This window comes from Neoarius graeffei, chromosome 7, assembly GCF_027579695.1.
Source record: "Neoarius graeffei isolate fNeoGra1 chromosome 7, fNeoGra1.pri, whole genome shotgun sequence".
Lineage (NCBI taxonomy): Eukaryota > Metazoa > Chordata > Actinopteri > Siluriformes > Ariidae > Neoarius > Neoarius graeffei.
The window spans coordinates 69,703,863-69,992,220 of NC_083575.1; the positions used below are offsets into that span (position 1 = coordinate 69,703,863).

The 288,358-nt window shown below is 41.4% G+C and overlaps 1 protein-coding gene across 1 annotated transcript; it reads left to right on the forward strand.

Moving 5' to 3' along the window:
- The first annotated feature begins 5,343 nt into the window (after positions 1–5,343).
- Positions 5,344–243,070, forward strand: khdrbs2 (KH domain containing, RNA binding, signal transduction associated 2). The gene is made up of 9 exons (XM_060926333.1): positions 5,344–5,560; positions 67,257–67,384; positions 119,624–119,740; positions 129,912–130,058; positions 156,000–156,127; positions 165,401–165,599; positions 235,659–235,741; positions 240,760–240,818; positions 242,745–243,070. The coding sequence occupies exons 1-9, from the start codon at positions 5,470–5,472 to the stop codon at positions 242,840–242,842; spliced, it is 1,050 nt and encodes a 349-aa protein (XP_060782316.1). The 5' UTR covers positions 5,344–5,469; the 3' UTR covers positions 242,843–243,070.
- The last annotated feature ends 45,288 nt before the right edge of the window (positions 243,071–288,358 follow it).

Below are 288,358 nucleotides of genomic sequence, written 5' to 3' on the forward strand. Positions count from 1 at the left end.
CATCACAGATGGACTTCATAAACATTGTTCATCATGCAGAATTACAGGCTTGTGTTCACGTTTGCTCACTTGGGATGTCTATTTTATACTTTTTAATATGTAACAAAAGAAAAAAAAATGAAAGGACGCAACCAGGAAATCCCAAAGGGCACCACTGCTCAAATAAAGCAAAAAAGTAGCCTACCATATCATCATATATTTTGCAGTGGTGTTGAGTTACAGCTGGGTTTTAGTGGGACGGGACATTATAAAATGTGACACTGGGTATACAGATGTTTTCCCACAACATCATAATCAATTCAGTCATTAATTAGGCAAGCTCATCTTTTCCATCTTCCTTGTATCTCTCTCCATCCCCTCCTCATATTTGTGTGTATGTGTGTTCGTGCATGTTTTCCTTGTATAGACTGACTGTCACACATGCCTAATCAATCTTGGCAAACTGAGACACCCCAACAAAGCAACTGATTAGTATTCATGGAGGCAACAAATCGAGCTGACCTTGTACCCTGCTATGAATATGGAACACGTGTCTTCCTTAAGACAGATCACTTGTTCAATTGCTTACCTTTGTTTCTTTCTTTCCACACAACTGCACTGCTTTCACTGTTAAATCATTATAAAACTCATTTAGCGATTATTTTAAACATACTGTTTTATGGACAGTGTGCTTTCCTCAGTTAAGCACTAAAACCATAATCAGGGGCACCAGTAGTAACTTTTGGCCCATTATGGGTAATTTTCATTCTTTACATTCATTCATCTTCATCGACCACTTCATTCAAACATAGTGAATGGTTCTGAGCTTATCCTGGGAACACTGGGTTCAAGGCAGCTGGGACACCCTGGATGGGACCACATATATCCACCTTCACATAATCATTCACAGCTATGGGCAATGTGGCATGTTTTTTGGGAGATGAGAATAAACCAGAGACCCTGGATGAAAGCCATGTGGACACAGAGAGAACGTATGAAACAACACAAAGACAGTATCTTGAGCACAGGATCAAACTGAGCGAAGGACCCTGGAGTGAACATGATATACTACACCACTGTGCACTCCTGAAATCATATACAGTAACCTACAGTACACTCTTAGAAAAAAGGGATATTAACCTAAACTTTTCCTTCTAAAGGTGGTACGCTTGTGTTTCACCTTCAAGTGTGGATATAGTGTACCCTGTAAAGAAGCTACAACCTAATCTTCAGCACAATACATGAATGAAGCCAACTAATTGAAGTAAAAGCTTGGCCTCAAAGAGGACTGGATGGTTTTCAGTCTTGATCTTGGCCCTGTCTCACTTTCATTTGGATTTGATCTTGTGTTGACTTCAACCTCATTAAGACTCACCTTGGCTAGTCCTGGTCTTGGACTTGACAATAGCAGTCATGACCACAGTCCTACTTTTATAGGGTAAATCTTTAGAGGTACACACATTAGATACGCACTAAGGATTACAGGCACATAAGGTGTTCACCAACCCGGAGAAAAGGAGAGGTACAATTTATTACCTTTTTTCTGAGTGTAGCTACTGACTACATGAATACAATGTAAGTGTAGGTTATAAGCATATTAATCATTTAAACATTCTTAGAGGAGAGCAGCGAGATTTGGGATGGGGGGAGACGTGGGACAGTTTGTATTCCCATAAATTAATTTCAACCAATCAGGTTTTAGATGGGGCGGCACGGTGGTGTAGTGGTTAGCGCTGTCGCCTCACAGCAAGAAGGTCCGGGTTCGAGACCCGTGGCCGGCGAGGGCCTTTCTGTGTGGAGTTTGCATGTTCTCCACGTGTCCGCGTGGGTTTTCTCCAGGTGCTCCGGTTTCCCCCACAGTCCAAAGACATGCAGGTTAGGTTAACTGGTGACTCTAAATTGACCGTAGGTGTGAATGTGAGTGTGAATGGTTGTCTGTGTCTATGTGTCAGCCCTGTGATGACCTGGCGACTTGTCCAGGGTGTACCCTGCCTTTCACCCGTAGTCAGCTGGGATAGGCTCCAGCTTGCCTGCGACCCTGTAGAACAGGATAAAGCGGCTACAGATAATGAGATGAGATGAAATGAGGTTTTAGATGACATCAGAAGTTAAATGTTGCCACTTAGAGTAACCTACTTCCTTTGGAGCCATGAAGCTGAACACTGCAGTAAGGTCTGTGCAGTTCAATATTTTTGTCAACCAAAACTTGCATTTTCTACTTCGCAGTCCATTTCCATTCTATGGTGTAATGTCTGCTGGTGAATTCGGGATTCGTTAGGAATTAAAGTATGTAGCCTAGAGTTACCCTATATAGTATTATTTATTAAACTTCAATTCTGGGGAAAAAAACATTTAAGGATTTTTTTTTTCAAAATGGCCAGATGGGGAGAGTTGGGACAGTTCATGTTACAGGTTTATACAAATATAAAATTGTTTAATTTTTTTTTGTTAAAAATATGGGAGTGTATCTGCATGAGGGTTAAATTTATTTCATTCCTTCTTGAGAATGGAACTGTTTTGTCTCATCAGGTTTTGGGTAAACTGATATTTTTCTATCGCTGTACCAGCATTGTGTGTTCATGCAGTTCATATGTTACAGGTTTTGATAATAAATAAAAATTAAACATGTAGGCCTAGGTATTTTATTTTTGTTTCATGTCTCCCCACTATGTCCCAAGTCTCCCAACATAATGTCCCATGTCTCCCCTCAAGGTCTCATATCTTCTTCTTCTTTCGGCTACTCCCGTTAGGGGTCACCACAGTGGCTCTGTTTCACATATTTGATTTGGCATAGGTTTTACACCGGATGCCTTTCCTGATGCAACCCTCCCCAGTCTGTCCGAGTTTGGGATTGGCACTAAGTATGCACAGGCTTGTACAACCCCAGTGGCTGGGTATTTTACCTAATCAGCATGTCTTTGGACTGTGCAGGAAACTGGAGCACCTGGAGGAAACCCATGCAGATACAGGGAGAATATGCAAACTTCACACAGAAAGGCCCCCATCAGCCATGAAGTTTGAACCCGGAACCTTCTTGCTTACCACTGTACCACTGTGCTGCCCACAATGTCTCATATCTCACTGCCAAAGATAATGACAGAAAAAGTAAAGCCTGAAGGCCAGTATATGTGACAAGTGGAAAAACTAATGTCGTGCTAAGAAGGTACAATAAATACTCTTGTATACTCTTGTACAATATGAATGTGATGCTCCCTGTAAAGAATTTCAAGTCAAGTTTATTTGTATCTCACTTTAAAGAATAGACATTGTCGCAAAGCAGCTTTACAGAATTTTAATGACTTTAATCATGAGCTAATTTTATCCTGAATAAGCAAGCCTGTGGCGACAGTGGCAAGGAAAAACTCCCTCAGACGACATGAGGAAGAAACTTAGAGAGGAACTAGACTCAAAAGGGAGCCCATCCTCATTTGGGTGAATGAGGATAGATTGGTGAGGGTTGTGTCAGGAAAAGTATCCAGTGTAAAACCTCTGCCAAATCAAATATGCGGAACAGAACCGCTGTGGTGACCCTTAATAGGAGCAGCCAAAAGAAGAATTTCACACAGTTGGCAAAAGACAGAAACTTGTCCCAAGTCTCCCTGCTCTCGCCTATATGTGTACGCAGTTACAAATGTTGGGTTAGCCTCTCTAACTCTCATTCCCCAGACAAATTTCAGGACCGTTTTTGTTTCCTAAGATCCTTTTAGGGCCCCGGTTGTCTACAAAAGAACCCATCCATTATCTGTAGCCACTTATCCTGTTCTACAGGGTCGCAGGCAAGCTGGAGCCTATCCCAGCTGACTATGGGTGAGAGGCGGGGTACACCCTGGACAAGTCGCCAGGTTATCGCAGGGCTGACATAGAGACAAACAACCATTCACACCTACGGTCAATTTAGAGCCACCAATTAACCTAACCTGCATGTCTTTGGACTGTCGGAGAAACCGGAGCACCCAGAGGAAACCCATGCAGACACGGGGGGAACATGCAAACTCTACACAGAAAGGCCCTCACTGGCCGCTGGGCTCGAACCCGGACCTTCTTGCTGTGAGGCAACAGTGCTAACCACTACACAAGAATGAAGAAGGTTATTGAAATCTTGGCTCATGTAGAGAAGATGAGACAGCCCAATCCCAAATAGCTCCCTAAGAGATAGTGAGTGCACTATGTAGGGTATGGAGGCGTTATTTCGGACCATGTACGTCTCATCTCATCTCATCATCTCTAGCCGCTTTATCCTGTTCTACAGGGTCGCAGGCAAGCTGGAGCCTATCCCAGCTGACTACGGGCGAAAAGCGGGGTACACCCTGGACAAGTCGCCAGGTCATCACAGGGCTGACACATAGACACAGACAACCATTCACATCTACGTTCAATTTAGAGTCACCAGTTAACCTAACTGCATGTCTTTGGCCTGTCGGGGAAACCGGAGCACCCGGAGGAAACCCACGTGGACACGTGGAGAACATGCAAACTCCACACAGAAAGGCCTTCACCGACCACTGGGCTCGAACCCGGACCTTCTTGCTGTGAGGCGACAGTGCTCACCACTACACAAGAATGAAGAAGGTTATTGAAATCTTGGCTCATGTAGAGAAGATGAGACAGCCCAATCCCAAATAGCTCCCTAAGAAATAGTGAGTGCACTATGTAGGGTATTTCGGACCATATGTACGTCTCATCTCATCTCATCTCATCATCTCTAGCCGCTTTATCCTGTTCTACAGGGTCGCAGGCAAGCTGGAGCCTATCCCAGCTGACTACGGGCGAAAGGCGGGGTACACCCTGGACAAGTCGCCAGGTCATCACAGGGCTGACACATAGACACAGACAACCATTCACACCTACGTTCAATTTAGAGTCACCAGTTAACCTAACCTGCATGTCTTTGGACTGTCGGGGAAACCGGAGCACCCGGAGGAAACCCACGCGGACACGTGGAGAACATGCAAACTCTACACAGAAAGGCCTTCACCGACCACTGGGCTCGAACCCGGACCTTCTTGCTGTGAGGCGACAGTGCTAACCACTACACAAGAATGAAGAAGGTTATTGAAATCTTGGCTCATGTAGAGAAGATGAGACAGCCCAATCCCAAATAGCTCCCTAGAGATAGTGAGTGCACTATGTAGGGTATTTCGGACCATATGTACGTAGTGCACTCATATAGAGGACGTAAGATCGTTTCGTCAGCGCCGGAGACTGTTGCCAGGAGTCACTTGTGTCCTCTGAAGCAGCCAATCAGGCGCGGAAGGGGGCGTGGTTAGAGCGCAGATTCTCCGTCGGAGGAGGGAGGATCATCCGCGGCGTCTCGGGTTTAAACCGAGCGCGAGGACATGGGTGCGCAGCTGTGAATTGTTCCACATCGCGCGCGCATATCGTCTGCCAGCTGTTGTCACTTTTTCTAAGCAACCTTAAAAACACTATCATTCCTCAGCACTTGTGTGTCGTCTTACCTGCACTTTGCAGTGTCCGGGACTGAGGTGAATAATGGACCAGGACAAGTACCTGCCCGAGCTGCTGGCCGAGAAAGAAAGCTTGGATCCGTCGTTCGTGCACGCGATGCGCCTTCTGGCCGAAGGTAACGGAATTTCCTCATCCTCATCCTCATCCTCCTGTGCTCACTGTGTGTTCCATGATCAGTCATGCACCACTTGCAACTGATGATGCGTTTTATCACTAAATTGTTATTGATCATATATCATCATCATCATCATCATCATCTCCTAAGCCGTGTTCATGATGCGTTTTGAGCCCCAGCTGAGTGAGTCGTGCCCGAGTGCAGGTGCCTTCCCCGCCATTAGAAGTCAGGCAGCTGGTCCTCAGGTGTGTAAGCACTGAATCTCTCAAGTAGATGCAAATGATTTCTAGATTGGTCTACATGTTGTGTCCCTGCTTGACCTTTCGGGTATGATTGTTAGCTAAATAGTTCAGCCTGTCATTATAGAAGGCCAGTAAGTGTCACCCTGACTGACCCAGAGACCCATCTGATGCCTTTCAGATCCAATTCACGTGCTCATCAGATGCTCATTTCATCCCTCAGCAGATAAGGCGAGATCACAGCGTAAACAGATTTGAGAGGAAATTGAATTTTTCACATTTTCCTTTTCACAGCTCAGCTGATGCCTTTATTTATCGTACACACCTGACATCCTCAGGTAGCATGGTGTTAACTCTTATAGGCTCCTCTTTTATAAAGAGGAGCCTATAAGACTATGTAGACTTGTATAAAGGTGTCTTCTGGGAATTTCTTTTGAAGAAAGAAGTATTATATCTGTATTTTAATTGGGTAAGAGGAAGGGGAAAAAAAAAGATTTGATACATTTCTCTGTTTTGTATTCTGTATATGTATTCATTTACCGTAGACTGAATCATATCTAACTCGGACGCAGCCGGGAAAACATGCACATTGTATTGCTTGCTTGTTATTTGTACAAGAAACACTGATAAAAGAAAAAAATACTGCTTTGTTCAAATGCTTCTCTCACATTATTGATATCTTCCTCGAACTCTCAATTAAGCAAGGTTATTCAATGAACATGAGATCTCTGGCTTTGGTAATTAGTGATGATAAATGATATTTTTGCATCCCATTAACACACAGATTCATTCCTATTGCAGATGACTACTGGCCCTGAAAGGCTTCTAATGCAGGAGAATGACAGCAAGTTTATTTCCCAAGAAAATAAAGCCAACTCCTTGAAACAGATAATAAGATCACTGTGTACTTACAGGGTAGTGAAGTTAATTCATTATTATGTTAGTTTAAATGAGATTATTATAGGATTTAAACCATACAACCTAATTAGAGCAATTAAAAATAATTCCAAACAATATAGTGTGTTTTATATATACAATGAGAACACACTGTTTCACAAAATTAATACCATAATTTCTTAAATTGCACATACGTAACATAACTAAAGTGTTTGTGCGTCGGTTTTATATAGGCTCAGGAAATGGTGTTTAATGCCGTGCTGTATTTCAGTAATATATTCTATTGGTCAGATAATAAATAAATATACCATCCTACATTACTGTTACAGCCATGAAGTTGATTGTTTTCCAGTAAAAGCACACTTCTGAGTGTTTTATTCCGCTTATTATTCCTGAGCAATTTGCCAATTATTTATTGATTAAACACCTCATAAGTTTTATCTGTTTCTAGTTACGATGACTGCTATGGAACAACCGTAAAACAAGTTAGTACCTGTTATCACTTACATTACAGCAGCTATAAACAGTTGGTCCCAAAACAGCCTCATTTTCCTGTTCCATCTTGAAGTTAATAACAAAAATATGTAGCTTATCATGTTATTGAGAAACCACAGTGAAGACTCCATCCTTAAAAATGGTAAAGAAACAGCAGTAACTCTGACTATTACAAAGTGAGTCCATTCAAAAATGCTGTCATGATATGGTGAAGCTCCTCACAAAAAAAAAAGAGACATAATTTTAAAAATCTGTTTATGTGGCGTGTCCACCGGTCAAATCCCATAACATATTCAGATAAGTGCATTAATACAATATAAACCTATTGTCGGGGCGGCTGTTATACACAATTTACCAACACCTTCTGACTGATCAGAATGGAGCATTCAACAAAGCTGTGGTATAAATTGCATTATCACATGCAGTAAGAATATTGTTTTTTTTAAGCAAAAAAAAGTATTTATTTATTTTTAGATATTTAGAGATTTATTGATAGTGCTGCTATTCTGATCTTTGATAAGGTAATGGTAGAAAATTCCTTCACATGTGATTTGATTTATCCTGCTTTATAACCTGTTCTATATGAATAGTGTTGGTCTCGGGGTTTGGGATGTGTGTGTTAGGGAGCACTTCATTCGCTCCACGAGGCTAAAAGGGGAATCTCAGAAAGCCTGTCTCACCCCGAGGGAAGTACAGCCTCTGTGTCAAGACACACATGACAGCTGGGGATTTTTCCTTTTCTCTGGCAGACAGGGATGATAAATGTGTTTGCTAGTGTGATGCAGCTGAAGTTAAGAGATGTTAATGTGCTGAAAGACACGCAGCATTGGCCTTGTTTCACACAGTCACTTGATCTCTATGACTCTGAATATGGAAGATGCTTGAATCTTTTTTTTTTTATTCTCAGTGTTTTTTAATCAATGATGAAATTAGATGCCCTAATTAGTATGCTATAGGCAAGTGCAGGATAACTGAGAGATGATTTATGAAACAATGATTTATATCTCCTTGTTCAAACTCCTTTATACCACAGGGCTGTTGAATCCATGGATTTTATTGTTTGGAAGGTGTTGCTTAATTTTTTATAACTGTAGCTCCAACAGTATTTCTGGCTGCAAGGCAAATCACAGGCTTATATTAATGCACTCATTCTGTGTTATCTTTTCTAGAGTAACATCTAAATCACAGGGATGTGTATGAATAATAATAATAATAATAATAATAATAATAATAATAAATTAAGATAATAAATGAATTAAGAATAATTAGTACATGAATAGAACATGTTTTTTAATGAATAAAGATGAATAATTTTTGATATGGTGACATTTTCTGGAAAGAGATGTTTATTTAACATTTTTGGAAGGATTCTTGGGTATCAATGCATTACAGTGGCCAGTATATCTGCCATGTGAAAGATTTCAGGATTTTAAATTTGCACTTTCCAGTAGGGCTGGGCGATATTGTTAAAAAAAGAAAATGTTTGCAAATTTATGAACAATTCTCAATTACAATTTGAATTATTTTAAAATTTTTTTAGTTCTTACAAAATGCAATTGGACAAAAAGGCAATTTATTTCAAACAAAGTTGTTTTTTCTCTTAATTAGAATGGATGTTGGAAAATCTAGACGTGCAAAAATATTAACAGCATTTATAAATGTATTTTAAATTAAAACGATTAACGTATTAATATAACTATTATATATTGACTCACATTTTAATAAGTATTAATACATATGCTATAATAATACATACTAAAATTATGTAATCATGTACAATCTCGATTATGACATTTTAAAAATCAGTCGTGAAAATTAGCATGGACATTCCTCAACGTTAACTATAACTGTAATTATAAATGTATAGAATTATGACTTGTACAAAAATTGTTGGAAGTGTGTTGTGGTTTAAGAGGTATAAAACACTAAAGGACATGCTGTTATCCAACACAGCACCCTCGCACCAAATTGTTTTATTCCATACTTAATTTGCAAGTCATTATATTTAAGGATTAAAACGTCTTTCTCAGTAAAGAGCGAGTAATTAATTTACATGCTGGTAACTGTAATTGGTGGCAAATATGGTAATCAGTGTCTTTCAACACATACTATATGCATATTACTATTGCATAATTTCAATCAGTGTGACCTATAACAAACAACAACTATATACTATCATTATCCATCCATTATCTGTAGCCGCTTATCCTGTTCTACAGGGTCGCAGGCAAGCTGGAGCCTATCCCAGCTGACTATGGGTGAGAGGCGGGGTACACCCTGGATAAGTCGCGAGGTTACCACAGGGCTGACACATAGACACAGACAACCATTCACACTCACATTCACACCTACGGTCAATTTAGAGTCACCAGTTAACCTAACCTGCATGTCTTTGGACTGTGGGGGAAACCGGAGCACCCGGAGGAAACCCACGCGGACACGGGGAGAACATGCAAACTCCACACAGAAAGGCCCTCGCCGGCCGCTGGGCTCAAACCCAGGACCTTCTTGCTGTGAGGCGACAGTGCTAACCACTACACCACCGTGCTGCCCTTATTATTATTATTATTATTATTATTATTATACATTTATCTAACACCTTTCACAATCCCAAGGTCACTTTACATGGGGTGGAGGTCTTGGGGGGGTTGAAGCAGACTAAGCAGCAAAGAAGGAAGAGAAGTTTTTAATTCAGATTTGAAAGTAGAGAAAAAAGAGCAGCCATGAAGAACATTAATGTATTAGTGTATAAAAGCCAGCCAAGGATGGATTCTCTGTGTGTTGTTTATTAAGGTGCTAAAATGGACAGCTCAGCTGTGTGTATTCAGGGTGCTGGGGATTAATCCTTGTTTGAAATCCGGAATAAAAAAAAAGCAGTGCAATGCACTTCTTTCTCAAAAGTAGAATATTTTTCAACCAAATATTTGAACAGTCATAGATATATATGGCCCATGCAAGACATCCAAGTCTGTTTCATTTTACCTGCACAGTGGAACTGAAACATAGGCAAGACTTCGCATGCTGCTTGCATACACATCAGATTAGATTCTCTAAGGTACATTTGTGTGAGAAAAATCCATCAGCTATGTTGTTCCCCCAGAAAAGCAGCTTGTCTATAAACTACTGCATTAAGAGTGAGTTTCCATCTGTAGAAGAGTCTGAAGATGGATCTCCACAACTGTTCATTTTCAGCACAGAGATGAAAGGAAACGCACAGGAAGATGAGGTGTCACCTCGAGGAGGAGCCTGGACTAGTATTCATGCACAATATTATGATTGTGAACACATCAGCACTAGAGGGGCTGCGGTATTGTATATTTAAACTGGTTATTTGTTTCTTGCATTTACAGATAAGTGGAAATGTTTATACCATAATGGCAAAATGAATAAGAAATGTAAATTGTTAATTATCACTGGCCCAAGTCACTGTCAAAACATTGTTTTCTGTGTTTTTAAGCACTTATCCAATCAGTCAATCATGTAGCAGCAGCACAATGCAGAAAATCATGCAGATACAGGTCAAGAGCTTCAGTTAATTTTCACATCAACCATCAGAATGGGGGAAAAAAAAGTGTGATCTCTGTAACGTTATCCATGGCATGTTTGCTGGTGCCAGGTGAACTGGTTTGAGAATTTCAGAAATTGCTGATCTCCTGGGATTTTCATACAAGACAGGCTCTAGGGTTTACACAGAATGGTGCAAAAATAAAAATAAAAAATCCTGTGTACAGAGGCTGAAACACCTTGTTGATGTTAGAGGTCAAAGGAGGATGAAACGACTGGCCTAAGCTGACAGAAAGTCTACGGTAACTCAAATAATCACTCTTTACAGTCACGGTGAGCAGAAAGGCATCTCAAAGTACAACACATCAAACCTTGAGCTGGATGGGCTACAACAGCAGAAGACCACATCAGGTTCCAGTCCTGTAAGACTCACTGAAACCTGATGTGTTCTTCTGCAATTGTAGCCCATCCACCTCAATGCTCAATGTTTTGTGCATGCAGAGATGCTTTTCTGCATCACCAAAAGTATATCCTTTCTGGCAACTCAAACCAATCTGGCTATTTTTCTTTTTGTTATGAGTTGGGATCATTTTTTGGCCTCTAGAGGCCGCCAGGGACTCTTTTGGCTTTTAGTTTGCTTTACGGTACCATGTATCTTGTATTTGTTTTGTTATCCATGTGCTCCTGACCCCCATTCTGCCTGCTTTCCCACCATTTTTCTACACATACCTATTACTCATTATCAGTGTATCATGTGATTTAATTATCCTGCGTATTTATTATTATTTGTGCCTGATCCTCTGTAGTTGTCTTCACAGAATCTTTGTGTTTACTGGTGAGAATCTCAATTTCTTTAACTCTCAGTAATGGTTTTATGCCTATCTGATTTTCTGGCTTTTTTTTAAATGGATTACACTTCTTGGATTTGTCCCTTTGAATTGTTCCTCCCTTTGCCTGAACATTGTTACTGACTTTGGACTGTTTTTTGTTTTTGACTGATCTTTTGGATTTTGCCCTGGATTTGTCTGCCATGTTCAAGGATTTTTGTGTTAGTGGCTTTTTGGAGTTTTGTATTTGTAGCTCAGTGTTCCAGTCCTGTAAGCCAAACTGACTCTCTGGATTTGTAATCCAGCAGCTTGGGTTCAATCTCTGGCCTGACCGAAAGACTCAGTCATGACAGACCCAGCAGAGGCATCCTGCAATGTGAAAATTTCTGTGACAGAATTTGAAAAGATTATGGCCGCTCTGAGTAGCTTTGGAGCCACCATGGACACTCATGGACAGGCCCTAACTAGCCACTTGGAGACAAAGGCTTGTCATGATTGAATTCTGCAGCAGTTTGCTCAGTCAGTTCAGAACTTGACCACTCCAGCTCCCTCTGTTCCACTAGCTCCTCCAGACCCATCACTTCCGCAACCTCCCAGTGTTGAACCTTGCCTTCCATCACCACAGAGATATCATAGGAATCTAGGTGGGTGGCATGGTTTCCTTACCCAGTGCCAACTCACTTTTGAACTTCAGCCCACCAATTATCCCAGTGACCGATCCAAGATTGCTTACTTCATTACTCTGCAAACAGACAAGGTCTTGGCATGGACCACTGCCATGTGGCAGAGACAGAGGTTGGAATGCTCAAACTTTAAGACTACAGAAGACATGCTGCAAATATTTGATTAGTCTGTCACTGGTCGTGATGCACCTAAGCAACTCGTGTCCATCCACCAAGGCAAGAGCAGTGTAGCAGGTTATGCTATAAATTTCCAAACACTCGCTGCTGTGAGTGGATGGAACAAGAGTGCTCTTGTCTCTGCTTTCCACCATGGCCTGTTGGACATATTGAAAGACGGGTTGGCTTCTTCGGTTGCCCCAATGATCTGGAGTCTTTGATTGGCCACACCATATGTCTTGATGACTGTCTTAGGGAGTGCCATAGAAACCAGGTCTACTCCCAGAGATCTCTTGATACTCCAAGCCCTTCTTGGAGTCCCTTGTCATTGAGATTAGTCACTCTTGCCAGGCCTTGGTAGACTCTGGGGTTGCTGGGAACTTCATGGATATTAATCTAGCCCATAGACTTCAGGTTCCCCAAGTAGTTCTTAGTACCCTGCTTTCAGTGACTGCTCTTGATGGTCGCTCACAGGGTGATGGCAAGGTAACCCTGGCAACTTCCCCTCTATATCTTCAGTCCAAAGTCCACCGAGAAGCAATCTCCCTGCACCTTATCCACTCACTGGAGTTGCCTGTGGTTCTGTTTTTTTTTTTTTCTGGCTTAATCACCATAATGCTCATATTGATTGGATAACTAGCCGTATACTAGAGTGGGGCCCTACCTGTCATGCCACTTGCCTCTTTTCCAGTCCTACCTCTTTGTCTCCTGAGTTTCTTGACCCTGCCAGGTTGTCCCAAGTCTCCACCGAGTATCTGGACCAAAAAGAGGTATTCAGTAAGCGTCGAGCTGCTACACTCCCACCTCAAAGATCTTATGATTGTTCAATTAACCTCCTCCCTGGTACTAGCCCTCCACAGGGGAGAATCTTCTCATTCTCCTGACCTGAATGCTAACCCATGGATGCCTACATTAAGGATGCTCTTGGTTCTGATTTCTTCTGCCCATTTACAGCTCCTGCTGGTGCTGGATTTTTTTTTTTTGCAAGAAAGACAGTGGTTTGCAACCTTGTATTTACTATCAAGACATTGATAAGATTGCTACTTATAATCACTACCTCTGTCCTTAATGTCCTCTGCATTTGACCTGCTTCAGGAAGCCACAATTTTCACTCACCTGGACTTTCATAACACTCACCATCTGATTTGGATATGGAAGAGTGACGAATGGAAGACTGCCTTCAATACTCCCTTGGTCATTATGAGTACCAGGTAATGCCGTTTGGCCTTACTAATGCCCCAGTGGTTTTTCAGGCCCGCATCAATGATGTTCTCAAAGACATGATCGATATTTTTGTCTTTGTATATCTAGACAATATACTCATCTTTTCTAAGTCTCTGCAGGAACATCACCACTATGTGTGGCAGGTCCTCCAGAGCCTGTTAAAGAATCATCTTTGTCAGACCACAAAAATGTGAGTTTCATTTTCCAGAGGTGTCATTTCTTGGATTTATCCTGAGGGAGGGTCAAATCCAGATGGATCCTAAGAAGACCCAGTCAGTGCAAGACTGGCCCATTCCCAAGTCAATCAAAGAGGTCCAGTGGTTCTTAGGATTCACTATCTTTTACTACAGGTTCATCAGGGGAATCAGTTCTGTGGCAGCACCCATCTCCACCCTTACCAAGATTGGATGTCTTGTTGTTTGGAGTCCTAAGGCAGAAGTTGCTTTTCAGGATCTCAAACTATGTTTCTCTTATGCACCCATCCTAGTTTTGCTTGACCCATCACAGCTCTTTATTGTCGAGGTTGATGCTTTGGATGTTGGCATAGGGGCTATCCTCTCTCAGCATTCCTCTGATGGCAGATTGCACCTGTGTACCTCTCATCGTCTGAACTCCACGCTGAATCCAAGTATGATGTTGGAGATCGTGAGCTGCTGGCAGTTTAGATGCCTCTTAAGGAATGGAGACACTGGCTGGAGGGGGCCCAACATCTATGTGGTTTGGACCGACCACAGAAACTTGGAGTACCTCCAGCAAGCTGAGCATCTGAACCCTGATCAGGCTTAGTAGGGCATGTTTTTCAGCTGTTTTGATTTCATTGGGGAATTGAGACAGTGGTCAGACAGGTTCAGCAAGCAGAACCAGACCCTGGAACAGGTCCAGCCAGACTCCTGTACATCCCTCAAGCAGTGTGATCCCAAGTCCTTCAGTGGGGGCACGCTTCCCACTTTACTGCTGACCCTGGGTCTCAAAGAACCTTAGAGATTCTGGAGAGACAGTTTTGGTGGCCAGGCATGGAAAAGGATGTTAAGACTTTTGTGGTGGCCTGCTCAGTGTGCATCCAGAGCAAGAATCCCTGCCAACATCCCCAAGGGCTGCTGCACCCTATTCCAAGTAATCTCTGGTCTCATCTGTCTGTTGACTTTATCATTAACCTGCCTGAATCAAAAGGTAATACAGTTATTCTGGTTGTGATTGACAGGTTTTCCAAGGCCTGTCAATTTATTCCTTTCCATAAGCTACCTTCTGCCCTTGAGACTGCCAAACTAATGTTCATGTGTTCTGAGCGTTTAGTCTGCCTCAGGATATTGTGTCTGACTGAGGCCTCCAGTTTTCCTCTTGGGTATGGTGGACATTCTGCAAACTTATCAGGGTCCCTGCCAGTCTCTCCGCTGGTTTCCACCTTCAATCAACTAGGCAAACGGGGAGGGTCAATCAAGAAATTGAGGCCACTCTGGGAAGTCTGGCATTGGACAATCCTTCATCATGGAGCTCTTGGCTGCTGCGGGCAGAGTATGTCCATATCATCCTCCAGTCTTCTGCTACCAAGATGCCTCCATTCCAGTGTCAGTTTGGATTCACTGAACATGAGGAAGACATTGGAGTCATGTCTGTGAAGATTCTCAATCATCCAGGTCATAGTAAACTGTGGGTGGTAGAAAAGGGCAACTGGACTTGCTTGAAGATTCTTGAAAACGTTTCACCTCTCGTCCAAAAGGCTTCCTCAGTTCTGTCTGACTAATAGGGAGTATCAGATATTTATCCTCTCCTGGCTCAGAATCAGAATCAGAATTCTGATGACCAGCTCATCTAAGGTGTCACTGAGGCATCATGTTGGTGTGGGTCGCTGGAGGCTGGGTGTGAATGGCGAGTCATTAGGGTGATCAAAGGATTGCCCGTTAGGGTGATCAATGGCAATCTGACTCTCTCTGTCCTCCTGTGAGTCCCCGAAAACAGCTGGGTCCTGGCGTACACCCAGCCGTCTGGGAAGAGTGTCCAAGACCACCTTGTAGATGGTTGACAAATGATGTCTTAGACCCCCACCTCTGTTCAGTGATGGCCGTTCCAGGTTTACAAAAATGGCTTCTTTGACTCCTCGCTCATACCAACGATCCTCTCTGGCTAAAATGCGTACGTCACAATCCCGAAATGAGTGTCCTTCATTGTTAAGATGAATGTAGACAGCCGAGTCCTGGCCTGAGGAGCTGGCTCTCCTGTGTTGGGCCAAGCGCCTGTATAGCGGTTGCTTCGTCTCCCCAATATACGAATTTGTGCAATTCTCACTGCACTGAATTGCATACACTACGTTGTCCTGTTTGTGTCTGGGTATTCTGTCCTTAGGGTGGACCAGTTTCTGCTTCAGGGTGTTATTGGGTCTGAAATGTACTGGAATGTTGTGTTTGTAGAAGATCCTCCTGAGTTTCTCAGATAGACCAGAAATGTAGGGAATGACAATGTTCTTGCGTTTGTTCCTGTTATCATCCTTGTCAGTTATGTTCCTTTTTATGCTCTTTAGGAAAGCCCAGTTGGGATAACCGCAATTCTGAAGTGCTTTCTTGATATGGTTCTGCTCCTTCTCTTTTCCCTCTAATGTTGTAGGAATGTTCTGAGCCCTGTGTTGCAAGGTCCTAATGACCCCCAATTTATGTTCCAGTGGGTGGTGAGAGTCGAAAAGTAGGTACTGGTCTGTGTGTGTGGGTTTCCGGTAGACCTCGATACTAAGGCTTCTGTCTTGTCTAATGTGTACATCACAATCCAAGAAGGCTAGATAAACTCAGTCACATATAACATTGCTAAACACCTAGCCACAATCTTGGCTCCTCTGGTTGGGAATACACCATATCATGTCAAAAATTCCCAAGATTTTGCTTCTAAAGTTGCAGACCTCAAACTAGATTCAGATGAAACCATGGTTTCCTACGATGTCACTTCTCTGTTCACCTGCATTCCCACCACAGAAGCAGTCGAATCTGTAAGAAAACGACTCCTTCAGGATAGCTCCTTACTGGATAGAACGAAACTCACCACGGATCAGATTTGCACCCTGCTTGACCTCTGCCTGACTACCACTTATTTCCAGTTTAATGAAAGTTTCTACAGACAGAAGCATGGATGCGCCATGGGATCACCAGTGTCCCCTATTGTGGCTAATTTATACATGGAGGAAGTGGAACATATAGCTTTGACCACTTTTGCAGGAGTTGCTCCCAGCCATTGGTTTAGATACGTGGATGATACTTGGGTTAAAATCAAAATCCAGGAGGTGGAAGCTTTCTCGAAACACATCAATGCAGTGGATAGCAACATCAACTTCACTCGGGAGGATGTCAGTGGGAATAATCTAGCCTTCTTGGATTGTGATGTACACATTAGACAAGACAGAAGCCTTAGTATCGAGGTCTACCGGAAACCCACACACACAGACCAGTACCTACTTTTCGACTCTCACCACCCACTGGAACATAAATTGGGGGTCATTAGGACCTTGCAACACAGGGCTCAGAACATTCCTACAACATTAGAGGGAAAAGAGAAGGAGCAGAACCATATCAAGAAAGCACTTCAGAATTGCGGTTATCCCAACTGGGCTTTCCTAAAGAGCATAAAAAGGAACATAACTGACAAGGATGATAACAGGAACAAACGCAAGAACATTGTCATTCCCTACATTTCTGGTCTATCTGAGAAACTCAGGAGGATCTTCTACAAACACAACATTCCAGTACATTTCAGACCCAATAACACCCTGAAGCAGAAACTGGTCCACCCTAAGGACAGAATACCCAGACACAAACAGGACAACGTAGTGTATGCAATTCAGTGCAGTGAGAATTGCACAAATTCGTATATTGGGGAGACGAAGCAACCGCTATACAGGCGCTTGGCCCAACACAGGAGAGCCAGCTCCTCAGGCCAGGACTCGGCTGTCTACATTCATCTTAACAATGAAGGACACTCATTTCGGGATTGTGACGTACGCATTTTAGCCAGAGAGGATCGTTGGTATGAGCGAGGAGTCAAAGAAGCCATTTTTGTAAACCTGGAACGGCCATCACTGAACAGAGGTGGGGGTCTAAGACATCATTTGTCAACCATCTACAAGGTGGTCTTGGACACTCTTCCCAGACGGCTGGGTGTACGCCAGGACCTAGCTGTTTTCGGGGACTCACAGGAGGACAGAGAGAGTCAGATTGCCATTGATCACCCTAACGGGCAATCCTTTGATCACCCTAATGACTCGCCATTCACACCCAGCCTCCAGCGACCCACACCAACATGATGCCTCAGTGACACCTTAGATGAGCTGGTCATCAGAATTCTGATTCTGAGCCAGGAGAGGATAAATATCTGATACTCCCTATTAGTCAGACAGAACTGAGGAAGCCTTTTGGACGAGAGGTGAAACGTTTTCAAGAATCTTCAAGCAAGTCCAGTTGCCCTTTTCTACCACCCACAAGACATTGGAGTGCACTTAGTTCTTCACTTCATGAGATTTTCCAGGTCCTCCTGCATCAAGTCTCTCCAAGCACTGCTGTGAACTTCCAAGGCAACCCAGTCTCAGGCCAACTGACATCAGAGGCCAGCCCTGCATTTTTGCCCTGGTCAGAGGGTTCGGTTGTCCTCAAGGGATCTCCCATTGCAGGTGGAGTCTCACAAGCTTGCCCCTTGATATATTGGTCCCTTTAAGATGGTCCGTAAGATCAATCCAGTTGCCCCATTCACTAAGAAGCAACCCCACCTTTCATGTCTCCCTGCTGTGGCCTCTGATCTCCTCGCTCTTTGCCCCCCATCAACAGCCAGCCAGTCTTCACAGTTCGCCGGTTGCTGGACTCCTACCAGGTGGGATTCAGTATTTGGTGGACTGGGAGGTCTATGGCCCTGAGGAGCATTTGTGGGCCCCAGCCTGGGACATTCTGGACAAAAATATCCTCAGAGACTACCATAGTCAACATCCTGACCACCCAAGGAATGTCAGGAGATGTTCCTAGAGGGGGGAGTCCTGTTATGAGTTGGGACATTTTTTTTAGCTTCTACAGTAGAGGCTGCCAGGGACTCTTTTGGCTTTTAACTTGCTTTACCATGTATCTTTTATTCATTTTTTTGTCTGTGTTCGTGACCACACCTCTCATTCTGCCTGCTTTTCCGACATTTTTTTTTTTTACACACACCTGTAACTCAGTGTATCATGTGATGAATTATCCTGTGTATTTATACCTGGTCCTCTGTAGTTGTCTTCAGAGTTTTTGTGTTTACTCAAGTAAAGTTGGTAAACTTAAAAAATAAACTTACAAAGTCAAGTAAACTTGAGAATCTCAAGTTCTTTAACTCTCTGTAAATATTTTATGCCTATCTGATTTTCTGCCTGGGTTGTTTTTTTTTTAAGTATTTTATTTTTTTTTAAATGGATTATGCTTTTTGGAGTTGTCCCTGCGGATTGTTCCTCTCATTGCCTGAACTTTGCTACTGACTTTGGACTGTTTTGTTTTCGACTGCTTTTTTGGATTTTCCCCTGGATTTGTCTGCCCTGTTCAAGGATTTCTATGTTAGTGGATTTTTGGGGTTTTGTTTGTGTTGGGATCTTCTGAGCCTTTTGACATGTTTAGTACTGTAAGCCTAACTTTGGAACTTTACATCTGCATTTGGGTCCACTTCGATAGCTCAGTATTTAAGTCACTGGGTTTGTAATCCAGCAGCCTGTGTTCAAGCAGCCAGCAGTCTGTGTTCCTTGACATGACTCTCTGACATCAACGAGGAGTTGGCTCCATCAATGAGGAGCTTCCACCTACAGAACATGTGTGCAGATGTTCCTAATAAAATGGTTGGTGATTGTGTGTGAGAGAGAGAGAGAGAGAGAGATGGTTAAAGTTCCGTATAATGCATAAAAGATAAAAATGACAAAATACCTTAATCACCTGTATAAGCAGGGTATTTCTGAGGCTGTAGTAAAACCAGTGGATACTGGAAACATTTGATGTGACATCTGTAGTCAAAACTTTACATTTGTTCTTTTGGGTTCAAAATTTCCAAGAGTGTAGATGAGCTCCTTCTCTTTATCCTTCCTCACGTCATTGTTCCTGTAACATCAATTGGCAATGCACACAGAGATGTCATTAATGTTATGTCTATCACTGATGAAATGTCTTGCCACTGAAAGGGATAATTCCTTCATTGTGATGATATGAAGTTGCTTGACCAACAGTGGCGGCTCCAGAGATTTTTCCTTAGGGTGGCAAAGGAGGGGCATAGGTTCCAGGAGAGGGGCATACGTAGGTTGTCGATGCAGCAGTTTATGCAAATCGTAGAAATCATTTTTACTTACGCTCAAAAAAGACTCACAATCACGTCATCTTGTCAAATATGTATTGAGCTATCAAGGAAAACGGATTCAACCATCTAAACCATCTTTTCTGAAAGTATATTCCCAAGCAATGAATGGAACTATTCTGCCCTAGCGATGTATCAAAAAATAGACAGATAGCGAACGGTTTAGATTGTGGATTTTTACTGAAGACTTCAAACTTATACAGATGTGTTCATCCTCGATTTCCGTAAAACTAAAAGAAACAAATTAAGTATACCGTGTCACTAAACTGAATAGCACACAGGCGAAAACGCGAGCTAGGCTGACCTGCTAGTAATGCTAACACACAACACACAAGTTGTTTACTTTCTAAAACCTATCACTTTACAAAACTATTAGCTTTCATTTCGTTGCCTAGCATACACAGAAAGTAAAACATAACTTACAGGTATAACTACTACCGGAACCTAGCGAGACAGCACTCCATCCATCCATCCATCCATCCAATGACTGTATAGCCTACTGCATCCAACAAAAAACTAATGTTTTAGAAAAACTAACGTCTCTGATTGTAATAAAAATATTGATAATAAAGATAGCTGGGCTAAAAGAATAATTGAGTACCAAAATGCATTTAACATAGAAAGGACAAGACTGTGTTCTATCAGGTGAAAACAATTTGACCAACCTCTTTGCTCCAGCACGTTGCTTCATCAGAAGTTGAGCATTGAGAAGAATCATAACAGAAGAACGTCTCTCTCTGGGTGAAACCATTTCAAAATTCCTGGGGTGGGGTGTGACATAACGTAAATAACGGTAGGTAGAGATGAGATGAGGGCTTAGTATCTCTGTAGATAGATAATTCATCTCATCTCATTATCTCTAGCCGCTTTATCCTTCTACAGGGTCGCAGGCAAGCTGGAGCCTATCCCAGCTGACTACGGGCGAAAGGCGGGGTACACCCTGGACAAGTCGCCAGGTCATCACAGGGCTGACACATAGACACAGACAACCATTCACACTCACATTCACACCTACGGTCAATTTAGAGTCACCAGTTAACCTAACCTGCATGTCTTTGGACTGTGGGGGAAACCGGAGCACCCGGAGGAAACCCACGCGGACACGGGGAGAACATGCAAACTCCACACAGAAAGGCCCTCGCCGGGCCCGGGGCTCGAACCCAGGACCTTCTTGCTGTGAGGCGACAGCGCTAACCACTACACCACCATGCCGCCCTAGATAGATAATTGAATTTCAAAAATGTGTTTTAATAAATAATTATTTTTAAAATAGGGGGGCAACTGTGGTGGCAAGACATATTTTTACAGTGGCAACTGCCACCTTTTGCCACCCCTTAAAACCGCGCCTGTTGACCAAATGGATGGCCAGTCTCCTCTTGGTTTCTCTGGTGTACAGCCGATTAGGTCTCTTACTGGAAAGACAATAAATCACTCCTGTGATGATGGACAAGGAATGATGGGTAATAAAAAATTATCCTTTAGGGTCTGTGATTTTAGTGGTTGTGTTAAAGAATTTGCATGTAGAACAACTTGAACGGTTACAAATATGTCATAGATTCTCTTGGTCTGATCTTTCAATTCACTCCTGACAAGCAGGTCTTTGATGCTTTTGTCACATCTGTTGGAAATGACTGGCAGTTCCTTAAAAAGGGGACGCTGTCTTAGGGTAGTCCTGGAGGATTGTGGAGTTTTTAAGTATAATATTCATTACAGTTTTATTAATGGGATGCTAAGTGAGCACACAGTACACATGGGCACACGTACATTTAATTTCACTTTGTACTTCCTGCATTTGTATTGTTTTGTCAAGTAGAGATGCTTTTTTCATTCAGAAACCATGGGGTTCAAACTTTTTGCAGTCAACTGTATAATTGTGTGCTTTGCACTGATATTAAAACTTGTAAATCATTGTGATTAGTTTTTGTACTATAAACAGCATTTTGGTCATGAAAGTCATAATTGAGTTCTTACATTTTATTTCTTCATTTACTTCATGTACACACTTTAGAACATTTAGATTTTTTTTTTGTTTAAATACAATGTTATCTTAATATCTATAGTAAAAAGCAGCATACACTCACCAGCCACTTTATTAGGTACATCCATCCACCTGCTGTTTTATGCAGTTATCGAATCAGCCAATCCCTTGACAGCAGCACGATGCATAAAATCATGCAGATACAAATCAAGAGCTTCAGTTAATGTTCACTTCAAATGTCAGAATGGGAAAAATTGTGATCTCTGTGACTTTCACTGTGGCATGGGTGTTGGTGCTAGATGGACTGGTTTGAGTATTTCAGAAACGGCTGATCTCATGGGGTTTTCACACAGAAGAGTCTCTAGAGTTCACACAGAGTGGCGCAAAAAAAAATTGAGTGAGTGACAGTTCTGTGGGTGGAAACATCTTGTTGATAAGCACAGTCAGACAAAAATGACCAGACTGGTTCAAGCTGCCAGGAAGGATATAGCAACTCATATAATCACTCTTTACAACCGTGGTGAGCAGAAAAGCATCTCAGCATGCAACAGAACAAGACCACATTGGGTTCAACTCCTGCCAGCCAAGAACAGGACTCTTAGAATCAACAAGAAGTTCCTATTAAAGTGGCTTGTGAGTGTCTCATCTCATCTCATCTCATCTCATCTCATCTCATTATCTGTAGCCGCTTTATCCTGTTCTACAGGGTCGCAGGCAAACTGGAGCCTATCCCAGCTGACTACGGGCGAAAGGCGGGGTACACCCTGGACAAGTCGCCAGGTCATCACAGGGCTGACACATAGACACAGACAACCATTCACATTCACACCTATGGTCAATTTAGGGTCACCAGTTAACCTAACCTGCATGTCTTTGGACTGTGGGGGAAACCGGAGCACCCGGAGGAAACCCACGCGGACACGGGGAGAACATGCAAACTCCACACAGAAAGGCCTTCGTCGGCCACGGGGCTCGAACCCAGACCTTCTTGCTGTGAGGCAACAGCGCTAACCACTACACCACCGTGCCGCCGAGTGTATAATCGTTATATAAAAATATTTACGAATGGCAGATTGCTTTCTTACCCATCCCTTCATCAAACAAGACACCGTATTCATTAAATGCGCCAGTTTATGTATAAAATCATGTCAAGTGAAGCTGCTAGAATAAGTCTGAAACCTCCAAAGTGACAATCTGAACAAATACATATTAATTAATACAGACACCATTTGCACATTGTTGAAAGTCATGCTGAAATGGAGCATTCTTTACTTGTGTTATTGAAATAGGGCCCTAGAGTAAACAGCTGTTCAGCTGGAGCTAAGTTTAAGGGCAGCACATTATTGTTTGAATGTCATCTTGAGACACTGGCTCTTGGCCAGCCAACTTTTATTTATCCAGCCATATTACTCGGCCATGTTGTATTTAATACCTCAGAAATTCCCCTCTGTGATTGGCAGCTCTGTTAGCAGGGCATGTACCATGACCAGCACCTCTACCCACAGTGAAGTGACTCCAACTCATTCTCACAGCACTTTGGCTCACCTAAATCTGTCTTTTCATTTTAGTATCAGGAGCTGAATGCTTTTGTTCCTGATTCAGCTGTGTTCTGTGAGTCAGCACTGGATTTCCATAGAAATCCCGAGAAAGTGATGAGAAAGGTTTCTACCTGACAGTTAGAAAGTCTGAACAGGACAAAGCAATAGATAATGACCCAGTGAACATCAGTAATAACTTATAACCCCGCCCTTGTTCTTACAGTGTTGTAAATTAAATAACTAGCAGATAAGCAGCTTCACACGTCCCATGATTGATTTTCTATGTAAAGCAGGTAAATGATTAAGACTAAGGTTCAATTTATCAGTAGCTAATTATATCTGTATAAAGCCACAGGCTTTGCTCATTCAAAACATTTCTAATTTCTTAATGGATTGAGTTATATATCCAGTTATTTGGGCAAAATATATACAATGTATGTTTTCATTCATTCATTCATTCCTTGATCTTCATAATGAAATTAATTCTTGTTAGTCTCATATTCATTCACCTTATTTGTGCTTGCGGCTTAATTCTGTGATACTTGACTATGTGATGCCCTGCGATGGACTGACAGGCCATCCAGGATATATACCCCTGTCTCCAGATCCACCATGAGCTTGACCATGATAAAGGGGTTACTGATGCAAAAGTGGCAACACTGCTAACAAGAAAATCCTAGTAGGCAGAAAGGAAAAAGAAAAAGTAGAAGTTTACCACAAACACCCTAGTGTATGTTGGTGGACTGGATGGCTTCATAGATGAAACATAGTAAGTTCTCCCCGTGCACTTTTACCAATCAGTGCCCACAGCCTCAACCTTGTTTTATATTTTGGCTTGGTTTGTGAATTCACAGGTTAAAACAAGAACAAGCACAGGATCTGTTCTCTCAATGTGGACAACTGATCTTTGTGTGATCAAGATGCTGCTAGTTAATCCTTAATTTTCATTAAATCCACAAGAAGCAGAGCAATACAATGCACTGCTTTTGTCATTTACTGTATAAAATATTGCAATATATTATATGGACATGAGTGTTTTACTGGGAAATACACCACTCGTATTTTACATACAAGCTACATCCAGGACATGGAGACCCAAAACCATGACGTAAATCTCTATATGTCATGCATGTGGAAATTGATGAATTGTTTTGATAAATTTGGGTACTTTTTGTTTGTGAATGTGTCTATATAATAGAACATCATATGTTGGCTTGAAGATATGAAGTTTATCTTTTCATGTTGAAAAACTTGCATTTTTCATATGAAATACATCGTGGTTCTGAGTGACATATTTAAATAATATTGGCTGGCGTTGAGTGGTATATCAGGTATACTCCATTCAACTAGCATGATATTGAATGAGTCGAAGACGAGTTCAATATCATGCTAGCTGAATGGAATATATCTGATATACCATGAAAAAAGCCAGCCAATATTATTATTACAACATATACACACTCTCTTCATATCAGCATTCTTGAAGGCCAATGCTAGCTTACCCAAGAGTTGGTGCTGTTAGTGCGGCAGTGCAGTTGCCTTTCAGCCGGTGTAGTGTTTATCAGTAGTGTTAGCAAAGGCCAACTCTAGCTTACCTGCGACTCAGTGCTGTTAGCACAGCAGTGCAGTTGCCTGCCAGCCAGTGTAGTGTTCATCAGTTATGTTAGCGAATGCAAATAAAATGGTCAAGCCAGTGCTATTGAAAGCAAGTAGCACAGGCTAACAACCGAGAAACTAAGATTTCTGTCTCCAGACTCTTCTTCCATGCACACTTGCCACAGTATTTTTCACTCAGACTTAAGTATTCATTTCCCTATGCAATTTTTCTTTGTTTCTTTTAAAATCAACATCAACAACTACCCACAACAGAGTGACCTGGCAGCCAAAGTTCTCTCAAAATCTTCCATATTTAACAAAGCAAACCTGGCGGCCATGTTTGTTTACAAATTGTCACAGTCACTCATTAGAGCGGAAGTTTTACATCTCTGACGTGTCTCTTTTCCAGTTTTTTAATGTCTGTTGGTATGTTTTTCTCTTGTAAATATGCGTGAAGAATATCTAATGAAGTTCTGGTAGCCTTTCGGGTGTTCAGCGTGTCTTCCTCTTTCCTGGCAAACAAAGAAATGGTTCTGCGCATGCGCAGCAGAAAACTTTCTCGTTGGATATTTGTATCAGCTCCAGCATGTGTTGTCATGTTGTTTTGACAACATGCAATATCGTAAACCATATTCAATGCTCATTCTCCACTGGGTAAAGTGACGTAATACACATAGGATAAGCGATATGCTCACAATATTGCATGCTATCGAACCAAATGAATGAAACCTGCTAGAAGGGAATAGAATACATGTTTTTATTCCATCAAAAAAGTGTTCTGTTTGTATAATAATTCCTGGTATTTCACTCTGATGACATCACAGTCCCAGTATTTTCCCACTGACTAGACGTGCGTTGTCAAAATGGCGAACCGGTTCAAAATTAAAATTCTTTTGATAACCTTTTTTTTTTGTGGATTTGTCCATATAATATAAAGAACATGATACGATTGTGCAAAGAGATGAAGTTTATCTTCTCATGTTGAAAATATTTTCACTCGTTCACTTCGCTCATTTATGAACATATTCACCACTCGAAGATAAACTTCATAACTTCGCGCAACTGTGTAATATCCTCTATATATTTCACCCACATATATGCATTGGGTCAAAAACTGAAAAGTAAAATGAATATATTGTCCATACTAGACAACCTAGTCTGTTTCATTTTACCTGCATAATGGAACTGAAATAGAGGCAAGGTATTACATGCTGCTTGCATCCACATCAGATTTGATTCTCTAAGGTACATTTAGTTTGGAGAAAAATTGTGCAGCTTTGTTGTTTCATTGAAAAGCAGCTCATCCGTAGCCAGAAGATACTCCAAGACATCATTATGAGATCAGGTTGTCTGTCCAATAATGTGAGGATACACAAGATCATTGATCTGTTATTGACTGATACACTGTAATAACAGTGGACAATAATTACCATCATTCAGCCATCATTCACTAGATGTGACTTTATTCACCCTGTTTTGCTTGTAGTCTCATAATGTTTTACATTTACAAGATTCATGTAGATGATTTGATGCATCATCACACATTAAGACACATTAATGGTGCTGGTATGCAAAAGTGTAACGTCAGATCTACATTAAGTTCATCTTTCAAATAGCTGAAGTTGGTGTCACTGTGATGTACAGTGGATATAAAAAGTCTACATAAGTCTCCTGTTAATATTGCAGGTTTTCATGATTTAAAAAAAAAACAAAACCAAGGTAACCACATATATGATTTTATTATTTGACACTACTGTCTATTTCTAAGAATTCCTGGCCCACACTTGTCATATGAATTTCTGCAGGTTTTGTAAGTGTTTTAAGGTATGATCTATGTATTTGTGTTGTACTGATGTTGACAAATGTGCTGTGTGATGTTGTGGTTTGGGACCCAAGACAAGTTTTCCTTTGTGATAATACTTGTCACCTATAACACCTTACCTTACTTTACCTCATGTGATATAGCAGCCCACCAGGCTTGTCGTACTCGAGTCCGACTTGTGCCCTAATTTTAAGGACTTGTGACCTGACTTGGACTTGAGCACTGATGACTCGGACTTAGACTTGGACTTGTGCATTAGCTACATTTGGACTTGTAAATTGGAGACAAGGACTCAGATTTTTTCTTTATTTTTTGTAACACACCATAATAATTTGGCATAAGATTTATATTTACAGAAATTTTTGTACTAATTTCGTGCAAGAGTGTCACACCTGTGTGCCTTGGCATGTGCATCAGATGGACTCTCGGGCGCAGTCCGGACAGCGCACACGCCAAGCGGACTCTCACGCATGCCGTAAATGACTCGCACCTGTACAGGATTAAGGCGCAATCAGCGCGCCTATATAAAAACTGTGAAAACGCACTTACTTTGCGAAGTACTGAGTCGCGTTGCTGACACATTACTGAGCCTTATTTTCTTGTTTGGTTTCCTGATCCCTGATTTCTTGTTTCTCATCTTTGATTCTGCCGAGTCTACAATAGCCTGTTTGTGCCTGTTTCACTGTTTTATGATTTTGCCTGCCATTCTGGATTGTTTATCTGTCTTCACTTGTATTAATAAACACACCTTCTGCACTTACATCCGTCTCCCAATCATCTCTGACAGAATACTTCACACTCCCTGATAAAGAGAATGCACATTCATTTGTTCATACATCATGTTCAGGAACAAACTAATGTTAATGGCGCTAAAACAGCCACTGTCAAACGGTGCGGCTGGAGTATTTGTTCTCAGACTCGACTCGGATTAGTAGTGGACTCGACTCAAATATTTTTTAATGACTTGGACTTGAACACTGGGGAGTCAAGACTGGACTCAGACTCAAGGTTTAGTGACTTGACTGCAACACTGCAGCCCACAAAATTCAAGTGTAAAACAAGTAGAAATGGTGGGGGAAAAGTACAATAATTTGGTTGCATAAGTGTGCATACCCCTTAACAACTACTTTGTTAAAACACCTTTTGCTTATAAGAATGATGTTCCATGGTACATCTGTCCATCCAGTCAGGGTCATGGGGAAAGCTTAAGCCAATCCCAGCTGGCTTTGGGTGAGAAGCATGGTACACCCTGGGCGGGCTGTCATTCTATCACAGGGATAGTCATTCACACCTCTGGGCAATTGAGGCCCTGTCCACATGGCAACGGATTCAGGTGAATCTGATAAAATTGTTTATCGTTTCGGCCTGGCGTCCACACGGCAACGGCGTTTTGGGTGCCCCAAAATGAAATCTTTTGAGAACAGGTTCCAGAGTGAAAAAATCTGGCAACGGCGCCGTTGCGAAGTCGTCTGGATGAGTAGAACGGATTTGTTTACAATGACGTCACAACCACATGACTAGAACAAGCAGCACTCTCGCGCGCATCATTCATAACAACAGAAATTGAAATTGTTTACACATTAACCTGACTGACCTGCCAGACAGACAATTTACACCTGCTTTGATGAACAGAAAGTACAGCCTTCCACACAAAGCAACAGTTACCTGACTATAATGGAGGCAGAGGGGAAAAGGGTCAGAAGACCCTTCAACAGACTGTTTTGTATGAACCACTGCATTGCATTCACTTTTGTATACAGCTTTTCTTTTAAATAAACAAGTAACTGAACCATTTCTTGAATTTCTTTTTTTTTTTATTGGATAAGACTGCTTTTCAAAATGTTCACACACAATATAAAAAGTTATATAAATTATATTAAAATGCTTTTCAAAATGTTCACACACAATAAGAAAATTATGTTATATAAAACTATGCACACTAATAAAACTAATTTGTACACACAGAAGGCACGATTTCCTCGCGTAGTCACAGCCATCTTCTTCTTGTTGTGTGTTTGTTCCTGTGAGTGCTTCACGCCGGGTAGAAGAAGGGGTTTATGCGTGTAACAGACGTTGCGTTGTGTTGTTCACCAGTCTTCTTATTCTGAAGAAATGAGACACAAATACACTGCTGAGGACGGGCTGCAAATGTCCAGTGGCATTGGTGCTTACATTTCCAAAACGAACTGAAAGAGGCCAGCGCCTCGTTCCCATAACTACCTGCGTTCTTAAAGGGCCAGCGCAGAATTTCCCCACCACTACACACAATGGCAAGTGGAAAAAAATAAACCCGTTACATGCGCATGCGTCATACTTCTTCTTCTATTGTTCTGGTGTCTCCAATGGGACCGTCTTACAGCGCACGTAGAGGTGTGGCATGTGTATTGCATCGTTTTCAGCAAACGTTGCATTGCCATATGAACCTGATATTTTACTGATCTGTTGCCCATGTGGACGCAATATTTAAAAAAAAAACTCGTTGTCGTGTGGATGTAGCCTGAGAGTAGTTGACCTAATCTGCATGTCTTTGGGGGGGAAACCAGAGCGCCCAGAGGAAATCCACACAGATGTAAAGAGAAGATGCAAACTCCACACAGAAGGGCCCCAGTCATGAGGTCTGAACCCAGAATATTCTTGCTGTGAGATGACAGCATTAACCATTGCACCACCATGCTGCACATGCTACATTTAATGTTTTGGAAATTTTGTACCACTCTCAATACAATTTGGCAATGAAATCCTGTACATGCTTGGTAAAGTCTCTGTAGAACATGGCTTCAGAAGCTGGATAAAACCAAAATGTCAAGAAAATCTTACAGAAACAGCTGATCTTTATTCGGGGTTAATCAAAATCACTTTATTGGTGACAGTTGTATGATTTGAACAAGAGTTTGAATGTGATTCGTTTCATTCTGAGCACAGTCACATGTGCCATTATAAAAGAACGTGCACACTTAAGCAGCCAGGTCGCTGTTTTTCTTTTTTCTTTTTTTCCCCCGTTTGTTTTTAATTTGAATTTTGTTGGTTGCTATATCAAATGAAAGCTGGAAAATGATCTGACATCTTGGTTTCAATTATTTTTAAGATTACAAAAAAACTTCAATATTATAACAGAGGTCTATCTATCTATCTATCTATCTATCTATCTATCTATCTATCTATCTATCTATCTATCTATCTATCTATCTATCTATCTATCTATCTATCAGTCAGACTCTTCCTGCTTGAGACCAGGTGTTTTTTTTTTATTATTTCCATCCTAACACTGGCTGCAAAATCATTTTTGTTTTTAAATCACTTCAAGTAGGTTACCATATATGTTGCTGCATTCGTCCCACGAGCAATTACCTCTGGTTTGTGTTTGCATTCCTGCTACCCAATTCTACAAGCAACTCTTATTTTAATTAAGCATTATCTTGCAGGGTTTACAAATCCAACTCTCAAGTACAATACATCTGGGTTTTGTTGTAAATCCCACCTCACCTGCACTACGTAATCATTTCTTGATTATGCGACTCAGGACTGATGGAAGTTGGAGCAGTTTTATTCTGGCTAGATTAGCTGAGGACTCGAGGGCTTGCATAAAGTGCTCACCCCTATTTGTTAGCTAGCTGTCACATTATAAAGGCACTGTTATGGTACAGTAATATGCTTGGGGGTATAAAATGACTGACGGAGAGCTGTGTGATTGAAATAGCACACATTTACCATGAGGGAGAAGCCTTTCTGTATTAACTGGGAGAGAAAAGCTGATTGCCATCACTGGCGTTTTTATCACCACAGCCACGGTGCTGTATTCACACTGATGAATACAAACTCTGAATCTAAACTAACTTCATCATTGTTTACTCTGTAAAGCACACAACTGGCTAGTGTTGCTGTGATAAGAGAGACAAAGATTTCTCCATCCCTCCCACCCAGAGAGCACAGGAAATTTTGCTTCTTTAACTCTCCTCCAAAGATGGCTGGAGCATCCCTGGCATTCAGACTTGTGATCTCCCCAACAGTAAGTCAAGTGATTTTCTGTTGCACCATTTTGGAGCCCATTAGTTGTGTTTTTGAATTATAAACAAGTATAGCTCTTGTAAAACATAATGAACAAAATGTTTTGGGTTTTTTTTCTGATTCAGTGGCTAAAACCATAAAAAGTTTCCCATTTTAGACTATCCGCCCATCCTCTGTAACTGCTTATCCTGTGCAGGGTCATAGGTAAGTGGGAGCCTATCCCAGCTGACTATGGGCAAGAGGTGGGGTACACCCTGCATAAGTTCCCAGGTCATCACAGGGCTGACACATAGGCTACATCCACACAACAACGGCAACGAGATTTTATTAAAAAAAATATCGCGTCCACATGGGCAACGGATCAGTAAAATATCAGGTTCATATGGCAACGCAACGCTTGCTGAAAACGATGCAATACACATGCCACAGCTCTACGTGCACTGTAAGACGGTCCCATCAGAGACACCAGAACAATAGAAGAAGTAGGATGCATGCGCATAAACCCCTTCTACCCGGCGTGAAGTACTCACAGGAACAAACACACAACAACAAGAAGATGGCTGTGACTACGCGAGGAAATCGTGCCTTCTGTGTGTACAAATTAGTTTTATTAGTGTGCATAGTTTTATATAACTTAATTTTCTTATTGTGTGTGAACATTTTGAAAAGCATTTTACTATAATTTATATAACTTTTTATATTGTGTGTGAACATTTTGAAAAGCAGTCTTATTCAATAAAAAAAAGAAATTCAAGAAATGGTTCAGTTACTTGTTTATTTAAAAGAAAAGCTGTATACAAAAGTGAATGCAATGCAGTGGTTCATACAAAACAGCGAGAGTGCTGCTTGTTCTAGTCATGTGGTTGTGATGTCATCGTAAACAAATCCGTTATACTCATCTAGATGACTTCGCAAAGGTGCTGTTGCCAGATTTTTCCACTCTGGAACCCGTTCTCAAATATCGTTTTGGGGCACCCAAAACGCCGGTGCCGTGTGGACGCCAGGCCGAAACGATAAACAATTTTATCAGATTCACCTGAATCCGTTGCCGTGTGGACAGGGCCATAGAGACAAACAACCATTCACACTCACATTCACACCTACGGTCAATTTAGAGCCACCAATTAGCCTAACCTGCATGTCTTTGGACTGTGGGGGAAACTGGAGCACCCAGAGGAAACCCACACAGACATGGGGAGAACATGCAAACTCCACACAGAAAGGCCCCCATTGGCTACTGGGCTCGAACCCAGAACCTTCTTGCTGTGAGGCAACAGTGCTAACCACTGCATCACCATGCCGTCCCATTTTAAATTATTTCAATCAAATCATCTCATCTCATCTCATTATCTCTAGCCGCTTTATCCTGTTCTACAGGGTCGCAGGCAAGCTGGAGCCTATCCCAGCTGACTACGGGCGAAAGGCGGGGTACTGTACACCCTGGACAAGTCGCCAGGTCATCACAGGGCTGACGCATAGACACAGACAACCATTCACACTCACATTCACACCTACGGTCAATTTAGAGTCACCAGTTAACCTAACCTGCATGTCTTTGGACTGTGGGGGAAACCGGAGCACCCGGAGGAAACCCACGCGGACACGGGGAGAACATGCAAACTACACACAGAAAGGCCCTCGCCAGCCACGGGGCTCGAACCCAGACCTTCTTGCTGTGAGGCGACAGCGCTAACCACTACACCACCGTGCCGCCCTCAATCATTTAATCAATCAATCAATCAAAGTGCAGACTCGCCATGCAGCATGATCCCAATTAGGGCTGGGTTGATCTATTAATAAATTATTGTTAGTGTGATATGACCATTCATATTATCAGCCAACTGAATAGTATGAGTATCGGGATTTAGCAGAAATATGAACTTTCCCCATAAAAACATAAATGAAGAGTTTATTTTACAATGTGGCATGACACATAGAACTAACTTAATTAATAGTACGCCTGTTATATTATACTTTTACTGTCGGCAGTAGCGGGAGATGGAGGAGCAGACAGCAGGTCATGGGTGGAAAAAACAAGGCTTTATTAAGTAAGTAGCAGAAAATACCATATGGAAAATGAGACCAAATTACTAGGAAAGAAAGCAGAGCAAATGAGTGTTTCTGTGAATACTGAGAAATTTGGGGTGGGCAATTTGGCAACAATGAAGTATGTTGGGTTTTGGTATAAATACTGCCAAATGATAGTACCACGTCCTAAGTGGAAGGTACACAGCAGAGCCATGCTCAAATACTTTTATATTTTTCAGTATACAACACTAATCACATACATCATTTTGTGAGACGTCAACTATGTGACAGATGGACCAGCTACTATCTGTTCTCATAATACAATCCTGGTGGCTGTATTCCTTAAGTGTTTTGTATAAATGACAGAAAATACTAACTTGTAACTTTTTATCTTAATTTGGGACTAAATGTAGTCAAAATATTTAAGCTAATACTAACTTAGCTAGGGTGGCACGGTGGTGTAGTGGTTAGCACTGTCACCTCACAGCAAGAAGGTTCTGGGTTCGAGCCCAGTGGCCAACGGGGGCCTTTCTGTGTGGAGTTTGCATGCTCTCCCTGTGTCTGTGTGGGTTTCCTCTGGGTGCTCCAGTTTCCCCCACAGTCCAAAGACATGCAGGTTCATTAACTGGTGGCTCTAAATTGACCGTAGGTGTGAATGGTTGTTTGTCTCTATGTGTCCAGCCCTGCGATGACCTGGTGACTTGTCCAGGGTGTACCCCGCCTCTCGCCCATAGTTAGCTGGGATAGTGTACTAATCCCCAATGTGGGTGGAGCACAGAAGCACAGCAGGCGAGAGTTTGTGTTCACACACACGCACTTTATTGAGCTTTTCAGCTTTCTTTCTTTCACTCATTCATTCACTCACTCACGCATGCACACGTGTTGTGGTCGGGGAGCAAAATCCTCTTCTCTCCTCTCCCCCTCCCTTTATACTCCATCCCTGCAACAAACACACACACACACACACACACACACACACACACACACACAAATTGACATCAGGTGTAATGACCTAGCCACTTACCTTTCCTGACCCCGCCCTCCATTCACAGACTGCTGCTTGGCCACGCCCCCGCTGCCACATAACCCCACCGCCTGACTCAGACCGGGGAGCCGTCCGGCCTGAAGCTGACTCCCCCCCCGACGGGACAGGAAGTCCGCCACCACCATCTGTGCCCCCGGCCTGTGGATCACCTCGAACTTAAATGGCTGGAGAGCGAGATACCAATGGGTGATCCGCTCATTGGCATCCTTCATGCGGTGGAGCCACTGGAGGGGCGCGTGATCCGAACAGAGAGTGAAAGGGCGTCCCAGCAGGTAGTATCGGAGGGCGAAGACCGCCCACTTGATGGTGAGACACTCCTTTTCAATTGTGCTGTACTTGCTTTTGTGCACTGACAGCTTTCGGCTGATGTACAGCACCGGGCGCTCTTCACCCTCCACCTCCTGGGACAGAACGGCCCCCAGCCCCCTGTCCGATGCATCAGTCTGCAAAATAAAGGGGAGAGAGAAGTCAGGGGAGTGTAAAAGTGGCCCCACACACAGTGCAGCTTTTACCTCAGAGAAGGCCTGTTGGCATTGCTCCGTCCACTGGACCGGCTCTGGAGCCCCCTTTTTAGTGAGGTCGGTTAGCGGGCTGGTGACGTCCGAATAGTTAGGTATAAACCTACAATAATAGCCAGCCAGCCCCAAGAACCGCCTCACCTCCTTTTTGGTCTTGAGCCTCAGGCAGGCCGCAATCACTGCAGTCTTGTTAATTTGGGGACGCACCTGCCCATGACCCAAGTGGAACCCCAGATACCGTACTTCCACCCGCCCAATTGCACACTTTTTCGGGTTAGCTGTGAGGCCCGCTCGCCTCAGCGACTTTAGAACAGCCCTCAGGTGTTCCAAGTGCCGCGGCCAATCATGACTGTAGATTATTATGTCATCTAGATAGGCAGCCGCGTAGGCAGCATGAGGGCGGAGGACCCTGTCCATAAGCCGCTGGAATGTAGCGGGCGCCCCAAATAACCCAAAGGGGAGCGTGACAAATTGGTCTAAACCAAATGGTGTGGAAAAGGCCGTTTTCTCTCAGGATAGAGGAGTCAAGGGTATCTGCCAATATCCCTTGGTTAGATCCAGTGTCGAATAAAAGCGAGCAGCACCTAACCGATCAAGCAACTCATCAATGCAAGGCATTGGGTACGCGTCAAATTTAGACACTGCGTTGACCTTTCTATAGTCCACACAGAACCGGACCGACCCATCAGTCTTGGGAACCCAGACCACTGGGCTGCTCCAGTCACTGTGGGACTCCTCGATTATGCCCATTCCGAGCATGGCCTTGAGTTCATCCCGAACCACCTTTTTCTTGTGTTCGGGCAAGCGGTAAGGGCGGCTACGCACTACCACCCCCGGGGGCGTTTCGATGTGGTGTTCTATGAGGTGGGTACGACCCGGAAGGGGCGAGAACACGTCGGAAAATTCCTTCTGCAACTTGGCTACCTCCGTGAGTTGGGTCGGCGAGAGGTGGTCTCCACAAGGGACCGGAGTGGCCTGAGATGTTATCTTTTTTACCTCCGGCCCCAGCTCCCCCTTCTCTGGGACTACCGACGCCAACGCCACGGGGACCCCCTCATTACAGTGTTTTAAAAGGTTGAGGTGGTAGACTTGCAGTGCCCCGCCCCTATCCGTTGGCTTTACCTCATAGTCGACACCCCCGACTCTCCGTGTGACCTCAAAGAGCCCTTGCCACTTGGCGACTAATTTAGAACTCGACGTGGGCAATAATACGAGTACTTTTTCTCCCGGCGTGAATTCTCTAAGGCGCGTGCCCCTGTCATACAGCCGGCTTTGACGTTCTTGTGCCTGCTGTAAATTCTCCTGGGTTAATTGCGTGAGGGTGTGGAGTTTTGCGCGCAGGTCAAGAACGTACTGGATTTCATTTTTACTCGGTGAAGGTCCCTCCTCCCAATTTTCCCGCAGCACATCCAGAATGCCATGCGGCTTACGCCCATATAATAATTCAAAGTGAGAAAACCCTGTGGAGGCTTGCGGGACCTCTCGTACTGCGAACAACAGGGGTTTGAGCCACTTATTCCAATTATGCGCATCTTCACTAACGAATTACCGGATTATGTTTTTGAGTGTCTGGTTGAATCGCTCTACTAATCCATCCGTTTGTGGGTGATAGACACTGGTGCGGATAGACTTAATCCCCAGTAACCCATACAGCTCGCGCAGTGTGCGTGACATAAACGAGGTGCCTTGGTCTGTCAGGATTTCTTTCGGAATCCCGACCCAGGAGATAATGCGGAAGAGTGCTTCTGCAATACTGCATGCTGAGATATTGCGGAGAGGCACTGCCTCCGGATATCGCATTGCATAGTCCACTAGAACTAAAATAAAGCAATATCCTCGTGCTGACCAATCTAATGGCCCGACGAGATCCATCCCAATTCGCTCAAACGGGGTCTCGATTAGAGGAAGAGGGCACAATGGTGCTTTTGGAGTGGCCGCGGGATTTACTAATTGGCATTCACGGCATGCCGCACACCACCGACGGACATCCCCGCGAATCCCTGGCCAATAGAACCGGGCCATTATTCGGGCTAGTGTTTTGTCTTGCCCCAAGTGTCCGGCCATGGGATTAAAGTGAGCTGCATGGAACACGAGTTCCCTACGGCTCTTTGGGATTAACAACTGGGTTACTCGTTCCTTAGTTTGAGTGTCCTGCGTCACTCGGTACAATCTATCTTTAATAATGGCAAAATAGGGGAAGGTTGCTTGGCTGAAGAGTTTGACCATCGATTACTCTCACTTGGTCAAACGCATGCCGCAGAGTCTTGTCTCGTGACTGCTCTAACGGGAAATCCCCAAGGGACTCCCCGAGAGAGGGAGGAGGAGCGGGGTGCTCCTCACTCTGACGTGGTGTTGACGCAGACGGCTCTGTGACAGCTTCTCCAGCCAATGCCACACCAGGATCTTCCCGTGACCTACCTGTACTAGGGCAGGACCCACTACGTGTTAAATACTCCATTAATTCTTTAAATCCCAGCCAATCAGTACCCAAGATCAACGAGTGGGTAAGGCGAGGATTAACCGCCGCCTTCATTTTATGCGTTTGGCCCCGGAATAGAATCTGGACTGACACTAGAGGGTAATGGTGAACATCCCTGTGCACACACAACACCTTCACCGCTTGTGCTCCCCCCAATGCCTCACCTTGCACCAGGCATTGGTGAATTGAGGTCTGATTGAAACTGGAATCCACCAAAGCATGATATGTATCCCCTTGAATACTCACCAGTACACGATACGTTCTGGCCCAATCGGGGGCGGTTTCTGGCGTGTTGGGGATCCGGATGACAGCCCCCACCTCCCTTGCGGGGCTCTGACTTGGGAGATGCTCCGATTCCCCGCCGCGCCAGCACACCGGCCCAGGCTTTCCCTCTGCACTGGTGTTATGGGTGTCACTCACCTGAGGGGGAGACAACACAGACACAGAAGAGGGAGATGGGAGGACACCACGGGTGCGACGGGCCGGCTGGGGAGGAGCCAGCTGCTGCCTCCGTGGCAGGGGAACAGGGTGGGGAGGGGGACAAGAGACAGGGGGGAAGAGAGAGAAGAGAATCAAGGGGAGACGCCTCGTCTGCCTGCCGTCGGAGCCGCCTCCAGATGGTCCTCCGCCAGCTTGATGGCTCGTTCCAGCGACGCCGGGCGGTGACACTGGACCCATTCCGCTGTTCCTTCCGGAAGTTGAGAGATGAACTGCTCCAGTGCCACCAGATCGATGATCTCCTCGGCGTCGCGGTCTTCCGCCCTCAGCCACCGCCGGCAGGCGTCCCGGAGTTGCTGGCCGAATGCAAACAGCCGGCCAACCTCCTCCAGCGTCAGCGTCCGGAAGCGCTGACGGTGTTGCTCCGGGGAGCGGCCGAGCCGCTGCAGGATGGCTTTCCTCAGGTCCGCATAGACCAGCCGGCTGTCAGCAGGGAGCTGCTGTGCTGTGAGCTGCGCCTCGCCAGTCAGGAGTGGGAGGAGGTGCGCCGCGCGCTGCTCCAGCGGCCACCCCCACACCTTGGCTGCTTGCTCAAAGAGAGCGAGGAATGCTTCCAGATCGTCCTGCGGTCCCATCTTCGTGAGGGTGGCGGCAGCGGTGGCCGGCGGCCCTGCTGACGTGAGCCGGTGCCGGAACGCCTGGCGATCTTCCTGCTGGGCCAGCATCAAGGCTTCGAAGCGCTGCTGCTGCTCCTTCCGGAGGGTGATCAGCTCTTGATGCTGGTTCTGCTGGGCGGTAGCGAGGGCAAGGATGAGCTCTTTGAACGGGGAGGACTCCATGGGGTGGTTCCCTTCTGTGTGTCCCGGTTTCGGCACCACTGTAGTAATCCCCGATGTGGGTGGAGCACAGAAACATGGCAGGCGAGAGTTCGTGTTGACACACACGCACTTTATTGAGCTTTTCAGCTTTCTTTCTTTCTTTCTTTCTTTCTTTCTTTCTTTCTTTCTTTCTTTCTTTCTTTCTTTCTTTCACTCATTCATTCACTCACTCACGCACACACACGTGTTGTGGTTGGGGAGCGAAATCCTCTTCTCTCCTCTCCCCCTCCCTTTATACTCCATCCCTGCAACAAACACACACACACACCCACCCACACACAAATTGACATCAGGTGTAATGACCTAGCCACTTACCTTCCCTGACCCCGCCCTCCATTCACAGACTGCTGCTTGGCCACGCCCCCGCTGCCACAGATAGGCTCTAGCTTGCCCTGCACAGGATAAGCGGTTACGGATAATGGATGGTTGGATAACTAAGCTAGGCCTGTTACTTTTTGTGCACCCCCTCCTTTAAAGTCAAAATCTTGACTCTAGGCTTGTTGTCTAGAATTTGGCTTCATCAGTAGACGTTGTTGGTGGAACTGTAGCCTGCACTGCAGTATCCAGCAGCATTGGGAATGCTAAATCTACCTTAAATTTGATGTCACATACAGTAGTTGACAAATTTTGGGCTTTTTGGCTTGCCACGCCCATTGGTATCAACCTATTTTCACCCAGGGTCATGTGCGTGAAGGGAGTGGGCTGCCATTTTGTTTCATCATATTGACTACTACCATCGTTAATTATGCAGATGTAATCACAGTCACATCTTTGACACGTAAAAAAGGTATGCTTCAATTTTTACACACTCAACCCCACGCAAAAACAGTACACACAACCATGTGTACGAGATGCTGTTCTGTTGCCCTCCCTGCCAGATAGCATGAGGCAGGCAAACCTTGTATCTGAGTAACCATTGCAATGATGGGGCTGAATTCAGCGCTGTCACATTGTTGACCACAAGTTCATGGGACACCTACTTTGGCTGAGCTGCAGTCGAAATGATTAAAAGCTGCATCAAGTTTAGTTGTATTTTCTTTAAACACACTCATATCCATGACATGCACAGAGGGTAATCTTGTCTGCTGGCTTTCAGTGGAGAAATAACACTTAGTTCAAACCAAGGTTGCAGGTGGGACAAGCCAAGTTAGCCATTTTCACACTTACTTCAGTTTTTTCCAACAAGTAAGAAATGTCAGAGAGGTCTGCTGAATTTTTTTTTTCACAGTTGTCCCCAGGGAGTTCTTGCTGTATGTACAGGTTTTAGATCTCTCCACATTACACAGGCTTAGAGATGACTCTGGGACACAAATTTCTCAGTATTCACAAACACTCAAATATGGGTAGAGTTCTGGAGTAAAGTGCAAAAACACGACAAGCAAGCACAGAACTGGAGCTCATGAGCAAGTGCCCTGTCTTGGTCATGTCATGCATTTATGGCAGGTGACCAACGAGCATGAACTGGCTGCAGGTGTGCACAAGAGCGTGTGAGTGCCCCCTGGTTTCCTGGCATCTGCATACTTACTTAAAGTCCGCATGTGCTGTGATGACCTTTTTTCTCCGAACATTATTTTCATAGTATAATATATAACTGTGATAAATATTGTTACTGGGAGGCACGGTGGTGTATTGGTTAGCACTGTCGCCTCACAGCAAGAAGGTCTTGGGTTCGAGCACAACGGCCAGCGAGGGCCTTTTTGTGGAGTTTGCATGTTTTCCCCGTGTCTGCGTGGGTTTCCTCCGGGTGCTCCGGTTTCTCCCACAGTCCAAAGACATGCAGGTTAGGGTAATTGGCGGCTCTAAATTGACCGTAGGTGTGAATGTGAGTGTGAATGGTTGTTTGTCTCTGTGTCAGCCCTGTGATAACCTGGCGACTTGTCCAGGGTGTACCCCGCCTCTTGCCCATAGTCAGCTGGGATAGGCTCCAGCTTGCCTGCGACCCTGTAGAACAGGATAAGCGGCTACAGATAATGGATGAATGGATGGAAATATTGTTATCGTGAAAATGTCAGAAGATATCGTGATATAATTTTTAGGCCATATTGCCCAGCCTATTCCCATTATACTTTACAGATAAAAAGAATAGATGGGACAAAATATACAACAAGCAAGGAAAAAAGACTTCAAAAATCAACATTGAAGTAATAATAAAAATTAAAGAAAACAACATCAGAAACACCATGTTAAGGGATGTTTGAATGTCAGAAAAATAAAACAGTCACATTAAGAGCATTTAAGGGAATGTTTAGCCGCTTTTAGCCCCACCCACTCAAGTTTGTATAATATGTGATCCATCCAACCATCCATTTTCCATATTGTGTACCCATTGCAGGTTGCAGGTGAGCTAGAGCTGATCCCAGCTGCCTTTGGGTGAGAGGCGGGGTACACTTTGGACAGGTCACCAGTCTATGGCCAAGTTTACATTAGACCGTATCTGTCTCGTTTTCTTCGCGGATGCACTGTCCGTTTACATTAAAACGCCTGGAAACGCCGGGAAACGGGAATCCGCCAGGGTCCACGTATTCAATCCAGATTGTGTCTGGTCCGGTGCTGTGTAAACATTGAGAATACACGGATACGCTGTGCTGAGCTCTAGCTGGCATCGTCATTGGACAACGTCACTGTGACATCCACCTTCCTGATTCGCTGGTGTTGGTCATGTGACGCGACTGCTGAAAAACGGCGTGGACTTCCGCCTTGTATCACCTTTCATTAAAGAGTATAAAAGTATGAAAATACTGCAAATACTGATGCAAATACTGCCCATTGTGTAGTTATGATTGTCTTTAGGCTTGCCATCCTTCCACTTGCAAGTGGTAAGTGATATGCACTGGGATCACACACACAGCGGCTCAGTCCCGAATCACTGCTCGTGCGCTATACTCGCGCGCTCTGTGAGCTGTGCAGGGCCGGAGTGCGCACCCTCCAGAGGGCACTCGCTGTTCAGGGCAGAGTGATTTGGAGCGCAGGATGCCTGCGGAGCCGAGCGTATCCGTGTATTGGTGTTGCTGTGTGCACGCGAATCGTGTATTGATGTTGCTGTGTGCACGCTAATCGTTTTAAAAACGTTAATCTGATGATCCGCTGATACGGTCTAATGTAAACCCCACCTATGGCAGAGCTAGCACAGAGAGAAAGTCAACCATTTACACTCACATTCACACCTACGGGCAATTTAGAGTAAACAGTTGACCTAATCCACATGTCTTTGGACTGTTGGAGGAAACCAGAGCACCCTGAACATGCAAACTTCAGACAGAAAGGCCTCAGTCAACTTGCAGGTTTGAACTCAGAAGGCGCTTGCTGTGAGGCGTCTGTGCTAACCACTGCACCACGATGCTGCCCATAATATATGTTGTAATTTGTATAATATGTGAAACCTGTTTTTGCAAACTACTTTTATGATTGTTGGCATATCTTCTCAAAATACTAAATGAAAAATATAAAAAATATTAAAATAGCTTCAATAGTTATCAAAACACAGTCCAATCATTTCTTGTGGTGTGGCTTTTAAAGTGAGACGGCCTTTCGATTTTCTAAAATCGGTGAACTTTAGTTCCCTCTGAAATTTGGTCATTGTGATATATGTTTATTTCTGTAGTATCTAAAAAAATAAAAATAAAAACAGGCCATTATGTGGCTGAGAAGTTATTTAATTTGAGGGGATTCCTTAGCAAATAATGTGAATAAAAATGGTCAGGTTTACCTTGACCGTGCACTGACAGTTACATCATTCTGTTGCTACACGAACAGCTGATCACACCGAGGTGCTCGCTGACTGCTGATATTTATTAGTTTGGTCCTGCGTTTCCTTTCCTTCGCAACATAACGTCTTTTCTTCTCACTTTCCGTTACTGTAGTTGGTCTTTCACATTTCATTCGCACACTCACGTCCTCCATTTTTCTCTCCTGTTTCAAATTTGTATCCCACAATGCCTTGCGCGAACGGGGAAACCCCACTGCATGATGCATGACGTAGTCTCTTGTACTGCGTCATGGTGAAGCAAGAAAAAATAGTGGAGAATTTAGGGCTACATGGCCCTAAATTTATTAATCGTTCTATTTAAAAAAAAAAAAAACTAATAAAATTGGAAGTCGGTGATTCGAAATCAGTAGCTTTTAGCCCACTAAACAAAAATAATTGGGTGTCGGGGTAAATTCTTTTTATGACCTACACTTGAAAAATCTGAAAGGCAGTCTACCTTTAATTGAAGGCTGTTACTTAATTACATGGATTCACAGGACACTTAAAAGACTTATTCAAAACAAGACTATTACCCCATACCCACTCACAGTGAAAACTATAAATGTTCTGTTATTATGCAGTAATGGTGTCCTGTGGGAATAGGAGCAAACCGGCAAAGTCAAAACGTTAATCTGTCCCTTGGCGACCTAGTCACATTTACAGAAATGTTTTGTCACGGCTCCAGTGAGAATCAGAATCATCAGATTTATGTGTTGTGACGGATCATGATGTTGCTGGTGGTGATGTAAATTATGTCATGATATTGCGATGACATTACTCATACTGCCTCAATGTAAAGCAAGCAGCGGTAAACTCAAACCAACAAGCAAAGAAACCATCAGCAGATACAGTGGGACCATTATATCCATGGGGAATATGCTCCAAGATCAAACACTGATGGCTGAATAGGAGCAATAGGAGTGAAGCATATATAAAGCTTGTTTTTTTGTCTACGTACAAAGCTATGATAAAGTTTCATTTATAAACTACACACAATATGACATCACCAACAGTAACGAATAATAAAATTAAACCATTATATCAATGTAATCTAATAAAAGTTATGTGAATATTATGTGAACACTTTCTCTCTCTCGCTCCCTCTCTCTCTGTCATGAATGGGATTCTGATATTTCCACTTGATATTTTTATCATGGGTGTTGGCGTGGAGACAGATGCAAGTGCATCTTTTATTTACACCAGGCATGAAAACAAGAGTAGAACTAAGGAACACTTCTGGAGAATAAAGGCAAACACAAGACGAACTAACAGAAACCGGGGTTCAAATAAGGCAAGTAATAAGTGAAAAACGTGAAAGCAGGTGTGTATGATTAATGCTGTCTATAAGTAGGGTGTGTGGGTAGTTTGAGGGGATATGCTTATATGCTTGAGTGAGTCAGCAGATACAGCAGTTCAACTGTATAAGCAAAAATTGTTATAAATAGCCTTTGCTTGAACAAAACAAATGTTCAGAAACAGGAAGAGAACTCTCTCAACAGAGACATTATACAGCTTGACTTGTGCCATGTTGCTTACTAGCTAATAATTCGCCTTGGTTTTTTAACAACAATAGACTTGCCACCACTTGAATTATACATCATATCCAGTCTCGTATGGTTCACGCCCCATAGCATTCCGTTAAATACAGTCAGGTGGGAATACACAATATCTGTCACTTTTCCGTTATGGAAGACTGAGTGAGAATGAAAATTTTCGTTTTGTTTTTAGCTTATACAGTAATGGATTTCATATGGGAAAGTGGCTTATGAGGCTGTGTGCTTCATTTATGGGGCGGGTTGATGACTGTTAAAGGTTGGTTTACTTAAATACATGGCTATCGTCAGCCAGTCCTGTTTCAGCAGGTATTTTACAGGGTTTGGATTAAGCTACTGTCACAAAACTTGGACAGTATGTTTTATCTGTTGTCTCTTTAGTGTTCTATGTAACGTGGCAATGACTGACCACTGGGGGGTGCTACTTGTGAAGCAGTAGTACCCCCTTGGACCCCTCAGATCGCTACTCATGGTTATGTTTGTGTGTGATCCATGTCTCTGCTGTCTGTGTTGAGATTTTGAAATACTTACAATTCAGGACAAATCCACATCTAGCGTAAGAACATGTCATAAACTAATTGTAATGGGATGGTTTTGTCTGACATGATTTTGACATCTGACAGGGCTGAGATGCTTTCAAGTAAATGTTCTGATAATTCTGTGCTGTTTTAAGTTTGCATTGTTTGGCAGAAGGTCAGTGCTAGCAGGAGACTTTGAAATGAACATTTGCATTCCTGGGCGGCATGACGGTGTAGTGGTTAGCACTGTCGCCTCACAGCAAGAAGGTCCTGGGTTCGAGCCCAGCGGCCAGCGAGGGCCTTTCTGTGTGGAGTTTGTATGTTCTCCCCGTGTCTGTGTGGGTTTCCTCCGGGTGCTCTGGTTTCCCCCACAGTCCAAAGACATGCAGGTTAGGTTAACTGGTGACTCTAAATTGACCATAGGTGCGAATGTGAGTGTGAATGGTTGTTTGTCTCTATGTGTCAGCCCTGTGATAACCTAGCCTAGCGACTTGTCCAGGGTGTACCCCGCCACTCGCCCATAGTCAGCTGGGATAGGCTCCAGCTTGCCTGTGACCCTGTAGAACAGGATAAGCAGCTACAGATAATGGATGGATGTATTTGCATTACTGTTACAAGAAAATCCTATACTTTCAGTAGATATTTCAGAGAATATTAAAAAAAAACCCTGCATATCTGCCTAATTATCAAAGAACATCATAATAGGTTTCTAGCTGACTGTGAAGCATAAAGGGTCAAGTCAATAATAAAAAAAATAATAATGGACAAATAATAAATGGAAATTAGGCATGAGAATATACACTAAAGCCACCATACGAGACATATCCTGATACCAGACAATGTTGCCATGATGATACTCACAAAATATATTCCATTGTAATCCATTTATTTTGTCATGACGACAAATCAAACAACTGCAATATCTCCACTACAACAGGGGTCAACTCAAATTCCACCTGGGCCACATTAGTATTTTTGTGAGATCTTGAAGGGCCATAATCAAAAGCCCTATTTACACAGATATCGGTGTAAAGAAGGCACCCTGATATTCCAGCTTTAGCGATTTACAGCGAACTAAATAAAGCCAGCATGAAGCTGCACCAGTGTGTGTTTTTACATTGTGAGACAGTGTTCTGCAACCAGAGGCGTGATGTGTCACAACGGAACATTGGCATCTAGGCTGACATATCTCTGTGTAGGAAATATGAATACCTCAAGCATACTGGTGCTGCTTTAAAAAACAACGGCCGGTGAACTGAGTGTTGAAGTGCTTTTGTTAGCCGTGCACATTTATACCACTCTTCAAACACAAGTAAAGTTGTTGAGCATCATATGCAACATGAAATCGCTTCCATTAAATAATTCACATTTAAAATGAGACCACCTTTCGATTTCATAAAATCGGTGAAATTTAGTTCCCTCTGAAATTTGGTCATTGTGATATACAGTGGGGCAAGAAAGTATTTAGTCAGCCACCAATTGTGCAAGTTCTCCCACTTAAAAAGATGAGAGAGGCCTGTAATTTTCATCATAGGTACACTTCAACTATGAGAGAGAGAATGGGGGGAAAGAATCCAGGAAATCACACTGTAGGATTTTTAATGAATTAATTGGTAAATCCCTCGGTAAAATAAGTATTTGGTCACCTACAAACAAGCAAGATTTCTGGCTCTCACAGACCTGTAACAACTTCTTTAAGAGGCTCCTCTGTCCTCCACTCGTTACCTGTATTAATGGCACCTGTTTGAACTCGTTATCAGTATAAAAGTCACCTGTCCACAACCTCAAACAGTCACACTCCAAACTCCACTATGGCCAAAACCAAAGAGCTGTCAAAGGACACCAGAAACTAAATTGTAGACCTGCACCAGGCTGGGAAGACTGAATCTGCAATAGGTAAGCAGCTTGGTGTGAAGAAATCAACTGTGGGAGCAATTATTAGAAAATGGAAGACACACTGATGATCTCCCTCGATCTGGGGCTCCATGCAAGATCTCACCCCGTGGGGTCAAAATGATCACAAGAACGGTGAGCAAAAATCTCAGAACCACACGAGGGGACCTAGTGAATGACCTGCAGAGAGCTGGGACCAAAGTAACAAAGGCTACCATCAGTAACGCACTACGCCGCCAGGGACTCAAATCCTGCAGTGCCAGACGTGTCCCCCCGCTTAAGCCAGTACATGTCCAGGCCCGTCTGAAGTTTGCTAGAGAGCATTTGGATGATCCAGAAGAGGATTGGGAGAATGTCATATGGTCAGATGAAACCAAAATAGAACTTTTTGGTAAAAACTCAACTTGTCGTGTTTGGAGGAGAAAGAATGCTGAGTTGCATCCAAAGAACACCATACTTACTGTGAAGCATGGGGGTGGAAACATCATGCTTTGGGGCTGTTTTTCTGCAAAGGGACCAGGACGACTGATCCGTGTAAAGGAAAGAATGAATGGGGCCATGTATCGTGAGATTTTGAGTGAAAACCTCCTTCCATCAGCAAGGGCATTGAAGATGAAACGTGGCTGGGTCTTTCAGCATGACAGTGATCCCAAACACACCGCCCGGGCAATGAAGGAGTGGCTTCGTAAGAAGCATTTCAAGGTCCTGGAGTGGCCTAGCCAGTCTCCAGATCTCAACCCCATAGAAAATCTTTGGAGGGAGTTGAAAGTCCGTGTTGCCCAGCAACAGCCCCAAAACATCACTGCTCTAGAGGAGATCTGCATGGAGGAATGGGCCAAAATACCAGCAACAGTGTGTGAAAACCTTGTGAAGACTTACAGAAAATGTTTGACCTCTGTCATTGCCAATAAAGGGTATATAACAAAGTATTGAGATGAACTTTTGTTATTGACCAAATACTTATTTTCCACCATAATTTGCAAATAAATTCTTTAAAAATCAGACTGTGATTTTCTGGATTTTTTTTTCTCATTTTGTCTCTCATAGTTGAGGTATACCTATGATGAAAATTACAGGCCTCTCTCATCTTTTTAAGTGGGAGAACTTGCACAGTTGGTGACTGACTAAATACTTTTTTGCCCCACTGTATGCTTATTTCTGTAATATCTATTTAAAAAAAAAAACAGGCCATTCTGTGGCTGGGAAGTTATTTAATTTGAGGGGATTCCCAAGCAAATAATGTACATGAAATCGCTCGCTTTGCGCAGTCAAGCAGACAGAGGAAGTCTGTGTGCACATGCGCAGGTTTACCTTCTTCTTTTGGGTTTTATAGCAGCTGGCATCCACAATGTTGCATTACTGCCATCTACAGGTTTACCTTTGACCGTGCACTGATAGTTGCATCATTCTGTCACTAAACAAACAGCTGCTCACACCGAGGTGCTCGCTGACCACCAATATTTATTAGTTTGGTCCTGCTTTTCCTTTCCTTCGCAACATAACGTCTTTTCTTCTCGCTTTCCGTTACTGTAGTCGGTCTTTCACGTTTCATTCGCATACTCATGCCCTCCATTTTTCTCTCCTGTTTCAAATTTGTATCCCACAATGCCTTGCACGAATGTGGAAAGCCCACCACGTGATGCATGATGTAGTATGTTGAATTGGGTCATGGTGAAGCAGGAAAAAATAGCAGAGAATTTAGGGCCACATGGCCCTAAATTCATTAATTGTTCTATTAAAAAAAACTAATAAAATTGGAAGTCTGTGATTGAATTCAGTAGCTTTCGGTCCACTAAACAAAAATAATTGGGTGTCAGGGAAATTCTTTTTATGACCTACACTTAAATTTGATAGGCAGTCTACCTTTAATGGAAGTGTGATGGCCACAGCCACACAGGGAAACATATCACCCCATATTCTACCTTTGCACCTTATTAGTTTGCTGTACAGTCTGTAATTTACAGTCATCTATACAATCATACTCAAATAACTGACACACAGTTTGTTTGATTTACAGTTTATTTGTTTTAACTTTACATTGTTTTATATGGAGTGCACACATTTTAACACTGTAGGTTTGTGAAAAAAGAAGAGGCCTTTATTTGTCACATGCACACTCAAGCACAGTGAAATCAGTCCTCTGCATTTAACCCATCTGAAGCAGTGAACACACAAGTGAGCAAATGAGCACACACACACACACACATATCCAGAGCAGTGCGCAGCTATGCTACAGCACCTGGGGAGCAGTTGGGAGTTCACTTCAGTCCAAGGCCACCCCATGTTAACCTAACTGCATGTCTTTGGACTGTTGGGGAAACTGGAGCACCCGGAGGAAACCCACACAGACACGAGGAGAACATGCAAACTCCACACAGAAAGGCCCCCGTCGGCCACTGAGCTCAAATCCAGAACCTTCTTGCTGTGAGGCGACAGTGCTAACCACTACACCACCGTGCCACCTAGCTATGTTTGTTTGTCACCAATTGTGTTTCTTTATTTGAGCTTTCTTTGAGTTACCTTGAGTGTTGGGGGTGGTCCGTTCCTGGTTGGGAAAAAGGCATGGCTGAGGAGACCTAAATCTTGGAGCATGCTCGTTAGGCCATACCACATCTCATCATGTGCCTGAGGGGGATTTTGGCTTTATCTAGTTTTGCTTTGTATCTATTTGTAGTCAGTGTTTATTTTTGTTTACCCCTTTTGTGTTATTTGGTTTGGCCAAGCCATTGTATTTGTTCCTTTTTGTCTCATTGTGTCAAAGTCAGTTTTGTTCAATTAGTGTCATGTTGAGGTCAGGTTTCTTTAGTTAATGTCATGGCTGTGACTCAAGTTCTCATCTCATCTCATTATCTCTAGCCGCTTTATCCTTCTACAGGGTCGCAGGCAAGCTGGAGCCTATCCCAGCTGTCTACGGGCGAAAGGCGGGGGACAAGTCGCCAGGTCATCACAGGGCTGACACATAGACACAGACAACCATTCACACTCACATTCACACCTACGGTCAATTTAGAGTCACCAGTTAACCTAACCTGCATGTCTTTGGACTGTGAGGGAAACCGGAGCACCCGGAGGAAACCCACGCGGACACGGGGAGAACATGCAAACTCCACACAGAAAGGCCCTCGCCGGCCACGGGGCTCGAACCCAGGACCTTCTTGCTGTGAGGCGACAGTGCTAACCACTACACCACCGTGCCGCCCGTGACTCAAGTTAAATCATATTTTGTTGACCTCTTTTATAGGCCTAGTTATTATTAATTTTGGTCTTTGCAAACTTTTTTTTTTAACCTTTTTGGGTAAATAAAACCCTGTCTTTTGAACCAAAAACTCCTGTGTCCTCTTGCCTTGCTGTTTGGTTCCTGACAGGAAGTAACAGCCTCAATATATAAAACATGTTTGTGTCCTTTAGCAGAGCCAGCTTTTCGGGGGGTAAAAAAAAAAAAAAAGTCTGTTACAGAAAATTGTGCTTGCAAACAGTGAGGGGAGAGAGAGAGGAGTAGAGAAGCTCATGCAAGCAACACATTTGTGGATCAGAAATATGTCGAGGTGAAAAGAAGTAGTAAGGGATTTAATACAGAAAGGCACATGGACCATAAATGCCATAGACAGGGACGTTTGAATTTACGCTGGTCTCGGAAAGTAGAATGTCAAAAGAATGTCAAGGTCAAAAACGTCACACCCCAGTCCCGCTGTACCGGCTGTCCCTTTTACACAGACATTGATTCCAGCTCTGTTATTAACAATCATTCTGGCTCAGAGAAAGAACAATACAGACTCCCCTTCCATATTTGGACATTTTATCCAGAACACAAGGTGGAATAAAGGTGTATGAATTATGCCTTGAACAGGCTGTGTAATAGGGGCCAAATTTTGTAATCTAATTTTTTAATGTATTTTTTAAATTAGGGTCTGAAATTATAATAGGATGTTTCTGATATTTTCTCTAATGCCTAAAGGAAATGGTTGAACGATGAGTTAAAAAAAAAAAAAAACTACAGATTTGGATTAGCTGTTTAGCTCCTGTGCCAGGATCATATTTAGTTGGCCTCTGGAAATCAATCATAAGATGTTTTACTTACAATTTTTCATACTAACGGAGTTCACTTATGTTCATCGCTGAGGAGACATGAATCTAAACCGAGCTTGTCCCAAAGTTTCCTGCTATTAGTGGATTACAGTGTCTCTTAGTATAGTCTCACCGTCGAGTTAAAGTACTGGCACAGATATCAATATGTTCAGTTAAACTAATCAGTTCCACAAGAACACATTACAATGAGGTGAGCAGGAGCTCAAGTGGCATCTTCCAGTTTGTTTAAATCACTAAAGTAATTCCTCTGTATCACTGAACCCTAAAAAGACTTGATGCATGGCCAAAGAAATGATGTTAGTTAAAGAAAATGTCGATGTTCTCCAGGTTTAAATGAGTGAATTTAACCCCAAATTAATTGTGAATGCATTTCAGGATGGAAATGTGGCTTTTAGCACTGCTATACTATCCCCTTGTGGTTTAAAAAAAAAAAAAAGATTAAATCTCAGGTTCAATCCCTGGCCTTCTGATTCTATTTAATGAAAAAAGCCTCTGATACAGAGACAAGCATCACATATTGATTTTTATGTATTATGAAAGCAAAGCATGTTCTGTGGCATTCTTTCAGTTACTTTCTGGAGCTGGGCCAGATTACCTGATTTCATTTGTGAGTACACTCGGAGTCATACCATATGGCAGGGTATGCCACGTCTCAAATGAGAGCTAATAAATGATTGGGAGAAAATGTGCCATCAGATGCTCTGAGTCCTACTGCACTCAACAAGAAAGCTGATTTTATTTCAAGGAATAACACAATGGATGAGCTGTAATAGGAATTAATCAATAACTGGGTAGTGTGGCCCCCAAAGAATTAATTAAGTTGTTTATAGCAGAATGCCCCATAGTGTTTATACTACTGCAATTTGAAAATGATGATTCTTCTTCTTCACCCATCCAGTGTGTTCTGGGTTGGGTCCCTTTCCAAGGGTTTCTTGGCTAAGTAAGTACAACCGGCTAGCCACTCCTCTGCTGCACTGCTTTTGGTCATGGACAATTTAGAGTAGCCAATTAGCCTAACTGCAGAGGGGAACCGTCAGGGCCTTCTAGTCCTTTAGAGAAGGCACAAACCACAAACTTATCAGCATTTCAAATGTTATATTTAATTGCTTTCATTCTTTCATAATTTCATTATAATTATTCTCTTCTAATTCTAACTTGGCCTCATTTTCCATCAAATTTGCTTCAGAAATGAAAGGGTTACTGTCCTGAAAACATTAAAATTGAGTTATCCAATGAGATTGTCAGAGGCTCCAACTTGGGAAATTGCAAAGAGGGAGATTCTCCCTCTCTGCGAGTAGCTCGGAGGGAGACAAGTTTGAGTGCTGTAGGCGCGAAGGCGAGTTTTTATTTATATATATATATATATATATATATATATATATATATATATATATATATATATATATATATGTATGTGTGTGTGTGTGTATATATATATATATATATATATATATATATATATATATATATATGAATGATTCACCACATTTCGTGTCAATTAAATCTTATTAATAGTAACAGATCTAGATAAATCCAGTGACTATAGACCAAACGTTAATATGCCTAAAGTCAATGTTAATGTCAATAATGACTATTATAAATTGCCAATGGTAGACCCTCTGATGATAATGTTCTTCTAATAATATTCTATTTCTAAGTCTAAGTTAGTAAAAGTCAGACAAGTTCGTTAGAATCTAATGATCTAACCTTGTCAGATATAGGGTCGTCTTGCTGCCATCCAAAATAGTCCGCCATATGTCACTGGCGACCATCGCGACAGGCGATCCGAACTTTATCTTGGTTATATTTTTTCTTTGTAGTTTGGCTTTCGCCATTTCCACCAATGGAACTTTGTTTCATCATCTCATTCAAGAGAACATAAAGTTAAAGACGAGCAGGTGAGAAATGCAGACGAAAGGCAGACGCAAAAAAACAAACAAAATGGTTGAGTGTCGCGGGTTTTCTCGTCCTCTCGTGCATATCATTAATAGCGCCATCTGTATGCTTTCTCGGTAACTGCTAAGACATTGGGTGGGCTCAAGTGTGTACCCCGCGGCGTACCGAATTCTGCTTGATTCATATGCATGCTTGATCTGCGCGTGCATGCCTCCAGCATTCACTCCAATCCCCCCGTTACGCCGATCGGTGTACCGACCGGGGAATCGGCATATACTGCGGGGTACACACTTGAGTTCACCCATACAATGTCAGACACACGAAAAGCGGAAAGTCTCATCTCATCTCATTATCTGTAGCCGCTTTATCCTGTTCTACAGGGTCGCAGGCAAGCTGGAGCCTATCCCAGCTGACTACGGGTGAAAGGCGGGGTACACCCTGGACAAGTTGCCAGGTCATCACAGGGCTGACACATAGACACAGACAACCATTCACACTCACACCTACGGTCAATTTAGAGTCACCAGTTAACCTAACCTGCATGTCTTTGGACTGTGGGGGAAACCGGAGCACCCGGAGGAAACCCACGCGGACACGGGGAGAACATGCAAACTCCACACAGAAAGGCCCTCGCCGGCCACGGGGCTCGAACCTGGACCTTCTTGCTGTGAGGCGACAGCGCTAACAAGCGGAAAGTCAACTATTAATTTTCGTCAACATAAACGCATCAAGTTATATATTTTTTTAACTAATCATGTGTAGTAAGGGCGGGCGGGAAATTTTTATGTTGTCAGCGGGAGGTCAGGAGGATTTTCTAAATGCTCCCTAAAGCGGGAGATCTCCCGCCCACGGTGGAAGAGTTGGAGCCTCTGGATTGTTTTGTTTGTTTGTTGTCTCTAGGCTGAGACGAGTTTAGAGCTGGTTCATTCATTGGTTAGGACTTCATTGCCGGGACAGAAGGCCATGGGAGTGTATGTTTATGTAGGAAGTGACAGATGAATTAACCAATCAGATTTTGATTTATAGTGGGAGGGACCAAAAATTTATCGCCCTCGGTCTTCTTGAAGGCCAACGTGAGCTTAACCATGAGTCGGCGCCGTCAGCGCAGCAGTGAAGTCACCTTCTACTTGGTGTAGCATTCATCAGTAGTGTTTGCGAATGCTAATAAAACGCTCAAGCCAGTGCTATCAAGAGCAAGTAGCACAGGCTAACGACCAAGAAACTAAGATATCTGTCTCCAGACCATTCTTCCACGCAAGCTCACCACAGCATTTTTCACTCAGACTTGAGTATTAATTTACCTATGTAATTTACTTAGGTAGTCTTAAAATCAACATCGACAACTACACACAATGGAGTGACCTGGCAGCCTAGTGCTAATCCCTTGCCAACTCCTTTGCCCTGTTGCTTTTTTGGTGTGTCTGAAGTCCCAGCTCTCATAGTAATGGTTCACCACTGCCTAACTGCATGCCTTTGGACTGTGGGGGAAACCGGAACACCCAGAGGAAACCTACGCAGATACAGGGAGAACATGCAAATTCCACACAGAAAGGACCCCACTGGCCACTCAGCTTGAACCCAGAACCTTCTTGCTGTGAGGCAATAGTGCTAACCACTACACCACCATGCCACCTGAAAATGATTATACATTTATGTTTATTAAAGAATCATGTGTTCTTTTTATCTGTTCATCTATCCATCCATTATCTATATCGCTTATCCGTCAGGGATACGGAGGAAGCTAGAGCCAATCCCAGCTGACTTCAGGCAAGAGGAGGGGTACAACCTGTGTCAGCAGGGCTAACACAGAGAGACACTCAACCATTCATACTCACATTCACACCTATGGGCAATTTAGAGTAGCCAGTTGACCTCATCACCACGAGGGAACCCACAAAGGTCTGAGGAGAACATGCAAACTCCACGCAGAAAGGCCCCAGTCAGCTGCGAGGTTCAAATCCAGAACTTTCTTGCTGTGAGGTGACAGTGCTAACCACTACACCACTATGCCATGCATGCTGCTCCTAGTTACAGTACATTAAATGTTGTGGAAGATCCATGAAATTAGTTTGTGATCACAGACATTATAACAACTCAAAACAGTGGTTTCCTCACCAGCCCCCCCCCCCCCCCCCCAAAAAAAAATCTCAAAACCCAAAAGCCTCTGTCCTGAAGAAAAAATTTTTTAACTCTGAATGTTACAAAGACTCCTTCCAAAAACACTAAATAAACCATTCACACTCACACCTACGGTCAATTTAGAGTCACCAGTTAACCTAACCTGCATGTCTTTGGACTGTGGGGGAAACCGGAGTACCCGGAGGAAACCCACGGGGAGAACATGCAAACTCCGCACAGAAAGGCCCTCACCGGCCCCGGGGCTCAAACCTGGACCTTCTTGCTGTGAGGCGACAGCGCTAACCACTGCACCACCGTGCCGCCCCCTCCTGTGCTGCTATGTAAAATTAATCAATATATTCTGAGTAATCCAAATGGAGAATTTGACAGCACTGTGGTATAATGTGCTTTATTGTTGTTGTAATTTATTGTCCAGTATGCATTCTGATACTTTAATTTGCATCTTTGGCTACACAAACCTGATTTTTATTCGTTGTATAATGAAAACAGAAATTATACCACTTTCATCTCTATCTCTCCAACAAGTGACAAAACACTTATGGAAGGAGAGCTGAAATTTAGTGTGATTATAGGATCGACTCTTGCTGAAAGCGTTCTATTGCAAAACTCATCAAGCATTTTTTTCCCCACTTGAAAACAATCATGCACAGGTTGATAGGTTAATGACAGTTATCGTGACACTTTTAGGATTGTTGTGCTGCTGAACAAATTGATAGTTTCTCTGACGCTCGCCTCACTCAACCACAAGGGAACTTCCCTCTCTTGTTCCCTCGGTTGTTTTCTGAATCCCGTCTTTTTGACGACATTAACCGTGAACCAGAAATGTTGGTATTCTTGAATCATGTTTTTGAAGAAATCAGAAATATACGATTGAATTAGCTAATTCTTTATTTATAGATTTTTTTTGAGTAAATATGTACAGGTTTAATTTTTATTATGGATTTCTAGTCAACTTTAAAATTATTGGCACCCTTCATGAAAAGGACCAAGCCAAAAAAAACCCTCCGTGCACAGTGCATTTCCCAGTGCAGCGAGAGCCGCATGTGCATTTATGTTTGACATGTTTTGGTTTGTCAATTCACATTTTACCAGTAGAGAAGTGTAAAATTAGAGATGACCATATTTATTTATTTATTTTAAATAGTCCATCGTAGTTATTTAGTCCTTTATCCCACAGTCCCTTACTCTTCATGTCTTCATCAAGACAGATGTGGGTTCAGAGGCGAGACAAGACACAAGGAGGCTCACTTTAATGCAACACACACACACACGTACTTCTATTATTGTAGGGACCCTCATTGACATACGGTAATACATTCCCTAGCCCCTTACGCTAACCTTAACCATCACAACTAAATGCCTAACCATAACCACCCTAATCCTGACTCTAACCTGAACCCTAAGTCTTAACCCTTAAACAGTCCTTTGAAGAAGTGAGGACCAGCCAAAATGTCCTCACTTCCTCAAAGTGTCCTAACTCTGTTGATTAAAAAAAAAATTCTGGTCCTCAGTATGTAGCAAGCAAAAGTATACACACACACGCAATTATATTTTTGTAAATCTACGGTCACATTACAGCTCGTGATGCTTTGTGATGGGTTATCGATGAAAATGATGTGTTTTGGTGACAATGCATGGCGATATACAGGTGAGCTAGAATCTGTGGTCACACAGCAGGTGAACACTTGATGGACATGCCTTCACGCGCTCGATTGGCCACGCTCGCTCACAGGACCCAGTCATTATAGGAAACACCTGATGCTGATTTGAGCGCAATCAGGACACGCATATAAGGACACTGTTTTCACAGAGGCTTTGCGAAGTATCATCATTATCACGGTCACATTTGTTTCTAGCTATTTTTATGACTCTGCTCTATGACACTGTTTTGGTTTCATTTGTGTTTTTTTTTAACTCTGGCTTTGCCTCACGTTTTGTTTCTGTAAATCTCATGCTTGCTAATAAACACTCTTCCTGCACTTAGATCTGTCCACTGCTGCATACCTGACAGAATACTTCACAAAGTCCCTGTGAAAACAGTGTCTTTATATGCGTGTGCTGATTGTGCTCAAATCAGCGTCAGGTGTTTCCCATAATGACTGGGTCCCAAGACCGTGCACAATGCGCTACGAAGGATCCCTGAATGTAAATGCACTTTTTAAGTCTCGGGGAAGGCTAGGTTATGCCAGGCTGCTGTGTTATTGAGGCTCTTGCAAGCATCCGGGACATGGATTTGAGACAAAGACATCTCAAGAGGCTTTATGAAGGTTCCTTAAGCATTGGGAAGTATTCCCAAACTCACCGAGTATTTGCCACATAGTTTGCCTACAAAAACATCTCATCTCATCTCATTATCTGTAGCTGCTTTATCCTGTTCTACAGGGTCGCAGGCAAGCTGGAGCCTATCCCAGCTGACTACGGGCGAAAGGCGGGGTTCACCCTGGACAAGTCGCCAGGTCATCACAGGGCTGACACATAGACACAGACAACCATTCACACTCACATTCACACCTATGGTCAATTTAGAGTCAACAGTTAACCTAACCTGCATGTCTTTGGACTGTGGGGGAAACTGAAGCACCCGGAGGAAACCCATGCGAACACGGGGAGAACATGCAAACTCCGCACAGAAAGGCCCTTGCCGGCCACGGGGCTCAAACCCGGACCTTCTTGCTGTGAGGTGACAGCACTAACCACTACACCACCGTGCCGCCCGCTACAAAAACATCGCCAACAAATTTCAGTGCATGCACTGAAATATTTCGCAACGTTTTTGGCCACTCACTAGGAGGAGACACACCAAAAAACAACTCGTGCAGCTCGGAGAACGTTCACTGTGCGCATTCGCAAACTCATCGCGAGCTGTAGTGCTGAAGGCATTTTAATTGACTTGTATATTAAATTTCTAAATAATTCTTTGCCTACACCATAACTTTAACCTTTTCTTTTTCAGAAAAAGGTTCATAGAAAAGTTTTCAGAAGATCCTTCAATACGACCAGCCCCACTAAATCACTGCTCTTTCTTTTATAGTTGTAATTAGCGCTCTTTCTGACTCCTTCTGAACACTATCATAATAGGGTTCCTTAAATAAATTGATGATAAAATGTGTGTGTGTGTGTATATATATATATACAAGACAGAAATTTGAATGCATGCACACACAAACACACAGAGAGAGCCTGGCAATAAAATGCCCCAGGCAAAGGTTCAATTAAGGAACCTTATAACCTTATTATGATAGTGAGAACTGTTATGCTTTAGAAGAAGAAAGAGCTCTAATGAAAAGTGAGAGAATAATGACAAGTGAGTCAATTCAATTCCCGTCCAGTTTTGATTTACATGGAAAAATCCACACATTATCAGTAGCTTTTAAATTCTAGTTACATGTGAGCACGAGAATAGTTTCCTCACCACAAGCAGAAATTCAGATCTCTTGAGTTAATTAGCATCACTCTGTGCTGTAACTCTGTTATGGCTCGCCGAAAACTGCAGTAACCCACTGAGCTGACATCTGTCCACCAACAGCCTGAAAGCTCCACTGCTTTTCTTCGATATCTCCACAGCAGACTGGAGGATTTATACTGGCTGTGATGGCACAGATTTATTCTAATTGCAGCGAGAACGATGAGATGTCGTCCTTTCCTTATTTAGAGGTCAAACTGCAACGTTCAGCGAGTTTTGTTTCTCCTAGGAATAATCAGTTCTGTGCAGCCAGGACTCATTAGTGTCTACGAAAATCTAGCACCAGAGCATGAATATGAATGCTTGAACACTGAAAACTAACTTGTCCTTCAGAAAGCATGTTGTAAAGGTGCTAGTCTGTGTAGGGAGAAAGCAGGTAATCAGCTCACATTCAGGAAAACATCAGAAGTGGAGTTTTTGTCCTGTGTGCGATTTTGTAAAGTACAAAACTATATTAATCCCTTGGGGTCCAGTTAGGTTGATTTAGGAATGTGCATCAAGCAGATGCGCAGTGAGAAAAAAAGAAATAAAATGAAAAAAAAAAAACCCTGGTGAAATGAGGACACTTAATTGGCAAAACACAGCTTGCGAAGATGGAGCACCTTTAATATGCTGTAAATGAGTTTATCTCATTCTCTATCAGTTACCTAAAACTAATATTAGTTCCTCAATGCATGTTCATGGTCTTTAAAAATAAAATGACTCATGGACATCTTGGAGAGTAAGCATTCCTGCGGAGTTTAGTCGTTTGCTTCATTTGTATTCTGTGCCCATAACCTGGAAAATGCTATTAAGGTACTGCTGATATGGCCGTTTGATCTAAATTTACATGATTACTAAAAATGGCAGCTTATGCCATTAAGTATCAAAATACTTGCCATTAGGTAGTGCTTGTATGGCTTCCAAAACAGCTTTAGAAAACACTCAAGATAATTTTTTTTTTTTTTTGTTTGGTGGATGCAGGTTATGTTAATTCAGCACTAATATTGCTGAAAAAACAAACAAACATAAATGCATGCAATTTGATTCAAATTTTTTGCATAAGCCAAATTAACCTTTCAATTAACCATCTATCCTTATGTTTTTAGCAATTTTAAAGCACATCACATGCAAATATAAACCTAAAAGTCTATTCAAAGTTTCAAAACACACAACTATTTCTTGCTTTTTCTTTGCACTTTGGTCAGATTGAAGAAGAACAAGAAGACAGAGTCATCTATATCCCCTGCCCTATATACCAACTATATACCAAGTTTCAAGATATTATTTGTCACGTTTTTCAAGCTCTGCTGCAGAAAAACCAACCCTACCTCTTTACACTGACCTTAGCAGCCCATGGCATAAACCCACCGGACCTTTGGTCCAGGTGAGCTAAAAATTAAAATTTCTCACATTTCTTAGTATTAAAAGGCACATATACATTACTTAATCAACACACACACCAACTTTCAAGACCATACTGTACCACTCATAGTTTTCAAGTTCTGCTCTGGAAACAAAACCTACCCCTAAGACTAACCTGAGAGACTAAGTCTGAAATTGTTTCCATGGAAACATGAAAAATTTAAATTTCTCAAATTTCTTAGTATCAAAAGGCACATTTATATCACCTTGTTAACATGTATACCAAGTTTCAAATCCTTATCATGAATAGTTTTGGATACGTATGCTCCGGAAACGAACCATTGCCCTTAGAAACTAAGTCAAAATCTATTTTTATGTAAATGTTTGAAAAATACTTTTTTTCCAAAATAGCAAAAGGTGCCAGTTAACATGTTGCTTGATATGTATACAAAGTTTCATGAAGATATCTTCAGTAGTTTTAATGATATGGCCTGGAAATGAAAATGTGACTGGCCGGCCGGCCAGCGGACAGAACCCATTTGTATATCCCCCACCAAACTTCGGTTGGGCAGGGGATAAAAAGAAGAAGCCTTTATTTGTCACATGTACACTCGAGCACAGTGAAATTCATCCTCTGCATTTAACCCATCTGAAGCAGTGAGCACACACACACACACACACACACACACACACACACACACACACACACACACACACACACACACACACACAGAGCAGTAGTCAGCTATACTACAGTGCCTGGGGAGCAGTTGGTGGTTAGGTGCCTTGCTCAAGGGCACTTCAGCCCAACCTTCAGCCCAAGGCACATGGGGCAGCATGTCTTTAAACTGTGGGGGAAACCGGAGCACCTGGGGGAAACCGGAGCACCTGGAGGAAATCCACGCAGACACAGGAAGAACATGCAAACTCCACATAAAAAGACCCCCGCTGGCTGCTGGGCTCAAGCCCAGAGCTTTCTTGCTGTGAGGTGGCAGTGCTAGCCACCGCACCACCGTGCCGCCCTGAAATCAGGTTCTTTCATCAGGGAGGAATATTGTTTCACTGGCGGCTACTGAGAGACTCTAGTGACTTTTCGAGTGGGACTTACAAGCTGGAGAGCTGTTCAAACAGATTTTTTTTCTTGTGAGATCCTTCCAGGTTCTAATGTGATCATGACTGCAGAATCATCCCCTTTTTAAAGAGCTGCAATCGGGGAAAAGTGATGGTTGAACATAATAGATAAGTACATTGTAATACTGTGAATGTCTGTAGACGTTTTGGTTGTATTCAGAAGGTTGAAGTTTTCGTTTCCATTGTAGCAACATTCAATTACATTTACTAGTTGTAATAAATTAGAAATTGCCTCTGGGAGATAAGGGCAGTGTCGCTTTGTTGGCCAACTATTCGACCGGGATAATATTCTTTACTGCCCTTGACAACATACTTTATGACCTGCCTAAGTCCTTGAACTGAGAGTAGATAATGGAATTGTGTTTAGAGTATCTCAATTTCTCTCCTGTTTAACCCAAGAGAAATGTCCCAAAGCCTGTCCATGTAATGAGAGAAGAACACACCTGGCAGGTCTGAGTCGGCAAAGACCTCTTGGTAATTATAGCATGAAAGTAGTAGGTGGGAAGACATGAATTTGTTAGTGCCGGCTACTTTTGCTGTAGCCAGCACTAACTTTTGATGATTATAGCCATTTTCATTCATTAGCAGCTTAGAACAAGTTGGAACGCATATTTGTACATTTACCAACTCGAATCCTTTTACTTCCATTCAAAAAGAATGAAATTAATTCATTCTAGTGCTGTGTTTCTGTTGATTTTGCACCATAAAAATATTGTCTGTCGTTTTCTTTTTAAAATATTACAGCATAATATAATCAGTGTTAAGTCAGTGACTGAAAGGGACCTCACAGTGAATTGAAATCAAACTATTTCGAACATTTTATCTGTTATAACTATTTGTAACATAAATGCTATGCATTGTTATTAGTTTTTTTTTCATTGCATTGTGTAAAATGTTGTAAAACACCCGTTAAACAATTTAGTCCTGGTTAAGTTATAACAGCTTGAAGCACTTGAAGGAAGGAGAAACTCCTCTGTCCTGAAGTCTTTCCCATTACAAGGTGCTATCCAGGCTTGTAGTACTCGGGTCCAGGACTCGGACTCGAATCCGACTCATGCTCTAATTTTAAGGACTCGTGACTTGACTTGGACTTGAGCACTGATGACTTGGACTCAGACTCATGCATTAGCTGCATTCAGACTTGTAAACTGGAGACGAGGACTCAGATTTTTTCTTTATTTTTGCAACATGTCATAATAATTTGGCATAAGATATTTATATCTACATTAATTTTTATACTAATTTTGTGCAAGAGAATGCACATTCACCTGTTCATACGTCATGTTCAGGAACAAACTAACATTAAAGGTCCTAAAATGCCTGGAGAGAAGCCCCTAGGATTGTCCGTTTTGCTTATACAGACTTCTCGTGCAGTGGGAAAAAATGCACTGCTCTGTGTTCCATTTGTAGAAGAACTATCGAGGAGACGATGGGGACAACCTCGAACTTCAATCGTCATTTGGCGAGACTCCACCCAGAGAAGTAAGTGACACGCTATGTTCATTGCTCTGTTGATAGCGGGGCTTGCTTGCTGACCGATGAACTAGCTAGTGTTAACCCTCTCTCATGTTATTTGCCCTGTTGATAGTGGGCGGGGCTTGCTAAGTGATGAACAAGCTTTTTATCTGTAGCCTATTAACTAAAATGGGTTAGTCAAGCAGTAACGTTAGTCCAACACAGTAGCAGAGACGCTTTCACATAAAGGCAGCAACAGCCACCGTCAAATGGTGCAGTTGGAGTCTTGTTCTCGGACTTGACTCGGATCAGTACTGAACTCAACTTGGACTCTACTCGAAATTTTCTTTAATGACTCAGACTTGAACACTGGGGAGTCAAGACTGGACTCGAGGTTTAGTGACTTGACTACAACACTGGTGCTAACACTGGAGACTTCTTCCAAAACTGCATCATAAACACTTGTGTAAGTGGTTTAAAAGCATGTTCGAAACGATAATGTAATAGAATGAGCGTATTAATATAAACCTTATGGGTGACACTATTGTCAGAGCTGCTGTTATATACAGTTAACCAATAATGTCTGATTAGCAGTGTGGTGGTATAACAGGTATGTTTTGTTGTGGTCCGGAGCGCCGAGTATTTTCAGACATTCGTAAATCAAACGCTCACCTTGCTGCATTGTCAGCTCACAAGTCACCAAGTGTCTCTCATTTTCAGCTCAGTTTAATGTCTTTTGTGCCTTTCATAGCAGGAGAATGAAAGGAGGAGTGAGTGGAGTGGGTTCTAATCCGGACTACCTCTTCATGGCGCGTGACAGAATAAAAGAGCCCTGTCACATCTGGAAGAGCCATCCAGTCAACCTGAACATAACTTGTCACCATGTGTACGAACGAAGCATGTCAATGAGTCTGCTGTGATTTCACACTGTTGTTGGGATATAGTGGTGTTGGAAAGACTCATAATTAAAGCTTTGTGATTCTGTATATAGCATCAGAGAAGCAATACAGGGACACGTGATGTGTATTAATCTAACATAATGATATAATATGAAATGCAATAATATTTTGTATTACACTATTTTATTGTCAGGGCTAAAAGCTGTTAATAACTTCACATTGAAACTATTAGAACTGAACAGTGCATCATAGAATATAGCATAATAAATATGATAAGGGGCAATCTATTACACACACACACTTGAATACAGATAGGCTATTCACTGTATTTCATATATTTATTTTATTGTTTCATGTCCATAATGCACTGCTGGCTTCATCTCAAGCCATGACCTAATGGTTAGAGAAGCAGCTTTGGGACCAAAAGGTCACTGGTTTGATTCCCTAGACTAGCAGGAATGGCTGAAGTGTCCTTGAGCAAGGCACTTAACTGCTCCCCAGGCTGTTCTGGGTATGTTGTATGTTGCTCTGGATAAGAGCGTCTATTAAATGCCATTAATGTCATGCTTTTTTCTGAATATCAGGCATGTTAAACAGAAAAGCTGCGACCCTTCCTTTCAAATGAGACGTCACTAAACTTATGGTTTTATAGCCTGTCCTTTTGTGTTCTGCTTTGACTGGACAACATATGCTTAGTCTGTCTATTTCTAGTGTCTCCTCCAAAGACATTTCGGGGGAAAAAAGGATGATAAATTAAGAAATGAATTTTGTTAGCAGTTATTACATCTGCGACTGTATTGGCTTAAATAGATTAGCTCCAGGGTGGCACGGTGGTGTAGTGGTTAGCACTGTCGCCTCACAGCAAGAAGGTTCTGGGTTCGAGCCCAGCGGCCAGCGAGGGCCTTTCTGTGTGGAGTTTGCATGTTCTCCCCGTGTCTGCTTGGGTTTCCTCCGGGTGCTCCGGTTTCCCCCCACAGTCCAAAGGTTAGGCTAATTGGTGGCTCTAAATTGACCGTAGGTGTGAATGTGAGTGTGAATAGTTGTTTGTCTCTGTGTCAGCCCTGTGATAACCTGGCGACTTGTCCAGGGTGTACCCTGCCATAGTCAGCTGGGATAGGCTCTAGCTTGCCTGCAATCCTGTAGAACAGGATGAGTGGCTACAGATAATGAATGGATGGATGGGTTTGCATTACTGTTGCAAGAAAATCCTATACTTTCAGTAGATGTTTCAGAGAATATAAAAAAAACCTGCAGATAATTATCAAAGAACACCATAACCCTGTAGAACAGGATGAGTGGCTACAGATAATGGATGGATGGATTAGCTCCAAAATCTAGCAGGTGTCTCACTTGGTGTACTCATCTGACATGACTGGCTCTGATATGCTGCTTGAATCTACAGCCTGAGTTAGAAAGAAATAAGCCCCAGCCTTGTGTCTTCATACCATACTGTGTAATTTTCTTCTGAGAATTGTTGGTGCTGTTGCATTTAGTTCCACAAAAATCCACAACAAATAATCTGATGTGGAGGACAAAAATAAAATTGTGTATATATATATATATATATATATATATATATATATTTATTTATTTATTTATCTTTGAAAGACAGGAGGGCTAGATGATTTATACCAGTTGCCCTGGTACTATTTGACTCTCTAAAGCTCTTTTTGATTATAATCTCATTATCTGTAGCCGCTTTATCCTGTTCTACAGGGTCGCAGGCAAGCTGGAGCCTATCCCAGCTGACTACAGGCGAAAGGCGGGGTACACCCTGGACAAGTCGCCAGGTCATCACAGGGCTGACACATAGACACAGACAACCATTCACACTCACATTCACACCTACGGTCAATTTAGAGTCACCAGTTAACCTAACCTGCATGTCTTTGGACTGTGGGGGAAACCGGAGCACCCGGAGGAAACCCACGCGGACACGGGGAGAACATGCAAACTCCGCACAGAAAGGCCCTCGCCGGCCACGGGGCTCGAACCCGGACCTTCTTGCTGTGAGGCGACAGCGCTAACCACTACACCACCGTGCCGCCCTCTTTTTGATTATATTTAAGTTATTCCACGAGTCATACATGAGCTGATGGCTGATGAGGCGTGTAGCGCCGAGTTGGCTATAAGCCATGTACGACGAGATTGAGTGGAATAACTGTTTTATTCTATCCATATTCACTGGATTTTGAGAAACAGAGCATTTTTATTTTTTGCAAATTTGATAAACAAACTGATAACTTCGTACAAAACGTCCGACAAAATCATTTCTGCTTAGAATGTAAACAAACCAGCAAAATGACAGTAGCAATTTGTGAAAAATGCTATAATAATAATAATAATAATAATAATAATAATAATAATAATAATTCTTGAAAAATTAAAAAAAGATACTTTCATTCCATAATTTGTTGCTTTTTTGTATTTTTTTAATAGCTAATGCATACTCAGAAAAAGTCGTGAGAAGTCACCAAATGATGTCACAGACTAATTTGCATATTTCTTGACTCATCGGCATATCAAAATGCTTACACTGGAGACAAAAGATTTTCTGAAGACACTTAGAATTTTATCACAGGTTTAGCAGAATGGAAAATAAAATATTTAACAGTTATTCCATGAAATCGAGTCGTACATGAGCTGATCGCCAATGAGGCGCATAGCACCGAGTTGGCTATAAGTCACGTACGACGAGATTGAGTGGAATAGCTGTTTTATTCTATCCACATTCACTAGATTTTGAGAAACAGAGCATTTTTATTTTTTGCAAATTCGATAAATAAAAACTTTATACAAAATATCCAACAAAATAATTTCCGCTTAGAATGTAAACACACCAGCAAAATGACAGTAGCAATTTGTGAGAAATGCTCTAATAATAATTGTTGAAAAATGTAAAAAAGATGTGTTCATACCATCAAATACTTTCATTCAATATTTTGTTGCTTTTTTTGTATTTTTGGGGTTTTTGTTTTCAAGTAGGGTTTTTATTTCGTCCTTGGTTGAATCAGCAACACACGCTGCCATTTTGTTTTTCTCTACTCACGTTATATGAGCTGATATCCTAGTAGTAGAGTCAGAGTGCGCGATTGCTCATATCCAGTGAATGTTGATAGAAAAATAAATGATACAGCATGATGCTATTTGAGTTTCTATACTTATACCTGTATGATAAGATCTGCAATAAATGCAACGTGCAAAGCGCTATAAACATATAAATAGTTGAGCTTCTTTTCTTTCTTTCATTCTTTGCGTTAGTTTGGTTAAGGTCATTCCCTGAATAACGCACCACTAATAAATGTGCTCTGCCTATAGAAACAGACCCAGTACTGTGCAATAAAGAACCCCATAGAGACTGTGGTTTATAGAAATTACACATGTGAATAAAAACCTGCCTGAGAGCTGCAGGCTGCATGGATATTGTTCCGATAATGCGTCACAGAGGTGAGCGCATCTTGTCTGAAGGCTGGAAAAAAGGCAACTAGGTGGAGTTGAATAACACACCACTAATAAATGTGCTCTGCCTATAGAAACAGACCCAGTACTGTGCAATAAAGAACCCCATAGAGACTGTGGTTTATAGAAACTACACATGTGAACAAAAACCTGCCTGAGAGCTGCAGGTTGCATGGATATTGTTCCGATAATGCCTCACAGAGGTGAGCGCATCTTGTCTGAAGGCTGGAAAAAAGGCAACTAGGTGGAGTTGACACCAGCAGGAGGCTCTTTCTGCATACACCCCCACTGTATGCACAAGTGAGAATGGTTGAATGTGATTTGGTGCAGGTATAAGAAGCTGAGAGTATTGCTGCAGAGGTGAGAAATAATGAGCTCCTCCTGCTGAGCATCTCTCTCTCTCTCTCTCTCTCTCTCTCTCATGCTTCTTCTTCCCAGACTGAAGTCTCTGCTGTATTGTTCTACAAGAGTGGCGCAGGTTCATAATTCTTAATTCTGTCGAGCATTAATTTACCTGTGATGGCTGAGGGAATCCCTCGAGGAAGCCTTGTGACAGCTTCATTCGTGGCCTCCTTAATGCTGCGCGTCTGCTCTATCTCTGGCTCAATCCTCAAAAGCACCATAAAATTCCTCAACCAAGGCGTATTACAGTGTTGTGCGGCGCGTTTTTTCAAATCGGGCCCCTCTTGCTAACAAGTGTTTAGTGGACCTAATGAGCCGAGTGACACGTAGCACACAGTGTTAACATTCGGACACTGTTAACATTGGGTGATCCACACGCTTAATAAAGCACACTGTGTCTCACTGTGTCCGATTTAGTTTTCTGCTTAACAAATGTACATTGCAGGGAAAATAAATAAATAAATGAATGAATGAATGAATGAATGAATGAGGGCGGCACGGTGGTGTAGTGGTTAGCGCTGTCGCCTCACAGCAAGAAGGTCCTGGGTTCGAGCCCCGGGGCCGGCGAGGGCCTTTCTGTGTGGAGTTTGCATGTTCTCCCCGTGTCTGCGTGGGTTTCCTCCGGGTGCTCCGGTTTCCCCCACAGTCCAAAGACATGCAGGTTAGGTTAACTGGTGACTCTAAATTGACCGTAGGTGTGAGTGTGAATGGTTGTCTGTGTCTATGTGTCAGCCCTGTGATGACCTGGCGACTTGTCCAGGGTGTACCCCGCCTTTCGCCCGTAGTCAGCTGGGATAGGCTCCAGCTTGCCTGCGACCCTGTAGAAGGATAAAGCGGCTAGAGATAATGAGATGAGATGAGATGAGATGAATGAATGAATGAATGAAAATGAGGGATAGAGAGAGAGCGATCCCTGAAAAAGTCTCAGCTACATTGTTTTGTTGTGCACGTCTCACCGTGCTAGGAGGCAAGTAACAAGAAATGCTCTTTGACCCATACTCTGAACACATCTCAAGGCTCCTTGTTTATTCTGTTGCAGAAATCGAAAAGTACGAAGGAGACGAGCTTAGGAAAGACGGCGAGGTGAAGAAATACCTGGATGTCATCAGTAACAAAAACATCAAGCTGTCAGAGAGAGTGCTTATTCCTGTGCAGCAGTATCCAAAGGTAACTATCACGTCCCACAGTGCTCTGTTTTGGGGATAATTACATGAATAAATCAACGGTATGCTCATAACGATGCTACCACTTTGGAAGTAGAATTTCTTTCCTAATTGCAGGTTCTTAATTGCTATATAATCTCTATATCATACCTGCTGTCATTGTAACCACGACATATTTCAAGAAACGCACCTTAAAAGATGCTTCATCTCAGTACTCTGATGAAACACAGCTCTGTTCCTGTTTCCCCCATGTGCATCCTGTTATTGCTAGAAAATTATGTTTTTCATTAAGCACTTTTTGCCAGCTAGCTCCCTTTACACTTGCTCAGATATGGCAGCTTTTCTGCACCCTTGCGGCTGTACATTAAATTATTTGTGCCGGGAGCTAAAGAGGCAAGAAATCATTTTATCTACAAACGCTATCAATTTTGTGTCCTGTTACTGTTTGTGCGTGAACAGAGAAACTGGCAGAACCCTTTCCCCCACCCCCCATGAGGCTCGGTGTCTCTCTCTATAACATCTTGAGCTCTTTTATACACATACAGCAGCTGAGCTCTTGAAATCCATTATCAAACATAGCAGTTTGGGTGCTGGAGGGATTCTGTTTTATAAACTCGTCAATGGTTGGAATATTAGAGGGAGATGTATGAAATAAATTCCGCCTTATTTGAATCATCTGCAATTGTATTACGGTATTAAGTATGACATGACTGACACTCAAAGGAAAATAAAGCTTTGTGTAAATATGTTCTTTGCCAGTATTCCGGTCTACGCTCTAGCTGAGCCGTTAAAGTCTTTGAGAAGGCAATAATCTGTGTTTTTATGCTCTGAGAAGGCAACAAGCCAGGTTTTATGTACAGTGTGTAAAGCAAAGATATGGCATGCTTTAAAATTGCTGTAATGACTGGTGGTAGTGTACACCACATGGATGGCAAAGTGGAACAGATAACTATGCTAACAGATAACCTGAGACGTCACAAAGGTGAGATTTATAGCTATTAATATTTATACATGAACAGAAATGCAGTGTTAGGATCTATATCAGCATTTGTGTTTTAGAAATAAGCTATTATATGAGAAAGAAGTAGAAAAAAGTAAGTAAAGAATGTTACAGTCTGAAAAAAAGAATTGCATATTTAAGTTATTCCATGAAATCAAGTTGTATAAGAGCTGATAGCCGATGACGTGCATAGCACCGAGTTGGCTATAAGCCATGTATGATGAGATTGAGCGGAATAACTGTTTTATTCTATCCACATTCACTGGATTTTGAGAAACAGAGCATTTTTATTTTTTGCAAATTCGATAAATAAAAACTTTATACAAAACTTCTGACAAAAACATTTCTACTTAGAATGTAAACAAACCGGCGAAATGACAGTAGCAATTTGTGAAAAATGCAATAATAATAATTCTTGAAAAATAAAAAAAGATATGTTCTTACCATCAAATACTTTTATTCCATATTTTGTTGCTTTTTTGTATTTTTGGTTTTTTCTTCTTCTTCTTCTTTAGGGTTTTATTGGCGGTTGGCCAACCAAATTAAAAACCCACTGACAGTCATTTCGTATTAATTTTTAAACAAACAATATATGACTCCAAAGATAAATTCTGGTTTTAATTCTTGGTTTAACTGTCCGTTTTAAACATCAGAAGTAATTTTAAATTTCGCGCAGGGAGATTGACCTGGATATGAACTGGGCTCATTCAGAGATGCCGGAAGTGACGTCACATCAGTGTGTCGTTTTTGTTTACAAGTCACTATGTTGGTTCAGTTCTCACAAGTCTTGTGATATTGAGCTGTGGTTTTGTTGTGATTTCCTTGCGTGAAAAAGTTAAATGGCGTCTAACCGAAAAGGGATTATATGTGTGGCTTACCGGCCTCTGCATGCTCTTGCGACAAGGCTTTCGCAGATAGCTTTTCGCAGACAGTTGTAATTTATTGTTGAGCGGGGAGTAATAGGCGTGCGCGATGTTATTCACCGGCACAACGCAAGGGGGGGCGAAGTCGCTAGGAGTAGTTGGTGGGTGTGGTTAGTGGAGTGTTTATCCTCCGGTTACTTATAATGACTAGAACTTTTTTTTTTTATAATGACTAGAACTGGAGTCGTATAGATGTACGTACTTCCTCACTTCCTCAATCAACCACTCTTCATGCTGCTCCATCTTCGCTCGTGTTTTTAAAAATGCCGGTCGTGAAAACAAAACAAACCGGGAAAGTAGGGAAGCGGAAGTGCGTGTACAGCGGGTAGAGTGGACCAATCAGAGCCCTCTTGTCTGCGGCGCTGTCTGCGAGGCTTCTGCGGTGGTCACAATTTTTGGGAGGTGCGCGCAGAGCATCTGCGAAGGTGGGGGGGCTACGCAGACACTGTCTGCGACACCGTCTGCGAGGACTGGGTTGTCAGCATAAATTGGCCTTACGGGTGTTCTAACACCACGTCGGAAGGAGTGAAACTCCATTCCTTTCCTTGGAAAAAACACCCTGAAATAGCAAAAGAGTGGGAAAGAAACGTTTCCAAAACACGTGCGAACTGGAAGTCAACAAAATGGTCATGTCTCTGTTCAGCACATTTCAAGGAGCACTGTTTCACTTTGTCGTCCAGAACTCGAAGAACGTTTGATCCAACTTATCCACTGGTGTTGGAGGAGTCAGCTGTGCCGATGTTGTTTGACAGGCCCGGGCCGAATCAATCTGTCAAAAGAGAAACAGATGACAGCAGACCCCCCGAAGGGGCGGTCAAAAAGCGAAAGTCCGGTGGTGCCTTTGCCAAAAGAGAACGAGCCAGGGTACGTGGCTATGTGTTGTTATTCAATACATGTATGTTATTTAAAATTTGTTGTAACGTCACAAATGCGTCTTATACCATTGCATATTACTTATCAATAGGCCAAAGCAGCTAATACCAGTAATGTACAACAACTGAAAGGCCAATACCTTGTTTCATATATTTAGTTAGGATAATATACATGATATATGTGTGGAGTGATAGATATAAGATGTCATCCGGCATGCTTTGAAAGTTTGTGAACCCTTTAGAGTTTTTGATATTTCTGCATAAATATGACCTAAACTTCTGGTAGCTACTGTATCTAACATGATCTAACAGGAGCTTAGACATGATGCTTTTTGGAGTGGGACCAATAGTGTGACGTGACCAGGACCATATGTTTAAGACATTATGCTGTTTAAACAGAATCTTTAATAGACGTGAGGGCAGACAATCTCGATAGCTTCCCTGCTTCATGTTTTGTTTTCATGCAATCCAGAACGACATACACTGATGTGACGTCACTCGCCCTAGCGGCAAAAACGGGCAAATGGCTCATGGCGCTTGTAGAAGCCGGGGCAAAAAACACAAAATCGGCTCTGAAATTCTTGATTTTCTACAAAGACGACCCTTTATTCAAGTTGAGTTTTGGTTATTTTATTTCACAATACAGCAATAAAACAATAAATACACATATTACGTGGTGTAAAAAGTTGTGTCAGTGGGTCTTTAAACATACATTACCACCACCAACTGGGCAGGAGTGTGGAACAGGAGATATTGGGGGGGGCAAACAAACAAAAAACTATATTCTATTTCTGTTTCTTTTAAATACTTGATAATTTTCCTCGCCCGTGACAAAGTAAGCAGGGCGAGGTATTATAATCAGTGCGGTTTGTTTGTTTGTGTGTCTGTCTGTTAACAATCTAGCGTCTAGATGGTTGCACCAATTGACTTCAATTTTTCAGGGTACGTGAGCAATGGGCCGTAGATTACCTGATTAAATTTTGGGAGTAATCGGGTCAAGGTGAAGGTCAAAGTCACTGGATAGATCAACCTTTCGGTCAAAATAACATGTTTTCCATTATAACTCAAAAATGGTTGCTGAGAGACAAATGTTTACTATTATGAACATACAGGAACTCCCATATGGCCTTTCATTTGGCACCATGATCTTTGACCTTGAATGACTTTGAAATGTCAAACTCAAGGTCATGGATTTTCATAGGACTATAACCTGACAGCTGATGATTGAGAAATATTACCAACATATCAACATATCAACATATCAGGTATAAAATAAGTGCTGCCAGGTGAGGTTTGTTTTGCCTGGCAGCACTTGCTGGGTCATGTAGTAGCCAATAAGAGCACGCGATTGCTCATATACAGTGAATGTGAATAGAATAAAAATAGATATCTAGTGTCCTCTATAAAATCAAGTCATCACATCCTGACACTAAATAAACTAAAGAGGTTATTCAACTAAAACTTTTTATATTTACATCAAGTCTGAATAATCAGCTAATGTGACTGAACGGTGACTAGATGACTTTTAATGCTTAACCATTAATTATTAACTCATCCGGCCAATAGGTGGTGAGCTTATGCCATTACGGGTTGTTATTGTGGAAACTCTCAAAACTTAAACTCTCTAAGCAAAAATGATTCAAAGTCCAAGAGGTTGCAGAAAAGTTTAGACTTTTACTAAATCAATTAATAAAAGCTGAGTTCGGTCTGGCGGCACGGTGGTGTAGTGGTTAGCGCTGTCGCCTCACAGCAAGAAGGTCCTGGGTTCGAGCCCCGTGGCCGGCGAGGGCCTTTCTGTGCGGAGTTTGCATGTTCTCCCCGTGTCCACGTGGGTTTCCTCCGGGTGCTCCGGTTTCCCCCACAGTCCAAAGACATGCAGGTTAGGTTAACTGGTGACTCTAAATTGACCGTAGGTGTGAATGTGAGTGTGACTGGTTGTCTGTGTCTATGTGTCAGCCCTGTGATGACCTGGCGACTTGTCCAGGGTGTACCCCTCCTTTTGCTCGTAGTCAGCTGGGATAGGCTTCAGCTTGCCTGCGACCCTGTAGAACAGGATAAAGCAGCTAGAGAGACAATGAGATAATGAGTTCGGTCTCAAAATCACAAAGTTCTAATTTTATACAGCTTCAAAAAAACAAAACAAAAAAAAAGCAGTGTATACAAATAATCTCATTGGTTAACATGTCATGTCATACTACTTCAACATTTTCTATTGGGCAGTACATCTCGCGTTTCTCATATTTTTTTTAACAACCGAGCCAAATTTTCCAGTATGAATGATCAATTCAGGAAGAATCAAAACATATGATAAGAAATGATATATCATGAACAACACAGTATTCAGAGCATACAATACATGATTCAAAATGAATGAAGTCAAATCAGGTTAAAGATTGATATAGGCTGCAGGTGCAAACAAACAAAACACTCGAGAGGGTACAGGTATTTTAATAGAATTAACTTCATTTATTCTTTGCTGAAAATCAACATATTTGACTTTGAATTAATATATAATCAGCATAAAATGAGTGTATGTGTGAGTTCATAGATAGATAGATAGATAGATAGATAGATAGATAGATAGATAGATAGATAGATAGATAGATAGATAGATAGATAGATAGATAAGGTGTGTGTGTGTGTGTGTGTGTGTGTGTGTGTGTGTGTGGTTATATGAATCAAAATAGATTTGTGATTACATTAAGGTGTGTGTGGTTACATATGAATCAAAATACAATCATCATAAACCAAATTATTGTTTATATGATGACATCAAGGCATGTGTGCATGGTTATATATGTGTGTGGTTACATTAAGGGTATAAAATCAGCACATCATCTGTTGTCCGGCATCCGTCCGGCGTTGTCCACATTTCACGAAAGTCGCTTATTCTCTCTCAATTCTTCACGGATTTTTATTCTTTTTGGCAGGAAGGTAGGTCTGCCTGGGGTGCATATAGCTTTGACCCAAATTTACATAATTGCAATTAATAATGAAGATATGGAGTGATTAAGCCCTAACGAGCAGTTTCCACACAAATCACTTCTTCTCCCTCAATTCTTCACCAATTTTTATTCTTTCTGGCATGAAGGTAAGGGTACCTAGGGTGTGTATAACTCCTACCCAGATTTGCTTAATTACAATTATTAATGAAGTTATGGACTAATTAAGACTTAATGAGCAGTTCAACAAAAATTGCTTCTTCTCTGTCAATTCCTCACTGTTTTGGATTCTTTCTGGCAAAAAGGTAGGTATTCCTAGGGTGTATATAGCATCTATATATAGCGTATATAGCTTGCAACATTTATTGCACAAGGTGGCCCACTTTAGTCCTTCTGGACTAGACGGGCCTGGAGTGAGCTATGCCGTAAATGATGGTCTCGTTATAAACTAGAAGGGCACTCGGTATAGAGTGCATACCTCTGCCAAGCCACATATTATCAACATCAAAATCAAATCAGGGGCGGCACGGTGGTGTAGTGGTTAGCGCTGTCGCCTCACAGCAAGAAGGTCCTGGGTTCGAACCCCGGGTCCGGCGAGGGCCTTTCTGTGTGGAGTTTGCATGTTCTCCCCGTGTCCGCGTGGGTTTCCTCCGGGTGCTCCGGTTTCCCCCACAGTCCAAAGACATGCAGGTTAGGTTAACTGGTGACTCTAAATTGACCGTAGGTGTGAGTGTGAATGGTTGTCTGTGTCTATGTGTCGGCCCTGTGATGACCTGGCGACTTGTCCAGGGTGTACCCCGCCTTTCGCCCGTAGTCAGCTGGGATAGGCTCCAGCTTGCCTGCGACCCTGTAGAAGGATAAAGCGGCTAGAGATAATGAGAAAATCAAATCAGTTAAACTTAATACAATAATAATAAAGCTGTCCACCAAATTTCATCAAATTCTGTTTACTACTTTTTGAGTTACTTTGGGAACAGACAAAAGATTCCAGGCTCCACATACATATCTGGATTTGCAACAAAATCTAACCAATTGTTCTTTTGCTCATGGCTCACCTTTCCTCAAAATTTCATCAAAATCCATTGACTGTTTTTAGAGTTACATTGGGAAAAGACAAACAAATAAAAAAACCGAGGCAAAAACAGAACCTCTTTCAACAAAGTTGGTGGAGGTAACAAGACAATTTGGAATAGTTATTTTTTGTTTAGTAGTTAGGCTTCATGTTAGCACTTTTGATTTGCACCATATGTAGATTCTGAACAAATGAGAATTTGATGCAGGGAGAATAATTCTTGTCCATGTTTTCAAACTATGCAGAGTCTGATGCTGATGTTTCTGGCCCTGTAGCTAGTCTCATAAGCTGCCTTCAAGTGATCTGGTCTGATGAGTTGCCTTCAGCTAAACAATTTACATAACTCATGTGATTGATAAGCCAGAAGATCTGCTACAAGAACTGGGATGGGTGATGTAGAAAACTGGAATAGCTTATTAATCATTTCATATGTTTATCAACTCTGCTCAGGCTTTTTTTTTTTTACTATTTATTTTCTTCAATCCACTGAAATACTTTCCAGGAACTGTGATCCTCCAGTTTACACCCCTACTATGGAGAGTGATATAGGAAAAGAAAAATACATGCCCAGACAGATTTTTTAAAATATCAAAATTCAATAATCTAACACTTTCAGGCTAAAGTTTCTTCTGGCTATTCTCTAAAGATCTGTCTGATATTACTTTCCCTATAGTGAAGGAATACATACAGTACATTATTAGGATCTGTCCTAAATGCAGAGCTAGCCCTGACCAAAATTTTAGCTGGTGCCCCTTGCATTGCAGCCAGTTCCATCATCAAGAAGAAGAAGAAACCTTTATTTGTCACATGCACACTCAAGCACAGTGAAATTTGTCTTCTGCATTTAACCCATCTGAAGCAGTGAACACACGCATGCACACACACAAGTAAGCAATGAGCACACACACATATCCAGAGCAGTGGGCAGCTATGCTACAGCACCCGTGGAGCAGTTGGGTGTTCGGTGCCTTGCTCAAGGGCACTTCAGCCCAAAGCTGCCCCATGTTAACCTAACTGCATGTCTTTGGACTGTGGGGGAAACCGGAGCACCCGACGGAAACCCATGCAGACATGGGGAGAACATGCAAACTCCACACAGAAAGGTCCCCATCGGCTGCTGGGCTGAAACCCAGAACCTTCTTGCTGTGAGGTGACAGTGCTATCAATCATTGCGTTTATAAACTTGCACAGAAACTGCATGGCTTTATGTCTTTACGTCTTTGAGATTTTCTTCATTTTAGAAACAAAAACCCACAAAATAAAACCTCAGGATTTGCAAGGGTGCGATTAATATATTTCAAAAGTGCCTCTGAAGAGGGAAGAGGAGTATATGTGAATATTGCACATTACATTATATTAATACAAAAGCTGTTGATGGTGAAACTCAGCCAATAATATCACCTAAGCCACATTATAACCTATAACATTCTAAATACAAACAGAAAGAGTAACACCACCTAGTATGCACAAAACATGTATTCAGTGAGCACTTCTTTCACATGATGCATGCGGTTTTGTGTCCATATAAGCCCAATCAAGAATGAAAATGCAAAGGCTTAAAACTATTAATTACTCTACAAAAGGTGTGGAAAAGGAAAAACACTTTAATTGACTGTTACAAGCAGGGCTAAAGTTGGCTAACTATACTAAGATGTCAATAAAAAGGTATGCCTGGTTTCTTGAGACAGATAGTGGATGGTTTGTACAGCAAACTTAAAAGAAAATATGTATTTCTCAAAATTATGTTGAAGGATATTCCCCAAACATCTGAGTAGTCTTTCCAACTTTCCCTAATGAATTTAAGGTGGGAGTAACTGATGTGAACTCTCGCTATTTACAACCCCAAATCGGAAAAAGTTGGGATGGTATGTTGAAATTAAAACTGAAAACAATGATTTTTAAATAATCTTTTAGCTGTATTGTACTCAAAACCATACAACAGCACATTATTTGATGCTTTAGTTCATGAATTTCATTGTGTTTTCAAAATTAATAATTATTTCAGCTTTGATTCTTGTAACACATTTCAAAAAAGTTAGGACAGTAAAGCACTTTATTAGGACACTGTCATGTTTCCATTTCTTTTCACAACACTTCAAAGATGTTTAGGGACTGAAGACACCAAGTGATGAAACGTTTCAGGTGTTATTTTGTCCCTTTATTTCTTCAAACAGGTCTTAAGGTGGGCGGCACAGTGGTGTAGTGGTTAGCGCTGTTGCCTCACAGCAAGAAGGTCCGGGTTCGAGCCCCGTGGCCGGCGAGGGCCTTTCTGTGCGGAGTTTGCATGTTCTCCCCGTGTCCGCGTGGGTTTCCTCCGGGTGCTCTGGTTTCCCCCACAGTCCAAAGACATGCAGGTTAGGTTAACTGGTGACTCTAAATTGACTGTAGGTGTGAATGTGAGTGTCTGTCTCTATGTGTCAGCCCTGTGATGACCTGGCGACTTGTCCAGGGTGTACCCCGCCTTTCGCCCATAGTCAGCTGGGATAGGCTCCAGCTTGCCTGCGACCCTGTAGAACAGGATAAAGCGGCTAGAGATAATGAGATGAGATGAGAGGTCTTAAGTTGTGCAACGGTACAGGGTTGCCGTTGCCGTTTTATTTTCATTTCAAAATTTGCCACATATTTGCCAGAGGCTCTATTGGGGACAGAGGGGACGGACACCCTCTTTTTCCACAGCCATGCCTTTGTAATGTGTGCAGAATGTGGTTTTGCATTGTCTTGTTGAAATATCCCGAGACAAGATGTCATCTTTAATCTCAATGTGATTTCTGCGTTAATGCAGCCATCACAGAAGTGTAAGGGTGCTGACACAACCTCATACCATGACAGACCCTGGCTTTTGGACTTATTGCTGGTTACAGTCTGGATGGTCCTTTTTGTCTTTGGTCCAGAGCACACAGTGCCCATTTCTTCCAAAAAAAGACCTGGAACACTGATTCGTGTGACCACAATACACATTTCCACTGTGTGATAATCCATCCCAGATGCTTCCGAGCCCTGAGTGAGAAGTCAACAGCACTCCTGGACACAGTTAACATCAGACTTCTTTTTTGTACAATAAAGTTTTAACTGGCATTTGTGGATATAACTCTGTATTGTAGTGCTTAACAAAGGTTTTCCAAAATAATCCTGAGCCCATGTGGTTATATCAGCTATAGATGAATGACAGTTTTTGATGCAGTGCCCTCTGAGGGATCGGAGATCAGGGGTGTTCAGCTTAGGCTTGTGCCCTTGCCCTTTACACACCAAAATTCCTCCAGATTCCTTGAATCATTTAATAATATTTCACCGTAGGGGGTGAAATATCCAAATCCCTTCCTATCTTTCTTTGAGGAACATTGCTTTTAAACATTTCAATAATTTTCTCATGCATTTGTTGACAAACTGGGGATCCTTTGCCCATCTTTGGTCCTTAAAGACTCAACTTTTCTGCTTTTGTATCAAATCAGGATCACCTGTTTCAAATCACATCATTATTTAATTGTTTTACCTCATTACTAGCCCTAAATTATTCCTGTCCCAACTTTTTTTGGAATGTGTTGCAGCCCTGAAACATAGGAATGGATGTATATGAACAAATGAAATGAAGTTGACCATACAAAACATGAAATATCTTGGGTTCATACTGTCTGAAATGAAACACAAGTCAAAGTAAATTTACAAATCACTGCTTTCTTTTTTATTTGCATTTTCCATAGTGTTCCAAAATTTTCTGCTTTGGGGTTGTATTAAATCAGTGAAGGTTACTATCATATTAATTAAGCTAACACTCTGCTCCAGTGGTGCAACAGATAAACTATTAATTTATCACACTACTGCTTTTTTCCTCCTATTCTTCTTTCCTTTCTCTTCCCTGGGCACCATATATATTATTTATTTATTTATTTATTTAACAGCGTCTCTAGCATTCACCTATACCAGGGATATGCCCACTCTGATAGGAAATGCAAATGGATAAATAAATAGTTATTAAATCACATTTGTCTCCACCTGCTTTCCATCTTTTCAAGTAACGACATTCATCGTTAGCTCTCTGCCTAGGTCTGTTCAGACTCCTAATATTTATAGTGCACTTCCAGATAAGAAGCCCTGAACACATTACATAAAGGGATCCGTGAAAATCCTTCACTTGTTGAACATATTCTCACGTTCTGGCCTACTTGTTGTAAACTAAAATAAAGCAGTTCCAATCAGCCATGCTCTGGCTCTTTGGTCTGATTTGTAGATTGTCTCTCTCTCTCTCTCTCTCTCTCTCTCTCTCTCTCTCACACACACACACACACACACACACACACACACACATGTATAAACACACACCTATGAAAGTTTGAAATCGTAACTATAGCTGCAGAGAAATAAGGAATATTCCCAAAACTTATTTTGGAAATGCATGTATGTCTTCCAGATATGATAGTTAAAGAACCAGTGGTACTGAGCATGCATTAATGGTGCCAGTGGGGCTTCTCCCAGCCTTAGTTACTGGGTTGATCTGTATAGCTCTGGAAACACTTCTGTTGATGTGTCCCAGCGCATCTTTAGTCAGTATCTTCGATATTAAATCATCCTGCTTCTGGCTCTAGCTCTGAAGAAAGGACAAGGTGTGAGGAAAGCAAGGATCCTAGGGCTGGCAACAGGGGGCAGTAGGGAGAAATCCCTACCACAGCTCCACCACCTAAAGATGTTTGATTTTGAAAGACCCAAAACACCCGATGATCTCAGGAAACATTGCCGATGGTGTGTCCTAGCACTTCCTAGAATGCACATTCGGATCGAATCACCCTGCTTCTAGCTTGGCTTGATTTGAGGAAAGCAACGATCTTAAGGCTGGCTTCAGGGAACAGTAGGGAGACGTCCCCACCACTGTGCCACCACCTCAAGATGTTCTAGGATTAAAGGAGCGAAACATCAGTGAAGGGTGGCTCTCAGCTGATGACCCGGCAGCTGGCATAAGGGTATTTTCAGAGGTGCATTAGCCAGAAATGCCCAGCAGGTGGACCCATCTGTGATCACGCCTGTATATATGAATTGTACTCTAGCAGATCTATAGATGCAAGACATGGCCTATCTACAACAATAAAATTAATGTTGCTCATTTCAGCAGGTCCATGTCAATAACAGTAAGAATAATCATTTTTATTCTATCCACATTCACTGGATATGAGCATTTGTGTGCTCTGATTGGCTACTCTACTACTAGCCTATCAGCTCATATACCATGAGTAGAGAAAAACAAAATGGCGGAGCATGTTGGTGAACCAACCGAGGACGAAATAAAAACTCTACTCGAAAACAAACCCCCCCCAAAATTATCAAGTATTTAAAAGAAACAGAAATAGCTAAAGGAATATAGATTTTTGTTTGTCTCCCACCCCCCTATATCGCCTGTTCCATACTCCAGCCCAGTCAATGGCGGTAATGCATCTTTAATTTGGTTTGACAACCTCCAAAAAACCCTAAAGAAGAAGAAGACCCCAAAAAATACAAAAAAGCAACAAAATGTGGAATAAAAGTATTTGATGGTAAGAATATATCTTTTTTATTTTTCAAGACTTATTATTATAGCATTTTTCACAAATTGCTACTGTCATTTTGCCGGTTTGTTTACATTCTAAGTGGAAATTATTTTGTTGGACGTTTTCTATAAAGTTTTTTTTTTTATCGAATTTGCAAAAAATAAAAATGCTCTGTTTCTCAAAATCCAGTGAATGTGGATAGACTAAAACGATGGTTACGTATGTAACTGCGGTTCTATGAATTTCGGATGACTGCCAGAGGCGGTGCTTTAAGCACCCGGATGTCCGTCACATGCGCATGCAGTTCGAGTGTGTATACCAACAAAGTCGCTTGCGACAGGGGTGACGTATGTCACTGCACCGGTACTTAAGGTGCGTTTACCCCGGAAGCGTTCTCTTGGCAGTCTTCTCGTCAGCCTTCCGAGTGACGGCCAAGCTCTGGCGGTCATCCGAAATTCATAGAACCGCGGTTACATACATAACCATCGTTCTATTTCATTTCCCCTGACCGCCAGAGGTGGTGCTTTAAGCACCCGGATGACTAATACCAACAGGGTCACGAGGAAGACCTATTTACCCTACGAATGGCTGAAAAGGGTGGCTGTGGCCAGTGGATTGTGCATGGCCACATTAACCCTATAAAACCTTGCAAACATACAAGTTGAGACCCATGAGGCAGCGGCGCAGATATCAGAGAGTGGAACTCCACGTAGAGCCGCCCATGATGCAGCCACATTCCGAATGAAGTGGCCTCGGATGTGGGGAGGGACCGGGAGGCTGCTGCTAATGGCCTCCACGGTCCAGTTCGACAGTCTGTTTGGACAACGTGTGGCCGCGCCTATGTCCAGTGTGACCCACAAACAGTGCATCCGACTGCCGAAATGCAGCAGTCGCTTCAATGTATGCCCTCAGTGCTCGAACTGGGCAAAGAAGGACGTGACCTTGGCCCTGCTCATTCTCCTCAGGCGGTGGTCTGAAGGCTTCCAGGCTGAGGGGCTGATTGGTGTACGAAGAGGAGAAGTTCTTGGGCATAAACGAAGGATTAGGCCACAATGTTACACCCGTGCCATCGGGGCTCCATTGTAAGCACTCCCGGCCGATAGACAGGGCGTGTAGTTCACCCGCTCTCTTAGCCAACGTCATAGCTAAAAGGAATGCTGTCTTTAAAGATAGCCACTTGAGCTCCGTCCCCTGTAGGGGCTCAAATGGAGGTTTACACAGTGCTCTTAAAACCAGAGGCAAGTCCCAAGCTGGTCTTGGACTGTGTTGAGGGGGTCTTATGCACTGAGCACCTTTAAGAAAGTGGCTCACCCGTGTGTGGGATCCCACAGTCAGCCCGTCTACCCTGTTGTGCATTGCAGATATAGCCGCTACATACACCTTAATGGTGGAGGGTGCAAGGCTCTCGTCCAGACGAGACTGTAAAAAGCTGAGAATCACCAGTATCGGGCAACATGCCGGTTCCTGATGGCATGCTTGGCACCAACTCACAAAGAGCTTCCACCTATTGGCATAGAGTGCATTGGTGGAAGGTGCGCGGGAACACTGGATGGTCCGCACAACGGTCGACTCACATTCTGCTAGCAGTGGGTTGGGCCCTTCAGAGGCCACACCCACAGCTGCAACCGTGCTGGGTTCGGATGCCAAATTTGACCTCCCATCTGTGAGAGGAGGTTCATCCGTGCAGGGAGACACCAAGGCTCCTTGCAGCAACCCGTACAGGGTAGGGAACCAGACTCTCCCCGCCAATAGGGGGCTATCAACAGCACCCTGTGACCCTCCTTGAGGATCCTCTCGAGAGTGGGCAGAATTAGCAGGAGTGGTGGGAAAGCATACAGGAGCTGCTGTGGCCACTCGTGTGCCAGTGCGTCTTGGCCCGAGGGGCTTGACGTTTCTTTCAGTGTAAACTACAGGGGGCAATGTGTCGTGGCCTGGGAGGTGAAAAGGTCCACCTCTGCCCTGCCGTATCGCAGCCAAATACTCTGCACCACTTCCGGGTGCAGCTTCCACTCCCCCGGATCGGGGTTCTGTCGTGACAGAAGATCCGCAGCAGTGTTCCTCACTCCTGGTGAATGCATTGCCCTCAGGCTCACCAGACGAGGGTAAGCCCATGTCAGTAGGTGCCGAGTGAGCTTTCAGGGGAAGTAGTGACCTGGTGCCGCCCTGGTGGTTTATATGATAGACCACAGATGTATTGTCGGTCTTTATAAGGACATGCCGACCCGCTAAAACCGGACGGAAATGTTTCAGGGCGAGGAAAACGGCCCGCAGCTCTAACACATTGATGTGTTATCCCCGCGCCCCGGGCAGTCCTGCACTGCCGCACTGTGCCCCAGCCGATCAGTGATGCATCGGTGGCGACTACTTCTCTGCGAGAGGGTATGGACCCCATGGGGACCCCCCGCGTTAGAAAAGAGCGCTCTCTCCATGGGGGTAGACATGAGGAGCAACTGGCCGTGATTCTGACTGGCCTGTGCCTGTGATGTTGTGGATGTAACCCAAAGCTGTTCATCCAGATTTGTAGAGGCCTGAGTGTGAGGAGGCCCAACGGAACTACCGACGAGGCCGCGGTGAGTATACCTAGTAGTGTCTAGAAAGACCTGAAGGTCAGGGTTCGTCCCTTCCTGAAGCGATGTAACCATCGGACAATATCGCTCACCCGTCGCTAAGACAAGGTTGCCTTCAACAGCTGAGAATCCAGCTGAAGGCCAAGAAAAACAGTCTTCTGGCTGGGTGTGAGGGAGCTCTTGGCGTGGTTCACCCTGAGCCCAAGTTTGGTGATGTGAGAAACCAGCACAGCTGGGTCGTTGAGCGCGTCTACCCTTGACTGAGAAGAAATCAACCAGTCGTCCAGGTAGGCGGAGGATACACATTCCCCTGCTCTGAAGTAGGGACAGTGCTGCCGCGACGAATCTCATAAAGATTCTGGGAAGTATGCATCCTTCAGATCGATGGTTGTGAACCAATCGATGCTGTTTAAGACGTCGGATGTGCGCAGCATGCGGAATTTGAAGACCTTGAGGTGGTCGTTCAAATGTCTCAGATCCAGTATGGGGCGAAGCCCGCCCCCTTTTTTTTGGGGGGGGGGGGGGGGGGGATGATGAAATAGATGGAATAAAAACCACTGTTTTGTGAAGGTGGATCTAATGGCTCGATGGCACCCTTTTCCAGGAGGGTCAAGACCTCCTGGTGTACTGCCAGAGCTTTCATTTTGACCCCTTGAACTCTCGGCGGTCGGCATCTGAATTGTATGCTGTAACCCTGAGAGAGGGTGGATATAACCCAGGGGTCCGATGTTACGTGTCCGACCGCCGGAGTGGAGTAGTCAACGTCTGCCTCCACGCCCCCTACGGGGGGGGTGGGGGGGTGGGAATTGTACCCCGACGTGCCTGTGCGGTGGCACCAAAGAGCTGTCCCAGAATCACTGGGAGAGTGCGGAGGGCCCTCCTGCAGGGATCTGAGAGTGGTGACTGAGCCAACCACACCTGACGCCTGGCGAGAGTTAAAGATGACATTAGTCCGCCCAGCTCCCTGGACATGAAAGCAAATTCCTGCAGCGAGGCCTCGCTTAGGCTTTGCAGTGATGGGTCTGCTCCAGAAGACTGAAGAGCCTGAGACTGGGCCAGATTCAGGTGAGATAACGAATTGCCTATGCGTGCAGCCCGTGCTGCAGCGTCATAGCTCTTCCCGATGAAGTCATCGGTCAAATGACACTGTGGCCGTGGACAGCGAGCGTCGGGTCTCAACGCCTCCATGCTGACCAGACCCTGACTGGACGCATCCTGTATCTCTACAGCTCCTCAATAAAGGGGGCTGAAGGTGGAACAGTGAAAACAGCAGAGGGGGAGTCTAAAAAAGGCACTCTGCATCCGTACTTCAGATGGTGCCATGTCCAACCCCAGGCGCCATTTTTATTGCGGGCTTGACCATAGTGGAAAGCACGTCCTCCTCTTGAAGCTCTGTGGCCGGGGACAGCACCGGAGGCTGTGGCTCAGGAGGAGTAAATGAAGCAGCAGAGGCGAGAGCATCAGCAGGCTGTGCTTCAGGCGGTTGTAGGTTATAGAGCAAAGCCTTAATCTCAGCAAGCTCTGAAGGACCACAATGGAAATAAGTATTTTTACTTTTGTGTTATCCTCCGTAATATTTATATTTATATTATGTTTACATGTTATGTATGTTTTTATTGCGAAATAAATCAATACAATACAAAAAGAGCCAAGGTGCTCACTTGTTGCGCCAAGGGGTCCACCTTCTGGTACTTGAGCCTACAGGGAGTCTCCCGTGACGGCTGCTTAGGGCGCTTCCTAGACTTAGGAGGCAGAGCGTAGTTGCTCAGTGCTGGGGGCAGTCGAGAGCCCAAACTGCTTTCCAGCTGAGCAAGCCTAGCAGTGCATCAAGCAAACAAAACGAAATATCCGCGGCGGAGTCAGGCGAACATACTCACCCAACCGCGTTCAGGTAATCAGCAATCAAAGCTGAAATAAACAAGCTACAAGGCGAGAAAATACCCATATGCTCGCGGTGAAACTGAAACTTATAATTAGAGGTTGCTGGCTGCCGAAGTCCGAGTGGACTCACTCATAACCGGTTTAGTTGAAAATACTTTACTTACCTTAAAGCTTTGAGACAATCAGCACATAAACATGACCGCTGTTTATTCTACTTACCTAAATATGGATTAGGTGACGGTAAACAAGCAGTGTCGAAGTACCAATACAGAGCCAAGCAACCAAAATGAAATATCCGCGGCGGAGTCGGGAGCGAACACGCTCACCCAGCCGCGTTTAGGTAATTAGCAATCAGCTGAAGTAAACACGCTACAGTGCGAATCAGAAGCACACACAAGCACCAATTAAGTATCATACTTGCAACAAAACGATACTTATTAGATCGCTACAAGGTGAGAGAACACCCCTATGATTGCGGTGAAACTGAAACTTATAGTTAGAAGTTGCTATCTGCCGAAGTCAGAGCGAACTTCACTCAGCAATCAGCTGAAGTAAACAAGCTGCAGTGCGAATCAGGAGCGCACACAAGCACCAAATAAGTGTCATACTTGCAACAAAACGATACTTATTAGATCGCTACAAGGCGAGAAAACACCCCTATGATTGCAGTGAAACTGAAATTTATAATTAGAAGTTGCTAGTTGCCGAAGTCAGAGCGAACTTCACTCAGCAATCAGCTGAAGTAAACAAGCTACAGTGCGAATCAGAAGTGCACACAAGCACCAAATAAGTGTCATACTTGCAACGAAACGATACTTATTAGATCGCTACAAGGCGAGAAAACACCCCTATGATCGCGGTAAAACTGAAATTTATAATTAGAAGTTGCTAGCTGCCAAAGTCAGCGAACTTACTCATAAACGGTTTCTTACCTTAAGCAAATGGCAAATCGCAGTCTTAAGAGGGCGAAAAAAAAGCAGCTCCAACCCGTTAAGGGTTTGCAAGACTCCAGCGATTGCTCTTAGAAAATAGTACTACTCGAATAATCTGCTCTGCACGAGAAGATGCAAGAGAACGCTTCCGGGGTAAATGCACCTTAAGTACCGGTGCAGTGACATACGTCACCCCTGTCGCAAGCGACTTTGTTGGTATACACACTCGAACTGCATGCGCATGTGATGGACATCCGGGTGCTTAAAGCACCGCTTCTGGCGGTCAGGAGAAATGGAATAGAACGGTTATTCCACTCAAATCTCGTCATACATGGTTTATAGCTAACTCAGTGCTACGCGCCTCATCGGCTATCAGCTCATGTATGACTCGATTTCATGAAATAACTGTTAAATGTAAATAGTGGCAATTTGCCATTTCCTCCCCACCTTCATAGGTATTGAACCTGTATGTTTTCCATTAAAAGTAAAGAGAAACTGATGTTCTTCCCATGAGCTTCAGGGAATTTGTATGACACAACTTCCTGTTGAACATGTGACTTGTTGAATAGAGCTGACTTGTTCAGATAGAGGTGAATGGACGTAGAAAGAATAAGATTTTTTCGGTCTGAATTTGAGCATTTGCAGGAGGTTGAGAGTTTTATTTTAGTGGATGGCTCCAGTACACGAAGTGTGAGGGAGGGACCATTGAAGGATCAGACAGGACACACAACAGTGACAATCAAATGCCTGTCACTGCACTGAAAAATGGGCCATGTCTGGCTTTTTTTTTTTTAAACGTGCCCTCCGTGAGTGTCAGCCACCTTCACCACCAGTGACGCTCTGGGCACTGTAGTGATTATTGTCAGCACTGGATGATAGAGTCAGTATGTGATGGCCTAATTAGCCTGATGCAACAGTCAGGTGGTTAGCTACCGTAGATGTCGAAATTAGGTGATTTTGTTGATGGATAAAAAGTCAGTTTCAGGGTTGTGAACTCATCAGATTAGTTGGTAGATTTGTCAACTTTTTAGACCTGTTTAACAAGTTTATTTCAACAAAGAGCCTCATGAAAAATCTAGCAACTTTTTTTTGAGCAGAACTACCCAACTGTCCTGCACTCCAAGCATGACCAATTACTGCTCACTGTTGTTGCTTGGTTTTGAACTCTCTTCTTGGCAATATTTTGTTTGTAATAAAATCTGTGGCCATTTCCTGTCTACTCACTACCATGGTTTCAATTTGTATGCATTTGTGATAGAAATAATTGTATTTAGTAAACATGTAAATAGTTAGTTTGTGGTAATGTGGCCAAAGACATCTCCTTTCTATCATAAATATAAATAAATACACTACTGTTCAAAAGTTTGGGGTCACTTTGAAATTTCCTTATTTTTGAAAGAAAAGCACTGTTCTTTTCAATGAAGATCACTTTAAACTAATCAGAAATCCACTCTATACATTGCTAATGTGGTAAATGACTATTCTAGCTGCAAATGTCTGGTTTTTGGTGCAATATCTCCATAGGTGTATAGAGGCCCATTTCCAGCAACTCTCACTCCAGTGTTCTAATGGTACAATGTGTTTGCTCATTGCCTCAGAAGGCTAATGGATGATTAGAAAACCCTTGTACAATAATGTTAGCACAGCTGAAAACAGTTTAGCTCTTTAGAGAAGCTATAAAACTGACCTTCCTTTGTGCAGATTGAGTTTCTGGAGCATCACATTTGTGGGGTCGATTAAATGCTCAAAATGGCCAGAAAAAATGTCTTGACTATATTTTCTATTCATTTTACAACTTATGGTGGTAAATAAAAGTGTGACTTTTCATGGAAAACACAAAATTGTCTGGGTGACCCCAAACTTTTGAACGGTAGTGTATATTTCTATTTATGATAGAAATAAATATATTTCTATATATATAAATAAATATATTATTCTATCCACGTTCACTGGATATGAGCAATTGCATGCTCTGATTGGCTACTCTACTACTAGGCTATCAGTTCCTATACCATGAGTAGAGAAAAACAAAATGGCGGAACGTGTTGCTGAACCAACTGAGGATGAAATAAAAACGGCACTCTAAAACAAAACCCCCCAAAATACAAAAAAAGCAAGAAAGTATGGAATAAAAGTATTTGACAGTAAGAACATATCTTTTTTTATTTTTCAACAATTATTATTATAGCATTTTTCACAAACTGCTACTGTCATTTCACTGGTGTGCTTACATTCTAAGCAGAAATTATTTTGTTGGACGTTTTGTATAAAGTTTTTTTATTTATCGAATTTGCAAAAAATAAAAATTAAAATGCTCTGTTTCTCAAAATCCAGTGAATGTGGATAGAATAAAACAGCTATTCCACTCAATCTCGTCATACATGCCTCATCGGCACTACATGCCTCATTGGAGATCAGCTCATGTACGACTCGATTTTGTGGAATAACTGTTAAATATTTTATTCTCCATTCTGCTAAACCTGTGATAAAATTCTAAGTGTCTTCAGAAAATCTTTCTTCTCCAGTGTAAGCATTTTGATACGTTGATGATTCAAGAAATATGCAGATTAGTCTGTGACATCATTTGGTGATTTCTCGCAACTTTTTTGAGCATGCATTCGCTACTTTCTCCTGAAAAGGGTTGCAACACTGGTCAGATTGTGGCCAGGTGCAGAAGAGAACAACACTGACAGTGTAGCAGTAAGAATGCTCAGTTGCAGCAGCCAATTATCATACAGGGTTTTGTCTGCGAGAATGTAATTAATCCTTTTTCAGAGGCTTGTTTCCTGTTTGTCTGTGTTGGTGCTAAATGAGACGGTCTCTCAGGAAGACCATGTATACTGTGTCTGGGCTGCAGTTGAGCTGAATTTCTTTACTGTTTTTATTAAAACAGGTTGACTTAAATTCTCACTTTTGCCTGAAAAAGTTGAGCGTGTTACATCCTTCCTGACATTCTTCATGTTCAGTTCTCCAGTTTACTGTGTCGAGGTCCTCTTTGTGATCATAGTTGAATAGGCTGGAAAATTAATTCACTGTTAAATATCTGTGAAAAAGTAATCAATATTTGCCAAGAATAGTTTCATTAGCTTCATGACAACATGACACATGAGGGAATGTAATTACAGTGGCTGTGGCATCAGGTTTTGTGCTAATGAACATGAGCCATGGCAGTCAAACCCTCAGGCTTCTGGATGGGGGCGTTGAAAATCGCTCTCTTTGTGCAGACATGTTTAGCATGCTTTTCCTGAATTGATATCAGCATGTTCTCTGCCTCTTTAGTTTTCCTGACTGTATTATCCAGCATCATTTTTTCAAATGACAAGTAATTTGTTGTTTAGCAAAAATGGTATAAGGCTTCAGCTTGTTCAGCAGAAATACGGATAAACAAATCTAGTATTATTTGTAACTGCTTATCTATAAAGCGTTATTCTGCCGATGCATTATTTCACATAGAACGTAAACATCTAGTGTGTCCAACAAAACAGTAATAGCATGTTATTGTAAAAGCGCATCACTGTTCCTGCGTTATCTGCATGCTAATGAATAGTTCAGTGTATGAGTTTATGATATGCTATAACTGGGCTGGTGAGTCACAGCCAGTGCTCCAGGAGAAATATCGTCCCTGCTGATACAATGGGAGGAAGGATATTTGAGGGGAAAGTGTGTGTGTGTGTGTGTGTGTGTGTGTGTGTGTGTGTGTGTGTGTGTGTGTGTGTGTGTGTTACCTGCAAGCACAGATCCAAGCCATGAGTGTTTCACACAACGAAAGAAAGCAGGGTGATGGGGTGCCTGCTTTGCTATATAGTAATATGAAGATACAGTCGCCATGGCAACGACTGTATTAAGATTTAGACAAGGGATTTGGGTAATCCATCAAAGCACTGTTTTTTTGCACATCTGAGCATTTCTGCAATATTGTTTTATGACCCACCCATGGTCTTTCCCGAAATAGACAATGGATGATGTGCTGTTCACAGATTTAGGAAAGAGGATACTTGGGGTGTGAGGCGAAGAAGCAGCATCTACTAACTCATCTGGGGATTTGAAGTCGATTGACTAGCTGGTTTGAATGTGACAAAAAAAAAAAAATTTGAATTGGAAATGAGCTCATTTCAGGTGTTCATCTAACTCTGGAATACAGTCTTCACAGAGTGCCAATGTACAGCACACGGCACATTGATGATCCAGAGCAGTGCAGGGGTTGGGCAAGGAGAGGAGAAAAAGCATGCAATCACTCATATTGGCCCGCAGGGATGGAGTGTAAAACTGACAACAGGCGTCCAGAGGAGAGAGAAAGATGCATCATCAGCACCTGGATCAAGGCGCTTGCTGCACTGCAGAAATTTAAAGGTTCTTTCTTGCTTGTCAGAGGCTGCTAGCTCGACACGCATCAAATCTCTATTCACAGAGATCCTCCTCCTTATGAAGGGATCTAGAACCTCGAGGGAGAGATTTAGAGCCTCAAGGGGGGATTTAAGTTTGAACAAAACGCACAAGTCCACATGAATCTCAATCATAATATGGATCTGAACATGACTCATAGCTTAGGAGAAGACACAAGTGGGAGGTATTCATTATAAGAGATAATAGAAAGTCAGATCCTCAGCTATAACACACTTTGACATACTGTATATGATGACAGGTCTGTCATGCCACTGTTTTTCTTCCTGTGTAAGGGATTATGGTTATTAAATAGTTTCACATGCAGTGTATTCTGAAACAATGTAATGCTCATAGGATCTATCTATCTATCTATCTATCTATCTATCTATCTATCTATCTGTCTGTCTGTCTGTCTGTCTGTCTGTCTGTCTGTCTGTCTGTCTGTCTGTGTGCCTTTCCATCTGTCTGCCTACCTGTGTGTTTGTCTGCATGTCTTTTTTAATCTATCTATCCACCATCCGTCCATCCACCTGTCTGTCTGTCTGTCTGTCTGTCTGTCTGTCTCTCCATCTGTCCATCAACCTGTCTGTCTGTCTATCTGTCTGTCTCTCCATCTTTCCATCAACCTGTCTGTCTGTCTGTCTGTCTCTCCATCTGTCCATCAACCTGTCTGTCTGTCTGTCTGTCTGTCTGTCTGTCTGTCTCTCCATCTGTCCATCAACCTGTCTGTCTGTCTATCTGTCTGTCTCTCCATCTGTCCATCAACCTGTCTGTCTGTCTCTCCATCTGTCCATCAACCTGTCTGTCTATCTGTCTGTCTCTCCATCTGTCCATCAACCTGTCTGTCTATCTGCCTCTCCATCTGTCTGTCTGTCTCTCCATCTGTCCATCAACCTGTCTGTCTGTCTGTCTGTCTGTCTGTCTGTCTGTCTCTCCATCTGTCCATCAACCTGTCTGTCTATCTGTCTGTCTCTCCATCTGTCCATCAACCTGTCTGTCTGTCTGTCTGTCTGTCTATCTGTCTCTCTCCATCTGTCCATCAACCTGTCTCTATGTCTGTCTGTCTATCTGTCTGTCTCTCCATCTGTCCATCAACCTGTCTCTATGTCTGTCTGCCTATCTGTCTGTCTCTCCATCTGTCCATCAACCTGTCTCTATGTCTGTCTGCCTATCTGTCTGTCTCTCCATCTGTCCATCAACCTGTCTCTATGTCTGTCTGCCTATCTGTCTGTCTCTCCATCTGTCCATCAACCTGTCTCTATGTCTGTCTGCCTATCTGTCTACACCATCTTAGGGTAAACCACACTCTTTCTGTAACTGAATAATGTGGTTTTGTTTACATGTTTAGAGAAGAATGAAAACCTGGGTCGTGTCCATTTTAATCATTTCCCCACAGATGATGAGTTGAATTTCACAGATTACCCAAAACCATCACAATAACTCTTTCTGTGTGAACTAAGCCTCCTCTAACCTTTTAAACATGTTTCAGTGATTTCAACACAAATGCATTTTTAGCTACAGTTTCATGGGACTGTTCTTCTGTCGCACTTTATTTTTTTCCTGCGGAAACACAATTAATCAAAAACACAATAGTGTCGGTGCTTGTTGTCTCTACAGAGCCCGGTCTTATCAGTTTTCTGTTGTGGTGACCTTAACGCAGAGATTTTGGTAAGCCCTCTGTACCAGAATAATCCTCTTGTGACCTCTCTGTAGAAATCCCAGCATCCCAACAGAGGGCCAAGCTGGCAAAGGTGTTTAACATAGATAAGGCTGCGAGCGGAGCCCAGTAACACACGCCAAAAACAAGATGCAGCATTTAAGCAGTTGTAACCCCTTTATGAATTAGAGTGCAGCTGAGGGAAGAGGCTCAGATAATTTCTACTAGTAACAAATACACATGTGCCTATTATATACTGTTGTAATATATAACATTACTATCAGTTGTGTTTTATTAGTCAGGCAGTATGAGTCCAGCTATCTTTTATACTTCATCACTGTGGTAAAATTGTAATTTAGCATTGCACTCATAAGTCAGTTTTCTGTATGAGATTGAATTTCTGGAAGACAAGGTCAAAATAGGACCATCACTTGGACTAATTGGAGCACAGAATAATTTTAATAATATTTGTATTAAAGGCCTACATACTTTGGCTAGGTCTGTAGTAAATGTGGTGAACCAGGTAATTTAGATATAGGCCTTTAGGCCAGTAGATGCATAGGTGTGTATATATTTAACAGTTACTCCACAAAATTGAGTGGTACATGAGCTGATAGCCAATGAGGTGCATAGCACCAAGCTGGCTATAAGCCATGTACAACGAGATTGAATGGAATAACTGTTTCATTCTATCCATATTAACTGGATTTTGGGAAACAGAACATTTTTACTTTTTGCAAATTTGATAAATAATAACTTTACAATAAATGTCCAACAAAATCATTTCCGCTTAGAATGTAAACAAACCGGCGAAATGACAGTAGCAATTTGTGAAAAATGCTATAATAATTATTGAAAATTAAAAAAAAAGTTCTTACCATCAAATACTTTTATTCCATATTTTGTTGCTTTTTTTATATATATATATTTTTGGGGGGTTTTCTTCTTCTTCAGGGTTTTTTGACATTTGCAAACCAACTTAAAGGTGCATTACTGCCACCAACTGGGCTGAAGTGTGGAACAGGCGATATTGGGGGGGAACAAACAAACAAAAAACTATGTTCTTTTAGCTATTTCTATTTCTTTTAAATACTTTGATAACGATTTTTGGGGTTTTGTTTTCGAGTAGAGTTTTTATTTCGTCCTCGGTTGGTTCAGCAACATGCTCCGACATTTTGTTTTTCTTTACTCACAGTACATGAGCTGATATCCTATTAGTAGAGTAGCCAATCAGAGTGCGTGATTGCTCATATCCAGTGACTATGGATAGGATAAAATAAAATATTCAGTCATTCATCTTCAGCAAATGGTTTATCTGGATGGTGGTGGATCCAGAGCCTATCCCAGGAGGAACACATTCACATTCACATCTAGAGATAATACACAGAAGCTAGTACACCAAGTGGCATTTTTGGGAGATTGGAGAAAACTGGATAACCATGCTGGGTGTCCATGTGGGCACGGGGAGCAACGTGCACATAAATTCCACACAGACATAACTGTGCTCTGAGCTCAGGATTGAAGCTTTAAAATGCCAATTCCACCTGCTATGCTACCATGTTACCTACTACCAATACATCAAATATATCACAGCATGAGCATTATAAATTACATGGCTTTCACACACAACTGCCTTAAAATCAAAAGAGGACTTTGAATTTCAACCACTATTCATCAGCACGGGCGCAGATAGAGGGGGGGACGGGGGGGGATTCGTCCCACCCAGATTTAAATTCACCTCGTTCGGTCCCCCCCACTTATAGGGAGGAAAAAATGTCTATGCTGTCTTTCTTTGCATAAGGCAAACCTCACGGAAAAATCAAAAGACTAATTACCATTCGGTTTATTGAGGTGCACAGCAGTATATACATAGTTGCAACTGCGCAGACTGCACAGGTTGTGAGCTCGAGCTTGGTTGCTATGGTTACCCACAACAAGTTTGACAGGCATATCGGGGACAGCGCCTCCTAGTTCAGGACCCCAACACGGCATGATGAAGGGTGCCAAAAGGCAGAAAACGATTGCATCATTTTTAAAAAAAAAAAATATGACTGTAAGTAAACTGTGCCTTACTTTATCATATCACCTTGCAATTTTTTGATAGTCTGTTCAAAGTAATGTCGTAGTGAAAGTAAAATCGTACGGAATAGAGAAGCCTTTCTGGTAGCCTCCTTCTTTCGGTGGTAGCCTGTAGATACAGTGCTCAGAAGGCAGTTTTAATGTTTAATCTGGCGTTCCCTGCCATAATTTAAGCGAGCATATTGTTTCATAAGGAAACTTTGCGAAGAGTTGTTGACTGACTGCCGCTGACGCAACACACAGGCATAGTTAGAAAGTCAGGATGCACTGGTTTACACCTTACACACACACGTAGCCCAGCCTCTCACTATGTTTAACAGTTGGAACTTAGTGGTTTTAAAACTAGTTTTGCAGTTTTGCAATTTCTGTGCGTGATGATAATGTGTAAACTTTGGATTTCCATAGGCTATGTTAAAATGTTATCATTGTCCTGGCCTGCAGGTAGTTCCTGGTGATGGCAGTGAGGGAGGTGAAATAACATGTATACACACTACCGTTCAAAAGTTTGGGGTCACCCAGACAATTTTGTGTTTTCCATGAAAAGTCACACTTTTATTTACCACCATAAGTTGTAAAATGAATAGAAAATATAGTCAAGACATTTTTCTGGCCATTTTGAGCATTTAATCGACCCCACAAATGTGATGCTCCAGAAACTCAATCTGCTCAAAGGAAGGTCAGTTTTATAGCTTCTCTAAAGAGCTCAACTGTTTTCAGCTGTGCTAACATGATTGTACAAGGGTTTTCTAATCATCCATTAGCCTTCTGAGGCAATGAGCAAACACATTGTACCATTAGAACACTGGAGTGAGAGTTGCTGGAAATGGGCCTCTATACACCTATGGAGATATTGCACCAAAAACCACACATTTGCAGCTAGAATAGTCATTTACCACATTAGCAATGTATAGAGTGGATTTCTGATTAGTTTAAAGTGATCTTCATTGAAAAGAACAGTGCTTTTCTTTCAAAAATAAGGACATTTCAAAGTGACCCCAAACTTTTGAATGGTAGTGTGTGTGTGTGTATATATATATATATATATATATATATATATATATATATATATATATATATATATGTATGTGTGTGTGTGTGTATATATATATATATATATATATATATATATATATATATATATATATATATATATATATACACACACACACACACAAAATGGAATCATTTGCTGACAGCTCAGTCCCCCCCAGTTCAAAAATCCTATCTGCGCCCCTGTTCATCAGTAATCACTATTGTAAATTATTCAAGATAACCATTAGGAAATCCCTTCTCACTGCTGGACTACAGGCAGCCAGACATTCTAAAATCTGTAATTAGTAACTATCGACTAATAAAACCTACAACACTGGTTAACAGTGCAATGCTGCAGTGGGGCTGACCATCCCTTCCTAATTAGCTCCAATTACCTCCAAGCCTAAGTACATGCATCTCCAATTTTTCCCTATTGACGGAAAAAATCATGACCTAATCCAGCTCCTCCTACTGCCTCTGTAGCTAACAGATTAGGAACTATTTTTTAAAGTTCATGGCTCACACAACTAACACAAATGTTGTGACAGGTTGTACATAGAATATGATTCATAAGGCTACACAGTCGGTAATAAAAACCTGGACTGATGTTTTCCGCCAAAATGTTCCCACTTATGGGGAATCAAAACATGCTTGGCTGATTTAACTGTCACTTCCTGATTATGTTGGGAGACATAATCGGAGATATAAAGCCTTCTTTTGAGTCCTAACTCATGGGTTGGCTAGCTTGGCTGTATCTGTATAGATTTTACAGTTTCAAAATTTAAAATATTTCATTTTCAGGTGTTGCAGATATTAAATCCAAGAAGCGTGCTGACTCTGTGAAAATAAACATGAGCTATGTAATCCTTAAAGGTAGACTGCCTTTCAGATTTTTCAAGTGTAGGTCATTAAAAAAAAAAAATCCCTGACACCCAATTATTTTTGTTCAGTGGACTGAAATCTACTGAATTCGAATCACAGACTTCCAACTGTATTAATTTTTTTTAAATAGAACAATTAATGAATTTAGGGCCACGTGGCCCTAAATTCTCTGCTATTTTTCCTGCCTCACCATGACCCAATTCAAGATACTACGTCATGCATCACGTGGTGGGCTTTCCCCGTTCACCCAAGGCATTGTGGGATACAAATTTGAAATGGGAGAGAAAAATGGACGACGCGAGTGTGCGAATGAAACGTGAAAGACCGACAGTAACAGAAAGCGAGAAGAAAAGACATTATGTTGCGAAGGAAAGGAAACGCAGGCCCAAACTAATAAATATCGCCGGTCAGCGAGCGCCTCGGTGTGATCAGCTGTTCGTTTAGCGACAGAATGATGTCACTGTCAGTGCACGGTCAAAGGTAAACCTGTAGATGGCAGTAATGCAACACTGTGGATGCAGCTGACATAAAACCTAAAAGGCGAAGAAGAAGAAGGTAAACATGTGCATGCACACACGGACTTCCTCTGTCTGCTTGACTGCGTGAAGCTAGCGATTTCATGCACATTATTTGCTCGGGAATCCCCTCAAATTAAATAACTTCCCAGCCACAGAATGGCCTGGTTTTGTTTTGTTTTTGAGCTATTACAGAAATAAACATGTATCACAATGACCAAATTTCAGAGGGAACTAAATTTCACAGATTGTATGAAATCGAAAGGCCGTCTCACTTTAAGAGTTTTAATTTCTGGAAATTTCTGGTCTTCTCTGAATACCCTAGGACAGGAGCATGGCTTATGACTAAGCATTCAAAATTATTGGGATGACAAAATAACTTGCACATGCAAGATCCGTTAATATACCTCTCATGGTGCAGCAAGTTTAGGAGAGCTAAATAGCGTTTCAGCTGAACAGACTGCAGTGGCTATAATGCACCCAGGATGGTGATATTAGTTGTGGATGGTATTGTGTACTGGAAAAAAAAATCATGTGAAAAATACAGGCATTTTGGGATGTCTTTTCTGCCCTGTGTGAATAAGGGTCTTTTTAAGGTGGCGGCCTCCTGATGGGGAGATGGTCTTTAATGTGCTGTTTGTTTACCCAACATCTGTGCTACCGACCTCAGCGTTCCAGAGCTCAGTGTGGGTCATGAAATGCGGAGGATTTTTCAACACAAAGCTACATCTCCTTAAAACCTTATGTAATTCTCTAATGTCACTGTTATTATCCAGTAGCTTTTTGAAACTAAAATATTTTCCATTTGCTTTACTGACTTGGTTCTGGCCTTGAGAAAACTAAAGGTAGTTACCATAATGAACGAATGCGTCCGTGTATATATTTATTCTTTATAGTAAATGCTAAAGAATGAATAATATTCTCAAGAAAAAAAAGCAGCCCTGCTTTCATTTCATTTTCTTTAACTTGAGAGTCATATTGTCTGGCCAAGCTACAGTGATTTTGAAACATTTCAGTTTATTCATAATGCATGAGGGCATTTTCAACAGAGCTGCACTAATGAGATGAATTTGTCATCGGTGTTCAATTTTGACCGTAATTCAGGCGCATAGAAAACAGCAATTTATAATCCAGTTTCGCAAGTAATCATCTTCCTCAAAGCTCTTAAGGTCCCTTTGAAGTTCACTCTGAAATATGGAGAGTGTTGCTGGAGTACTCCATCTTTTTTTCCCCTCCTTCACACTAACTCCATCCTTGGTTTCTTTTTATTCCTCTCTCTCTCTCTTTCTGCTTTGTTGCCCCTCACTTTATTCTCTGTCCTTTTTTATTTTTCCACTTCCAACACTTTATTTGGATAGTCTATATTAGACAGTACTAGCAATCCACAAAGCCTCTGTCATGAACCAGTCAATCAGCTGATTTTCAATGTCATTTACTGAATGTTGCAGTTTTCTATTAGTTAAGTAAGAAAGAGTTTATATGACCTTCAACTAAGTGTCTGTAGAATCTGTATATGTATCAGCTGTATGCCTGTAAGTGCAGGAAGGCACTCCAGTGTGTAGAGACGCCACCTCACAGCTCCAGAGTCCACAGTCTGGGGTACTGTCTGGTTCTCTGGGTTTCTCCCACATCGCTATAACATGCCAGTGGGTCGATTGGTTACTTTAAATCAGGGGTATGTATAGGTAGATGAGGGTCTGGAATGGGATTTACAAAAAAGATGTAAATTCTCAGTTCATGGCTAGCCTTCATGCCTCATTCTGTGCCACTCGTGTGCTTCTGAAATTGGTCTGAACATGCCACTGCTCTAAATTACTCCTAGGTGTGAATGAGTGTGAATGTGTGTGCACAGTGCCATGTGATGAACTGGCATTCCATTCCGGGATGTGCTGTATTCCTGCTTCATGCTTGGGATAGGTTCTGGATCCACCATGATCCTGACCAAGATAAAGTAGCTACTGAAAAATGAAGAGTGGATGTTTGAGTATGCACTTTATATTCCCATTTAACTTTTACGAGACATTAAACAAACTAACAATTTTGTAGTATATAAATTAAACACTCTTAAGTGAAGTCCTCAAATAAAGCAAAATTTACATGTTAACTACAAACTATCAGCCACTGTAAAGTGTTGCTACAATGTTAAGGAGTCAGTTGAGAGGGTTATACCAGTCAATAGAGGAATTTCACTGACGTCACAGATTTTTGTTTTTCACGCAGCGTCTGCCATATTGCCGGGCAAACAAAGAAACAGCCACGACAATTAATAATGAAAATCGAAATGACTGCAGACAGTACAATCTCTCTGAAACGATTAAAAGTTTAGATTATACCAGCAGATCACATTACATCCAAAAGCTGAAACATGCAGGCATCACAGAGCCATATAATTTACCCACAAATGTCTCATCTCATCTCATTATCTGTAGCCGCTTTATCCTTCTACAGGGTCGCAGGCAAGCTGGAGCCTATCCCAGCTGACTACGGGCGAAAGGCGGGGTACACCCTGGACAAGTCGCCAGGTCATCACAGGGCTGACACATAGACACAGACAACCATTCACACTCACATTCACACCTACGGTCAATTTAGAGTCACCAGTTAACCTAACCTGCATGTCTTTGGACTGTGGGGGAAACCGGAGCACCCGGAGGAAACCCACGCGGACACGGGGAGAACATGCAAACTCCGCACAGAAAGGCCCTCGCCGGCCCCGGGGCTCGAACCCAGGACCTTCTTGCTGTGAGGTGACAGCGCTAACCACTACACCACCGTGCCGCCCACCCACAAATGTATTTAATTATTATTTATTCTGCACACTCTCTCTCTCTCTCTCTCTTTCTCTCTCTGTATGCGCACGCATGTTCACTGCTTCAGATGGGTTAAACGCAGGGTAGGAATTTCATTGCGTTTGAGTAAAGTGTACATGTGACAAAAATAAAGGCTGCTTCTTCTTAATTTACCCACAAATGTATTTATTCCACTTGAAAAGTGTTCAGCAAACTAGCTACCGGATTTGGGACACTACGACATCCTGAACTTTTAGTATTTGGGACTTCTAAGTACACCGGAGATGCTAAAGGGTTACAAAAGTACAGATGCCTACTGATATCTTGAGGCAGGTTTCGTGCCAGAATGTTATGGGAAATTTCTGATAAAGAAAAATAGCTTATCATAAAGGTAAGCTCAAACATGGACTTCTAATAGTAATAAACAAGCCAGAGCCTTGATGTAGTATATTTTATGGTCTTTAACCAAATCTACATTATCAGTACATAACAAACATGCTGCTAGTCGAGCCAAGCGTTAGGTCTAATAAAATATATCGCATCCAAAGCCCACATCTAGAGCTACAGTTTAACATTGCACAGAGCTTTCACAGTCACCTGATATAAAATGTTCTCCACACACACGAGAATGTTTTGTTGGCATCCAGTCTTCCTTTTTAACTGCAACTTGCCATTTTTCTCGTCTTTCTGGGTTGCCGGGAAGCGGTGAAAAGTTAAATCAGGCTTATCTCCATGTCTGTTATTACATCCAAAAGCATTACAGGTCTCTGGCATTGTTCTTTTAGATGTAACTTCTACAAGTTTATCTGTAGATGCACTGAATTGGGCTTACAATCACTCGCGGACACTTGTGCTGGTTGCTGGCAAACACAGAGCTCGCCAGGCAACATGGCCGCGTAAACATATCCGCAGTTGTGATGAGGTCACCTGAAAGTCCTCTATAGATGGCTTGTTGATTGTTTTCAAAGCAGACTAAGTAAATCCTTATCTAATATTTACTATCTCCCACCTTTTCTTCTTTTTCCTCAATCTTATTTTTCCACAGCATGATATCAACGCTTTAAGTACTGGATCCGACACATATTTAATACTAACTTCCTCTTAGTAACTGTGCTGATTCTGAATGTTTTAGGTACCACGTCTGTGTATTTCTGCCTGCTGTCTCTTTCTGGTCCATATATGCATCTTTCTCTCTTTATTCTTTCTGAATTTTTCTATTTCTTTCCTTTTCCATGTTGCTCTTTTTCTCTGTCTCTTTCTCCCCATTAAAAGAAAAAACTCTCTCTCTGTATTTCTCACACTGACTGTTTATCCCACTTCAACTGTGTCCATAGGGCTCTCTTTTTTCTCATTCTCTTGCTTGTTCCCTTTTTTCCTTACCTCTCTCTAAGTTGTTCTCTCTGAGATTCTTTCTCTTCTCTCTGTCTGTGTCTATCTCTTTGAGGTTGTTAGCCTTTGCACAGTTTCAAAAGGACTACCTTCTGTGCTGTATCACTGTCTACCCTCCTCAGTGCTAATACTTGTGTCCATACACTCACTCCAGCTGAGTTGTGTCTCCTCTCAGTGCTGTAACAGTCTCAGTCCTAGACTAAAGTCCTGCTATGAGGAGTCCATTCCGGCAGTACAGCTGCTTCATTTGGCTCTGTTTGCCTCAGTCTGGCTGGGGAACTTATCTGGAGTCATATACGGTATCATGGCATTAGGGTTTGCCCTCCAGCTCAAACAAAGGCAAAATGCCTAGTCACGGTTTTGGATAATACGCCACTATATTTTATGCCAAGTGTTATTGGCAAGTAGGTACTGAGCTCGAAATGGACTTGTTTTGATGGACTTTGGATTTTCTTCTTCTTCATACCAGGCAAAAAAAACATCCTAGTTTTATTTCAGTCTTTCCTCAGTAAACAGTCAGTAATACAAACTGCTATCTTTTGACAGAAAATCTGCATGTAATGGTCTTTTGGTATTTCACTTCCCACAACTGTACGCATTCATAGCTGTGCATGCAGCACTATGAGTTATGGCTGTTAAAAGACAGTCAGAGAAAATGTGAATTCTTTCCATCAACTCCAAAATCACTGGTGTGGCAGCACTTTTTCCCACCCTGTCATTTCATCAGATAGAAACAGAATGAAAGGAAATTTGGCATGATAGGAGAATAATGATAGGAAATTTGATGACCCTGCTAGCTTCTATTATATGTGATTATTTTTGTAAGCTAGGCTAGAATATACACACAAAGAAGACAGGCAATTTTGGTGGTCCATGTAGAAAAGTCACAACTTCTGTCATTTCTGCCCTTTACAAGATTCTTTTATTGTCACTGCTTCGTACAGTACAGTGAAAAATTTGAAGCAAGCAATCCAGTTGGTGTATTCATACAAACAGTATTAAGGGGAAAAAAAAGATAAACATTCAAGCAAAAAGATAGATACAGTTAGGTCCATATATATTTGGACACTGACACAAATTTTGTTTTTTTATCTGTTTACTGAAACATATTCAAGTTATAGTTATATAATGGACATGGGCATAAAGTCCAGACTTTCAGCTTTCATTTGAGGGTATCCACATTAAAATTGGATGAAGGGTTTAGGAGTTTCATCTCCTTAACATGTGCCACCCTGTTTTTAAAGGGACCAAAAGTAATTGGACAATTGACTCAAAGGCTATTTCATGGGCAGGTGTGGGCAATTCCTTCGTTATGTCATTCTCAATTAAGCAGATAAAAGGCCTGGAGTTGATTTGAGGTGTGGTGCTGGCATTTGGAAGATTTTGCTGTGAAGAAAACATGCGGTCAAAAGAGCTCTCCATGCAGGTGAAACAAGCCATCCTTAAGCTGCGAAAACAGAAAAAACCCATCCGAGAAATTGCTACAATATTAGGAGTGGCAAAATCTACAGTTTGGTACATCCTGAGAAAGAAAGAAAGAAAGAAAGAAAGAAAGAAAGAAAGAAAGAACTGGTGAACTCATCAATGCAAAAAGACCTGGACACTCACAGAAGACAACAGTAGTGGATGATCGCAGAATAATTTCCATAGTGAAGAGAAACCCCTTCACAACAGCCAACCAAGTGAACAACACTCTCCAGGAGGTAGGCGTATCAATATCCAAATCTACCATAAAGAGAAGACTGCATGAAAGTAAATACAGAGGGTTCACTGCACGGTGCAAGCCACTCATAAGCCTCAAGAATAAAAAGGCTAGATTGGACTTTGCTAAAAAAAAAACATCTAAAAAAGCCAGCACAGTTCTGGAAGAACATTCTTTGGACAGATGAAACCAAGATCAACCTCTACCAGAATGATGGAAAGAAAAAAGTATGGTGAAGGTGTGGTACAGCTAATGATCCAAAGCATACCACATCATCTGTAAAACACGGCAGAGGCAGTGTGATGGCTTGGGCATGCATGGCTGCCAGTGGCACTGGGTCACTAGTGTTTATTGATGATGTGACACAGGACAGAAGCAGCCGGATGAATTCTGAGGTATTCAGAGACATACTGTGTGCTCAAATCCAGCCAAATGCAGCCAAACTGATTGGTCGGCATTTCATAATACAGATGGACAATGACCCAAAACATAAAGCCAAAGCAACCCAGGAATTTATAAAAGCAAAGAAGTGGAATATTCTTGAATGGCCAAGTCAGTCACCTGATCCCAACCCAATTGAGCATGCATTTCATTTGTTAAAGACTAAACTTCAGACAGAAAGGCCCACAAACAAACAGCAACTGAAAACCGCTGCAGTAAAGGCCTGGCAGGGCATTAAAAAGGAGGAAACACAGCGTCTGGTGATGTCCATGAGTTCAAGACTTCAGGCAGTCATTGCCAACAAAGGGTTTTCAACCAAGTATTAGAAATTAACATTTTATTTACAATTATTTAATTTGTCCAATTACTTTTGAGCCCCTGAAATGAAGGGATTGTGTTTAAAAAATACTTTAGTTCCTCACATTTTTATGCAATCATTTTGTTCAACCCACTGAATTAAAGCTGAAAGTCTGAACTTCAACTGCATCTGAATTGTTTTATTCAAAATTCATTGTGGTTATGTACAGAACCAAAATTAGAAAAATGTTGTCTCTGTCCAAATATGTATGGACCTAACTGTAGATAGATAGATAGATAGATAGATAGATAGATAGATAGATAGATAGATAGATAGATAGATAGATAGATAGATAGATAGATAGATTTACATACTTACTTATGGTCCCGTCATCTCTGATTAAGGGTGGCTGTTCTGTGGCGTCGTTCTCTTCGCTCATCAGCACGCCGTTTTAGTCTTGTCTCACACAAGGACTTTCCATTGTGGATCTGTTGTCCCCATGCAGACCGATCGGCTGTGATGGTGTACGAGTTGTCTTGGAGACCGAATATGGTGAAGCCCTCTTTGACGCAATCCTTCCACCTCTTTTTTGGTTACCCACGAGATCTTTTGCCTTTGGCAAGCTCTCTGAAAAGAAGCTGCTTGGGGATCCTATGTTCTGGCATTCTACAGACATGGCCTAGCCAGCGAAGGCGGTTGGTACGAACCATGGTCTCAATTGTTGATGTGCCAGCTCTTCGTAACACCTCTGTGTTTGTTATGTGATGCCACCATTGGATCCTCATGACTTGCCTGCGCGATCTTTGATGAAATATTTCCAGCTTGTGGATGTGGGCTGCTAGTATTGTCCAAGTCTCACTCCCATATAGCAGGCAAGGCAGTACTACGGCTTTGTAGACAGTGACTTTGGTCTTGAGATAAATAGATAAGTCAATAAAATGGATAAATAGATAAATCAGTAAAAAGATAAACATATCTGTACAAGAAATGCTTAAAAAATAAATGCAATACTGTGTATCTAGGGTATGACCTATGATATAGCATGACTCTTTACAATTTTAAAGGGTGGGTTTTTTTAACAGCCCATATCTGGCAACATTCTTTTAGTGTTTTTTGTTTTTTTTTTTTAATTAAAAACTAACATTCCTTTGCTGACAATGGCTGCAATTGCAATAAAGAAATATGTGTGACTGCTTAACAAAAAAATAAAAATAAAAAATAAATAAATAAAATTCAGTAGCTATCCATATTTTATCCACTTAAATTAGTAACGTGGATAATAGTAACAGGGTTGAGGGTTTTTTGCATGAATTTTTTTTTTTTAGTATACACAAAATGTAGTTAACTCACATCCACACACATTTTTCCTGACCTGTAATTCATGGCGAATGGAAAAGAATGTTTCAAGCATACGATGTTATATTAAACCAGAGATTAATGCACAAAAGCTGAAATATTTTAATGTTAAATTTTGGAGTAAAGCGTCGTTATGCTGGGCTGCAATGAAGGTAAATATTCTTGGGGGGGGGGGGCAATAATATACAATGAATAATACAACCCCGATTCCAAAAAAGTTGGGACAAAGTACAAATTGTAAATACAAACGGAATACAATAATTTACAAATCTCAAAAACTGATATTGTATTCACAATAGAACATAGACAACATATCAAATGTCGAAAGTGAGACATTTTGAAATTTCATGCCAAATATTGGCTCATTTGAAATTTCATGACAGCAACACATCTCAAAAAAGTTGGGACAGGGGCAAAAAGAGGCTGGAAAAGTTAAAGGTACAAAAAAGGAACAGCTGGAGAACCAAATTGCAACTCATTAGGTCAATTGGCGATAGGTCATTAACATGACTGTGTATAAAAAGAGCATCTTGGAGTGGCAGCGGCTCTCAGAAGTAAAGATGGGAAGAGGATCACCAATCCCCCTAATTCTGTGCCGACAAATAGTGGAGCAATATCAGAAAGGAGTTCGACAGTGTAAAATTGCAAAGAGTTTGAACATATTATCATCTACAGTGCATAATATCATCAAAAGATTCAGAGAATCTGGAAGAATCTCTGTGCGTAAGGGTCAAGGCCAGAAAACCATACTGGGTGCCTGTGATCTTTGGGCCCTTAGACGGCACTGCATCACATACAGGCATGCTTCTGTATTGGAAATCACAAAATGGGCTCAGGAGTATTTCCAGAGAACATTATCTGTGAACACAATTCACCGTGCCAGCCGCCGTTGCCAGCTAAAACTCTATAGTTCAAAGAAGAAGCCGTATCTAAACATGATCCAGAAGCGCAGACGTCTTCTCTGGGCCAAGGCTCATTTAAAATGGACTGTGGCAAAGTGGAAAACTGTTCTGTGGTCAGACGAATCAAAATTTGAAGTTCTTTATGGAAATCAGGGACACCGTGTCATTCGGACTAAAGAGGAGAAGGACGACCCGAGTTGTTATCAGCACTCAGTTCAGAAGCCTGCATCTCTGATGGTATGGGGTTGCATTAGTGCATGTGGCATGGGCAGCTTATACATCTGGAAAGACACCATCAATGCTGAAAGGTATATCCAGGTTCTAGAGCAACATATGCTCCCATCCAGACGACGTCTCTTTCAGGGAAGACCTTGCATTTTCCAACATGACAATGCCAAACCACATACTGCATCAATTACAGCATCATGGCTGCGTAGAAGAAGGGTCCGGGTACTGAACTGGCCAGCCTGCAGTCCAGATCTTTCACCCATAGAAAACATTTGGCGCATCATAAAACGGAAGATACGACAAAAAAAGACCTAAGACAGTTGAGCAACTAGAATCCTACATTAGACAAGAATGGGTTAACATTCCTATCCCTAAACTTGAGCAACTTGTCTCCTCAGTCCCCAGACGTTTACAGACTGTTGTAAAGAGAAAAGGGGATGTCTCACAGTGGTAAACATGGCCTTGTCCCAACTTTTTTGAGATGTGTTGTTGTCATGAAATTTAAAATCACCTAATTTTTCTCTTTAAATGATACATTTTCTCAGTTTAAACATTTGATATGTCATATATGTTCTATTCTGAATAAAATATGGAATTTTGAAACTTCCACATCATTGCATTCCATTTTTATTTACAATTTGTACTTTGTCCCAACTTTTTGGAATCGGGGTTGTATATAGTACTAGTCAAAAGTTTGGACACCCCTATTCATCCATAGGTTTTTCTGTATTTTGACTATTTTCTACATTGTAGAACAATACTGAAGACATCAAAACTATGAAATAACATCTGGAACATATATGGAATTATGTGGTAAACAAAAAAGTGTTTAAAAAATAAATGTTTCATATTTTAGATTCTTCAAAGTAGCCAGTGTTTACCTTGACGCTTTGTACACTACTGGCATTATCTTAACCGGCTTCATGAGGTGGTCACCTGGAATGCTTTTCAATTAACAGATGTGCCTCGTCAAAAATTAATTAGTGCAGTTTCTTGCCTTCTTAATGTGTTTGAGAGCAAACAGTAAATAGTAAACAATAAAAATATAGTAAACAGCCCTATTCAACAACTGAAGTTAGACATATTTGAGTGGTTCTTGGCATAATCAGTAAAGAGAAATGACATCCATCATTACTTTAAGATATGAAGTGTCTTTTAATTCATAAAAATAAAGAAAAAACATTGAATTAGAAGGTGTGTCCAAACTTTTGACTGGTAATATATATCACTAATATATAATTTAAAAGTTTATATATTGTATAACTTTTGGTATTTGAATCTGAACTGCATTTTGTCTGTACACAGAAAAGTTGTATCACTTTTGTTTAAACCAAAAAAACCCCCACAAACTCAGTTTTGTCATCTGTCCTTTTCTGTAATTTGTACTTTGTTTAGACAACGCGTGCTCAGTGTATCAACTTTCAGTTTCTCCTCCAAACATATTAATTTAATTAATTTATTTTTTAATTTATTAGCTTTTTGCCATAGCAAGATCTATGTATGTACATACATTATGGCTTGGAAACCACTACAGCTTGCGCCAATTACAGTGGCCCCATTGTACAATCTGCATGTCTTTGAACTGTGGGGGAAACCAGGCACCCGGAGGAAACCCATGCTGACACGGGGAGAACATGCAAACTCCACACAGAAAGGCCCCTGTTGGCCGCAAGGTTCGAACCTGGAACCTTCTTGCTGTGAGGCGACAGTGCTAACCACTACACCACCGTGCTGCACCGTACATATTTTAAAGGAAAAATAACTCCATAGAGCCTGTGACTAAAGTCACAGTAATTTGCAGTAGCTGTTACATACCGGGACGTCTGGTCACCATATCCTATGGATCCGGAACGGTAAGAGAGAGAGAATGGCACTTAGTGAGGTATTCTTCATGTGAAATTTGGTGATGATTGGTTCAAAACTGAGGGAGAAATAGCATCCTAAAAACATTAGGATCCATCCATCCATTATCTGTAGCTGCTTATCCTGTTCTACAGGGTTGCAGGCAAGCTAGAGCCTATCCCAGCTGACTATTGGTGAGAGGCGGGGTACACCCTGGACAAGTCGCCAAGTCGTCACAGGGCTGATACATAGAGACAAACAACCATTCACATTCACACCTACGGTCAATTTAGTCACCAGTTAACCTAACCTGCATGTCTTTGGACTGTGGGGGGAAACCAGAGCACCCGGAGGAAACCCATGCAGACACAGGGAGAACATGCAAATTCTACACAGAAAGGCCCTCGCCGGCCACGGGGCTCAAACCCAGGACCTTCTTGCCGTGAGGCGACAGTGCTAACCACTACACCACTGTGCCACCCACATAATAATAATAATAATAATAATAATAATAATAATAATAATAATGTCACCATAAAAAAAAAATAATAATAATAATAATAATGAGAAGAAGAAGAAAGTAGAAAGATCCTGAGTGAGAGTAACAATTTGCGCTAGCACAAATTAATGATAGAATAAATAATCTACTTCATTCATGTTTGTTACACCTGTGACTGAGTCTGTAATACTCCATTGGGGCTGAAAACTAGGGTGGCATGTCACACTGTGTAATCATGTGACATGACTGTGACTGATAGGCTGCATGAACCTACAGCACTGGGCTCATTACAGTTAGCCCGCAGCCTCACTTCATATCATTCTGTGTGTCTGTGTGCATCCTGCAAGCCCATTGATACGAGCTGCCCCTGGTGGTATGTGAAAGGAAAAATGCTGTCCAAAGCACACAAGTTGCTGTAACATATTGGATAATGCCAAATACTGACTTGTATAAATGTCTGTCACCAGGTTACTGGAAAAGTCACAGGTGTAATGGTGACACGTGTTCATATGCACTTGTTATGTCAGGCAACATCACACCAGTTCAGGCATTACAGCTGTATTTGATCAGACTGGAAAATATATCAAATCTAAATCTAATCCAGCATTTTGGGGCAATATCAGTTCAACATACAAATACTGAGTGTCACTGTATTGCAATTCAATCCAGTATTCAAAACCAGAAAGTTCAAATGAGTTTATTGATATTTAAAACTCTGCCAATATGCAAGTACAGTGGTGCTTGAAAGTTTGTGAACCCTTTAGAATTTTCTATATTTCTACATAAATATGACCTAAAACATCATGAGATTTTCACACAAGTCCTAAAAGTAGATAAAGAGAACCCAGTTAAACAAATGAGACAAAAATATTATACTTGGTCATTTATTTACTGAGGGAAATGATCCAATATTACATATCTGTGAGTGGCAAAAGTATGTGAACCTCTAGGATTAGCAGTTAATTTGAAGGTGAAATTAGAGTCAGGTGTTTTTAATCAATGGGATGACAATCAGGTGTGAGTGGGCAGCCTGTTTTATTTAAAGAACAGGGATCTATCAAAGTCTGATCTTCACAACACATGTTTGTGGAAGTGTATCATGGCACGAACAAAGGAGATTTCTGAGGACCTCAGAAAAAGCGTTGTTGATGCTCATCAGGCTGGAAAAGGTTACAAAAGCATCTCTAAAGAGTTTGGACTCCACCAATCCACAGTCAGACAGATTGTGTACAAATGGAGGAAATTCAAGACCATTGTTACCCTCCCCAGGAGTGGTCAACCAACAAAGATCACTCCAAAAGCAAGGTGTGTAATAGTCGGCGAGGTCACAAAGGACCCCAGGGTAACTTCTAAGCAACTGAAGGCCTCTCTCACATTGGCTAATGCTAATGTTCATGAGTCTACCATCAGGAGAACACTGAACAACAATGGTGTGCATGGCAGGGTTGCAAGGAGAAAGCCACTGCTCTCCAAAAAGAACATTGCTGCTCATCTGCAGTTTGCTAAGATCACGTGGACAAGCCAGAAGGCTATTGGAAAAATGTTTTGTGGATGGATGAGACCAAAATAGAACTTTTTGGTTTAAATGAGAAGTGTTATGTTTGGAGAAAGGAAAACACTGCATTCCAGCATAAGAAACTTATACCATCTGTGAAACATGGTGGTAGTAGTATCATGGTTTGGGCCTGTTTTGCTGCATCTGGGTCAGGATGGCTTGCCATCATTGATGGAACAATGGATTCTGAATTATACCAGCGAATTCTAAAGGGAAATGTCAGGACATCTGTCCATGAACTGAATCTCAAGAGAAGGTGGGTCATGCAGCAAGACAACGACCCTAAGCACACAAGTCGTTCTACCAAAAAATGGTTAAAGAAGAATAAAGTTAATGTTTTGGAATGGCCAAGTCAAAGTCCTGACCTTAATCCAATGGAAATGTTGTGGAAGGACCTGAAGTGAGCAGTTCATGTGAGGAAACCCACCAACATCCCAGAGTTGAAGCTGTTCTGTACGGAGGAATGGGCTAAAATTCCTCCAAGCCGGTGTGCAGGACTGATCAACAGTTACCGCAAACGTTTAGTTGCAGTTATTGCTGCACAAGGGGGTCACACCAGATACTGAAAGCAAAGGTTCACATACTTTTGCCACTCACAGATATGTAATATTGGATCATTTTCCTCAGTAAACAAATGACCAAGTATAATGTTTTTGTCTCATTTGTTTAACTGGGTTCTCTTTATCTACTTTTAGGACTTGTGTGAAAATCTGATGATGTTTTAGGTTATATTTATGCAAAAATATAGAAAATTCTAAAGGGTTCACAAACTTTCAAGCACCACTGTATATCTCTTCTGAGGGCCTTTAATTTGCTTTCATTTCTAAAGACTATAATCTCAATGTCCAGTCCAATAGGAACATCTGTACACTGGAAAATGATTTTTCTATCTTCATCTATCCAGTTTCAGTGAGTCTGTGCCTGTTGTAGCCTCAGAGGGCTGTTCTTGGATAACTCGATTGGTAGAGAGTGTGGTCTTGTGCTGTTGTAAAGGGTGATTATTTGAATTACCATAGCCTTTCTGTCAGCTCGAACCTGTCTCTGACTTCTCATCAACAAGATGGTTCCATCCACAGAACTGCTGCTCACTGGATGTTTTTTATTTTTCGCACCATTCTGTGGAAACTTGGTTATGCATGAAAATCCTCGAAGATCAGCGGTTTCTGAAATACTCAAACCAACCCTACTGGCACCAGCATCCATGCCACGGTCCAAGTCACAGTGATCACATTTTTCCTCATAATAATGTTTGATGTGAACATTAACTGAATCTCTTTTAGCTTTATCTGCATTATCCTATGCATTGTGCTGCTGCACACATGGCTGATTGGATAACTGCATGAATGAGCAGGGGTATAGGTATTCCTAGTGCAGTGAGTGTATATTTCCCTCCACCCTATCCGAACAGAGCAGGGGGAAGAGGATGAAGGAGTTTGCTATGCTATTTGCTCATGTTTAAATGACTTTCAGATTTTAGAGTGAACATATCAACCCAAAACAGGGGTCACTTACTGAGCTATTTTGGCTGCCAAGACTGCTAATATAGTTCACAATATATGTGACAGTCAGAGTAAGCTGAGGGTAATGAACTATACGTTTCCTATTTAAGTCTCATCGTTGATACTAATCCAGCCCGGTCTCTGTGTAGGCTTGAGTGTCATACTTAATTAACCACAAGGAAATAACCCTATTAGACAAACCACCATCTTGTTCTGGTGGCTGAAACTTGGTTGAACAAGAATCTAATCTGATATAAATAAAGGCTTTTTTTTGTTCTTTTTTTTGTAGTGAAAAGGTTCAGAGAACTGTTTAACCAAAAAATATACTACTACTACTACTACTAATAATAATAATAATAATAATAATAATAATAACAATGGGGCAGGCAGCATGGTGATGTAGTGGTTAGCACTGTCATCTCACAGCAAGAAGGTTCTGGGTTCAAGCCCAGCAGCCGATGGGGGCCTTTCTGTGTAGAGTTTGCATGTTCTCCCCGTGTCTGCGTGCGTGCTCCGGTTTCCCCCACAGTCCAAAGACATGCAGGTTAGGCTAATTGGTGGCTCTAAATTGACCGTAGGTGTGAATGTGAGTGTGAATGGTTGTTTGTCTCTATGTGTCAGCCTTGTGATGACTTGGTGACTTGTCCAGGGTGTACCCCGCCTCTCGCCCATAGTTAGCTGGGATAGGCTCCAGCTTGCTCATGACCCTGCACAGTATAAGCAGTTATGGATAATGGATGGATGGATGGATCCAGCCAAGTCCAGTCCAGATGAAGGTCTGGGGTGAAGTGAAGGAAAACTCATTTGTTCAGAGCTGAGTCAAGTACTGAATAATAAGTTCTCTTTGCTTAACAATAACAATAAATCAACACTGTTGGCTTTATTCTTCCTTAATTGTGCTCTGATATCATCAGCACACACTGATGCTTGATGGGTTCATAGTAATCATCCTCACACTGGAGATATCAGGTTCATCATTTCATTTGTGCCACTCTTTTGTCAGTCTGGCCTTGCACATCATTCATCGTCCTGCCAGGATACCGCCACTGGGGTGGCTTGCGTCTTTTCAAACCTCATTTAACACTGAACCATGGTCCCTAATAAAGCCCAAATTGCTCATTGCAGAGCGAGAGAGGGGCTCCAGACATTCATTAGCTTAATGAAAACAGGCCACTCGGCTGCCACCGCCCAGTGAGCATCTTTGGCCATCTGCTTGAGAGCTTCCTGCCAGCTGTGGAGTATTTCTGTCACATCCATCTCACAGGAGGAGATGCAGGCGTTTCTAACATTGAGAAAAAAATGAGCTTGTTGATGCTGTATGATAGGTTGCAGGAGACAAAAAATCTTCCTGCTTATATTTAATCTGCATACTGCATGTATACTCATAGAAGAGTAAATGCCACAAACATATCACCTACAGTATACCATTATTTGCTTGTTAAATATTCTTTCAGTAAAGGTCGCCTAAAATCTGTTTCATCTTCAGCTTGAATGTCATATTGTCTGGCCAAGCTACAGTGATTTTGAAGCATTTCAGCTTATTTATAAGGCATGAAGGCATTTCCAACTGAGCTGCACTAATGAGACGAATCTGTCTTCAACGTTCATTTTTTTTTGCTATAAATCAGGCATGTAGAAATTCATAATCCAGTTTATGTACGAATCAGCTTTTCAGGTTTATTCTAAATATAACAAGTGCTGTCAGTGGGCTTTGTCTTTATATCCCTCCCTATGTGACATGGATCTCCTAAATAATGCTGCACTGATTTCAGCTGGAACTGGTTTTGGGAGTCTCCAGGCAGATGTGTTGAGAGCTTGTCCACTTGATGCAGGTGATTTCCAGACACATGCTGAGCAGATGATGCCTACATGCATAAGGGCTGACTATTTTACTCTGACCACTGTGTGCCAGCTGACCTTTGAACATGTTTGAAGGTGAAGCTCCCTTCCCTTAAAATCTCCAATCAGCAGAGCAGAGACTGAGTAAATAAACGCAGACTGTATCCTGGAGTAACAGAAGAATAAGATGTAACCAAAAATATGCTGGTGAAGAAACTAAAAATACTCCCATGAGCTTCTGGAATGATTCATTATGCGTTACATATCTAATGTGAATGTTGACCATGGTTGGCACAATGGTGTAGTGGTTAGCACTGTTGTCTCACAGCAAGAAGGTCCTGGGTTCAAGCCCAGCCGCTGGCAGGGGCGGACCTGGCGCCGTGGGGGGGGGGCGAAAGGGGGCGTTGCCCCCTTGTGGCTACAGCCCCGCCCCCTCAACGGAGACTCAGATCAGTTAATTGTTTTCTTATGAAAATATAATGTATTATAGACATATTAATAATTTGCATTTTCAAATATGAAATATTAAGTGGTTGCGCATTGCACAAAAATACAGTTCACATAAATCACTATTCAAACTGGCACGGTAGAACAAATCTGATTGGTTGTTATGACACAAGTGCACTGTCTCTGCAATATCCTGTAATATGCAGTCAAGTTTACAGGAGTAGTCTTTCCCCCACCGAATTAAACGAATTCAATCACAATATTGTGAATCCATTTTCTTTCTTTGTAGGCTAAGTTTATCTCCGTTTATGTTGGTGCATGTGTTCATATGGTCCACTTTGTGTGCAAATAACGTAAGAATATGTGTCGTTGACATCACCCCCCATGCAGCAGGGGTGAAAATTCATCACTTCAGAGTGTTTTGTCCCCTACACGCCTAAACTGGGATCGCGGATTAAGTGGTTAGCGTTGACTCGGTGCGAGTCAGGAAGGCTATTACTGGTGCAGCCGCGGGGTCTGTTGATTTTTTTAAATTATGATTTTGGCCGCCGAGCCAAGTACCTTAGACTTGCATTGACGTTTTGTTTTCATGCCGCGGAGCTATTTGTATGTATTTTAAATTTAAAGGACTTGCCTGTAGGTTTGTGTGTGTTGTTTTATGTTTTGCATCTTTCCGGTTGTAACGCGTGTCTGTGAGAAAATTGGAGGGGAGGGTTAACAGGTGGGCACGGGTGTTGATAAAACTGCCCTGGTAATATGTCACATGATTTTCCCGTACTAAAGCAACCTTCAGGGCCGTGGTTTTGTGGTTGGCGCAGTTAATTGTTTGAAACACATTGTCAGACCGCCATCACTACTACACACTATATGAAAAATATTTGCCCCCTTGCGATTTCTAATTGCCCCCTTAGTAAACTGTTCCTGGCGCCGGGCCTGGGCAGGGGCCTTTCTGTGTGGAGTTTGCATGTTCTCTCTGTGTCTGTGTGGGTTTCCTCCGGGTGCTCCGGTTTCCCCCACAGTCCAAAGACACGCAGATTAGGCTAATTGGTGGCTCTAAATTGACCATGAGTGTGAATGGTTGTTTGCCTGCAATGACCTGGCGACTAAAGGTGGCACGGTGGTGTAGTGGTTAGCGCTGTCGCCTCACAGCAAGAAGGTTCTGGGTTCAAGCCCCGTGGCTGATGAGGGCCTTTCTGTGCGGAGTTTGCATGTTCTCCACGTGTCCGCGTGGGTTTCCTCCGGGTGCTCCGGTTTCCCCCACAGTCCAAAGACATGCAGATTAGGCTAATTGGTGGCTCTAAATTGACCATGAGTGTGAATGGTTGTTTGCCTGCAATGACCTGGCGACTAAGGGTGGCACGGTGGTGTAGTGGTTAGTGCTGTCGCCTCACAGCAAGAAGGTTCTGGGTTCAAGCCCCGTGGCCGACGAGGGCCTTTCTGTGCGGAGTTTGCATGTTCTCCCTGTGTCCGCGTGGGTTTCCTCCGGGTGCTCCGGTTTCCCCCACAGTCCAAAGACATGCAGGTTAGGTTAACTGGTGACTCTAAATTGGCCGTAGGCGTGAATGTGAGTGTGAATGGTTGTCTGTGTCTATGTGTCAGCCCTGTGATGACCTGGCGACTTGTCCAGGGTGTACCCCGCCTTTCGCCCGTAGTCAGCTGGGATAGGCTCCAGCTTGCCTGCGACCCTGTAGAACAGGATAAAGCGGCTAGAGATAATGAGATGAGATGAGACCTGGCGACTTGTCCAGGGTGTACCTCGCCCGTAGTCAGCTGGGATAGCCTCCAGCTTGCCTGTGACCCTGTAGAACAGGATAAACGGCTACAGATGATGGATGGATGGATGTTGACCATGGTATTGTAGCTTTTTATTTGGTTTCTTTCCTCAACACAAACTCAGCAAGTCATACGATGATGTCTATCTTTACATCTCATGCTAATGATGTTACTTGTATTTGAAGTGTGTTTTTGTGTTAATATGTTTATACTTGACTGTGTGTTAATTTGCTAACGGGAGAGTTACATGACTGCTTTGTGTTTGATGCTTTGTTCAGGTTCATCAGTGTCAGGGTTAATATAGTTAACGAAAACTAAACCTAGTAGTGAAAAAGCAATTTCATTAACCAAAATAAAAATAAAAATGACAGTTTTCGAAAACACAAAAACTAAATAAACATTACAATGTGCTATGCACCATGAACTAATATGCTTTGGGCAGCATGGTGGGACAGTGGTTTGCACTGTTGCCTCACAACAAGAAGGTTCTGGGTTCGAACCCCATGGCCTACAGGGGCCTTTCTGTGTGGAGTTTGCATATTCTCCCCATGTCTGCGTTGGTTTCCTCTGGGTGCTCCAGTTTTCCTCACAGTTCAAAGACATGCAGATTAGGTAAAATACCCAGCCACTGGGGTTGTACAAGATAGTGCATGCTTGGTGCTGGTCCCAAGCCCAGATAGATTGGGGAGGGTTGCATCAGGAAGGGCATCCGGTGTAAAAACCTATGCCAAAAACAAAGGTCCTGTGTGAGATTAGCGTGAGCTAAACTGGTTATTAACCTTCTGAAATTCAAACAAAATAGAATTGCAGGTAAAATCACATTTGGTTTCATTTTCCCCTTCGAAAAAGGAAAGGATTTGTTCCAGAAGGTAACGGTAATGTAATGCCGGCTGCCGTAAAACTCCAAAGAAGAAGATACTGTAATACCTGAAAAACTAAACTAGAAGTGGTTTAAAAAAAAATCCTACTTATGCACTCATAAAACTAACTAAACTGAAATAAAAACAAAGTGAAATACTAAATAAAAATAAAAACTAATGAACATTCATAAACAAGCTATAATAATCATGATCAGTGGAAACATAAGTCATTCTTCCATCATCCAGACTGTGCCTCAGCCAATGTGTGTAGTTTAACAGGCGGTGGGATTTGGAACATTAAGTTTAACCGTAGCCACATACCAATTTGTTTTGTGAAAGACAATAATCAGTAGTTTTTTTTCTTTTTGTGGTTGTTGAGCCTATCTGTCTGTCAGGCAACTGCAAATGACCCACCAGTAGCCTGGACACTTACAGTAATGCATCTATGGCTGAGGACTACAATTGTCATAATAACTTTAGGACTGCAGTGGTCATGAACAGTTTTGCACTCAAGTTTCCATCAAGGAACAGTTTATAACGTCAACAAAACAGACTTCATGTTAAAACTATAATGATTTTCCTGGTTACACATTTCTACTTTGTCACTCTATCGGACACAGTTATAGAAGTGAGTTATTTATAATCGCACTATCTGTTATCACCCAGATCAGGATGGGTTCCCTTTCGAGTCTGGTTCCTCTCGAGGTTTCTTCCTCATGTTGTCTGAGGGAGTTTTTCCTTGCCACCGTCACCACAGGCTTGCTCATCAAGAATAAATTAGGAATACAATTAGCTCATGTTTTTAATTAAGTCTAATTAATTTTAATTTTCTGTAAAGCTGCTTTGTGACAATGTCTGTTGTTAAAAGCGCTATACAAATAAACTTGACTTGACGACATAAAATCCACTTGTCCCAGGCACCTGAGCTACTGATTTCTCCACCCCTGTGTGTATGCTGAGGTGCATCTTAGAGAAATCACAGTAACTGCTAAACATATAGTAAAGAAATAGCAATGTGTAAAATAATGACATAAAAGATTCCTTGACAAAATAAAGATAAGCGCCGGACAAACACAGAATTTCCACTTTGTTAGTTTAATCTCTGGAGTGGAAATAAAATCATGCGAGTACAGGAAGGTGGCATGTGCGACAAGAATAATTAAGAAAATAGCTAGTTACTCAGCTGCTACTTCATAATTAACCATCCTCACATTTTGCTTTTTATAGTCCTGCCTTTGTTTTGATTTATTTATTTATTTTTTATTTCAAGGCCTGTGAAATTACATATCAATGAAATGGCATTATCTCTTTTACATTCTGTGTAATCACGAGTCAACATTTCACATAATATTGCATAAAACGTGCAATATGTCATACTGTATGTGTTTTTTTTTTTTTTGAATGATAGTAAAATTGTGCTGGTGATTGGTTTATAGATGGAGTAGAAGGAAAAAAGAGTGGGGAAAAATATATTTAAGTTGTCTCGCTGACTTTTTGCCAACTGTGAGTGTGAAATGTTAGTTGTTGCCCCAGGCCAATTCCTTGATAACTCGTCATTTACACTGTGTGACTACAATCCCCATTGGAGATAAATTCATTGGCCCTTATTCATCAAAGCTGCATAGAAATAAGCACAGAGTTGAGTGTCATATAAACTACTCTGCATCTCATTCAGGAAGTGACAAATGACATCACAGCAAGCAATGATTTGAGATTTGCCTGTATTAAAGTTAATTCCCTGTTACATAAATAAATAGTAAAATGATACAACAACATTGGCTGTGAGGAAACAAGCTCTCACTTACTATGTACATGTCATATGCATATGACAAACCAGAATTTACCCTCATATACATCTAATTTACATATAACATGCCTTATTTTATGTTAGTGTTGAGCCAATTTAAAAAAAAAACATTCAGCAACCTACAATCTCATCTCATTATCTCTAGCCGCTTTATCCTGTTCTACAGGGTCTCAGGCAAGCTGGAGCCTATCAGCTGACTACGGGCAAAAGGGGGGTACACCCTGGACAAGTCGCCAGGTCATCACAGGGCTGACACCTAGACACAGACAACCATTCACACTCACATTCACACCTACGGTCAATTTAGAGTCACCAGTTAACCTAACCTGCATGTCTTTGGACTGTGGGGGAAACCGGAGCACCCAGAGGAAACCCATGCAGACACGGGGAGAACATGCAAACTCCGCACAGAAAGGCCCTCGCCGGCCACGGGGCTCAAACCCAGAACCTTCTTGCTGTGAGGCGACAGCGCTAACCACTACACCACCGTGCCGCCCCGCAACCTACAATCATCCAAGAAAAAAATAAATCCATGGGGGGAGTTATCTTTCTGTGAAGTTGAAATACTTTTGAAACGCTGTGAAGTAAGCAAGCTTGTATCCAATGCTTTGATTTAATATCATATTCGATTTCACGTCATATTGAAATAAACAAATACTTTAAACTTAAAGTGACACAAGTTGATGTATTAAAAAAGATGAATAGTACCCTGTGGAGCTAGAGTAACCCCTAGGTACTTGAATACTTGAATCACATGCTGTATTGCCCGCCGCCCCATGCCTGTGAAGGAGAATGTGCTGGAAAAACATCACGTGCTAATGTTTACACTTGGGTATGGAAACAGCCGAAGTTTATCCTCATTATAATATTATAATGAGCGAGGTCGCAACAAACATGGCAGAACTGGCGGTCTCCAACACTGAAGCGAGTGCTCGAGAGTCTTCAAGCTCACAGGTGCATTTGTTTTTGCCTTTTCAGCCCTCCATTGTGAAAACTGGCCAGCAATATTTACTCAGCTTGTCCGCCGTGTTTTTTCCCTCTCTTTTCTGGCACGTTTTGCCTCTGACAATGTCAGATACTTCCTTAAAATCATCGTTTTTGTCTCAATTTAGGAGTCTACGTTCTATCTGGGCGATCCGCCATGTTTGCTGTGGCTCCGCGTTCACAATCTCTGACCCGTGCATGACCTCATGTGACTTTTCTGAACTGGCTGCCAAGTGGTTTGTAAACAGACTGACACGTGGTTAGGACACCCCACATTAGGAAATAAGATGTATTGAAACAAGATGATGCATACCAGCTATGGGGATGGGTATCAGCTCAAACAATTCAGAAAGGGGAGTGGATTAAATGATTCCTGAACCAGCACATTGACCTGTGTCACTTAAATTAGACAGCTACAACAGACAATTTTAAAAAAAAAACACTTGCACAATTATGATTATCAGTTTTATTGTTCTTCAGTGTTCTGCCTAATGGCAGGTCCGCTCTGATGACTTCAGCCATCAAAGTTTCTCAGGAAGAATTACAGTAGTGGTTTCCCGTTGCCTTCTACTGGATTATTACAGAGGTTTTCTCCTCTCAACCATCCACATACACACACCTATGGAGAATTTAGAGTAACCTAACCTGCATGTTTTTGGACTGTAGGGGAAACTGGAGCACCCGGAGGAAATCCACACAGACTCAGGGAGAACATGCAAACTCCACACAGAAAGGCCCCCATCAGCCACTGAGCTCAAACCCAGAACCTTCTTGCTGTGAAGCAACAGTGCTAACCACTACACCACCGTGCCACCCCTATACTAAACTACTTACTCATCTCATCTCATTATCTCTAGCCACTTTATCCTTCTACAGGGTCGCAGGCAAGCTGGAGCCTATCCCAGCTGACTACGGGCGAAAGGCGGGGTACACCCTGGACAAGTCGCCAGGTCATCACAGGGCTGACACATAGACACAGACAACCATTCACACTCACATTCACACCTACGGTCAATTTAGAGTCACCAGTTAACCTAACCTGCATGTCTTTGGACTGTGGGCGAAACCGGAGCACCCGGAGGAAACCCACGCGGACACGGGGAGAACATGCAAACTCCACACAGAAAGGCCCTCACCGGTCACGGGGCTCGAACCCGGACCTTCTTGTTGTGAGGCGACAGCACTAACCACTACACCACCGTGCCGCCTAAACTACTTACTATATTTTGCAAATCAAACATTTTTCCCATTGTTAAACTATTACACTTGGATTTACACAATGAGACACGAGATAAAGCTGTTACTGAAAGTGAATGAGAGTCATTGCTGGAATTTCCATATGCTTGATTACACAAAGTATATGAATAAGGATGTTATGCTTCTTCCAAGCGCAGACTTCAGGGGCATTCTACAGCTCTTTATTGGCATCTGCACATGTTCTAATATCTAGTGTGAGCAACCAAGCGTCTTTATTGACCCTGAGCATTGATTTGCCAGGTGGACTGTACTCCCTAAAGATAGAGGTTCAGACTCTGACATACAGCTTACAAAGAATCACAAACCTTCCTGTTATTAGTGCTAAAAATAATTGATGGACACGTTAGAAATTGAGTTCGTTTTTTAAAACCAATTTTTTTGTTCAGTTAATATGTTTGGAGGTGTGACTGACTTTGTCTGTGATGGGGAAAAAAACCTATAGATATTTTTTATTGACTTTGAAGTAAGAGAACTGTCAAGAAGCATGAGAGAGCCACGGTATTGCTTTTTCTCTTCTCCATTACAGTTTAATTTTGTTGGGAAACTGCTGGGGCCTCGGGGCAATTCCATGAAAAGATTACAAGAGGAAACCGGAGCGAAGATGTCCATCCTTGGCAAGGGCTCAATGAGAGATAAAGACAAGGTAGAGTAACAGCATCCTGCTTTTGCTTTTGATTTCTGACTCTGAAATGCATATGACATACAATATTCACTTTGAATTATCTCTAATCACATTAATATGTAAAGCAGTATTTGGAAACACTGAACAACTCAGTTGAAAAACTTATAGAATTAAACATATTAAAATGCATTTATTTCATCCAGATTCAGAATATAATTTATGTGTCATCACTCATAGTGCTGTATTGAAAGGAAAAGTCTGTACACAGCAATTCTAGTTTACCAGAGCTATTTATCCTTTAGAATTTCAGCCCCCTGAAAGCTTGTCTGTGAAAGTCGAAGCACAGCCTCAGCAGCTACTGGCACTCAGGGAGAGGAGGAAACGTACAGTAAAATATATGCTTTATAGAAACACTTTTATTTTTAGAATCAGACATTTTCTTTAGAGTCAAGATCAGATCAAGACCGAGACAAGACCAATTTTACAGTAAATATACTGAAAACTGGATCCAGCATTTTTAAATGACTACCAAGGTTAAGCTAATCTAATTTGACAGTTAAAATCAGTTCCAAACAAATATGCAACTCTGATATAACAATATTGCCTTTATGCTTTAGCAAGGCAAAAAAGTTCAGATTGCAAGGTAGTAATGCTAGAATTGGTTAGAATATATAAGAACAAGAACCCTTTATTTATCACACATAGACTCAAGCACAGTGAAATGTCTCCTCTGCATTTAACCTATTTGAAGCAGTGAACACACACATGCACACACAAGTAAGCAATGAGCACACACAAACACACACACACAGAGCAGTGGGCAGCTATACTACAGCACCCAGGGAGCGGTTGGGGCCTTGCTCAAGGGCATTTCAGCCCAACCTTCGGGCCATGGCTGCCCCATGTTAACCTAACCACATATCTTTGATCTGTGGGGGAAGCCGGAGCACCCAGGCAAAACCCACTCAGACACGGGGAGAACATGCAAACCCCACACAGAAAGGCTTCTGTTAGCCACTGGGCTCAAACCCAGAAACTTCTTGCTGTGAGGTGACAGTGCTAACCACTACACCACCGTGTCATCCATAATATATGCATGTTATGTTAGTAAGATATCCATTATTCTAAGATTTATTTGAATAATACTTTTTCAGTTAAAAAAAATTTTTAAAGCACCATGCTTTCCTTAGCAGTCCTAAGAGGCACCATACATAATATTAAAACATAGTTGCTTCTGCATGAAGGTTCAGACTTAGCCATAGATAAATCAAGCATACTTCCAAAACATAGCTCCAGGCAGTGATGAAGGGATCAAATAGTCCAGCAGAACAAAGTTGCCATGGCAACTTGATCTGATCATGTGAAAAGCGTGGCTTATGAATATTGGACAAAATGTATCGCCTATGAAAATTCTATTAATTTTTTCATTAAAAAAATAGATTCGTGGTCATGTCAGTTAAGTTGACATGACAATTTGTCATGTCTCATCTTTGGAATCACCCAAGGTATCACCTGACACAAGAATCACTTTTGTTAAGGGAAACACATCAATACTTAAAAGGCAAAAATTGTTTTTGGTTATTGCAGTGCCCCTTCAGTGGTCAAATGACAAATATTTTGCTCATCCTCACGAAGGCATCCCAAATCCATATACCAAGTTTTGTGTCAACACATTAAAGCATTGCTGAGATATGCCCTTACTTCCTGTTTGCTTGCTGCACTGCCAGTTTCGATTGGCTGTCCCAGACAAACAGTTTTGAAAATCAAAAAACTGTCTGCTAACTTTTGTGAGGCTTGGCCTAAAGATGATCTGTACCCGGTACCAAGCTTGGGCAAATTTGTGGCATTTGAAAAAAAATTAAAACTTTTGATAAGATCCAATATGGCGGTCACACCTCTCGCCCATAGTCAGCTGGGATAGAATCCAGCTTGCTTGCAACCCTGTACAGGATAAGCGGCTACAGATAATGGATGGATGGATGGATGGATGGATGGATGGCGGTCACATCCATTCTGTTGACATGAAAAACTGCTGTTTTGGCCTTGGGACCACCCACAGTATCACCAGACATATTAATCTGTTTTTAAAGGCAAATATATCAGCTTACCCAAATGCATTTTTTGCTTATAGTAGTGCCCTCCAAGTCTGGCTTTGATACATCAAGGGGTTGCTGAGTTATGACCTCACTTCTTGTTTGGCAGCTTTGCTGCCATTTTTTATTAACTATAATGGATAGACACTTTTGTTTCTGTCTTAGGATCTCTCAAGATACAACCACACATAAGAATTACTTTTTTTAAGGCAAACAAATCAAAATTTATTGAGAAAAAGTGCTTTGACTTATTGCACCACCTCCACAGTGATCAAATGGTTCATGTCTTTTTCAGGTCCTCAGGAAGGGGTACTGAGTCTTTGTACCAAGTTTGGTGTCAATACATCAAACAGTTGCTGAGATATAATGTCAGTTCCTGTATGGTGGTTTCACCACTGAATTTGGTTGGCTGTAATGGACAAACAGTTTCAAAAATCTATAATTTTTTATCCATATCTTTTGTGGAAACTTTAAGGCTTGGTCTGAAGATCACCTGTAGCAAATTTGGTGAAAATTGGACAAAATTTGTGGCCTGTGGAAGGTGTTTTTTTTTTTTTTTTTTTTTTTACTTTTTCATAAAATCCAACATGCCGGAAAAGTCAATAGGAGGAAATCGTGACATCAGTTGGTGCATTAGTGGAAACTGTTATGTCAAGGGGTGCATTAAACTTGACTTGAGCCAAGGTATCTCACCTCAGTTTTGAAAATCAGGCATATGGTTCAAAAGTCATTTGATGAAAATCAAAAAGATTTGATGTTTATTTACTACATTTGTTTTATATCAAAGTATTTGGGCTTTTTTTTCTGAATATAAACATGATTGACCTCACCTTTTTCTAAAAAAAAAAATGTACTTCACTAAGTACTGTGATACAATACCAAGTCATCTTGCTGTCCTCAAGGCAAAAGGCATTTGAAAGGGTTTCTCAGTGATGGCCTGTAATTAAGTGGGCTGCTTGTTTGGTTCTGCTTCATTCATTGTTTTCCTCTTGTCTCTCAGACTCTACGGCTTTGTGTTGGAGAGCCAAAGCGTTTAAAAACTTCAATCTGTATTATTATTACAACCCCAAATCAGACAAAGTTGGGATGGTATGGTAAATGCAAATTAAAAAAAAGAAAGCAGTGATTTCTAAATTTACTTTGGCTTGTATTTTATTTCAGACAGTATGAAACAAAGATATTTCATGTTTTGTCTGGTCAGCTTCATTTTATTTGTTCATATACATTCATTACTGCATTTCAGGCCTAAAACACATCCCAAAAATAGTTGGGACAGATTTAATTGAGAGCTAGTAATGAAATAAAACAGTTAAATAATGATGTGATTTGAAACAAGTGATGTCAACAGGTGATTGTTATCATGATTTGGTACAAAATCTGTATCCAGGAAAGTCTGAGTCTTTGAGCAGCAAAGATGGGCTGAGGATCTCCAGTTTGTCAACAAATGCATGAGAAAATTATTGAAATACTTAAAAACAATGTTGCTCAAAGAAAAATAGCAAGGGATTTTGATATTTCACCCTCTACAGTACATAATATTTTAAGGAATAATTTAAGGAATCTGGAGAAATTTCAGTGTGCAAAGGGCAAGGGCGCAAGCCTAAGCTGAACACGCATAATCTCTGATCCTTCAGATGGCACTGCATCAAGAACCATCATTCATCTATAGCTGATATAACCACATGGGCTCGGGATTACTTTGGCAAACTTTTGTCAAGCACAAAAATACAGAGTGACATCCACAAATGCCAGTTAAAACTTTACAGTGCAAAAAGGAAGCCTTATGTTACCTGTGTTTAGAAGTGCTGTCAACTTCTCTGGGCTCGGAGGCATCTGGGATGGACCATCACACAGTGGAAACATGCATTGTGGTTCAATGAATCAGTATTCCAGGGCTTTTTTATAAGAAAGGGACACTGTGTGCTCTAGGCCAAAGGCGAAAAGGACCATCCAGACTGTTACCAGGAACAAGTCTAAAAGCCAGGGTCCGTCATGGTATAAGGTTGTGTCAGTGCCCTTGGCAAAGGTAACTTACACTTCTGAGATGGCAGCATTTGATGCAGAAAAGTACATTGAGATTTTGGAGCAACATATGCTGCCTTCAGGACAACAACTTTTCCAGGGATATTTCAACAAGACAATGCAAAACCACATTCTACACACATTACAAAGGCATGCCTGTAGAAGAAAAGAGTGTTTGTCCCCTCTGTCCCCAATAGAGAATGTGTGGCGAATTTTGAAATGAAAAATATGACACCGGTGACCTCATAATGTTGCACAGCTTAAGACCATTTTGCTTGGTCTTGGGACAAAATGGGACAAAAGTAACACCTGAAATGTTTCATCACTTGGTGTCTTCAGTTGCTAAATATCTTTTAAATGTTGTGAGAATAAATGGAAACATTATAAAATGGTAAATGCTTTCCTGTTACAAGTTTTTTGAAATGTGTTGCAAGAATCAGATTAGAGAGAAATAGTTATTTTGAAAAACAACAATAACAACAACAATAAAATTCATGAGACAAAACATCAAATAATTTGCTGTTGTATAGTTTTGAGTGCAACACCGGTAAAAGATTATTTACAAAACTTTTTTTTTTCAGTTTTAATTTAAAAAAATACTGTTCCAACTTTTTCTGATTTGGGGTTGTATTATTATTACTATCCATCCATCCATCCATTATCTGTAGCCGCTTATCCTGTCCTGCAGGGTCGCAGGCAAGCTGGAACCTATCCCAGCTGACTATGGGCGAGAGACGGGGTACACCCTGGACAAGTTGCCAGGCCATCGCAGGGCTGACACATAGACACAGACAACCATTCACACTCACATTCACACCTACGGTCAATTTAGAGTCACCAGTTAACCTAACCTGCATGTCTTTGGACTGTGGGGGAAACCGGAGCACCCGGAGGAAACCCACGCGGACACAGGGAGAACATGCAAACTCCACACAGAAAGGCCCTCACCGGCCGCTGGGCTCGAACCCAGACCTTCTTGCTGTGAGGCGACAGTGCTAACCACTACACCACCATGCCACCCGTTATTATTATTATTATTATTATTATTATATCGAATTTTTTTTTTAAATCGAGTTTTAAAGCTGCTGAAGAACCAACATTTTCGTGTTTCATTAGCAGAATTAAAAACACCATCTTGTGTAGCAGCATGAGTATTATTTATACAGCAGCTAATTTTAGGTTAGGATATATCCATTTATTTTTAATATAGCTCAAATTCATCCAGATTTGGGGCTTTAATAACCTTTAACCAACTTAAATATTGCTTTCTGCAGCATCACTCTTATCCTCTGTCTGTCAGTGAGAGTGACACAGACACACAGGAGCCAGAGCTGGCTTATTAACATGGGAGATGCAGTTTATGCAATGGAAACAGATTTTTAAGCAAAATAAGATGCATAATTTATGTGCACAGTCAGAACAGTGCAGTTTTACCTCCTGTGTTACTCCCTTTGAGAAGCAGCACAAGGACAGATCAACACACTTCTTTAGTATTGAAGTCCCTACATTCTATCAGTCCTTCCTGATCCAGGCTGTAATATCTTCTGCAGATCTAATTTAGGCTCTAAACATTATTAAGTATAAAAAAGCCGATCATTAATTTCATACATGTTTAAGATACCTCACTGAAAGGAGTATTTGACAGATCTTCTTATACCACCAGACAGAAACTAGGTTACAAGAATGTAACTGTCAGTACACCATGTACCCCTTTTTCAGTAACAATAAACAAAAAAGGAGAGACTTGTCATTATGTCATATTTCTAGAGGGTTCCGGTGCACTTAGACTCACTTCACTACCTTTTGAAACATCCCCTGAAAGACAGACTCAGCTTTTAAAACAGTGAGCCATGCTGCATTTCCTCTCGGCCTGACATAAAAGGAAATTTAAAGCTTTCATATTTGAGACAGTGAAATGTAATCTCACTGAAAGTTCTATCTTGGACAAGAAATAAAATAAACAATGTGGGTTTCTTTTATTTTTCCCATGGTTCACACTACTGCTATTGCATATCTTACACACGCACGCACACACACGCGCGCGCACACACACACACACACACACACACACACACACACACACACACACACACACAGAGTATGTGAGGAGAGAGAGAGAGAATATAAATCTTAAACATCAAATGAGTGCAAATTGAATGAAGCAAAATTTCAGGAGTGTTTTCTAACCTTCATTCAAAGGCACGTATGAAGTGATTAGGTCAGTGACTTTGCAATGATGTTGTAGCAACTATTAGTTAGTGATAATCAGAAATGAAGAGTATGCATGACTGATCGAGTGTCCATGAATGCCTCCTCTAACAGAGCTCTTCAGATTAGAGTGCAAGCTACAGGCATAAGTAATCAAAAGGAGGTGGTAATGTAGGCTGTGGTAATTACAAGTTTTCTGAAGAATAGTTACAGATGACCTTCTGAATGCCTCTTAGATAAATCCCAAATTGCTCCCCATCTCATGGTGGAAAATGAATCTTCGGGGTGGCCACATCAGTTTCTGTTGAACAGCGCTCTCTCTCTCTCTCTCTCTCTCTCTCTCTCTCTCTCTCTGTGTGTGTGTGTGTGTGTGTGTGTGTATATATATATATATATATATATATATATATATATATATATATATATATACAGTGCCACCTAGTAGTATTGGCACCCTTGAAGTTTATGTACTTAAAGTTAAGCATCTCCTGAATAAAAGTGATGTAGTGATGCAGAATTTTTCTACAGATAGCTCGTGGTTAATATAAAAGAGCAAAGTATCAACAAAATAAAAAAATAAACAATTAGAGTGAAAAAAATGAAAAAGGTAAATCTTGCTGTATCACTAGTATTGGCACCCTTTGCTGTTAGTCCTAAAACCTAACCTAACTAAACCTAATTTGACTCACCTATGGTAAATTATAAATGGAAATCACCTGTGAAGACCTGTCTGTGCCCATGTGACATAAAATGGCCAATGAATGATGAGATTTGTGTTTTGAAAAACCAACTGTTTCACTCAGTCCCTTTTTCACAATGGTGAAGACAAAAGAGCTGTCTGAAGAAACGAGAAATGCAGTTGTTGACAAACACAAGAGCTCCAAAGGATATAAAGCCATCTCCAAAGAGCTTGGTATCCCTGTGTTAACAGTACGTAATGTTATTAAGAAATATTTGAAGCATAGAACTGTCAAGAACCTCCCTGGGCGGGGGGGTAAGAGAAAAAATCAATGATAGAAGTCGTCGAAGTTTGGTGCGATTGGTGGCAGAATCACCTCAGTTAACATCTACGGACCTGCAGGCCCACCTGGAACAGTCTGGGGTAACTGTTTCAAGAAGCACCATAAGGCGCACACTCAACACAGCAGGGCTAGAGGCCAAGGAAGACCCCATTATTGAAAAAAAGACACAAAAAGGAGCGTCTGGAGTTTGCGAAAGAGAACCTGGACAAGCCACAGTCCTTCTGGGAAAATGTCCTGTGGACAGATGAGACAAAAGTAGAGCTTTTTGGGAATTCTCACAGGCAGTATGTTTACAGGCGCTGCAATGAAGCATTCAAAGAAAAGAACACCCTACCAATAATGCTGTGGGGCTGCTTTGCTGCATCTGGGACTGGAGGCCTTACCCATGTCATAGGTATTATGAAGTCTGAAGATTATCAACAGATTTTGGAGCAAAATGTCCTGCCCAGTGTAAGAAAGCTCGGTTTGAGGCGAAGATCTTGGGTACTCCAGCAGGACAAAGACCCCAAACACACATCTAAAAGCACACAAAAATGGTTAGAAAAGAAAAAATGGACTGTTTTGAAATGGCCTGCAATGAGTCCTGACCTCAATCCAATTGAGAATCTTTGGGGGGAGTTGAAATCTGCCATTGGCAGAAGGAATCCTTCAAATATCCAAGACCTAGAGCGCATAGCGAAGGAAGAGTGGGAGAAAATACCACAAGACAAATGCAAGAAGCTCATTGATGGCTACAGGAAACGTTTGGAGGCCGTCATCGCTGCCAAAGGGTGTGCAACCAAATACTAAGGAGGGGTGCCAATATTCCTGCACCTGCTGTATTTCTGTTTTTTGTTGTCTTAGAAATTAAAATGCCTATTTTGAACAAAAACAACTTTTCAGTTCCTTTGGACCTTCAATTAAAAGATCTTGGTATTGCAAATTGTGTCCATTTCCATTTATTTCTGGAGATATTACAAAAGTTGTGAATAAAATTAAGGGGTGCCAATACTGCTAGGCGGGGCTGTGTGTGTGTATATATATATATATATATATATATATATATATATATATATATATATATATATATATATATATATATATATGTATGTGTACAGGATTAGTCAAAATTATGTTAATACTTAAATGATAGAAACCATTTATTCACAAAACATACATCATATGTGCAAGATGATTTACAGGACGGTCTCAACCTGTTCGCCATCATGTTCAACACACAAAAACCAGCGAGCAACAGTACCATTTAAAGCCCAGACACACATTTCGTGGGGAATAGATGATACCACAGTCCTTATTCTGTCCTTGAGGTCATTGATATCACAAACCTTCCTGCTATACACGCGCTTCTTCACCATACCCCATAACCAGAAATTACAGGGCATCAAATCAGGGTAGTGTGGAGGCCATGGCAATGGTCCACCGCAACCTATCCATCGACCTGGAAATGTATGGTCAAGATAAGGACGAACAGTACGGCCAAAATGCGGCGGTGCACCATCCTGTTGGAAATACTCCACCAATTGGGTCTGTAGTGGAAGTTTATCAATGGCGTACTGCTGCACCATCTGTAAGTAGACGTCTGACGTCACTGTTGGAGTGTCAAAAAAGTAGGGTCCAATTACGCCAGCAACGGTCACGGCTCACCACACATTTCTGAGAAAAATAATCCATTAGTGTTAACATAATTTTGACTAACCCTGTATATACACAGAGTTTTATTATAGTTTTGATGTCCTCAGTATTGTTCTACATTGTAGAAAATAGTCAAAATACAAAAAACCTATGAAAGAGTAGGTGTCCAAACATTTGACTGGTACTGTGTGTAGGGTGACAATCAAACATATATACACACACACACACACACACACACACACACACACACACACACACATGTCCTGTTTAATGGGATACGAGGTAACACAGAGGCAAAATTTCTTTAGTCATTCATCAACATGTAATTTGAACTATTAGGGAATACACAAGCAAAATGAGAAAAAAGTGTTTTGATCTTCATAAAGCGGACAATGGTTATAAAAATTTATGGTGTAAACCTCAGGCTTTCACACGATACGGTACGATTTGGATTCTTAAGACAGCAATTTGATATTTGATGACAACACTAAATCTGCGAAGATATAGTTGCAGTGATTTGAATCGTTCAGTCATTCCATAACTAAAACAAATACTGTAGCTACATATAGTATGTAATGTGATTTAATCATTTGTACAGGGTTAGTCAAAATTGTGTTAACACTTAAAAACAAAACATACATCATATGTGCAAGATGATTTACAGGACGGTCTCAACCTGTTCGCCATCGTGTTCAACGCACAAAAACCAGCGAGCAACAGTACCGTTTAATCTGTCACCCATGGCGTACATCTATCTGCAGGAGAAAAGTAATCCATTAATGTTAACATAATTTTGACTAACCCCGTACTTGTCCATGATATTTTCTTACAAACTTTGTCATAAATTTAGTTCGTGTTTAGTTTAACCCTGACTAGGCACTCACTAATGATGAATGGATGAAGGTTGTAAATGCATCATGTTAATGATTCTGTTCTTTCTTTGTCCTGTAAGCTTCATATCTGACTGTTCACTAGTGCCAGCATGAAAATAAAAACTTCCTGATCCTGCAGGATCCCAGTCCTGATGCACACCTATAGTTTCAACCAGATTCTCTGTTGAGCTTTCTGACAGGCTTCCTAAAAAAAAAAACGTTCATGTGTATTTGTATCTGTGGAGAGCATATTACCTGTTCAATCTGAGTAATACATTAATATTCAGTTACATCCTTAATAGAAATCAGACAGAACTAAACCTACTGAAATTCCCACTTACAGGAAGAAGAGCTGAGGAAAAGTGGGGAGGCTAAATATGCCCATTTGAACAACGATCTCCATGTTTTAATTGAAGTCTTCGCACCACCTGGAGAGGCGTATTCCCGCATGAGCCATGCCTTGGAGGAAATTAAAAAATTCCTGGTTCCTGTAAGTTCATACAGGCTGCTTCATTTCCATTTAACTCTTGAAGGGTAACTGAACTGTACATGAGCACCATTTTCCCCCTCTGATGAACTAACCCTGTAAGCTGTAAGCCAGACACTTCTTCAATGCTAATTAAAACAAAAAGGGGTTTGGAAGCTTAAGCGTGCAGCTTAGATTGATAGATTATGATAGACTTTTCTTGAACACGGTATATTGGTGTGCAATATTGTCATATCCTGGCGTTTCAGTACTGTCACTTTATGTAAACTATGCAATTTTTTGCTCACACTGATGACAAATAATAACTGTTCCTATTACACTGAGGCTGCATATTTGCTTTGTAATATGTTTCCATAGACTGCAGGAGTTAGGAGTTAGGCATGGATTCAAAAGCTTCTCTCAGCATTTTTCAATCTACAGCTCCAGCTAGGAGCAGTATGAGTCCCAATGTTAATAAGCTCAGCTATATAGGAGGGGGAAAGGCCCTGCTGTGTTTCTCCTCAAGCCTTAAGCATTTGCCAACCAATAATTAATGTTCCTGCTGTAATATACTGTATATGCAGCGTCTACACTGTAGGACTGTGGCTGTGTGAGATGATTGCCTCAGGTGAGAGGTGTTAGAAGAGACTCTCACTTCACTTTACCCATCATACCCAAAAGCAACACCCTCAGCCTTTGGCGCATGGCTCACCCTCAGCAGAGCTACTGTGCTAGCCACAAGGCTTTGTCCATTAATCTTGTTTAGGTCCTACTGTGGACTAGGCATACATTTCAAAGAGATGGAGGCTCATCTGAGGTAAAAAAAAAACCTGACAGGACAAAGACACTGAAGACCTTTTTCAAGATGTTTATCTTTGTTATAATTTTAAAGGAATCTACAGTCAGCTACAGAATTACTGGCACCCTTATTTAAAAAAAGGGGGATAGCAAATAAAAAAGGGATACATTTCTAAATTTATAAATTGATAAATTAAAAATCTATATCCAGAATGTGTGTGTGTGTGTGTGTGTGTGTGTGTGTGTGTGTGTGTGTGTGTGTGTATACAGTGCCTTGAAAAAGTATTCATACCCCTGAACTTTTTCACATTTTTCCACCTTACAACCATGAACTTAAAAGTTTTTTATTGAGATTTTATGTGATAGACCAACACAGAGTAGCACATAATTGTGAAGTGAAACGAAAATGATAAATGGTCTTCAAAATTTTAAAGAAATAAAAATCTGAAAAATGTGGTGTGCATTAGTATTCAGCCCCCCTGCGTCAATACTTTGTAGAGCCACCTTTTGCTGCAATTACAGCTGCAAGTCTTTTGTGGTATGTCTCTACCAGCTTTGCACATCTAGACACTGAAATTTTTGCTCATTCTTCTTTGCAAAATAGCTCAAGCTCAGCCAGATTGGATGGAGAGCGTCTGTGAACAGCAATTTTCAAGTCTTGCCACAGATGCTCAGTGGGATTTAGGTCTGGACTTTGACTGGGCCGTTCTAACACATGAATGTTCTTTGATCTAAACCATTCCATTGTAGCTCTGGCTGTATGTTTAGGGTCATTGTCTTGCTGGAAGGTGAATCTCCTTCCCAGTCTGAAGTCTTTTGCAGCCTCCAACAGGTTTTCTTCCAGGATTGCCCTGTATTTAGCTCCATCCATCTTCCCATCAACTCTGACCAGCTTCCCTGTCCCTGCTGAAGAAAAGCATCCCCATAGCATGATGCTGCCACCACCATGTTTCACAGTGGGGATGGTGTGTGCAGGGTGATGAGCAGTGTTAGTTTTCCACCACACATAGCGCTTTGCATTTAGGCCAAAAAGTTCAACTTTGGTCTCATCTGACCAAAGCACCTTCTTCCACATGTTTGCTGTGTCCCCTACATGGCTTCTGGCAAACTGCAAACGGGACTTCTTATGCCTGTCTTTCAACAATGGCTTTCTTCTTGCCACTCTTCCAAAAAGGCCAGATTTGTGGAGTGTACGACTTATAGTTGTCCTGTGCACAGATTCTCCCACCTGAGCTGTGGATTTCTGCAGCTCCTCCAGAGTGATCATGGGCCCCTTGGCTGCTTCTCTGACCAGTGCTCTCCTTGCTCACTCTGTCAGTTTAGGTGGACGGCCATGTCTTGGTAGGTTTGCAGTTGTGCCATACTTTTTCCATTTTTGAATGATGGATTGAACAGTGCTTCTTGAGATGTTCAGAACTTGGGATATTTTTTTATAACCTAACCCTGCTTTAAACTTCTCCAGAACTTTATCTATGACCTGTCTGGTGAGTTCTTTGGTCTTCATGATGCTGTTTGTTCTTCAGTGTTCTCTAACAAACCACTGAGGCCTTCACAGAACAAGTGTATTTACGTATGCTGAGAGTAAATTACACACAGTAGGACTCTAGTAACTAATTAGATGACTTCTGAAGGCAATTGATTGCACTGGATTGTATTTAGAGGTATCAGAGTACAGGGGGCTGAATACTAATGCACACCACATTTTTCAGATTTTTACTTGTTTAAAATTTTGAAGACCATTTATCATTTCCGTTTCACTTCACAATTATGTGCTACTCTGTGTTGGTCTATCACATAAAATCTCAATAAAAAACTTTTAAGTTCGTGGTTGTAAGGTGGAAAAATGTGAAAAAAGTTCAAGGGGTATGAATACTTTTTCAAGGCACTGTGTATATATATAAACAGTTATTCCACAAAATCAAGTCATAGATGAGCTAATAGCCAACGAGACGTAGCACTGAGTTGGCTATAAGCCATGTACGACGAGATTGAGTGGAATAACTGTTTTACTCTATCCACATTCACTGGGTTTTGAGAAACAGAGCATTTTTATATTTTGCAAATTTGATAAATAAGAACTTTGTACAAAACGTATGACAAAATCGTTTCCGATGAGAATGTAAACAAACCAGCGAAATGACAGTAGCAATTTGTGAAAAATGCTATAATAATAATGATTCTTGAAAAATAAAAGATATGTTCTTACCAGCAAATACTTTTATTCCATGTTCTGTTGCTTTTTTGGGGGGGTTTTGTTTTCAAGTAGAGTTTTTATTTCGTTCTCAATTGGTTCAGTAACATGATCCGCCGTTTTCTTATTCTTCTTTCGGGTTTTTTGGGCAGTTGGCAAACCAACTTAAAGATGCGTTACTGCCACTGACTGGGCTGGAGTGTGGAATAGGATAAAAAAAAAGGGGGGGTGGACTGTATTCTCTTAGCTATTTCTGTTGTTTTTAAATACTTGATAACAAAGTGATATATCTGACTTGATGCGCGCCGCCATTTTGTTTTTCTGTACTCATGGTATATAAGCAGGTGATATCCTAGTACTAGAGTATCAGAGCATGAGATTGCTCATATCCAGTGAATGTGGAGAGAATAAATAAATAAATAAATAATACCTGGACAGCTGTTTTGTGGCAATATCTCTTGTTAATTGAATTGGATTGAAATATGGACATAAAAAATGTGCTACGTATCTTAATTTCACACTAAAAATATGAGAAGTCTAACCTGTAATTAAAGTAAATTTATCCCGAGGGTGATTTTTTTTAATCACAAATGCCAAAATTATTAGCGCCCCTAGTGATTCCTATGGGAAAATATAACTAAAGCATTTTCTTATTTTTATCTTACTTATATTTTAATTTAATGTTTACTTTAAAGTAGAAAAGAAGTGTTTATGAACTCTTAAAGCAGTCATCAATGACTTCCTATTTCACCAGGATGAGTGAATGTGAATGAAATATGAGGTGACACAGAGGCTAATTTCCCTTAGTCAATCATCCACATGGGGAAGATTTAAAAGAACACAAATGAAATAAGTGTGGCACAAGTGTGTTGACTTTCATAAATAAGACAGTGGTTCTGAAATATTGCTATAGACAGGAAAGGACCACATCCCTCCATGTATTTTCCCCATGTAAAATGAGGAAGATGGAGAAGTAAATTTTCTACAAAAATCATTACAGGGTCACCAAGTCTTCATATTTACAGTTAGATGCCACCTCCATTTCAACAAACTATACAGAAGATTTTAATTGAAACTCTGGCCTTTTCTGCAAAGGAGCTGCTGCTGCGTGAGCTGGGCCTTTCAAGTGGCCCAATGATCCAAAACATGTATCCAAATCCACATAAAAAGTGGCCATACCAGTCCCCTGACCTAAACCCTATTTTACAAACCTGTGGAGTGAGCTGGAAAATGAAAATCCACAAGAGAAGACCTAGGATCCTGGAGGATCTGAAGAGGCTGTGTTTTAAGAAGTGGTTTCCCAAATTATCAAGCATTATAGAAGAAGACTCATTGCCAGGGGCGGCTTGCGTCAGTGGGTTAGCAGGGTTAAGCCCTGTCTGTTTTTCAAAGGTAAAGGAAAAATCAATATAAGATTTCATTTTGGACAGCCACATCATCTTATCTAAGGTTAACAAATGCTTTAAAGAGGATTTGTGATTTTTTGAAACTGAATGTAACAGCACCACTATCGGTCTAAAAAAAAAAACATACACAGAATTATATGAAGGTTCATGCAGCCAGTCAGCAACAGTCGTGTCACAGTGTGACGCCCCCACCCCCAGTTTTGAGCTCCAATAGGCTAATATATTCTAGCCCATTTTGCTGACATTTCTGTAATATGTCACCAGTAGATATGTTACGGACTCAGTCACAAATTTAATAAACATGAACGAAGCTGATTATTTACTCATCATTATTTTTCCACTAAAATATGTTTGGATGACAAAATGAAAGTAAATAGACTGAGGACACATTGTTTAAATGAAGTGCAAATTGCACAAAAGTGCAGATGACAAAACCGTAAGTTTAGTATTTTTGGTTTGAACAAAAGTATTAAAGCTAGACTGCCTTTCAGATTTTTCAAGTTTAGGTCATAAAAAGAATTTTCCCGACACCTAATTATTTTTGTTTAGTGGACAGAAAGCTACTGAATTCGAATCACAAACTTCCAATTTTATTAGTTTTTTAAAAATAGAACAATTAATTAATTTAGGGCCACGTGACCCTAAATTCTCTGCTATTTTTTCCTGCTTCACCATGACCCAATTCAAGATACTACATCATGTATGACATGGTGGGCTTTCTCTGTTCGCGCAAGGCATTGTGGGATACAAATTTGAAACAGGAGAGAAAAATGGAGGACGCGAATGAAACGTGAAAGACCGACTACAGTAACGGAAGATGAGAAGAAAAGATGTAATGTTGTGAAGGAAAGGAAACGCAGGACCAAACTAATAAATATTGGTGGTCAGCGAGCACCTCGGTGTGATCAGCTGTTCGTTTAGCGACAGAATGATGTAACTGTCAGTGTACGGTCAAGGTAAACCTGTAGATGGCAGTAATGCAACACTGTGGATGCCAGCTGCTATAAAGCCCAAAAGAAGAAGATAAACATGCACACATGGTCTGCTTGACTGCGCAAAGCGAGCAATTTCATGCATAATGTTTGCTAGGGAGTCATCTCAAATGAAATAACTTCCCAGCCACAGAATGGCCTGGGGTTTTTTTTTGTTTGTTTTTTTAGATATTGCAGAAATAAGCATATTTCACAAATTTCAGAGGGAACAAAATTTCACCAATTTTATGAAATCGAAAGGCCGTCTCGCTTTAAAACTTTTCTGTGTACCGTGTTTGTTATTAAGAGGAAACGGTTCAGATTCATATGCCAAAAGTTATATATAAACTAGTGCTGTCAAAAATGTCGCGTTATTAATGCGTTAACTTGACTCAATTTTAACGGCGATAATTTTTTTATCGCGAGATTAACGCTCTGTGGCATGCTGTAGGTTTTTCATAAGCTTTTGAAACTGCCAGGGACTTGGAACAGAGACTTTGGTTAGAAAACCGATAGCAGCTAGACTGTAATGCCCCGCACAGCCAGAGTCCTCTGCCCCCCCCAAGAACCAGCGCGGGCAGGGCGCGCTAGTAGAGATGGGATTTATGGCTCTTTGATGGGATCCGCATCTTTGTGATCCGTTCTTTGAAAAGAGCCGTTCAAAAGACTGGCTCATTTGGCTCTTTTTAAATATTTATTCAGTTTTAAGAAGACAGCGTCTAAAGAAGCCAGATCCCTCTGAACTGTAAACTCAATGCTATCCCAGAAATCCTTCCTGTAATATGCAAATTTGGCCGCCTCTGATTGGACAGCGCGACGCATCAACAGGCAGAAAGTGTAAAAGTACAAAATGTGTTAAGTGAGCTGAAACAGTAAAGATCAGATTCAATGCAATATTTATCAACGAACAACTTAAACTTAATATAATAGTGTACTTTATATTATAATCAAGCATGTCAAGCCTACCGTCACTGTGTAACCTATCTCTCTTTAGTTGTAGACTAACTCAAACAGTAGATCATTTCACTCATGGTTCTCTTGCTAGCCCCGCGCCGGTGCTCGGCTTAGGTTTCACTTTGCGGTGGCTGTGTCAAGACGTGTTATGCTTTGCAATAAAAAAAAAACATTGGTACAAAGCAAGCCCATTCACTTTTTTATGCTGATAAGAGAATTACAATGGTTTTTTATGTGACAAAAATGTGCGATTAAATTGCGATTAATCGCGAGTTAACTATGACTGTTGCAACATTAATCGCGATTAAATATTTTAATCGCTTGACAGCACTAATATAAACTTTTAAGTTATATATTAGTGATATATATTATTCACTGCCCCCCCAAAAAATATTAAAGGCTAGATTTCTCACATTTCCAGCGCAAAATTAAGTTAATTAAACATTTACTCATAACCATTTTACCCACCTTTACCAAGGGTGCTAATAATTCTGTAGCAGAGTGCACACAATAATGTGATTTAGTTCCAGACTGCGGTCTTGTGCTAAATTAGCAAATGCAAGTAACTGCTAAGCATTCAATAGCTGAATGCTTCTAGGTTCTTGGCTGAAGTTTGAAAGATAAATGAGGATGAATCTGTGTACTCTGAGGCAGGACACAAGTGTGTGTGCTCAGTGTGAGGTTTATTAGAATGAAGTCCATAGTAAGGGGCAATACACAGACAGACCGGGTTAAACTCATGTATTCCATGATCATAAACTAAGCAACTAGGTAAGGCTGAAAACAAATGAAACTCTGGCCACAACAAGACATATGAGAAATAAGGGTTCAGTATTAACTGTGAATGCAAAATAAAAATTTGGAAGGATCAAAGAAAAACACAGAGCGTATGTACAGACATTGCATTAGCCAGAGGATCATGAGACACAGGTGCACATAATAACAGACCAGTAACCTGATGAAGGCAGAGACAAGACCAAAACAAATCTGACACAGGAGCGCATGGCACTGTTGCCATGGAAGTCACGATGCAAAGCAAGACTAAAGCAAGTTTTTCAAATGTTATTAACTCATCAACTTAATCAACTGACTGGAACATATTACACGTACTACATTCTAGCAAGCTTAGTAAAAGCTATAACAATAATGCAGTCCATTAAACAGTTTATTGTATTTCACAGGAAGCGATGAAGAACTCTTTAGGTATAAAATACCCAAGAACAACACAGTAGAGCAAGAATTATTATATAACAATCTGGATATGAGTGGGATGATGGCGAAGCTCCAGGGTCCCTAGTTTGACTCTAAGTTTGGCTTATTGCCTATGTGGAGATCTAATTTCTCTCTTTCTTCATGTGGATTTCCTCCCACTGTCCAAAACTAAATTATGTGGACTGACTATGCTAAATTGTCCCTAGGTGTAAAGATGTGTGTGTGCACATGGTGCCCAGTGATAGACTGGCATCCCAGCCACGTGAATTCCAGCACTAAGTGTTCCCAGGATAGGCTCCGCAACCCTAACTAGGATAAAGCATTCAGTGAAGATGAATGAATTACTTGGATATTAAAGGTATTACTTGTTTGTTTGTTTTATCTGTAACCGCTTATCCCGTGCGGGGTCACGGGGGGCAAGCTGGAACCTATGCCAGCTGACCATGGCCGAGAGGCAGGGTACACCCTGGACAAGTCGCCAGCTCATCACAGGGCTGACACACACATAGAGACACAAACATCCATTCACACTCACGGTCAATTTAGAGCCACCAATTAATCTAACCTGCATATCTTTGGACTGTGAGAGGAAACCCACACAGACACGGGGAGAACATGCAAACTCCATACAGAAAGGCCCTTGTCAGCTGCTGGGCTTGAACCCAGAACCTTCTTGCTGTGAGGCGACAGTGCTAACCACTACACCACTGTGCTACCAAAGGTATCACTAATAGTTAGAATAGATGGTAGCAAAGCTCTAGACTGCTTCATGGTATCCAGCCCTTTAGCAGTTTTTGGTTAGTACTGAATACACACGAGTACTGTGTATGATAATTTAGACAGTATCACCACAGGCAAGAGTTGTTTGCCACCCGCAAGGCATCAACAATGCATTATACTGCCATCTGCTGCACTTCTATCAGGTGAGAGTCGTACACCACAGAAGTCCTGTTGACTGTAGGGCATTCATTACTGAGGAGACGTGTAGAGATGTCGGATGAGAACCAGACCATGAAATATAATAATATTCAATTATAGCATTGTTAGCAGTGATGGTAGACCTGTTTGTTGGCAATATGCAAGCAAACGATCAATTATTCCCCATAATAAAATACTGGGGACTTTATACAAAAGGGATTTAATGCAACTGATATATTACAAAAAGACCAGGGTTAGACATTAGTGCTGTTTATTTTCAATCATGCAACCAAAGGCATTATTATCAGGAACTGACCTGATTCATGGACATTCCGCAAGAACAATAAATTGATAAAATATACAACATGTAGATGTTAATAAATAAAAGAAAGCATTAAAGTAGTTGTAGTATAAGATGAATACTTTGGGATCTGCTGTTATAGGAAAACAAGACCATCAATGATGGTGTAGCTCACTCCAGGCCCGTCTAGTCCAGAAGGAATAATCTAAAGTTGGCCACCTTGAGCAATAAATGTTGCAAGCTATATACACTATATACAAGCTATATATAGAATTGATATACACCCTAGGAATACCGACCTATTTGCCAGGAAGAATCCAAAACGGCGAGGAATTGGCTCATTAAGGCTTAATTAGTCCATAACTTCATTAATAATTGTAATTAAGCAAATCTGGGTAGAAGTTATATGCACCCTAGGTACCCCTACCTTCATGCCAGAAAGAATCAAAATCGATGAAAAATTGAGGGAGAAGAAGCGATTTGTGTGGAAACTGCTCATTAGGGCTTAATTACTCCATATCTTCATTATTAATTGCAATTATGCAAATTTGGGTAGAAGCCACATGCACCCCAGGCAGACCTACCTTCCTGCCAAAAAGAATAAAAGTCGGTAAAGAATTGAGGGAGAAGAACTGATTTTCTTGAAATGTGGACGATGCTGGACAGACGACGGATGACAGATGATGGACGAATGACGGACAACACATGATGGCATAAGCTCATTGCGTATCGGCCATATAAGCTAATAATCAAACTCCACTTCATGTTGGGCTGCATCACACCACTGCATCTTTGATTATTTTCCTTGCTGTTTTATTCTATACTTAGATTAAACTTTGCATATTAAGGTTTTGAATAAACACCGTCTAAAATACATTTAAATATTAACTGACCTTTCTTATATACACTCACTAGTCACTTTATTATGTATACCCATACACCTGCTGTTTTATGCAGTTATCTAATCAGCCAGTCTCTTGACAGCAGCACGATGCATCAAATCATGCCGATACAAATCAAGAGCTCCAGTTAATGTTCACTTCAAGCATCAGAATCGGAAAAACTGTGATCTCAAATTGTGACTTTCGCTATGGCGTGGGTGTTGGTGCCAGATGGACTGGTTTGAGTATTTCAGAAACTGATGATCTCCTGGGGTTTTCACACACAACAGTCTCTAGAGTTTACACAGGATGGTGTGAAAAACATTGAGTGAGTGACAGTTCTGTGGATGGAAACATCTTGTTGATAAGAGAGGTCAGAGGAAAATGGCCAGATTGGTTCGAGCTGCCAGGAAGGATATAGCAACTCATAGCAACTCTTTACAACCGTGGTGAGCAGAAAAGCATCTCAGCATGCAACAGCAGAAGACCACATTGGGTTCCACTCCTGCCAGCCAAGAACGGGACTCTTAGAATCAAGAACAAGTTCCTATTAAAGTGGTTGATGAGTGTATATTCTAGAAAGTAGAATATAATTTCGATATGAAGTCCCATTTTGATATTTAATTCCCAGTCATTGAACTGGAGGAAATATCCTTTCGGCTTTTCCAGGGAATAATTTTTCTACTGAGAATCAATAGATTCAATGCAAATTTTTTCCCCAAACCAAAGATGAGACTGTGTAGTGCATACATGTATTCATTTCTGCTGTGAGGTGTGGACTGGAATGATTTTAGGAATGGCTTTCCTTGACTTCAAAATATTAATGCAAGTGGTGCTTCTTCAGTTGCTTTGTTGGATGAGCGCAGGGCTGAGTGCTGGGATTTGTGCCACTAGTTGGCAAATTTCACATGGACATGTGAGTCTCTTTACAGGAGTGGATGTTTTGAGAATGTCAGTGGCTTTTGAGTAGCTTGTTTAAGAAGCCAGCATGATACAGCAGCCAGTGTCTTTTTGCTCAAAGCTATTCTTTCTATTATTCAGGCTGGTGCTTTATGGCAGGAGGTTTTAGACATAATTCGGTCAGTCTCAATCCAGTCCTCACAGCCCTGCTGAAAGTACACAGTTTTGCTCTATCCCAGCAGGGACAGAGCAAAAATGTACTGGTATAAAAATAAACTGAACAAGGAAATCAGAAATACACTATATGCTGAAAGTTTGTGGAAACCTGACCATCATGCCAACATGTGCTTTTTGAATATCCCATTCAGCATTAATATTCCCTTTCCCAGGGCCCAAAAACAAGTCCCCTGGGCACAAAGCGAGGTCTATGAAGAAATAGTTGGACAAGGTCAGCATGGAAGAACTTATGTGGCTTGCACAAAGCCTTGACCTCAACCCCACTGAACACATTTGGAATGAACCGGAACTCTGACTGTACTCCTACCCAACATCAGTGCCGTTACTAATGCGCTTGTGGCTGAATGAGCACAAATCCCCACAAAATCTAGTGGAAAGTCTTTGCAAAAGAGTGGAGTTTATTATAGCAAGAAGTCAAGTTTATTTGTATAGCGCTTTTAACAACAGACATTGTTGCAAAGCAGTTTTATAGAAAATTAAAGACTTTAAACATGAGCTAATTGTATCCCTAATAAATTGATTTATCCCTGATGAGCAAGCCTGTGGTGACAGTGGCAAGGAAAAACTCTCTCAGACAACATGAGGAAGAAACCTCGAGAGGAACCAGACTCAAAAAGGAACCCATCCTGATCTGGGTGATAATAGATAGCGTGATTATAAATAACTCACTTCTGTAACTGTGTCCTGTAGAGTCACAAAGTATAACTGTGTAACCAGGAAAATCATTATAGTTTTAACATGAAGTCTGTTTTGTTGATGTTGTAAACTGTTCACTGATGGAAACTTGAGTGCAAAACTGTTCATGACAACTGTAGCCCTAAAGTTAGCAAGTCAATTGTAGTCCTAAACCATCATAGAAAAACTGTTAGCACCCAGAGCCATCTTCCAAGTGTGACTTTCGACTGTCCATATGGGGCCGTCCTCCACAGGAGTGATATGATGAGACTCCAGCCAGGAGCAGGACATCAGGATGAATCAGGCAGGTCCGAGGAGCAGAAGAGGTCAGCACCTTACTGGTGTCTTAGGATCAACATGTAACTTGACAAACAATCAAACAGAGGGAGAGACGGGGAGGGTTTGGTATGCCCGGTGTCACCTAAGGAGTAAGAACAGGATACATTTTGTGCTGAGCGCAAGCACGGACTCTAGTAAAAGTAACTATGACAGCATAACTAAAAGGGGAGAGCCAGAAGGTAACACAGGCATGAGGGTGCCATGGGACATAAAGCAGCCAGCCACTACACCGTCAACAAACCCGAGTGAACATGTGAAAGTGGGGTGGGGGCAATAGCGTCCATACATCCCAGTTTCCAAAACACTCCATGCCTGAGGACCCTCCAGATCTACTCCTTTACCTAATAAAAGACTATTAACAAAAGGCTTGACTATATATATATATATATATATATATATATATATATATATATAAGGTCCTGGGTTCGAGCCCAGCGGCCGACGAGGGCCTTTCTGTGTGGAGTTTGCATGTTCTCCCCGTGTCTGTGTGGGTTTCCTCCGGGTGCTCCGGTTTCCCCCACAGTTCAAAGACATGCAGGTTAGGCTAATTGGTGGCTCTAAATTGACCGTAGGTGTGAGTGTGAATGGTTGTTTGTCTCTGTGTCGGCCCTGCGATAACCTGGCAACTTGTCCAGGGTGTACCCTGCCTCTCACCCATAGTCAACTGGAATAAGCTCCAGCTTGCCTGTGACCCTGTAGAACAGGATAAGCAGCTACAGATAATGGATGGATGGATGGATGGATATATATAAATATATCATCTCATTTTATTTATATATATATATATATATATATATATATATATATATATATATATATATATATTTTTTTTTTTTTTTTTTTTTTTTTCAGCCTAGAGTTAAACACTAAGTAAAGGCAGACTAAATCTGGAATGGAGTGTTCAAAAGCACATATGGGTGTGTAGATCTTCAAGCGAGTGGGTGGAGCACAGAAGTAAGACAGGCCAGAACTGAGTTTCCCAAAACTCTTTATTTTTGCACTTTTCAGTGATTTCACAATCTCCCAGCCACACAGACACGCACACACACATAAGTTGTCTGGTTGGGGAGAGAGCTTCCTTCCTCTGCTCTCTGTCTCTCTCTCTCCTTTTATAGGGCGCGGTCACTGGGGAAGACACACAAACACAGGTTAACTGACATCAGGTGCAGTGATTCTGCCACTTACCTTTCTTGACTCCGCCCTCCGTTCACAGACCAACGCTTGACCACGCCCCCGCTGCCATATACCCCCACCACCCGACTCAGTCCGGGCAGCCGTCCGGCCTGCAGCCGCCTCCTCTCCCCCCCCCCCCACCCCCGGCGGGAGAGGAAGTCCGCCACGACCATCTGCACCCCTGGCCTGTGGACCACCTTGAAGTTAAAGGGCTGGAGTGCCAGATACCAACGGGTGATCCACGCGTTGGCATCCTTCATGCGGTGGAGCCACTGGAGGGGCACGTGGTCCAAACAGAGGGTGAAAGGGCGTCCCAGCAGGTAGTAGCGGAGGGCGAGGACCGCCCACTTGATGGCTAGGCACTCCTTCTCTATCGTGCTGTAGTGTCCCTCACGCACCGACAGTTTTCTGCTGATATACAGCACTGGGCGATCCTCCCCCTCCACCTCCTGGGACAGAACAGCCCCCAGCCCTCTGTCCGACACGTCCGTCTGCAACATAAAGGGGAGAGAAAAGTCAGGGGAGTGTATCAGTGGCCCCCCACACAGTGCAGCCTTCACCTCAGAGAAAGCCCGCTGGCATTGCTCCGTCCACTGGACCGGATCTAGTGCCCCCTTTTTAGTGAGATCAGTCAGCGGGCTGGTGACGTCCAAATAATTAGGTATAAACCTACGATAGTAACCAGCCAGCCCCGGGAACTGTCTCACCCCCTTTTTGGTCTTGGGCCTCGGGCAGGCCGCAATCGCTGCTGTCTTATTAATTTGGGGACGCACCTGCCCATTGCCCAAGTGGAAGCCCAGATACTGTACTTCCACCCGCCCAATGGCACACTTCTTCGGGTTGGCTTTGAGACCCGCTCACCTCAGTGACCCAAGGACGGCCCTCAGGTGTTGCAGATGCCGCGGCCAGTCATTACTATAGATTATAATGTCGTCTAAGTATGCGGCCGCATAGGTGGCGTGGGGGCAGAGGACCCTGTCCATAAGCCGCTGGAACATAGCGGGCGCCCCAAACAGCCCAAAAGGAAGTGTGACAAATTCGTGTAAGCCAAACGGTGTGGAAAAGGCTGTTTTTTCTCGGGATAATGGAGTCAAGGAGATCTGCAAATAACCCTTTGTCAAATCCAGTGTAGAATAAAAGTGAGCCGTGCCTAGTCGATCCAGCAACTCGTCAATACGAGGCATTGGATACGCATCAAATTTAGACACCGTGTTGACTTTTCTATAGTCCACACAGAACCAGACCGACCCGTCAGTCTTGGGAACCAAGACCACCGGGCTGCTCCAGTCACTGTGGAACTCCTCGACGATGCCCATGTCAAGCATGGCCTTGAGTTCTTCCCGAACCACCTTTTTCTTGTGTTTGGGCAGCCTGTAAGGGCGGCTGCGCACTACCACCCCCGGGGGCGTCTCAGTGTGGTGTTCTATGAGGCGGGTGCGGCCGGGCAGGGGCAAGAACACGTCTGAAAATTTGGTCTGCAACTGGGCAACCTCCGTGAGTTGGGTTGGGGAGAGGTGGTCTCCACAGGGGACCGGAGAGGTAACCGATGTCAATGTTCCCTTTTGAACCTCCGGCCCCAGCTCCACCTTCTCCGGAACCAATGACACCAACGCCACGGGGACCTCCTTGTTCCAAAGTTTGAGCAGATTGAGTAGGTAAATCTGTAGCGCCCCACCCCTGTCCCTTCACCTCACCTCATAGTCGACGTCCCCAACTCGCCGTGTGACCTCAAAGAGTCCTTGCCACTTGGCGATCAATTTGGAGCTCGACGTAGGCAACAGCACGAGTACTTTATCTCCCGATGCGAACTCCCTAAGGCGCATACCCCTGTCATACAGGCGGATTTGCCGTTCTTGGGCCTGCTGCAAATTCTCCTGGGTTAGGTGTGTGAGTGTGTGGAGTTTTGCGCGCAGGTCGATAACATATTGAATTTCATTTTTGCTCATTGAAGGTCCCTCCTCTCAATTTTCCCGCAGTACATCTAGGATGCCACACGGCTTACGCCCATATAATAATTCGAATGGGGAGAACCCCGTGGATGCTTGTGGGACCTCTTGCACTGCAAATAACAGGGGTTCGAGCCATTTATCCCAATTGCGTGCGTCCTCACGTATAAACTTTTTAATTATGTTCTTGAGGGTGCGATTGAACCGTTCGACTAAACCGTCCGTTCGTGGGTGATAAACGCTGGTGCGGATCGGCTTAATTCCCAGTAACCCATACAGTTCGCGCAGTGTGCGTGATATAAACGTAGTGCCTTGATCAGTCAGAATCTCTTTGGGGATTCCAACTCGGGAGATGACGTGGAAGAGTGCTTCCGCAATACTATGTGCTGAGATATTGCAAAGAGACACTGCTTCCGGGTATCGCGTTGCATAGTCCGCCAGAACTAAAATAAAGCGATACCCTCGTGTTGACTGATCTAATGGCCCGACGAGATCCATCCCAATTCTTTCGAACTGGGTCTCGATTAATGGCAGAGGGCACAAAGGCACTTTGGGATGGCCGCTGGATTTACTAACTGGCATTCGCGGCACGCCGTACACCACCTACGGACATCACCACGAATCCTTGGCCAATAGAACTGGGCCATTATTCAGGCTAGTGTCTTATCCTGCCCCAAGTGTCCAGCCATGGGATTAAAGTGAGCCACCTGGAATACCAATTCCCGGCGGCTCTTTGGGATTAAAAGTTGTGTGATTGGCTCCTTAGTCTGAGTGTCCTGCGTCACTGGGTATAATCTATCCTTCATAATGGAAAAATAGGGGAAGGACGGGGTGGCATTTGGCTGGAGCGTTTGACCATCGATTACTCTCACTTGGTCAAACGCATGCCGCAGAGTCTCGTCTCGCGACTGCTCTAACGGGAAATCCGCGAGGGATTCCCTCTCTACAAGCAGCATCCCTATCTACAAGCAGCAAGCAAATGCAATATACATCAGCAGGTCAAAGATGTCTTATATTCTTATTCTTATCTATCATACAGGTATACAGGATATTTGTATTAACATGCAAGAGCATGCCTCATGGTTTGCTTTTGGTAGGACATTATTCATCATAGCTGCTTGGTGTATGAAAAATAACTTGTCTCTAATGAGTTTACATGCTGTTAGTCTGCCAGTAGCTGTACTGCTCTGACTCTGGGCTTCTATGGCTTTTGTGTTCTATGCTGACTCTCAAAGCCTAAGCTGAAGTTTTTCACATCCACTTTCCATCAGAACATAATTAGCTTTGCCATCCAATGCTTTTCATGAAGCATCTGCCAAGAAATGTATTCTCATTAAACACTAAAGTTCCTGTGTGTGTGTGTGTGTGTGTGTGTGTGTGTGTGTGTGTGTGTAATGCAGGTGTTATAGTCAAAATGTATTTTATTATACACTACTATAGATTATTATACAGGACACGTTTTTGATGGAATAAAAACATGTATTCTATTCCCTTCTAGAGGGTTACATTCATTTGGTTTGATAGCATGCAATATCGTTAGCATATCGCTTATCCTACGTGTATTATGTCACTCTACCCAGTAGAGAATGAGCGTTGGTTATGGTTTACAATATTGCATGGCTGTCAAAACAACAACACATCACACATCAGAGATGTAAAACTTCCGCGCTAGCGAGCGACTGTAACAATTTGTAAACAAACATGGCCGCCAGGTTTGCGTCATTAAATATGGGAGAATTTGAAAGAGAAAAACACATTGAACACCCAAAATATTTCTCTGTGCTCTCACGGAAGGCAGTCGCATTTCTCTGCCTCTCCCTTCCCTTATCTTCCCTGCTTCTGCTTCTGCTGTCTCGTCTGTCTATTGTCTATACTTTTGAGAGACTCTCTCCACACTGCTCTCCAAACTAAAAATTATGGAATTAATAAACTGGTCTCTTCACGCAATTGACACAATCTTCTTGACAAGAAGCCTGGGTTCGGGGGAACCAGCCAGTCCTGCCGGAACGTTCGCAGCTGGCTACACGATGGACGTGTGGGAGAGGTGGCGGGTCGTGTGCCTGGTGGTTCTTTCTGTGGAGGACATTGAAGACATCTACCTATTTGGAACCATGATTACAGGACTTTTGCTGATTGGATTAGGCATTGCCCTGGTTTATCGAGGAAATCAGAAAACGGTGACAGCTGTCCAAAGCCCCATAAAGCTGCCCGACATGATTGAAGCGGTGGGCAGAGATGTCAGCACTCAGACTGTGGCTATTCAGAACTTGAACTGCAACATGGATAACATCATGGAGAAGCTTTTGGCTTTGCAAAGGAAAATGGATCGATTCTGAGACCAGAATGGACAAACAGAGTAGTCGTGTAAAGGAATGCATCTACTCGCCCCAAGACCAAACAATCCCAATCTTATCTGCTTTCGGCTCCCTCAGACAGCACTGGCCTTGGCCAAGGCCATTGCTGGGACAACAACTCCCCCTGAAGATCACTGCAGTGAGACGCTCTCGTATTTCTTCCCCCACTTCCCACGGTCGCCGCTTTTACCTCCAGTGTGACAAGTGGGTAAGCGCCGTCTTCAGCTGCAAGACCGGACTGCTTGTTTGTGCTGGGTTACCTACACCTCTGCCCCTACCCCCCTACCCCCTTACCCCCCTCCCATGATCGCCCCCTCCCTCACCCGCTTCCCCCTCGAGTCCCAAGTTTTCATGTTGTAAAGAGTACTGTGTTATTTTTGTGCTTATGTGCTGAGGTGTTTTTTTAATGTTCCCACACTGTACTCCCCACAGGAGCATAGTGTGGGGGTTGCTTTTTTCTCCTCCCCTCCCCTCATGTTACTCTGTATTTTTCATCCCTGTCTTCCTGTCCTGTCTACTCCCCCCGTGTCAGTTGTATGTATGTGTATATGTACAGACGGGTTGACGGCTAATTTCGCTGGTACTTGTGACTAAGTGACAATAAAGGGTTCATTCATCATCATTCATCATTCATCAAAAGGAATGTATAATAATAATAATAATAATAATAATAATAATAGGGCGGCACGGTGGTGTAGTGGTTAGCGCTGTCGCCTCACAGCAAGAAGGTCCTGGGTTCGAGCCCCGGGGCTGGCGAGGGCCTTTCTGTGTGGAGTTTGCATGTTCTCCCCGTGTCCGCGTGGGTTTCCTCCGGGTGCTCCGGTTTCCCCCACAGTCCAAAGACATGCAGGTTAGGTTAACTGGTGACTCTAAATTGACCGTAGGTGTGAATGTGAGTGTGAATGGTTGTCTGTGTCTATGTGTCAGCCCTGTGATGACCTGGCGACTTGTCCAGGGTGTACCCCGCCTTTTGCCCGTAGTCAGCTGGGATAGGCTCCAGCTTGCCTGCGACCCTGTAGAACAGGATAAAGTGGCTAGAGATAATGAGATAATAATAATAATAATAATATTGGCTGGCTTTTTCGTGGTATATCAGATATATTCCATTCAACTAGCATGATATTGAACTCGTCTTCAACTTGTTCAATATCATGCTAGCTGAATGGAATATATTTAATACACCACTCAACACCAGCCAGTATTATTTAAATATGTGATTCATGTCTGAATGAACAAATCATCAACCAAGGCACATACAAAGAATTGCTGTCAAGCAAAGATGGAAAAATTAAATGTTTCTACATTAAAAAAAATAAATAAATACGACAATGCAATGTTGCAATCAAGACCACCTAAACCGAGACCAAGTCATGACCAAGACCAGAGTGTATTGATCCCGAGACAAGACCCAGTCTTTGAGGGGTTGAGACTAAGTCAAGATCAAGACCAGCCTAGTGCAAGTCCTATACTGCATGACACACTTGCAATAAAATGTGGAACATGCAAACATTAGGCACTTCTCAAATTTTATCACAGAAGATTTGACTGACACATCCTCCTGCTCTCAGACAGCCACAGCTTCTTACCCTGGCTGCCGCAATCACTTTCTTGGAGGGTGTGTGAAGGGAGCAGAGAGGTGTGACAGCCGTTAACAGAAACAAAAATTTCAAATTAGCAATCCATCCATCCATTATCTGCTCCAGTTTATCCTGTGAAGGGTCACAGGCAAGCTGGCGCCCATCCCAGCTGACTATGGGCGATAGGCGGGGTACACCCTGGACAAGTCGCCAGGTCATCACAGGGCTGACACATAGAGACAAACAACCATTCACACTCACATTCACACCTATGGTCAATTTAGAGCTACCAATTAGCCTAACCTGCATGTCTTTGCGTGGGTTTCCTCCAGGTGCTCTGGTTTCCCCCACAGTCCAGACACAGGGAGAACATGCAAACTCCACACAAAAAGGCCCCCGTCGGCTGCTGGGCTCGAACCCAGAACCTTCTTGCTGTGAGGCAACAGTGCTAATCACCACACCACTGTGCTGTCCTCAAATTAGCAATGAGTCACGTTGCATTTGGCGCAGCGTCAAATCATCCACACACAGTAATAATGTTAAGAAATAAATCAGACAATGCACAGGCAATTTAGTGATATCCCCACAGTTGTGGTCTTGACCGGTCTTGAAATAAATCCGCTTTGTCTGAAACCGAGACAAGACCGAGTAAAAATGCAGTCGATTCCAATATGAGACCAAGACCATCAAAAATTGGCCTGTAGACCAAGACTAACCTCAAGTACTACAATACTATTATAAAGAGCATATACATATACAGTGGTGCTTAAAAGTTTGTGAACCCTTTAGAATTTTCTATATTTCTGCATAAATATGACCTAAAACATCAACAGATTTTCACAAAAGTCCTAAAAGTAGATAAAGAGAACCCAGTTAAACTAATGAGACAAAAATATTATACTTGGTCATTTATTTATTGAGGAAAATGATCCAATATTACATATCGGTGAGTGGCAAAAGTATGGGAACCTCTAGGATTAGCAGTTCATTTGAAGGGGAAATTAGAGTCAGGTGTTTTCAATCAGTGGGATGACAATCAGGTGGGAATGGGCACCCTGTTTTATTTAAAGAACAGGGATCTATCAAAGTCTAATCTTCACAGCACATGTTTGTGAAAGTGTATCATGATACGAACAAAGGAGATTTCTGAGGACCTCAGAAAAAGCGTTGTTGATGCTCATCAGGCTGGAAAAGGTTACAAAACCATCTCTAAAGAGTTTGGACTCCACCAATCCACAGTCAGACAGATTGTGTACAAATGGAGAAAATTCAAGACCATTGTTACCCTCCCCAGGAGTGGTTGACCAACAAAGATCACTCCAAGAGCAAGGCGTGTAATAGTCGGCGAGGTCACAAAGGACCTCAGGGTAACTTCTAAGCAAGTGAAGGCGTCTCTCACATTGGCTAATGTTCATGAGTCCACCATCAGGAGAACACTGAACAACAATGGTGTGCATGACAGGGTTGCAAGGAGAAAGCCACTGCTCTCCAAAAAGAACATTGCTGCTTGTCTGCAGTTTGCTAAAGATCATGTGGACAAGCCAGAAGGCTATTGGAAAAATGTTTTGTGGATAGATGAGACCAAAATAGAACTTTTTCGTTTAAATGAGAAGCATTATGTTTGGAGAAAGGAAAACACTGCATTCCAGCATAAGAACCTTATCCCATCTGTGAAACATGGTGGTGGTAGTATCGTGGTTTGGGCCTGTTTTGCTGCATCTGGGCCAGGACGGCTTGCCATCATTTATGGAACAATGAATTCTTAATTATACCAGCGAATTCTAAAGGAAAATGTCAGGACATCTGTCCATGAACTGAATCTCAAGAGAAGGTGGGTCATGCAGCAAGACAACGACCCTAAGCACACAAGTCGTTTCTCTCAAATAATGGTTAAAGAAGAATAACGTTAATGTTTTGGAATGGCCAAGTCAAAGTCCTGACCTTGATCCAATCGAAATGTTGTGGAAGGACCTGAAGCGAGCAGTTCATGTGAGGAAACCCACCAACATCCCAGAGTTGAAGCTGTTCTGTACGGAGGAATGGGCTAAAATTCCTCCAAGCCGGTGTGCAGGACTGATCAACAGCAGGGGTGAAAGTAAGCTGGTCCTGCCCGGTCCGGTGTACCACTAAAAGATTTGCCCATACCGGAAAGAAAAATATACTGTCTCTGAAAAAAAAAATGCACTTTCAGCATAACAACACACCTGCTAACGTCAATTTACCAAAAGCAACACGTTTCCTCAATATACATTGCATATAAGTTGTTCTGACCTGTCTCTGAATTATGTCTGAAGTGAATTCCTTCCGTGTTTCACTCGACAGACAACGTGTGAGAGAGTGCGCGTAGCCCACTGCTTAACCATCTTGCGCCAACGTGTGCAGCTGGTATCCAAAGTGTTTTAGTAGACAGATGTTTGTTGCAAAGTCTCCCAAATAAAAACAACATATACAGAAACATATGTTGATGTTTCAATATTCTATTATGTGTGCAGTGTTTCGCTGGACAAACAACGAGCGAGCTACAGCGCGCGTACGGTTTAACCAGATCTTGTGGTATAACGTGCGCAGCTGGTAATCAAAGTGTTTTAGCAGACAGACGTTAGTTGCAAAGTCTCCCAAATAAAAAGGCATATAAAGAAACATGTTAATGTTTCATGACAGGCTATTTAAAAATTACTTTGATCAGAATTCGTAAATCGAGTGGAAGTTGGGGCAAAGATTCTAGATTACTGTCTGGTTGGAGCGAGCAGAGTAACTAGGCTACCAATGCATGGCACGCGCACTGAGAACACACGCACTTACTGTAGAACGCACGCACTTTCTCAAACGTTCTGACACACCTGTAGGAAAATACAAAGAATCCAAAAACACCAACAGAAAACCACAACGATATATTTGATAAGATAAGGAAGAGAGGACAACTGGAAAATAATAATGCAGAGAAAAATTACTGATATCTTTAAGAGAAAAGACCACAGCAATGATGCAACAGAAAACGTACCAGGTAAAGTTAGCAGAACAATACCCATGGAAGATGATTCAGAGCAAGTTCAAAGCCAGAGTGAGGAGTCACAAAGTCAGCAAGAAATGACAGCTGAAGGATCTTCAGAAACAAGTACTAGTCTATACTAGTACTACTGAGTGATAAGAAGTCCTAGTGAATGCTTGATAAGTAGACAATAATAAATAATTAGGTGTATTTTTCGGCGCGCGCTGTGCGCATGCACTATGACTCAAAATAATAGTACCGGCAAGAAATAAAAGTTACTTTCACCCCTGATCAACAGTTACTGGAAACGTTTAGTTGCAGTTATTGCTGCACAAGGGAGTCACACCAGATACTGACAGCAAAGGTTCACATACTTTTGCCACTCACCGATATGTAATATTGGATCATTTTCCTCAATAAATAAATGACCAAGTATAATATTTTTGTCTCATTTGTTTAACTGGGTTCTCTTTATCTACTTTTAGGACTTGTGTAAAAATCTGATGATGTTTTAGGTCATATTTATGCAGAAATATCGAAAATTCTAAAGGGTTCACAAACTTTCAAGCACCACTGTATATGCTGCTTTGAAAAAATATGCATAAGATGCTGCTTTCTGTACTGACATACAAACATTTTTCTGTAATATTTTTAATTTTATGGTGGAAAACTAATATTTGTCGTTTTCGCATTGACTTAATAATGTAGAAGTCATAAAATAAAATAAAAAGACATCTATAACAAAGTTTAAATCCAAAAACATAGGGTGATAAATTCTTTGCATCTCAGAAACTTTTTTTTTACATTAATGTGCAGTTAATGGTAACTAATTTGTGTTTTAAAACTTTCCTGTAATATCCTCTCTTGTGCATATAGCAGCCAGGCGAATCAAATTAAGACATGATTACATGGGTTGCATATACAAAAAAAAAACAAAGCAATTAAAAAGAAAATGGGGTTTTGAGGACAGCATCTGAATCCTGATCAACAGGCTCTTTACTGATTGTTGACTGAATCACGATGAAAAGACCACTCTTGTCTTCATGCCATTTCTAATATTTTCCTGTGCCCAGCTGTTATAGCAAACAGGAAGGGGAATAAGTGGCTGGTGGAAATGAGGATCCATTTATCTGCCTGTGGCAGTGACAAGATAATAAAATAAGAGCTATCCATGCTGTAATCGGCCTTGTGATTCAGGGCGCTGTCATGTTCAATCAGATGGGTGAGGGGGGACTTTATAAATGCAGGAAGTGGTGGTATTCTTTCACAACACAGTACATTGATAGCTGGTGTGAAGCAGTGTTAATCAGCTAGATCTCTGTTTCTCTTCTTCCTATGATATTGTCCTTGCAGTCTAAATGAAAGATTCATGTTCATTTTTGTGTCATAGCATAGATTGTGTGTCGACATCTGATCTCATTTTCATTTTTCCTTTCTGAGGATTGTGTGTCATATTACAAAGTTATCATCGCTTTCCTCATAGCAGCACATAATGCTATTACTCTACTTCAAAACTCAGATCCAAAGAATTGCTTGGTTTATAGCAGGGGTTCTCAGCCTTTTCCGCTTCGAGGCCCGCCTATTCATACTTGTAACGAGTCAGGGCCCATTAAAAAAATCCCCAATTATTTTGGCTCATCTATTCTATTAGAATCTAATAATCTATTGTAAAGTGTATTGATGGGATGCAACATCACTCCCTGTTACAGATGGGAGCCCAGGAATTAAATAAGTGCAATAAAAACAAACTATTTTTAATTACAGGTATTATATTTAAAACTGTATGGATGTACCAGAAGCCAACATAAAACCATGCATGCAGGGCATTCTCAGTCAAAAGGGATTAATGATCCAAAAGTGGAGTCTGGTCCATTAACACAAGAATTTATTGCTATGTTTGTGTACAGAAAACAAGTTATTAAAACCAAGAAGTACACTCAAAAGAAGTGGATATAGAAACCATTCAATGGGATAGATCCTCAGATGCTAACAAAGAAGAATTTTTCCTATAAGTTGGAAAATTATCCATCCATTGAGTTCCCTGACATCTCAAACTACCTGGTGCTGCAGACATCGTTCTACACGGACACACAGATGAAAAACCTGGAAGAGCATGGAGGTGTACAACTTTTTATATGTGGCTGGGGTAAAGATCTGGGGATCAGGACACTACAAGGTAGATGAATCTAAGTGCAGGAAGAATGTTTATTAGCAGGCATGATATTTACAAAAGCAAAACAGAAAGCAGAATATTTCAATAGCATTATAAACATGGCTAGAAACAAACATGACAGTGATAATGCTTTGCAAAGCCTCTGTGAAAACAGCGTCCCTATCTGCTGATTGTGCTCAAATCAGTACCAGGTGTTTCCCACAAAAATCATGTCCCAAGAGTGCGCAAAATGTGCTCCATGAGTGCGCGCGGCCACTCAAGCTGCCCCAGACTCAAGCGTGCAAAGGCACGACAGTCAAGTGTTCACCTACTGTGTGCGCGTATATTGCCACCAAAATGCCTCATTTTCACTGATAGCTCATCACAAAGCATCACGAGCTGTAGTGTGACCATAGCTTAATGAGGCAGATGTGATGTCGGATGCATCCCAATAACTGTACCCTACTATGAGTAAAAACTTAACATCAACTTGAAAAAAAAATTGCGGCCCACTAGATGGCGCTTCGTGGCCCACCAATGGGCTGCGGCCCAATGGTTGAGAAACACTGGTTTATAGCATTTTACATGTTGGAACAAAAATACTTATTTGGACAAAAATAGTGTATCGTACACCATTCAGTGCAGAACCAGTCGTTGGAGCTTGGTTTGTATTGCCAGCAATAAGACTCATTCCACCAGGGCTGCCCTTTTTTAATCAACTCTGTTCATAATTTTTATGGACAGAATTTCTGGGTGCAGCCAAGAAGTAGAGGGTGTCCTCAGGATGGTGGGCTCAGGATCGCATCTTTGCTTTTTGCTGATGATGTGGTGTTGGCTTCATCAAGTTATGACCTCCTGCTTGTTCTGGGGTGGTTTGGAGCTGAGTGTGAGGTAGCTGGGATGAGAATTAGCACCTCCAAGTTTGAAGCCATGGTTCTTAGCCAGAAAATGGTGGATTGTCTGCTCTGGGCTGGGAAGGAGTTGTTGCCTCAAATGGAGGGGTTCAAGTATCTCAGGGTCTTGTTCACGAGTGGGGGAATAATGGAACAGGAGATTGACAGGTGGATTGGTGCAGCATGGCGAAGAGACAGCTGAGCCATTATGTGAAGCTGTCAATTTACTGGTCGATCTATTTTCCTACCTTCACCTATGGCCATAAGCTGTGGGTAGTGACTCAAAGCACAGTATTGCAGATAAAAGCAGGAGAAATGAGCTTTCTTAGCAGGGTGTCTGGAGCTAGGTCATTTGGGATGAGCTCAGAGTAGAGCCGCTGCTCCTCTGTATCGAAAAGAACCAGTTGATGTGGTTTGCGCATCTGTCGAGGATGCCTCCCAGGCACCTCCCAGTTGAGATGCTTTGGGCATGTCCTACTGTGAGAAGACTGAGACAAACCTAGGACATACTGGAGAGATTATATCTCTCAGCTGGCTTGGGAATGCTTCACTATCCTCCTGGAAGCACTGGAGGGGATGGCTGGGGAGAGGGAGGTTTGGACAGCTCTGATTAGACTGCTGCCCCCACGGCCTGGATCTGGATTAGCAGTGGATGATGGATGGATGGATGGATGGATGGATGGATGGATGGATGGATGGATGGATGGATGGATGGATACTGTACCAGAGTGTGGTAGCAACATTTTTCTGATGGATTGTCTGCATTTTGAAGTACTCAACTACTGCACATTTGTACGTCAGTAGCCTAAACCCTGAGAAAATATATTTACTATTTATTATGTAAGCAATAAAACACAACTTGGCATGTTGTTCTAGGAAACCAATATATTTAATGTTGTGGAACATCTGTAAAAACATTCCAGAACAAAAAATTTTTACTATTTTTTAATTGAAGCCCTTCACAGTTAAACACTCACACAAAATCACTTACACTGTTAATATAATACATATAATAACATATAATTACAATAAAATTTTTTAAGATTGTTAAACTGGTGTAGTGTTCAATGCTAGGCATGCTGTTTTCTCTTCCTGCAGGATTACAATGATGAGATCAGGCAAGAGCAGCTGCGTGAGCTGTCCTACCTAAATGGATCTGATGACCCAAGCAGAGGAAGGAGTGTCCGAGGACGTGGCATACGACTCACCTCCACAGCTGCCACACGGTATGGACCAGTCCATCTTTTAAATCATGACCGCCACGCTTCAGACAGAACACCTTTTTCTTTCTTGAAATTGAAGTCATCGTAAGTCAGAGCTGTATGAATCTCATTTTGATTGAGTAGCTCAATGAAACAAAATACATAAACTGACACATCTTATTTATCCCCTAGGAAGTGCTTCGGAAATTACTGAAATGTAAAACCGGTGAAGGAAAGCCAGTTTTCTGACTCAGACAGCTGTTGTGCTTGGTTATGATGTGCCTTAAGCACCTCTGGCTCAAAGTGACTCGATGAGGTTATCAGATAAAACTTTAATTGCTCCTCATCAAACATATCTCAGGCTTATTATAATACATTATTCATGCGTCTCACATCTCAAATACGTTCTCAACTTTAATTTATATTTCATATGTTCGACACTTGCCCTGGCTTGTAATAGTTTCAGAAGAAACAGGATTCCCTTGACAGACTGACAGCGTGCACTGCCTCAGGTGGTAACGGATCCAAAATGCAGCTCTGTTGTTAGTCGACAGTTTTACCTTCCATGTAGTATACACGAACCATTAGCCTGCTGTACACCTTGCCGTTCTTCCATTCATATTGCTTATACATTGCATCATAATGAAATTTGTTTATTTTGAAATATTTGTAAAATATTGCTGGCTTTCAGTAACGTGACTTTTCTTAGTGGATTTACTGGAGGTGAAATAGCTGGTGGTCTCAACGGCTTCCGTAGTGCAAACAACTAACCATAACTTATCAGAGTATGCTCGTAATTTAGAAGCCATTGCTGGCTTTAGATATATTCAGAAGATTGCTGTGTGCAATGGAATCGACCCCTACAGTCTGGGAAAGAAGAATTTGTCATACAATCTCGAAAACTACCCTTTAGTCGAGTTCCCCAACATCTCGAACTATCTGGTGTTGCAGACATCTTTCTACACCGCAAAACAGATGAAAGTGTGGAAGAGTATGGAGACTTATAGCTTTTTTGTATGTGGCTGGGTAAAGGACCTCGATATCAAGTCGCTGCCGAATGAATCCTGTACTGTTTTTGCCCGTGTAAGTATGTGTTTTTTTTAAGCTTTTAGTTCGTGTCTTTACAACCAAGCGCTGCAAGTTGAAGTGTGAAGAAATAACAGTTCACTCGATTCTCACTTGTGTTGGCTCTTATCTCTCAGGTAAATCATTCACAAAGATCATCAGAAACCCCTTTAAAGACCTGGATCTTAGTTAGACAAGACGGAGAAGTGATCACGGCGCATTGTAACTATATGGCTGGGTAAGAATTTTGTCACGACCTTCGTGCATATGGACTTTGTGAGGAGTAAACAAAGAAGCAGCTGGGGACTTTAGTGCTTTGTGACTAAAAAAAGTACTGACACAAGTAACAACACATAACAAGAAAAGTACTTGGAAAACATGAAGGACACAGCTGAGAGGGAGATACAAACCTTTCACCAAGCGATCAGTGCAAACTCGAGCATGCTTCGACTCGGCTCCCTTCGATTTCAGTGAGAGGTTCAAAAGCCACCTTTCTCGATGTCTTTTTGTGAAATCCTGTGTTCGTTCACCCTTTTTTATTAGTTCACGGGGAATTCTGAAGAAACTTTTATCAGAGTCACGGTTTGATCGATTTGAACAATCTAAAACAACGCAAGTGTAAGGCATTTTTCATGCGAGCAACGCACCTTCTCCATACAAATGCTTTGTCAATTGAGCTTTGGTAGACCACCAGCTAAAGTTTTGAATAACTAATGAGGCAGATGTGACGTCATGTGAAACCCAGCGATAGGTGTTGGTTGGTGAGATTAGTGCTTGTCTGCCATGCTGATGTCATATTGGGTTGTTGCTGGCACAGTTACAATGGTGTTTAATAGGAGAAAAAAACTCAACAATCTCAAACAAGGGATAACGACCAGGTTTTTCCTATTAGCTCCTAAAAACAAAAGAACTAGAGCTTCATTTTGCATATTAATGAGAAATCCAGTGTAGAGTTCATGAAGACAGAAAGCACTGCACTCAAAGTTCAAGAATGTGATTCAGCTATACGAAAAAGTTGTGCTGAATTACAGCAGAGATTCTGCTCAGTTAGATAAAGATCAATGAACTGACAAGCGTAATGGTACTAATGGTGGTTTTAGCATGAAAGATGATGCTTTGGAAGCTGATCTGTTTGAGCAGAGTGTAGAGATGAAGTGGATAGACTAAAAGACTAAAGTGCTGCTGCACTGCTCTTTTTAGGTAGAGAGCTGAAGAAAGGGTTAAATTCCACTGCAGGACTATTGCCAGGTAGTCAAATAGCATTGTGGGTATTGTAACCTAAGTGACAACAGACTTGGATTATCTTTATTGTCTCCAATGGCCAACTGGGTTTAAAACAGTAGTCAATTAATCTAAAAAAAAAAGTCAGCTGTGAATTTCATTACAAAATAAATCCTGGATGCCATGGAAGCTCACATTCATTATAAATATGAATATGCAAGTCATTCAGGTAGAGTTGAAGGAATGTAAGGACTTACAAATCTCTCATTAATGATGGGCGGCACGGTGGTGTAGTGACTAGCACTGTCGCCTCACAGCAAGAAGGTTCTGGGTTTGAGCCCAGCAGCCAGCAGGGGCCTTTCTGTGTGGAGTTTGCAGGTTCTCTTCGTGTTTCTCCTTGGAGTTTCCTCCAGGTGCTCCGGTTTCCCCCACAGTCCAAAGACATGCAGTTAGGTTAACACAGGGCGGCCCTGGGCTGAAGTACCCTTGAGCAAGGCAACTAACCCCCAATTGCTCCCCAGATGCTGTAGCGTAGCTGCCCACTGCTCTGGGTATGTGTGTGCACTCATTGCTCATGTGTGTGTGCATGTGTATGTTCACTGCTTCAGATGGGTTAAATGCAGAGGACAAATTTCACTGTGCTTAAGTGTACGTGTGATAAATAAAGTTGTTCTTCTATAATGCTAATGTTTTTTTCTTTTACTAGTAGTGCAACTCAAAGAGTATTTCTGACCTTCAATCAGAAATAAGTACACATGTACAGTACATCTATAGATATTCATTGGGCAGCTACAATTATGCCAGGATTTGATCTTCACCCTCCTGAACAGAAACAAAGAGCCTTAACCACTGAGTCACCACTGAGTCCGACATGCAAAGTATTTTCATTTTCTATTTATTTCTATCGTTTAAATCTTTGACCAAGAATCTTATCATGTAAAAGTATAAACACTACATGTTTTTTAAACTTATGTATTACTGTCCATAATAGCAGTCACATAGCAGGTAAATGAAAAGGTACAGTGCTGTGCAAAAGTCTTAGGCACACTAGGTTTTTTTTTGTTTGTTTGTTTCGTTTTTCCATACAAACTTTGTTATAGATTTCTATTTTATGATTTCTACATTATTAAGTCAGTACAAAAACATTTTAGAGTCCACACGTTCGTTTTCCAGCACAATTAAATTAAATGTTACAGGAAAAAAAAGTTTGTATCTGAGCAGCACATTACACAAGAGAGCACTTTTCAGATGAAAAAAGAAAACATAATGAAGGCTGCTGGGTTTTGGTGCAAAATGAAGAAGCGAGTGTGACAGTCAAAGTGTCCAGAAGAACTGTGGCTGGTTCTGTAAGATGCTCAGTAAAACCTACAGCTCATTTCCTTATAAAACTGCACTCATTGTACCACAGACCACAGTTTCAATTGTACCTCACTCAACAGTGTACCACAGTTTCATTTATTATGGCTTACTGCTGTTTATAGTATTTTTTTTTAACATTGAAACATTTCATTTCATTATTTTTTCAGCCATTTTTGGTCTACAGTATTTGTTTACATGTGCCTAAGACTTTTGCACGGTACTGTATATTTTAGCAACAGTGAATATTTATATTGTGCTGGTTTCCTTTCCTTCAGGAAAGGAAACCTTCCCAGGCATTGCTACAGAATACATAAAAATACACTGAATTGTCTGTTTATTAGATAGATCTATCTAAAACCTGATAAACTGTCAACTCGGTGTAAATAAAACAGAAATCTGGGAAGAATCCAGTTCATGGCCTGAGGCTTAAATGGGACGTAGGAGAATTGTTTTCTGTTGAATTGAGTCCTCGAGTGTGAGCTACAGGCTGCTCTTAAAGCACAAAACCAGAGAAAATAATGGTGGAAAGGATGCAGACAGGGGCGGCACGGTGGTGTAGTGGTTAGCGCTGTCGCCTCACAGCAAGAAGGTCTGGGTTCGAGCCTCATGGCCGGCGAGGGCCTTTCTGTGCGGAGTTTGCATGTTCTCCCCGTGTCCGCATGGGTTTCCTCCGGGTGCTCCGGTTTCCCCCACAGTCCAAAGACATGCAGGTTAGGTTAACTGGTGACTCTAAATTGACCGTAGGTGTGAATGTGAGTGTGAATGGTTGTCTGTGCCTATGTGTCAGCCCTGTGATGACCTGGCAACTTGTCCAGGGTGTACCCTGCCTTTCACCTGTAGTCAGCTGGGATAGGCTCCAGCTTGCCTGTGACCCTGTAGAACAGGATAAAGCGGCTAGAGATAACGAGAATGAGGATGCAGACATTCAATTTAAAAACTCTTATACACATCCACAATCAGAAGGCATTCAGAATGCCACTCCGACTCAACTGTGTCTGAAGGTCAGTCCCTTATTCGATTAGAAAATACAATTTTTAAAAACTTTTCACAATGGATGGTAATATACCAGGCAGTAATTGCAGGGAATAGCTTTCCTTTACCTATTATAAAATGAGTGCAAAATTGAAAAGTTCAATTCCAGGGCACAGTTTTCTGGTAAGAAGTTAAATAACCTGCATTCTTGTTGGGTCACTGCGAAAATTTGCATTAAAGATAAAACTAGTATGATCTGCAATTTGTACAATGTAATGTACACTGCCTTGCATAAATATTCACACACACACACATACACACACACACACACACACACACACACACACACACCAACTTGCCCACATTTTGTACTGTTACAACCAGGAACTGAAATAGACTTAACTGGGATTATATGAAGAAGAAGCCTTTATTTGTCACATGCACACTCAAACACACTAAAATTCATCCTCTGCATTTAACCCATGTGAAGCAGTGAACACACACATGCACACACACAAGTGAGCAATGAGCACACACACATACCCAGAGCAGTGGGCAGTATACTACAGCACCAGGGGAGCAGTTGGGAGTTAGGTGCCTTGCTCAAGGGCACTTCAGCCCAAGGCCGCCCCATGTTAACCTAACCTGCATGTCTTTGGACTGTGGGGGAAACCGGAGCACCCGGAGGAAACCCACGCAGACACGGGGAGAACATGCAGACTCCACACAGAAAGGCCCTCGTCAGCCACTGGACTCAAAGCCTGAACCTTCTTGCTGTGAGGCGACAGTGCTAACCACTACACCACTATGCCACCCATAACTATCATAAATCTATATTATGTAGCTAGTTGTATTAAAGTGGGGTGAAAAAAATCAATAAGGTTTGCACACGTTTTTGGCAATAAAACAAAATAACATAAAAATTGTGCTTGCATAAGTATTCACATCCATTCTTTTGAATCCCCTAAATTAGTTTTGGTGCAGCCAGTTGCTAATGGAAGATACATAATTGTTGAATGGAGTTGATCAATTAAAGTGTCATGTGAGCTCAGTAAAAATATACTTGTTCCTGGTGGACCACAGGGTTATGTTGGAAAACATACTTAAACAAACATCATGAAGACCAAGGAGCTATCTAAACATGTCCAGGACAAAGTTCAATGGTAGTAGTTTGTGGCTCTTTACTGAGTAAAGTAAAAATAGTAAAAACAAATCTAAAATGAAGTCTAAAGGTTATTTTCTTTCATGTAATTAGAATTGGATTTTTTCTCTTTTTTCTACTAATTGTTGTTTATCTGATTTTGTTGATTCAGTGATTGCTCTTGCCATGATTTTCCCCCAGATCAGTCTGTTTCGTCTGTCAATGCAGGCCCAACTTCAACTAAAAACAGGATTTTTCTGCTGTTAACGGACCTCTAAAAGCTGATTTACCTTTCTTTTCATTTTTGTGCCTTTTTTTTTATAAAAGATTGTGACAAAGACGAGATTTTTTTCCCCCTCACTTATTCTTGCAGTAAAGGCTGCAGTATCCTATTAGCTGATTATGCTTCACAGTGTGTGCAGTGTGAAAGCTGAATGACCTTGGACTGTTACAGATAATCAGAATGGGGTTTTCTATCCAGCCTAAATATCACAAAAAATTTTAATGCTTGGCTAAGCTGGAAAAAAGTTGGTCTCTTTGTAAAGACAAACCGTTAAAAAGAGTGATGGAAATGCGTTTTTCGAATAAATGATGATGTAGGGGGTATGACACGACACATGTTTTAGCACTGTATGTCTGTATCTAAAGACAGACATGCAGAAGAGACTGTACTGTTAGGATAGATGAAGAAACATGTTTTTCTTGATTTAATTAAGCAACATTAAGCGTATCATGACCCTGATGAGCATAAAGCAATTTCTGGAGATGAATGAATGAATATCAAAGATCAAATCTCCTTTCTTTCTTTTAACAAGGGAAAAACATATATGCCCTTTGTGTATTGGAGTCTTTTACTCCTAATCACTTATTAGAATCTGTAATTGTGTGCATCCAAGTTTGCGATTGGTTCCCTCATGGGTCCGGGAGCGACATTACTGGCACAGATACCATGTTCAGAGATGTTTCTCAGGTTATTCCAAGTCAAATATGAGTATTTATTTTTTTCACGGTCCGGTTTCCATCAAATCCTGCGCTCTGATTGGCTGGCGAGCGGGTCCATATCCTACAATATGGACCTCAGTTACGGACCCCGGTTATGGACCTCTGGCGACTCGCTCGTTCACAGCAACAACAAACATAGTAGCATTTTTTGTCAACATTTATCTTTTTTTTTATAAGATTTATTTATAAGGTTATCAAAAATCTTATAAATTTTTGCCAGCATTTCTCAGGAGGGGCGGCACGGTAGTGTAGTGGTTAGCGCTGTCGCCTCACAGCAAGAAGGTCCGGGTTCAAGCCCCGTGGCCGGCGAGGGCCTTTCTGTGCGGAGTTTGCATGTTCTCCCCGTGTCCGTGTGGGTTTCCTCCGGGTGCTCCGGTTTCCCCCACAGTCCAAAGACATGCAGGTTAGGTTAACTGGTGACTCTAAATTGACCGTAGGTGTGAATGTGAGTGTGAATGGTTGTCTGTGTCTATGTGTCAGCCCTGTGATGACCTGGCGACTTGTCCAGGGTGTACCCCGCCTTTCGCCCGTAGTCAGCTGGGATAGGCTCCAGCTTGCCTGCGACCCTGTAGAAGGATAAAGCGGCTAGAGATAATGAGATGAGATGAATAGAATTAATTTTACAGCATGGATAACGATAACGACAGTCTTCACAGTGAAAGCGAGTTTTACTACCCTGAGGAAGAAGAAATAAAAGAAAACATTTCAGGTGAAAGCTAAAAACCTGTAACTGTTGCTAACACCGAGCAAAAACATGGCTGAATACTGAATGACTCAATTTCGTATAAATAGGGGACTACATAGGATGCAAAATGTAGTTTTTTTCCTGCCATGGAAGTGCACTTGTATACCGAAGAGGAAGCCATTAGAATTACAGCTGTGAATGAGGATTCAAAATGGCGGCTCGGCTCGGTTTTCCCTTTCGGGCGCTCTCGTTTTCTGTTAGAATTTGGTAAAGAAAAAAATAAATATATTATTTACCAGCTTAAGGTCGGTCCGTATGGTGAAATACCGTGACCTCGGCCTTGAATACTGACCTCAGCCCAGAGGGCCTCGGTCAGTACTTTCAAGACCTCGGTCACGGTATTTCACGATATGGACCTCCCAGCTGGTAAATAACATATATATATATATATATATATATATATATATATATATATATATATATATATATATTTTTTTTTTTTTTTTTTTTTTTTTTTTTTTTCCACACATAAGGGTGTAGTGAGGTGAACATTATTGGTCGGTTCAAACAAAGAAATGCATATATTCTTTTACACTCTCAGAAAATAAAGTACATTAATGTCCCTTTAGGGGTACACTGGCTTGTCACTGGGGCAGGACCCTCTAAGGTACTTATTAGTACCCTTTATATGCTGTTTGGGAACATATATGTACCTTTTTGGCCCTATAAAGGTACACATAGTTACCTCGACGTCCAATAATGAGCCCTAGGGGATACATTAGTGTAGATTGTACCTTGGGGGACAGAAATGGACTCCTACTGTACTCCTACTCCCTATTTCTGACAGTGTTCAATTGGTTAAGACGTAGCAGCAAATAACGACGTGCATAGAAATGGAGACAGGAGTTCAGAGCACTGCCAAATAAGAAGTTGACCTTGGGTACAGAAGAATACACAATGCGAGTGTTGTGTGCTAGTTGAAACATCCTGTGTGTTATGAAAACCAGAGTAACAGGTGTGCCCCAAAGATTAATCTTATCACTTTTATGTCATCGTTAGGATTTTAGTTGATGAATTCGCTCACTTTTCTTTTTCTTTTTTTGCTGACTTTTCGGAAGTGTGTTTTAAATTGTGAAACATTTGAACGGAAAGCCAGCTAGAGGCATTTTCAAGACCGTTATATACTTGATGTGAACCTTGTAAATTCTACCAAGCTACTATGAGTTATTCAGTAAGTACAGTAGGTATAACAGTGAGGGGGGCGATTTTGGTTCAGACTGTGTGACTTTAAGGATGTCCCATAGCACTGAAACATATTGGGTCTGGGAGGCAGTGACAACTCTGACTGAATATACGTTCTTTATGAGAAGAGAAGCATGAAAGTTTTCATCCTTGAAAAGTAACTGATGCATCAGAAAAGGCCAGAGATGTCTGATTTAGTGGCTTCCTTAACTGCAGCACTGACACATCTATTTGACAAACTACTTAGTGTGCGTCACTGAGTTCTTTCCCATTTAATGTTTGACTGTTCCACAATCTGTGACCTCTATAAATGTTCCTGCTGAAAATGCTTCATCGCATCATACCCAAAAATGTTTCCTTTATATCCTTGAGTACACTTTCTCAGGATTGCCGTTATTTCTATACTGTTCTTAGCTGTAAGTGTGGATTTAGTGCAGCGCTCAATTCATATTTCAGCAGGGAAGCCTGTTAAAGCAGTCAAATAAGAATGCTTTCATCACTGTCAATCGATTGTTTTTTGTTTTTTTTTTTGTTCTTATGAGTACACCATTATAGTCATGTGTCTCACCACAGAATGCAAACATTCCCATTCCTACATTTTACTCCACAGGGGTCGAGGCGGAGCAGTGCCACCTCCTCCACCTGGCCGAGGAGCTGTAGTGCCCAGGGGAACTGTGGGTACACGTACGTCCCTGTCCACCAGCATGCTCACTAGAGGCGTCTCAGCACCACGGGCCAGAGGAACAGCAGGGACTCCTGGATACAGAGCACCTCTGCTGCAGGCTACACATAAAACCTACGATGACTATGTGAGTAATGCCAGTCTCTCCCCGAACCTATAAAGTGCAGATTTCCTTAATGAACACTCACCCTTTTCTTGCTTTTTATGACATGTTCTTGATCTTTCATTCCTCTCCCTGAGCCTATTCTTACTGATTATATGAGGGTTTACATGAGCGTTTCATTAGTTGCACTAGTCATTGCTATTGTTAACATTATGCTACACATTAGGGATGTAATCAAAAGTGACTATATGATATGAATTGATAATTTGTTCTGCACACATGCACAGGAGGTATTTACAGCGATGCACTTGCAGCATTCATTCATTCATCCTTAGTAACTGCCTGGTCAGGATCATCGTGGTTTAAATTAGGATACTAGTTTGTTGATATTTTGGGAAATAGAACCAAATAAATCTGTTAGAAAAAGATGTGGACAGGTATAAATCAAAATAATAACTGGGCAAGTAGGATTACAAAAGCAGTTCCACACACATTTCTATTTATTAAAACAATAACAGTGAGTCTAAATACGAATACAGATACAAATATGTGGAGCACTAAATAGATACAGATTACACGCCTAAAACACATGACATTCCTACAATGACACACAATTATTTCTTTTAGATGTGGTGTACAGTGTGTTACTGTATGCCGTAATCTAACAAAATCCAGGATGTTGGGTTATATGTTTGTTACATTGTGAATTTAGCATACAATTACCCTAATTATATTAGAAACCCAATTGTACTTTCTTCCTTGAAAATTTGGAAACAATTCAGGCAACATTTCAAACTTTCTGCCCCAATCCCACTGAGTCCACTATAACCACTTGTTTCCCCCCTCTAATGTAGATACAGCTTTCACTTTGTGGAGAGAGAGAGAGAGAGAGAGAGAGAGAGAGAAGGGCCTGGCTCGTTTCTCAGATTTATATTTAGAGGGTTCATTTGTCACCTTTAATGATCTCCAGGTTCAGTATAATTTTCCTCAGTCTCATATGTTTCTGTGCTTCCAAGTACGTAACTATGCTCGTACACATTTTACATCATTCCCTCAACTCAACTCAAAAGGATCTCTTGTTACTGAGGTGCTTTCTCTCCCTAGGGTTCATGGGAGGCTCTCAGTGTTATTTGATCTCATATCATCTTCAAATGTGGCCTGTCTTGTGGGGGTCAGGCGTAGCTGGGAAAGGGAGTTTGGGTTTGATGTGACAGATGGATGGTGGAAAGAGGCACTAATCAGGGTCAATTATACATCTTCTTGTGGCCGTCGTAATTTAATTCAGTTTAAGATCCTCCATAAGATTCATTTCACAAAGACCAGACTTAGCAGGCTGTTTCCAGGTACAGGTGATACCTGTGATAGATGTGGCTCATCATCAGCAGACCATGTTCATATGTTTTTGGGTGGTTTTTTTGTTGTTGTTTTTTTCTTGTCCAAAATTGCCCAGTTTCTGGTCTTTTAAGTGTTTAGCAAAGCCCTCGATACTACATTAAAACCCTGCCCGTTGATAGCTATCTTTGGGGTACCTCTTTTATACCAGCCAGTCTCACGAAGAAAAATTCTGATGTCATGGCTTTTGCCTCACTCATCGCCCACAGATGTATCCTGTTACAGTGGAAAAGCCAAAATGCACCTTCTACTATATCCTGGTTAAGTGATTTAATGTCTTTTTTCTGTCATTAGAAAAAGTGAAAAATTCCTTAAGAGGTTCAACAACCAATTTTTATAAAAGATGGCAGCCTTTTATTGCATATGTAAATACCCATACCTCTCTGGACCTCAGTTGATCTGATGCATCCCTTTTTTTTCTGAGCACCTTCAGCATCCTTCTAATTTTATCTCCCTCCCTATTTTATTTCTCTATGTTTATTTTTGAGTCTGTTCTGTTTATTTTATGTAGTTCTTTATGTGTGGGTTGGTTTTTATTTTTGGTGGTGTAGTGGTTAGCGCTGTCGCCTCACCGCAAGAAGGTTCTGGGTTTGAGCCCAGGGGCCGACGGGGGCCTTTTTGTGTGAAGTTTGCATGTTCTCCCCATGTCTGTGTGAGGCCAAGTTTACATTAGACCGTATCTGTCTCGTTTTCTTCGCGGATGCACTGTCCGTTTACATTAAAACGCCGGAAAACGGGAATCCGCCAGGGTCCACGTATTCAATCCAGATCATGTCTGGTCCGGTGCTGTGTAAACATTGAGAATACGCGGATACGCTGTGCTGAGCTCTAGCTGGCGTCGTCATTGGACAACGTCACTGTGACATCCACCTTCCTGATTCGCTGGCGTTGGTCATGTGACGCGACTGCTGAAAAACGGCGCGGACTTCCGCCTTGTATCACCTTTCATTAAAGAGTATAAAAGTATGAAAATACTGCAAATACTGATGAAAATACTGCCCATTGTGTAGTTATGATGGTCTTTAGGCTTGCCATCCTTCCACTTGCAAGTGGTGTGACTTGCGCACAGCGGCTCAGTCCCGAATCACTGCTCGTGCACTTCACTCGCGCGCTGTGTGAGCTGCGCAGGGCCGGAGTGCGCACCCTCCAGAGGGCACTCGCTGTTCAGGGCGGAGTGATTTGGAGCGCAGCCGCTGAGGAGGAAGCGATGAGCCGCACTGACACATTTCAACTTACGTGCCGAATTAGTCATGTGATTAGCGTATCCGTGTATTGGCGTTGCTGTGTGCACGCGAATCGTGTATTGGCGTTGCTGTGTGCATGCGAATCGTTTTTAAAAACGTTAATCTGATGATCCGCTGATACGGTCTAATGTAAACCCCACTTGAATTTCCTCCGGGTGCTCCTGTTTCCCCCACAGTCCAAAGACATGCAGGTTAGGCTAATTGGTGGCTCTAAATTGACCGTAGGTGTGAATGTGTGTGTGAATGGTTTTTTGTCTCTATGTGTTAGCCCTGCAATGATCTGGCAACTTGTCCAGGGTGTACCCCACCTCTCGCTCATAGTCAGCTGAGATAGGCTCCAGCTTGCTTGCGACCCTGCAGAGGTGGACAAAGTACCTAACTTCATTACTTAAGTCAAAGTACAGATCCCACTGGTCAAATGTTACTCCGATACAAGTGAAAGTTGTACAGTCAATTTTTTTACTTAAGTTAAAGTACTGAAGTACTTGCTGTTAAAAATACTTAAGTATTAAAAGTACATTTTCTGTCAAAGCATTGCTGTATTATTGCCACAATGCTTACAAAACCTGCAGTACTGCCGTTACCAAAGACAGAAATGTGAATTCACAAAATGAATGCATGCTGTGCATCATGGTGGTTTAACATTAAGCTAGCTAGTCAGTGAAGCTCCACCTGACATGCTAGCAAACTCTTTTCAAACTCGAAATCATGTTGGGTAGCTAATGTTACTAGAAAAGAAAGATTTCTACATTGTTTATTTGGCAAGATTACACTAAAATGTATTTCTGAAAGGACTTCAGATAAGTTAACGTTATTCATGTTAGCATAACTCTGTTTTTACATGCTAACTAACAGTGTCCACGTTAACTAGCTATGTATAAACGTTAGCCGTGGACAAGGCGATGGCAACTTGGCGGGCAAATCCATAGAAAGTTGTTTGACTAACCAGACTGCATAGCTATTGCAACATTATCGCTAGCTCTAAAAGCACAGACAACTTCGTTGCAAGCTTTCTCTTGGAATAAAACGTTTACATACCTCAATATGTTTCCGTCGGTTGGATGGCAAGTTTTTATAGGCTGTGATGTGGTTCATTTTAGGCAAACAAAGCAAACATTTAAAACAAAACGAATCTTTAATCCTTTCAGAAAACTGAAACATGGGTTCATGGGCCATGGGTGTGTGCATTATTCCCCAGAAGAACTGCCTCCTTCCATTCTGCCATCAACTGATCGTGTTAAATAATGCTGCTGAGAAATCACTGAACTTGATTTTATCCAGTTTATGGACATGACGTGACCCTAGTGATTACTGATAGGCTGTTTCAGTGTCACTTGCAAAAAAAAAAAAAAACAATCACATTTTAGAAAAAAAAGAAAGAAAAAAAACATCCACTTTCAAAGCCACTTCATAGTAACAAGTAACGAGGATCTTGATAGAAATGTAGTGGAGTGAAAAGTACGATATTTGCCTTTCAAATGTCGTGAAGTTAAAGTCAGAAGTTTCCAAAAAAAATTATACTCAAGTAAAGTACAGATACTCAAAAATGCCGCTTTTCCACTACAAACGCGGCTGAGCCGTGCCGTGCCGAGTCGAGCTGAGTCGGGCTGAGCGGGGCTATTGAAGTTGCATTTCGACTACAACCGCGCTGAACCGTGCTGGCTGGAAGTGGGTGGACACATTGGGTGGAGTTAGCGAAAGTGGGTGGACGTCATGTGATGTCGTTAAGCAGCGCAAACAGTGACATCAGTGACAGTGGCGGAACAAGTCAGAGCCGGGCCGGGGGCGGGGCAAATGACTGGGCCCTTTATTAAAGCTTATCATAACATCATTTTAGGCTACAAAATGTCCGCAACTGCGGTGTTTACCAATTTCAACACTACCGGGTGCAACTATTATTTAGTACATCAAGTCCTTCAAATGAACATGTAACTCAGAAACAAAAAACATTAGGATACTGTACATGGCTCATAATAAAACATCAATAGCCTATACTGCGCACATTATTTGAAGGGCATACGAATGAGCGCTCAGAGGTTGCAACGGTGACAGGAAGAGTCGGAAATAAAAGGAGGGCGGTGCAAACCTCACTGAATGCACTGTGTTTACCAATTTCAACACTACGGGGTGCAACTATGTTATTTAGTACATTAAGTCCTTCAAACGAACATGTAACTCAGAAACAAAAAAACATTAGGCGACATACTGTACATGGCTCATAATAAAACATCAATAGCCTACTGCACGCATTATTTGAAGGGCATACGGCGAGCCTTGCGCTCCGCGAACTCGTCCACGATGCTCTGTGTCACTGATTCAGTGAGCTTTTAAGCGGTAGTCTCACGACCCGAATAGTAAACAATAAACATGGAGGACATGGAGTCGTTAGTGTTGCTGGTCTTGGTGCTGTGGCTTGTTGTCACCGACAACGCCAACAGATACTGGCAAGAGCGTATAGATGAGGCGAGGCGCATAAGGCTTCAGAAATTCTCGTAATTCTCCTTCTTCCGGGTTTGCGGTGTTTACAGATCCCAGCGCGCTCGCGGGGCGTGTGTGGGCATGTGAGGACACTCCTCCTCACCAATCAGTGCACAGGGGAGTGTCTGCTCACGCCTCCAGCCTCAGTCGGCTCGGTTTGGCTCGCTTCAGCCCCACTCCAAAACGGTGCGAGTTTTAGGGGCTAAGCAGGGCTGAAACGAGCTGAGTCGTGCTGGTTTTTGGTAGTCGAAACGCGAGCCGTGTCGGGCTGAAGTGAGCTGAAGCGAGCTGAAGTGAGCTGAAAAAGGGTAGTGGAAAAGGGCCAAAAGTGTACTTAAGTACAGTACTCAAGTAAATGTGCTTCGTTATCGTCCACCTCTGCGACCCTGCATAATATGATAAGCGGTTACGAATAATGGATGGATGGATGGATGGTTCTGTTTCTATTTCTCTGTTCTAATGCACCTTAAGAACAGAGAAGGGGCGGCTGTGGAACACAATTTTGTACTTTGTATTTGATATTTGTATAATGTCAGTCTCCAATTTTAAAAATAAAAAAAATTAGCATACAATTACACTCCTATTCCCTTGACTTTACACAAAGTAATGCCATGCAATTCATCTTCACTGACATTCCCAAATGACCCAGATTTCTAATTATTTCCTATGAAAACTGGTTAATTGAAGCGATGTAGGAAGGCGTAGGAATTCTAATCTCCATAGCCATATTGAATGTTCCAGCTGCATCAGTGGGCTTTCTGACACCAAACAAAAATATGATAAGAATTTTCACAGGAGCTAAAGTTGTGATAACTCAAATCCACACGGCTAAATGGAAAAAGTTACCGAAGTGGCCTTTCTATTTACCAAAGGTTGAGTGAATCTGTGGTGCCAGAGTGCATTCAGATGTACTGAGAACAGCACGAAGCAGGCCATTTCACCTCTCACCTCACACAGGTGCCATAGTTCATTCATACACTAAAAACACATAACTGCACAGAAATATAAAGGACGATTTTTGAAGATTGCAGTTATTACTGTTAACTATGGAGCAATAAGTCATGTCATGCGGAGTGAATAAAACGCTATATTGAGTAAATGGTGCTAGTGCAGAATACATGCATCCCAACTAAAGGAAAGAAGAACTCTAATAATCACATGTTCATTCTTACTTTTGTATCCAGAGATGAAACCTACACTTTGCAGCTCTTTGCTGTCATGGGTGCATGGTATTAATTTGCACCAATTTCAGCCAAGAAAAGAGCAAACTTCAGCTTAATGAAAAAAGCAATAAATCATGGCATTGATCTCTGCAAAGCTTTAGCCTCATGCAAAGCATCGTGTGTGCTGTGCAGCGCAGATTGGGCTGTCTGTGGGAAATTGTATGAGCAAAGGCTCATTACCACAATGAATTGAGTTCTGCTGGAGCTCCTCTGTACTGCTGCATTGGCCAAAAGTGTAGACATTTTTCTGCCAGTAATTGGTGCTGGGGAAGGCAGGTACCAGTCCCTGCAGATACCAGAACATTAAGGAACGAGAGGTTTGCCCAGAACATATTTTTGCAACACCATCCCCCTTTCCCCCCTCCTTCAGATCTTTCTGCTCATCCCTCATCGCTGTGCTCTATTTTCTCCAGGCAAAGTACTTTCTGCAATGTACTAATATGTTTCTTCATGAAATTTTGAGACACCGTTAGTATTTCATAAAGATTCATTCATGCAGTGAGTAGAATCAAGCTTTGGTCGCTACAATGTACAGACCCCAAATTACACTGGGTTAATATTAAAAGGAATGAAATGAGATTTAATGAAATAAGTGAGATTAACTGACTGTGCTCAGCATCTTAGGACTCCAATTAGAGTATAATAAAAAGGTGGGGAAAGCATGGTGATGCGGTCGTTAGCATTTTCACCTCATAGTAAGAAGGTTCTCGGTTCGAACCTCATGGCTGACCAGGGTCTTTCTGTGTGGAGTTTGCACGTTCTCCTCATGTCTGCGTGGGCTTCATCCGGGTGCTCTGGTTTCCTCCTTCAGTCTCAAGACATGTAGATCAGGTCAACTTGCTACTCTAAATTGCTTATAGATATGAGTGTAAATGGTTGTTCATCTCTGTATTAGCCCTGCAGTAGATTGGCGGCCTGCCCAGGGTGTACCACGCCTCTCACCTGAAATTGGTTGGGATTGGCTTCAGCTTCCCCCACGACCCTGATGGATAATAAGTATGGATAATAGATAGGTGGATGGATAAAATATCATTAGTGCACCAACAAATTTTGTTTTATAATATTTCAAAAACAAATAAATTTGACTCACCTGCTAGTTAGTGTTTCAGCATACATGATATAAAAGTGAAATGAATCATTTTAGCTGTGATGTGTGCTATGTATAAGTATCAGTGTGTTTTAGCAGCTAAAGGTCATTTAAAAAAACAACTATTGCCGCAGTGAAGGAAGGAAGGTTTTTCACATCCATTCCCCCCTGTGTGGGAAATAAAGAATTTTAAGCAGGCTGTCACAAGTCTGAAATGTTGTCTGTCTGTCCAAATTTTAGCCTGGCCGAATGACAGGCCAAAGTCCTGGAACAATGCGGCTGGGGGTCTGGGGCCCGTCTTAGGGCCCCAGAAGCTGAAGGGCTGTACCTGTCTGTAGATGGCTTCTCAGCTATTTCCAGGCACATTTTTGTGATCTTCAAAGGCCAAATTACACTCGACATTAGTTGCTAATTACACTACAAATTAAATATAATTTACAAGAAAATGTCAGAAGATTCAAGAAAAACATGCTTAAAGTTCTACCCAAGAAAACAGTAGCACACACAGGGCAGCTCCATGTCTAGAAAAAAGTATTGGGGGTGAGGATGTTCCAGTTGGTTACAACTTACTGGGACTCATACTGTATATAGGCACGATAATAACACTCATGAAACATTCTGTCAACAACGACTATTTTTATACTATGTTTATAATAAGTCTATACGAAATTTAGTAATTAACAACATCTATTCTTACATAATAGAGTTAAAATTTTGAGTGCGAGATTCCAAGTAACTTTGTAACAAAATGACTTAAGATGACTCAAAACTAGACATAGTAATATCATTTGGCATTTAGACTCAAATCTGCTGCACTAGAACTTAGAAAATAGAAGAAAATAAAAACTCTATTAAAATATTAATCTGCATCCTACAAAGTATATGACTATGACTGTCATTCTTATTATGAATAAAAAATGCACATAATAACAACATAACCATTGATTGTCAGCTTGGCACTTAACATAATACTGTGCTGCAAAATCAACTGACTGGATCAATCAGATACTGTCAACCCTAAAACACTAGTTCAGCTGCATTGTGCAATAAAAACAACAGTGAATACTGGGTGGATTATTATTGTCTTATTTAGTGTGCCACTCAGGGAGAGGGAGGTGCCTGTAAATTTTGGCAGGGCTAGGACCTTCAGTGGCTGAGTTATGAATTTTTAAATCCCCGTGCGCGAGAGCAGCTGGAGCCAGGGCTCAGGCTAAAGCTTTCTGCAATCTGCGCTCACTCCTAACGTCAGATCGGGCCAAGCCTGGGCTCGTTCGAAAGGTCTCAGGAAGAGGAAGGTGCCTGTAAAGTCTGGTGGGGCTAGGGCCATCAGTGTCTGAGTTATGAATTTTTAAAGGCTGGCCTGAGCCAGGACTCATATTAAAGTTTTCTGCGAGCAGTGCTCACACGTGAGATGTGGGGGCGAATAACGGGCCAAGGCAGGGTTGTAGTGGGCCGTGCCTGTGCTGGTTCGAAAGGTCTCGGGGAGGTAGAGGTGCCTGTAAATTTTGGCGGCGCGAGGACCATCTGTGGCCAAGTTATGTATTTTTAAATTCGCACCCGTGAAGGCCCCCATTTCACAGGCCATGTTATGACATCATTTATTCGCCCAGTGTAACATTTGGAAGAAAATTAGAAATAGATTAGACCCGGGGCGGCATGGTGGTGTAGTGGTTAGCGCTGTCGCCTCACAGCAAGAAGGTCCGGGTTCGAGCCCCGTGGCCGGCGAGGGCCTTTCTGTGCGGAGTTTGCATGTTCTCCCCATGCCCGCGTGGGTTTCCTCCAGGTGCTCCGGTTTCCCCCACAGTCCAAAGACATGCAGGTTAGCTTAACTGGTGACTCTAAATTGAGCGTAGGTGTGAATGTGAGTGTGAATGGTTGTCTGTGTCTATGTGTCAGCCCTGCGATGACCTGGCGACTTGTCCAGGGTGTACCCCGCCTTTCGCCCGTAGTCAGCTGGGTTAGGCTCCAGCTTGCCTGTGACCCTGTAGAACAGGATAAAGCAGCTAGAGATAATGAGATGAGATTAGACCCATATCTTTATAATTTTTCATGGGCCATCCGGTCCAATGGTTTTGAAATACAGACGGACAAATGCGAAAATTACCGGTCAATGTCCCCGGTCCAGACTTATTTCCCACACTGTTTTCCTCTTTTGAGTACTGAAATGTTTTTGTTTGTCTCAGAGTTTGTTCACACTTTGAATATTATACTTATTATATTTGCTAGTATTCTTGCTTTTATTCTCTAACTTTGACTTTTTATAGTGATTACTGATGTTGCTTTCAAAGAAAGCACAATAACTGTGACTAAGTTGAAGTGTCAAACCTCATATATCAACTGCCATTACGTAAAATGTCAGATTTGTTATTTGTTGTGTGCCTTCTTTGTAATTTAACTTTGTTCCTCATGAAAACAGGAGAGAGAGAGAGAGAGAGAGAGAGAGAGAGAGAGCGCACTTTTTTGAGCTCTGTTCAAATATTGGGTTTGTCTTACACCTGATTATTTGGATTCACAGTTTTGGTTATAGTTGCAATAGCCATAACTATTGTGTCCATCCATCCATCCATCCATCCATCCATTCATTCGTTCATCTTTATTAACTGCTTTATCCTGTTCAGAGTGCTTCAGTGGCTCTGGAGCCAATCCCAGCAACACTGGCAGCACACAGTTATCTCTATAATAGTGCTCTCTAAAATTATTGGCACCCTTAATACACAAACACATTACACACAATAATGTAGATTTTTCACCCAAACTGCAGGAGAAACTATTTATCATTATTCTACCAAAAAAATAATAATTGCCATTAGAAATTTGTTTTAAAATAGTTATTCTACTAGTAGTTGTCTCTAAAAAATGTGCTAAAATGATCAATGCTCTCAAAGAATATTTTAAAATACATGCAAACAAACTGTCAGTCTTGACAGTTTCATTTTATTCATGTGTTCTCAGTCTCCAGGAACTCCATGTTGAAATTAAACATGCACTACATCCATGGGGAATAAATATGAGCTTGAACACCCACAAAATAACATTGTTATCCACCACCATGGGGAAAACACGTGCTTGTCAAGGGCATCAAATGTACCAGGGTTTGGAACTGCCTAAGCCCACGTATTATTACAGGTGATGCTTGATTTTCTCTTGGTCCATCTTGCATCTGAGGAAAAGAAGCACATGCAGCAATCAAAATTTAATTGTTTTGTGGAAGTGTGGTGGTTTAGCCTGAAGCAGGAAAGGAAGATTAAACTGTGAAAGCTTGTGCCTGAGGCATGAAAAATGGCTGTGTCTCTCGTTGCTGTCCACTTCTGCTGCCTTACTTTCTGAAAATCCCCAGTGACCCCACACCCAGGCTTTAATGTGAGCAACATTTTAGACCAATGCTATTTTTATGAGGCTCTGAATTTGACAACTGTTTCACCGCATTTCAGTGTGTTGCAGCTGCTGCTTTTTTGCTGCAGTGAGTGTAAATATTTTTGTAGGGAAAGCGAAGGAGATATATTGTGCAACCGTTCACTCTTAGTCTTAACTGTGAGATACCGCATATGAGCACTATATGAATACTATCATGAGGGAGAAAGGACACAGGACACGAACATTGTTTTTGGAAAAAAATCTAAACAAATTTGCGACCTAATTTTTGATGTGTCACCACTAAATATGATCTTTTTCTACAAACGTAAGTTATCCTAATTTTCTTTTTTTTATGTTGAGTATTTTTGTGTTCCTATTTTCACAGAGAAGTGCTTGATATTTTCTTTTCATGTCATAATATGAGTAATAAAAGTGTAAAGACCAAATTTTCTTCTGTAGAGATACTCAGAACTATATGGTCTGCAGTTTATTAGACAGTTTATTATTATGCACAGCATAATATGGATATGAAATTATCATTTAACTTAAGTGACTAAACACATATAAAATAGGGGATAAATGAGTACGGTAATTGGGCCGTGGGAAGGAGGAGGTTGGACACGCAGGCTAACCTGTGAACATGTGGTAAAGAATGAAATCCTACTGACAAACTACTGTCGCTGAAATTGGAACCTGAAACTGATTTTGGTACTTTTTGCAGTAATTTTCCTTTAATTTGATACTATTTTATATATTTATAGTTCCCTCCATGATTATTGGCACCCCTTGTAAACATTAGTAAAAAAAAAAAATCCACCTTTTGGTGAAGTCGCTTTATCTCACACTGAAAAAAATGAGAAAAATCCAACCTTTAATTGAAATAAATTTATTCAGAGAAAAACAAATTCCTCATCAAGAAAGAATTATTTTCAACAAAAACTCTTCTTCTTCAAATCTGGAGAGCTCATAACCTATTCCCCACAGGTAGAGACGAGTGAAGCCATCTGGCCACCATCTTACCACTCACATCACGTGTATTTGGCTTATGTGTTCAACCGTCATATCCGATCAAATTTGCCCCAAGAAAAGTATCTCCTGACGTTTTTTTTTTCCTTTTATTACCTCCTCTTATTTTCTCAACTTTGCCCACATTCCTTACATATCTTTATAGCGCTTATTATTATTATTATTATTTTTTGCCTTTTCTAGTTCAGTTTCTGATTTGATTTATTTATTTATTTGAACGGCTCTTTTACCACTACAATTACTTTTATGGAGATTATTTCAGTTTTTCTCTTATACAGTGTACCTTTCTCTTTCATATATTTCTTCCTTTCTATTATTTATTTATTATTATTATACCAACACAAAGGCTGTACAATACTTCTTTCTGTTTAGGACAGTTGTTGAAACAGGATTATTTTCTCATGTTATTTGCCGGGCGGCACGGTGGTGTAGTGGTTAGCGCTGTCGCCTCACAGCAAGAAGGTCCTGGGTTCGAGCCCCGGGGCCGGCAAGGGCCTTTCTGTGTGGAGTGTGCATGTTCTCCCCGTGTCCGCGTGGGTTTCCTCCGGGTGCTCCGGTTTCCCCCACAGTCCAAAGACATGCAGGTTAGGTTAACTGGTGACTCTAAATTGACCGTAGGTGTGAATGAGAGTGTGAATGGTTGTCTGTGTCTATGTGTCAGCCAGGGGGATAGGCTCCAGCTTGCCTGCGACCCTGTAGAAGGATAAAGCGGCTAGAGGAGATGAGATGTTATTTGCCATTTTCACTTCATTCTCATGTGTCTTAATAGTAATTTTTTTTTTGCGGTCCAAATCCTGCGCTCTGATTGGCTGGCGAACGGGTCCGTATCCTACGATATGGACCCCAGTTACGGACCCCGGTTACGGACCTCTGGCGACTCGCTCGTTCACAACAACAGCAAACATAGTAGCATTTTTTGTCAACATTTATCTTTTTTTATAAGATTTATTTATAAGATTATCAAAAATCTTATACATGTTTGCCAGCATTTCTCAGGAGCATAACATTAATTTTACATCATGGATAGCGATAACGACAGTCTTCAAAGCGAAAGCGAGTTTTACTACCCTGAGGAAGAAGAAATAAAAGAAAACATTTCAGGAGAAAGCTAAAAACCTGTAATTTGCTAACACCGAGCAAAAACATGACTGAATCCTGAATGACTCCTATTTGTATAAATAGGAAACTACATAGGCGGCAAAATGTAGTATTTTTCCTGCTATGGAAGTGCACTTGTATACGGAGAAGGAAGCAATTTGCATTACAGCCGTGAATGAGGATTCAAAATGGCGGCTCGGCTCGGTTTTCCCTTTCGGGTGCTCTTGTTTTCTGTTAGAATTTGGTAAAGAAAAAAATAAATATATTATTTACCAGCTTAAGGTCGGTCCGTATGGTGAAATACCGTGACCTCGGCCTTGAATACTGACCTCGGCCCAGAGGGCCTCGCTCAGTACTTTCAAGACCTCGGTCACGGTATTTCACAATACTGACCTCCCAGCTGGTAAATAACACATATTTATTGATCACATAATTCGCTGTCATTTTAGACCTGAATGTTTCAGCTTTAATGCTTTTCTTTTTAAGACCACATAGTGTTTAGCAAATAGGGTAAACTTTAATGTGGTAAACAAATGCAATGAGAAATACAATGTGGCAAACAATGTGACAAACAAATGCAACTTTTATCAAAATTACAAATGATGTATGCATAGGAAAATGAAATCATTCATGCCTATGCAATATGAGTTTTGTTAACTGCTTGCGGAGGGTGGGTCCAGTCATCTTCTCATTGAATCGTTTGGCAAGATAGTGCATCCGATTCTTGATATAGCATGCGGCAATACACTTGATGAGAAAGCAAACATGGTTGTGGTCAGGTGGACAATCCAACATGTGATCAACAAGCTGCATGAATATTGGCTGGAATCCAACATCAGGCAACACTGTGGTGGATAAAGCAGACATGATGCCTACTGACTGAGGAAGAGCATTGTCCGCAGAACAGAGAAGTCTTTGAATGCATCGCTCAGCCACCTGGCACACCTTGACTACATCAGCTGATGGCTTGACAAGTCCCTCTCGAATATTCTTCTTCAAGAGGCCACCACCAGCATCCATACTGTCGGACGTCAATACTTCTTGATATTCAGGGCAGAAAAAATGATTTGTCATTTTGCCATCTGTGTCATGATCCGCCCCGGATTTCCACTCCGGAGATTTACTATCTCCCAGTTCAGCGCAATCCGGATCCGGGATGGGACTTCCATCCCGGCATTCACTTCCTGGACTGCTCTGCTGTGTATAAATAGGCCGTTCTCAGAAGGGGACTTTGCCAGAACGTCTTGTCTGTTTCTCATGTCGTCTCTGTGCCATTTTTTGCTTCCTGGATTTTTGCTCTCTGTTTTGCCTAGTCTTAGCCACAGTTTTTTGCACTCACGTTTTGCCAGTTTTTCATGTTTTTTTGCACTATGTTTTTTTTGTCTCCAGTTTTTGTCAGAACTATTTTTCATGTTTTTTCATATTAGCATTTTGCCTTTGTCTACCTCTTTGGATTATTTTTGCTATTTTTGTTCGTTGACTCTTTTTGGACTTTAATTAAATCATTTTTTATTCATTGGATTTTCTGGTTTGTGTTCTGCTATTGGATCCTAACTCACCACATCTCACCACCCTTAACAATCTGAACTTCACAGCCTGCGATGTATCCAATGGCTGCGTCAATCACAGGAGACAGCTCTATGAAGTTGAGGACATCCATGCAGTCATGATCATCTGCACTTGGATTGTGGTCTTCAAGATCATACAGTTAGGTCCATATATATTTGGACACTGACACAAATATTTTTTTACCTGTTTACTGAAACATATTCAGGTTATAGTTATATAATGGACATGGACATAAAGTCCAGACTTTCAGCTTTCATTTGAGCGTATCCACATTAAAATTGGATAAAGGGTTTAGGAGTTTCAGCTCCTTGCCACCCTGTTTTTAAAGGGACCAAAAGTAATTGGACAATTGACTCAAAGGCTATTTCATGGGCAGGTGTCGGCAGTTCCTTCGTTATGTCATTCTCAATTAAGCAGATAAAAGGCCTGGAGTTTATTTGAGGTGTGGTGCTTGCATTTGGAAGATTTGTGGCAGATCACAGAATCCAGGGACACATGTCCGCCCGGGGGCATTTTGAGTTATTGACAGATTCAGAAAGTACAGTTTCTAAGCTTTCCAATGATGCCTTCCATGTGGAGATCTGACAATATTTGAAGAATGTGTGGCCTTTTGAAAGTGCATACTTCTTAAAACAGAAAAGGGAGAAAATCACCCTCAAAGTTTTCCATCTCAGCTACTCTGGGTGTAGGGCGGGCACATAATGGTGCTTATTTGCATGACATTAAGGAAAGCCCTACTCCCTACTAGCTAGCACGATACTACTTTCATGTAAACAAAGATCACCACGTCAATTTTCCTTCCATGCAAAGTATGCCCAACACAATTATGAAGTACAAAAATAAGTCCTAAAGTATACTTTAACGTTTTGTGGTTGAAAAATTACTCACACCGTAAGAAAGAAAGATAGCACAATGATGACACAACTAACACAACACTAGTTTCATGTAAAGCCTCGGTCACAACCGGCCGTACCGTGCTCCTACGGCCGGTCTACATGCAAAAAACACAAGAAACACACGGAGAGCGCGCATGAAACGCACGAGAGCGCGCGTGTGATATGCTGATTTTCGAGCCGCAGACCGGCCGCAGAGGTTCTTTGTCATGTCAAACAAACTCTGCGGGTGCTTACGTTTTTTTCAGGTTGCAAGACAAACTTACAGCCAACGCGCGTCTTTCTCCATGAACAAAAAAAAAACGCAGCGATTTGGGAAACGCCAAAAATCACACGGCCAAAAAATCGTACGTCCGGTTGTGACCTAGGCTGAACCAAACCACAACACTCTCCGTTACAGTACATGCAAAAATAACCACACAGCCTTAGATTAATAAACTTACCCCATCAGAAAGAGAAACGGCGCCTTGCACACACCAATGCCTCCGATGGAATGTAATCCTAGAACGGTCCATGTATCATCCAATCATTCAAGTATTCCATTCAATCTGGAAAACGAGGTTGCGTTTTTTTTTGCTAGAAATGGTTATCTCCGATGTAAATACCATGCGTCTGTTTGCTTCGCGGGGCTCCTCCGCGCTCTGTTTAGTAACTCATTCCATAGTGAAATTACACGCCTGTAAGCAGTTAAGTAGCCATGCGCTCAGCCTGCATCATACAGCTGATTCGCAAAAAAAAAAAAGACTTAAATCATCATGTGAATGGCCCATATGGTAATTTACCCACACCCCCCAGCAGGCTACAGTCCTGACAAAAACGAGACAATTTGCAACAAAAAATGTATGCTTTTCCAACAAAACAATCTATTATCTGAAATACTGATTGCATTCTTCAAGATCTCAACTTGCACATGATGGAAAAAAACAAAAATCACAAATTTAAAAAAAAAATGCTTCTTTTGCGATTATCTCGGATTCGTTTCGGCCGACATGTGTCCCTGGATCCGGTGAGGGGTCACATTTTGCTGTGAAGAAAACATGCGGTCAAAGGAGCTCTCCATGCAGGTGAAACAAGCCATCCTTAAGCTGCAAAAACAGAAAAAAAAAAAACATTTGAGAAATTGCTACAATATTAGGAGTGGCAAAATCTACAGTTTGGTACATTCTGAGAAAGAAAGAATGAAAGCACTGGTGAACTCATCAATGCAAAAAGACCTGGACACTCACAGAAGACAACAGTGGTGGATGATCGCAGAATAATTTCCATAGTGAAGAGAAACCCCTTCACAACAGCCAACCAAGTGAACAACACTCTCCAGGAGGTAGGCGTATCAATATCCAAATCTACCATAAAGAGAAGACTGCATGAAAGTAAATACAGAGGGTTCACTGCACGGTGCAAGCCACTCATAAGCCTCAAAAATAAAAAGGCTAGATTGGACTTTGCTAAAAAAACATCTAAAAAAGCCAGCACAGTTCTGGAAGAACATTCTTTGGACAGATGAAACCAAGATCAACCTCTACCAGAATGATGGAAAGAAAAAAGTATGGCGAAGGCGTGGTACAGCTCATGATCCAAAGCATACCACATCATCTGTAAAACACGGCGGAGGCAGTGTAATGGCTTGGGCATGCATGGCTGCCAGTGGCACTGGGTCACTAGTGTTTATTGCAGTGGCGGCTGGTAGTCTTTCAAACAGGGGAGGCTGGTCGGTTATGATATTTCCAGATTTTAAAAGAAAAAAGAAAAAACACATTAATTTTGCCCATACTCTTGCCTCTGATCTGGCTGATTGTTGGCAGCATCACAAACTGTGAAATAACAGGTTCTTTTGGCCCATTAGCCTACTGTCCAATATACATGATGGTGGTGTTGGGGGGGGATATTTTAACATTTTATATTTTTAAAATTGTGGCATGTTGTTTAAAAAGTGATCATTATTGAAAGCAGCTCTTTGTCAGGAACCTCAGCATTCAATGACACTTTCCCTATATTTTACTTATTTTGACTGAGAAATGTTTTATTGACAATTTTGATAACCCTTCACTTTTAATCCAGGTCTGTAGTATGAAATGTTCTCGGCTGTGTTTTTGTTTAAAAATGTTTTCCAAATTGTAGCTGTGTTTAATTCATATCCAGAGAAATATATATTCCAATATAATATACTCAGCATAAACATTTTAAATAGATTCTATATTTTTGGTCCATCCATGACATATTACTAAAGTAGCCTATTTACTGTTGTTGATGTGGGTCACTTGCTGTTAGCCAATTCACTTTCTCGTACCAGGAGAGCTGAAAGGAACGAGTATTATTCCCGACCTTTTTCACCAAGTCAGTTTGAGGCGTTGGTCTACCCTGCTCTTTAATTTTAATTTTTTCCTCGAAAGGAAGACTGGCAAATGGCTTCGCCAAAATTAAATCAGCAATGCTTGGCATCCGTGCGCAGCTTTCTTGCTAGCTGACTAGCCCCCTCAAGTTCAAGTTCAGTCACTCAAATAAACGAAATTTCTGGAACTAAGATAGCAAACTTGACAACACTATATTTACACTTTATTTACAATGAAAATATATACAAACTAAAAAAGCTGGTAGAAACCGTATGTAATGAATGAAATCGAAATGTAAGCTGATCTCTTACAATACACCACAGCACTTGCGAATCCGCATGGGACTGAACTGAAATTCACCGCTGCCTGTCTATAGTTGAAACGAGCTGTCAATCAAAGAAAATATCCGGCCGCTTTCACCAATCACCAGTCTCCTCGCGGAAACTGCCATGTCCCTCCCACTGTGAGGCTGGGAGTCCGTGGGCGGGCGTTTTCGCAGTATTTGTCCAATAACCGTCTTGCATTTTGAGATTGAAAAGCGCATAGCTCCCAAATGCCATTGAAGTCCACTGAGGCTGGGAGTCCGTGAGACTCCGTGGGCGGGCATTTTCGCAGTATTTGTCCAATAACTGTCTTGCCTTTTGAGATTGAAAGTGCAGAGCTCCCAAATGCCATTGAAGTGCACTGAGTCTGGGCTGCATCGCGCTGTCACGAGGGGGAAAAACTCACGCACACATTAGGCGAACTGGGGAAAGTTATAACGGAATGATTTCGCACTGTAGTTGGGTTGAGCACATATATTTCTATGATTCGATGTTCGTCATTTTTAGAGGAGGCTGAGCCTCCCTCGTTGTCTTAGAGCAATCGCCTGTGGTTTATTGATGATGTGACACAGGACAGAAGCAGCTGGATGAATTCTGAGGTATTCAGAGACATACTGTGTGCTCAAATCCAGCCAAACTGATTGGTCGGCGTTTCATAATACAGATAGACAATGACCCAAAACATAAAGCCAAAGCAACCCAGGAGTTGATTAAAGCACAGAAGTGGAATATTCTTGAATGGCCAAGTCAGTCACCTGATCTCAACCCAATTGAGCATGCATTTCACTTGTTAAAGACTAAACTTCAGACAGAAAGGCCCACAAACAAACAGCAACTGAAAACCGCTGCAGTAAAGGCCTGGCAGAGCATTAAAAAGGAGGAAACACAGCGTCTGGTGATGTCCATGAGTTCAAGACTTCAGGCAGTCATTGCCAACAAAGGGTTTTCAACCAAGTATTAGAAATGAACATTTTATTTACAATTATTTAATTTGTCCAATTACTTTTGAGCCCCTGAAATGAAGGGATTGTTTAAAAAATGCTTTAGTTCCTCACATTTTTATGCAATCATTTTGTTCAACCCACTGAATTAAAGCTGAAAGTCTGAACTTCAACTGCATCTGGATTGTTTTGTTCACAATTCATTGTGGTTATGTCATACATGTCAACCTATACGGAATGTCCGTATTTTATACGGATTTGATTCAATAAACGTAGTATACGGGTGTATAAATAAAGTTATACGGATTCTTTAAAAAAAACCTTCAATATTTATTTAGAGCTATAATCAATTCCCACGATGATAAAAGAACGCATAACATTTACAAACATACTGTACATCACAGACAGCCAGTAAAGAGTCTTATGAAATCGCGCGTTATCTTGTGGTAGCGAGACTTCGTTCCACTTTTGATCATGCGCACACCGCATTGCGAGAATCCCGCCAACTGGGAAGTCATAGACGCCGGCTTCTGTGTAGAATCATACGTCATCCTCGCCCAAGAATAAAGATGCCTCATTCATGTGCTGCGTTTAACTGTACCAACAGGTTTACCGTCCAAACGAGATCACATGGGATTACCTTTCACAGGTGAGACTGGAAAAATACTTTTCATTGTATTTGGTCATTATAACGTAATTTTACGAACAGATTTTCCTGACTTTGTGGCTAATATGAAGTCTCGCGCATAATAGCTGCTCGGTGAAACCTGTCTCCAAGCAATGAAGTATTTCCTTCGTAAATACGCTGATAACACTTTGTGTTTTTGTCAAACATTGGAGCTTTGTATTCATTCTGAAGGTTTATTGTTATTAATATTGAATAAAAAGTAACTGGGATATATCATTGTTAATTATCATTCAAATTTTAGGTAAATTATTTTAATTTGCAACTTATACGGATTTTATAAGGGAAATACGGATTTTGGAGGTTGGTTATACAGGTTTGATTGACCAAAGGTTGACATGTATGTTATGTACAGAACCAAAATTAGAAAAATGTTGCCTCTGTCCAAATATTTATGGACCTAACTGTATCTTCTGATGAGAAGCATGTCTTCCTCGTCTGTGTTGTTTGGACCTGGATGTGGTCTAGAACTGGACACATGGAGGATTGGTGTCTTATCCTTGTTTGTGTCTAAAATGATAGTGAATTACGTAACCAATAAATATTGTGAAGAAACAAGTGTGAAAATGAAGTGAAAATGGCAAATAACATGAGAAAATAATCCTGTTTCAACAACTGTCCTAAACAGAAGGAAGTATTGTACAGCCTTTGATTTGATATTAGTGGTGGTGGTATTATTATTATTATTATTATTATTATTATAAATAGGGGCGGCATGGTGGTGTAGTGGTTAGCACTGTCGCCTCACAGCAAGAAGGTCCTGGGTTTGAGTCCAGCGGCTGACGAGGGCCTTTCTGTGTGGAGTTTGCATGTTCTCTCCTTGTCTGCGTGGGTTTCCTCTGGGTGCTCTGGTTTCCCCCACAGTCCAAAGACATGCAGGTTAGGCTAATTGGTGGCTCTAAGTTGACCGTAGGTGTGAATGGTTGTCTGTGTCTATGTGTCAGCCCTGCGATGACCTGGTGACTTGTCCAGGGTGTACCCTGTCTCTCGCGCATAGTCAGCTGGGATAGGGTCCAGTTTGCCTGTGACCCTGTAGGACAGAATAAGCGGCTACAGATAATGGATGGATGGATAATAATAAATAAATAAAAGGAAGAAAAAATATACGAAAGAGAAAGATACACTGTATAAGAGAAAAACTGAAATAATCCCCGTAAAAATAATTCTAGTTTTTACAGAGCTGTTCAAAAAAAATTATCAGAGACTGAACTGGAAAAGGAAAAAAAAACATTAACAGTGAAGGGGAGCGCTATAAAGATATGTAAGGAATGTGGGTAAAGGTGAGAAAATAAGAGGAAGTAATGAAATGGGGGGGGAAGCCATGAGAGATTTTTCTTGGGGTAAGTTTGATCCGATGCGACGGTTTAAAACATAAGCCAAATACATGCGATGTGAGTGGTAAGATGGCGGCCAGATGGCTTCACTCTGACGAGCCTGTGAGCTCTCCAGATTTTATATAGAGCTCAGTGGGCTGCATTCATTAAGGGTCACCACAGCGGCTCATGATGATCTGCATATTTGATTTGGCATATGTTTTTTACACTGTCTGCCTTCAACAAAAACACATGTGCCACTATTATTGGAACCCCTGCATTTAATACTTTGTACAACCTCTCTTTGCCAGTAAAACAGCACTTAGTCTTCTCCTATAACATTTTATTACATTATATTACAAGCATTTAGCAGACACTCTTATCCAGAGTGACATACACCACGTTTTACCTAAACTGCATGTCTTTGAAGTGGGAAGAAACCCATGCAGATACAGGGAGAACATACAAACTCCATACAGAAAGGCCCCCATCAGCCATGAGGTTCAAACCCAGAACTTTCTTGCTGTAAGGCAACAACCACTGTCCCACCGTGCCACCATTTTATAAGGTTGGAGATACAGAGTAGGGCATCTGAGACCTTTCCTCTTTCCACAATCTCTCCAGATCATCCAGGGTCCTAGTCCCTCTCTTCTGCCCTCTCCTCTTCAGCTCAGCCCACAGGTTTTCACTGGGGTTCAGGTCAGGGGACTGAGATGGCCATGGCAGAAGTTTGATTTTGTGGTCTGCGAACCATTTTTGCATTGATTTGGACATGTGCTTCAGATCATTGTCCTGCTGGAAGATCCAGTGACAACCCAGTGTTAGTTTCCTGGCAGAGGCAGCCAGATTTTGATTTAAAATGTCCTGGTATTTCATGGAGTCCATGATGTCATGGACCCTAACAAGATTTCCAGGGCTTTTGGAGGAAAAACAGCCTCAGAACATCACAGAACTTCCATCATATTTTACAGTTGGGATCGGGTTCTGTTCATTATAGCCATCCTTCTTTTCACACCAAAGCCACCTTGAGTATTTGTTGCCAGAAAGCTCCATTTTTGTTCCATCAGACCATAGAACATATTTCCAGTCAAAGTTGTAGTAGCGTTTCGCAAATTTCAGGTGCTTATATTTGTACTTAACTAACAGAAAAGGCTTTTTTCTGGCAAACCTTCCAAATAATCTGTTGGCATGGAGGTGGTGTCTGCTGGAGGTTTTAGAGACCTGGAAACCCTAAGATTTTACTTTTATTTGTAATTCACCAACAGTGATCCTTGGGGATTTTTTTTTTTTTTTTTTTTTTTTTGCCTCTCTTACCCTCCTCCTCACTGTATGCAGGAGCAAAATAAACTTGGGTCCTCTTCCAAGCAAGTTTGTAACAGTTCCAGTTGGTGTCCACTTTTTTTTTTTTTTTGCCCTAACAGTAGAAAAGGACATTTTCAGGTGAGTAGCTATTTTTTTTACAGTATAACCATTCCCTGACTTATGAAGATCACCACACTTCTCCCTCATTTGGTTTGTGTGTTGTCTTATCTTTCCCATGTTGATGGATGACTAAGGGAATTTGGCCTCTGTGTCACCTCGTATTTGTTCCCCAGTTAATCAGGAAGTTATGCATTACAGCTTGAAAGTTCCTACCAGAGGTGGACAAAGTACCCAACTTCATTACTTAAGTCAAAGTACAGATCCCACTGGTCAAATGTTACTCCAATACAAGTGAAAGTTGTACAGTCAAATTTTTCCTTAAGTTAAAGTACTGAAGTACTTGCTTTTAGAAATACTTAAGTATTAAAAGTACATTTTCTGTCAACGCATCATTGTATTATTGCCGCAACGCTTACAAAACCTAATGCTGTTACCAAAGACAGAAATGTGAATTCACAAAATGAACACATGCTGTGCCATCATGGTGGTTTAACATTAAGCTAGTTAGTCAGTGAAATGCCACCTGACATGCTAGCAAACTCTTTTCAAACTCGAAATCATATTGGGTAGCTAACGCTACTAGAAAAGAAAGATTTCTACATTCTGTTTATTTGCCAAGATTATGCTAAAACATATTTCTGAAAGGACTTCAGATAAATTAACGTTATTCATGTTAGCGTAACTCCGCTTTTACATGCTAACTAACAGTGTCCAAGTGAACTAGCTATATGTAAACTTTAGCCGTGGACAAGGCGATGGCAACTTGGCAGGCAAATCCATAGAAAGTTATTTGACTAACCAGACTGCATAGCTACGTTTGCAACATTATCGCTAGCTCTAAAAGCACAGACAACTTCGTTGCAAGCTTTCTCTTGGAACAAAACATTTAGTATATACCTCAAGATGCTTCTGCAGGTTGGATGGCGAGTTTTTGTAGGCTGTGATGTGGTTCGTTTTTGGCAAACAAGGCAAACATTTAAAATGAAATGAATCTTTAATCCTTTCAGAAAACTGAAACATGGGTTCCAGGTAAAGTCATGAGTGTGCGTATTCCCCAGAAGAACCGCCTCCTTCCATTCTGCCATCAACTGATTTTGTTAAATAACGCTGCTGAGAAATCACTGAGCTTGCTTTATACAGTCTATGGACGTGACGTGACCCTAGTGGTTACTGATAGGCTGTCTCAGTGTCACCTGCGAAAAAAACAATGTTTTTAACATTTCAGTGTTCACATTTTAGGGAAAAAAAAGAAAAAACATCCACTTTCAAAGCTGCTTTATAGTAACGAGTAACGAGGGCCTTGATAGAAATGTAGTGGAGTAAAAAGTACGATATTTGTCTTTCAAATGTAGTGAAGTTAAAGTCATAAGTTTAAAAAAAAAATAATAATAATACTCAAGTAAAGTACAGATACTCAAAAAGTGTACTTAAGTACAGTACTCAAGTAAATGTACTTCGTTACTGTCCACCTCTGGTTTCTACACACTCCAATCAACTAAAAAATTTATGATTTAAATGGGAAACATGCTTCAGTTACACTGTGTTCACTATGATTTCCAGGGGTGCATAAATTGAATAATTTGAATAAATTTATTTCAATTAAAGGTTGTATTTTTCTCTTTTTTTCAGTGTGAGTTGAAGCTACTTCACCAAAAGGTGGATTTTTTCTAACCCTTTTTACTAATGTTTACAACTGTTGCCAATAAACATGGAGGGCACTGTACTTTCCTTCAAGAATCAAAAAATACTTTTTGCTCTAAGAATTCACCAAATAAATCTGACAAATACAGTGGAGATATTTTTGTCCCAAACAAAGATTTCTTATAAATACATGCTTATGTGCATTGCTCTGTATTTGAATGAGCAAAAGCTACATTTATTATCAAAGTCTCCGGTGCTGGCGTTAATTCCCCTACTATTAAAGGCTTTTATAGGTAGACAGTTGCTGACAGTACAAGTTTGAAAAGTAAACAGAGCATTTAACCTGGGTTTGATTAGAATAGTCCACTTGATGTAACCATAGTTTCTGTATCTGGCAGACCTTAAAAGCAAATAGCTATAACTATACTACCTGATAATGGTGCTGCACAATCATTTCCTTTTGACAAGGTCCAAGTTCAAGGGAGTGAGATGGGCTCTGTGAAGGTCCTGCAATCAAAACTACTGAAAGCTTTTGCTAAACAGGAGTAAGACTTTGCCAGTGAAAGGAGTATCTTTAATATTGGGAAATCACTTGGTTGGTGGGAAAGTACTGCCTCTACCAGAAATGGCAACTAAGCCCTTGGCGTAGAATCAGGATTCTGAAATTGTTCGGTTTCATTAAAATAAGAGTTCTGTAAATCTGTGGGTCTAAGTTCTAAGGACCATCAAGTACCAGACTCTGTCATAAAATTCCCTGAAGTAATCACAGAGTCTCTGATTATGGAGGAAGTGCTGAAGTCAGTGACCAGTCAGAAGCTCAGAGCAGCTCCACAGACTGATTGCTTTCTTCCTCCCCAGAATTGAAGCATTTTGAGGAGAACAGGTTTTGTGGAAAAATGCTTGCATTTTTGTAAGTGAGTGCCATCTACATGTGGTGCTTTTGTGGAACAAGCTGTATTTAAGAATGCGGTTCTGTCAAAGTAAAAACAGCATATTCTACAATTCATACACGATCACCACCTTTCGGGAGACCTAGTTCTTAATAAAATGTATAGTTGACATTTAGATATGACATTTCTTCTGGCCTGGGATAATTGTTTTTCTTTCTGAATGCTGTGAGACTTGATTTTGTTGCTAGTACAACTTTCTGCATCCCGTACCAGAGATAAAAGAACCTTGTAAAAACTGATCATGTTGGATGATTACCTAAAGCAACATGGAATAGCAAGTATTTGGCAACCACAGTAGGTGATTTTTCTTCCATATTCTGAGGCATTTGTTTTATGCAAGATTGTAGCTGCTGCTGTGGCTGGAGCACAAATGTAGTTTATCACAGCTTGTGGTTTATATAAAGATTGAGCAGATGCACCAAAGCACAAACCTCTGCAGGGTATGCAAACTCTGTCACATCACGGCTTAGAACACTTTCACCCAAGCACTCAAATCCATCCATGCTTATTGCTATTATTATTGTATATTATGGGAAGCCATGGCCTAATGGTTAGAGAAGCAACTTTGGGACCAAAAGGTCAGTGGTTCAATTCCCTGGACCAGCAGGAATGGCTGAAGTGCCCTTGAGCAAGGCACCTAACTCCCAACTGCTCCCCAGGCTGCTCTGGATAAGAGCATCTACTTAATGTCATGTAATGTAAAATTTAGTAGATGGTACTTATTTTGTGTTTTGATGGATTCTCTTCATTTCAGTCGGTTGTTCATAGTACAAGAACCACTGAGTTGCTTATATTGGATTCAAGAACTCACCTTATTATATTTGTTCAGTTCAATTTTAATTATATAGCGCATTTAACAACAGACATTGTCACAAAGCAGCTTTACAGAAATTCAGATGTAGCTTTGGATCCCTAATAAACAAGCCAGGGGCGACAGTGGAGAGGTAAAAACCTTGAGAGGAACCAGACTCAAAAGGGAACCCATCCTCTTCTGGGTGACCCTGGATAGTAGGATTATAAATCATTACTCTCCCACAATTGTAGCCTATAAAATCAACCAATTATGATCACCATAGTGTTTGTGATTACAGTATTGTTCTCTGTGTACAAATCTGCATGAGATTATTCACTGAAGCAAGTATGAAATTTAGCCATAAACTGTTTTTGGGAAGTGCAATCCCTATGGTATCTGTGTGAGACCATCCACAGTAGCAGAATGTGGGTTACAAAAGTGCAAAATGCTAATGCTAACAACGCCTTATCATTTTTACAGGTGCTGATGACACTTTATGACATGAGACACATGATGTTAAATGTCAATATAAGATACTAGTGTTGTTGCCCATTGCTCTGGCCCATTTATATTTGACTACACACTATGAAAGAATTTGAGATTAATACAGCAGACCCAACTCATCAGACATGTGGGTCACACTATGCTGAAGCTTTATTATACCATGTCCAAGGGTCAATAGTCTTTAGTCAGAAGGTGGAAGTGATTGGTTCTTCTGCAGTCATTGCTTCTGTACTGTTAGTACAAGAAGACTCCTCACTGTTTAACAATGTACCAACCAAAGAACTGCCTTCAAATATGATGCCAAGCTTGCTCAGTAACATTCATACCATGGGAACCACATTAATAGAGTTTTTTTTTTAACGAATAAGGATGTAGTATGTTTGTTATATGCATTCTCATATGTAAAAGTAAAGGTACTGTGAGATTCTGCACTGACTATACCAGGTTCTCCAGAAAGTCTGAAGTAGCCGGCTAAAAAAAGTAGTAGGCGGCTCTGGAATTTGTGGTGCGCCAAAGGTGTGTTAATACTGGGGGTGTCTGGGGGCATGCCCCCTAGAAATTTTTTGAAATTTCCATGCTTTCTGGTAGCTTCTGATGCTCTCTCAGCTAATAAATTACTAACTATTTCCCTGTAAAATACTTTCAAAATATGTATGAAATTTCCCTCCAGATGTGTGTGTGCTTGGCTTTCTCAGTTACCCTCTGTAGTATGCTGTCTGGCTCTGTAACATGTCTACATGATGAGCTTATTTGGTGCATGTGTAATGTCCTTGATGTACTTCTGGTGTGGTGTTGTGTATTGTAGTTTTAATTTCAGCATAAATATTTACAAACAATTAATTATTTGCACTTGCACTTTATAAGCATGAAGCCTTAGCTAAGACATCTCTATGGGAACTTCGGCACTCCGAGTAGCTTCTGGATATGAAAATAACAATTCTTAGATATGAAAATATTAATTACAATTTATATGTACAGTGGATATAAAAAGTGTACACACCCCGTTAAAATGATAGGTTTTTCTGATGTAAAAAAATGAGACCATGATAAATAATTTCAAAACTTTTCCCACCTTTCATGTGACCTATAACCTGTACAATTCAATTGAAAAACAAACAAATCTGTTAGGGGGAAAAGCATAAAAAATAAAAAACGTCCAGTAAGCTGGTTGCATAAGTGTGCACACCCTTAAACTAATACTTTGTTGAAGTATCTTTTGATTTAATTACGGCATTCAGTCTTTTTGGGTTCACACCTACCATCAATTAAAATGACTCTGATTAACCCCAAATAAATTTCAGACATTTACTCAGTTGACTTGAACTTGAACTATGTAGGCAGAGAAAACCACTGGTCGCCAGTGCTTGTGGACATCTCTGCTATAAGAACAATGAGTGCTGAAACTGAGCCTGATGCCCCATTCCTGATGCCATGTATGGAGGATTGTATTTGTAAAATCCAGTTCAGCAACTAACATGGTAATAGCAAATTTGTTTAACCTTATGCTGTTTTAAGGCAGAGTAGGTGATTTTGGAGAAACCAGAAAAAGTGAGCTAGATTTTGAAAGTATCCAACCGAAAAATCCCACCCTCTTCCTTCAGCACTCCTTCTAAAGTCACTCCTGCAAAACACATGACCATGTACTTACTGATTACTGCTGAAGGACAAGTCCACACCAAAGAGCATGAGGAGCTCAGTGCATCACTGTCATATCCAACTTTCAAAATTCCCCCAAACAAACAAAACAAACCAGATAACTCCCTCAGTTGTCGCCATTGTTGAAAAGCCATACCGATGTACACTCTGGTTTGTTTGCTTTTGCTGCCTTCACATGGTAGTCAGAAGGTCTTACTTCCCACATGTGAAGTCGGAACTATGAGTATGTCATCATCAAGTACTTTATTGGTGGAGCGAAATGAAAAATAGCAAATGGAAGATTCTTTCTCACATGTTTCTTGGGGAAATCCTATTTTGATTCTGTAACACATACTAAATAGCATAGTTCTATATCAAGTAAAGTGTACACGGAGTACAGAATAGATTATGCACACAAGCAACAGCTAAAGAAAGTTGTATTGTTTCAAAAAAAAAAAAAAAAGAATTGCATGATATCTGAGATACCAGTGATGCTGGCCTTTCCTACTCTTTGGACCTGCCTAATCCATCCTGATGCCCTACTTCTGGCTGGAGTTCTCATAAGGTTGTTCCTGTGGAGGACAGCCCCATATGGATAGTCAAAAGATACATTTAGAAGATGGCTCTGGACACTTACAGCTTTGCTACAATGGTTTAGGACTGCAATTGTTGTGATATCTTTAGGACTGCAGTTGTTGTGAACAGTTTTGTACTCAAGTCTCCGTCAATGAACAGTTAAATGACTTCAACAAAATAGACTTCATGCTAAAACTATCATGAATTTCCTGGTTATACAATTGTACTATGACTATATAGGACGCAGTTATAAAAGCGAGTTATTTATAATCATGCTAGCTGTTATCACCCAAATGAGGATGGGTCCCTTTTTGAGTCTGGTTCCTCTCAAGGTTTCTTTTTTGTGTCGTCTCAGGGAGTTTTTCCTTGCCACTGTCACCACAGGCTTGCTCATCAGGGATATGGGGATAAAATTATATGTTTAAAGTCTTTAGTTTTCTGTAAAGTTGCTTTGCAACAATGTCTGTTGTTAAAATTTTTATACCAATAAACTTGACTTAAACTGACTTGACATACCATTCATTACTGAAACTGTCCTCTTCACTGCATTATTGAAAGGCTGAAGGTCATCCCAATTTGGGAATCAAAATTATTTCCTAATTTCCCACTCAAAATGCCAGGTTGATGTGGTGTTCATGTGAAATTCTAAGTCGGCAACTCATATTTACCATAAGTCCAAAGGTAGCATTTATCCAACTTCTTTTTCATCATACCATTTTCAACTTCAGTCTTTATTTTCTGATTTGTTTAGCAGTGCAAGCTGTTGTAGGTACTGTATAACATTAGTTGTAACTGGAAAGTTTGGCTGCCCTTTCTCTGCTATTCTTGTGCGACTAGCTCACTAGCTTTAGCAATATGTATCCCTAGCCTTGTAGAAGACTCCAGTCATGTGCAGTGAGTACACAGGCAGAGTGCATGTAGGTATAGTGGTGCTTAAAAGTTTTTGAACCCTTTAGAATTTTTGATATTTCTGCATAAATATGACCTAAAACATCATCAGATCTTCACACAAGTCCTAAAAGTAGATAAAGAGAAACCAGTTAAACAAATTAGACAAAAATATTATACTTGGCCTTTTATTTATTGAGAAAAATGATCCAATATTACATATCTGTGAGCGGCAAAAGTATGTGAACCTCTAGGATTAGCAGTTAATTTGAAGGTGAAATTAGAGTCAGGTGTTTTCAATGAATGGGATGACAATCAGGTGTGAGTGGGCACCCTGTTTTATTTAAAGAACAGGGATCTATCAAAGTCTGATCTTCACAACACATGTTTGTGGAAGTGTATCACAGTATGAACAAAGGAGATTTCTGAGTACCTCAGAAAAAGCGTTGTTGATGCTCATGAGGCTAGAAAAGGTTACAAAACCATCTCTAAAGAGTTTGGACTCCACCAATCCACAGTCAGACAGATTGTGTACAAATGGAGGAAATTCAAGACCATTGTTACCCTCCCCAGGAGTGGTCGACCAACAAAGATCCCTCCAAGAGCAAGGCGTGTAATAGTCGGCGAGGTCACAAAGGACCCCAGGGTAACTTCTAAGCAACTGAAGGCCTCTCTCACGTTGGCTAATGTTAATGTTCATGAGTCCACCATCAGGAGAACACTGAACAACAATGGTGTGCATGGCAGGGTTGCAAGGAGAAAGCCACTGCTCTCCAAAAAGAACATTGCTGCTCATCTGCAGTTTGCTAATGATCACATGGACAAGCCAGAAGGCTATTGGAAAAATGTTTTGTGGATGGATGAGACCAAAATAGACCTTTTTGGTTTAAATGAGAAGCGTTATGTTTGGAGAAAGGAAACCACTGCATTCCAGCATAAGAACCTTATCCCATCTGTGAAACATGGTGGTGGTAGTATCGTGGTTTGGGCCTGTTTTGCTGCATCTGGGCCAGGACAGCTTGCCATCATTGATGGAACAATGAATTCTGAATTATACCAGCGAATTCTAAAGGAAAATGTCAGGACATCTGTCCATGAACTGAATATCAAGAGAAGGTGGGTCATGCAGCAAGACAACAACCCTAAGCACACAAGTTGTTCTACCAAAGAATGGTTAAAGAAGAATAAAGTTAATGTTTTGGAATGGCCAAGTCAAAGTCCTGACCGTAATCCAATCGAAATGTTGTGGAAGGACCTGAAGCGAGCAGTTCATGTGAGGAAACCCACCAACATCCCAGAGTTGAAGCTGTTCTGTACGGAGGAATGGGCTAAAATTCCTCCAAGCCTGTGTGCAGGACTGATCAACAGTTACCGGAAACGTTTAGTTGCAGTTATTGCTGCACAAGGGGGTCACACCAGATACTGAAAGCAAAGGTTCACATACTTTTGCCACTCACAGATATGTAATATTGGATCATTTTCCTCGATAAATAAATGACCAAGTATAATATTTTTGTCTCATTTGTTTAACTGGGTTCTCTTTATCTATTTTTAGGACTTGTGTGAACATCTGATGATGTTTTAGGAATATAGAAAATTCTAAAGGGTTCACAAACTTTCAAGCACCACTGCAGATAGACAGGCAGGTAGGCCATCCAATCATTTCATTTGGACTGAATAAAATGATTAGATGGGCTTTTTACAGCCCAGCGGCTGCCACAGAGCATTTGATCTATTTATTGCTCTTGAGATGTGGAGAGAATTTTACATTACATTGCAGGCATTTAGCAGACACTCTTGTCCAGAGCGACATACAAACAGTTGGGGTTTAGGTGCCTTGCGCAAGTGAACTTCAGCCATTCCTGCTGGTCCAGAGAATTGAACCAGTAACCTTTTGGTCCCAAAGCTGCTTCTCTAACCATTAGGCCATGGCGTCCCCCAGTTTTACAAAATATAACAAAAAATATTTGGGGGAAATAAACCATCTACCATGTGTTTAAGAGCTCAACTTTCATCAACCCTGATCTTTTTTTTCCCTCCAAATGATGCCATTTATCTTGTATTACTCACCTGCAACATTTTAAACGCAAATGGCTCGTTTGTTGTAAGCCTTCTCCAAATTATACGAAAGTTTGCAAATCTGTGTAGTTAGCACATAGACATTATCACAAACCTGAAGAAAATTTGCCTGGGAGAAAAACAGCACTTCATACAAATATAATGCAGAGAAATAATGAACAGAAATATCAAAAATATTTAATGCATGTCAGCTCAGCATTTCAGCCTGTCACCCAACTATGGCAAGAATGTCCTATGGCATGGGTTAAAGTTCAAACTTTGTTTGCAAATTGTACATAACCACAGTGGCAATGCATGTTTATAATAATCTTACTGTCAATATTTGTGTCATATATTTACTAAACCAGTAACTGGAAACATAGAATCCCCCAGGCATTCACTTCAGCATCAGAGCATCAGGCGTAAAATGAAAAGCAGTGTAGTTACGAATTGATTGATTGCTTTATTCCGAACAGTAAAGAAGATATAAAAACAAACAAAACAAAAAACAAAAAAAAATAACAGAGTAGCGTAGCCACAAGGCAATAACATAATAATGTTTGGAAAGGATTAGGAAGAAGTAAATAACTTATCAAATCCTAACCCTCTATACCACCATTAATCAAACGTCACTTTCCACCATAATAAACTATATATACACAAAAGAAAGCAAAATAAAAAAATTAAAAAAAAACAACATACCAAGACATACCAACATGGTATAATATCGACCAAATCAAATCATATATACAAATACTTATGTTATGCATACAATACATATATATAGTACATACATATACACATAACTATACACATCCATACGTACACAGACACCCATATCATAATTATGCATCTTATGCTTATATATTATATATAATTATGCATATATATATATAATATATTACACACAAAAATACTCACTTTTTATATAATATATCCATATGTACCCATACCCACATATATATTATCAATAGCATGTTATTGTAATTCCTCCTCCTTATACCTCATAAAGATCTGTTCCTTATACCTTTTTTTGAACTGGTTTATAGTTGTACATTTCATGAGCTCCACATTCAAACTGTTCCATAGCTTTACTCCACAAATAGAAATACTGAACATTTTTAACATTGTCCTAGCACTGCAAATTTTAAATTTCAATTTCCCCCTAAAATTATAACCCCCCTCTCTATCCGAGAACATTATCTGGATATTCCTTGGTACTTTATAATTCCTTACTTTGTACATTACTAAGGCAGTTTTATATTCTATAATATCCCTGAATTTTAAACATTTTGAATTTAAGAATAGTGAATTAGTATAATCTCGGTAACCAGCACTATGAATTATTCTTATAGCTCTTTTTTGAAATATAGTTATTGCATGAAGTGAACATTTATACGTATTTCCCCACACCACTGAGCAGTAATTTAAGTATGGTAAAACCAGGGAACAGTAAAGAATGCAGAGTGAATTACAGTCCAGGACGTGTTTAGCTTTACTCAACACAGATATGCTTCTTGATAGTTTCATTAGTATGTATTTTATATGTGATTTCTAATTAATTCTATCATCTATTATTACCCCAAGAAATTTATTATTAGAAACTCTTTCAATATCAACACCATCTACCTGTACATTTATTGCCCTATTTATTTTATAATTATTAAATAACATGATTTTTGTTTTAGACAGATTTAATGATAATTTATTTCGATCAAACCAACTTTTTAACCTGCACAATTCTGAAGAGATTATGTTTTCTAACTCATGTAAATTTGTTCCAGAACAAAACATATTTGTGTCATCTGCAAATAATACCATCTTAAATATCTTTGATACATTGCACATATCATTTATATAAAGAATAAACAGTTTAGGACCCAATACTGACCCCTGAGGGACCCCACAATCAATATTCAAACGAGTTGAGACAGAGTCACCCAACTTCACAAATTGTGTCCTGTTGCTCAAATAACTTTTTATCCAATTTAATACAACTCCCCTTATCCCATATTGTTCCATCTTATTAATAAATATATCATGATTAATAGTATCAAAAGCGTTTTGAAGATCAATAAATATCCCAGCGACATATTTCTTATCATCTATAGAGTTACTGATTTCTTCAATTGATTCCATTAGTGCCATCTCTGTTGATCTATTTGCTCTAAATCCATATTGACTATCACTGAGTAGTTTGTATTTTTCAATGAATTTATCTAATCTGTTATTGAATAGTTTTTCAAGAATTTTGGAGAATTGAGGAAGTAAGGAAACAGGTCTGTATATGTCTGTTTTTATGACGAAAAGTCATAAAATGGGTGTTATCTGTAGACCTAAAATATGTGATTTCTCTTTATTGTAGTTTAATACTTTTAATGTACTGGATATTGTTAGACATATACTATCTCTCATTTCTCCATAGAGTTTCAAATATGATAGGCTGTATGAGGGTGAAAACTGCCCGCTCCTTATTTTACACAGGATTTTTTTATGCTTATATATCCCATGGCCCCTTCTCATACAAAAGCAAATGGGGGGGGTCAAGGCTCAGGGTCATATGTGGTGCCCTGGAGGGTACATTCAATAGCACAGTCATGGCAGGGCAGGACAGTGATGCAGTACACCTCTGACGACAGACTCACTCGCTTGTGCACCTGACAGTCCTGAGATTTTTATTCACATCCTTCTCCTTAAAGGCATATTTCTAATTTTGAAGCCTGTTTAAGTTGCGACTCAGTCATTTTCCAGTGAACAGAAACAGAAGGGATTTTTCCATCACCAACTTGATAGACAAACGCAGGCTAGTTTCATTTTTGTCTTAATCAGTTTTTTTTTAAGTTAATGAAGATTTATAAAAGGATTATGTTTCTATGTTTGAGAAATGTGACAAAATTAGATTTGTTCCATTCTTGGTGGTGGCCCCTGACTCAGATTTGATTCTCATAGTGTGACAAAGTCATTTACTGTGACATCTCTATACATTTTACTGAGTACAGGTCTCTAGCTGTAGGCCTGCAATATAGACGAGTTTATAGTTTATGAGTACAGTAAGGCAGAAATGGCTCATTTTCAAACAGACTACATTATGTCTCAAGGGCCTTGAAGTATTGATGTGCTCTGTCGAGCTGTCAGTCTCTGATGAAATACATGCTATGACAAAGGCCATCTTTGCTGCTTGTAGGCTCAACTGATTTGGAAGCTTTAGAGCATTACAGTAAAGCCACGGAGCCAGGAATGCTGAGGGAGAAGGACAATTTAAATTACTCACACATGCATCCTGATGAAGCAGGCTGACTGTGTAAGACTATGTCTTTAGGGTGGCACATATCATCCATTTTCAGCATGAGAAAGTGTTTAGAGATCATTAATCTGTTCTGACACTGTGTCATGATTCTTAATAACCATCATTCCTAATAATTTAATGTTATGTTTGAATAATTTAGTAACTTTCCATATGAAAATGCATGGGTTCATTGTACAGGCTCATCCTCTTGAAGAAACTGAGGCTTGACAACTTTGCTTAGGTGGGGTTTACATTAGACCGTATCAGCGGATCATCAGATTAACGTTTTTAAAACGATTAGCGTGCACACAGCAACGCCAATACACGATTCGCGTGCACACAGCAACGCCAATACACGGATACGCTCGGCTCCGCAGGCATCCTGCGCTCCAAATCACTCCGCCCTGAACAGCGAGTGCCCTCTGGAGGGTGCGCACTCCGGCCCTGCGCAGCTCACAGAGCGCGTGAGTGAAGTGCACGAGCAGTGATTCGGGACTGAGCCGCTGTGTGTGTGATCCTAGTGCATGTCGGGCATGCGCGTCACTTACCACTTGCAAGTGGAAGGATGGCAAGCCTAAAGACAATCATAACTACACAATGGGCAGTATTTGCATCAGTATTTGCAGTATTTTCATACTTTTATACTCTTTAATGAAAGGTGATACAAGGCGGAAGTCCATGCCGTTTTTCAGCAGTCGCGTCACATGACCAACGCCAGCGAATCAGGAAGGTGCATGTCACAGTGACGTTGTCCAATGACGATGCCAGCTAGAGCTCAGCACAGCGTATCCGCGTATTCTCAGTGTTTACACAGCACCGGACCAGACACGATCTGGATTGAATACGTGGACCCTGGCGGATTCCCGTTTCCCGGCGTTTCCAGGCGTTTTAATGTAAACGGACAGTGCATCCGCGAAGAAAACGAGACAGATACGGTCTAATGTAAACTTGGCCTTAGAGACTCTGTGGCCACTGGTTACAACTTCACTGCCATAAGCCCCTGCCAGATCTGAAATTTTAACAAAACCTCCTGAAACAAAAACACCGATCTTAAACCCTTGTCAGATCTGAGTGTATTTTGTTTTTCTTCTGAACCTTTTGAAACCAAGGCACAGCCTTGCCTTTTTTGGATGTTGTAGCTTATTGGCTGAATTACTGGTTAGATTACTGGTTAAAGATCTGTGCCTCTGGTTTCAGCCTCACTGCCATAAACCGCTGCCAGATCTTTAAGTCAAGTTTATTTATATAGCGCTTTTAACAACAGACATTGTCACAAAGCAGCTTTACAGAAAATTATTAACTTTAAACATGAGCTAATTTTATCCCTAATTTATCACCAGTGAGCAAGCCTGTGGCAACAGTGGCAAGGAAAAACTCTCTCAGACGACATGAGGAAGAAACCTTGAGAGGAACCAGACTCAAAAGGGAACCCATCCTCATTTGGATGATAACAGATAGTGTGATTATAAATAACTCGCTTCTATAACTGTGTCCTATATAGTCAAAAAGTATAACTGTGTAACCAGGAAAATCATTACAGTTTTAACATGAAGTCTGTTTTGTTGAAGTTATAAACTGTTCGTTGATGGAGACTTGAGTGCAAAACTATTCATGACAACTGCAGTCCTAAAGTTAGCAAGTCAACTATAGTCCTCAGGCATAAATGTCTTACTGTAAGTGTCCAGAGCCGTTTTCCAAGTGTGACTTTTGACTGTCCATATGGGGCTGTCCTCCACGGGGGCAATGTAATGAGACTCCAGCCAGACATAGGGCATCAGGATGGATCAGGCAGGTCCGAGGAGCAGAAGAGGTCTGCATCTTACTGGTGTCTCAGGATCAACAAAGAGGGACAGACAGAGGGAAGAGACAGGGGGAGGGGGAGGAGAGACAGAAAACACAGATTGTTAAGTCTGCCCAATGTCACCTAAAGAGTAAGAACAGTCTACATTTTGCACTGAGTGCAAGCATTTAACCATTAGGCCATTAACCTTGACAGGAGTGCAAAACTGTGATTCAAAACAACCAAGTTTTTGGCCATCCCGATGGTCAAGTGAGCGTATTCACCATGAAACAAGAGGCTAGAGATCTGTTTCTCTTTATTTTAAATTGATATCAGGAGGAAAGAGTCAATAGAGACAGTTCACCAGTCTGGAAGAGGCTCTCATCCACAAACAGACAGTGTCAAATGGAGAGCAATCTTGATTACAGGTTTGGAAGGAAATATTAGGAAATTACTTTTGTTGCACTAAAGCATGTTCTAACAGATCACCGCATCCTACTGTCACCTAGGGTGAAATTCCTTGTAGCTTGTGTTTGATCCCGCCTGTTATACAGTGGTGCTTGAAAGTTTGTGAACCCTTTAGAATTTTCTATATTTCTGCATAAATATGACCTAAAACATCATCAGATTTTCACATAAGTCCTAAAAGTACAACCCCGATTCCAAAAAAGTTGGGACAAAGTACAAATTGTAAATAAAAACGGAATGCAATAATTTACAAATCTCAAAAACTGATATTGTATTCACAATAGAACACAGACAACATGTCAAATGTCGAAAGTGAGATATTTTGAAATTTCATGCCAAATATTGGCTCATTTGAAATTTCATGACAGCAACACATCTCAAAAAAGTTGGGACAGGGGCAATAAGAGGCTGGAAAAGTTAAAGGTACAAAAAAAGGAACAGCTGGAGGACCAAATTGCAACTCATTAGGTCAATTGGCAATAGGTCATTAACATGACTGAGTATAAAAAGAGCATCTTGGAGTGGCAGCGGCTCTCAGAAGTAAAGATGGGAAGAGGATCACCAATCCCCCTAATTCTGCGCCGACAAATAGTGGAGCAATATCAGAAAGGAGTTCGACAGTGTAAAATTGCAAAGAGTTTGAACATATCATCATCTACAGTGCATAATATCATCAAAAGATTCAGAGAATCTGGAAGAATCTCTGTGTGTAAGGGTCAAGGCCGGAAAACCATACTGGGTGCCCGTGATCTTCGGGCCCTTAGACGGCACTGCATCACATACAGGCATGCTTCTGTATTGGAAATCACAAAATGGGCTCAGGAATATTTCCAGAGAACATTATCTGTGAACACAATTCACCGTGCCATCTGCCATTGCCAGCTAAAACTCTGTAGTTCAAAGAAGAAGCCGTATCTAAACATGATCCAGAAGCGCAGACGTCTTCTCTGGGCCAAGGCTCATTTAAAATGGACTGTGGCAAAGTGGAAAACTGTTCTGTGGTCAGACGAATCAAAATTTGAAGTTCTTTATGGAAATCAGGGACACCGTGTCATTCAGACTAAAGAGGAGAAGGACGACCCAAGTTGTTATCAGCGCTCAGTTCAGAAGCCTGCATCTCTGATGGTATGGGGTTGCATTAGTGCGTGTGGCATGGGCAGCTTACACATCTGGAAAGACACCATCAATGCTGAAAGGTATATCCACGTTCTAGAGCAACATATGCTCCCATCCAGACGATGTCTCTCAGGGAAGACCTTGCATTTTCCAACATGACAATGCCAAACCACATACTGCATCAATAACAGCATCATGGCTACATGGAAGAAGGGTCCAGGTACTGAACTGGCCAGCCTGCAGTCCAGATCTTTGACCCATAGAAAACATTGGGTACATCATAAAACAGAAGATATGACCAAAAAGACCTAAGGCAGTTGAGCAACTAGAATCCTACATTAGACAAGAATGGGTTAACATTCCTATCCCTAAACTTGAGCAGCTTGTCTCCTCAGTCCCCAGACGTTTACAGACTGTTGTAAAGAGAAAAGGGGATGTCTCACAGTGGTAAACATGGCCTTGTCCCAACTTTTTTGACATGTGGTGTTGTCATGAAATTTAAAATCACCTAATTTTTCTCTTTAAATGATACATTTTCTCAGTTTAAACATTTGATATGTCATCTATGTTCTATTCTGAATAAAATATGGAATTTTGAAACGTCCACATCATTGCATTCCGTTTTTATTTACAATTTGTACTTTGTCCCAACTTTTTTGGAATCCAGGTTGTAGATAAAGAGAACCCAGTTAAACAAATGAGACAAAAATATTATACTCGGTCATTTATTTATTGAGGAAAATGATCCAATATTACATATCTGTGAGTGGCAAAAGTATGTGAACCTCTAGGATTAGCAGTTAATTTTAAGGTGACATTAGAGTCAGATGTTTTCAATCAATGGGATGACAATCAGGTGTGAGTGGGCACCCTGTTTTATTTAAAGAACAGGGATCTATCAAAGTCTGATCTTCACAACACATGTTTGTGGAAGTGTCTCCAAGAATAAAGGAGATTTCTGAGGACCTCAGATAAAGCCTTGTTGATGCTCATCAGGCTGGAAAAGGTTACAAAACCATCTCTAAAGAGTTTGAACTCCACCAATCCACAGTCAGACAGATTGTGTACAAATGGAGGAAATTCAAGACCATTGTTACCCTCCCCAGGAGTGGTCAACCAACAAAGATCACTCCAAGAGCAAGGCGTGTAATAGTCGGTGAGGTCACAAAGGACCCCAGGGTAACTTATAAGCAACTGAAGGCCTCTCTCACATTGGCTAATGTTAATGTTCATGAGTCCACCATCAGGAGAACACTGAACAACAGTGGTGTGCATGGCAGGGTTGCAAGGAGAAAGCCACTGCTCTCCAAAAAAACCTATTGCTGCTCGTCTGCAGTTTGCTAAAGATCACATGGACAAGCCAGAAGGCTATTGGAAAAATGTTTTGTGGACGGATGAGACCAAAATAGACCTTTTTGGTTTAAATGAGAAGCGTTATGTTTGGAGAAAGGAAAACACTGCATTCCAGCATAAGAACCTTATCCCATCTGTGAAACAGTGGTGGTAGTATCATGGTTTGGGCCTGTTTTGCTGCATCTGGGCCAGGATGGCTTGCCATCATTGATGGAACAATGAATTCTGAATTATACCAGCGAATTCTAAAGGAAAATATCAGGACATCTGTCCGTGAACTGAATCTCAAGAGAAGATGGGTCATGCAGCAAGACAATGACCTGAAGCACACACATTGTTCTACCAAAGAAGGGTTAAAGAAGAATAAAGTTAATGTTTTGGAATGGCCAAGTCAAAATCCTGACCTTATTCCAATTGAAATGTTGTGGAAGGACCTGAAGCGAGCAGTTCATGTGAGGAAACCCACCAACATCCCAGAGTTGAAGCTGTTCTGTACGGAGGAATGGGCTAAAATTCCTCGAAGCCGGTGTGCAGGACTGATCAACAGTTACTGGAAACGTTTAGTTGCAGTTATTGCTGCACAAGGGGGTCACACCAGGTACTGAAAGCAAAGGTTCACATACTTTTGCCTCTCACAGATATGTAATATTGGATCATTTTCCTCAATAAATAAATGAGCAAGTATAATAATTTTGTCTCATTTGTTTAACTGGGTTCTCTTTATCTACTTTCAGGACTTGTGTGAAAATCCGATGATGTTTTAGGTCATATTTATGCGGACATATAGAAAATTCTAAAGGGTTCACAAACTTTCAAGCACCACTGTACAGTGTACAAGCATGGTGAATGTCTGCTGATGATGTCAACAAAATTGAGGTTGTATGACACGGCGTCCTGCGTCGAATGGTAAAGGGTGGCTTCAAGCAAAAGAATGCTCCTAACTCACAAAACGCTGATGTCAAGGGGGACGTGGTCTGGAGCTTCAGACTATCAAATGCAGACCTATGTGAGATGACCAACACCTCACCTATTAAGCTGACATGTTACGAACAGCAATTTAAATATATAGTGCACATCTGTAGGATGGGCAATGACTGCTTGCAAAAACAACTTCTCTTTGAGGTCAGATCACCAAGATGGACTAAGGTTGAGAATCTGTTGGGTATGGATGCCCAGCAGATAAGACGGACAATGATGGATAAAATGGACTTCTTGCGACTGTTGGACAGAGTGCTAACCGGAGCATACTAACGGCTTTTTAAACCCAAATGGGGAAGATGATGATGCCCTATTTAAAAGAAGAACTTTATTCATCACATGTACACTTGTGAAATTCCTCTCTGCATTTAACCCATCTGAAGCAGTGAACACACACACGTGAGCAATGAACACACACACATACGGTACCCAGAGCAGTGAGCAGCCATGCTAACAGCACCCAGGGAGCAGTTGGGGGTTAGGTGCCTCGCTTAAGGCCGTCCCATTTTAACCTAACCGCATGTCTTTGGACTGTGGGGGAAACCAGAGCACCCGGAGGAGACCCACGCAGACACGGGGAGAGCATGCAAACTTCACACAGAAAGGCCCCTGTTGGCCATTGGGCTCAAACCCAGAACCTTCTTGCTGTGAGGCGACAGTGCTAACCACTACACCACCATGCTGCCATTTCAAAGACAGGTTCTTCCCATATCAGAATTTTTTTTTTTAGGCTGACCCACACCGCTGAATTGACTTTTCCGAGGTGAACTAATTATGGAAATGGAATTCTCCATGCAGAACTCCCTCCTTTAATAAAACAGATGTACAGCATACACCTCAAGAAGATTGTATAATAATTTCATACTCTCACAGACAGACTGAATACCAAAAAGCCCAAGGCACCGTTTCTTATTTCAGGCCATTAATGTTGAAGCAGGTGCAATACAGCAAAAAGTTAGCTTTGGAAATTGGTTGTGTCCGTATTTTGCAAATCATTAAACTGAACGGCAGACTGAGCTCTAGATTATGAAGCATCAATATACAGGTGTTTTTTTTTTTTTTACTTACTGAACATTGCATTTATAAATGATGCTGTGGTTTGTAAAATTAACTACTCAGCTACTGCATGTTGTTATGTAACATGATTCTTTATTTAAGTGTTGCAGATTTCCTTGCGGCGGCACGGTGGTGTAGTGGTTAGCACTGTCACCTCACAGCAAGAAGGTCTGGATGCGAGCCCCGTGGCCGGCGAGGGCCTTTCTGTGCGGAGTTTGCCTGTTCTCCCCGTGTCCGCGTGGGTTTCCTCCGGGTGCTCCGGTTTCCCCCACAGTCCAAAGACATGCAGGTTAGGTTAACTGGTGACTCTAAATTGACCGTAGGTGTGAATGGTTGTCTGTGTCTATGTGTCAGCCCTGTGATGACCTGGCGACTTGTCCAGGGTGTACCCCGCCTTTCGCCCGTAGTCAGCTGGGATAGGCTCCAGCTTGCCTGCGACCCTGTAGAAGGATAAAGCGGCTAGAGATAATGAGATGAGAATGAGATGAGATTTCCTTGCAGACCGTTAAAATACACTCCACTGACTCAAAGGAGGGAAATCAAAAACAAATGTTGTATACTATAGAGAATCATTATAGGTTTGTTTTATAGTACACATCTACAGTAGCAGGCAGAAGTTTTGACACACCTACTCAATCATAGATTTTTCTGTATTTTGAAACAATACTGAAGACATCGAAACTATGAAATAGCATATATGGAATTATGTGGTCAACAAAAAAGTGTTTAAAAAACCAAAATGTTTCATATTTTAGCTTCTTCGAAGTAGCCACCATTTACCTTGATGATGCTTTGCACAATATTGGCATTATCTTAGTGGAATTTCTTGCCTTTTTATAATGCATTTCAGACCAAAACAGTAAATAGTAAACAATAAAAATACAGTAAATAGCCCTATTCCACAAGTGTATTAATCCATATTATGTCAAGAACTGCTCAACTGAGTAAAGAGAAATGACATCCATCATTACTTTAAGACATGAAGTGTCTTATTGATTAATAAAAATAAAGAAAAATTATTGAATTAGAAGGTGTGTCCAAACTTTTGGCTGGTACTGTATATATTGCTCATTATTAGCAGGGGAGGCTGGTGTCAGTGGGCTAGCAAGCTGGTGTCAGTGGTCACCATAGATACAAAGGCATGAATATCAGTTTAATTTTTGATATCCACATCAGACTGTTTTGGATTGCTATGGATACAAGCACAACAGAACCGCCAATGTTTGTAAGGTAAATACACAGAATGGTATGATGTAGTGAGGCTGGGACTGATTTCTATATAGCACAGACTGTAGGTTCATGCAGAGAGAAATGCCCCATAGTTTTGATCTCCATTTGGAGATAATTCTTAGTATGCTATCAATCAGCCCTTGTGATATAATGCACTGCACAACACTAATGCCAGGATCAGGCTGCATGATATTTTTGTCTTTCACAATGGTCGCCATGTCAGATTAGGCCATAAATTCTTGCCATGTCTTCGTTGGGAGTCTGGCAACATTGCAAGTTTGACTGAAACCAATCATCGTCATTCTTGCATTTCGTCAGGGAGGAGGGTCAAGAAATTGCCCATTAGAGAACACGCCATAGGAGTTGTAAAACTAGGTGAGAAAATGCAAAAGATCTGAAATGTTAGTCTTTACATCAGGGTGTTGTGGGGAATCCCAGATGTCACATCACTGTTCTTCAGTTATGTCACACTACAAAGCCTGTTCATCATTTCAGACATTCATATTGGGTCCTGATGCTGGAAATTTTACCAGCCGTGACAAAACCATGCCAAAATCCAGCTGAATTTGTGTAGTCTGATCCCAGCATAATCAATTCTTTTTCAAGGTACTGATACATATTCAAGGGCGGCACAGTGGTGTAGTGGTTAGCACTGTCGCCTCACAGCAAGAAGGTCCTGGATTCAAGCCCAGTAGCTGGCGAGGGCCTTTCTATGTGGAGTTGGCATGTTGTCTGTGTGGGTTTCCTCCGGGTGCTTCGGTTTCCCCCACAGTCCAAAGACATGCAGGTTAGGTTAATTGGTGGCGCTAAATTGACCGTAGGTGTGAATGTGAGTGTGAATGGTTGTTTGTCTGTGTGTCAGCCCTGCAATAACCTGGCGACTTGTCCAGGGTGTACCCTGCCTCTCGCCCATAGTCAACTGGGATAGGCTCCAGCTTGCCTGCGACCCTGTAGAACAGAATAAGCAGCTACAGATAATGGATGCATATTACATATACATATACATATTTGATATTAGTCCTCCCAGCTAATTTCATGATCAGCCATCACTGCTTATTAGTCTTATAAAACTCCTTATAAGTACATTTCTGCAACTGAAAGCTTCTGTAAAGCTGTGTGTTTGTTAAACAGTCTCACAGCTCGTACTTTTTAGGTGCATGAATATTCATGTGTTTATTCTTCCACACATGAAGTGACAGGCATCCTTAAGGATTTCCAATGAGCTAACATCATTTAACTTTTTAATTAAAGTGTCCAATCTTTTTCAATTATGATTTTAAAAAATCAAATTAAAACTTGGCTGCTGGTCACCAACAGCATCTTGATTCAATTATATGTATTATTGTTTGCCTGAGGCGCAGACTGTTCGATTTCCTCTGTGTCACTTTACATCTCTTATACCTGTCGGATCATTGCCGGTGTTTGTATAAACAGCAGTAGATATATGTTCACACACTTCCAGAGAGAATAACCAGCTGACAATTTTACATCTAATTAATGTTTTCTGAATGTTGCTGTTTGATAAACTTTTGGTTATTCAGTTAAGAATGATTTACAGTACCTGTCAAAAGTTTGGACACCCCTACTCATTCATATGTTTTTCTGTATTTGGACTATTTTCTACACTGTAGAACAAAACTGAAGACATCAGAACTATGAAATAACATCTGGAACATGAATGGAATTATGTGGTAAACAAAAAAGTGTTTAAAAAAATAAAACGTGTTTCGTATTTTAGATTCTTCAAAGTAGCACCTTGGTGATGCTTTGCACACTATTGGCATTATCTTAACCAGCTTCATGAGGTAGTCACCTGGAATGCTTTTCATTTAACAGCTGTGCCTCGTCAAAATTTAATTAGTGCAATTTCTTGCCTTCTTAATGCATTTGAGACCAAAACAGTAAATAGTCAATAATAAAAATACAGCAAATAGCCCTATTCCACAACTGTAGTAATCCATAGTATGTCAAGAACTGCTCGACTAAGTAAAGAGAAACGACATCTATCATTACTTTAAGACATGAAGTGTCTTTTCATTCATACAAATAAAGAAAAAACATTTAATTAGACGATGTGTCCAAACTTTTGACTGGTAGTATATGTAAAACTCAATGTCTTCGTCTTCTTTTGGCTGCTCCCGATTAGGGGTCGCCACAGCGGATCTTTCGTCTCCATTGCTCCCTGTCTTCTGCATCCTTCTCTACCACACCTGCCACTTTCGTGTCCTCTCTCACCACATCCATGTATCTCCTCTTTGGCCTTCCTCATTTTTGTGTGCCTGGCAGCTCCATCCTCAACATTGTCCTTCCAACATGCTCTGCATCTCTTCTCAGGATGTGCCCATAGCATCTCAGTCTCATCTCTCTTAGTTTAATTCCCAAGCTCTCCACATGTGCTGTCCCTCTGATGTGCCCGTTCCTTATCCTGTCCAACCTTGTCACTCCCATCGCAAACCTTAACATCCTCAACTCCGCCACCTCCAACTTTGCCTCCTGTCTCTTCGTTAAGGGTATGGTCTCCAATCCATACATCACAGCTGGTCTCAAGACTGTCTTCTACATCTTACCTTTCACTTTTGCTGGGACTTTTCTATCACAAATGACTCCCGAAATCCTTCTCCAACTGCTTCACCCTGCCTGCACTCTCTTTCTCACCTCACTATCACAGCCCCCATTTTCCTGCACAGTTGACCCCAGGTACTTGAATTCACCAACTTTCTTTATGTCTACTCCTTGCATCTTCACTACACTCTCATCCCCATTCTCATTGATGCACATGTATTCTGTTTTGCTACTGCTCACCTTCATTCCTCTTCATTCCAATGCATCCCTCCATCTCTCCAAACCCAGCTCAACCTCCTTTCTACTTTCACCACATATCACAATATCATCCGCAAACATCATGTTCCATGGTGACTCTTGCCTCACTTCGTCCGTCAAGCTATCCATCACTATGGCAAACAAGAAAGGACTCAAAGCAGATCCTTGATGAAGTCCCACCTTCACCTTGAACCATTCAGTCGTTCCAACTGCACACCTCACTGCTGTTTCACTGTTCTCATACATGTCTTGCACCACTCTAATATACTTCTCATTCACTCCACACTTTCTCATACAATACCATCTCTCGGCACTCTATCGTATGCCTTCTCCAGGTCTACAAACACATAATGTAGCTTCTGGCCTTCCCTGTACTTCTCCATTAACATTCTTAAAGCAAAAGTGCATCCAACGTGCTCTTCCTTGGCATAAACCCATAGTGCTGTTCACAGATTGCTACCTCTCTTCTCAATCTCGCCTCCAATACCCTTTCCCGTAACTTCATGGTGTGGCTCATCAATTTTATCCCTCTGTAATTATTGCAGCTCTGTACATCTCCCTTATAAGAAGAAGAAGAAGAAGAAGAAGAAACCTTTATTAGTCACATGCACACTTCAAGCACAGTGAAATTCATCCTCTGCATTTAACCCATCTGAAGCAGTGAACACATGCACACACACCCAGAGGTGTCAGGTACCTTGCTCAAGGGCACCTCAGCCCAAGGCCGCCCCACGTCACCCTAACTACATGTCTTTGGATTGTGGGGGAAACCGGAGCACCCGGAGGAAACCCACGCAGACACAGGGAGAACATGCAAACTCCACACAGAAAGGCCCTCGCCAGCTGCTGGGTTCGAACCTGGAACCTTCTTGCTGTGAGGCGACTGTGCTAACCACTACACCGCGGTGGTGTATATTCTTGTATATTGGAATTAGCACACTCTCCATTCATTTGGCATTTTCTCATTCTCTAGGATCTTATTAGACAATCTCATTATGAACTCCACAGCCGTCTCACCCAAACATCTCCAAGCCTCAATCGGGATACCATCTGGTCCGACTGCTTTCCCAGTCTTCATTCTTTTCATGGCTGCCCTCACCTCATCCTTACTAACCAATATTTACATTGAGTTTTACTATGTAAAACTCAATGTAAATATCTCTAATTTCCTGCAACATTGTTGGTCGTAGGGCTGTTAATACAGACTATGACGACTGTGAAGCTGAGCGTTATTACTGTAAATATTTTCATAATATTGCATGGACATTATTTTCATAACATTACAGACTAACCTTCTAACATTCTTAAATCTTGCCTGATAACGTTTCTGGGTAGCCATCATCTGTGAACTCAAAACAGTTGACACAGAGAGAAGAAGCCTTTTTTTGTCACATGCACACTCAAGCACAGTGAAATTCATCCCCTGCATTTAACCCATCTGAAGCAGTGAACACACGCACACCCAGAGCAGTGGGCAGCCACACTACAGCGCCTGGGGAGCAGTTAGGGGTTAGGTACCTTGCTCAAGGGCACTTCAGCCCAATGTTAACCTAACCTGCATGTCTTTGGGGGTAACCAGAGCACCCGGAGGAAATCCACACAGACATGGGGAGAACATGCAAACTCCACATAGAAAGGCCCCTGTCGGCCCCTGGGCTCAAACCCAGAACCTTCTTGCTGTGAGCCGACAGTGCTAACCACTACATCACCGTGCCAACCCCACTACACCACCGTGCCGCTCTAAGAAATCTAAGTGAGTATAGCTTATATATTTAAAACATTCATTCACTCAGTGAGAGCTTTATACCAGTCAGGGTCATGGTTGATCCAGAGCCTATCATCAGAATCATGGACAGAATACTACAAACTATATATGTGGTGTGTTTGCAAATCTCAAACCTTTGAGCTTTTATTTCAGAATGAATATATTCAGTAATTCAATCATCTGAGTTTTCAAATGCATTTGAATCAAATAAATTAGATTAATTAGCAGTTTCAGCCACAAATTGTACCCTTAGATACAAATACCATGGTATGTGATACAGAGGAGCCTCTTGTGCTTTATTTCGCCTCGTGGCGGTTTAAATAACATATAATTAATCCTGACTCTTTTGGTCACCTTTGCACTACAGATTCATGATTAGCCATTTAATTCATAGTAAAACACTTCATTGCACTGACAACAGTCATTTTCAGCTATTTGTTTGGGAACAATCAGTAAAAAGTGCTATTTTGTTTTCTTTTTTTCTTTTTTTTTGGACAGCTCATGTGATCTAGTTTTACTGTTGATGTGCACCTAGTAGATGAGAAAAAGAAGATCTTTGTTCTGTTGAGTGCTAAAGAGAGTGTTCGGTGGTGTAGTGGTTAGCACGGTCGGCTCACAACAAGAAGGTTCTGGGTTTGAACCCAGCGGCCGGCGAGGGCCTTTCTGTGTGGAGTTTGCATGTTCTCCCCATGTCTGTGTGGGTTTCCTCCGGGTGCTCTGGTTTCCCCCACAATCCAAAGACATGCAGTTAGGTTAACATAGGACGGCCTTGGGCTGAAGTGCCCTTGAGCAAGGTACCTGACCCCTGACTTCTCCCCGGGTGCTCTAGTGTGGCTGCCCACTGCTCTGAGTGTGTGTGTGTGTGTGTGTGCGTGTGTTCACTGCTTCAGATGAGTTAAATGCAGAGGATGAATTTCACTGTGCTTGAAGTGTGAATGTGACAAATAAAGGTTTCTTCTTCTAAATGTACCAGGAGTTGCAACATGTATGTTTATATATGGCTTTCAAACCAGATGTTCCTTGCTGTTCTTGCTTTGTTTGCTTTTTTTCCCACCTAAAAATTTGAAAAAGAAAGAAAAATATAATAAAGCTAAGCAAAGCCAATAAAGATCCTTCATCTAACCAGTAAAAATAACAAAGGTCTCTCCTATTTTTTCCATTCTCAACGAGACATTGAGCAGGAACTCCATATAAAAATCTGTCATTGTCATAGGAGGTGCTGGTTGTCAGTTGATAATGGAGCAGAGTATTGAAGGCTTTCGTCTGTCGGCTGCCCTAATTACACCAGCACGGCTCTCCACCCATGTGTTAACAACACTTGATTTATTTCCTGTTCGCTAGCTCAATAGGAACCGAGCTAATTGGTTTTTCAAATGAACGTTGAAATGGAAGGATCAGGCGTCATTAACTGCAGACCATTTTTGTAATGCAGGGTGCATTGTAAGTTGGTGTAAAGGTCAAATAAGTGAAAGGAAGGGGTTTGGGAAACAACTGTTTGTTTAGTTGTTGATTATACCGTAGCGTACTATACGTATATTATACACAACTGTTGATTGATTGATTGATTGATTGATTGATTGATTGATTGATTGATTGATTGATTGATTGATTGATTGATTGTATTTGGCAATAAAACTACATGGACATAAAATACATAAAAGACATTGCCGAGGATAGCACAATAAAGCATAAAACTTGTTTCCATTATGGTCCTCAGGATAAAGAAAAATATATATATAACAACCAGCAAATAGGCATAGCAAGTGCTTAACAAAATAAAAATGAACAAATGAGGCTAATAATACGTAAAACTGTTTTGATCATTAACTAGAATTTGTGACAAAGAATTCTTTAACAGCTTTCTTAATATATATATATATATATATATATATATATATATATATATATATATATATATATATATTCAATCCCTAACAATCTGATAGAAACAGGTAAATCATTCCATAACTTAACTTAGCACCAGTATAATAAAAACTGTTTTTCCTAAAACAACCAACATGATTAATAGTAAAACAGCCAAAACTATTTCTGGTATGGTGAACTGAAGAAAACTTGAAATTAATCAAATCAAATCAAGTTTATTTGTATAGCGCTTTTAACAATAAACATTGTCGCAAAGCAGCTTTACAGAATTTGAACGACTTAAAACATGAGCTAATTTTATCCCTAATTAGCTTTCATATATTCATATATTTCATATAAAAATGAACAAATGAGGCTAATAATACGTAAAACATTATGAAATTAATATGAAATTAGCTTTCATATATTCAGGGGATGTAGTGGTTAGCACTGTCGCCTCACAGCAAGAAGGTTCTGAGTTCGAGCCCAGCAGTCGGCGAGGGCCTTTCTGTGTGGAGTTTGCATGTTCTCCCTGTGTCTGCGTGAGTTTCCTCCGGGTGCTCTGGTTTCCCCCACAGTCCAAAGACATGCAGATTAGGCTAATTGGAGGCTCTAAATTGACCATAGGTGTGAATGTGAGTGTGAATGGTTGTCTGTGTCTATGTGTCAGCCCTGTGATGACCTGGCGACTTGTCCAGGGTGTACCCCGCCTTTCACCCGTAGTCAGCTGGGATAGGCTCCAGCTTGCCTGCAACCCTGTAGAACAGGATAAAGCGGCTACAGATAATGGATGGATGAATATTCAGGGGATGTAGTGGTTAGCACTGTCGCCTCACAGCAAGAAGGTTCTGGGTTCGAGCCCAGCAGTCGGCGAGGGCCTTTCTATGTGGAGTTTGCATGTTCTCCCCGTGTTTGCGTGGATTTGCTCTGGTTTCCCCCACAGTCCAAAGACATGCAGGTTAGGTTAATTGGTGGCTCTAAATTGACCGTAGGTGTGAATGTGAGTGTGAATGGTTGTTTGTCTCTGTGTCAGCCCTGCAATAACCTGGTGACTTGTCCAGGGTGTACGCCGCCTCTCGCCCATAGTCAGCTGGGATAGGCTCCAGCTTGCCTGCGACCCTACACAGGATACGCAGCTACAGATAATGGATGGAGGATGGATGGATATTCAGTGGAGTTATTGTTGTAAATATTATACACATGGTTCAATTTCAGTTGTTTGACTCAATAATTAACAGGTAACATATTAACTTCCCTAAACTCTTCAACACCAATATGACTATGTGGCGGGAGGTTCAACATGAATCTAATGACCTTATTCTGAGCCACTTGTAGTTTGGACTGAGATCTTTTTGTAAGTCCACTGTACCATGAGCTACAAGCATAGTCAAAATGACTCTGAATCAAAACTGAGACAAGTAATTTCTAAGAAGAAGAAGCCTTTATTTGTCACATGCACACTCATGCACAGTGAAATTCATCCTCTGCATTTAACCCATCTGAAGCCATGAACACATGCACCCAGAGCAGCCATACTACAGCACCCAGGGAGCAGTTAGGGGTTAGGTACCTTGCTCAAGGGCACTTCAGCCCAAGGCCGCCCCATGTTAACCTAACCGCATGTCTTTGAACTTTGGGGGAAACCAGAGCACCCAGAGGAAACCCATGCAGACACAGGGAGAACATGCGAACTCCACAAAGAAAGCCCCCTGTCGGCCCCTGGGCTCGAACCCAGAACCTTATTGTTGTGCGGCAACAGTTCTAACCACTACACCACTGTGCCGCCCCACGTTTTTAGTTTTTAGATCAAATGTCGAGCGTTTCTGTCTAAGCATTTAACTTTGTTAGTACATTTAAATACAGTTTTATCAGCAATAACATCACCAGATAAAGATTGATCCAAAGTTATGCCTAAATATGTTACTTGCTGCTTTGACACAATTTCATTTCCACCACATGTTACATTTACTTGGTTACAGTGTTTCAATTTACACTTAGATGCAAATAAAATACTTTGTTAGGATGCAAATGTTTTTGTTTTGATTTTGATGACATGTCTCAGAATATTTTGCTGTTGTTTGGAATCGTTGATGAATCTCACTTAGCTGTTTTTATTCTAAGGACTTATATGACCGCTAAATGCAGCTAAATTGCTAGTGTGAGTTAGTATTAGCTATTATGGTCTTGAGGGGTATGAGCTTCGTTTATGCTGCCATCCTGCCTGAATTCCAGGTCAGCGTACTCTGACAGAAGTGTTCATCCAAGGATTTTCTTTCATGTTTGCTTTGGGCAGTATAATGAAAGAGCATTATATTCGCAGTACTTTAAGAGGGCTGAAAGAGCTGTCTCAGAGGTTTATTGTATGGATTTAGCTAGAAGAAAGTGTTCTTATTGGACACATTGTACTAGAAATATAGATGCAGATGTTCATGTTTTGTCGATGAAATTCTCACCAAAATGCTCGTGTGCTCTATTTTGCCAGAGAATCCTATTAGCGTGACTGACATTTTCATGAATGTGATTTAGACCCAGTTCTGGTTCACTATTTAAATGTTCAGATTTTCTGAGCAAGAAGCTGTGTTAACAAAATGGTCCATTAAGAAGAAAGGGCAGGTCTCTGACCCGTTCATTATGAGAGAAAACTAATAGAGCAAGGTTTCAGCTTCAGATCCCTTAAACAATTTAATCCTCGGCATAATCCTTAGTTTAAATTTGGCCTAATCCATGTTCACACTCATAAAACCACTGCTGAGCCAGAAGTAGAATTTCAATGTTGTTAAGCAAAAGACAAGACCTGAGTTGCACTACTTGCCAACAAAGTTTTTCTACTGGATTAATCAAAAGAAATAGTCCTGCGCAAATGTCTTAGGCACATGTAAAGAAATGCTGTCGACCAAAAATGGCTTAAAAATAATGAAATGAAATGTTTCAACATTAAAAAAATACTATAAACAGTAATCAGTAAGCCATAATAAATGAAATAAAGTCAATATTTGGTGAGAGACGACCCTTTGTTTTAAAAAAAGAAAATAGTAGTCTCAGATTTTTTCTTTTTTTTTTTTGTAGCATGCCATAATAGAACTCCCCCCTAGAACTGCCACCTTATTGTGGTGGAGGGGTTTGTGTGCTTGAATGATCCTAGGAGCTATGTTGTCGGGGGCATTATGCCCCTGTCAGGGTTTCCCAAGGCAGACAGGTCCTAGGTGACAGGCCAGACCAAGAGCAGTTCACCAAAACCCCTAATGGAGCAACAACCAAGGACCGAGACGTCGCCTGGTATGGCGCAGCCAGGGCCCCACCCTGGAGCCAAGCCCGGGGTTGGGGCTCGCATGCGAGCGCTTGGTGGCCAGGCCTTTGCCCATGGGGCCCGGCCGGGCTCAGCCCGAAGAGGTGACGTGGGCCCGACCTCCTGTGGGTTCACCACCCACAGAGGTAGCAGTAGGGGGCTGGTGCAGTGTGGACTGGGTGGCAGTCGAAGGCAGGGGCCTCGACGACCTGATCCCCGGACACAGCGGCTAGCTGTTGGGACATGGAATGTCACTTCGCTGGGGGGGGAAGAGCCTGAGCTTGTGTGGAAGGTTGAGAGGTACCGGCTAGAGATAGTCGGGCTCACCTCCACGCACAGCTTGGGCTCTGGAATCCAGCTCCTTGAGAGGGGCTGGACTCTCCACTTCTCTGGAGTCGCCCATGGTGAGCGGCGCCAGGCTGGTGTGGGCTTGCTTATAGCTCCCCAGCTCAGCTGCCATGTGTTGGAGTTTACCCCAGTGAACGAGAGGGTCGCCTCTCTGCACCTTCGGATTGGGGAGAGGGCTCTTGCTGTTGTTTGTGCCTACGGGCCGAATAGCAGTGTAGAGTGTCCGGCCTTCTTGGAGTCCCTGGGAGAGGTACTGAGGGGTGCTCAGACTGGGGACTCCATTGTGCTACTGGGGGACTTCAATGCTCACATGGGCGACGACAGTGACACCTGGAGGGGCATGGTTGGGAGGAACAGCCTCCCCGATCTGAACCCAAGTGGTGTTTTGTTATTGGATTTTTGTGCTAGTCACGGTTTGTCCATAACAAACACCATGTTCGAGCATAGGGGTGTCCATAAGTGCACGTGGCACCAGGACACCTTAGGTCGGAGGTCGATGATAGACTTTGTTGTCGTTTCATCTGATCTCCGGCCCTATGTCTTGGACACTCGGGTGAAGAGAGGGGCTGAGCTGTCAACTGATCACCATCTGGTGGTGAGTTGGATCCGCTGGCGGAGGAGGAAGCTGGACAGACCTGGCAGGCCCAAACGTATGGTGAGGGCAGCGCTCGAAACTAACGGTGTCCCGATGTCCCGGGGACCATAAAAAATGTCATCGGGACACAAAATTATCATATCTGGGACAATCCCGGGACAATGGAAAAAAATAGATCTAGAGACGACAATTCCCCCAGGGGAAATTGTGAGAGTGATGCAGTGCGCGTAGCAGTCACAGTTGCCGGAGCTGAGCTGGACTGTATTTTTGTCTCTCTCTGCTCAGCGTGCGGGTGGGGGAGGGGCACACAAAAAGGGCAGCTTTCCGTCAGAGCGCTCCCTCCAAACAACGGGGGTTTACACGAAAACGGAAGGAGATATTCACAAACTTATTTCACATTGAGTGCCACAAGGGTCTCCTGAACACACTGATGTACTTTTTTGTCTGTAGTGTAAAAATTGAGGACACTAGAGCGAGTTAAAAACGAGTGGCTTTTCTGATTTAACAGTCAAAGCGCAGCCACGTTTATAATGGCAGTCTATGGGGCTGCGCGCCTGTCCTCTCCTCACTTTCAGGCTTCTCATTCAAAAACTGCAAGTCCTATCGTGTAGCTAGACACATTGTGTGAATCAGGACAAGTGTGACTACTACTTTTGAGAAAATTGTGTGTGTAGAATGAAAATTGGAGCTGAAAACACAGTTTAAATGAGAAAGTTTGAGCTATTTTTCCAAGCTCTCTACACTCTAACTTAACGAGCTCCATTGGTGTGTAACGCAATAAACACCCATTATAAAGCCGGAATTTCTCCAGGTACCCACATGGTGTTTGAGCTGGGACTGATCCAAAAGTATAGAACCTAGCAAAAAGTTGAATGCCAGATCCACAGAGGAGAAGTTTCTCTACGTTTTAAAGTTTGAATCATGTCTCTAGGTGAAAGCATGCCAGAGCAGCGGATGTTTGAAAATGTGTGTAGTTTTTCAAATAATTCCATAGAAATGAATGGGAAATTTATCTAGGTCAAAGAAAATGAAATTAAGCACTGTAAATAATGTAAATGATTTCTATGACTAAAGGTTACAATAAAAAAAAACTTGGATTACATTGCTTTGTTTGCACTTATATGATATGACACTTTTATCCAAAGTGACTTTACGGTTTTTTACAGTGTTACAGTCCCTGTAGCAATGTTGGGGTAGGTGCCTTGCTCAAGGGCATTGCATCTATTGATGGTATGGCTGATGGCTTTCAAAACATCTCTGAATGGGGCAACAGGTATATTACATCTCATCTCATCTCATTATCTCTAGCCGCTTTATCCTTCTACAGGGTTGCAGGCAAGCTGGAGCCTATCCCAGCTGACTACGGGCGAAAGGCGGGGTACACCCTGGACAAGTCGCCAGGTCATCACAGGGCTGACACATAGACACAGACAACCATTCACACTCACATTCACACCTACGGTCAATTTAGAGTCACCAGTTACCCTAACCTGCATGTCTTTGGACTGTGGGGGAAACCGGAGCACCCGGAGGAAACCCACGCGGACACGGGGAGAACATGCAAACTCCACACAGAAAGGCCCTCGCCGGCCCCGGGGCTCGAACCCGGACCTTCTTGCTGTGAGGCGACAGCGCTAACCACTACACCACCGTGCCGCCGGTATATTACATAAAAATGGATAACGGTAATGGTGAAAATGATAAGTTGGGCTTATAAATGCCAACAGATATTCAAGGTACAAGTAGATGAAATGAACATAAAAGGGGGTCTTATTTTCAACTAAAGTGTACTGCAGATGTAGTGAGTTGAAACATTTTCTGAATGAGCTAGTTGGCCCCTTTAAATAAATGGGTATCTATTCATACAGTGAGATCGCCACAGTTTAATAAACTGAAAATGCAATAACTGTAATTTTGAAGTAGATGATGTATAGGACATGTGTCACTTGTGTTTTGTGACTTATTGCAAAAATGATATAAAGGGTTCAAAATCGCATAGTTAAAAATATAATAGTAACTTCATATGATAATATTAACCACTGGTTATTTCAGAGAGGAAAAAAATGGGGACACTATTGCTTCCATTCGGGACAATACAACACAGAATTCGGGACCACTGGGGGACACAAAGAAAAAAAGTTAATTTCGAGCCCTGGGTGAGGGTCTGCTGGGAACGTCTGGCCGAGCACTCTGTTGGGGAGGTCTTTAACTCCCACCTCCGGGAGAGCTTTTCCCAGCTTCCGGGGGAGATGGGACATTGAGTCTGAGTGGACCATGTTCTCTACCTCCATTGTGGACGCGGCTGTTCGGAGCTGTGGCCGCAAGGTCTCTGGTTCCTGTCGTGGCGGCAATCCCCGAACTCGGTGGTGGACACCGGAAGTAAGGGATGCCATCAAGCTGAAGAAGGAGTCCTATCGGGCCATGTTGACCTCCAGGACTCCTGAGGCAGCTGACGGGTATCGGCAGGCCAGGCGTGCTGCAGCTCGGGCAGTTGCGGAGGCAAAAACTCGGAACTGGGAGGAGTTCGGGGAGGCTATGGAGGACTATCGGTCGGCCTCAAAGAAATTCTGGCAAAACGTCTGGTGCCTCAGGAGGGGGAAGCAGTACTCTGCCAACACTGTTTACAGTGCGGGGGGGAGCTGTTGACCTCGACTGGAGACATTGTCGGGCGGTGGAAGGAATACTTTGAGGATCTCCTCAATCCCACCGTCATGTCTTCCATTGAGGAGACTGAGGCTGATGACTCAGAGGTGGACTCGTCCATTACCCAAGCCGAAGTCACTGAGGTGGTTTGCAAGCTCCTCGGTGGCAAGGCACCGGGGGTGGATGAGATCCACCCTGAGTATCTCAAGTCTCTGGATGTTGTGGGGCTGTCTTGGTTGACACGCCTCTGCAACATCGCGTGGCGGTCGGGGACAGTGCCTATGGAGTGGCAGACTGGGGTGGTGGTCCCTCTTTTTAAGAAAGGGAACCGGAGAGTGTGCTCCAATCACACTTCTCAGCCTCCCAGGGAAGGTTTACTCCAGGGTACTGGAGAGAAGAATTCGACCGATAGTCGAACCTCGGATCCAGGAGGAACAATGCGGTTTTCGTCCTGGTCGCGGAACACTGGACCAGCTCTATACCCTTCATAGGGTGCTCGAGGGTTCATGGGAGTTTGCCCAACCAGTCCACATGTGCTTTGTGGATCTGGAGAAGGCATTCGACCATGTCCCCCATGGTATTCTGTGGGGGGTGTTTCGGGAGTATGGGGTTCGAGGCCCTTTGCTAAGGGCTGTCCGGTCCCTGTATGAACGGAGCAAGAGTCTGGTTCGCATTGCCGGCAGTAAGTCAGACCTGTTCCCAGTGCATGTTGGACTCCGGCAGGGCTGCCCTTTGTCACTGGTTCTGTTCATAATTTTTATGTACAGAATTTCTAGGCGCAGCCAGGGGCCGGAAGGAATCCTGTTTGGGAACCACAGGATTTCATCTCTGCTTTTTGCAGATGATATTGTCCTGTTGGCTTCTTCAAACCAGGACCTCCAGCATGCACTGGGGCAGTTTGCAGTTGAGTGTGAAGCGGCTGGGATGAGATTCAGCACCTCCAAGTCCGAGGCCATGGTTCTTGACCGGAAAAGGATGGCTTGCTCTCTTCAGGTTGGTGGAGAAGTCCTGCCTCAAGTGGAGGAGTTTAAGTATCTCGGGATCTTGTTCACGAGTGAGGGAAGGATGGAGCATGAGATCGACAGGCAGATTGGTGCAGCCTCCGCAGTGATGCGGTCGCTTTACCGGTCCGTTGTGGTGAAGAAGGAGCTGAGCCAAAAGGCGAAGCTCTCAATTTACCGGTCGATCTACGTTCCGACTCTCACCTATGGTCATGAGCTTTGGGTAATGACCGAAAGAACAAGATCGCAGATACAAGCGGCCGAAATTAGTTTTCTTCGCAGGGTGGCTGGGCGCTCCCTTAGAGATAGGGTGAGAAGCACAGTCACTCGGGAGGAGCTCAGAGTAGAGCTGCTGCTCCTCCACATCAAGAGGAATCAGCTGAGGTGGCTCGGGCATCTTTTTCGGATGCCTCCTGGACGCCTCCCTGGGGAGGTGTTCCAGGCATGTCCCCCCGGGAGGAGGCCCCGGGGAAGACCCAGGACACACTGGAGGGACTATGTCTCTCGGCTGGCCTGGGAACGCCTCGGTGTTCTTCCCGAGGAGCTGGCCGAGGTGTCTGGGGAAAGGGAAGTTTGGGCTTCCATGCTTAGACTGCTGCCTCCGCAACCCGGTCCCGGATAAAGCGGAAGAAGACGAGAGACGAGATGCCATAGTAATTTGGCATAAGATATTTATATCTACATTAATTTTTGTACTAATTTTGTGCAAGTGTCACACCTGCGCGCCTTGGTGCGTGCATCAGATAGACTCTCGGGTGAGCTCTGGACAGCGCACGCACCAAGCAGACTCTCACGCGTGCGCCATAAATGACTTGCACCTGCACAGGATTAAGGCGCAATCAGCGTGCCTATATAAAAACTGTGAAAATGCATTTATTTTGCGAAGTATTGAGTTGCATTGCTGACATATTACCGAGCCTTATTTCCTTGTTTGGTTTCCTGATCCCTGATTTCCTGCTTCTTGTCTTTGATTCTGCCAAGTCTACGATAGCCTGTTTGTGCCTCGCTTGACCTGTTGCCTGTTTCGCTGTTTTATGATTTTGCCTGCCGTTCTGGATGGTTTACCTGTCTTCACTTGTATTAATAAACACACCTTCTGCACTTCCGTCCGTCTCCCAACCATCTCTGACAGAATACTTCACACTCCCTGATAAAGAGAAGCACATTCACCTGTTCATACGTCATGTTCAGGAACAGACTAATGTTAATGGCGCTAAAACAGCCACCATCAAAAGGTGCAGTTAGAGTGTTGTTCTCGGACTTGACTCGGATCAATAGTGAACTCGACTCGGACTTGACTTGGTGCCATAACAACAACCTCGAGCTCAACATATCAAAGACCAAAGAGCTGATCCTGGACTTCAGGAGGAAGCGGCATACGGACCTACTGCCACTCCTCATAGAAGGTGCCAGTGTCGAGAGGGTCCACACCTTCAAATTCCTGGGAGTCCATATCGCCGACGACCTCTCCTGGACAGCAAACACCACTACCATCATCAAAAGGGCACAGCAGCATCTCTACTTCCTGAGACTGCTAAAGAGAAACAACCTAAGGGAGACGCTGCTGGTGACCTTTTATCGCTCTGCTATAGAGAGCATACTGACGTACTGCATCACAGTGTGGTATGCAAGCTGCACTGTGGCACAGAAAAAATCACTGCAAAGGGTCATCAGGTCTACAGAAAAGATCACTGGCTGCTCCCTGCCCACACTTGACAGCATTGCCTCATCCCGTTACCTCAGCAGAGGAAAAAACATAATCAAGGACTCCTCTCACCCAGGCCATGAACACTTTCAGTTACTCCCCTCAGGAAGACGTTACAGGTCTGCCAGAACCCACACAACCAGATTCAGAGACAGCTTTTTCCCCACAGCCATCACAACTCTAAACATTCAATTACAGAAATAGGACTTCATCATGCTGAATGATTATCTTGCCTGGTTGCACTGCATTTGCACTTTTCCAGTACTGTGATCCTTTTAAAATAATAATAATAATAATAATAATAATAATCGATTTTTATACTGTCTAATATCTATTTTATACTGTTTTCTTATGTGACCTGTTCTATGATGTGTATGTTTCGGTATGAGTTTGGTATGGTAGAGTATGGCGTGAGTGAGTGTATGAATGTATACTTCTATGCACCAGAAGGAGTAGCACTTTAAATTTCGTTGTGACAATGTCTTACAGTGTTTTACAATGACAAATAAATGATTCTGATTCTGACTTGAAATTTTTTTAAATTACTTGGACTTGATTCGGACTCGAACACTGGGGACTCAAGACTGGACTCGGACTCGAGGTTTAGTGACTCGACTACAACACTGGTGTGAGACGACCCTTTGCTTTAAAAAAAAATAGTAGTCTCAGGTACAATGAGTGCAGTTTTATAAGGAAATGAGTTGTAGGTTTTACTGAGCATCTTACAGAACCAGCCACAGTTCTTCTGGACACTTTGACTGTCACACTCGCTTCTTAATTTTGCACCAAAACCCAGCAGCCTTCATTATGTTTTCTTTTTTAATCTGAAAAGTGCTCTCTTATGTAATATGCTGCTCAGATACAATTTTTTTTTTTCTTGTAACATTTAATTTTGTGCTGGAAAATGAACGTTTGGACTCTAAAATGGTTTTGTACTGACTCGATAATGTCGAAAGTTTGTATGAAAAAAAAAAACCCTAGGGTGTCTAAGACTTTTGTACAGTACTGTATGTTGAATTTTTAATATATTAAAAGAAAAAGTTTAAACTACAGCATGTGCAGGCAAGATTTAAAGTCAGCTTTAGCATTAGTTAGAATAAGAAGGCCAGAGCCACTCAGTGCTTGGACCCCTAATAAGATGATAAGAACACATCTTTAATCTAAAAAAAAAATGCAAAGGAAAAGAGAAATAGGAAATTGTGTCAAGACCAAGACCACCAAAAATAAATACAGAAGTGGTAGCAACGGATTAAACTTTAAGACCTTTTCAGCAGCTTGACTGGGAGCCGTGTGTCTCTCATCAGCCTGCCTCGATTATTCATTACACTCACTAACTTTGCATTAATACTTATGCAATTATAAATGCTGGTGTAGAGGATCGGCCTAAATATCAGTGGAGGAGATGAGAAAACTTAAGACCCTATTCAGAATAAATTACATCAATTTCTGTGTCAAGTTGGGATTCTTTCTTTTTTTAGAAGAATCATAAGAGTTAGAGCCTATGTAATCTACAGAATTTACAGAGGTTTAAGGAGAGTGATGTGAGTATGAGTGTATGTAAACCCACTGTTGATCTACATCATTTCAGTCTCTAATAACATCACACAGCGTTAGCCTCCCATATATAACGTGGCCAGGAGTCCAAGTCAGTAAAATTGGCCATGCTCTCTGGTGAGTGGGATGGTACTAATCTCTCCTCTGTCAATCACAGACCCTGTGTCCGAAATCGCTCACTCACTCATTCACTACTCCCTACTCCTTATATAGGGAATTACTATATAGAGGACTATATAGTGAGCTCATTGGTAAAATGAAAAAACGCTTTCAGACACATGTCCGTCGTGCTGGTATTTATGTCATTACTGTCGCACAATTAAAGGAGAACTGAAGGCAAATTTTTTATTTTCAAAATTCTATTTCGCATTTTATTAAATATAGGAATGCGTTTTTGATAGCTATTTTGTCACTGCTATAGCAAGTTATGAGTGTTTGAAATATGCTATGTAATATATCAGTCCATATGTCAAAGCAATGGCCGTAAACAAGATTCGTTGAGACCTGTGCGAGACATCGTAGGACGGAAGTAAAATGTACAGCGGAAATCAAAGTGACCAACATCTGCCAACATTGTCAAAAGATGCACGTGCTCTCTTTTGAATGCTGATGTAATCAAGCCGGAAGTTTTGTTTGTTTTGATAGCAATCAGGAAAGTTTGAAAAAAGTAGGCAGTAATCGTCATTTAAACTCGTTTTTGTGCAATATTTTGTTTGGAAAACAGTTTTCAAAATGGCAGCGCTGACACTTCACACTTCACAATGGCTGACACTTCACATTTCGAAGTCTCGCACAAGTCTCATGAAGATCGCGCGGATAAGCAACGCCCGCCGTGGACCAAACGAACTAAATTCAACATGGCTAAAAACTGAATAGGCCGATAAGTCTAATATTTAATTGCAATTAGTTGCCAATACAAGTCACGATATAAGGTTACTAAAACCAAAAACGGAATTGAATAACACCTTAATTAAGAAATAAAGCAAGTTTAAAAATGACTTCAGTTCTCCTTTAAAATGTGCCAGATCAGCTGGCTGGCAGGTTTTCAAAATAATAAATACATGCATGTATTTTTGTGATAAATATATATTATACTGAGCGTATCTCCAACATTAATCAATACAAAGTACCTGCCTCTTTCAGTTCTTTTAAATCAAGGCTGAATACTTTCTTCTTTGCCGCTGCCTTTTATTAAATCAAATTTGAGACTTTTGATTTGATTTCTTTCAGGGGGACCACAATGCATGATGGGATATATTGCTTTGGTTAGTGACCATCGTTGTACACTACTTTTCGTGATGCATTGTGGGATACTTTGAGTGCACTATATACAGTGGTGTTTGAAAGTTTGTGAACCATTTAGAATTTTCTATATTTCTGCATAAATATGACCTAAAACATCATTAGATTTTTACACAAGTCCTAAAAGTAGATAAAGAGAACCCAATTAAACAAATGAGACAAAAATATTATACTTGGTCATTTATTTATTGAGGAAAATCATCCAATATTACATATCTGTGAGTAGCAAAAGTATGTGAACCTTTGCTTTCAGTATCTGGTGTGACCCCCTTGTGCAGCAATAACTGCAACTAAATGTTTCCGGTAACTGTTGATCAGTCCTGCACACCGGCTTGGAGGAATTTTAGCCCATTCCTCTGTACAGAACAGCTTCAACTCTGGGATGTTGGTGGGTTTCCTCACATGAACTGCTCACTTCAGGTCCTTCCACAACATTTCAATTGGATTAAGGTCAGGACTTTGACTTGGCCATTCCAAAACATTAACTTTATTCTTCTCTAACCATTATTTGGTAGAACGACTTGTGTGCTTAGGGTCGTTGTCTTGCTGCATGACCCACTTTCTCTTGAGATTCAGTTCATGGACAGATGTCCTGACATTTTTCTTTAGAATTCGTTGGTATAATTCAGAATTCATTGTTCCATCAATGATGGCAATCCGTCCTGGCCCAGATGCAGCAAAATAGGCCCAAACCACGATACTACCACCACCATGTTTCACAGATGGGATAAGGTTCTTATACTGGAATGCAGTGTTTTCCTTTCTCCAAACATAACGCTTCTCATTTAAACCAAAAAGTTCTATTTTGGTCTCATCCGTCCAAAAAACATTTTTCCAATAGCCTTCTGGCTTGTCCACATTATCTTTAGCAAACTGCAGATGAGCTGCAATGTTCTTTTTGGAGAGCAGTGGCTTTCTCCTTGCAACCCTGTCATGCACACCATTGTTGTTCAGTGTTCTCCTGATGGTGGACTCATGAACATTAACATTAGCCAATGTGAGAGAGGCCTTCAGTTGCTTAGAAGTTACCCTGGGGTCCTTTGTGACCTTGCCGACTATTATGTGCCTTGCTCTTGGAGTGACCTTTGTTGGTCGACCACTCCTGGGGAGGGTAACAATGGTCTTGAATTTCCTCCATTTGTACACAATCTGTCTGACTGTGGATTGGTGGAGTCCAAACTCTTTAGAGATGGTTTTGTAACCTTTTCCAGCCTGATGAGCATCAACAATGCTTTTTCTGAGGTCCTCGGAAATCTCCTTTGTTCGTGCCATGATACACTTCCACAAACGTGTTGTGAAGATCAGACTTTGACAGATCCCTGTTCTTTAAATAAAGCAGGATGCCCACTCACACCTGCTTGTCATCCCATTCATTGAAAACACCTGACTCTAATTTCACCTTCAAATTAACTGCTAATCCTAGAGGTTCACATACTTTTGCCACTCACAGATATGTAATATTGGATCATTTTCCTCAATAAATAAATGACCAAGTATAATATTTTTGTCTCATTTGTTTAACTGGGTTCTCTTTATCTACTTTTAGGACTTTTGTGAAAATCTGATGATGTTTTAGGTCATATTTATGCAGAAATATAGAAAATTCTAAAGGGTTCACAAACTTTCAAGCACCACTGTAGGGTGTAAATAATCTTCACTAAGGTTTCGGACAGCACTACAAAATGGCGTCCCCACTATATAGCACTCTGTATAGTGGGTAGGGAGTGATTTCGGACACAGGGAGTGACACTAGTCAATCATGGGCACCTGTGATCTCATGTAATGTATGTAGAAGAGGGTGATAGTGCTTTGCTCTGAGTGTTCATCAACACTGATGCGGCATGAGCAGCAGCTTGAAAAGGTGCAGTGGCTGGCTCCACATATCTTAGAGAAACACGTTTCAGTCTTTCAACCCTCCATGGTTGCTAGCTGCTGTCTGATGAAGAGATCTGGTTAGGGGTAAAAATAGGAAACATGACTAAACCTGTGAGAAAATGGGATAAAACCCCTGACTATTGTGCTATTTCTGGACTTTAAAAGTGACTGATGACTGCTGAATAGTTACTTCATTGCAAGTTCACTTTACTATCAGTCAATTTACTGTAAAAGGGTTTTGCAGTTGTACTATATATAAAGTATGTTTTAGAGATTATCTTGTAAGCACTATGGTCAGAACATTGGTAATAATTAGTCGCAAGCACACATACATCTACATCCAGTGTTGTAATCGAGTCACTAAACCTCGAGTCCGAGTCCAGTCTCAAGTCACCAGTGTTCAAGTCCAAGTCATTAAAGAAAATTTTGAGTCGAGTCCGAGTTGAGTCCACTATTGATCTAAGTTGAATCCGACACAAATGACATAGCTATCACATACGCACACTCTCTGAAACACATTGGAATTACCATGGAAATGTCTACAAGCCCTCGAATGCTAGCATTAGGCTCTGTTCTGCTAGCAATGGGATTCGCTAAGAACAAGACTCCAGCCACACCATTTGACGGTGGCTGTTGCTGCCTTTATGTGAAAGCGTCTCTGCTACTGTGTTGGACTAACGTTACTGCTTGACTGCCCCATTTTAGTTAATAGGCTACAGATAAAAAGCTTGTTCATCACTCAGCAAGCCCCGCCCACTATCAACAGGGCAAATAACATGAGAGAGGGTTAACACTAGCTACTTCATCAGTCAGCAAGCCCTGCTATCAACAGAGCAATGAACATAGCGTGTCACTTACTTCTCTGGGTGGAGTCTCGCCAAATAACGATTGAAGTTCGAGGTTGTCCCCGTCGTCTCCTCGATAGTTCTTCTACATATGGAACACATAGCAGTGCATTTTTTCCCACTGCACGAGAAAAAGAAGCGGACAATCCTAGGGGCTTCTCTCCAGGCATTTTAGAGCCATTAATGTTAGTTTGTTCCTGAACATGACATATGAACAGGTGAATGTGCATTCTCTTGCACAAAATTAGTATAAAAATTAATGTAGATATAAATATCTTATGGCAAATTATTATGGCATGTTACAAAAAAATAAAGAAAAAAATCAGAGTCCTCGTCTCCAATTTATGAGTCCGAATGCAGTTAATGCACGAGTCCAAGTCCGAGTCATCAGTGCTCAAGTCCAAGTTAAGTCACGAGTCCTTAAAATTAGGGCACAAGTCAGACTCGAGTACTACAAGTCTGCCTTCATCACAGCAGCCCATTTGACAATTACTGCCCTTCCATCGTATTGCTTGAGTGTTTCCAATACTGCACATCACACTTAAAGCAAGCAGTATGAAAGAATACTAACATCTTGTACCTGTACCGTGTTATTGAAGAACACTGATTGATACAGAGTGACATGTGCTGTGCACTTTACACATGTTCAGGAGATGCAGCAAGTTCTCTTTTGTACACTATATCTCATCTCATCTCATTATCTCTAGCCGCTTTATCCTTCTACAGGGTCGCAGGCAAGCTAGAGCCTATCCCAGCTGACTACGGGCGAAAGGCGGGGTACACCCTCGACAAGTCGCCAGGTCATCACAGGGCTGACACATAGACACAGACAACCATTCACACTCACATTCACACCTACGGTCAATTTAGAGTCACCAGTTAACCTAACCTGCATGTCTTTGGACTGTGGAGGAAACCGGAGCACCCGGAGGAAACCTACGCGGACACGGGGAGAACATGCAAACTCCGCACAGAAAGGCCCTCGCCGGCCACGGGGCTCGAACCCGGACCTTCTTGCTGTGAGGCGACAATGCTAACCACTACACCACCATGCCGCCCCTTGTACACTATATCTTTTTTTTTTTTATTCCATGCATTAAAAATCTTTCAACTGCTAGTACTCATTTCCATGTCTAGACTTACATTTCCCACACTCATAACTACACACTGTTCCTATTATATATTATATCCCTCATCAAAAAATTCCCGTGCAGGGATTGGCCAAGGATGACTCACGTGACATTAAAGAGTTCCACCATTAATTCAGCAATGTATCTCGTGATGTCAGAAACTTGAAAAACTGGATATGGTGTGAGTCAGTCATAGTATATCCAGGATATACCATGAACTGACATCACAATTTAAAGCTTTATGATCGACTCAAGTCAGAGCTGTGATTCCGTGAGTATTTCAGTGTGTGTAGATCTACGTATCATGATCATACCTAACGAGGCAGAGTTAGACCTCTAATATTTTTTTTAGATTTATTTCTAATTTTTTTGTAGTTAACACTTATAGTTTGGAAATTTTTGATAAGGGATATAAATCAAATATACCATGCACTGAGAGGCACCGGTAATTATGGATTCTCTTCGGTGACTGGCATAGTATTATTTTCTGCGTGGTGCAGCCATGAAGAAAACAGTGCTATGCCAGTCACCGAAGAGAATCCATAATTTCAACTAGAGCCTCTCAGTGCATGGTATATTAGATTACTATAATTACTGAGAAATGAATAATGCATAGAACATACTGAATAATGTGATTTACACCCGAATAATAATAATAATAATAATAATAATAAAGAAGTATTTAAAGGATAAATTGTGTGAAAGAGTCAGAAGGCTAGACATACAAGTAAAAAATGATCAGAGTAGATGACATGGTTCGGAGATATGCTGTGAAATCCCACAGCTGTGATTTTAGCAGGCTATATTTCATTTATACTTTGTAAAACTAGAGAACACCTGAGAAGGTGTTGGTAATATAAAGAATGTTGCCTCGAGCATTTTTTTCCCCTTTTCTCTGCTCAAAAGAATTGCTCATTGTATTTTCCTGGAGACGACACTGCTAACAATCTGTGAAGGGCATTTAGAAAGCTTTTGATTAGACATAATAGGAAATATTATTTATTCCTCTGGCAGACACCTTTATCCAGAACAGTCTACAAGTGAGGTGGCATGCACAAACAAACCACAGAGTATATACATACAGCTGAGTGCAAAAGTTTGCAGACCCTTAGGACAAGAAGACATTTCATTTATAGCAGCAAGATATTTAGTTTATTAGGTTTCACAGATGTTCCTTCCTTCCTTCTCATATAACACAAATAACCAATTAAGAGAGGAGATACAGCCTTAAATGATGTTCACAAAAGCAAGCAACTAATCACTCGTGTCACTTATAGTTTGTCTCTTGTCTTTTTTAAATAAGAAATGGCAGTAGCTGTTTAAAACTTCTAAATATGGTTTGCATTGCATTATGTGTTATGTGTTAGGCTTCATACTAGTTTTGGCAAATTAATAAAGCAAGCTAAGTGTACTAGCTACACCCACTTACCAAATGATCTCTGCTACTTCATCCCAAGTTTTATTTTTCTTTGTAATGGTTCTATACACATTTAAGGCCCTGGTCACACTACAGCTCGTGACGGGTTTGCGAATACTTGATGATAAAAAAAATAGTAGCATTACCACCAATTGTGTGACGCACGGCGAATGTTTTCCGACCTTCCCGAGTTGTGTTTTGATGTGTCTCCATCTTGCAAGTGGCCAAAAATGTTGTGAAAAATTTCACTGAAATTTGGTGGCAATGTTTTCATTGGCAAACTAAGCGGTGAAGACTCACAGATGGGTTTGGGAATACTTCCTGAAGCTCAGGGAACCTTCGTCAAGCCTCTTGAGATGTATTTGTCTCGACTCCATGTCCTCGATGCTCGAGAGAGCCTCATCAACACAGCAGCTCAGCACAGCCTAACCTTAACCGAGATTTAAAAAGTGCATTTGGAACGCGCTTTGGAGCACATTGTGCACGCGCTTGGGACCCAGTCATTATAGGAAACACCTGATGCTGATTTGAGCACAATCAGTACGTGCATATAAGGATGCTGTTTTCACAGAGACTTTGCTAGTATTCTGTCAGGTATACAGAGGTAGGCGGATGTAAGTGCAGGAAGTGTGTTTATTAGCAGGCGTGATATTTACAAAAAACAAAACATACGGCAAGGTCAGAGTAACAAAACACAAATGAAACCAAAAGCAAAACAGAAAGCAGAGTATTTAAGCAGAGACATAAACATGGCGAGAAACAAACGTGACAGTGATAATGATAAGACTTCACAGTCTCTGTGAAAACAACGTCCTCTTATGCATGTGCTGATTGCACTCAAATCAGCATCAGGTGTTTCCCATAATGACTGGGTCCCAAGAATGCGCGCAACGTGCTTTGTGAGCACGGACAGCCATTTGAGCTGCGCCAGGCTCAAGGTGTGACAGTCAAGTGTTCATGTGCTGTGTGATGACAACTTTTAGCTCGCCTGTACATTGCCATGCATCGCCACCAAAACACCTCAATTTCATCAATAACCCATCGCAAAGCACCACAAGCTGCAGTGTGACTATAGCTTAAAGAGAGGTCCTATATGAGGTCATATATATAAAAGTTTTTTCTTCCATTTTTGCATGTCCATGTTCCATAAAATGGAACTAACTCCACATAAGAACTAAAAAAAAAATCTCAATTTAAACGTCATTTGTTGCACTGTAACTTTATCACTTGGTGCTATCACTGAAATGGCAGTTTTGTATTGTGCACATACAGTACACAGAAAAATAATAGTCATCTGCCCCTCTGACAATGTAAATAAAGGGTTAATACTAAGATCACAAACTATAGTATAAATAACAGTTGTACTGACTGTGATATAAATATCCTCTAATACCGTAACTTGTAGGCCTATAGTTTGCCTTGACAAGCGTCACAGTCCTGAGAAACGTCATGGCAAAATGTCTTTTCTGTGGATCAAACTCACATTGCTATATTTTGGGTTGTTGACTTGTTCTAGGATTCACCCAGAACATATTTTTAATGTACAGCTATGGAAAAGGGCGGCACGGTGGTGTAGTGGTTAGCGCTGTCACCTCACAGTAAGAAGGTCCGAGTTCGAGCCCCGTGGCTGGCGAGGGCCTTTCTGTGCGGAGTTTGCATGTTCTCCCTGTGTCCGCGTGGGTTTCCTCCGGGTGCTCCGGTTTCCCCCACAGTCCAAAGACATGCAGGTTAGGTTAACTGGTGACTCTAAATTGACTGTAGGTGTGAATGTGAGTGTGAATGGTTGTCTGTGTCAGCCCTGTGAGGACCTGGCGACTTGTCCAGGGTGTACCCCGCCTTTCGCCCGTAGTCAGCTGGGATAGGCTCCAGCTTGCCTGCGACCCTGTAGAACAGGATAAAGCGGCTAGAGATAATGAGATGAGATGAGATGAGATGAGATGAGATGAGATGAGATGAGATGAGATGGCCCTAAATTCTCTGCTGTTTTTTTCCTGTTTCACCATGACCCAATTCAAGATACCACATCATGCATCATGTGCTGGGCTTTCCCCATTCATGCAAGACATTGTGGGGTACAAATTTGAAACAGCAGAGGAAAATGTAGGATATGAGTGTGCGACTGAAACGTGAAAGACTGACTACAGTAATGGAAAGCGAGAAGAAAAGACGTTATGTTGCAAAGGAAAGGAAACACAGGACCAAACTAATAAATATCAGTGGTCAGCGAGCACCTCGGTGTGATCAGCTGTTCGTTTAGCAACAGAATGATGTAACTGTCAGTGCACGGTCAAAGGTAAACCTGCGCATGCGCACATGGACTTCCTCTGTCTGCTTGACTGCACAAAGCAAGCGATTTCATGCACATTATTTGCTCGGGAATCCCTTCAAATGAAATAACTTCCCAGCCACAGAATGGCCTGATATTTTGTGAGATATTACAGAAATAAACATATATCACAATGACCAAATTTCAGAGGGAACTAAATTTCACCGATTTTATGAAATCGAAAGGCTGTCTAGCTTTAAAAGTAGTCTGTTAATTTTTTCCATAGCTGTATTGCAATAATATTTCCTTGTTTTTCCTTGTAATACAATCATAATATCGATGAACCACTTCCTTTTTTTTTCACCTAGAAGCCATAGAGGATTCACACTTTTGCACTCATCTGTATATCCTTCAAACTGGGTTGCTGTGCAGTTGATTTTTAAGTGCCTTATTGAAAGAACTGTTTCATTTTCTGTTTTTTATATTGTCTTCCAAGGTCATCCTAAATTCCCTCAGTGTGAATTAGGATCATTTAGTAGATTAGTCATCGGTGGATAAATAGCTAAATGGAAAAGAAAATTGTGCTTCCATTTTATCAGTAATACACACTAAAATATTTCTGTATCGCACCTTCATATGAATAAATGAGACTGTCATCTTATTAAGTGATTAGAGATTAAGTGTGGTGGTTGTCAGAGATAGTGTATTAATGTGAGCTCCCAGTCAAACCCTGACCTCCTTCCCTCAAACATGGCAAGTGAAACAATTATCCCTGCAAACAATCGATATTTTCTGTTGGACATGATTCAGCCATGTTGCAATCCTCACAGCGGGAGTGTATATATAAGAGAAATCCTTTCTTGGTGTAATTAAAAATTGATTTTTCACTGCCAAGCAATTAGAGTGCTGTTTTCTGAGTCCTGATGAGTGTAGGTCTTCTCTCGCTGAGAGTCACCCACAGTGTTTCTGTGCTTTCAGGGGTATGATGATGGATATGATGGGGAATATGACGAACAGGGTTATGAGACCTATGACGATGGCTACAGCAACCAGTCCAAAAGGTATATATTATTCTCTTCTTTTATCTGGGGTATTGGCTGGGTTATGATCCACATGGGTTTTAATGGTTGCATTCTGCAGAAGTGAAGCTGAATTCAGAGTTGGATTCAAACGATGCCAATGTTTCCACAGTACAAGTTACTTGTGTTCAATATACTCATACTCATATATACCATTTTCTCTACTTTTTCTCCATATTTTTCTTCTTCATTGGAAACAAGGTTTTTCAATAGCATCTATCTGGACCACCACTTTTAAACACCAGCACTTGCCAAAAAAATAATCAGGGGATAGAAAATGCAGACTAAAGAAACAGATTGTGTATTTTCTTTGTTTTTAAAAGAAAGATGGTGGAAGGCATAAAAGCAAAAGCCAATTTAAAAATGAAAATAAAAAAGACTAATACGATGATATACACTATATAGCCAAAATTATGTGGACAACTGGCATCCATCAGGCATTTGGATGAATGAACTCATTTTTTCAATTTTTTTTTTCAATTTTTGTGGCTACTGCCTCGTAGAGGCAGGAGCTACTATGTCATCGTGTTGTAAGAATGAGTGTAACAGTAGTGCACTGCACATGCACATATGCATACAGGTGTTCCTATTAAAATAGCTAGTGAGTGTATACAATTTAGTTCACCATTCGAAATAAATGGATGAGACTAAAGAAATCGCTTCAGACATGTTTATGCTTATTACCGAGGGAAAGTGCATTCCTATTTTAAAACCTACTCCAGGTTGTCCCCCTTTCCTCGGCCAGTGGTCCCATGTGTGATGTAGATGTGACGGACTCCCGAGTTGTTACGGGAAGTTGTCGAAAAGAGTATTGAGACCACTGAGCTCTAGCGCCGGGCCTTTTCCGGGAAATAAGAGTTTCGGTCATGGCGACAGCGTGTGTATGTCAGCCTCGGTTCGGAGGTTTCAGTTTCGAAAACTGTAAGAGGTAAGAGTAGAATAATATACAGACACTTGGTATATTTTACTTCTGTGATTTTTAAATTGTTCATTTTTGGATTACGCTTCATTTTTGTGCCTCATAGAGTAAATATATAGGCTGTATTTACTGTATGGACATGGTATCAGAAAACCATTTTATTTATAAGCAGTAGCCACATGTACCCACAGGGTACCTATTTTTTTAATGCAGGTATATTTACTTTTAAACATTATTATTGGTTATATTTAGTAAGTTGTTTTAGTTGTTAGGCGCTTTTGAAAACTGTATAGTTGAATTTGCGCGGTATAAGGGCCCTGTCACACTATAGCGTTTTGTTCGACGTTTGGTTGCGTTTTTAAAAATTTGAGAAACGCCGGGGAACGTCGACGTTCTTCAAATTAAGTTTCTAGGTCAACGATGTTGTAACGTTCTTGTAACGCTTGGGTAACGCTCAGCCAACGTTCCCTCAGTGTCAGGCGACGTTTGTGGTCCAAAATAGCAGCAAAACCTAGCGTTCTCATAGCGTCCACAGCGCTTTGATAGCGTTATCATAGCATTTGGGTAGCGTCTGCCTTGCGTCCAGGTAATGTTCTGGACGTTACACAGACGCTGGAAAAATTCAGAACGCTGACAGACGTTAGAAAGATGTTGAAAGAGCGTTACATGAGCGTTAAGAACGCTCGGCGAACGCTGACGAACGCTGAAAAACGTTGGCGACACGCTGGACAGACGTTCGATGGACGTTACACAGGCGTTAGGCAAGCGTTACCCAAGCGCTAGGCACGCGCTGGACACTCGACCCTGATGGGCCGGCGTCCGCCTAGCGTCCAGGGAACGTCCTGACTTTCGAGTAACGTTCGAGTAACGCCCGCAAACTTTCGTGTAACGTTCCTCTAACGTGTAAGTAGCGTTTTGATAGAACGTCCTGAATTTTTGTGCACACCCAAAACTATTTTTCACCCTCAGCGTTCGCCGACGTCCCTCGACGTTCCCCAACGTTTGCCGACGCTCGTCTAACTTTCTTGTAACTTTTTTCTAACGTTCTCGACGTTCCTCTGCGTTTCGCAACACGTTACTCGAACGCTGGTGAGAACGTCGTAGTGTGACAGGGCCCTAAATAAATACTATTAAATTGAATTAAAACTGATCATCACATCTTTATTTGGGCCTTCTCTAAACTGTTGCGCCAAAGTGCCAGAATTGTATAGAACAACTTTGTGTCCTGTAGCATTACAATTTCCCTTCATCTAGTGGAAAAAATCCAGTCAAAAGCCTGCCCATAAGAGTGGAGATTATAATAAAAGCAAAAGGGAGACTAAATCTGGAATGGGATGTTCAACAAGCACATGGTCATATAGTGTAGCAAGCATTGAAATAAACATCTCAAAGTTATTTATTATATTCCTGCATGAATAGTCCTCATAGTAATTATTACATTAATCACTGCAAATTTAGTTGTTGGGTTTTTATTAACAGTTTGGCTTCTCCCATTATTCAACAGTTTAGAAAGTAGCACTTGAGATACCAAATTGAGATTATGAAATTGAATGCATGGCATGTAGGCTTTTTATTACACTTTTAATGTGGTTTTATCAAACTCTCAGATACCGCTACTGGACTTAATACTGCTCTTCACTCTAACCGATATCAGACAAGTATATTCACCTTAAGTACATTACAGGCATTTAGCAGATGCTCTTATCCAGAGCGACATACAACATACCCAGAGCAGCCTGGGGAGCAGTTGAGGGTTCGGTGCCTTGCTCAAGGGCACTTCAGCCATTGCTGCTAGTCCAGGGAATTGAACCAGTGACCTTTTGGCCCCAAAGCTACTTCTCTAACCATTAGGTCACGGCTTTCCTATGACCAAGACATGCCTCAATTTTATTTATTCACTAGCAGGTTACCCGGCATTGCCCAGGTTTTGCAAAATTCTAGGTTGCCCCCAGACTTCTATGTCAAATTTGGTGAACATCCGTCAAGAAATGGTGATGTTAACCCAAGACAAACAAAAATCCAAACATCCACCACCCAGGGCCCACCGGGGACTTCCTGGGGCCCAAATATGGAATTTCTGAGTTCTGCCAAATTGTGGCTATCTCCTGTACCTACTTGCCAAACGGTGAAAATCCATCGAGAAATGGCAACGTTAGCTCAAGACAAAAAAACAAACTTTGCCGCTTATTATATACAGTGGTGCTTGAAAGTTTGTGAACCCTTTAGAATTTTCTATATTTCTGCATAAATATGACCTAAAACATCATCAGATTTTCACACAAGTCCTAAAAGTAGATCAAGAGAACCCAGTTAAACAAATGAGACAAAAATATTATACTTGGTCATTTATTTATTGAGGAAAATGATCCAATATTACATATCTGTGAGTGGCAAAAGTATGTGAACCTCTAGAATTAGCAGTTAATTTGAAGGTGAAATTAGAGTCAGGTGTTTTCAATCAATGGGATGACAATCAGGTGTGAGTGGGCACCCTGTTTTATTTAAAGAACAGGGATCTATCAAAGTCTGATCTTCACAACACATGTTTGTGGAAGTGTATCATGGTATAAACAAAGGAGATTTCTGAGGACCTCAGAAAAAGCGTTGTTGATGCTCATCAGGCTGGGAAAGGTTAAAAAACCATCTCTAAAGAGTTTGGACTCCACCAATCCACAGTCAGACAAATTGTGCACAAATGGAGGAAATTCAAGACCATTGTTACCCTCCCCAGGAGTGGTCGACCAACAAAGATCACTCCAAGAGCAAGGCGTGTAATAGTCGGCAAGGTCACAAAGGACCACAGGGTAACTTCTAAGTAACTGAAGGCCTCTCTCACATTGGCTAATGTTAATGTTCATGAGTCCACCATCAGGAGAACACTGAACAACAATGGTGTACATGGCAGGGTTGCAAGGAGAAAGCCACTGCACTCCAAAAAGAACATTGCTGCTCGTCTGCAGTTTGCTAAAGATCACGTGGACAAGCCAGAAGGCTATTGGAAAAATGTTTTGTGGACGGATGAGACCAAAATAGAACTTTTTGGTTTAAATGAGAAGCATTATGTTTGGAGAAAGGAAAACACTGCATTCCAGCAGAAGAACCCTATCCCATCTGTGAAACATGGTGGTGGTAGTATCATGGTTTGGGCCTGTTTTGCTGCATCTGGGCCAGGATGGCTTGCCATCATTGATGGAACAATGAATTCTGAATTATACCAGTGAATTCTAAAGGAAAATGTCAGGACATCTGTCCATGAACTGAATCTCAAGAGAAGGTGGGTCATGCAGCAAGAAAACGACCCTAAGCACACAAGTCGTTCTACCAAAGAATGGTTAAAGAAGAATAAAATTAAAGTTTTGGAATGGCCAAGTCAAAGTCCTGACCTTAATCCAATCAAAATGTTGTGGAAGGACCTGAAGTGAGCAGTTCATGTGAGGAAACCCACCAACATCCCAGAGTTGAAGCTGTTCTGTACAGAGGAATGGGCTAAAATTCCTCCAAGACGGTGTGCAGGACTGATCAACAGTTACCGGAAAACATTTAGTTGTAGTTATTGCTGCACAAGGGGGTCACACCAGATACCGAAAGCAAAGGTTCACATACTTTTGCCACCCACAGATACGTAATATTGGATCATTTTCCTCAATAAATAAATGACCAAGTATAATATCTTTGTCTCATTTGTTTAACTGGGTTCTCTTTACCTACTTTTAGGACTTGTGTGAAAATCTGATGATGTTTTTGGTCACATTTATGCAGAAATATAGAAAACTCTAAAGGGTTCACAAACTTTCAAGCACCACTGTAGATGACTGAGACATGCATCAGTTTTATTTAAACTTCACCCCATGTGTGCGTTTCTCACACAGCTTCTGAATAGCTCTTAAGTCTAGAGTGGTCTCAGGTCTGTATACCGATGTGTGCAATTTCAGTATTAATTCCCTCACTGTACACATGTACCTCAACTCAGAACATGACTTCTGGTGCTTTATGGTTGGAAAATAAATAGATGTAATAAATATGTCTGTCTGAAACATTGATTTTTCCATTTTTTTGAAACATTGTTTCCTTTTTATTGCAGTGGTTCAGAATATTACGAATATGGCCATGGAACCAATGACGATACCTACAACAATTACGGTAAAGGTCACTCACTTTTGTTAGGCTCAAAGCTAAATGGTTATAAAAAAAATAGCTCTCCACTTACTTGCTTGTATACTTTCCTTGTAAAGAGTGATGTTTTAGAGTTTAAAGGTTTCACACCACCACTCATGCACAATCAAATTCAGCTCTTTATACAGTGACATTTACTGGAAAAGGTCATCCTATTTCTCCTGAAGGTGCAGAAGATGTACAATGTTCTCTATTTGTAAACTCAGAAAGAAATGTGGTGCTGCTTCAGGGCTTTAAGGTATCACGAGCTAACCATTCTCCTCGTCAGAAAGACAGAAACAAATAAAACCTTTATGACCGACACTAAGCAGTCCCTCTCGTCTTGTTTATTTTGTATATTAAAACTGAATGAGTACATTGTGATGCATTGTAGTGACACCCACAGGCCATTTGCATAGCGTTCCTACATCTTGCGTGTTTAAAACCCAGCTCAGTGGAACATACTGCTCAGTGGTTTATCATCTCTGTCATCAAGAAGGAAATTTATTTGAGCCTGGTAGAAAAGTAGAAACTTCGTGATCATGTCTCCAGAGTGGTGTATCACAGCATTCTGTTGAAATTGCAGGCTTAAACTTAGGCTTATATTCAAGCTGACACTTATACCTTGCCCTTGCCGAGGACATACAGCACTCCCCCTCTCATTCCCAACAGTAATGGTAAACCATTCGCAGCAACGAGATAAAGAATAACCACCTCCTGTTTTTCTAAATAACCAGAGTGCTGTGCTCAGCGGTAGCCATCTTACCTTGGCAGATTGCTGTAGGGGAGGCTTTAAGATGCACACAGAGTAGAGGAGCAGAGCCAGAGCCAGGCTGGAGGCCTCAATGTAGCCTACTGAGAGACGAGCCATGGCCTTTTATACGCTGCTTTGCCTTTTGAGCACCTGCCCACACTGGATTATGTCCCAAATCAGGGATCGTGCTGCTCTTGGCAGGGGTTCCATCACTCTCCACCGGAGCCATTTTCACATTGTGCCTTGTCCATTCCAATTATTCATTATGCAGCGCTCCAAATTGTGCACTGGAGTGCCTTGGCATGGCTGATGCTAAAACAATGTCTCATAATCATTCAATGACATGAAACCAAAATCTCAGCACTGCACTTGTAATGCGATTTAAATGGGAACAATGTGAATTTACACATTGAAGTAGCCTTGAGGACAGAAACCAAAACATTTCACGCACTATAGTAATGCTGTGGTGTACTATTACTCACTGTATTTAATACGAATGTTTCTATTTCTTGAACACGTGCCCGTTATGCTCATTTCCTCTGCAATCTCGCCACTGCACCGTAATGGAAACATGAGTTGTTGTATCGAGTGTCAGGATTCCCCATCCTGAAGATGGTCTGATTGTTTTGGGGATGGCCCACTGAGCATGTTCATAGCGCATTGATTCCCAGCGTGTGCTGTATTTATATGACAGCTGGATCAGCCAGCAATTCCTGCTTCTTCTTCCGAGCTACTGCTAACTGATAATTAGGGCAGCGTGACATTGCATACGGCTCAAATCAGGTGAAAGTGAACAACAGCAAGTCTAGTCAGAGCTCACTGAGATACCTTTGGTGTTTGCTGTTTATTTGGTTACTCTAATGTTCTGCATCATTGCACATTTTGAATAACATCCTTAAACTCATATTGTGGCTATATTGTAGTTGTGGGAAATCAGCGAAGATTCACTTAAAGCGTCAGTGTGAAGTTGATGAAGCAGAGCCACAGCTGCTGCAGGAATTAGATCCGGGTGGATTTTACAGTTTTATCAGATTTACCGGGGAAACATAATGCCAATTTGGATGACTGGTTGGATGGCTGGATAGGTTGAATGAATAATGTATTTACTTATCATAATATAGATTTCAGATTATGTTGTCTTGTGGTCCCTTTACCTGTAGCAGAAGAGGAGTGGACTCATCCGCGGCCGAGCCTCAAAGCTCCAACTGCAAGACTTTCACGAGGGGGCTACAGAGATCACCCCTATGGTAGATACTAAAGGTGCTCCACTTCAGTGATCTCCCCTGCCTGGCATCCTTACGTAATAATCTAAAAAATAATAATTAAAAAAAGCCCACAAAAATCAAGTGTTTGATAAAAATCAAGCCGATCCCTTAACCAAGGAGCGAGAAACTGCATACAGCATATGGTTTTGATAACATGATGTACCCATACATCGAAGAAACACAAAAGGATCTTGCATTAAACAAAAAGACTTCCATTTGAATGCTGCTTCCCTTTAGTTGTCTATTGTTTGCTCCCCTGAACCTAAATCATGGAGTTACGTACAAAATGATGCTTTCTTGTTCTTGGCTACCATTTCACCAAGGCAACCGTTAAGTGTTAGACACACACACACACACACACCTCCCCCCTCCCCCCATATTGTACATAACATCTATCTTAATAGTTTGTATATTTTGATTTTGATATCGGTACTGGGATTGAAAGCAATCAGCTATGTATGTAGCTACCTACAAGTGATCTGCTGTGTGTTTAGACTGTATTTGTACATAAATATGTAATTTTAAAAAAAGACATATAAATCACCTTGTGTAAGCTTCTCTCAATAAATAGGTGGCCATAATTGTTAAATTTTGTTCTTGACATAATTTGTTAATATAGCATCTTTTTTTCTTTTTTGGTCAAATTAGATAAGCACATACTTGTTTTTAAGTAATAAATGCCTGTTTTAGCTGAGGAACTTGCTAATATGTTCTTTTTTTTTATTTTATACGTAACAAAGAAAAGCAGCAAAAAAGTAACTTTAGAGAAGTTGTGAATACATTTTGTGTAACAATAGATAAGCATTAATACAATTACGACTTTGTTAAATAATTTTAACTCTAGTACTAAATTGTTCATTGAATATTGACTCGTCATTTAAATGTTTAAGATGTTAATGGAAACCAACTGTTTAGATCAATAAACTGACTTTTTTTAAACATATCCTTTAAGCCTGACCTTATTAAATCAAAACTCTGGCTTGTTTGCACTAGTGTGACTGTGAATGATTCGGAGATTGAGGAGGTAAGAACAGTAAGATTGTCTAAATGCCTTCAGTCATTGGTGTTAGTCAGTATAAGCCCAGTATGTGAATATGGCAGATATTCACAATGTTTCATCACTCATTCGAGTGAATGGGATACATTTAAACTGCTATGTCTCTTTTACCTTTATTCTTATTCCATTGAACATCAGAAAGCTGCATTTATGTTGTAATACCAATGCTTTTAAATATCAGCTATTGAAAGTCACTACCTTTTAGAGTCCTGAACTTCCTTCTGTGACTGTTAGAGCTGAATGCCGACGCGTATTAAGAGACTGAAAGGATGACTAAACAGTAAGCAGGTAACACTAATAATAATAACTCTAATGTTGCGAATGCCAGTCATAAATTAAGTTACTTACACTTAAAAAAGTAAACCTACCCTATCTAACCCCAAATAAAGCCGCTAATTACAGTTAACTAGTTCCTTCAAAAATGACTCGCTAACACATAAGACAAAAATTAACATGGTATCCATTAAAAGAACTAAAACTGATGTTAATACCTGAGCAGTTAAACTAAGCTTTTAACCAAAACATGAGGAATAAAAAGGAGATGGTTGCTTCAAATCAGACTCTCTGTGACAGCTTTTGTCCCGACCTACAAATTGGTTTACTTTTTTGATAGTGGCACAGGCTTTGTCATCCTGTTTTTAGCCCTTACATCCATCTTGCATGTCATTGGAAATTTGTTTTGACTTTTTGTCTTTTATCCATTGTCTGACATGTTTGTAATATATCATTATCAATACAACATTTTTTGAAAAATAATATTTCTTCTTCAACAGGTTTCTTTCCATGAGCTGAGATACAGGATCGTCAGAAGGGGTGAGCAAAGACTGCTATTATTATCTCCTTCTACTATTGTGTAAAATAGGGTAATTTCCTTTTTTTTAACTATTTCAATTTAAATCTTATTGTCCCAAAACGTAAGGACTGTGCACCAGTGCTACTCACTTCATGTATGTTTAAAATGGTTTTAAAAATGCTTCATTTCACTAAATAAACTATTATCTTGAGTTCACCATTGTTTCTCGCCATTATCTGGATTTTATTAGCTCATCAGGCTGACAGGTGATGAGCTTATGCCATCATGTGTTGTCCGTTGTCCGTCCGTCATCTATCATCTGTCGTCTGTCCGGCATCATCCACATTTCATGAAAATCACTTCTTCTCTCTCAATTCTTCACTGATTTTTATTCTTTTTGGCAGGAAGGTAGGTCTGCCTGGGGTGCATATAGCGTCTACCCAAATTTACATAACTGTAATTAATAATGGAGGTATGGAGTAATTAAAGGTAGACTGCCTTTCAGATTTTTCAAATGTACATCATAAAAAGAAGTTTCCCCAACATCCAATTATTTCTGTTTAGTGGACCGAAAGCTACTGAATTCGAATCACAGACTTCCAATTTTATTCGGGTTTTTTAAAAATAGAACAATTAATGAATTTAGGGTCACGTTGCCCTAAATTCTCTGCTATTTTTTCCTGCTTCACCATGACCCAATTCAAGATACTATGTCATGGATCACATGGTGGGCTTTCCCCGTTTGTGCAAGGCATTGTGGGATACAAATTTGAAACAGGAGAGAAAAATGGAGGGCGTAAGTGTACGAATGAAATGTGAAAGACCGACTACAGTAACAAAGCAAGAAGAAAAAGACGTTATGTTGCGAAGGAAAGGAAATGCAGGACCAAACTAATAAATATCGGTGGTCAGCGAGCACCTCGGTGTGATCAGCTGTTCGTTTAGTGACAAAATTATGTAACTGTCAGTGCACGGTCAAAGGTAAACCTGTAGATGCGCGCACGGACTTCCTCTGTCTGCTTGACTGTACGAAGTGAGCGATTTCATGCACATTATTTGCTCGGGAATCCTCTCAAATTAAATAACTTTCCAGTCACAGAATGGCCTGATAATTTGTGAGATATTACAGAAATAAACATATATCACAATGACCAAATTTCAGAGGGAACTAAATTTCACCGATTGTATGAAATCAAAAGGCTGTCTCGCTTTAAGCCCTAACGAGCAGTTTCCACACAAATCACTTCTTCCCCCTCAATTCTTCACTGATTCTTATTCTTTTTGGCAGGAAGGTGGGTCTGCCTTGGGTGTATATAGCTTCTACCCAAATTTGCTTAATTACAATTATTAATGACCTTATGGACTAATTAAGCCTTAATGAGCAGTTCAACAAAAATCACTTCTTCTTGGTCAATTCGTCGCCGTTTTGGATTATTTCTGGCAAATAGGGCGGTATTTCTAGGGTGTATATAGCTTCTGTATATAGCTTGTATATAGTGTATATAGCTTGCAACATTTATTGCACAAGGTGGCCCACTTTACAGTGGTGCTTGAAAGTTTGTGAACCCTTTAGAATTTTCTATATTTCTGCATAAATATGACCTAAAACGTCATCAGATTTTCACACAAGTCCCAAAAGTAGATAAAGAGAACCCAGTTAAACAAATGGGACAAACATATTATACTTCATCATTTATTTATTGAGGAAAATGATCCGATATTACATATCTGTGAGTGGCAAAAGTATGTGAACCTCTCGGATTAGCAGTTTATTTGAAGGTGAAATTAGAGTCAGGTGTTTTCAATCAATGGGATGACAACCAGGTATGAGTGGGCACCCTGTTTTATTTAAAGAACAGGGATCTATCAAAGTCTGATCTTCACAACACATGTTTGTGGAAGTGTATCATGGCACGAACAAAGGAGATTTCTGAGGACCTCAGAAAAAGCGTTGTTGATGCTCATCAGGCTGGAAAAGGTTATAAAGCCATCTCTAAAGAGTTTGGACTCCACCAATCCACAATCAGACAGATTGTGTACAAATGGAGGAAATTCAAGACCATTGTTACCCTCCCCAGGAGTGGTTGACCAACAAGGATCACTCCAAGAGCAAGGCGTGTAATAGTCGGCGAGGTCACAAAGGACCCCAGGGTAACATCTAAGCAACTGAAGGCCTCTCACATTGGCTAATGTTAATGTTCATGACTCCACCATCAGGAGAACACTGAACAACAATGGTGTGCATGACAGGGTTGCAAGGAGAAAGCCACTGCTCTCCAAAAAGAACATTGTCGGCAGTTTGCTAAAGATCACGTGGACAAGCCAGAAAGCTATTGGAAAAATGTTTTGTGGATGGATGAGACCAAAATAGAAGTTTTGGTTTAAATGAGGAGCATTATGTTTGGAGAAAGGAAAACACCGCATTCTAGCATAAGAACCTTATCCCATCTGTGAAACATGGTGGTGGTGGTATCATGATTTGGGCCTGTTTTGCTGCATCTCAGCTAGGATGGCTTGCCATCATTGATAGAACAATGAATTCTGAATTATACCAGCAAATTCTAAAGGAAAATATCAGGACATCTGTCCATGAACTGAATCTCAAGAGAAGGTGAGTCATGCAGCAAGACAATGACCCTAAGCACACAAGTCGTTCTACCAAAGAATGGTTAAAGAAGAATAAAGTTAATGTTTTGGAATGGCCAAGTCAAAGTCCTGACCTTAATCCAATCGAAATGTTGTGGAAGGATCTGAAGCGAGCAGTTCATGTGAGGAAACCCACCAACATCCCAGAGTTGAAGCTGTTCTGTACGGAGGAATGAGATAAAATTCCTCCAAGACGGTGTGCAGGACTGATCAACAGTTACCGGAAACATTTAGTTGCAGTTATTGCTGCACAAGGGGGTCACACCAGATACTGAAAGCAAAGGTTCACATACTTTTGCCTCTCACAGATATGTAATATTGGATCATTTGCCTCAATAAATGAATGACCAAGTATAATATTTTTCCCTCATCTGTTTAACTGGGTTCTCTTTATCTACTTTTAGGACTTGTGTGAAAATCTGATGATGTTTTTGGCCATATTTATGCAGAAATATAGAAAATTCTAAAGGATTCACAAACGTTCAAGCACCACTGTAGATGGTTCCTTCTGGACTAGACAGGGCCAGAGTGAGCTACGCCATCGTTGACGGTCTCGTTGTTTGTGATTTCCCAAATACTTGGCCAAAAACATTGGGAGTTACAGCAAGCTGTAAACAATTCCTGAGACAATGCATCTGTTCAGTTATTGATTGTTCCAAAAAAAACCAGGCAGAGTATGTGCACATTTCACATGTGGATAGATAACATAAGACTTCGAAAGTTGACATGAAGCTTTTTTGTTGATATTGTCACTGTTATTTTTATATGAAAGCTATTTTTGCACGATAGTCAGCCCGTAGACGTCAGCGTCTACACCACCGGGGGGCCTGAACAAACAGCCTACTATAGTAACTGGTTCAAGTGTCTCATATGTAGACTGTACTTCAAGAATACACGTAAGGCCTTTGGGGTATTTTTAAATGGTTTCTGTTCTATGAGGACCTTCGTTTTGAAATATGCATATGTGATGATGAGAGGTTTTGAATTACAGCATGGATGCCTACCATATCTATGAATCAAGGATTTTGGCTGTTCCAACACAAATGTCTAACTCAGTGTTTCAGTAGGTTCAGTCATATGGCACTTATGGTGCATTCACATATGCTGCGTTTCGTCTGTTAGACTGGAACTCTTCTATTTTTTTCCCTCTCAGCGCACTTCGTTTGGGCAGGTGAGAACACAGCAATCATCAAAACAATTTTGTGAGCTATCTGAGTGAGTTGGTCTCAGTCTGGGTCCAATCCAACACTATTGCGGTTTGATTACTGTGAGAAAGTGATTCAACCCTGACACAACACAACTGCAGGAAGCGAACCCAATATGTCTTGGATTTTGTGTTGTGAGCAGCATTTTTTTCTTGAAGTGAGCTGCTAAACTGAGCCATGAGGCACAAAATAGAGCCAAACTTCATGTTCTGAAAATTTTGGATTGATGAAGAAATAGAGAAAATATACATTGAATCTAATATACAACATTTGTAAACTAGTAATCTATGGAATTGTCTAACAATTTATTTAGCTCAGGCTCTCTAGCTAATCATGTTCTCCATTCTTGGGTCTTTTTTGTGATTCTCCTGGCAAAGGGTGTCCCCCCCCCCCCCCCCCCCCCCCCCCCCCGTATTTCTTTATAATGAGTACTTTTTCAGCCATGCATGCCCCTGAGATAGTCTTTGCATGTTTAAGGATGAAACCAAATAACAAAGTATAGATTTTGTTTCAGAGCCCCATGTATCATATATATCTTGGGAACGTGAAATGTACCAGAAGAGATCGTAAATCAACCAACAGATGATGTGCACACCAGATATTTATTTATTTTTACATAGGTCCCTTTAGGGGATCCGTATTTTCCTCTAATTTGGACTTTTTTCCACAAATATTTTCCTCTAAAGCAGGGCGGCACGGTGGTGTAGTGGTTAGCGCTGTTGCCTCACAGCAAGAAGGTCTGGGTTCGAGCCCCGTGGCCGGCGAGGGCCTTTCTGTGCAGAGTTTGCATGTTCTCCCCGTGTCCGCGTGGGTTTCCTCCGGGTGGTCCGGTTTCCCCCACAGTCCAAAGACATGCAGGTTAGGTTAACTGGTGACTCTAAATTGACCGTAGGTGTGAATGTGAGTGTGAATGGTTGTCTGTGTCTATGTGTCAGCCCTGTGATGACCTGGCGACTTGTCCAGGGTGTACCTCGCCTTTCGCCCGTAGTCAGCTGGGATAGGCTCCAGCTTGCCTGCGACCCTGTAGAACAGGATAAAGTGGCTACAGATAATGAGATGAGATGAGATTTTTCTCTAAAGCAGACTAATAGGTGTGAAAATGACTTTAAAGTCTCAAAAAGAAACACTAGTAATTCCTGTGTCAGTAAATGCACCTTTAAAGTAGGGGTTAAAATAGACAATATAGTTTAATATTTTCTCTTTTTAATTACTCTTGAGTCTGATCTTTTATATTATCAGAATAATCTCTGCACAGAATATTTGTACCTTGCTAAAAACAAATGCAAGGACATCTGTCTTTCTTAATAGAAATCAAACTTTTTTCTAGTCTTCATTAAGATATAATTAGATGATACTGGGGGCGGCACAGTGGTGTAGTGGTTAGCACTGTCGCATCACAGCAAGAAGGTCCGGGTTCGAGCCCCGTGGCCGGCGAGGGCCTTTCTGTGCGGAGTTTGCATGTTCTCCCCGTGTCCATGTGGGTTTCCTCCGGGTGCTCCGGTTTCCCCCACAGTCCAAAGACAAGCAGGTTAGGTTAAATGATGGCTCTAAATTGACCGTAGGTGTGAATGTGAGTGTGAATGGTTGTTTGTGTCTATGTGTCAGCCCTGTGATGACCTGGCGACTTGTCCAGGGTGTACCCCGCCTTTCGCCCGTAGTCAGCTGGGATAGGCTCCAGCTTGCCTGCGACCCTGCGCAGTTATGGATAATGGATGGATGTCAGTTATGGATAATGGATGGATGTCAGTTATGGATAATGGATGGATAGATAATACTGTATTAAATCAAAGTGGCTTTGTCTCAAAACAAGTGATGTGTCTTTAAAAAGATCAGTTACAGCTGGATCTGAACCAGGGATAAAATAAAATATGAAAAGAAAATGGATCATGAGAAGTGGTTTTGGGGTAATTAAGACTTGTGTCAGAGATTAATGTCAAAACATTTAACATATCACATTTTAGCTTCATATGATGACAGAATGATATAACATGAGTTTCTTGGCACTCTTAAATAATTCATAGGAGCTTGCGTAAAAGATGATTACTTCTGCGTGTAAAAAAAAAAAAGGGTTTGTTCAGATGAACATTCATTTTTATGCAGTAGGATTAAAGTAGATTGGGTGTTTTGTGATGTTTTCTTTTTTAAAACAGCTTGCGTGAGGCTGGAACTTTTTTCTTTAAGCACCGAAACAGATTGCTGAAGTACATTATGTGGTATTTCAAAGAAATGGAAAAATCCTAGAATTACAGTGTGATTACTTTGGATGCCAAACATAGATTTTGTTGTGGTTGAAACGCCCTATCCAGACATTTAGCAGACGCTCTTATCCAGAGCGATATACAGTAGGATCCTGACATACCCAAGGAGCAGTTGGGGTTAGGTGCCTTGCTCAAGGGCACTTCAGCCATTCCTGCTGGTCCAGGGAATCAAACTGGCAATCTTTTGGTCCCAAAGCTGCTTTTCTAACCTTTAGAGCATGGTTTCCCTGGACGAAATTGTATATAACTTCAAAAAGCAGTGGTGTTTATTTGGCATATGACTAATTTAACTGTAAAGTACCTGATACAGTGTGAGATAGGAAGCGTATTTTGCATCCTTGGTTTATATCTAAAGAATTAGTAATATTTACAGACAGAATCATGTTTATTGCACAGGGAAAAAAATGCCTGAGCAATTTTTCCAGAGTTAAAAGTATTTTCCTTAAAAATAGTTAATTTTACTCTATTGTGAGTTTAGAGAGTAAAACTTGGAGTTGGAGTGAGAGCAAAATTAGAGTAATTGTGTAACAGAGTAAAAGAGTAGGTTGTGGCCCTGAGCTGAGTAAAATAGTTAATTTCAAAACGCACTGAATGGAGTCAAATACCAAAATAAAGAGTAAAATATTAACATTGAATTGAAGATAATTGATTCTGGAAAAACAAAAGAGTAACTTTTACTCTTTTGAGGGGCCAAATGTTATCTGGTGTAGAGTAAAATTTTCTTCAATTTGAGTAAATTTTACTCAGGCAAATTTCCTGTGTGGCCAAGTATGCTTAAGGAGTTTGGTTCCAGCAGTTGGTGTCTCTCTAGCAATACAGAAGACAAAAAAAGGGAGGGGTGAATATATGTAAGTTATGTATATGTAATATAAGAAAAATGCATATATGTATATATAATGTACAATATGGACAATATAGACATTACACAATATAATAAATATGCAATCTACAATAGCTAGTATAACTATTATATACAATATTTACAATATACAATACCTATATTATACACAGTATATCTAAAATATCTGTATTATACAATATCTATCTATAATCTAAATATCTATAATATATCTTTCTATAATAAAGACTATAATATACAATATGGGCGGCACGGTGGTGTAGTGGTTAGCGCTGTTGCCTCACAGCAAGAAGGCCCGGGTTCGAGCCCTGTGGCCGGCGAGGGCCTTTCTGTGTGGAGTTTGCATGTTCTCCCCGTGTCTGCGTGGGTTTCCTCCGGGTGCTCCGGTTTCCCCCACAGTCCAAAGACATGCATGTTAGGTTAACTGGTGACTCTAAATTGACCGTAGGTGTGAATGTGAGTGCGAATGGTTGTCTGTGTCTATGTGTCAGCCCTGTGATGACCTGGCGACTTGTCCAGGGTGTACCCCGCCTTTCGCCCGTAGTCAGCTGGGATAGGCTCCAGCTTGCCTGCGACCCTGTAGAACAGGATAAAGCGGCTAGAGATAATGAGATGAGATGAGATGTATAAAATGTCTATAATATCAATAATTAAGTAATATTGTCTGGCTTTTTTTCGTGGTATATCAGATATATTCCATATTCGACTCGTTCAATATAATGCTAGCTGAATGGAATATATCTGATATACCATGAAAAAAAGCCAGCCAATATTATTATTATTATAATATATAAACACTCTCTTCATATCAGCATTCTCAAAGGCCAACGCTAGCTTACCCGCAAGTTGGCGCTGTTAGCGCGGCAGTGAAGTCACCTTCCAGCCGATGTAGCAGTCATCAGTAGTACAGGCTAACGACCGTGAAACTAAGATTTCTGTCCCAAGACTCTTCTTCCACGCATGCTCACCACAGTATTTTTCACTCAGATTTAAGTATTCATTTCCTGATGTAATTTACTTAGTTACTTTTACATACATGTCAACCCCTCACGGCTCTCACCTGTACTCCCTGGTAAAAAAATCCATAATTTCCATACCAAATCCATAGTAATATTTCATGCATAATAAAACTGTATCAAATCTTACCCAATACCTAATGTCAGATACAACCTTTGTTGGCTTTTGCGTGAAGAAATTAATTGACGGCTGTCTCTTTTTCTGGTTTGCATTCTTCACATGCATTTGAGATTTCATGTGGTCCCTCACGTCGTAAATTCCAGAGGCAAACATTTTCACGTCTCTACAACAAATTGTGCAGTTGACATACTCAGCACCCATTTTGGAAGCAATAATTATTCCATTGAATGTTTCTGTCCATTCGGGAAGAAAGCGACCTCCAGTTTTAGATGTTCTGAGTTTTTTCTTCGGTGGTGCCGACATCTTGACCTCTTGACCTGTCTATTGTTACGCTACATGTGCTGTTATTTCCCGCTCGGTGTGCAGGAAAATCACAATTGCGCATGCTCAGACATTCGGAATGGCTTGTTGGTACTTGCGGAAGTACCGGTTGAGTAATTCTAAATGTAGAAAATGGCGGCTCCCATGCATTTTCGTATTTCATGACGATTTTTTTTGATGGTAATAAATCAAAATAATTTTAAGGTGAAAATGTAGAAAAATCCATAGTTGAATACCACTACGCCCGTACCATTTTTAAAATGCCAAAATCCTTAGGGAATACGGGAAATCCGTAGGGGTTGACATGTATGCTTTTAAACTCAACATCGACAACTACACCCAGTGGAGCGACCTGGCAGCCAAAATTCTCTCAAAATGTTCCACTTTTCACGAAGCAAACCTCGTGGCCATGTTTGTTTACAAACTGTCACAAACACTCACTAGTGCAGAAGTTTTACATCTCTGACGTGTCTCTTTTCCAGGTTTTCAATGTCCATTGGTATGTTTTTCTCTTGTAAATATGCATGAAGAATATATAATGAAGTTTTGGTAGCCTTTCGAGTGTTCAGCGCGTCTTCAGTTTCAGTTTATTTATTTAGTGCTTAAACCTAGCACTGGATTAACCCCATCTTCTCTCTTTCCCGGTGGACAAAGAAATGATTGTGCACATGCGCAGCAGAAAAGTTTTGTCATTGGATCTTCGCATGAGCTCCGATGTGTGATGTCGTGCTGTCTTGACAACGTGCAATATTGTAACAATATTGTATGCTCATTCTCCATTGGGGAGAATGGTGTAATACATGTAGGATAAGCGATATGACAACAATATTGCATGCCATCAGTAAACCCACTAGAAGGGACTAGAATACATGTTTTTATTCCATGGAAAAAGTGGCCTGTATGTATAATAATCTACAATATATATAATATACAAGGGAAAATAAGGGAAAATAGTTAATTAAAAGTTTGGAAATTATTTTCTTCACACAAATCAACATATTTACTGCCAGTTTGTATAGAATTAGCGTGGTAGTGAGTTTTTAGTGCATTTCTGCATCACTGAACGCATGCGGTCAATGCTAAGTGGAAAGAAACCCAATACATAAGTGTAATGTAGAGGTACAGTACACGAGCGCAACCCAAAATGATGACAGGAATCATTTCACCTGTGAAAGTTAATGTCTATGTAGTCACCATCACAAAATAAATACAATTTTAAAACAAGATTTGAGCACACGAGAGACTGAGAGTGATGGGAATCTTTGAATGCTTTGCTGTGGCAACACAATTAATAAGCCGTTTAACTACGTAGCAGACACTTTGCACGGGGTTCGCTCGAAGGTGAAACGTTATTTGCGATGTTGTGGGCTTGCGGGATGGGGCGTACATGTTAATTACACACATGACTGAGAGAGTAGTTATGATCTTGCGTGGAAAGGTGGCCTTGGGAAAGAAGGCTTTGAGCATTTTGTAATTAACACTTCCTTTAATTATCCTGCAGGAGTTTTGCTTCCCAACTGAGACACATCCTCTTTAACAAGACAATGAGAAATACTAAGACATGCATGCACTTGAGAAGCTTTTGGTTTTAAAGTGAAAATACAAAAGGATAAATGTGCGAAGAAGAAGAAGCTTGGTGGTTTGGTTAAATGTAGGCTTACAGCTGCTCCCCCCCGTTCAGGATTTAGCAGAGGGGAGCACATTAAGTGTTTCTGTAGGTTATGTGCAGGGTATTAAACTTTGTGAGATAGGATTCCTCAGGGGTGGGAAATAAGATATCATCACATACAGAATTTATGATTTGAAGATGAGCCAGTAAACGAGATGAGATGAATCTGGAGGGCATTTTTCTCTGTTGGAGTAGGCGGCAGTGATAGAGCCAAGGCTTATTTTATGATACCTTTTGCTTATTAAAAGGCTCAGAGAACAAGACAGGACCTGTATGAACACCTGCATGGCCTTCATCAGTATGCATGTACTTATCAGATTAGTTTCATGATTCCATGATTGGGGAGCCATTTGTTTCCCACTGGTATTATAAGTATGGATGTAAAATAAAAGGAAAACACAGACCATTTTAAACATAGAAAGTGTCCTTCACAATAACCTGCATGCACAATTCAGATAAATAACATAAAATATGAATAAAATCACTCCAGAAATGTAATCAGTGAAATACTTCAACTCATTATTTATGCATTAATGTCTGAATCTATTTTCAGTCTCATGCTTGAAACATCCTTTTCCATGAATTATTTATGATATGTTATGAAAAACATTCACTTGGCCCAGTTATTGGAACAGAGTCACCCCATGAAACAGTGGCGAACCATTACTATTAGAGTTGGGATTTCAGCTCAGCCAAAACTTAGCCAGACATACCAAAAAAGCAACAGGGCAAAGTATTTTGCAAGGGATTAATGGCAGGCTGCCAGATCGCTCTGTTGTGTGTAGTTGTTGATGATGATTTTAAAAGTACCCAAGTTAAATTACAGAGGGAAATTAATACTTAAGTCTGAGTGAAAAATACTGTGGCAAGCATGCATGGAAGAAGAGTCTATCCATCCATTATCTGTAACCACTTATCCTATGCAGGGTTGCAGGCAAGCTGGAGCCTATCCCAGCTGACTATGGGTGAGAGGTGGGGTACACCCTGGACAAGTCGCCAGATCATTGCAGGGCTGACACATAGAGACAAACAACCATTCACACTCACATTCACACCTATGGTCAATTTAGAGCCACCAATTAGCCTAACCTGCACGTCTTTGGACTGTGGGGGAAACCGGAGCACCTGGAGGAAACCCACGGGGAGAACATGCAAACTCCACACAGAAAGGCCCCCGTCAGCCGCTGGACTCATACCCAGAACCTTTTTGCTGTGAGGTGACAGTACTAACCACTACACCACCGTGCCACCGGAAGAAGAGTCTGGAGACAGAAATCTTAGTTTCTTGGTCGTTAGCCTGTGTCACTTGCTCTCGATAGCACTGGCTTGACCACTTTATTAGCATTCGCTAACACTACTGATGAATGCTACATCGGCTGGAAGGTTACTTCACTGCTGCACTGACAGCGCTGAGTCACATTTAAGCCTTCGTTGGCCTTCGAGAAGGCCTAGGACAATACATTTTTGGTCCCTCCCACTATAAATCAAAATCTGATTAGTTAATTCATCTGTCACTTCCTACATAAACATGCACTGCCATGGCCTTCTGTCTCGGCAATGAAGTCCTAACCAATGAGTGACCCAGCTTTAAACTCTTCTCAGCCTAGAGACAACAAACAAAAAAATCTCATTGAATAACTCCATTTTAATGTTTTCAGGACAGTAACCCTTTTATTTCTGAAGCAAATTTGATAGCAAATGAGGCCAAATTACAATTAGAAGAGAATAATTATGATGAAATTCTGAAAGAACGAAAGCAATTAAAGAATGTAGGAAATTAAATATAACATTTGAAATGCTGATTTGTTTGGGCCGTCCCATGAGCAACAGGAAGTGGCATCATGTGAATTTCCTGAAACTCATGGAAAGAAGAAAAAAAATGTTCATATTCTTTTTTTTCTTTATGTTCAGAGGTATTGACTTTAGAGGTCACTTTGAAATACAGCCCTGTTATGCAAATTATAGGTTGAAAGTAAATGATCACTTTAAAAAAGTAATTTATTGAACTCATTAGAATGTACATAATTTCCTCATGCCATTACCATGGGTGCTAGTTAACCACATGTGTTGGAACATGGTAATTTTGTTACTTTCAACCCTTTTACATCTCTGCACTTATTAGAAGAGAAATTTTGAATGTTCCTGGAACTGTGTTAACGCTTTAACCCATTTTTAGCTCATACGACTGCAGGCCAGGCCAGATGAGCTTATGCAATCATGCATCGTCCGTCCATCGTCCGTTGTCGTCATCCGTCCACAATTTACAAAAATCGCTACTCCTCCTACAGGATTGATTGAATTTCGCTCAAACTCACACACAATGTTCCCCAGGTGGGTGTGCATAAAATTTGTCAAGATGGTGGCGCCACCTGTCATATTTATGATTTTATGGGCGTCTGAAATTTCAAACTCACACACAACAACAGTGGCCGGTATGAGCTACAGCCTCACTGAGGCTATTTTTTTTTTCACCTAGATGGGAAAAAGCTGAAACAATTTGTACAGATTTTAACCGTAAGATGTTTTGCTCTCATCAGTAATGCTGTTACAGAGTATTAAAAGTCTTTCTTATGCCACAAGGCACATCAGGTGGTGCTGATCTCCGTTTCAGTAGCCTTTGGCCTCTCACCTATTACATACCTAGGGTTACAGTGGGGTTCTGGTCCTCTAGTAACCATGAGAGTTTGAAGCCCTGCTCACGTCTGTATTGCAGCGTGCCTCACCGGATGGCTATAAGTACCATTTTTATGATGGTTTTTGGTATGACCCGACCGTGAGTAGAACTCACAAGCTTCCGGTTGAGAAGCAGACATGCTAACCTCTAGGCCAACTCATGGTATTACAGAGTAGAATGTACAAAGTAAAAGCCAAATTTATCCATAATCTACAACCAGGAGAAAGACAGTTAATTCAATTTAATTCAAGTCCTTTGCAATTCCAAATATTTCAGATATATTCACTTCAAGATTTCTCAGAAATTAATTCTGTATAAGTTTATTATGGGCGGCACGGTGGTGTAGTGGTTAGCGCTGTCGCCTCACAGCAAGAAGCTCCGGGTTCGAGCCCTGTGGCCGGCGAGGGCCTTTCTGTGTGGAGTTTGCATGTTCTCCCCGTGTCCACGTGGGTTTCCTCCAGGTGCTCCAGTTTCCCCCACAGTCCAAAGACATGCAGGTTAGGTTAACTGGTGACTCTAAATTGAGCGTAGGTGTGAATGTGAGTGTGAATGGTTGTCTGTGTCTGTGTGTCAGCCCTGTGATGACCTGGCGACTTGTCCAGGGTGTACCCCGCCTTTCGCCCGTAGTCAGCTGGGATAGGCTCCAGCTTGTCTGTGACCCTGTAGAACAGGATAAAGCGGCTAGAGATAATGAGATGAGATGAAGTTTATTATGATTTACATTTTAAGACAGGAGCTTGTTAAAGCCCAATAGTGTACTGTGAAAAACATTTTGTGGTCAAGAACATTTGACATTTAAACGGCTGTCAACGTGCTAATTCAAACTAAGCATTCTCACCTACAGCTCCTTTCACATGAGCGGATTTTACCTCCAGCTCTCCATGTTCTCCATGCGCAGGTGTTTCTGTCATTTCACCTAAAAGTGCTGTGGCTGGAACAACTTTTTTGCTGATGGAAAAAAAATGTCTTGCCCAAAACACATACCATAAGCATAACAACACCGTTACTGCTTCTGCTTTCTGATTGTACCAACTTATCAATCTAAATTTGTTTTTAACAACAAAGATTAGCATTTGTCCTATTATCAGGCATGAGTGTGAATCGCAATGATGTCACAGCTATCTGTCGCCAGGGGTCCGAGAGAGTAAAATTAGCCATGCTCTCTTTTGGGTGTTACTCTTACCCCTGTCAGTCAGAGCGACATTAGCCAATCTTGGGTGTCTGCTTGGTACTGATGTATGTGGAAGAGGGCAGATCGTTCTTTAATTTTTTTTCTTTAGAATTTACCAACAATAAGGCATGTTAATAACATCATGTGCTAATATGATATTTCACAAACCAGGCCCAATTAAAGCAATTACAAAACATTGAGGAATATAAAAATGAACGAAAATTATTAAAATATTTAAAAAATGAAAACTTACAGGCGGCACAGTGGTTAGCACTGTCGCCTCACAGCAAGAATGTCCTGGGCTCGAGCCCAGCGGCCAGCGAGGGCCTTTCTGTGTGGAGTTTGCATGTTCTCTCCGTGTCTGCCCGGGTTTGCTCCAGTTTCCTGCACAGTTCAAAGACATGCAGGTTAGGTTAACTGGTGGCTCTAAATTGACCATGAGTGTGAATGGTTGTTTGTCTCTATGTGTCAGCCTTGCGATGACCTGGCGACTTGTCCAGGGTGTACCCCGCCTCTCACCCATAGTCAGCCGGGATAGGATCCAGCTTGTCCGCGACCCTGCACAGGATAAGCGGTTACAGATAATGGATGGATGAAAACTTACACAGATTGTTCCCTAGGGGTCTTCAAAAAGATTGCAATCTTAAAACTGAGACATGAGCTTTTTGGCATTTTTCTTTTTCATAATTTTGAGTGATTCAAAGGATTTTTAAAAACATTTTTATATATATTTTATAAAATATTTCCCAGAAGCAACAAACTAAGATTCTAAGGTTTTTTTTGTTTTGTTCTGTTTCACTAAAATACCAAATACAGGATGATTGCTTAGGTAATTTATTTATTTATTTGTGTAGATTTTGTATTTAGCCACGGGTTAGCACTTTCCTCTGAGTGTTCAGCACACTGTGTACTTCACATGTCTTGGAGAAAAGAAAGACTGATTCTCAGTATTTAGCCTAATTCTGGTGAGGAGAACACTTTCTATTCCAGAATGAAATATTTCTGGTTTTGTGTACGCAATATTCATTGACTATTAACACTAATATTTCTCCGCCATGGCCTAATAGTTAGAGAAGCCGCTTTGAGACCAAAAGGTTGCCAGTTTGAGTCCCTGGACCAGCAGGAATGGCTGAAGTGCCCTTGACAAAGGCACCGAACCCCTAACTGCTCCCCAGGCTGCTCTGGGTATGTTGTACATCGCTCCGGATAAGAGTGTCTGCTAAACGCCTGCAACGTAATGTAATGTGCTAGCACTGTATCCTCCATGCTGGCTTTTCTTGCTCGGCCCACATGTTAGAAGCAGCTGCATGTTGCCCAGTTTGCATGTGCTTTCCAGAGCCTTACATGCAGCTGAGTGAAAAGCGCTTAGTTAAAAGCCAGCCTAATTATTTCCTCACAGGTGAAAAGACTAGCACTTATGTTCAGTGTCTCGTGAAGAAGCCTCCTTCTGATCAGGAGCAGAGATGCAGATTTATCATTACAGACATGAGCATGACTATATTCTCTCCCACTCAGATACACATTTCACTAACTTCACATTTTTCTCCCACATTCACACAGGCTGAAAATTAATGAAACATTTTCTTTGTAAATTGTACAAGTTTTCTGTGCAAAACTTCTGCATGACTGTAAACATGAGCCCAATCCAGCATGCAGTCATATTTGTAGCCCTGGTGCAGGAGTAAATCCATTTATAATGACAAGAACAGATTAATTCTTGATGTACTCGTCTAAAGAGCAATCCTAATTCACAAACAGAAAATCCAATTTGCTGTCACATAACAGTGGCATTTCCATTAAAAAAAAAAAAAAGAACTGTTGTTTATCATGACTGAGTCGGCCACCATTTAGGGAAAGGAGAGTGCAATTTGAATAAAAGCATTTTGCACAAAGCAAAGAATAGTCCTTAATGCTTTCTATGAGATGCACAAAAGTAGAACATCATCACATATCTGATAATACACTGTCACCTCACAGCAAGAAGGTCCTGGGTTCGAGCCCAGCAGCTGACGAGGGCCTTTCTGTGTGGAGTTTGCATGTTCTCCCCGTGTCTGCATGGGTTTCCTCCGGGTGCTCCAGTTTCCCCCACAATCCAAAGACATGCAGGTTAGGTTAACTGGTGGCTCTAAACTGACCGTGAATGTTAATGGTTGTCTGTGTCTATGTGTCAGCCTGGCGACTTGTCCAGGGTGTACTCTGCCTCTCGCCCATAGTCAGCTGGGATAGACTCCAGCTTGCCTGCAGCCCTGTAGGACAGGATAAGCGGCTATAGATAATGGATGGATGGATGTGTGTAATATATATATATATATATATATATATATATATATATATATATATATATATATATATATACACTGTAAAATATAATAAGTTGACTTTACTTAAAAAAATATGCAAAGTCGTTGCCTCAAAAAAAGTCATTTATGTTGATTTAGATAAAATAGATTGGGTTAACTTATTTTTTGTGAGTTTGCAGTACTCAAATTAACTTAGATTAGTTTGATTACATTAACTTATTTATTTTGAGTTTGCAGTACTCACATAAACTTATATTAATTTGATTACATTAACTTATTTATTGTGAGTTTACAGTACTCAAATCAATGGCTTTCAGATATCTTTTTTCATAAATTTAACTTAATATTCATGAATTCCATTGATTTGAGTACTGTAAACTTAAAATAAATAAGTTAATGTAATCAAAATTATATAAGATGAGCACTGCAAACTCACAATAAATAAGTTAATGTAATCAAATTAATATAAGTTTATGTGAGTACTGCAAACTCAAAATAAATAAGTTAATGTAATCAAACTAATCTAAGTTAATTTGAGTACTGCAAACTCACAAAAAATAAGTTAACCCAATCTAATTTATCTAAATCAACATAAATGACTTTTTTTGAGGCAACGACTTTGCATATTTTTTTTAAGTAAAGTCAACTTATTATATTTTACAGTGTATATAATCCAGCCACTGGGGGTGCATAAGCGTACTCTTGGTGCCGATCCCAAGCCCGGATAAATTGGAGAGGGTTGTGTCAGGAAGGGCATCTGGCGTAAAACTGTGCCAAATCTAACATGCGGAATGAAGAGAGATGGAGACGAAAAATCCGCTGTGGCGGATATATTTATATAAAAGGGAGTTCTCATGCATTATATATATATATATATATATTCCTTTTGATTGAATGCATGAGAACTCCCTTTTTTTATTTTACACTCACATAATGAGCTTCAGTAATTCAGTACATTTCCAGCACCTGTGAAAATAGAAAAGAGAAAAATAACTTCAGGAGCCTGTGAGGGGGAAAAAAAAAACAGGCTTGAATGTATAATATTGCAAATCAACAAAAACATTTATAAAACATGTATTACACTAACAATATATGATGCTGTGAAAATCTTTCATTTATTCTCCAATGTGACTCTTTCAAATCGAGTTAGCAAATGAAAGAGCTTACGTCAGGCACGAGAAAGGTTTTTAATTTTTTCGAATGAAGGTGCTTTTTCTTCATATTGTCTCATTATCACCTGCACCTTTTTACACACTGGTGGGTGCTCAGTGGTGCGGCTCTGTGAATGCTGCATGTTGATTCGAAAATTGCGTTCAGAAGGGTTTAAACACAGCAGGATAACAAACATACAATTAAATACTAAGGGCTTTAAAAGACACAAGTTTCAAGACAGCAAACCTGACCCTCTTTTATGTTCATGTTCATATATTTCTGGCTGTGAAGCGTGAATAATATGGAGTGCCTCATACATTCAACCATTGAAATGGGGTCATATTTTAGGTAATTACTCCCAGATAATAACCTTGTAGTGTGAATTGGAAACTTAAGCAGTGCAGACTCAAAGACCTAAACAAGGGTGATGTGCAGTTCAGGGCTAAATATGCTTTCCTTATAGTTTTCTAAGGATGAAAAATGAATGTAGTGCTGTTTAAAAATTTATCTGTAAACACTTGTGTACATGTTATGAGAGATTACATCATAGTGCTGACGGTCTGATCAGAAGGTGTTGAATCATTTTCAATGACAGCAGCTCTGATAGTACTTTAAGGTTTTTCGTTTCTATAGCAACAACTTACACAGGCACTTGTATGGCGCACGTTCCATCCATCCATATACGTGATTAAAAACATTCATTAAAAAAAAACCCCACTACATTCTTGATAGATGTTTTCTGTGAGGAAATGTCATTTAGCATTTATAGGAGGAGTCTAGGATGGCACAGTATTGCAGTGATTAACACTGTTGCCTTACAGCAAAAAGAAGGTTCCAGGTTCGAACCTCATGGCTGACAAGGGGCCTTTCTGTGCGGAGTTTGCATGTTCTCCCGGTGTCTGTGTGTGTTTTCTCCAGGTGCTCTGGGTTTCCCCCACAGTCCAAAGACATGCAGTTAGGTTAATTGGCTACTCTAATTTGTCCATTGATCAAGCTTGGAGAGGGATGTGCTCCACCAAGTTTAAAATGCCCTAGACACACCAATGATGTCATCAGTGGTGCCCTTACAGCCCTTGCTGGCTATTGGGAGAAGAAGGAGGAGTCTCCAGTGTCAACACTTTGTAACAGTCAGAGGGAAAGATCAAAGCTTATTCAGATTTTCTAACATGAGAAAAGCTGTTGTCTGATTAACTAAAATAGAGAAAATAAAGAGAACATAGAAATAGACCACTGACCATTACTTAATATACAAAACGGTCAATAATGGCATAGCTCACTCCGGCCCCGTCTAGTCCAGAAGGAACGATCTAAAGGGGGCCACCTTGCGCAATAAATGTTGCAAGCTATATACACTATATACAAGCTATATATAAAAGCTATATACACCCAGGAATACAGACCTATTTGCCAGAAAGAATCCAAAATGGTGAGAAATTGACTGCTCATTAAGGCTTAATTAGTTCATAACTTCATTAATAATTGTAATTAATCAAATCTGGGTAGAAGTTATATGCACCCTAGGTACCCCTATCTTCATGCCAGAAAGAATCAAAATTGGTGAAGAATTGAGGGAGAAGAAGCAATTTGTGTGGAAACTGCTCATTAGGGCTTAATTACTCCATATCTTCATTATTAACTGTAATTATGCAAATTTGGGTAGAAGCTATATGCACCCCAGGCAGACCTACCTTCCTGCCAAAAAGAATAAAAATCAGTTAAGAATTGAGAGAGAAGAAGCGATTTTTGTGAAATGTGGACGACGTCGGACGGACGACGAATGATGGATGACAGATGATGGACGCCGGACGGACGACAGACAACACATGATGGCATAAGCTCATCATCTGTTGGCTGGATGAACTAATAATGAATAATCAAACAACATATAAGCCTGTATATACCTCTGCCAAGCCACATATTGACATTTGCATCAAAATGTAATAATTTGTTCCTTGGTTCATGGCTCACCTTTGCTCAAAGTTTCATCAAAATCCGTTCACTACTTTTTGAGTTATGTTGGGAACAGGCAAAAAATAAATAAAATAAAATAAAATAATCCGGGATCCACGTACATATCTGGATTTGCATCAAAATCTAATCAATTGTTCCTTGGCCCATGTTTCCTCAAAATGTCATCAAAATCTGTTCACTATTTTTTGAGTTATGTTAGGAACAGACAAACAAACAAACGGAGGCAAAAACATAACGTCTAACAAAGTCGGCGGAGGTAATAAACTTTTTTGTCGTTTTCGATTTGTCCTAAAGGTATGCAAACTTTTGCACTTTACTGTACCTGATACTGTACATTGTTTATACCATATAAGTGTTTGTAATGAAGTGGCTTAAATAATGAAACTTAATCAACCCTGTTAGCCATTTAGAACAAAAACTCCTTAATTACATGTCAGTTAGACAAGCTATTACATGATGTAAGAAAGGCGTGCTAACAAACCCTTATATCGAAGCAGCAAAGTGTGTAATTATATCAAAAATAAATACCAATTTAGGCAAAGCATCTAGATAACACCTGATCAGCAGAAGTACCTTCTGTTCTGTGCCTGCAGTATTAAACAGATGAGAAATACTCCTTCAGAAATGGCATGCATCAGATGAAACTGTTTATTCTCATTTAAAATGAACATAACCAAATGCTGGATATGTGTTAACAAGCGAGAATGTCAACGGTACAGACGGCAACATATAATGAACTGTGCCTCTGTATTCACTTCACTTCATCATCATACATCGCTGCTTCATTTAGCTTCCCCTCAGGCTGCGGTTCATATCAGATAGCAAACAGCTGCATCAGCCTCTGCGTCTCATCTGTCCTGCTGCTGAGAGTCAGTTATCTCTTTCAGGGCCTGCGTGTTTAAATGCCCTGTTTTTCTAACATATGAGGCATCTGTGTTGCAGATTTGCTGCAGTGTGTATAAAGGACCGAAGGCTGATAAAACCAGAGCAGAGAAGTTATCTCACCTGCTCAATGTGACAATCAGCTCCACTCATCAACAGCCTGCTGCTACCTCAAGGCCTGGTGAGTATCTGAAAGCTGGAGAAATGCTTTTCTCCATAAACATGGAGCACACATTTGAAGGGTAAAATCATTTAATTGTGACAAAATGTAAATAAACAACAAAGTAGATATTTATTGGTTGCATAAATGTTCATCTCCATGGATAAATACAGTACATACCTGATAGAAATAAGCTTTGCTGCAATTCCAGCCTTCATGGATACGTTTCTGTCGGCTTTGCACATCTGGATAATGATATTGTTTGCCTATTCCAATCCTTGATCAGATTGAGATCTAGGCCGTTCTAACACTTCTTGGTTTTGAACCACTCCAGTGTAGCTTTGGCAGTGTACTCAGGGTCGTTGTCCTGTCAGAAGGTAAACCTCTGCGTTCATCTCAACTCTCTACAATTAATCTTCTATAATTACCATGTGTTCGGCTCCATCCATCTTGCCCTGAACCCTGACGAGTTTAATTGCACCCAGGTGAACGCCATTCAACTAATTATGTCACTTCTCATGGAAACTGGTTGCACCAGAATGATTTTAAGGGTTTCCACACCAACAGGGGTGAATACTTCTCATCTCATTATCTCTAGCCGCTTTATCCTGTTCTACAGGGTCGCAGGCAAGCTGGAGCCTATCCCAGCTGACTACGGGCGAAAGGTGGGGTACACCCTGGACAAGTCGCCAGGTCATCACAGGGCCGACACATAGACACAGACAACCATTCACACTCACATTCACACCTACGGTCAATTTAGAGTCACCAGTTAACCTAACCTGCATGTCTTTGGACTGTGGGGGAAACCGGAGCACCAGGAGGAAACCCACGCGGACACGGGGAGAACATGCAAACTCTGCACAGAAAGGCCCTCGCCGGCCACGGGGCTCGAACCCAGGACCTTCTTGCTGTGAGGCGACAGCGCTAACCACTACACCACCATGCCGCCGGGGTGAATACTTATGCTTACTTATTTCTACATTTTCATTTGTAAATTATTTAGATTCCTTTTCCTCCAAACCTTCCATATAACAGCCTATTTTATGTAGTTTCATGACATAATTCCAATCGAGTCAATTTCAGGTTATAACACTATAAAATGTGGAAAAGTAGAAGGGAGTGAATACTTTTGCAAGGTACTGCAGTTGATCTAGTACTAGTAAGTCAAGATGATTGATACCACACTTGAAATAAGCTTTACCATCTAAACTCTGACCTTAAATCATATCTCTGAGCGTTATATAATGAGTCCTGTGCAATGACTGTAGACTTAATGAATCACAGTTCAAGCTGATTTAATCGTTGGAGTGTTTGGGACATTTTGGGCCAAATTGGAAAGAAATTATATTAGTATAAATACAGAGGTGATTATAGGAAATCGCACCCGCTGATTGGTCGAGAGATTCAGATTATTTCTCAATAACCACCTCCAGCGACTCGGCCAAGGGCTTCGTCGCTGGAAATGAGGAAGAATTAGACATTATGAAAGAAAATGCTGTTCCTAAAAGCACTAAAGATTCTACGAAGTTTGGTCTAAAACTATTCAAAGCTAAGGTGGAATTGTGGTTTTATTGTGTCTATTTTATGTGACTCGGCATACTGTAGATAAATGACACAAGCATTACATTTGCTTGCTGCTTTTGAAGTTTGAAATAAATGTTTTTTTATATGATTTTTTTAATGGGCGGCATGGTGGTGTAGTGGTTAGCACTGTCGCCTCACAGCAAGAAGGTTCTGGGTTTGATCCCAGTGGTCGACGGGGCCCTTTCTGTGTGGAGTTTGCATGTTCTCCCTGTGTCTGCGTGGGTTTCCTCTGGGTGCTCTGGTTTCCCCCACAGTTCAAGGACATGCAGTTAGGTTAACATGGGGTGGCCTTGGGCTGAAGTGCCCTTGAGCAAGGTACCTAACCCCTAACTGCTCCCCAGGCACTGTAGTATGGCTGCCCACTGCTCTGGGTGTGTCCACTGCTTCAGATGGGTTAAATGCAGGGGATGAATTTCACTGTGCTTGAGTTTCCATGTGACAAATAAAGGTTTCTTCTTCTTCTTCTTCTTCTTCTTCTTCTTCTTCTTCTTCTTCTTCTGTGTATTTATACTAAAATAATTATCTGCCTCAGGCTCAGTGAATATCAGTGATTATATCCATCATCAAAAAATTCCCGTGCAGGGCTTGACCAAAGATGGCTCATGTGACATAAAATAGTTCCCCCATTGATTAAGCAATGTATCTCATGACGTCAAAAATTTAAAAATGGATATGGTGTGAGTCAGTCATGGTATATCCTGGATAGACCATGAACTGATGTGACAATTTCAAGCTATACGGCCGACTTGAGTCACAGCTATGGCTCCACGAGCATTTCTGTGTGTGTAGATCTACAAATCCTGATCATGCCTAGTGAGGCAGGTGATAGCACGGTACATTGCACATGCGCAGGTCAAAGGTCACTCTGATGTAAACAACAAACATGGCTGCCTCCAGTAAGTTTATGTTGAGATTCAATTTTAACACTTTTAGTTTGGAAAATTTTGATGAGGGATATAAATCATATCCCATGCACTACTGTAAGAGGCACCGGTAATTATGGATTCTCTTCGGCGTCTGGCATAGTACTATTTTCTTCCTGGCTGCGCCACTCAGAAAATAGTACTATACCAGTCACCTCAGAGAATCCATAATTTCAACCAGAGCCTCTCAGTGCATGGTATGTTTGATTAATAATAACCTTGACTTTGTCTCGGTTATTATTCACTGATATTCACCTCGCCTTCTGCGAATAATTGTTAATTGGTTTATTATTTATACCTGTCCAGCAGCACACAAGCAGGTACACACAATCTTTGCTGAAAAAGCTTGCAACAATCCCAATATGTTGAAGAAAAATCAGGAAAAGAAAACAGACGATGGGCATGGTGGTGTAGTGGTAGCATAGTGCTGTTGCCTCACAGCAAGAAGGTTTGGGCTTGAGCCCAGTGGTCGATGAGGGCCTTTCTGTGTGAAAGAAACCGGGTGCTCCGGTTTCCCCCACAGTCCCAAGACATGCAGGTTAGGCTAATTGGTGGCTCTAAATTGACTGTAGGTGTGAATGGTTGTTTGTCTCTATAGCCATGTACACACGTAGCCGGGTATTTTTAAAACCGAACATTTCCCCCCCCTCCATTTATAAAAATGTTTTATCCACACCACCTCGTCTTCGAAAAAAATCCCTTCCACACATAACCGAACATCTGCGTTTTCAATCACATTCATAAGCATTCCAAACCTGTAGATGGCAGTATTTCCCCAAATCCTACCCCCTAATCACATCAGAATAGCCCTCTGTTGGCGTCACTTCCGCTTAAACATAAAACACGGCGCCAAGCTCGTTCGTCTGGACAGATTCGGAGACAGAATTGCTTCTAAACACAATTTTGGAGTATAAACTTCAAAAGACGCAAGAAAACGTTGATTGGGAATCTTGTCAGTAGTTGGGCTTCTAAAATTAAACATGTAAATAGCACCTACACAATAATTAACGCTTTCAAGGCACTACTCCGATCCATTACTCTTTGTCCATGCTTAATCTGGCTTCTGCAGTAAACAAAGGTTGCATGTTTGACGTCAGGGCAGATTTGTTGTCATTTTTTGGCGCAGATTGTGACGTTCTAAAACGCAAAACTCCGGTTATCTCTGTCTACACGAAAAGGCATGCATGGAGTTTTCAAAAATCTTCACTTTGCCCGGAGTTTTTTTAAATATTCGTTTTTGATGTGTTTTCATGTGGATGACAGGCCAAAACGTAGACAAATATCTTCAATTTAGCAGATACCCGGCTACGTGTGGACGGGGTCTATGTATCAGCCCTGTGATGATCTGGTGATTTGTCCAGAGTGTACCCCGCCTCTCGCCCATAGTCAGTGGGATAGGCTCCAGCTTGCCTGCGACCCTGCACAGGATAAGCGGCTACGGATAATGGATGGATGTTGATATGGTGAAGTTTTCTGTGTGGAGATGTTTACTTGGCACTTTTGGAAGGAGTCTCCAGTGTTGGCGCTTTGTAACAGTCAGAGATGAAGCTGTAAAGGCTTCAGGACTGAGGACTTTTCTCGATAGCATGACAAGCTGTATTTGGTTGTCTTATTAACTATGAGAGAGAAGCAGATAGGCTGGTGATGGAACGGGTGTTTATAGCTGTAAGTGATAACAGGAACTAACTTGTTGTTCAGATGTTCCATAACATTAGACATGATGATAAATGGATGAAAAATTATATAGTTGATTACTTTCAAGCACACCCCCGAGTGTTTTATTCCTACCACACTGTATTACTGAATCAATTGATGAGAATCGGTGACATGATAGATGAGCAGAATGGAGCACCAGTGGAGCACCATGCAAAATTTTCCCAAGACTTTAAGGCTTTATTTTTATATGTTGCTTTATATGGGTTCGAGGCCAGTGGCCGATGGGGGCCTTTCTGTGTGGAGTTTGCATGTTCTTCCCGTGTCTGCGTGGGTTTCCTCCAGGTGCTCCGGTTTCCCCCACAGTTCAAAGACATGCAGAAGTGCCCAAGAGTGGCAGCGCGTACGTATGCAGCGGCTTTGCTCTCCTGTGATGAACTAAATTTCGTTGTACATTTGTGCAGTGACAATAAAGACATTCTATTCTATTCTATTCTATTCTATATCAGCTTACAGTATATTTTTGCAGCAATACCCCTGGTTAAAATGGACCGATTGCTACTAAACTATTTCATTTTATCACCTGGATAGCTGCAAATCCTAGTACAGTTAATTTCGTTCGTTTGAGCAACCAGTTTTTGACACACTATCATCATTATATGATGATAAAATAAACCCAAATCTTCTTGAAAAATCAACTTGGATCTGTTTACTTATTTACAATTCAAGATATAACACTGAGTCTAAGCTTTACTGCTGCGTTTCTCATCCATCACTTGTGAGTTAAGACATGATTCTTCATTCCTTCTGTGTTGATGAAGACTCATCCTTCTAAGACTCATCTTCCTCATGAGTTTCTGCCTTTTTTTAATCAGCTATGTTGAGCTCAAAGCTGCAGGCCGTGTTTGAACAGCATCTGTTTATTTGGCGTTGTGAAGTCATATCATTAGTATTGCAGGGGTACAATGGATGCTGCTGTCACTCACACTGCATTTGCCAGAAGCTTCTCTCACAGCACAAGAGCCAGGTGGCACATGTTCTGGGTGCTTAGTGTATGTGTGTGAACGGAGGGAAGAGTGGAAGTGAAAGAAGCCCTACTGTTTACTCTCCCTGCTAGAATACAGACCAGCAGTGACTCAGCTCTCAGCCTCCCACCACAACAGCTTTTATCACATATTTTACTCAGTTCACTTTATGGCGTCTCATAATTTTATGACAACTCGTAATGGACTCGTACCACTTTTCCATCAGTACCAATTTCCACCAGCTTAACAATTATGTAGTCAGATGTAGGAGTTCCGTAACAATGGCAGAACTTCTTTTTTTTTATATCTGTTTTGTTTGATTTCTATATTGCTTTGAGCAAATAAGGAAGAAAACTGAGAAGGTGCTGTAAAAGGAAAGCAATCAAGAACAGGGTGGTGTGACGTAGCATAATATGTAGTGGAGTTACACTTATCAACACGAAGTTGATTATTTTCTAATAACAGCATGACCAATAGTGGTTATTCTTCTTATACCACAGCATTTTGCAGATGATTACATTTTTATTTAGTTTTATGTGTCTGCAAATCGTAAAATGTTACTGGAGTATTTATTTACTGATGGAAATCTTTGTATAAGTTGTGTCCAATAAAATATATTTTTAAAAAAGTAAACACCAAGTTGTAAAGTACTAAATTATTAGATATTGAATTATTATTATTATTATTATTATTATTATTATTATTATTATTATTATTATTAATCATTATCATCATCATTAGATGGAGACTGTGACAAAGTTACAGTACTTTGTGCTAGCTGACCTTTGTCAACTGATGGTCAAGGCAAAGTTACGCCCTGCTGCCTGGAACAAAATAAAAAATAAAAAAAAAGATTGAAAAAAATCATAAAAATTGACAGAGTTATGTGATTGAAAAAAATCCTGTTTCTCATGGATTATGCCGAATCAGTGATCCAGATCACCACTAAGGCCAAGTTTACATTAGACCGTATCTGTCTCGTTTTCTTCGCGGATGCACTGTCTGTTTACATTAAAACGCCTGGAAACGGGAATCAGCCAGGGTCCACGTATTCAATCCAGATCGTGTCAGCTCCGGTGCTGTGTAAACATTGAGAATACGCGGATACGCTGTGCTGAGCTCTAGCTGGCATCGTCATTGGACAACGTCACTGTGACATCCACCTTCCTGATTCGCTGGCGTTGGTCATGTGACGCGACTGCTGAAAAACGGCGCGGATTTCCGCCTTGTATCACCTTTCATTAAAGAGTATAAAAGTATGAAAATACTGCAAATACTGATGCAAATACTGCCCATTGTGTAGTTATGATTGTCTTTAGGCTTGCCATCCTTCCACTTGCAAGTGGTAAGTGATATGCGCTGGGATCACACACACAGCGGCTCAGTCCCGAATCACTGCTCGTGCACTTCACTCACGCGCTCTGTGAGCTGCGCAGGGCCGGAGTGTGCACCCTCCAGAGGGCACTCGCTGTTCAGGGCGGAGTGATTTGGAGCGCAGGATGCCTGCGGAGCTGAGCGTATCCGTGTATTGGCGTTGCTGTGTGCACGCGAATCGTGTATTGGCGTTGCTGTGTGCACGCTAATCGTTTTAAAAACGTTAATCTGATGATCCGCTGATACGGTCTAATGTAAACCCCACCTAAAAGTCATAGCAACATAATTCAGCTCAGAGGTATTCTGCATGTGAAATTTGGTGATAATTGATTGAAAACTGAGGGAGAAATAGCATCCTAAAAACATTACAAGAATAATAATAATAAGAAGAAGAAGAAGAAGGATAAAGTAGAAAGATCCTGAGTGAGAGTAACAATTTGTGCCAGATTGCTAGCGCAAATTAAATAAGAAGAAGAAGAAGAAGAAGAAGAGGTGGCGTGTCTATGGGACATCAAGACGTGTGTTGTACTAGTGGTTGTTGGTTCGCTAGGCATGGTTACCAAAAACCTCGCCAAACAGCTTGAGAAGATTGGCATCACAATAAAGATAGAACTTCTGCAGAAAGCTGCATTACTCAGTTCTGCAAGAATCCAAAGTAACATGTGAGAGGCCTAAGGCTATAAGTTATACGGTAGCTTGCCCTCAGTATATGGACAAATGACCAACGCCTACCTAGGATGAGAAATTTCAAACAACAACAATAATAATATAATAATTATAATTATAATAATAATAATAACAGAACTGCAGGGCTGCGTAAGCACCACACAGTGCGAGACACCACTGAACAGAGGGCTGAGCAACAGTAATTATGGAAATGTGACACCACATACTGCGGTACAAATCTGGTCATTAGAACACAGTTATACTTTGCAAAGTACCAGTAATTGCAGGTAATTACAACACACTTCTCAAATAAATACTAAGTACTCACCATGATGAAAAAATATTTTACGGATGATGAACATGAACTTATTTTACCAAGCAAGTTTTCAGTATACAGTGCATATAAAACTTCTGCACACCTCTCTTAAATTGCAGGGCTTTGTGTTCTAAAAAAAATCAAACCATTTTTCTTTGTTAAAGCAACTTTTGCTTGTAATACAGCAGTCTATCTTTTTGGATAAGAGTCTAACAACTTGGCACATCTTGATTTGACTATTTTATTCCACTCTTCCTGGTATAGACACTCCAGATCTATAAAATTGCAAGGGGATCATGTGTGCACAGCCCTCATCAAGTCATTCCATAGGTTTTCAATAGGATAGAGCTGGGCTCTGACTAGGCCATTCCAAAACTTTGATCATCTTCTTCTGAAGCTGTTACTTTGTTGACTTGGATTTGTGCTTTATGTTGTTATTAGAGCGGCACGGTGGTGTAGTCGTTAGCGCTGTCGCCTCACAGCAAGAAGGTCCGGGTTCGAGCCCCGTGGCCAGCGAGGGCCTTTCTGTGCGGAGTTTGCATGTTCTCCCCGCATCTGCGTGGGTTTCCTCCGGGTGCTCCGGCTTCCCCCACAGTCCAAAGACATGCAGGTTAGGTTAACTGGTGACTCTAAATTGACCGTAGGTGTGAATGTGAGTGTGAATGGTTGTCTGTGTCTATGTGTCAGCCCTGTGATGACCTGGCGACTTGCCCAGGGTGTACCCCGCCTTTCGCCCGTAGTCAGCTGGGATAGGCTCCAGCTTGCCTGCGACCCTGTAGAACAGGATAAAGCGGCTACAGATAATGAGATGAGATGAGATGAGATGAGATGAGATGAGATGAGATGTTGTTATCATGCTGGAAGGTGAAATGTTTGTTCATCTTCAGCTGCTTAACAGAGCCCTGCAGGTTTTGTGCTGGAATAAATTGGTATCTGAAGCTACCCATGATTCCCTCTAACTTGACTAGAGCCCCACTCCAAGCTGAAGAGAAGCAGCATAATATGATGCTCCCACCACCATTGCCCCTTTTCCACCAAAGCAGTTCCAGGGCTGGTTAGGGGCCAGTGCTTAGTTTGGAACCAGGTTTTCTGTTTCCACTGACAAAGAACTGGCTCTGGGGCCAGAAAAACCGGTTCCAGGCTAGCACCAACTCTTTGCTGGGCCAGAGGAAAGAACCGCTTACATTGGGGGGGGGTTGTTAAGACCAACAACAATAGCAAGACCACGAAAGGTCGCCATTTTTAAGCGATGAGAAGCAGCAGCTGTACAAACGCGAAGTCATCCATTATTGTTGTTGTTGTTGTTGCTGCTCCATGTTGCTGTTGCTTCGATGTTCGCGCCAAGGTTTATGCAAACGCAGCGACGTAACTGACGTATACAGCGACGTAATGATGTGGCTCCCCTTAGCACCCTGAGCTATGGAAAAGCAAACTGGTTCTCAGCTGGCTCGCAAGTTGAACGAGTTGTGAACCAGCATCAGCACTGGCTCCGAACCAGCCCTGGAACTGATTTGGTGGAAAAGGGGTACATGCTTCATTGTTGGTACAGATGTGGACAAATTTGTTGGTACCCTTCCATGAAAAAAAGAACCAACAACTATCTCTGAAATAACTTGAAACTGACAAACGTTAATGGCATCCGTGATTGTTTATTCCATGTTTAACATAAATCAGACTTTGCTTTTGATTTTTTTTTTATTCAATTGAATATTTTACATAACAAAAATGAAAATGGCATGGACAAAAATGATGGTATCCTTAACTTAATATTTTGTTGCATAACCTTTAGTAGCAATCACTGCTAGCAAGTGATCTCTGTAGCTCTCAGTCAGACTTCTGCATCTGCCAACAGGTAGTTTGGCCCACTCTTCCTGAGCAAACTGCTCTAGCTGTCTCAGGTTTGAAGGGTGCCTTCTCCACACTGCATGTTTCAGCTCTTTCCAGAGAAGTTTGATAGGATTCAGATCAGGGCTCATGGAAGGCCATTTCAGAATAATCCAATGTTTTGTTCTTCGCCATTCTTGGGGGCTTTTAGCTGTGTGTTTTGGGTTTTTATCCTGTTGGAGGACCCATGACCTGCAACTGAGACAGAACTTTCTGACACTGGGTAGTACGTTTCACTCCAGAATGCCTTGATAGTCTTGAGATTTCATTGTGCCCTGCACAGATTCAAGACACAGCAAAGCAGCCCCAAATCATAACCAAGCCTCCTCTGTGTTTCACAATAGGTATGGTGTTCTTTTCTTTGAAAGCTTCATTTTTTCTTCTGTGGACATAAAGCTTTTCAATGAGCTCTTGTTGTGGTACCAACAAATCTGTCCAAGCTATTTTAGAATATATCTGTAAAATAAACAATAAATCATTACTTTTCACACTTTTTTCGCTTTACTCTATGACATACCAAAGGCATTTGAGGACATTTGAGCAGGAATAAAGCATTGTTTTAATGTCGGAAGCCATGGCCTAATGGTTAGAGAAGGAGCTTTGGGACTAAAAGGTCACTAGTTCAGTTCCCTGGACCAGCAAGAATGGCTGAAGTGCCCTTGAGCATGGCACCTAACCCCTAACTGTTCCCCAGGCTGCTCTGGGTATGTTGTACATCGCTCTGGAAAAGAGCATCTGCTAAATGCCTATAATGTAATGTTAATGAGCTATAATGGTGCCAACAAATATGTCTGTATGATGTTCTTTTAGTGTTAAACTCTCTGTCTTTTGCATCAAACATATATATCATTTAGAATTATACCCCAAAATTTCTACCTTGTATTCATTAGAACATGTGTTTGCCACATGGTTTGGGGTGATTTAGGTGGGCTAGTGTAACCAATCAAGTCTAGTCACCCTCCCCATAGTCCAGATGTGAAGAATACAAGAGATTGTTGTGACATCCAGGGAGTGACCAGGATTTACCACATATTCCTGCAGCGCCTTTAATATTGCTGTAGGCTTCTTGACAGATCCCTGTTAAAATTCCTTTTGTCTATTTGTCAGTTTTGTAAATGTCACTGTGGTGACCCATTTTCTCCACTTTGTTGATGATGGCATTCACAGTACTTGAGGTCACAAGTTCACAAGAAAGGAACTCAATGATGCTCAGTGGTACTGAATGATTTGGAATTTTTCTTTTTGTACCCGTGTCCTTATCGATACCTTTTGACAATAAGATCCTGTACATGTTTTGTCAACTCTTTGTGCACCATGGCTTCAGTAGTCATATGAAACCAAAAAGATGTCACAAAAATCCTACAGAAACAAGTGATCTTTATGTGAGGTTAATGGATGATAATTACTCTTGAACATGAGTTTGAATGTGATTGGTTCATTCTGGGGTGGCACAGTGGTGTAGTGCTAGCACTGTTGCCTCACAGCAAGAAGGTCCTGGGTTCAAGCCCAGTGGCTGACGAGGGCCTTTCTGTGTGAAGTTTGCCTGTTCTCCCCGCGTCTGTGTAAGTTTGCTCCGGTTTCCCCCACAGTCCAAAGACTTGCAGGTTAGGCTAACTGGTGGCTCTAAATTGACCGTAGGTGTGAATGTGAGTGTGAATGGTTGTTTGTTTCTATGTGTCAGCCCTGTGATGACCTGGTGACTTGTCCAGAGTGTACCCCACCTCTCGCCTATAGTCAGCTGGGATAGGCTCCAGCTTGCCTGCGACCCTGTACAGGAGCTACAGATAATGGATGGATGGATGGTTCATTCTGAGCACAGGCATATGCACCAGTATAAATGTACATGTACACTTATGCGGGCGGCACGGTGGTGTAGTGGTTAGCACTGTCGCTTCACAGCAAGAAGGTCCTGGGTTTGAGCCCAGCGGCCAGCAAGGGCCTTTCTGTGTGGAGTTTGCATGTTCTCCCCGTGTCTGCGTGGGTTTCCTCCGGGTGCTCCGGTTTCCCCCACAGTCCAAAGACATGCAGGTTAGGTTAATTGGTGGCTCTAAATTGACCGTAGGTGTGAATGTGAGTGCGAATGGTTGTTTATCTCCGTGTCAGACCTGCGATAACCTGGCAACTTGTCCAGGGTGTACCCTGCCTTTCAGTCAGCTTGCCTGCGACCCTGTAGAACAGGATAAGCGGCCACTGATAATGGATGGATGTACACTTATGCAGTCAGGTTATTGTAAGTTTGTTAGTTATCACATTACAGTTGGAAAATGGCCTGACTTGATTTATCTTACTAAAAAAAATGTTGTAAACTACAAAAATCTGTGGGGCGGCACGGTGGTGTAGTCGTTAGCGCTGTCGCCTCACAGCAAGAAGGTCCGGGTTCAAGCCCCGTAGCTGACGAGGGTCTTTCTGGTGTGGAGTTTGCATGTTCTCCGCGTGGGTTTCCTCCGGGTGCTCCGGTTTCCCCGACAGTCCAAAGACATGCAGGTTAGGTTAACTGGTGACTCTAAATTGACCGTAGGTGTGAATGTGAGTGTGAATGGTTGTCTGTGTCTATGTGTCAGCCCTGTGATGACCTGGCGACTTGTCCAGGGTGTACCCTGCCTTTCACCCGTAGTCAGCTGGGATAGGCTCCAGCTTGCCTGCGACCCTGTAGAACAGGATAAAGCGGCTAGAGATAATGAGATGAGATGAGACAAAAATCTGCACTTTTAACAGGGTTGGGTAGACTTTTTATATCCACTGGTAGAGCTCAGCTGGGAGGTTTTTGGTCTCAGTCATGCTCAATAAGTTTATATCCACTATATGCATATTGATAATTCTTTTTTATATGACTCCTATTCATGATTTGTTCCACAGGCGAGTCTAAGTGAAATGGATTGTAATGTTCATTTTTTTAAAGCGCTCATTCAGTTGTTAGTTGGAGGAGGCAGGGCTGTTCGATAATCCAACAAACCCAGATGCAAGTATGTCATGATTGAAGAGTCAATTAATTCAACCTGAGTGAGAATTCATATGTTTGACAGTGATACAATGACACCATCTGCTTGCAGGGGAGCACTGCCACTCTCTACCTTATTGACACAATGGGAACACGGCACACTTGGCAGAATCAGTGCAGGGATTTGTTCTGAAAACCAAAGATAATTGCAACACTACACACACAGACTGAGACTCGTTAAACTGTCCCATCTGATGTGTTTGAATGCTGTTTTAAATTCAGGAACAAGTCCTGGTTTTGAGGAAGCAGAAAATGTTTTTGGCATTATATTATAATAACAAAGCTCATCAATTCCATCTCCGATGAGTAGTTTATCCATGAAATTGTTTTGCTTGCCATGTTTTCATTTCTCTTGTTGCCTACAAGTCTGAATTTGGTAAAAAAAAATAATTTCCTTTCAGTGATTTATCCTGCTGTTGAGGGATGGGGTTGGCAAAGCATCAGTGCATCAATGCATGGCAAAACAAAAAAACAAAAACAAAGGATATTCTGCCCGTGTGCAGAATATCCTGTGGTTTTTGTTTGTTTGTTTGTTTTGTTTTTTGTTTTTTTCCCAGCTGCCATGAAACCAGATTGAGAGGAAAACAAATGTAGCCAAGCATTATCATAGCAATTAATGTTCTGTGCTAGTGACCAGAGTGCAAGTCGCAGTTTTTGGCCAATTAGCGACACCATAACGCTCAAATGCTCACCTGCCTGTATGATATGTTTTTATATGTAGATGAGTCTTTTTTTGAATGAGTCACTAAGGTCAGTGAATCTATATCCATCACTGCCATGCAGCGGTGTTTGTTTCATGTGCAGATTTAGGATAAATGTTTATGTGTATGATTTACACATGCATTGATTTAGTTGTATTTGCTATTGTGTGCATGCCAAGCCTACTTTGGTGCTCCATGACCCAGCAAGTCTTTTCAATCGTGACTGGGATTCACTGACTTGTCACTTATTGAATCAGTATTTGTGTCAGTGAATCTTTTCAGTCATAACCGAGATTCCCTCATTTGTCATTATCAGTATTTGAGTCAGTGAATTGGTTTAGCCATGGCCAAGATTCAGTTATTTATCATGAAGCCTGTCAATGGAAATCGTTTTGGTTCTGCCCAAAATTGGCCCATTTATCATTTAGCGAATCAATGTCTCACTGAACTCAGTGAATCAGTCATCGTGACTCAAATTCACTTCTTTGTCTTTTAGCAAATAAATTTTTGAGTCAGTGAATATTTCCCATCATGGCCAAGATTTACTTATTGTTATTTAGCAAATCAGTGTTGAATTCAGTGAATCTTTTTGGTCATGACTGAAGTTCACTCATTTGTTGCCGATCAAATCAGTGTTTGGGTTAGGGGATCTTTTCAGTCATGACTTATATTTGCTTATCTGTCTGGACACTTTTGAAATTTCATTTAAGTTTATAGCTATTTCCACTTTTACCTAAAGCACTTTATTTTTACTCCAGTCTCATGTTTCTGTACCTTTTCACCTTTGCCAGTAACTACCTGAAACATACATGTAATATAAAATTAATTATTGTCATTCCTTTATAATCATAAGCAGCGAAAGAGTGGTACCAACCACAGGTCCTTGTAGTTTAGAAGGTTAATGACCATCTGAACCTAAAAGGTTTCACGTCAGCTTCCACATAAAACGAGCACAGTGATTAAAAAGCCACAGAGCAACAAGATGATTTGAGCCTAATGAAGAACTCATTTTATGTACTGGTAAACCATCAACTGGCAGCTTGGTGAGAGTGATTACTGTGTGTTATTAGGCTCATGTGGAGGAAGCCAGAGGAGAGCGACGTCCTTTCTGTCCTTTCCAGCAGACCAGAGCTCGAGGCCTCTTACTGAACACAGCTGTCAAAACATCCTCAGCAGGTCAGTGAAGCCACGCAATCATATACTGTTCATCGCTTATAACCCAGATTTTGTAGAGGGTTATGTTTTTTTATCTATCTTTGCATGAATAAACTTCATTATTCCTACTCCAGAAACAGTGCTCAATATACGGTATCAGTGTTATTGCAGCGCTGGCTAAGCAGCTAAGGCTTTGTGCTACTGATCAGAAAGTCATGAGGTCATATCCCAGCACTGCCAAGCTGCTACTGTTGGGCCTCTGAGTGAGATCTTTGGCCTTCTCTGTTCTAGTGGTGCTGTATCTCTGACCCCAGCTTCCTAACAAGCTAGAATATGTGCAGAAAAGAAAAGAATTTCACTCTATTCTACTGTTTACGCAACAATAAAAGCTTTCTTCGTAATCTTCCAAAAGACCAGCACATTGATGTTGGAATCGGATTTTTAATTAAATGTAATTGGATATTAAACCTGATTGGAAGGCCATTAATAATCATTGGGGTGGGCAATATGACAATATAATATCGATAGCATAACAAATTGAGTCATAATACACTTCTCTGACATATTGTGATATTTTGTGTGCGTGTGTGGCTTTTTTTTTTTTTAGTTTGATTTTGTAAAGAAAGTTAATTACAAGCTGATTAGAAGCAGCTGATCTGATGATAAAATTTTGTACTTGATCTTTAAAATTGTAAATTATTGTTAAAAATGTACAGTATTTTTTCTCCTTTTTAATTTTATTTATGTATTTATTTATTTATGAATGATTTTTTTTTTTATAGTTTTTATTTTTTATAATATAAAAATGAAATACATTTTTTATATAAGCCATCAAGCAGGTGTTTTATAAATGCTACACTACTGTTTGGGAACAAACCTACTGTATATATCATAATATATACAGTTGTGGTCAGAAGTTTGCATACAGTGACATGAATGTCATCTTGGATATGAATGTCATGGCAATATTTGGGCTTTCAGTAATTTCTTTGAACTGTTCTTTTTCTGTGGCAGAATGATTGTACAGCATACAGCTTTACTTAAAAAAAAACACTACAATTTGGTGCACAAGCTTTAATTTTCTTTGGGTTTTCTGAAATCAAAACAGGGTCAAAATTATACATACAGGGTCAAAAATTTACATATGCTCACTTAGATTATTAATTCATAGGTGCTGAAACTTCCAAAATGTCTTTTATCTTGCCAAGGCCGAGGTCTCTTAACTTCCTGTTAGTGATCATGACTGACTACAGCTGGTAGCTTCTCTGTGTCTTCATAAAAAGGGTATGTTTACAGCACTCATTGGATTGACCAATACACAATACAATGGGAAAATCCAAGGAGCTCAGTGCAGATCTGAGAAAGAGGATTGCAGATACCGGTATACACAACTCTGGAATGTCTCTTGGAGCCATTTCTAAATGACTGCAAATTCCAAGATCAGTTCAAACAATTGTATGCAAGTTATTGTGAGGTGTAGTCACTTTGCCAAGCCACTTTGCTTCAAGAAAACCCAAACTGTCACCCTCAGCTGAAAGGAAATTGGTTTGGATGGTCAGGAACAACCTGGGAACCACCATGGCACAGCCCTGCCATGAACTGGAAGCTGATGGATCACTATCTACAGTTCAGATCACCATGGACTAAGAAGCTGCTATCCAAGAAATAACCCCCTACTCCAAAATTGACACCTTCAAGCTTAACTAAAGTTTGAAGCTGACCATGTGAACAAAGAAAAAGCCTTCTGGAGGATAGCTGTATGGTCAGATGAGACAAAGATTGACTTGTTTGGCCACAGTGACCACCATGTACAGAGGGATACTGTACCAGCTGGTGGTGGTAGGATCATCATGCTCTGGGGCTGTTTTGCTGCCAGTGGAACTGATTCATTGCACAAAGTGGATGGAATAATGAAGAAGGAGGACTACCTCAGAATTCTTCAGCATAAACCATCAGAAACTTGAACACGACTTAGGAGTTACAACAGGACAATGAACCCAAACATGCATCAGAGCTGGTTGTGGAAGATAAAGCAGGCTAACATTAAGCTTACCGTAAAACAAGTCCTGACTTCAACGTTATTGAAAATATATGGACCGTGCTTATAAGTCGAGTCCATGCCAAGAAAATAAAACAAATTTAATTGAACTCTACCAATTTTACCATGAAGAATCGTGAAATATCCAACCAGAAGTCTACCAGAAGCTTGTTCATGGTAAACAAAAATGTTTGGTCAAGGTGAATCTTCCAAAGAGACATTTTACCCAAATATTAGGTGTGCTGTATGTATATTTTTGACCCTGTATGTATAATTTTGACCCTGTGTTGATTTGCAGAAAACCCAAAGAAAATTAAAACTTGTGCACCAAATTCTAGTGTGTTTTTTTAATTAAAAATGTATGCTGTACATTTGCCACAGAAAAAAAAACAGTTCAAAGAAATTACTGAAAGCCCAAATATTGCCATGACATTCATATCCAAGATGACATTCATGTCACTGTATGTAAACTTCTGACCACAACTGTATCATGTATCATTGAAATGGCTTTGGAATTTGTGAATTTTTGTCATATCGCCCATCCCTAATAGTCATTATATATGTGTGGTACACAGATTCGGGATGAAGAAAGCCTTTTGGACAGAAGTCCATCATTTGCTGTGTGAAATGCATGGGTCAGAATGATCAACCAGTTGATAAGTCATCATATAGCCATTATTGAGGTCGAGTGGGCTGGTAAGATTAGCAAACCAATAAACTAGTAACTAGAATGTTTACTATTTTTACTAATGTTTCAGTCAATATGGTAATGATTTCTCATAATTCTTACTTTTAATTAGCAAGGTGCTGTATAATGCACCTCATGAGTAAAGTACAGACTTGAAGTGCAGTACTCAGTGCTCGCAGAACGGAAGTGCTCTCCCTTACTTCTGCTTCGCATTTATCATTTATTGTCGTCCAGATTGCTGTCATTTCAAGTCATCTGTTCATTAGCGTGACAGTGTACACTAGGCTTACATCACATCGTATCACATAGAATCAGGTATTATATCGCTATCAATGCATGCCTACTACAGATCGAGTCAAGCGAATATGGTTCATTTCTTATCAGCACACTTAGCAATGGCACTGATAGCAAACAGGGTCATAATCATTTATGGCTCTGTTTACTCTTGTAATTCATTGAACTGAAATGGGGAAATGCATTCTTCCTCAAAGCACCATTTTATATATATATATATATATATATATATATATATATATATATATATATATATATATATGACAAAATGTCTCTAATAAAGTTCATTACCTTTCAAAAACAATTTCTGGAGGACTTCATGTGCCGTGAACAACATTCCATTTAATGCACATAATCCATCACAGTCTTTTTGTGTGTGTTTTTAAAAGGTTAGAGTTAATTATTTACTGAATGGGCTTATCTTTGTTAGTTATTAAATGTCTGTATGCTGTATGCACACATCCCTAAGAAACGCAGTGTACACCAGCTTAATTATGCCACAAAATACAATTTAAATTAGCCTCAAACGCAGAACATTGGTCCGTGTGGTCGTATTATGTTCCTTAATGATTTTCCTCTATGTACAAAATACTTTAAGGGTACAAGTGTTTATGCCATAAAAATCCAATTTAGTACACTGTTTCTGAGTCTACAGCAGCTTCTTTGGGAATGTTAATCGACTCGCCATGAAAACAAAAACACTGATTAGTTGATCTAGACAGAGGTGAGACTAGTTTTTAGTTCTGAGAAAGCAGATGAGTGGGTGGTTTTTGTTTTGTTTTTTTCCCCGATAAAGTGGGCACTTTATCCAGTAAGCTACAGCTAGCTACACTGAATGACATTTTCAAACTTTGTTAATGAGCTGTTCCTGTGACGAGGCATTGCTGGAACTGACCACTGCTGAACAGATACTGGTTCACTCTGGGCGGTTCATTATCAGTACAGCAGTGACGCTAACATGGTAGTGTGTGTGGTATCAGTGCTTCAGGTGCAGCAGTGTTTCTGAGCATTCTAGCAACTTTATTCAGCACTCATTTAGTTTAGAAAGTTAAGAGTAAGTTCCTCCATTTTCTTCTCTTTCAGTCTTTTGTTCTCTATCCTTCATCATTAGCTACGTTTGTGTGCAGTCTAATAATCAATTCGTAATCTGACCCTCTCACACACTTCTTCCAGCTTGTCCTACTTATGAGTGTGGGGTCACTGCCACGTGGACTCTATTTGATCCACATGTCATATTAATTGGAGCATATTTTTACACCATGAGGCCAAGTTTACATTAGACCGTATCTGTCTCGTTTTCTTCGCGGATGCACTGTCCATTTACATTAAACCGCCTGGAAACTGCGGGAAACGGGAATCCGCCAGCGTCCACGTATTCAATCTAGATCGTGTCTGGTCCGGTGCTGTGTAAACATTGAGATACGCGGATACGCTGTGCTGAGCTCTAGCTGGCGTCGTCATTGGACAACGTCACTGTGACATCCACCTTCCTGATTCGCTGGCGTTGGTCATGTGACGCGACTGCTGAAAAACGGCGCGGACTTCCGCCTTGTATCACCTTTCATTAAAGAGTATAAAAGTATGAAAATACTGCAAATACTGATGCAAATACTGCCCATTTTGTAGTTATGATTGTCTTTAGGCTTGCCATCCTTCCACTTGCAAGTGGTAAGTGACGCGCATACCCGATATGCACTGAGATCACACACACAGCGGCTCAGTCCCGAATTACTGCTCATGCACTTCACTCGCGCACTCTGTGAGCTGCGCAGGGCCGGAGTGCGCACCCTCCAGAGGGCACTCGCTGTTCAGGGCGGAGTGATTTGGAGCGCAGGATGCCTGCGGAGCCGAGCGTATCCGTGTATTGGCGTTGCTGTGTGCAGGCGAATCGTGTATTGGTGTTGCTGTGTGCATGTTAATCGTTTTAAAAACGTTAATCTGATGATCCGCTGATACGGTCTAATGTAAACCCCACCTAAGCCTCCCATTTCCAGGCTTGGGAAACAACCATTCACACCTATGGACAATTTAGAGTAGCCAGTTAACCTAACTGCACGTCTTTGGACTGTGGTGGAAACCAGAGCACCCGGAGGAAACCCACACAGACACGGGGAGAACATGCAAACTCCACACAGAAAAGCCCCCGTCGACCACTGGGCTTGAACCCAGGACCTACTTGTTGTGAGGCAACAGTGCTAACCACTACACCACCGTGTTGCACTGCAATTCATAACCTGACTGATAGCTGAATCTGAATAGAAACGATGACGCCATAGACTGGCCTGATTAAGGCCAATCCCAATGAAATTTCTGTCAATTGAATGAGTTGCATCCTGCATCCTTTTAAAATGATCAGCTAATAGAAGAATATTAGCTATGTAAGACTTTTGTGTCATTACTTTCACTATTGGAATCTTCGCATGTTCTGCATGTGTGTGGTTGAGTCCCTCGTGCAACAAAATTACCCAGTTCATGTTATAGATTTGAATCCATTTAAAATAATTGTCAGGTTAGATTGACATCTAACTAATGTTTTGGGCAAGAGACAGGACGTAAACAGACCTCAGTAAAGTTGATTCGGCTTTACTAGGCTATTTGCCTGACGTTCAGCAAAGATGCACTGAATAAAAAATTTAAAAAAGAGTCATCAGGAGATGACGTATCCCCCCCGGCCCCCACATGAAACTCCACTCCAAATTTTCCTAAGTTGAATTGGTTGCCATGGAAATATGGAAAATATAAAAATCACAGAAATCCCAAAATGTCAAAAGTCACAACTCCTCTAGTTGCTTAACATCACTGAGAGGTTTCGTGAAAATTTTCCTAATAGTTTTTGAGTTATGCTCTGGAAACTAAAATGTTTACAGACGGGCAGACAGACGGACGGACAGAGCAATAGCACTATCCTCCCCCCCCATTATATGCCGGGGGATAAAAAGGAGAAAGCGACAACTTTAATTAAACCTATATCCTCCTGAGAACCAACCCATAGACTTATGTCCTCTGTAGTTGACATTTGTTTTACGTGCACACCTTCTTACTCTTTCAAGCTATTCACTTGAATCCTGGTGTCTTGTAAAGAGTACATCTTGGGCTTTCCAGTGATATATCATGTGACTAAGAGGGTTGCTGGGAAATTCCTAGTAAGGAAATCACAACAAAAGAGAAATTGAGAGACACATTTTTTTCTTGGTTCCCACGAGGATACTTCTTGTGCAGTTATTCTCAGATAATGGATTTTAATATTGGTAACATTAGAAGATGAGTAAAAGCATTATACCAATAAATAGTGTGCGCATTTTATGTAATTTTCAATAGCCCATGCATCGTAGCTTTTAAATTCCGGCCATATATAAAATGCTGAACAACTTTACTGCACTCACACACTTATCTTCTTGCTGCCTGTTCCATAATCGCACTTGGATGAGGTTTTTGCTGGGATGGAAATGATGTAAAACTTGTTTAAAAAATAGCCAGTGTGACTAATAACTGAACATGTTGACAGCACTTGGGACTTTGCTGCTTCCTCATTATTGTGGTAACTCTGACACCCAAGCAATAACTTTGCATCAGATGACATATAACATGCATATAAATGGAGACTGTACAGTCTGCCCAGTTTGGGAATACATATAAATAGTTTGTTCAGAATGTGCAGTCAGAATGAATTCAGTGTTATTTTCAGACTGCAGGAGATTTTCATGGACTTTAGTGGACTGTTTCTAAACCCTGGTGTATGTTGATACACTGGTACCAGAACCACATACTGTCACACCACCCAAATCACCCACTCTTATGTTGGTCCTTGGGGCGGCACGGTAGTGTAGTGGTTAGCACTATTGCCTCACAACAAGAAAGTTCTGGGTTCAAGCCCAGTGGCCGACGGTGGAGTGTGGAGTTTGCATGTTCTCCCCGTGTCTGCATGGGTTTCCTCCAGTTGCTCTAGTTTCCCCCACAGTCCAAAGACGTGCAGTTAGGCTAACTGGCTAGTCTAAATTGCTCTGAATGTGTGTGAATGTATAGAAAGGAACTGGCCACGCTACTGCTGCAATTCTGGCCAAATCAACCAAACATGGTTCGTCAGTGATGATGATGTTGGCCCTTATCCATTGATGGATGGGGTAGAGGAGGCTGACAAACTATTCATAGCATCAGAGCAACTTTTTGTAAATGTATAACTACAAAGTACTAGCCTGGGAAATCCCATGCTGCTTTGCACAATCGTTCCAATCTGAAAAGACAGCATGGAAACTATGGTCTAAAGGCTCGCCTGAGTTAGGGAGCCAATCAGAGAGTGGGGAGGAGTGGAAAGACGGTGACACGTACTACTCGACAAACGGAAGCTTGTAGTTTATTTGGGACTGTTTACGGATCACATTTAACATGGCGGCGAGCGATACAAACCAAACTTTCGATCAAGCTTTAGACACTGTTCTGAATAGTTTAGAGCGAAAGTTTGTTTTAAAAAAAGAACAGCATTTGGCGTTACAGTCTTTCTTCGTCGCTCTAACTATGTCACCGGGTACAACTGCCATGATTGGCCATGGGCTACGTATACGCCAAATGATAGACATTCGCAACGTCCAATAAACGGCCGTTGACAATCGTAAACCACACCTCCCCTACGAGAAATTCAATAGGCGGATTCCAGACCATATTTCACTTGTGATATGGTCTGGTGTTAACCAGACTAACAAAGTACACCTTTGTGGGCAGCATGGTGGTGTAGTGGTTAGCACTGTTGCCTCACAGCAAGAAGGTTCTGGGTTTGAGCCCAGTGGCCGATGGAGGCCTTTCTGTGTGGAGTTTGCACGTTCTCCCTGTGTCTGTGTGGGTTTCCTCTGGGTGCTCAGGTTTCCCCCACAGTTCCAAGACATGCAGGTTAGGCTAACATGGGGCGGCCATGGCCTGAGGTTGGGCTGAAGTGTCCTTGAGCAAGGGCACCTAACCCCCAACTGTTCCCTGGGTGCTGTAGCATAGCTGCCCACTGGTCTGGGTCTGGGCATGTGTGTGTGTGCTCATTGCTCACTTGTGTGTGCATGTTCACTGCTTCAGATGGGTTAAATTTCACTGTGTGCTTAAGTCTGTGCTTGAGTGTACGTGTGACAAATAAAGGCTTCTTGGCTTCTTATGTGGTAGGTAACACTGTAACATCTCATTTTACTTGCATTTCTGTGTTCCAGGTAACTGTGTGGTGTTTGAAGACGTTTCAGGGACTGTTAAATGGATATCGGTTCCTCCACCACACAAGCTGCTTCTCCATCAAGATTAAGAGGCGTGATTTCAGAAGTTGTTGTTACTTAAAATAATAAAATCCTTTACCTCATGTTCACTCTTGTGTATTAATCACACACATGCAAATGACTTGGTCTGGATGAATTATTAGTGTTCAATTCATCTCATTATCTCTAGCCGCTTTATCCTGTTCTACAGGGTTGCAGGCAAGCTGGAGCCTATTCAACCATTCACACTCTCACCTACGGTCAATTTAGAGTCACCAGTTAACCTAACCTGCATGTCTTTGGACTGTGAGGGAAACCAGAGCACCTGGAGGAAACCCATGCAGACACGGGGAGAACATGTAAACTCTGCACAGAAAGGCCCTCGCCAGCCACGGGGCTCGAACCCGGACCTTCTTGCTGTGAGGCGACAGCGCTAACCACTACACCACCGTGCCGCCCCTTGTTCAATACATATTTCATAAAATATTCCTACTTGAGTTTAATGTAAATGTTTAAAGCAGCAGGATGAATGAGCATGTCAGATATAATCATAGCGCCATCACTGCCAGTATGTAGTTGTTAAAGTGTGCACCAGAGCCTGCTGGCTTCTAATAAACAGCATGTAAAGTAGTGCCAAATGCCAGCATGTTCCTTCATTAGACACTGGGGCGTAGCGTCGGCACACAGGCCAGATGTCACAGATGCTCCTTCCTGCACTGCACCGTGGCCT

Coding starts and splice junctions, on each gene's coding strand:
- khdrbs2 (XM_060926333.1), top strand. CDS start 5,470: ATGGACCAGGACAAGTACCTGCCCGAGCTGCTGGCCGAGAAAGAAAGC. Junction 5,561..67,256: donor GATGCGCCTTCTGGCCGAAG/GTAACGGAATTT, acceptor ATTCTGTTGCAG/AAATCGAAAAGTACGAAGGA. Junction 119,741..129,911: donor CAATGAGAGATAAAGACAAG/GTAGAGTAACAG, acceptor TCCCACTTACAG/GAAGAAGAGCTGAGGAAAAG.